At 42.9% G+C, this 285899-nt stretch overlaps 9 protein-coding genes, 2 long non-coding RNA genes and 1 other non-coding gene across 17 annotated transcripts; 6 read left to right on the top strand and 6 right to left on the bottom strand.

Moving 5' to 3' along the window:
- Nucleotides 1-80675: 80675 nt before the first annotated feature.
- SOD2 (superoxide dismutase 2) lies at nt 80676-88936 on the bottom strand. Its single transcript, XM_064708124.1, has 5 exons — nt 88781-88936; nt 87434-87636; nt 83304-83420; nt 82518-82697; nt 80676-81199 (listed from the first exon to the last, which is right to left on the bottom strand). The coding sequence occupies exons 1-5, from the start codon at nt 88807-88809 to the stop codon at nt 81054-81056; spliced, it is 675 nt and encodes a 224-aa protein (XP_064564194.1). The 5' UTR covers nt 88810-88936; the 3' UTR covers nt 80676-81053.
- Nucleotides 88937-91892: 2956 nt separating this feature from the next.
- On the bottom strand, nt 91893-115487 carry WTAP (WT1 associated protein). Of its 2 annotated transcripts, XM_064708123.1 has the most exons (8): nt 115251-115487; nt 111158-111195; nt 111019-111074; nt 108197-108255; nt 106485-106612; nt 99798-99976; nt 94933-95087; nt 91893-93116 (listed from the first exon to the last, which is right to left on the bottom strand). In XM_064708123.1, exons 2-8 carry the CDS (start codon nt 111185-111187, stop codon nt 92533-92535), a joined length of 1191 nt encoding a protein of 396 aa, XP_064564193.1. In that variant the 5' UTR covers nt 111188-111195; nt 115251-115487; the 3' UTR covers nt 91893-92532. The 2 variants fall into 2 exon arrangements, 1 of the variants encoding a protein (XP_064564193.1); XR_010439551.1 differs by lacking the exon at nt 91893-93116 and having other exon boundaries at nt 94951-95087; nt 99244-99976.
- Nucleotides 115488-122590: 7103 nt separating this feature from the next.
- On the top strand, nt 122591-131429 carry ACAT2 (acetyl-CoA acetyltransferase 2). The gene is made up of 9 exons (XM_064708122.1): nt 122591-122758; nt 122846-122980; nt 124103-124284; nt 125423-125540; nt 126305-126448; nt 127488-127610; nt 128296-128450; nt 130496-130606; nt 131168-131429. The coding sequence occupies exons 1-9, from the start codon at nt 122710-122712 to the stop codon at nt 131333-131335; spliced, it is 1185 nt and encodes a 394-aa protein (XP_064564192.1). The 5' UTR covers nt 122591-122709; the 3' UTR covers nt 131336-131429.
- Nucleotides 131430-131603: 174 nt separating this feature from the next.
- On the bottom strand, nt 131604-139972 carry TCP1 (t-complex 1). The gene is made up of 12 exons (XM_064708121.1): nt 139776-139972; nt 138169-138254; nt 137348-137476; nt 136918-137015; nt 136658-136768; nt 135794-135975; nt 135089-135215; nt 134581-134756; nt 133755-133878; nt 132639-132831; nt 132160-132323; nt 131604-131908 (listed from the first exon to the last, which is right to left on the bottom strand). The coding sequence occupies exons 1-12, from the start codon at nt 139846-139848 to the stop codon at nt 131692-131694; spliced, it is 1680 nt and encodes a 559-aa protein (XP_064564191.1). The 5' UTR covers nt 139849-139972; the 3' UTR covers nt 131604-131691.
- LOC135446398 (small nucleolar RNA SNORA29) lies at nt 138814-138949 on the bottom strand. The gene has a single exon (XR_010439794.1). It is a non-coding gene; the product is annotated as a small nucleolar RNA SNORA29 (small nucleolar RNA).
- Nucleotides 139973-141263: 1291 nt separating the features above from the next.
- On the top strand, nt 141264-144267 carry MRPL18 (mitochondrial ribosomal protein L18). The gene is made up of 4 exons (XM_064708120.1): nt 141264-141432; nt 141890-142070; nt 143572-143806; nt 144065-144267. The coding sequence occupies exons 1-4, from the start codon at nt 141381-141383 to the stop codon at nt 144134-144136; spliced, it is 540 nt and encodes a 179-aa protein (XP_064564190.1). The 5' UTR covers nt 141264-141380; the 3' UTR covers nt 144137-144267.
- A 963-nt stretch (nt 144268-145230) lies between these two features.
- On the top strand, nt 145231-156696 carry PNLDC1 (PARN like ribonuclease domain containing exonuclease 1). Of its 4 annotated transcripts, none has more exons than XM_064708116.1 (19): nt 145231-145400; nt 145859-145916; nt 146033-146106; nt 147046-147079; nt 147204-147327; nt 147928-148016; nt 148279-148385; nt 149744-149823; nt 150823-150960; nt 151554-151623; nt 151875-151960; nt 152182-152237; nt 153280-153347; nt 154155-154208; nt 154424-154466; nt 155000-155099; nt 155554-155729; nt 155892-155990; nt 156514-156696. In XM_064708116.1, exons 1-19 carry the CDS (start codon nt 145253-145255, stop codon nt 156578-156580), a joined length of 1671 nt encoding a protein of 556 aa, XP_064564186.1. In that variant the 5' UTR covers nt 145231-145252; the 3' UTR covers nt 156581-156696. The 4 variants fall into 4 exon arrangements, 3 of the variants coding, with proteins under 3 accessions (XP_064564186.1, XP_064564187.1, XP_064564189.1); XM_064708117.1 differs by having other exon boundaries at nt 153283-153347; nt 156514-156686; XR_010439550.1 differs by lacking the exon at nt 156514-156696 and having other exon boundaries at nt 155000-155082.
- A 7783-nt stretch (nt 156697-164479) lies between these two features.
- LOC135444865 (uncharacterized) lies at nt 164480-170148 on the bottom strand. Its single transcript, XR_010439327.1, has 3 exons — nt 170077-170148; nt 168026-168108; nt 164480-164865 (listed from the first exon to the last, which is right to left on the bottom strand). It is a non-coding gene; the product is annotated as an uncharacterized LOC135444865 (long non-coding RNA).
- A 7026-nt stretch (nt 170149-177174) lies between these two features.
- MAS1 (MAS1 proto-oncogene, G protein-coupled receptor) lies at nt 177175-180065 on the top strand. Its single transcript, XM_064706933.1, has 2 exons — nt 177175-177304; nt 179045-180065. Exon 2 carries the CDS (start codon nt 179082-179084, stop codon nt 180063-180065), a length of 984 nt encoding a protein of 327 aa, XP_064563003.1. The 5' UTR covers nt 177175-177304; nt 179045-179081.
- Nucleotides 180066-192122: 12057 nt separating this feature from the next.
- On the top strand, nt 192123-248412 carry IGF2R (insulin like growth factor 2 receptor). Its single transcript, XM_064708115.1, has 48 exons — nt 192123-192275; nt 200516-200649; nt 205955-206079; nt 207689-207787; nt 208168-208297; nt 209283-209403; nt 210502-210619; nt 212147-212309; nt 212461-212641; nt 213368-213471; nt 213849-214013; nt 214690-214830; nt 215191-215343; nt 216252-216383; nt 216778-216925; nt 218299-218476; nt 219033-219148; nt 219536-219698; nt 221197-221376; nt 222399-222500; nt 223356-223457; nt 224123-224297; nt 225626-225793; nt 226356-226499; nt 227781-227959; nt 228332-228419; nt 229815-230021; nt 230386-230516; nt 231198-231295; nt 232129-232265; nt 232869-233059; nt 233628-233754; nt 234129-234251; nt 235236-235498; nt 237092-237304; nt 238247-238396; nt 239028-239189; nt 239675-239876; nt 240264-240410; nt 240543-240777; nt 241750-241886; nt 242405-242519; nt 243377-243523; nt 243988-244172; nt 244547-244733; nt 245482-245631; nt 246235-246304; nt 246723-248412. Exons 1-48 carry the CDS (start codon nt 192172-192174, stop codon nt 247122-247124), a joined length of 7392 nt encoding a protein of 2463 aa, XP_064564185.1. The 5' UTR covers nt 192123-192171; the 3' UTR covers nt 247125-248412.
- A 2436-nt stretch (nt 248413-250848) lies between these two features.
- Nucleotides 250849-261193, top strand: LOC135445533 (solute carrier family 22 member 2-like). The gene is made up of 11 exons (XM_064708114.1): nt 250849-251324; nt 253442-253545; nt 254504-254658; nt 256726-256894; nt 257877-257991; nt 258096-258202; nt 258319-258533; nt 258791-258899; nt 259297-259409; nt 260468-260567; nt 261047-261193. The coding sequence occupies exons 1-11, from the start codon at nt 250914-250916 to the stop codon at nt 261108-261110; spliced, it is 1662 nt and encodes a 553-aa protein (XP_064564184.1). The 5' UTR covers nt 250849-250913; the 3' UTR covers nt 261111-261193.
- Nucleotides 261194-261632: 439 nt separating this feature from the next.
- Nucleotides 261633-268202, bottom strand: LOC135445534 (uncharacterized). 2 transcript variants are annotated; one of them, XR_010439549.1, is made up of 4 exons: nt 267935-268202; nt 267552-267653; nt 262559-264803; nt 261633-262459 (listed from the first exon to the last, which is right to left on the bottom strand). It is a non-coding gene; the product is annotated as an uncharacterized LOC135445534 (long non-coding RNA). The 2 variants fall into 2 exon arrangements; XR_010439548.1 differs by having other exon boundaries at nt 261633-264803.
- Nucleotides 268203-285899: the final 17697 nt, after the last annotated feature.

The raw sequence follows: 285899 nt of genomic DNA, 5'->3' as shown, positions 1-285899 counted from the left end.
TGCAAAAAGATTCAAGCAGGTAAATTAGGGAAACCCTTGGCATCAACAAATGGAATTAACAAAATCATTGTGGTGACATGTGGTCTAAGGTGGTTGGTTTGGCTATGCAGTGCTCTGCTATAAAAGGCTAACAGCAAAAATAATGCTTTAGATTTCAAATCTTCCACAGGCCTCCTGGCTTTCTGTCAGGCATTCTGTCAGCAGCTCCCAAAAAAGTTATGTTGTTTTTAGAATAAATAAATTGTTTTCTCATGGATAATGGCAGAGAGGTGGGTTAAAAACTAGGTAAGATAGATATAAAGTTCAGTGCTTTTTTTCAGTCAAGTAGGATTCGGGAACTGTGTATATTGTTAAAAACTAAAAAAGAAGGTTTTAAAAAATCCCAGCCAGTGCCTTTATTCCTTATGGCCTGGCTGTTTTGAGCTTCATGTCCCTACACTGCAGTCCCTAAGGAAAAAGGCAGATGTAAGTGCCCAGCAAGTGCAAAAGCACCCATCTCAAAATGTCCCTTTCTGAGACTTGTTCCCTCCTGACACACTGTGTTTCCCTGGTGTGCTGCACATTAGGAGAAAACAGAGGCAGGAACAAGCAGCAATAAAACATTTTCCCGTTAACAAGGGATTACATCTCTGGCAGCATACAGCAAAAATAAAGAATATTTGAACAAGCTGGTGAGCATGCTGGAGAAACAATGCTTTTTAATGAGGCAGGATGCTGAGCCATGCTCCCATTTTGCTGGCCTCTTGTCCATCACAGGAGCACTTTCCATCCCTGCAGCAGCCCTTACAAGACTGATACACCTGGAAAAGTGAGCATCCACCATTTGGTTTACAGCAGAGTAGTGGGAAGAGTGAATGTCATCAAATTCAAGGTTTGACCCACCAAGTCCTATCAGGTGACCAGTGCCACTGGATACATCGTCCAGGAGCTGCAAAGAGATCACTGGGCATCCCACATTTTTGTCTTGCCAGTCCAGAATAACAGCAAAGAACAGCAGGAACTAAACTATCTGTTACACGCCTTGCAACTAAAATGCTTTCATGGCACCATATATGTGGTCATAAGAACAATCATCTGGATGCCTACACATTTCCCAAACCTCTACATAAATTCCAAAATGCTGTATAAACATACTTTGTACAGCACTCGTGGGTGACAGGAAAATTCTTCTCATAACAACTGGCCTGTGGTTTCCTGAGTAGCAAATGTATGCCAGAGGGAGGCAGAGGAAAAAGATGTGCTAGAAAAGCCTAAGTGCAAACTGAGAGGAGAATCAGGAAGAAATAAAAGAGACTAAATTAGCCACTTCAGTCGCTCCCCTGACAGGACTACGATTGCAACAGAAGTGAAATTTAACCTGAGAAATAGCACTGACAGACAGTGTTTAGCAAGTGCAGGGATTTATTTGACAGCTGCAGAATGGTTCCTTGAACAGCTAATCATGACTACATTTCTGTAACCCAGGCCTTGATCCCCAGCTTTGCTCCTGCTCACACCCATCCCAACACTGAACTTTCACTTTGAACTATAAGTTGGGGTGAAATGCCAACTTACAATTGTGATTGCCAACTTACAATTACAATTGTTGTGCTGGATTTAGTCCAAGACCTCCAAGAACACCAGTGCCAAAAGGGCTGTACCCTCAGCAATCTGCTAAACAAGGTCTGGCTTGGTTTTTCTGAAGCAAAAGAGGTTTCTTTTTTGGTTGTTTTAATTTCTTTTTTTATAATAAGATAATGGCTTCAGTAAGAATACCAGAGCAAACTTTCTTGTAAAACTTACCCCCTAAAAATCTAAAACTCTCTTTGCTTTAACTGACTAAGCAAAGCTGTTTCCAGATCTTTTGAATAACTTGGTTTTTTATTTTTTTCCAAAATAAGTGAGTGTTTTCATCCTCCTAAAGATGTAGTTTTCTATATAGTGGGGACAATGTTCCCAGTTCTGCAAGCGCTTGTTATCTGGTGCTTTACTATCAAGTTCAGTCCCAGAAAAGTCCACAAAACTGTTCATAATCTTAAAAATTTACAGCACTCACTACTTTTCTGGGAAGTTCCTGAACATGTCTGTATGGGTCACAACTGGTCTAAGGTCTAATGGTCCTTCTAAACACAGAGGTGGGATTGGTTTTCAAATCTGGCATCATTGTTCAATGAACAATAGAAATTTCCTGTGTCAGAAGTGCTCCAATGCCAATTTTTGGTTGTTGTCGTTGTTTTCTTGGTCAGCAAAACAGAAGAATTAGCAGTACACTGTATTCATGGAGCTTCTCATGCCACTGGATTAGGAACACACTTTCCTGAAACCTCATATTCTGCACAGTCCTGTCTTCCCTGCTGTAGTTATTCACCTTACTACTTGCGCACACTCAGAAAAAATGTGTGTGCCCTAAGGTGGGCAAAACCACAGCACCCAGCTCCCAGGGATCCCAGGGAATCACTGTGAACAACAGGATGAATACCAGTGCTCTCTTCCCTGCATCTCCTGGAGCTGCATTTGTGCTCACCAGTTCTGTTCCTGCCTAGCCTGCTGCCTCCAGGACAGGGTGGCCACTTTACATGTGTATGACCCAGGAGTAGACAGGCACCCTTGACCCAAACCAAAGCTGCACCCATGAGGGGCTGCTTGTTCTGTGGGCTCAGCCCTTCCCTCCCTTGCAGTGCCCAGCTCCATGGCCTCATCCCCAGCACACTGTGGGGCTGGGGCAGCCCCACTCCCCCAAAGCATGGAAGGATTGAGCTCCAGGATCTGAAGCCCTGTGCAGACCCCCTGCTTCACGGGGAGCTGGGCACGTGTGCTTGGCATGGTGCACTGCCACCTGCCTCTGCACTGCCCCAGGACTGATCCATGACATCCTTTCTGCTGTGCTCCCAGAGGAGCCTGGTGTCACCTCCAAGAGGATGGGGACAGGGAATGTAAGTCACCTCCCAAGCATCATGGTACACTTTCTTTCATGGGCTGCAATTTAAAAAACCTGCAGGGCAGAAGAGCTTGCACTATATGAAACACAAATAGCTAAGAGACTTAACAGTTTTCAACTTTACAGTTTTCAACTTAAATTTTTATGGTTGCGGTCTCTTCTTCTAAGTTGTGAATACACAACTTTGACACTTGGATCACTATGAAGGTAAAAACTTTACAAACAGGTGACAACAACCACAACAAAGGGCGGGGGGAGATGGCTAAGGATTTAGTAAAATTAAGACACAGTTCTGGCTTATTTTTCATACTGAGTCCAGTTACTAGTTGTTTCACATGCCTGAAAATTTGGAAGCAATTTATTACAGAGATCAGCTTTTGAACAATGTACTTGTTTTTAATAACAACTCTAGTGTCAAGCTGCAGGTGATTACTCCAGCTTTGGCTCAAATTCACATCCTGGATTTGGATAATGTCTAGGAGTCGTGCCGCAATTTTGTAAAATTTACACAGATGCTAGAAATGCAAAACCTCTAGCTTCATCCCTTTCTGTCCCAGGGAGTGGCCAATGATTAACAGGGGAGTAATCCACCATCTTGTCTGCTCAGGAAAACCAGGTGTGTTGGGATAGGAACCATCAGATCTCACTGTCCTGCTTTCAGAGGTGTTTTCTCAGCCACAGCAAAAATGCTCGTGTGTTGCCCTGAAGGCTGAGCTGCCCCACTGCCATCCCCCCACTGGAGGGATGGACATTCCCCTGATGGAACCTGTTTGTCCAGCACAGAAGGGTTGGGAAGGCCAGCTAGACACTGGCCACAGAGGTCAGGCAAGGACAAGGCAATGGAATGGGAGGTGCACAAAAAAGAAGAAAAGCCATTATCTCCATTCTAAAGCTGGTGAGCAAGAAAGCTCCCTCACTGCCCTTGCTCCTGCTGCCTACATGGAGAAAGAGGAATGAGGCTTGTGGATACTTATGGTAGTGATGATCCTCAGACAGGATAATGAGACTGTAACAGTAATGATTTGGCTTCACTGCAAGATCTTTGGAATAGGAACCTTGAATAGTGTTGATGTCAAGCCAAACATTGCTGTTAGCAGAAGTGAAGCTTGCTGGGGTTTAACCTTCATCATCTTGTCCCATTTGAGGGTAAAGTCCCATGTAACCATAGCAAATGCAGCAGAAGCTTTCAGCTGCCACTCAAGCAAGGCTGAATTCCTCAGAGATGAAACCCTGATGGGCTGCAGCATGCTTTTCTAGTCTGTGATGGGACCAGAAACCAGTCTTAGGACATGGAAGGAGGTAAAGAGAGGAAGGGATGTTGCCCATACAGAAAACTAAGGGGGCATGTCTTTCCACTGCCTGGCCCCTCATCACACATCAGAGTTTAAAGAGGTACCACTGGATCAGGATGGAATGACTTGATGCCTTTTGGGCACTGTTGAGAAAGATGAAACTGGAGAAACACAGTTGGAAAGTGGTTTGCAGAAAATCAGTGTGGTTGTTTCTACTCCCTTCTGTCTCTTCACCCAAATTTCTGTGGGTAGGACCAAGAATTTGAAGATTTCTGTTCTGTTCTTACCCATGTTCTAGAGTCTTCTCTGCAGCCTTTCTTGGAGAAGGAAAGTTCACAAGTGTAAAGGAAACAATCACACAGACAGGACATCTGATATCTGGTCTTGGGATGAAAAAAATGAATTATTCTCCTTCTTGCATAATTTCTGGTTTATGTTCCAGGCAGGTATTTGGTGACAACACAGTTTTAGTGAGTTATTCCATTTTGTGAAACAGAAGAAGAGCAAAGATGCCCTACTCACTTACTTAAAGCACATGATGTGCAGCAGTGAGCATTGGAAACAGGGACATTTGTTACTCTAAAAGGTCATACTTCAAAATCAAATCACAGGTTGTATTCTGTGCCTAATGTGAATGACAGCAAAAAGATTAATTGCCTTTATTTATACTACAAATCAGCTCCACTGAAACCACCTCATGTTCATTGTTTTAAAGCATTGTTTTAAAGACTGTGAGAGGAACATAAAACTGACATCCAAACCATCTGCTCATCGGCATTTCATCTCTTTTGCTCTAATCTCCTCACACACAGGAAAATTATCCAGCTGTCTCTCTAAATACATGGACATATGGGATCTTAAACATGCAAGGATTTGTGATATCCTTTCTGCTGCCAAAAAAAATTCCTGTGCACATTACCTGGTTAAACCTTATCCTTCTCTGCAACAGAGAAACTACCTGAGCTGAGAGACTGAGATCATGGGACTTATACTAATAAATGCTGATCCAACTTCATGTAAAGAATTTGATTTCCACACGTAAAAGTGTAATAAAGCATTTTTAGGTGACACTAAGATACTGGTCTTTCAGCCAAAGTTAACAGAAACAAAGACAGCAGAAATAAAAACTTCTACTGAAAAAAAAGGTTAAAATATAATATAACATAGATATGACTGCTACATCACCAGTAAAATGCAGCCAAACCTGTCTATGGTTTGTCCAGGATCCTGTCCTGCCTACTTTAAAACAGCAGAAGACTTGAGTAGGAGTGATTTGTTAAGTTCTGAAATTAATTATAATGCAAAAGCCTTTCCAATAGTACCAAGTAAGCCATGATCAGAACCTGATCTCCGCAGCTATTGCTAGAGCAAAGGGAGAATGTTCTTTGCCTTTCAGAGGCTCATCTAACATCCCCAGTGGTAGCAAAGGGTTAAACAACAGACACTCATGCTTCCAGTCTTGAAGCCAAAAGTTACTTCACATTCTCAGGAGTAAACTATTTGCCAGATGCACATGAGAGTAGATCCATGTGTAAAAACACAGCACAGAAACATTCCTAATTAATGAAGGGTTGCACAGTCAAAGCACCCACACTGCCCAAGGTTCCTGCAGGACCTACCAAATACCCAGCTCACCCGGCCCAGGCAGTAAGCCATTTATACCACCTGCAGGCAGTAGAAATGCAAATTTCTCAATGACAGAGGTCCTTGCTCTTTGGGCAAGGCTTTTGGTTTCTGAGAGAACCAACGCCATGGAGTGGGGCGAGGAAGGCTGTGCCCCAGTTCACATCCATGGCACAGTCCTACCACAGGGCCAGGCACAGGGAAGAACCATGCTGGACCCATGGGACAGGGAATGGAGGTGCAGAAGCAAGTCCTTAGCTCAGCTCAGAGGTGGGGAGGGCTGAGCTGCAGCTGGGCACTGCCCTGGGCACCTTCCTGGCATCTCTGTGTTCTGCTCCACTGCTGCCCATGAGCCTTCCCAGAGGATAACTGGTGTCCCCTTGTCCCCTCAGGCCTCACCACTCCACTTTGGGTGACACAGGGGACTGTCAGTGAATGTATCCAGAGGAAGGGGAGGTTGGTCTGTGTATGTGGAAGCTGTGATGGAGCAATGTCAGTCTCCCAGGTGAGGGAGAAACCTACCTGATACATTTCCAACCCTGGCACTTGTGCCCCAGGGCACCATTGAGTTGTTGGCCAGGTGCCTTTCTCCTCCATCCATGCCCCCCTTACCTGCCCACAGGACACCTGTGGCTTTGACAAGGGAACAATGAGAATGTCTCCTGTGTTCTCCTTTCCCCTTAGGCTTCATTTCTATTTGAATTTTTCTGCCTTTGATTTCCAGTCTTCGGTTCTTGTTATTCAACAGGATTAAATTACTCTTCACAGCCTAGGATTTTCTCCCCGAGGAGGAATTCACAGGCTATAAGCAAGCTGTTTTCAAATTGTTTTCCTTGTTGTTAAGTTGTGATAAATTTATTGAGCCTGAAGACACTCACTGTAAGGGATTTGCTTCTCTACTCAACTGTCTTGTGTGTGCCTTTCCTCCAGGTATCTCAGAACCTCTGAAAAAAACTTGTGCCATCTTCCAGAAAGAGTCTGTCTGTCTAGTGTCCTGAGACAAACTCATCCTCTCATCAGTTGTCATCCAAACATGTTTGAGCAAATGAATGGCACAGACAAAACATTTGATTTCTCTTTACAGCCCTGATTGATTTAATGCCATCCACAGAGGCCCTAAATGATCTCTGGTCAGGTATAAAAGAAGGAGATATAGTTTAGATTAGTAGTAATCTGTTTTGTCATAGTGGAAACTCTTCACAGTCTGCTGGGGCAGCTGGTACTCTCTAGTCCTGCAGTCCTCCTTCAGAAGTTGCATTTCCAGGCCCCTGCTTTGCCTCAGCTAAGTCAGTCCTGAGTTACCCCTTCAACAGACTTGATCTCCTTTCAGTCGCACCAAAATCTGATGCTCATCACGCCATCACAAGTGCATGTGGAATCTGGGCAGGGGGAAATCCACTCCAGGCATGAGTTCAGCAGCAATACCCTGGTTGCCACACTTTTTGCTCTGTGCCATTTCTTTCAGTGAGCTCTTGAGCTAAATCCTGACCTGAAGTGCAAGGATGCTAATTTTCCATGCTGGGTATTCCCTGAATGTCATCATAAAATGACATTTGCAGGATCACAGTTGTGCTTCACCAGCATCATTACTGCATTATTTGCAATAATCCCAGGCTGACACAATGCCAGGGCCGGGAAGGCCCCTCTGGAGATCCCTCAGACTTTGCTGCTGTCTGGGCTTGTTCCCCAGGGCAGGACTTTACATTTCCCTTTGATGAGCTAATGAGGGACCTCTCAGCCCATTCCCCAGCCTATGGATATCGCCCTGGTTGTCAGCACAGCCCTCTGGTAACAAACACCAACACACTGAAGTACCTGGCTTTAGTGATCCCTGCAAATTAACTGATCCTAACACTGGGCAAGGCAACTGCTATCATGGGAACAAAGCAACACCCATTCCCAACATCTCTTAAGTCTGGGCTTCCTAATGTCCTTTAGCTCCCTCTTAGCCCGTACAATACACTATACACCAATTTTATTCTTGCATCCTTTTCCCACTACATGTGTCTGGTAGACAGGCTCAGTGGAGCGACCTGGAGAAAAAAAACTGATAACAGAAAATGAAGCACAAACCAGCACTATGGAACTCTAATGCAGTTTTGGGGAAGGATTTTGGGAGAGGCAGGAAAGGAGACTGAGATATGTGGATGCTCTGTAGTGGTGGATGGGTGTGACTCAGTAAATGCCAAGTGGCGGCAGAGCTGTGTGTACCTGACCATGCCCCAACAGCCTGCTGCTGAAAAGATTAAAACGCCGTGCAAGTGTTTATGGCGAGGCCAGTCCTGCTGAATACAGGCAAGTCTAATGGCACCAGGCAAGTCCAAACATGACTTCTCAGACTCAGTGTTCAAAATCAATCTTTTGGGACCAGCTGGCTCCTCACACATCTTCATTACTCTTGGAGTGCGTGACTTTTTCTTGTTTCTTTTAAAATAAAGCCAGCCAGACAGTTCCCAGGGGTGCAGGGCAGGAGTCAAAATGCTGAGCAAATGTAAATGCCTGCCAAGGTGTGCGCTTATCTGGCAGGACCCTGGTCCAGGATTCTCTTCTCCTGCTTCAACAGAGCTCATTTCCATCGAACATTTATGATTATGCAGTTATGCCGACTTGCACATGCTACAATGGCACCCCAAAGCTGCAGCAGACTTGTGACTTCCCTGGGAGAAGATCTTGATCCAGAAAATTTAAATAAACAGAGGTCCATGTTGGCCTCTTCAGTGACAAAATTCCCCAGCAGATTCAGCATACAACAGCATGAAGCATTGCTCAGTGTACTCTGAGCTCATGTCATTGGTAGCCAACTCCATGATTTATTAATATAATAGCATGAAATCAATGGAATAATGGGAAACCCTTTCGTTTTTGACAGTACAAACCCCAGCTGATTTCATTGTGTGCTGGCAAACAGAACTATTAGCTATTAAAGCAAAACAAACCCAAACAAAACAGAAAATTGCTACAGAATAGAAAAGTAGTTTTCTAATAATCTGTCCTAACATTCAGGATGGATGAAATTCAAGGTTTAAAAATCCTCCTTTTACTTGAAGTTTCTGATGCCTTCCTCTCTCTTTTCACACACACACAAGTACTCATATATCATGTTTCAGCTCATGGCCCTGCTATTCCAAAGAGTGAACACGATAAAGAAAATTTCTAAATATAAATAAAAAACCTATCAGAGATGTTTGATGCCCTTTCTCTTAGGTGAGACAAGGTGGTGATCATATATGTAAATTTCTTTGCTTCACCTAAAAGACTTTCTTTCTCACCAAAGTGTTTAGAGGAGGAGTTTTGGTGGTCGTGGTAGGAACATTACTGTAAAAAAAAACTTCAGTTCTTGAAAAACCATCCTGAATACTTTATTTTCTGAAACAGAAACAGCAAATCATGTGAGGAGTTGCCTGTGGGAGCCAAGAGACTCTGGGTATCAAGTGCAGAGCAGGCCCTTCTGAAGAGGAGGAATAAATATATAACTTGAAGGAAAGATGGTGCTCCCTTCATTCCCTGCTAGCTGCAATGAGGCAGAATGCCCCTTCAGCATTTCTCTGCTGGGGATGACACCACATGCAGCACTGCTCTCCAAACCCAGGATGACATGGGCTTCCCAAGGCTCTTCTGTGGGAAATGGCAAAGAAAATAGCAAAGCTCTTTTTTAATCAATCATGGGGGGAAAAGACAGAAAAATCAGAGCACTTGTCAGCCTTCTTCTGCTTGCAGATCCTTCAAGAACTTTAAAAGGAGATCTCCTAGCACTGCCAAGGAAACTGTCCAAGAAGAAATGTGGGCTGCTTTTAAAGCCTTCACACAACTTATGTCAGCCACCTTTGCATCATGGTAGAGGACCCAAGCCTTTCAACTTGGTTATTTATCCCAGATTTCTTCATCCCTTATGATTTCAACTTTCAAAGTCATCCCTGAGTCCAGTTTACATCAGCACAGGCCTGCTTTGAGCTAAACCATCCCCAAGAATCCAGGCAAAAGCAAGTACTATCTGCAAATCAGATCAGGTTAACTGGATTTGTGGCACCTGTTCTCCCACAGCTGCCTCAACAAGGATGTTTGATCTCAGGAGGGAACCCAGTGCAATGAGGACTTGGGTCAAAGGGAAGGACAATGCATCTGTTGCAGAAGTGTAATTTGGTAATAACTTTATTTTACCTGCAAGTGTGGGCATCCTCTCTGAAGGAGCACGGACAGGTTCTCTTCTGCAATGACAGAAATCATCCTGTGCCGGCTGAAATGTGAGAGTTGATGCTCAGGAGACAGCCAGAGTTACCTGACAGAGTGCCTGGCAGTGCTTAGGGCAGGGCAGTGGGAGACCAGGACTTGCTGCTCTAGGGATGCACGTGGAAGCTGCACAGTGCACCTTGCATGTGGGATGGCTCAAGAGCATCTGGTTAGGATCAGAGTCCAAGCTGGCTTGCCCCAGTGGCTGTTTGAAGTAAATAAGTGCTGTATATCCCCTCACAGTGATTGCCTCACAAGCTGTTGTTGAGAGGGAAATGTAAGCATGTTGTGTAGGGTTTTAGTTTTCTGGGGGTTAGCTGAGTGCTCTGGCACCAGCGGCCCAAAATACATTTGGTATGCGTGCCTGACTTACAGCGTGGCTGTTCCAGGGCTGTGTGTGCTGCTAAATAACTTTCCCATTGTTTCACTGGTTATATTGCTCTCAGTATTTGGCTTGGCATTTGTTTTATGTCCCAGTCCCTTTAAAGCCTGTCTGATGGAAAATGCACAACCCTTTCCTGAATCAAATTTAAAAGTGCTTTTTTTGTCCATACTTCTGTGAATCTCCCTCTTCTCTGGCAATTCTACATGTCCTGTCTCACCTATACAAAAATACTTACTCTTATGACTTCAGAAAGAAAAGTTTATGAAAGGACCGTGAAATGTTATCATTTTATTTATAGAAAATTATATATAAAATACAATTTTATTTACACACATCCTGTCCACAGGATCATGTTAAGCACAGGAAAATGCTGCCTGAACAATACATACAAGGGTGAGCCTGGGGGAAGCATCTGTAGGCAGCTGAGAGGATGGACCAAGTTTCCTTGGAGCCTTATAAGCTGCAAGGTTGAGATCCAGATGTGTTTGGTTTGCTGACTTTCTCCACTCCTGAAGAGGTTGCTGTTCAACATCTCCAGATGCCAGGCCTTTCTTAGGGACAGAGAGCTCCATCTGGGAGACTGTTGCTGTGCTCATCCCTGTTGGAATTGAAAGAATCTGCTCATGAGAGACTGAGAGCTGCTGACTGGTTGCTGAAAAATCTCCAGGTACCTTCAAACTCTCAGTAGACCTCGGAGTGGGCAACAACTTTAAAAAAAATCTCATGCTGTGATTCTGCACCCTTTGCAAGGTGTCCTTGACCCTGTCTGGAACCAGAATGACACAATCTGACATAAACCCAAGCGTCTGATTCAAATAGAGCACACAAAGTGAAACACTTTCTGTCCATTATTCTCACAGCTATTCCCTGAAGGATTAGGTAGCAACAGCCTGACTTTCCTAAAGGATGCAGAAAGAAGGCAGTGCCCACAGTTTCTGGTGTTGCACTGGGTGCAGCATGCCCACTCTGATGCTTCTACACAGCTCTCTTTCCCCAAGATAAATTTTAGCCAGTCCATACAATGCAGCACTCACACAGTGTGACAGTATGACATTCAGCCCTGTCCAACATGTCACTGCTGTGCCTGGCACTGGCCAGATGCCCAGGGCTGATGGAGACCTCACCATGGAGTCTGTCAGCCAAGTGTGAGCACTCCCTGCAGACTTGGCAAGGAAGGGACTTGTGGAGGAACTTGTTTTGGCATGGTTGGCACTTTGTTGGAAAGAAGACTTCCCATAATTACAAGACTTCACTGACACAGGCCTGTGTGTGGTGTATGTGAAAGGAAGGGGCAAAGAGAGGAGGGGATGGGAGCACAAAAGCTGCAGTCCCTGAGGCTCAGCTGGAGCACTGCTAGTCAGCAAACCATGGGTTAGAAATATCCGTGGTGAAGAGTTTGGATTGCCCTCCAGTGGCCAAATGGGATTTCAGATCCATGCACAGGTCAAAGGTAATGTTAAGAGAAAAGAAATTTGGAGAAAGAAAAATCAGCCTACTGAATATTTGGTGGTGGTTGTGTTACCATCATGGCAGCACATGTATCGCAGATACTTCACATTTTTCTTCTTCCTTTTGAATATCAGCTTCCACACCCTGCTTTCCTGTGGGCACACAGGCCTTCAGAGCTGTCCCCAGCTGAGCACACAGCTGCAGAAACCTGCACTGGTGTGACAGCCATGCACGCGAGGCCGTGGTCAGCAGTGGGTGCTGCATCCAGAGAGACACAATAAATACAGTTACATACAGCAGGGAAAACAGTCCCCTTGGAAGCCCAAGGCAGCGTGCCAGTAACAGCATTCATACAGAAAGCAGTGGAAAATGTATCAGAGTGGAACCTGGCATCAAGGGCCCTTGGGCTTGTTGCATCTCTTGACCTTTCTGACTCTGCTGAGAAGAAACGTGGGTGCTTGTGGGATCTCAGCACCTCAGGACTGAGGTGCCGAGTCACCGAGACCACCCTTGGGGGGCTCGGGAGTCCTGGAATGTTGCCAGAAGTGTCTGGTGGCTGGACTTTGATCCTACACAGGAGACGACACTTGTATGAGGATAGGAGGATTTCACCGGGGTGAATGGTGAAGGGATTAGTTAATTAGAGGGTGAGACACAGGGTTTAGGATTTCTGTACAGGGGGGTTTAGAGAAGTAAGATGGAGGAATTGGGGCGTGTCCTGTCCTTCTTCTTCTTCTTCTCCTCCATCTTCTGTGGTGATGGTGGCACTTTGGGATTGGTCATTACTAAAAGTGCACCGGGCAATAAGGGTAAAAGGTATTGGGGAAAAATGATAAATATTGTACACGTAACTTTGGGTATAAAGATAGGTGACTGCCCGGAGGGCAAGACAGTGTGCTCATGGCTGGCTGCTGAGCAGACCTCTGTCGGGCCGAAAGAAAATCTTTTAGATAAACAATTAATAAACATAGAGACCGAAAGAAGAACTGAAGCCTCTTCTTGTCCTTTGATATGCGGGCTGCCCCAAGGCCACCTCGGGCCTTTCCAGGCCCTCCAAACAGCCGAAAACCGGACAACTGGCGTCCCTGGGTGGGCTCAAACCCCCACAAAACCTTTGGGGGGGGGGGAGCAGCCTCAAAGCCCTGAAGAGCAGAAGAGCGAAGGGAGCAGCTCCGATCTTAGACGAGGTCCCAGGAGAGCACTGATAACTCCTGAGGACAGAAGCCTGAAAAGAGAAAAAAAAAAAAAAAAAAAGAGAAGAAGAGAAAGAAAAACGGCCAGGAAAGTCTGCAAAAAACAGCAGTCACTGAGAATTCCATCTCTCAGCTTCTGCTGAAGACAATTCGTAGCAGGACAGCCCGGACCGGAACCAGACCCTCCAAACAGCCGAAAACCGGACGGGTGCTAGCACAGTGATCCTGTTCTGATCATGTACCACCATTCACATTGCCCTCCTCTCTAAAAGTAAACACAAAGCCCCTGAAGGTCACCTGCACTGGGTATGAAAGAAAGACAAGACAAGTTTGGTGTGCTCTGGGTTTGTTTGTCTGCTTGTTTTGTTTTGTTTTTTTTGGGGTTTCTGTTTGTTTGGGGGTGGGTTTTTATTTGTTTGGACAACACTTGTTCCACATCCATTTTGGCTAAAGACTAAGCTTTTAACTTTTGGCTACACATCTCTGACCCCTGAGCATTTTTCTTCCTCTTGAATGGTGTTTCTGAAAGGTATTCCAACACCAAGACCTTGTCAGGAAGAGTGCAGGATGGGGTGAGGAGACCATGTGAAAGGGAATCGCTCCAGATGCATCCTGGACTTGTTAAACTTCTTGGCAAAATCTTCCCAGGAACTGCCTCCTCTCTTGCTGCGCTGCTGCAGGTCTGATTCAGCTGAGTGATAATGAGCAAGGCACAAAACTCTGTCAGCTTTTGAGACTTGAGTGACAGCCAGGCTGTCTTCTCCTCAGAGGGCAGAATAAACTGTTTGATACTTGGCCAGCCTGTGAGTCTTCCCAAATGAAGCCTTTGATATCTGGGAGCTGACTGTAGTCCAAGGCCCTGGTTCAGCAAAGGTTTAAGCCCCACAGAGACCATGAATCACAGGAATAGAGGGATGGAAGGGATCTCAAGAGAAGACCTTCCCCACCCTTGACACGGAGGCAACCTAACAATATCTTGGCCTCTCCTGGCAGATGTAAGCCTGATCTGTCTTTAGGAGTCTCTAATCACTACAGCAACAAGTCTTTCTAGGTATTCTCTCCCATTCCTGGATTTTTCTGACAGTAGGTGGTGTTCCCTAACTAGGCCTAAACTAAATCACATTTACCATAAATAAACCAGTTCTTCCCACATCCTTATGAGCACCATAGTCTTGCAAAACAATGTTTAAAGTACTGGAAGTACTTTAAAGTAAATTAAAGTACTTTCATTGTGTCCCATCTCAGGATGCTTTATTCCTAGATTTAAAAAAAAGAAAGAAAAAAAGAAGAGAAGAAAACAAAACAAAACCAAACACATCTTGAACCTTTCCTCATAGGTCATGTTTTCAAAAACTTATCATCATCCACGTTGGTCTCCTCTGGCTCTTCTCTTTGTGTCATCAAAGGCACAGCCCCAAAGCACACACACTGCTCCAGTAAAGCATCCTGAGCCCATACTGAGCAAAGCTGAAAAATTACCTCCTGAGGATTACACAACACATCTACTATTAAAGACCAGCACAGGACTGGTTGTGGCCTTTTTCCACTTTCCTTACAACCTCCTATTGTTAGGCTAATCATTAATGAATTTTCAGTCCTTAGAGACACACCATGAACTTCAGCTACTGTCCTGTAATGCTGTTTAAATGTGTTGATAAATTAAGACCTAAACTGGAAGTAGATCCATGCAAATAAATGGCATAGTAAAAGTAGCAGGAAGGACTGTGAGGACCAAGTCACAGACTGAATATTGGTGTGCTTAGATTTCAGAGCCTGTTATGCCTATTATGTCCTGACTTTACCTTCAGTAGAAATCCCTACATATGTGTATTGGTAGTTTTATTTATTAGCAGCTCCCTCACCTCAACTTGTGAGCATCTGTAAGAGCAGGATCCTCAATCCTGACCTCATTTAGCCCAGGCAGGGTTTAGAACATGTATTTGCGGATCACTGAGGATGTGGATGTCCAGATAGTCACAGTAACCTAAGAAAATAAGCACTAGCTTTGAAAATATAGTCCTCAGGTTTGACTCGCAATGGTTGCATGTTGTAGTCATAACTAGTGCAGTAGTTATTCATTATACAGGAAGTGGAGATGCTGTGAGTAGGTTTTATGAAGTAATATTTGGCTGTCTCATAGTTTAATAAATACTGTTCTGTAACTGTTCCATCTCAGTCAGTGTGCTTCAAAACAAGATTTCTATAAATCTTTATAATGCAGGGAGTGCACCCAAAAATATTTGGGTCAGATTTTTTCCCACATAAAATATGTTTTATTTGCTGCCCATCAAAAACACCCACAAGAGATACAGAACTATGCAAGCCATACAGGAGGAAAAAAATTCCTTTGTCTTTGTTATTATATTCATATCACTAGTCCCCAAAGAGCAAAACTAAAGCATAGACCTATGCTAGGAAAGTCCAGAAAGATAAGAGAAATCAATGCATCAAGATTTCAGCTAGACCAAGAAAGGAGAAGGTTTGTAAATCTGGCCAAGAGGAGGTCATTGGTGACCCTGAATATCTAGACATATGACTCATATAGAAAAGAATACTCAAACTATCAAAAGATTAACCATCTGCTTCTCTTCAGTCTCCCTTCCCTGCAAAAAAGAATAAAAAATTAAAACTTCCAGTGATTTTTCCTCCTTTTGCATTTAATTATTTTTTAAATTTACATTGTAGTAAAGCACCAGACTTGGACTGGCAGGAATGGCAGTCTCTAGCTCATAGTAGCAGACAGCAAGCAAGAGGTGTCCTTGGACACTGCAAGAGGGATATGGGACTCACTCTGCTGCCTCCCCACTTCAGCAAGTGCTGGTGCCTCTGAAATTTCATAAATCCAGCACCAGGGGAGAACAGGAGCACAGCAGATCTCAAGCAGAGGAGGTACCATAGAAAAAAATCATGAAAAGGTTTGAGATTATGCTATTTTTAAACCCTTCCCTTCAAAAGCCCCAAGAAAGATGATATTTGGGCTCCTCACAGAAAGTGTGTAGATGGCTCAGAGGCATCAAGCCACACTGCATTTGGCAGATGCAGAGGATCAGGATACTGGAAGAGGCTCTCCAGTTTAACAGCATTACTCAAATATCTCTGTGGACTCAGACAGATTGCAGGATTCAACTGCACTGAACACTGCACTGCATCCTCTGTATGGCTAATTGGCAGCACTGCCTGGGAGCCAAGAATTATCAAATACAGTTCATGTTTTGGCTGAGAGTCTCACCTCTTCTTCCAGCCTTTCTCTGCTGTGAAGCTGTACAGAATTCCCCACAGCTGTGCCACAGATTTACCACATCTCCTCTACCTCCTGCCACTGGACAGTTTGCCACACATCACCAGTCCCACTTCTTTTGTCCAGGGAGTGTTGTTATATCAGATGAGCCTGTGCTCACTGAGATGAGCTGTGAATAAAATTAGGCAGCTGGTCTGAATCCCCAGGTAGTGGAAACTGGGAGATAAGCTTAGCCCCTGCACACCAGCAGTGAAAAACAGAAAGGGATTTCTTTTTTTATCAAATTTTTGGTTTGGCTTCTTAGCAGAGTTCTTTCTTTGCTCACATTTGACCCTGAGAAGCACCTCACCAAACTCAAATAATGAGATTCCCTCTGGAGATCAAAGGCTGGTGTTCTTGTTTCCCTACAGAGCATGGATTTGATCTGAAAGTTCATGGGTTCACTAAACAAACACCTCACATCCGTTATGGGGAGGATTTGTTTCTTTTAGCTGGGATAACCTTCCTCACCCGGCTCTTGAAGGCTGCAAAATTCAGCACCATAAATCATGGAGGAGCCACAAATATTTGGGAGTTTCTCTGAATTAAGCTGTGGTGGAATGGATTAGCACTAGTGACATGGTACCTCTCCTCCTTCCCCCATTTGCTACCAATCAAAAAAACTTTTTTTTAAAAATACAAAGAAGGTCATCGTATTATGGTACCGTCCAACAGATTTACCTGTTACTGTAGACTGAAATTTGCAGCTTCCTACCGACACCACTGATTTCTTTGGGAGGCAGTACTGAAAGGTGTCTTGAAAATAGACCAATAGACTAATCTGAACATGGCACACTGTTAAGAGAAAAAGCTGTCACAGTGGTCACCGCAAGTGTTTCTGATGGAAAAAGAGTAGATGTAGTAGCTCTGGCAAGTAAGACAAATCAGATGTAAGTCTGATTTAAGAGACAACAAAGTCAGAACCTTTCAGAACTCTGTCACTCTTTGGATAAAGTCCTCACACTGCTCCACACACAGCAGGGAAGCTGCTGCTGTGCACTGCCATTTACTGTGCCTGTCTCAGTCACTTACTGAGTACAGCTGCCTTTCCTCTAGACACAGAAAACTTTGACCTCATCAATCTAAAGACCACATCATGATGTTTCAACATGATGTTCATCTTGGATATAATGTGCTACCTCATTTATTGTTTTGATTTAAAGGCATCTAATTTCCTTGGAGCTGGTTAAAAAGGAATGAAGCATCAATGTTTTCCTTTCCTTTCCTTTCCTTTCCTTTCCTTTCCTTTCCTTTCCTTTCCTTTCCTTTCCTTTCCTTTCCTTTCCTTTCCTTTCCTTTCCTTTCCTTTCCTTTCCTTTCCTTTCCTTTCCTTTCCTTTCCTTTCCTTTCCTTTCCTTTCCTTTCCTTTCCTTTCCTTTCCTTTCCTATCAATTCTTACAAGTCACACCCATAGTGATACCAAGCAATCTGCCAATACCACCACAGGACAGTGATCCTGTATGCAATACACAATGTATGCTATAATGAAATTTGTTGCTGTTAAAATTCCATGGAATCTGGGATAATAAAATTAATCTGCAAATGATTAATGCTACCTCTTGCAATTCAGTTTTCTTGTACTTTGCAACATCTGTTCCCACAGTTCCCCACTTCTATCCCACCTCCCTGTCCCCATGGTAGGACAGTGCTCAGTGTGGGGCCGTCCAGCAGTGCTGCTGCACATGCTGCACACAAGGAAAGGGAACAGGATTTTACTAGATTAAGGAGCAGAAATCTAGGATTTTTAGGAAGAAGTCTCTCTGCCCCCAGCATCCTCCACAAGCTGTTCACATCCATCACAAGGTATGAACTGACAATCAGAGGTCAGTGGAGAGGCACTGACTTACCTCATTTCTATCAATCTCTTGGGGGCCATCAATCCCTTATCCAAAATACTGAAGAGTTTTAACGTACCTGGTAATATTTTAATACCTTCATGAAGCATATGTATTGTGAAGGACTCGAGCCACATCCACAAGAAGAAGATGTGAACACCAGGAGTCTGGGGATGGTTAAAACCACTTTGTTCTCCTGACCATGTGTGGTCCCAGGTGACTTTCCTCTGGCAGCTGCTTTCCTTGCAAGAGGGTAACACAAACCCCTCCTACCTGCAAAGAGGTCCAGCAGTGGGATTCCTCTGAGCTGCTTTCAACTTCCATCCAGGGAAGATGAAGATCAGGCACCACTAATAACAGATTAATTGGACTCAAGTGGCACTTCATTATGCTAAGTAGTTTTTAAAAGGGTGTAATGTTATGATTGGCTGGGTCAGCCACTGAATTTTGAGTAGGTTTTGGGAACATTTGAGCAAAGTTTTGGGGTCATTTACAAACTTAACCTAGTCAGTCCAGCAGGAGGGACTCTACTCTGAATAACCCAGCTATTTCACATGACTTATAAAGGGCATATTCATCTGAGTGCATATTTGAAAGTTTATTAACATTTCTGCATTCTCCTCAGATTTTTACCTCCTCCTTGCAATTAAATTGATGATCAATGGAGACAAAGAGTACTTTAATTTATGGGCCCACTACAAACAGTAAGGCAAAGATTTCCAAAACAAAAATGTCTAGCCTGACCCATTTACCTTTCAGATCACTGTTTTCAAACTGCATTTTCCCAGTACATTTTATTGCAACTGAAAGATGCCAAAACAACTGTTTTCTTTTACATATAACTATTCCTTTCCAATGCTTTTTTTATGATGATCACACAAAAATAATTTGCACAATGTCCATATACATCAGGAAACACTGGTTTTAACTGCAGGTGATGAAAAAATAAATGCTTTACTTCCACACTCTCAGACAGTCCAGTCCAGCTACCATCTCTGCATAGCTGGTCTGACTCTGATTGCTTTCATTTCTACTCAATAGCCCCCACGGATTAATCAGGAAGGTGGCTTCTTTCTGCCCTTCTTGTGAAGAGAGAGTTTGCAGTGTGAAATCTTCAGTGCAGTTAGTGCCAAGTCTCATCAGACTGCCTCATGTATCAGGCACTTCACTCCTTTGATTCTTCAGGGGGCTGAATCCAGTCTCACCATTCTTCAAAAGCCTCCCAAGTTCTCTCTGGAACTCAACCCTTAACTGAAAAGTACAATCCCTGCTCCCAGAAACAGACCAGAAAAGATAGGATGACAAGGTTAGAAGTATAACTCCACTAAAACACAGGTTAAAATGATGTTTGAAGCTTTTCCTTTCTTTTAAAATCTCAATATAGAAGAAAACAGTATAATGGCATCTTGTGTGTCTGGCTAATGCTGTGCACAGCCCGGTTTATGTTCCTCTTCAAAGCATGGATCATGTAAGAGGTATCTTTACACTGAAGCATTCACCTCCATTATTAGTTTGCTTTTACAAGGTTGGAAATTAATTTTGGCACTGATGTTGCTCTGTTATCAATGTTACAGCTTACAGACATACAGATAAATTGTAAGAAAACTTAGTGACCAAAAAAAAAAAACCCTGAAAAACAGTCCCCCTAACCAGAAAAGTAAATACTAAGTCTGATAGCTCAGAAAACCTCTCTTAATCCAATAAAGTAAGTTGCTTTATGTTGGTACTTCAGACATTTAGATACATGCCCCTCAAGGCAGATTCTGTATTCTGAATCAAGCAGCTCTGTGATGGGCCAGGAAAGTGGCACTGCAAAGGTAAACCCAAATAAGTGTTTGAAATGGCAAGCAAGCTTATGGTATGATGCAGAAGAGGGGGAAAGTGATCTGTGGAAGGCTTAGAGATATGTAAAAAGGAGAGGGCTAAGAAGGTAACTGAAAATTGGGAGAAGGTGCGTCAGGAATTTGCCTGAATAACATGATATCTTTTTTTTTATAATATGGATGCCTTTCAGATGGGGAAATACAAGTCAGCCAAACCTCTCTTGACATCAATACATCTCAGTATCACAAAGAAATTATTAACTAAAACTGCAAAAATGGGAATCAGCACCAAAATTGATTAGGAGATGAGGACGTTCCTGAGGAGATGACAAAGGGTTCTCCCACAAAGAAATATAACAAACTCAAAACATTTTTCAGGAGTGAGGTTAAGCATCATTCAGTATGATCACTGGCAGAGAAAATGGGAACATCCAGTAGTATTTATTGATAAAACAGGTGGCATAATCAGCATAGAAGACTCATGACCCATAAGGCCAGGCTAATAAATCCAAACAAAATTGAATAATTTACAAAATCCAAGCTCATGATACAGGGACAAGTTACCCAAGTGTTTGTAGTCATTAAGCGTCCTGGCAGCTGAAAATTAGCATGGAAGGAGAGCTGTGCATACAGGTTGTGTCAGAGCTCTGACCTGGCTCTTGTCACTCAGCTTCTGAAGCCAAACTAGGCAGAAGATGGGAAAAGACAGGTGCATACAGAAATTTCCAAAAAAGGCAGATAAAGAGTAGTGCCCACTGGACATGGACAGCCCTGGGGAGACCTCACAGGCCTGCTGGGCACGGCTTCCTCGGCTATTTCTGCATTGAAGAAACAGAGGCAGCGAACATGAAGCGGATGCTGACCGTGGGCTTGCTGGGGAGGCTGTGTTAACACACCAGATGGGACAAGTCAAAGGAAAGCCAGGGCTGAGAACAGACATGACTAACCTTTGTAAATGCAGCAGTAGATTAAAAAGCAGAGAGGGGAAAAAAGCAGCTTGAGCCAAGTACAAAGTTCAAATGAGTACAAAGCAGCCATAACTATCCTTTACTCTGGAGATCACGAGCACGTTCCTCCCAGCTATGGTAGCCCTGTGCTGAAGCAACCTCCCAAATGTGCAGCAAGGACACAAAGTCTCCCTGATTCCTGGATGGAACTGGCTAAGGGCTTGGACACAGTTACATAATGGTTGTAGCTGAGACAACCAACCCTCATGACCCAAGAAATTTTTTCCAGGCCCATTTGTTCCATTTCAGCTGCAGAGGAAGTGCCAAGGAGTCAGTAAAAGTCAGAAAAATATGGATAACACGTGCTTAGAGATGGGCATGTGGAAGAAGGACAGACCACTGAAATACATGGAGAAAGCCCTAGTGGATGGCAGTCCCCTATAAACAATAATATTTGCTTGTGAGAGTCTATACACATATAACTACAGCCATAATTAAACACTACACTCTTTATCCATTGATTTTATGATTCCTACTAACTAAAATATCTAGTAAAACAATTAAAAACACTGCTTCCTTGCTTTGCTAATGACATGGGAACAGAAGTGACTCTACCTGTGCCAGTTTGCATGACAGCAAGTGTGCACCCTCGCTGTGCAGTGCAGAACCTGCAGGACAGCACCAGCCCCTGGCCTCCTTTCCCTCCCACAGGCTGCAAGGATCATTCAACAGAGTCACTGCAGCTCATAACTCCACAAAAATGAGACGGAACATTATGTTGAATTACAAATGGTCCCTAAGCACCTTGTGTAAAGGAGTAGAGAGCGAATAAAAATTGACACCAAAGTAAAAATAGTCCAGAGAAAGTGCAAAAGGAGCAGCACTGAATTTATTAAACTCAAACCTTTTTGTTTTTCCATTTAGAAAATTTTTTTAAATATCCAGGAAAATCCAGTGGGCCAGATTGCTTTTGTTCCACTTGGGTAAGAATCTTCCTGAAAACGCTATGAAACAGCACAGAGTGCAGCTTTGCCTTTGCAGGAAAAAGTCATCACTGCTTGATAAAGAAATCACCAAATTATCTGTGTCCAGGGCTTCACTGTTTTGCTTATAGCCTGTTTTGTCAAGGAGGAAGGAGAGGAGCAGAGCAATCTGCCAGGTTGGAAAGGGGATGGAAATTAGTGTGTGCAAATCTACAGTGTGCTGAAAGTACTTAATGAACTTAAATAAAAGGTTAGCTGCCAAGGACTATGATTTTTTTCCATTTTTCATATGGCTGTTTCTTTGCAAGAACTGAACACTGAGTTGTTTGCAAAAAAAGGACTGATTTCTACTGAGAGAAAGAGGCTGGGGATTTTTCTCTTTTTAATTGACCTCATTAAGTACTTCTCAAAGAGGTAACCAGAGAAACAGAAAAACACACGCTTTCCAGCTCATGTTTACAATGTTTTCTTTCTGAAACTCATGCACTGCTGTAAGACTGTGTAATACAGTAGTGCCTGGGGACAGAATGGAAGTGAGTGTTGGTGTGTACCTTGATCCCTGGAGGAAAATATCCCCTTCAATATTTTTCACATTTACTCAGAAATACCTAAACCCACTGCACTCCTTTCGTGCCAAGAAGGGAGCCAAGAAATCAAGGATATTTTTTTCTTCTCTCCAAATAGCATATTTCCCCACTCAAAAGAAAAAAATATCCCATCAGTCTGACAGACTTCCAGGAAACAGGGAGATTATTTTTTAGTTGCTAGGGTCCAAGCTCTGTTTCTTTAGGCACTGACAAGAAAGGGGCTCTTCTACATCCCTGTTTACAAAGCTAATGAATATAGGAGAATGCTTAGCAACCTTTTGTCAAGTGGCATGAGGTTCCCCTTCCTAAAAACAGATTCATCAAGATGTGGTGCAATCATTTAGCCCTGTTTCAGTGTGTGTTAATAGGGGAAATTATTACTTTACTTCAGGTTATACAGACATGGTTTTTCCATGTTCTCTAAAGGCTTCAGGTTTTTTAAAGTACATTTTTTGTGACATTATTCACCTATTTCCCCCTTTCTTCTCAAAAAGTCTTTTATCTGTTATTTCCTCATTAAAAAAAGAGTTTATTATTCTAAGAATATACTAAAATATGCTATAATCTCCCCATTCTGTTTCACCAACAAGGAGCTCTTAGAGAATGGAAAAAGCTGTTTGGCTTCAGGAAAAGGAGACAGATCAAATACAAGAAAGAGATTATACAGACAGATTTTTAAGGTGCTTTATAAAAGTGAACCCAAATGCCAGAACTGCCATCTCTAAACCTCCCTTCCTGCAGGGACGAGCAAGCAGCCACTGCTTTCTCTAAGGGTGTAACACCTCAAAAGGGTGTCACCCTTTTTCACATTTACTCAGAAATACCTAAACCCCAAAAGGGGGTCATGTTGCGGTGTGTTGCAATGTCCTGTTTTAAACTTCCGGGTCCCTTCCCAGGTGTGCCTATACCTCTCTCCCTTCCCCCTCGCCCCCTTGCTGAGTGAGTCCTGTCAATCAGGCTTAACTTCCAGCAAGGCGTCGTGTGGTTGGTCAATTTCAAAGGATGCTTCTCGGGCCTGGGGGACATTGGATAGATGTCCCTAGTCCCTTGAGACCCTGCCCCTTTCACCTGGTTGGTAGCTCACCTGTCCCCTCCCCTTCCCCTGTCCCCGAGCTTAAAAGGTTAATCAAACCATGCGGCCGGGATTCTGTTGGAGCAGTTGCCCCGGTTCAGACCTCTGTAACCATGGAATAAACATCTGGACATTCAACCCTCCAGCGGAATCCTCTCCTTTCTCTCTTCACCATCGCCAGAAGCTCTCTCTCCTGAGGTAAACGGAGTTCCTGACAAGCCTGGACTTGTTCAGTGCTCTGCTGCAATCTCCAGCAGCCAAGGTATCTCTGGGGTGAATTACACCACAGTGCTGCCTTTGGCCCAGCAGCGAGGGTCAGAACTGGCCCAGGCACCATCTAACTGGTAATATTGGGATTCCTATTCCAATAGGGTCACCCCTTTGTAACCCAGCAAGGGTTGTTCATATGCAAAGAGCAGGGTCCTGGCACCCAAACACGATAACCAGTTTGCACAATATCACACCTGCTCAATATGAATCCAGATCCATCTGGGCATGAGCCAAAAGCAGAGACACAAAGCTCGGTGGCCTCCCACACCTGACTGCAGTCAGGAACAGTGAGGGCAGGGCTGGATTTGGGACCTGCCACGGTGACTTTGGTCTTGCACGTAGTTGATGGGCAAAGAGGGGATCAACTGGTTTTGACTTCTGCCCATGGGCAAACCAGCTCCCCCCAACACATCTCAGCTTGCTTGTTTTACATCTGCCCATAGTGAAGCAACAGCTCTCTTTCTATTGAAGTTTTAATTTAAAAGTGTTTCAAGCTGCTCAGGGAGGCACCTGGCTTCCCAGATAAATTACTGAAATACTTTCTTCACACTAACTTTTCCTTTCCCCCTGAAGCCAGCAGGTGACATCTGGAAAACATACAAACCAAAGAGAAAATTGTCATTTTGAAGGCATTAGTAACTCCACTCCATGTGTGTGGGCGCTGCAGCCGTGCTGACCCCCCCTACCATGGGGCCAGGAAGCTCTGCAGAAGTGAGGCCAGCATCCTGGCCATGCATCACTTCCCCAGCACAGACACCTCAGTGTGCCTTGTGTCAGAGGGAGCAGGAGTGTCTTGAGCCAGAAGTGAGAGAGCAGCCTGGGGAGTGTAGCTAAAACAATGCCGTTTAAGGTGCTGGGTGGTATGACTCAGTTCCAGGAGGGGATGTTTGTGGTGTGGAGGGAAGTCAGTGTGTTGCTTGCAGGATTCTACTCTCAATATTCTACTCTCAATATGTTGGCACACAGTTCTGCTGAGAGCTGGAAACAGCCACACCTCATAGTCAGCCACAATAGAGCCTTCTCCAGCTCATGAGGTGTGGTATTTTTGGGGTCCCCCATTGTGGGGAGGAAATGATGAATTTGACTTTGTGTTCTTAAAAGATTAATGCATTATTTGATGCTATATTAATAATATATTATATCATATCATATCATATTATACTGAAGAATAGAGAAAGGATACTTACAGAAGGCTTAACAAGACAATAATGAGAAACTTGGGACTCTTGCCAGAGTCTCGACACAGCTGAACCGTGATTGGTCATTAAGTAAAAACAATTCCCATGAAACCAATGAAATAACGACCTGTTGGATAAACAATCTCCAAACCACATTCCAAAGCAGCCAAACACAGGAGAAGCAAATGAGATAATTATTGTTTTTCTTTTTCTCTGAGGCTTCTCAGCTTCCCAGGAGAAGAATCCTGGGCAAAGAGGATTTTTCAGAAAATATGATGGTGACAGTGAGGAACGTGGGTATCAGTGGCAGGAGGAGCACACAGCACAGTCCTTGTCACTGACCCCAGTGCTGCTGTTGGCTCAGGACCCTGCAGTGGGCCTGACATGCAGATCTGGATTCTCAAATGCACAGGAGCAACAGGAGAGGATAGAAAGACAAGAAAGAGTGAGACAAATGAGTAGGCAGAGGATAGACAAGCTCTTCTTTCCAGGTCAGTGTGTCACACGTTCACACAAATTGTGCATCATGACTGCATTTTGCCAGGTGTACCTGCAGTCTCACCAGTAAGGGGCCTTCTTTTTCTCTACCAACTCTGCACATTGTTAAATCACCTTTACTCCTTTCTTGTCTTTTATCTTCATGAGTCCACTGGCCTGGGACTGACCAGAAGATTCCTCACTGCTCGATCACCAGTAACTTCCACAGCCTCGGGCTGATTATTGCCTTCTTGTGAGCCTGTGAAATGAGGGAACACCTTTGTGCTTCAAATACATAGTGACAGGTTTTAAAAAAGTAAAATTAAAAAAGATAGTACTTAGGGTGCGCGGCAATGAGTGCCATACACACACTGGACATCTTTTATGTAGAGACAAGAGATGCTGCAGGGCTGTAGATTTGTTTTACAACGTGAAACAAATTTGGTGCATGTGACAGAGAGGCACTGAATTTGCCCTCTCTGGTGGCACTTAGTGCAGCCTGGTAGGCTTAGCCTGCCTGTGCTGGCTGGCTTGAGTGGCCGTGAGGCCCAGAGAAGGTAGTGCCTTTCTGCACAGACAGTTCCTGATCTCCTAGGGCTCATAAATAAGGAAAAACACAGCATAAGCAGCTTCCTCTGGGCCCCACATTCCCTATAGCGTGCTGTGCAGGTGAAGTGTTATACACCCACACTGTGGGTGTTTAACAGAAACAGCAGGCTCACACAAGAGCTCTGTGAACTTGCCTGGGTGTGCACAGTGGGAAAGAGCCAGGTGGGGAATTCACCTGTTTCATAGGCCAGTCCAAGAAATTAGCTCCTAGGGCAATGAGTGCAAGGCCACAAGCAGACTGGGATGCCAGATTTTGCCAAGTTTTGGCCCCTCTGGGGATGGGGTTTGGCCTGGGCACAATGCTGTGCTTGCATGGCTGTCCATGACCAGAGCCAGCGCTTGTCCTCTCAGCTGAGAGCAGGAGCCACAGATCTGGGAGCATCCAGCTGCCCCCCACTGCAGGAACATGTCCCTGGCCTGCCAGGCTTTAGAAATGTGTTTGATAAAAGTGCCAGACTCCAACACTGAAACAAGAGCAGGGGTGAGATGGGACCTGCTCGAGCCACATTACTCTCATCATCTTTGGCAGATACTGAAGTACAAAAATCCCTGTACTATGCCTAGGAACTAATTATAAAAAATGTAGTCTTACTGCAAATGCACTAAAAACATAACATAAAAGGAAAAATTATTTAAACTTTGCAGAGACTTGTTGGCTTTGACTTGTCTGAGCGACAAATAAAAGTGAGGGTTAGGAACATCTAATGCTTTTTTACTATGGACTTTAAAGCATGTTAAAGTAACATCCACAGCCAGATATTTCAAAACAATGCATAACATTCTGTAGTAAAAAGTTACAGCAATATTTAAATCACATTTTCTTTCAATGCTGCTGGTCTTGTAGTTGAGCTCAAAGACAAATTAATGACAACAAATGATTTAATGAGCCACATTATGTTGCGTAATGACACATAGGAGGACTGGTACTGGTAGTTCAGAGGCCATTACAACCATATGGAGTGATTAGATGGTACTCCTGTGTCCCACTCAGTCCTTCATGCCCAAACACAGAGCTTCCCTTTGGACAGAGCTGTGGCAGAGAGAGTTGGTGTGGCCAGCAGGAGGCACAGGTGGCTCTGTGGTGCTCAGAGATGAAGAACGGCTGCCATTTGGGAGAAAAGCCAATCTTTGCCATGTGTATGGAGACTTTTCTCCCAAAAGACATGGCATGATCAAAAATAAAAAATCTAAACTCAAAAAAAAAGCACAGCAATCTTAGTCCCTTCAGCAGGCAGGGGGGAACTGATGAAGGAGATGTGGGTGAGAGCTCTGACTTGTGGGAAGGAAAAGAGGGGCTTGAAGGTTGTGGGGAAGCTCTGCAGTGGGGAATTCTTCACTCGGGGTCACCAAATGTGGTGGTGTTCGAGGACGAGGGAAGAGATGAGAATCTTGACTCCATGTTTCAGAAGGCTGATTTATTATTTTATGACATATATTATATGAAAAGAAAATTATTTATTAAAACTATACTAAAATAATAGAAGAAAAGGATTTCATTAGAAGGCTAGCAAGGAATAGAAAAGGAATGATAATAAAATCTTGTGACTGACCAGAGAGTCTGAGCCAGCTAACTGTGATTGGCCATTAATTAAAAACAACCACTTGAGACCAATCAAAGCTGCCCCTGTTGCATTCCACAGCAGCAGATAATTATTGTTTACATTTTGTTCCTGAGGCCCCAGCTTCTCAGGAGAAAAGATCCTGGCAAAAGGATTTTTTATAAAATATGTCTGCAACCCTGCAAGAGTGGGGACACTGGGCCAGAGGCAGAAGCAGGAGATAAGGGCAGGTACATGAGAGTCCCAAGAAGCAGGAGGTAAACAGCAGGGGACTATTTTTCTTTGAACCATCATATCTTGAGGGTTCTCTGTAGCTTGTATTCTCCTCCAAGCTTTCGAGGAGAAAGCTTTAAGTAGTACAGAAGACAGATCAGTAAAAATCCAGCCAGCCCACACGAGAGACCTCTGAGGTAGACCAAAGACCTCTGAGGAAAGTAACCTCCTGGAGCTGTTGGCAAACAATACCATGTATACAATATAAACACTCTTTCCTGCATTCTGGGAAATTTTCAGAAGATAAATATGCGAAACATGATCAGTGCTTTCCTCTGCTGATAATTCAGCAGCAACAAAAAATGGCATGTTGATTAATTGGACTCGTTTGGTTTGCTTTATGTGTGGTCTTCCAGATTGCCAGGCACACAGATGCTGAAGCAAAATCAAAAATCAAACTCAGTCAAAATCAAACAAAGTATTTTACCCTGTGATATACAAGGGAGGTCACAGATTCAAACCCCAGGCTTCCCTTCAGCCTGTGGTTCCCAAAACTCTGGGGGATTATCTAACCTGCAGTCACATCTCCTGTGGCAAGGTTTAGTTCAGGACACAGGAAACATGAAAGATCACAACAAGGTCCTGTGAATTCTCATCATTTCTAGACCCATCTAGACATCTTTTCTTCAGATTTCCCCTAAGCCTGACCCAGTTCTGAAGACTAGCACCACAGTGCAGAATTCACCATGGAAGACACAGCATCTGCTGTCTCTGAACATCTCCTTGGGAAAAGGGAAGTTTTGCTAGAAGCTAAAGCCTGCCCACTTTTATACAGCAGCATCTCTGAGTACATTGCATCCCGTCCCCTGTCACCAAGCTGCTGGCCAGGAATGAGATATGTTATCTCTCTTTGGCTCTAACACACCTCTATAACAATTCCAAAGAATGTGTCTGGTCACTCTGCTTAGCAGAGGAAAATCATCCCTACCAACAGTGAAGCTGTCCAAAAAAAATTAATTTCCTGAGCTGGTGCATCTCACCCAATTAATCTCGCAGCAGCCTACCAAAGTCAGGCAGCATTTTCTCTTTGGTTTTTTTCATCCAGTACTACAAATGTCAGAGAAAATTTGCTTACTCGGATGTCATAACAACTTCTCAGGAAACCAGACTATAGGAGATTCAGAAAACTGAATTGAAAGTGTATTTCTGAGCTGCCACATAGCCTGTGTCTTCCTTCTGTACCATAAAGGGATAGCATAAAGTCATGCAAAGTAGTTTTACTTACTTGGGCAGGCTAAGTTTAAAACCATGGTTTCTAAATGTTTCCTAAAGAGCCAAGCTGTCCAATGCTCTTCCTACATTTTCCTGGATGACATATGAGGCCAAGGATTTCTAGTTATCCAAAAAGCCAGAAATGGTGCTCAGAGTTTCTCCAAATTAAACTCTTACTGCAATATTTTAAGACATCTATGCAGCTTCTGACCAACCAAACTCCCTTACCCTGGAGGGCAGGCTATGGCATGGCAGGAGGACAAACCAGTGCTTTCTGTTTGCTGTCTGTGAACTCAGCCAAAAAGACTGAAGCATTACACATGCTATGGCATGTCCACAAAAACTTGTCGTGCCAACAAGAGCTAACAGCCTGGAAGGCCACTATACATTGTAAAAATCACAGAGCAGTTGCTGTGACATTCTATGAGCTTATATTCCCAGAAGCAAGTAAATTAAACGGGGAATGCCTTCACTTTTCACACAGCCCCCTGTAAGCCTTGAGTTATTGCTGAGTAAGCCAGTAGTTGTGCTGCACACACACCCCACGTTTCCCTGACAGCCTCTACTGTAAAACCCTTGTGCAGTTTAATCAAAATTTTGCCAGTCTTTAAATACTTTGAGCAACACTTTCCTGCTGTGAAGATGGTTGATCTCATCTGCACTGTAGGCCCCTAACAAGGTGCCTAAACCTAACAAGGTTCACCTGTGCAATGGATGGAAGCAGGGCTGTGTGAGAGGCTGAGAGGCCCCACTCAGGGGCAGCTGCAATGAGCACCTGGTCTGTCCTCCCTGGGTGTCTCTGCTCCAAGGCAGGTGAGAAGGTGAGCTCCTCCTGTCCCTGCAGCTGTGGTTTCTGGGTGCTGATGGCTGCTCCAGACCACAGCAGAAGGAGGTAGTTTTAGAGGTCTCCCAGGATGGAGAGGGAATAGCATGCAAAGATTTGCAACAAACTCCATGGTTCTAAGGCAAAAGTTGGGAAAGCATAATTGAAACAGATCTGAGGAATAACTGGGAGTGTGGGACTGACTACCTGAATCAGGAGGCAGATCTGGGAGACAGGAGGAAGAAGGGAAGAAGGGGGAGAGGTGTATACTGTCAGTGCAGCTGTGAGGCATGTTTAGGGTCAGGTGAGAGCATGTAACCTGATAGGCAGAAAAAGAAATTTAGGCTGGGAGGTGGGATGAGGGGAGACTGAGATGTGGAAGAGAGAGAAGGTCTGGAGCTAGCAGCAAAGCAGGAGAAAGGTAGAAGCTCAGACTAAAGAGAAGCAGGAGGCTGGAGCCAGTGACAAGATCCTAAGAGAGAGATGATGCTACCAAAACCTCAAGGCTCGCTGGCACAGGAAGCCTTAAACCTGGGTTTTCCTAAGTACCAAATGCTTGGCTTGCAGTCTGCGCTGTGTTGTTTTAGAGTAGACTCCACATTTAATGACTGCGCAAGGGCTGCCATCCGTGTCTGGGCGCTCTGACTTTTGAGGTGGACAAACCACCATGCTGGGACACCATCTCAGCCAAGCACCTTTGGCAGGTACATCCAGTCAGGAATGGAGCCCTAAGGACAGGAGCAAACCCTCCTCAGCCCACGCAGACACCTGTGTGTGTCCTGTGATGCTGAAGAGCTGCCCCCCAGGAGGGCATCCCGACAGTGACCACCCCTCCAGAGCTCAGCAACAGCAGGGCTGCCAGGTTCTGCTGCTCCTTCTGCACCTGCAGACAGAGATGGCCCAAGGACTGCAGGGCCAAATTGGGTGTAGGTGTCCAGAGCCTGGCAGAGGGGACAGAGCACACAGGCAGCAAGGCTGAGCTGGCAGCAAGTTGCTTTCTTTCTTTGAGCCTGCAGATCCATTATGAGGTATCTGAGTATCAGATACCTCATAATGGATCTGCAGGCTCAAAGGAGTCTTTCCCCACCACTAGGAGAATCCCCCAGAATGTGCTGCTTCTCATTCTAGTAACAAAGACCAAGCTTTTTGCCTGGTGACCAGCTGGCCTCTCTGCCAGTGCCTGCTGAGGAGTGATTTCAGCTTTCTGTGGCTCTCTGCACAGTGGCATGTACACTGTCTGCAGCCTGGCATCTGCTTGCAAAGCCACCAGCCCAATTGCTATGAGCCATGATCCCCTGAGGCAGGTATGGGATACCCTTTGTCTCCATGGATTTTTTCTTTTTTGGGGCTGAAAGACCACACTTAGAGTAGTCTCATGTCTCCCTCAGCCACTGGAAGGACTACATCCAGCTGTGTACCATCCTTAAAACAGGTCCTGCACATCTCATGGTGGCACCTGAGGGCCCCTGTGGGGCAAGGAGTGCACACAAATGAGCCAGCATGGATGGCATGCAGATGAGGAACCCAAATGAGCAGGCAGTGGCACCAAGGCGATCATTCAATCCATGTGACCACAGCCTCCCAGGGACTCCAAGCTGACTCTTTCTTCCTGCTAACAGCTGCATTCAGATCAGGCAGGTGCCAGAAGCCATCTCCCTTGACTGAGGTGGAAGAAAGGATGGATCTCTCTGCAGCTTGCTGCTGCCCACAACTGAACAAGGAGCTCTTCATGGGGCCTGCTTATCAGTGCACCAGGTAGGAGATTCTTGTGAGGATCAGCATTGCAGTGTCCCCGTTGAGAATTTTTTGCAGGTTGAGGAGTTTCTGCGAGACAATGGCCACATTCAGGCGATGCACAATCCTGCTTGCTTTTAATAATGACAATGGACATGTTCACAAATAATGGATAATGGACATATTCAGAAACAGGGTCGGTATATCCTTGAGAAAGATACAAGAAGAAGAGTCATCAAGACTCAGCAAGTTCGTCAGCAAGTTTGAGAAAGTGAGAAAAAAGAGAAAGCAATGGGTGGGCCAGATGACTACAGCAAGATGCGTGAGAAATGAGATGATCCAATCAACATTCTATTTTAGACGCATAAACAGCTAGGATTATGTATTAGCTAGAGATGCGTGGACAGTAGAAACTTATTATAAATACAGCCCTTTGGGGATAATAAATTTGGCTTCATTTGATCATATTGATTATGGCATTATGTCCCTGATCGTCTGCACCCTGCATGTCCCCTCCTCAGAGCCCAGAAGGTAGCCCCAGCTGGGAAAGGCCAAGGCCAAGTATCCAACTTTTCCTACTGCTTACACTAGCCCAGTTTGGCAGCATGTGGTAAGCATTTACCCCCCTTTTAACCAGCCAGAGACCGTGCTAGCAGAAAGCAAGCGTGGAGCAGACCCCAAGCACACCTCCCCCCAGTCTCACCCGCTGCTGCTGCTGCTGCTTTAGCAGTGTCCAACAGGTTTTTCCAGAAGAGCAGTGACTGTGCAGGAGGCAGGGACGTCTCCCTGCCCATTGTGTGCCAGGCCAGCTGCTCTCCGTGGGACAGAGCCAGCACAGGGATGTGGCTCAGGCAGGAGTCACCCGTCAGGACACAGCTGGTGGCACTCAGGGGTGCTGAGTGCTGGGCACAGAGTCTCCCTTGGGCTGGGAAAGGCATGAGCTGGGCCTCTGTGATGGGCTGTGTGCTTCAGAGCCAAAACTCACGGGGTTTGAGGCCAAACAGATGGACTTCACTGGGAGAAGGGGGAGGCCACCTGAGGAAGGGTAACTCAAGCCAACACCAAACATGTGTAGAGCTCCTTAGCAACAAGAGATTAGCCTGAGCATGCCATTGCATTGCAGACCTCTGGATATGCACATGCTCTCCCTAAATCACACATGCTAAAACCCTCTCTGTACTTCAGCATCCTCAGTGGCCTCCCTCCAGCAGCCTCCCTGTGCTGCTCCATCCTGCTCAATGGAGCCCGTGAGCCAAGTCCCAGTGCTTCTTGTCCCTTTCCCACACCAAATGGTGTAATATCAAGCACCAAAGGTACCTCAGTCTGCCTATTCTTTTCATCCAGGGATATCACAGGCTCTTTCATATCTTAGTTCTATGAGAGGAAGAAGAAAGCACAAGGGTTTCTAAATGGGTACCATTACCACCAGCAACACACAAATCATGTCACAGTGCTGATGGCTTGTGGACATTCAAAACTGCTGCTGCTGGTGTTGCTAATTCAGAACAGCCTTACACTGGCAGGTGATTCCATCAATGCTGCCCTTTACCTGAGCCCCAGCACTACCTCTCTGAGTTCCTTGGAATGCAGTCCTTTACCTGACTGCACACAAGCTGTCCCACGCTCCAGCATGGGAGTGCATGGTCCCCACTGCCTGCTCTGATTGAGAGGCCCATGGCAGAGACACAAGGAGGAGCAAGCCAGGGAGCCTTCTCCTGGAAAGCATAACTGGGAGCACAGCCATGCTCAGTATTTGCCTTTTTCCCATATATAAAATCCTCCCCAAGATGGGAGTGACATGTGCAGCAGAGAACTCTGCCTTCCTCTCAAATGCTTCTCCTTGGCTTGTTGCCTTTCATAGCAAAGCTGTAACTCCTCCAGTGATTTCCTCTCATCACGCATGCAGAGCTTGCTGCTACCTTCCCCAGCTGTGCCAGTGCCCATGGCAGTGTAATCCTTTCCCATGTGTGCAGGGGTACATAAACAGAGCAGGGCTAGTGAAAAACCCCCTCTCCCTCCCTGTCTGGATCATGTGTTCAAATCCAAAACAGTTTGGAGGCATCGCTGCTCCATCTTCTGGGTCCTGTCATTAGCAGCATGTGCTCTTACCAGGACATAACCCAGATGGTCTCTCTTCTGTGAGCTGCTCCCTGCTGTCATAATGTGATTGATGAGCAGAAAGAGCCAGACAGAAGAAAGACAATGGGGAGCAAAGAAATGGCAGAGAAGGCCATGAATGAGAGCAGTGGGGAAAATCCCTTATAATAGTGAAAAGCAGGCAGAAAATGAAAAAGAAGGAAGTCAGACAATGACCAAGTAGAGAGAAGAAGGAAAGAAAAACTAAAGAGAAAAAAGAGTTTAAAGCAGCAGGAAACAGAGGAAGTAAAAAAGGGAAATAGTAGCTGAGGCTGTCCCCAATCTTGAAGACAAACAATCTGAGAGAAAGCCTTTGGCTGGTACAGGTAAATAGCTCAGTCAGGAGGAGCACTTGCTGCCCTTTCTGAGGGGCTGGGGCAGTCATTTGTCACAGGCAGGATCAAAGGCATGCCAAGAGACTTTGAGGGAGTTACTGCAATAGGATCAGAGGCAAAATCTGTCCTGCAAGCTGGAAAGGGTCATTAAATCAGTTATCAGAGAGCTGATCTGTTGCAAGCTCATGCTCGGTTTGTTTGGCAGCAGTGTGTTTCTGTGCCCATGTCCTGCTCACTGCACTCACTGGGGAGCACAGAGAGTTCACACACAGCAAACCAGCAGGAAAACTTTCTACTCCTGAGAGAGTGGAGCCAACCTCTGCTGCATGCACAGATCTGTGCTCTTCCAGTGTAGTTATCCAACTAGTTTTAAAGCTGGTCTCTCACAAAATAAAAGTCTGTTTGAGCTCTGCTTAATATATTTCTGTCGTTGCTGAGATGAAAACCTTATGATGAAAGCCCACATTTTACCAATTTAAGGAATACAAAAAGAAAGAACTGCTGATACATTAAATGTCAAATCAGAGGAAATGAGTAAAACCCCCTTTATTCTCTTTATAACCTTCTGAGGATACACATGCTACCAACCCAATTCTGACTTCATTACCTCCATGCACACATGGAAGGAGGCTGCAGGCATGAATATAGGGGCAGAAGTTGTACAAGGAGGCTGAGGGAGTTCACAGCACTGCTGCTTTTATCCCTGTGAGGACAATTACCCTGCTGAAGCACACGGTTGCTGGCACACACTAGGCTTGCTAGGTCAGAAAATGCTGGAGCCCTTCCATGGACTCTTTGCTTTTGAATCTCAGCTCTCTGTGTTCAGAGTAACTAATTACGCTGGTTTTTGGAAGGAGACTTTACTAATCTGCAAGACCTAGAGTAAGTTTTTCCAAAAAATCCCAAGGAATTTAAAAGCACTTCTTCTTGCCTTCTAGCAGAGTGTAGATGTCTGCACTGCTCTAAAGCACCACCACAAATCAGAAAATGCTCACCAAACTGTGTTTGTACATCCTTGGTAAACAGCCAGCAAAAAACCAGGAGAGGAGACATGAAGTGTGATCCTGGCCTCTGTGTCAGTGCAGTTGCAGAACTAGGGACAGCAACCAGCTTCTCACTGCCTCCAGCCACTGCCAACCATCCAGTTGCTACATTCAGCAAAAATAAAAACAAATTTTCCAAACACGATTTATGTTTTGGCCTGACATGAGCATTGGAAACACTCCTGTTGCAGACTTTGTAGCCATGAAACATTTCTTTACTAAAAAGCTTCCTCAGTCATAGGAAAAATTTCTTCACTGGAAGAGTTGTCAAGCACTGGAATAGGCAGCCCAGGGAGGTGGTGGATCCTGGAAGTGTTCAAAACTCATGTAGATGTGGTGCTTAGGACTATGGTTTTGGGACAGACCTGTCAGTGTCAGGTTAATGGTTGGACTTGATGATCCTAGAGGTCTTTTCCAACATTATTGATTCTGTAATATTAATTAAAAATATTCATCTTCAAATCACAGCAGATTGGAAAAGTTAACAGCTGCTGTGAACTGATACCTCTGTGCAGGAATCAGCATTGGCTTCCTCAGAAATGGCTTTCAGGGAACAATGGGAATTTACACCACATGGACCTCTGCTTCTGAGTGCCCACTCTTCACATGTCAAACCACAAAAAACACCTTTAGCATTAAAGGCTGAGCTGAAACTACAAAGTCAGATTCTTCATTAATGAAAAGATAAATTATCAAGAGATTAATACAGTTACAATAGAAACACTATTTCTGATCCATTAAGGCATTTTTGAGGTCTTGGTTTAAAGCACTACTTGAATCTGTCCCAGAAACAAAACAACAGGGAAGCAGCAATAACATGCAAATTAGACTTGACTAAATGAAGGCTTTTGGTAAGTAGAGCAAATAGTTCAATATTTTTAAACTGTTAGTAAGGATTGGGACTCATTTTTTCTTAGAGCAGTGTTGGCACAAATGCATTTATAGGCATAAAATGGAGGAGGGAAAATTTTTAATTGCATCTGATACAAAAACATCCTTCTACACCCACAAATATACAGGTAAAGAAAAAGTGTTGTGTCAAGAAAAAAAAACATATACGGTTATATTGTTGGTTTATTTTGTATGTTTCTTAGATCTGCAAGTCTTTTAAATCCTTTTACAGTCTTTCAAAAAATCACCTTGCACAGAGGGGAGTAATTTTTGTTAGATAATGGGGTGGTTTGTTGCATTGTGGTTGATGGGTGAAGGTGTAGAGGGGTGATGCCATCAGGCAGTACTTCTCCAGGGCTCCCCAGTCAAGGTTATAAAGAGCTCCCAATAATTCTTCATTGGCATTGGAGAAAGAAGAGCCATGATCCTCCTGACCCTTAAAGCAGAGTGTTTCTCATCTCTGCTGTTTCTCCTGTTGCTGCCTTGTCAATGCAGGCTGCAAGGCTGTGAGAGGGACCAGCAGTTCAGAAACTTTTCTCCACCATGACACTTGAGCCCAGCCCTTCTTGCTCAGATCCACAGTGCGTGTGATGCCTTAAAGCTGGGTGTGGAGCTGCTACACTTGAACATCTCTGCTCTTCCTCGTGCAAAGTCTCTTTCCCTCCCGACACCACACACCATCCTGGAGCCAGTATCCCATTCTGAGGTGGTGGCCACTGGGATTCAGCTTTGCAGTCACTCCTATTTGCTATGCTCTCAGTAACAAGTGAGGGGACTGACCCTGCAGCCACGCAGACCCTCTTGCCCATGTCATTACCAGATCCAGGCTGTGGCTTGGTGAATTAACTGTGGTTGTGCCTTGGCTCAGTGCAGGTCCATCTGTTGGAGCAGCAGTCTCTGGGAGGAGGGGGGCTGCTTCTCTCCTTTCTGGATTTCTTCCTCTGGCTATGCCTTGCAGGATGTCTCTTCTTCAGGTGTCTCTCTATATGTTTGAAGCAACTTCATGCCTCAAACTGTGATGGTGCTCCTTCGGGTTTACCCCTCATGGTAGCAGGTTTGTTTTGGACATAGTTGGCCAAAGTTTTAGCAATGTGTTAATAGGAATGTGAAGCTGACATTTTCTAGAAACAAACTCAGGAACCACCTCATCTATTTTCAGTGTCTAAACTGAAAAAGAATGTAATATGTAAACATACACGGTATCAACTGCCACAGGCTATTTCAAATATTTTTATCTTTAAATTTTAATATTAAAAGTTCTTGGTCATAACATCACAGAAAATGTTTATTATCTTTAAAACAATAGCATTTTCTGCATTCTTAGGAGATGATTTTTGTGACAACCGGCACTCAAGCCTTGAGATATTCAATCCAGCTTGTTATAAATGCATACTCACATAGTTCTTAATAATGAAGCTAATCAGCAAGTTATTCTTTCTCCAAAGGATTAACTTTTTCCTTTGTCACATCTGACTTTTAAAAACATCAGTCTCAGCACTGGGTCGACTGCATTAACAGAAAAAATGAAATCACTTCATGACAAATACACAGTGTACTGTTATATGCTATTATTTCAAAGTCTAACTGCAAAATTCAGCTTTTACAAGCAGGACACTAGCCAAACTGCTTAGTTACCAAATGTGTTTGCATTTGTGTTTACAAACTGAACACATCCCTCCCTTCTTTTAATTAAAAAAAAAAAAATTGTTGTAGTTTATTAAGCTAACCCTGCGCTTGCTCGCCAAAAGTTGAACAGGAATGTCCCCTCCAGTCAATCACCACAATTAGCAGTTCTCCCCTTCATCCCTCTGCCACACCCTGTGTCAGTGGAGACATCTCCACCCCACTCAGAAACCAGCCATCTCCTCCTGACAAACACATGATGTATGCTAGAGAAATCAGCTGGGCTTTGGCAACTGCATTTTTCTGGGCACTAGAAAAGCTCCCATGCTTTTGGTGTAAAGGAGGATTGATAATTCTTCCTTATCTGGCAGGATTATTGTGAAATTACTCTGTTTATGTTTGTAAGGAAGTCCGATTTTCTGTGCAGTCTGGAGGAGGAGGGACTGACCAAAACCAGGGATGTAGCTCTGCAGGGGATGCTGGGATCTGCCTGGGAAGAGGGATGGGTTGGTCCAGCAGAAAGAACATACCAATGGGATTCAAAGCTTCAGGAGAAAGTCAACAGTCATCCCCGTGCCCTCAGCCAACAAACAAACAAACCAAAACCAAACCAAACCACAAAACAAACAAAAAACCACGACCAAAAAAAAACCCCAAATCCCCAAACCCCCACAACTTGTTCATCATGTTGCTACAGGAAACACCAACCAGGAGTGACAGACTGACTGATTGGACTGGCCAGCACTGTAAGATCACATTTTCCGAGGATGTTGTGCTGGAAAACAGAAGTGCACACCGAGGGCAGTCAGCTGGGATTGTCTGTACTGACATAGCGCCTTTGGAGAGAAACCACAAGTGTCACATGGCCCTGGGACATCTTTGGCACGTGACAAACATAAATGGGCAGCAAAAGGGCTCTTTCTGCTCCTTCCCTTCAGAGAGGCCTTTCCAGGCTTCTCTGTCCCTGAAGGAGAAACAATGCAATATAGCTTTGCTGGAAAGCATGTAAACAGATGCAATATCAAATACTCATTTAGCCAAGCACTGAATTTTCCCTGGCACACATTACTACACAGTTGCAAAATTTCTTATGAGTCTGTAGGGGAGATTCCTATCCTGCATGATCAGAGACAAAATTCCCACCCAGTTCAGCAGGGCTGGAGTTTTACCCAGTCTCTCATTCCTCCCTCCCTTATTCTGTCTGGAGCAGGAAGATTGCACTAATCTTTCATATCTTGGGCTGATTTCTACATACACTCAGTTACACCATATGAGTACTCATACACTCAGCTCTGCACCATCCTTCAGGTGCAGCTCCCCACCTTTGTGCCCTTACAAAGAGCAGCAGCCAGAGCTGAAGGAACCTCCTATTGCTTTCAATAAAAACACTCCTGTGGCCTTCGGATTTTTCAGTTTTGTTACTCCAAGTGAGTCACTTTAATTTGGTATTACTTGACCTGTATTTCAAAGTACTTTGTCCCCTTTGGGATCTGAAGTAAATGAAAAGTTAGAAGTAAATGATAAGCTAGAGGACTTAGAAAAAGTGCTTGCACTGTCTGAGCAAATATGCAGAAATCAAGTTCATTGCAGAGTTCTTGCCTCACAGAAATCCCCTTGATGTGCAATAGATAACAAGGTTGCCTGCCAGACATTTATTCTTTTTCCTCCTCACTATGCACAGAAAAAATCAGGGGCTAAACTGCAGTTATAAGGATCAAAGTGACAGCTAAAGCTACTGTGGCCAAAAACTGGCAAGAGTCCCCATGATTCCCCATATCAGGGCAGTCTGGTGGAATTCCTGTGGCACCAGATCCCTCCTCTGCTGCCCAGCACAGGGAGATGAATGAGCTAGAGAAGAGCCCTGTTGGGTGCAGATCCTACAGTGGGGAGTCCATGGGACTGCTGGATCTCACCCCACTGCTGGGGTGCCAGGAAGGAGCACCCCATTCCCACAGGTGCTGGCCTGGGTGCCACTAAGGCTGGCCAACAGGGAAAACCAGCAGTGTAGCTGCTGCAGCATCCCAGAGGGAAGGAGGAGTTCCCCCTCCATCCCTGTGTGTGCCCTGTGCTCACAGCCAGGCACTCAGCCCCTTCTGAGTCAGCAGCAAAGCCATCTGCTGCTGGGGGTCTGATCCAGGTGTCCCCACCACTGCTGCACAGCATGTTCCCAGTGGAGCCCATGATCCCCCTGCCTGTGGGAGCCATCACCCTGCACCCCTGCTCAGAACACACCTGGATCCCACCTGGATCCAGGCCAATCTCCTCGGGATGCCAAGGCCACCAGCTCTGATTCCACCTCAGAGATGTGCCTGAGAAGGCCCTGCTCTGGCCACCACACCGGCCACCAAAGGTGCTCACCAGACTTGACAAGGGCATGAGATCCAGAATGAATACATTTTTAGTATGTTTTCCTTAGGAGGAGAAAAAATACCACACTAAGAGAGAATTTGTGTGAAAATTGAACAGACACGTGCAATACCTTGCAAAGGAGGCCTGACTTTAGGATTAGATCATTTTAATAAGCCACGATAATAGTGTCTGCCAAAATACTTGCCGTGTTAAGTGTCTCTCTATCAAAGGACTGAGCAGTGAAACCTGTGTGCTGTATGGCAACCCTAATTACCTTCCAGAAAATCACATTTACCTCCATAATTTACTTATAAATGGTCATCTGACCAGTTCAATTAAACTGCACTTAACTGATGTCTATTGCATTTGCATGTCAGTGTTACTCTAAGACACCAGCCAAAACTGGTGTGAAGAACAGTGAAAGCCTCAAACCACAAAATAGGGCGAAGATTTGCTTTGAATTAAGTAAAATGAAAAGTATTCTAGACATAGGTTTGTAAGTTTTTTGACACAGGTACAAAATCTACTCTCAGACTGTTTTAAATTAAAAAAAATTATACAGACGGACTGCATATCTAACAGAATAAAATGCTAGCACAAAAATTAGTATTACCATTAAAAGAAAGGGTAAGCACAAGCAAGCACAGTCTGTAGGGCATGGGAAAGATGAATTAGTCAGTAGAGATGCTTATGGTTAAAAGTTCCCAAGTATAGAAATTAAAAAGGCAAGTAGTTGTAAAGAAATTGAATTTTTTTTTTTCTACAATGTATAGAAGGTAGAAGGACTGAAAAGTGTGGCTGATGTGCAAAATGGAGAAGGTTGAAATGAGGGGTAATCTAGACATGTGCTACAATCTGAGTTTTTAAAGAAGATGCTGATCTCAAACATGGGAATAAAGATGTAAGAAGTTGACAGCAGTTGGAGAGAGCAGGTTCCCAAAACTAGGATGTAATTAAATTTGAAAGAAGATAATGCATGGAATGTCAATGGCACATAGTTTCCTTCCCCTGTAACCCTGGAGAGCCTACAACTGGAAAAGGGGGAAGCCATAGTAACTAAGAGCACTATGACAAGCAGAAAAGGCAATGAAACCTAAAGTGTATTTATTTAGTAGGGCTAACATTTTGGGGTACAGCACAACTGCTTTCTGGAAGAAGAACATTCAAAAGACCTGTTCTTTTTGAGCTCAAGTAAAACATTTCCCACTGCATTTCCTGTGGGGATAGCTGCAAGTGACAGCAGACTAAAAGCAGAGAACAGACTGTGTTGGAAAGAAGCTCATCCAGTGGAGAGTACTGGATCCCATAACAACACTTTCAGAAATGACCTGAATGACCTCTTACAGTTTTTCATGTGTTAATGAAATTTTTGCTAATGCAACATAGAAAGGGACTGCCAAGAGACAAGGGCTGCAATGTCATTTGGGAAAAAAGTGGATGACCTTGAAGTCTGGAACAGTAGAAATTAAATTAAAAGTACAAAGTCATATACTTAATGTCTAGTAGGAAGGATCTCTGCTATATCCCAGGAGTTTGTTTGTGTGAGATGATGGAGGAGACAGACTGAAGTGCATTATTTAGGGTGATGTCAAGCCAAAAATGTGGTGCATCCATAAGAACAGCAGATGTGATCACAAGATGAAACAGATATTTCGAGTACAAGGACTCATGAATCAGTGGGATTACACAAAGTTCTTGTGACACCTAATTTGTACTGCTGTGCACAGTTTTTTTGTAAGGAGTAAATTAAATTGGAGTAGTGCTAAGCAAGGTTACTGGGGGGAACAAGTGACCAGAGAAGTTATTATACACAAGAAGAACAGAAAAATAAGGCTGAAAGTGTGCAATTGCTCTCTAAAGCTGTATCAGTTAAAACACATCTGGGATGGAATATACATTTTTTTAAAAGAAAGGTAAACTGCACAAAACCCCAAATCAATAAAAATGGTCCTTAAGTGTCAGGATTTCCTGCAGACAGCTCTGAAAAAGGGTTTGGGACAGGTATGTAGGGTTAAAGCAAAGCCTGATGAACTGATTCTACTTATTGCTTTCAGAAGGAGAGGAGAGGAGAGGAGAGGAGAGGAGAGGAGAGGAGAGGAGAGGAGAGGAGAGGAGAGGAGAGGAGAGGAGAGGAGAGGAGAGGAGAGGAGAGGAGAGGAGAGGAGAGGAGAGGAGAGGAGAGGAGAGGAGAGGAGAGGAGAGGAGAGGAGAGGAGAGGAGAGGAGAGGAGAGAGAGGAGAGGAGAGGAGAGGAGAGGAGAGGAGAGGAGAGGAGAGGAGAGGAGAGGGAGTTTAAGATGCAGTAGGAAAAAAGCTACCTCTGAAGTGCAGCTCTTACTTCACTGTAGAGGTCACTGGGTTCCAACCCCACCCAAGGCAGCTGTGCTCAAGCTTTTCAAACCAAGCCCAAAGCTTGTGACTGTTTTTGGCTAAAGGAGAGAACAGAAGACTGCTTGAAAGGAATTCTTGGAAGGAACAGGGAGGGTGGAAGAAGAAAGCTGCACATGATGTGCTGGTCAGGGAGGATGTGAAGGGGCATCCACCAGAGGTGGAATAATGGAGGTCCAGCAATGGCTGGAAATACCTGAAAATCAAATGGATAAATCAAGGGTAGCCAATATGCAGCAAATGGGCATGCAACAAGTGTGCCTGACACAAATAGCACAGGCAGCTCTGAATACCTCTTCAAAGGCTTTTTTTTTAAATTGAAATTAAATTTAGGACTCATCTGGGATTTATTTCAATGTTATTTTATTTCGTAAGGAAATGCTCTACATTTCATCTAATAATTTGCAAATGAAGGGAAAAGGTAGGATGTGTTTAGGAATCCCCAATACACGTTTTACAAACAATCCTGCAACTCACCTCTGTCATTCCTGTGCTCCGGGTGAGTCACCAGCAGACATAAAAGACAAGGAAGGAAGCACTGGGGTTAATGAAAAACAGCCTGCTTGCAAACTTAATTCTTATGTTAACAATCAAAGAAAACAGAAGATACAGTATTCCTTCCAAAGCAAAAACACTCCATTTGTTCAGAGCGGGCCAAAACCAAAACAGGAATAATCTATTCTCCACAGTGGTGGAGAAGAAGAAAAATATAGAATTAATACATTATGCATAAGAAGTCCTGAAGTTCCTGTAGCACTGTCGGTGGTAGCAGGAGTTGGTATATGTGGATAAGGAAAGACACTCCCAGCCATGGTTAGTCTTTGAGTGGTTATCCATGTGCACAAGCCATGGTCACTGGGTGGCCTTGCAGATGTTCTCACCATCCAGCAGTGATGGTGAGTGGATGTTCATTGGATACTGCTGTCAGCATCCCCATTCGAGCTGCTCTTTTAATTTATTAGTGTCCTTCATTCCAGAGATGTGTTTTTTCTAGTTTGCCCACATTTTCTCACCCAGGAATGGTGGGCATACTGGGAAACACAGAAACTGGGAAAAGGAGACCCTGCAGAGGAAAAGGCAATGAAGCCTGACCACCCAACAAGAGCTACTGCATCCCGTGGCCCTTATTCTCATTACTGTATGTAAATCAGTACTTGTATCCTCTCCTGTGTACTTCTCCTCAGAAGCCTTATTTAGTCAGAGGATCCCAGATAATTTCAGCAGCACAAAGAATTGCCCTTTCCAAACAGACCTGCCCTGGGAATGTATGCCAGTGTAAGGATGTCAGGCGCTGTTGATGCAAGTACAACACCACCAGTTGTTGGGACAGCTGGGCTGGGCTGCCCTGGTGGCATTCTGCTGGCAGGGTCAGCACTGCCTGCCTAAAACTACTGCTGCATGGTGTGCTCCCTCCTCAGAATTCCCAAAAGTGGCTGGGCTGGCAGTTTTTCTGTGCAGAAACCTGAGCTTAACATCTCATCCTATTACATTCCCTACATGAGTCAGAACAGGATTTCATGCAACAGGAATAGGTCCAATACCCTGGGGCATCTCTTTCAAAATAAATCTACAGATCCTGCCTGTAAACAATATCTTGTGTGTCTATAGCAGGAAAAAGAACGCAATCAATCAATCAATCAATGTACCTATCTCAATCAGCATCTCCCATCCTTTATCAGCTGCTCAAATGATCAAATATTCACCTGCAGTCAGGTCATTAAAGGACAGTCTCTACTTCAAGCCTACACTGGACTCACACCTCTGGATCTACCACCACTGTTGTGCTTCTATCACATCTGGCCATGTGTAAGTCTTTATTACACACATTCAGTCAGAAATTGCTGCTGCTAACTAGAAAGGAGGCTCCTGCAGATGAAAGACAGGAATTCAGCTGCCAAAGGAAGCATGCCTAGAGAAATTTCCCCAGAAAGTCTATTTCTTAGCCCACATCATATTATCTAAAAACTTGAAATTTATATAATTTTCTGAAATGGATAAAAAGTCCTTTCCTAAATGACAAATTACTTCAGGGCCAAGCAGAGAGTTAAATTTCTGTGGTGCAAGTTACTTCTCCTTCAAAAGTCCTGAACCATAAGGCTTTGCACCTAGTATCTATTTCACTTACTGGCCTGCTCAAAGGTCTTTATTGTCTGTTAGAAAGACCTTCAGCTTGTTGAAATTATACTGCCAGTAAATTCCTTGTGCCTTCCCTCAGCATTCAGTCAAATAAGCAAATAATGTGTGAGTAAAAACCTTTTCCTTCTTAACAAGAAATCTTATAAACAATAGAAAAACAAATTACATCTATACAAGTACCAGAGAAATAAAGCTAAATCTTAAAAAAATGTACTTCTGTAGGAAATATAATGAGCTGTTTACCCTGAAAAACAATTGAGAGCATTGACTCATGTTTCACTAGGCTAACAGTATGGAAACAAGTTGCAGCATTGGAAACTGCAATGTGCATCAGGCTTGTTTAAGCACAACCCACCCCAGAGATGAACACAGAAATCCAGGCAGTGAGCATCTCTGCCCATTCTGCTCTGTGTCTATCCATAGCACAGAGAACAGTGTGAACAAAGCTCTTCTCTCCTGTGAACAAAGCTCTTATGTGAGAGGAAACCACTAAGCCTTTAGACAATGATTAGGTCTCTTTTCTTCCACATGTAACTATGACCAAGCACCCACACCATGCTGGGTGGTGCTATTTGGACCACTCTTCAAGTCCAATCTTTAAGTCCCTTTTCTGAGGGAATATGAGGCTTGGAAACAATATGAGCAAATCTGCCTCTACAGGGGTGTCTGCAACACTGGTGGGATAAAAAATGTTTTTCCTGATCTTCCTCTCTCACACCTCTTGCACTCCAATATGCCCAGGCATCCTGGGATGAAGAAGAAGTGGTTCCAGCCGCTGCTGTGGGAATGGGAGCAAGGCCACCCCTGCAGAGGAGGTCTGTGCAGGCGGCACCATCACAGTGGCAGGGAGGGGGACCAGGAGAGGACACATTTATGATAACTGGGGTTCACCAAATAATTTCCATAATATGAGACACCTCTAGAAGAAACACCTGAGCGGGTGTTATGAGACATGGTACAGTTCACATGGTACTTGACATCCCTCCATTAAGAACCCAGCAGCTCTGTGATGCTGACAGAGAAGTGCTGACCTACATCTCTGAAGCAGCTCCAATTCAGAGTGATCAAAAACACTGACAGACACTGACACTGCGTGTCCTTTTTCAGGACAGCGCTGATATTTTTGATATGTCACACTGATACATCAATATCTGACTGGAGATTTCTCCTCTAGTCCTATTGATACTATAAATGTTCTGCAAGAGGACAAAGTTCATCACTTTTGCCTCAAAAACGTAAAAGCAGACATAAACACATAGCAGAGAAGGGATCCACCCTGAAGTCTGTTTCCTTTATAAGTGCTAAAAATATTTGAGTAGGTCTTGATGCAGTCCTACAGAGTTAAGCCATTATATGCTATTGACTTTGATGTAATACATTTACTATTATCTACTGACATGTTTTATGATAGTTTCATACCATGATTGACATAAACCACCACAAAACCTCATATCTGAACTCAGATCAAAAGAGATTATGCACTAGCTCAGACAGATGCTTTTTTATTCATTTCTCTCAGAAATGCCTGGAATTTCTATGGCAAGCCTTCTTGGGACTTTCTGCAGATAGCTGGTCATGCACTGAGCAGTCTGCAGATTTACAAAGGTTGCTGCAGAACTTATAAGAGTTGGAAGGAAACTCATTTTCCATAGCTCAGGCCACATTTTTCTCTTGGAGAGCTCTGCATTCCATGGGTTTCACTGTCTGAGTTTAATATATATGACATTCAAGTTTCTAAATGTGTTCTCTGTGAGATTCTTTTTTTATTTTTTTTTTTTGCTACCACAAATACTTTAAAGCAGGCATCACGATAGGAAAAACACTGGAAGAGAAGTGTCAGATGATGGAAGGGTGAAGTAACAGTATCATCATTTCCCAAAGGCTGATGCACTCAGAGAAGTCTGCACAACATGGCCATTCATTTAGAAAGGAGAGTTAATAGGAAATAACTGGCAATTTTTTTTTTTTTCTGGAGCTGAAAGTCCCAACCCCTGGCAACCACCAGCTACCCCTGGTTTCAAGGCTCTTCAAGGTGTGGCACTCCTTCTGACACAAGAAACACCTTCTCTGTCAGCAGAGCAGACATGGAATTTCTGAGCATATCAACAGCCTTTACATTTTCTGACAATACCAACAGTCCCAGGAGGAGTTTCCTGTGAGCACCAGCAGCAAGTGCCCTATTTCATAAGCCTGGAACACAGTTATTTAGATCAAAATTGGATCTTGTCACACATTCCCCCCTCCATACCAGTAGAGCTGGGACTGAGCTCTGGGGCTCTGCAGTGACTTGCTTGACTTGTGCTCCACAATCTCCATGGTTGCTTGTAAAAACCTATTGCTACCTGATTATCAGTGGTTACTGCACGTGTTGTGAGATCTGGCAGCAAGAATTTGCTAAAGTGCAAGACAGAGTCTTGTTTCCTGTGCAGTGCATGCCACTAAGTTGATGCCACCCTTGGGGACAGGGGCCTTGCTATGGCAGTTCTGTGTGCAAACCTTTGTAGCCTTGCTGTGCCTCTGCACTGCCTTGCTATGAGATCCAGGAGAGCAGAAGAGCCTTTCTTCTCCCTCCTCCTCCTCCTCCTTCACACCTTGGTCCCCTTGGCCCCTCAGCCAGTTGAAGGCAAACTCAGAATCCTAGGGAGGTCCCAGTGCTACTGATAGTTCTCACAAGCACCCTGAAGTCCCTGGCCATGTCAGCAAAGCTGGAAGGCCAAGCCCAGCTGTGGGAAGGGTGACTAGAACTGGGCAAGGACTCAGTGACAGCCATCTCAGCAAACACTCAAAGCCTGACGACCTTCCCAAACAGCTTCCAGATGGAGGGGTGGCCATTCCAGGCTGTCCTGTGCCCAGCCCTGCCAGCATGGAGGGGAAAGCTGTGAGCTGGGGGAATGAGGTGTCCCAGGGCTTGGATTTGGTTGTGATCCATCCCCCCCTTGGATGCAGGCAAGGGCACTGAAATTAGCAGAAGAGCAGCTCTGCCTAAAACACATTTCTTTACAGACAGCAGTAACATGGAGAGCAGTCCAGAAACATGATGTCATCCTTTTTATCATCCATAGATCTCCTGCTTTCTGTACTCCTAGCCAACTCTGCGACGTGGATCAAAGATTTCTAGAGAACGAATAGGAGCCCACTTGTTATTTCTCATGAAATACCCTGTTGATCTGCTACAAAGGGATATCAAACACTGTTTATCCAAATCTATAAATCCTGTAAAACTTAACATAGGCATTAGGATATAGCTTCAGTGCGACTCCATTATATATGCTGCAAGAGAAATAATGTTACCCTGAAGAGATGGAACTTGCAAGTTTTGAGAAACCAGTCCCATAGAATATCCCCTTTGCTTCATATAAATACCCTCAATAAAGTCTTGAGCCTTTAGCTCTGCTGAAACCATCAGACAGATAAGTGTTCCTTTTATCCAGATAAACATCATGGGGGAGGAGGTGTCACCCTGAATTTTAGGACTTTAGGACTGGTTTCATGTAAGTGATGCACTGTAGAGCAGACTGAAATATTATTAAGACAAAGACATGTCCCCCATAAGTATCTTTTTATATATGTTTTATCTAAGATACCGCTGTGAGTAGCAAAGTATTTAAATCTCATAGGATTATGAGTAGCATTATAGTATTTAAATAGTATAGTATTATAGTATTTAAATCTCATAGCAAAAATCCATATTTGGCCAAGGTCAAAGAGCAGTTGACCACTACATGAAAAATGAACACTCAAGAACCTGTTCACCTCTGTTGCAATATATTGCCTCAGTTTGATTGGCAAGTCAAAAGAAACCTTTAACTTGCAATGTGAGTGCAAAAATGTTGATGAGCTGAGAAGCCTCAAACACTCCAAAGCAAATGTGACAAGCCCTGTCAGCAGTCCTAGCATAATGCATGTTTGCCTCATGCAAAAGCGACTGTCCTAGGAAGAGGAAGATGCTTGTCTGAGGCGGAGCCTGAACTTAAAATCTCCAGCAATCCCTAAATTATCTTTGTATAGAAAAACAACTGTGGTGATCCAATGTCAGTGCCCTGATCCCACCTCTCTCCCTGTGGTACCTTGTATTTGTGACTTTTGCACATTTACAAAGAGTTTGCTAAAAGCAGTTTGCAGGGCAGTTGTAGCTGTGGGTGTCATGTGAGGTTGATGCCTGTCAAGTGTGGGGCAGGAGGAACAAATGTTTTGCTGCCCTTTCCAGACTGCAGCCTGATTCTTCTGCTCTTGTGGACTGGGCTCACCCCACCACATTTACACCTGCACTCACCAAATAAAGAATAAATTCAGGTTTATCGTTATTCTTCACAATGTGTGTGAACTCAGTCACACAGAAAGGTGCTGAAGGACCTGAGCCTCAAGGTGCTCTTGTATGTATCAGAAATCCTTGAAGAACTGCTCATACTTATAAAGCTAATATCCTTAAGGGACTGCCAAAGTTATGGTTACCAACGACATAAATGGCAGATGCATGAGAGAAATGTGACTTTGCAGCAGGATTGGCTGCCAGAGCTAACTCCTGCAAGCGTTTTCTGACTCACTGGGTAACCTCACCCTTGCCTGTCACTGTTATCAGGCACAGCACATAAACAGCTTTCCATCCTGCAAAATCAGCAGAGTGATAGGAGCACAGATGAGACAAACATAGGAAAGAACAGGTGTGTTGTTTGGCTCTTGCTGAGTTACACATCCATCCTCAGCTGGACTGCCAAATACAAAACCATGCTTGCCTTTGAGCCAGGAGATCTGTATCTTGGTAAGGACTGACATCAGTATGTGAGGGGTATTAATAAAATCACATCCCTTTCCTCAGTTCAGCTTAGTGGTCTTCCCTTCATTCAGGGACAGATATCTTTGATTCTTGTCATATTTAAAATCAGGAGGAAAATCTATAGTGTTTATCCAGTCTTTGTGGGAAAGGCATTTAGGTATTTTTTCCTGAAGACCTGTGCAGAACATTTTTCAATACAACAAAGGCAAAGATCATCCTCCAGTTCCCCACGTGATCTCACAGCAGTTCTGCCTATTGAACATTTAAACCAGGCTTTTCTTTGAAAAACAACATATCATGGACAACTCAGTCCTTAACAGGATGTATGCATCAATCTTTCTTTTCCTGCAGAAGGGATGTTCACATAACAACGTGTTGTTATGTGAAAAGGACAATTTCATCTCCCTGCTGCAGGGAAAACACCTAAGACTCAACCTGAGCATTTTGTGACCCACCAGCATCCCATGCCTGATGTATCCTGCCAGCACACAGTCCTTACCAACAGCTGTGAAGTCATTTTAGAGGGAGGTTGCTTTGTGGAGGTAGAGCTGCAACAGTGTGCCAGCATGGACAGTCAGTGAATCTGGTCAGAGCTCAGCGAGCACGACACAAAGGTGCTGTCTTGTGGGGTGTGGAGTGGGAGATGCCTGTCCTTGTGTCCTGCAGCCCTTAGCAGGTTATGCTGGATTAAATGCAGCACTGATGTAAGAGAAGGGCACAAGCATGTGTTGGGTGCAGGTGCTGACACTGCAGTTTGGTTAAAGCAACTCTCCCCTACACCTCAGCCCTTATCTCACCTGGCATCAGTGGCTGTCCAGAGCCATGTCCTCAGTAAGCAAAGGGTACCTAAAATCTGCATCACAGAAGCTGTAACTATTTAGGCTGTTAATTGCTGGTTTTTCTTAAACAGTGTGTCTGGCTATTCTCACAGCTTGTGAGGCTGGAGCTCTTCTATTTTTTACTTAGGCTGTTTACAGGAACATCAAACATACTTTTTGAGAAGTATAGATTATTCATATTTATTTATATAGAGGAAGTGCCTAGAAATTCTAGGCATGGACCAATGCACAGCCTGGTATGGTTTTATTCAAACATAGAACAAAAGGATTCTGCACCCTACTTCAAGTCCAAGACCAAAACAAAAGACAAAAACAGAGCAGGCACACATGCACCATAAGGAAGCAACATCTGTGTATGACAAATGTTTACTGTACAGCTTTGATTGATTAAATGTTTACTGCTGACTTTGATTGATTAAAGATTGTGAATGTAATTTTGAATGAAACATCAGAATTAAACATAAGAATGGTTGTGCTGGGTCAATATAGGCTGCTGAGTTCCCTCCTGACCATTGTGCATGATCTCCTTGTTTCTCCAGCTCCAGGGCTGATACCTTTACTGGACTTCTCTGTGCCAATGGCTGTTCATGCAAGAATGACAGCACGTTCCCAACCATCTTCCTTGCCTAGAACTCCACATTCAGAAGAAGTGCATTGTGACTCAATCCCAGAGGGAGTTCAGATCCACACACAACTACACAACTCCCAACTTGGGAATTTCCTCTGACCTGAGTGACTTCAACAAAGCCCAGGTTTGACCAGTGTACTTTATATAAGCTGGACATCATAGTCAAGTGATGATGGTGATTTAAAACACTCTCAGAGGAATGCAAAGCTGTTACTGATTTATATAGCTGCTCTGAAGAAAAATCCCTCCTCTCTTCCTTCCTTCCTTCCTTCCTTCCTTCCTTCCTTCCTTCCTTCCTTCCTTCCTTCCTTCCTTCCTTCCTTCCTTCCTTCCTTCCTTCCTTCCTTCCTTCCTTCCTTCCTTCCTTCCTTCCTTCCTTCCTTCCTTCCCTTTGCTCAGTGAAACACCTTCCCCCCATCTTTTGGCTCATTCACTTTAAGGAGAATATTCAAACATAGTAGAAAAAATACAATTTCTGTAACAGTGCTTCACTTCCAGAAAGATACTGATGAAAACAAGATGCAGGTGCACATTTCTGCCTGTGCCTACACATCAGCTGCTCTTTCAAAGATGAATCCAACTGTTGTTCTTAATTTTCCATTACTACTTCTTGCCCTCCCAATGGGTTTCAAAAGTTAATAGAGCTTCTTCAAAATGATGATAGTGTTCCCTTTTCTTAAATAACAGGAAAATCTGATACTCATAGTAATGATTTATTTGAAAAATCTTTCCACTCACCTACAGTTATGAGTAATGCTTAAACACACTGTAAGATCATCAGTCTGAGACATCTGAGCAAAAAAATCTTCTTTCTCTGATATTCTGCAATGCAACTGAGGCTCATGGGATTTAATAAAGACATTTATACAAAGAGAGCAGTGTTAAAAGAGAGTGTAAGAGCACTTTACAGGTGCAAAATGTCTGTCACCTGGTCACCCTCTCAGCAGATGCAGGTGGGTGGCTCCAGGGATGGAAATGCTTGTGAATATGGCACTCTCACCTCCTGAGAGATGGAAAAAAGTAGAGGTCCATTGCCTTCCTCTCAGGCATCTTGCTTGTAGTTGTTCACTTCCTTTCTTTTCCTGCAAGCTATTGAAATAACACATTTAACCTGGAGTCAGAAGGGGTATTTCCTGCCGAACTGTGTAGACTTAGTTTGATTCTGCTTCACTGGGTGAGAAACCAGACTTCCTTTTTTACACTACTTCAATCCAAAGCCAGATAATTTTTTCCTTTCATCTGGCTTGACACAGCTTCACGAAGAACAAAAGGCACAGCCATGCCCCACACCACCAACAGTTCAAGTGCAATTGGAGAGAGGCAGGAGATGAGCACAACCCTCTTGATTCCTCCTATCTTTGAAGAAGTCAGAAGAGTGGACAAAGTCTGTCCCTGGTCCCCAAATTTATGGCAAGGGCTGCAGTTCCAAATGCTGCTTGCCTTGGGCTTGTCTGGTCCTTTATTCCATGAAGAACCTTTGTGGGTGTCTGACATCTCATGGGCACCTGGGATGAGACAGTGACTTGAAAGACCATCTCTTTTCAGATATGCCAGAGACCAAAACAAAACTGGCATACTGACTGAAATAAAGAGGATCTTGGTAGTAGTTACTGAGTTTCTTACATCTCAGTAGCTGCCTTCCACCTTGGCATTTAACCCCATCCCCAGGTGTTTCTCCCTTACAAGTGAAACACATCCATCTCAAGCAACAAGGATGTTTCTCTGGTGCATTGATGAGGAAGATACATCTCACACAAACACACAGCAGCCTTACTTGGTGTTCAGCAGGTGTTTGTGTCCCAATCCACTCAGGAGCTCCAGCCACCCCAGTCTGCAAGCAGAGCAGCCTCCACAACGAGCAGGAGGAACCACAGTGGCAGCATCCTCCTGCCAAGCCTGTTCTGCGTACCAATTAGCTTGTGGGTGCCTCTGCCCTGGCACAGGTACCCTGCTGTGGGCAGAAAGCAGAGTAACTTCCCCCCAGTGCTTCCTCAGCAGCTTCCTCTCTTGTGCTGCACATCTGGAAGCATCACTACAGCCAGCAGTGCAGTCTCCTCCAGGCTGCTCAGGAGCAACACAGCCAGGTAGCCTTTGCTGAAGTGCAGGCACCTCATACAATTTATATGGCAGTAGCCAGTCTGTAGAGGAAATCTCCCCAAAATGCCTGTCTCAGGGTCTGAGTGCTTGGAATTTTGGTAGAGGGTGTGTAATTGATACTGCAGAGGAACAGTCAGTGAATTGAATGCTTATGGCTAGAAGGGCAAATGGTTTGGCTGAGGCAATCCCCAGTAACTATAGAGATCACTGTAATTGGGAGGTTAATGTTGTCCCAGGAGCCTGGAAAAGGAGCTGTCTTCCTGCAGGGGTCAGCAAGGAATTTCCCTCACCATTCCTCACCATGCAGCATTGCTTTGTCCAGAGGATGTCCTGACAGACATCCCAGCCTCCAGCCTGGGAATCTGGTGGCTAGCAGGGCAGCACAGCAAATGACCAGTGCTGAGCTCCGGCCCTCAAGGGGAACACCACAAACTTGAGACCACCATGGAAACGAGCCCTGGAAAACCTTTGTCTTACAGCAGGAACCACAGCCATTCCATTAGAGAGCATCCTCTGTTCCAGCAGTGACCACTCCAGCATCCTGCTCTGCCTGCCCACGTGGATCAGCATTGCTTGGCTTGTGGCACATCAGTGCTCCAGTCCTCTTTGCAAAGTCACTCTGGTTTACCCAAAAAGCAGTTCCAAACTATTGAAGATGGAGGGAGAAGACCCAACTTCCTTGTTCAGCATCGACTCCGTTTATTCACTCAATCAGTCACTTTTTATAACCGTGTTCATTAAGTTCATGCATATTGCAAACCCGAGCTCACAATAGGTCAGAGATAACACACCAGCCCCTCCTTATGTTTCCAATACCAAGATTTGGGTTCTGAAAATTATTTTTGCTTTCCCAAAACAGCCAAAGATAGAATATCTACTTGTTATGAGAAAGCTGCCTGAGAACTCTGGTATGCAAGGTTCTCAAGGTTCTCAAGGTCATGTTTGTTTTCATGTTTGTCACTTCTACTTGTAATTAAAAACAACCTGAGAACTCCTACTGTTTACAGAAACAGGCTGTGAGAACCTGTCCCCCACAGCTGCCTTCCAAGCCATTTCTGAAAAAATCTCCAACACCAAACATCTCCTCTCCTTCTCTGCCCCTGGCCCTGCAGCAATGCAGCATTTGGGGAAAGTGCAGCTGAGACAGGAGATGTTTGTCCTACAGCTGCAGGGGTAAGTGACAGGCTCAGGCAACAAAGCCAGACCTGAAGACAAAGGTCTTGTTCAAGGCTCTCCAGCTTGCCAAGACCTGGTTTTGGGGCGGGACATGACAATGAGGAGGATGGCATGAATTATCTTCAGGACTTCCTAGTCAGGTATGGAGCTGTAAGCATGGGCAGATACTCTTGATTATACAGAATCATGTATGTATATATAAGTACATGTACCTAACTATATCCACGTGTGTACAGGAGAGATCTCTGTACATGGCAAACCCATCAGTGAGCAGTCCTACTGCTAGAGCACTCTAAGACCTTGGCTCAGATCACATTATCTATAAAGAAGTAGAACATTATTTTTCCAACCTGTAGGCTGAGGTGACAGGCTGGGCAAGCTGGGTTTTTCTCCTTCAGCTGAGGAATACTGAAATACTCAGAGGTCCCAGGTGAAGGGTAAATGTGCCAATTCCATTAACTTCCTTAATCATTGTCACAGCATCACCATGAAAACACATTTGTCCAGAGGTGATTTTTTTCCCTAATGGAACAAACAGAAGTATCTGTAAGAAGTATTGTGCCCCTTCCTCCTCCCACAGAAAGCCACAAGAGAGATCAGCAGGGACAGGAATCTAATGAATCCAAAAGAACCCAGTAACAAAAGCAAAGGCCTCTCTGCAGTGGCTTGGACCCAGCCAAAACCTTCCAGCTGTTCAGTTTACCTTCAGCAAGCACAAACCTGGCAGGTAAAAACGGAGAAACACCTTGGGAGTTGTTGCTTTGAGTTCAGGTCTTCCCCTCCTCATGCCCCCCATTCCTTGGGAGCACACCAACAGAGCTTTTGCTTTTTCCTGCAAGCCACCATCAGGCTACATGGAGAGGCGATGACTGCCAGCTCTCTGAATTAAAACAACATGCAGAGGCTTTCAACCATGCTCATAAATGCCCTGTTTTCAGTGCAATTACTTCAATTCTCTTTATTAAATTCTCTGTCCACTGCAGCTAATCAAACAGGATAATGTTTTGTCTGCGAGTCAGGGAAGAGTTTGGTTTTGGTAACAATGAAAGATGACAAACCCATATTTTCCCTTTGGTAATTCAAGATGACACAGAACACCAGTGAAATATTTTGACTGCTTGAGAGTTACAGCCCATATCTTCAACTGGGACTCTTAAAAAAAGATGGGGACAAAATTCCCCTCAGAAGACATCATCAGTGGAATTGATGATCAGTCCCACACCATGGGATGGCTACAGTATAATTCTCTGAACAGAAAAGGAAAACAAAGGAAGCTGAAGTTGCTGAGAACCAATCGACACACTGTGAGATTTTACCAGAAAAGACCTGAGGGATAGATGCAGGTGGATGTAGAGAACCTGCTTCAGGAGTAGCAGATGTACCACAAAGGTGCATGTTAAATGAAAATAAATTGCAAGGTGGTGGAAAAGGCAACACACACTGTCTCCAAGGGGAGGCAGGTGGAAAAGGCTAATAACAGGATTTCAAAGTATCCATATCAGGATTTCATTATTTTAATGTTTCTGAATTCCTATTTTGGCCACTGAGCATAGTTGTAAAATACCAGTCAGCAGATGCTCTAAGTCAAAAAATACATCTCATTCCAACACTTTGGCAGCAAGTTACAAACAAGTTTGTTGTGTCAATGACATACATTCATGTTCAAATGTTTTATTGCATCCAAAGTTCACTTTTCCCCCTCAAACAGGGATTAGAGTGTGAGCACTTTTAAACCTCTAGAATAAAACCTTTTCCTAAAAACACATTCCTAAGCCTGTTGCCCGACTGAACTTTCAGCTAAGCTTAAGCCAACCCAATAAAAGAAGTTATTGGCCAGTGACTAATGATTAATAGTATGCTGTTGATAGGAAATGTTTCAGGAGAAGGAGATCCCATTGATGATCTTGCAAAAAGAAAGCCCAAGAAGTCCAGTTGCTGAAGCACTCACACCCCCACACCACTGTGTCTCCAGAGAGGATATCTCCTCTGCAGAAGTGCCACATTTTCAGCACTAGAGCAAAGAAACTTCTTAGGTTTTTCTAAGTCTCTAATGTTTTGCAGCAACAGGAATAATTGCTCTTGGCAAGCATTCTCTCCAAAATGTGCAGATAGTTCCTATACAGTAAAAATGAAAGATAAAATTGCACTGTGCAAGAGGAAAACTTATAAACCAGACCTTCCTGAGAGGAGCCAAGCTAAACGTGTCTCGCAGTCTTCAGGAACCTGCTCTGCTTCAGCTCCTGTTGCCCAAACCACAGGGCAGTGCTGGGCTTGGCAAAACCCTGAATGCTTATGCTGTTTTCCTGGGAATCCTGAGTCTGCACTCCCTCCAGGTGCACTTGGAAGCCAGCACCATCATCTTTTCTGTGACAGGGCCAGGGACTGCCCCATCACACAGCTTTGCTTGTAGAGCAGCACTTCTGTATATCTCCAGACTCATAATCTCTGTTTGTTTCTAAAATCTCTCATGTCCTTTCTCTGAAAAAATTTTTCCCTTCCCTATCATCCTTAGGGGTCTTCAGGAAAAAAAAAAATACATCTTCAAGCTTGTCCTCCTTCCTACTTCTCCAGTGAGTCTACACCTTCTCTCTTTCTTTTTCTCACAGGCATCCTGCCCACTGTGCCTATGACTGGATGAGCTCAAACACCATCCAGGTCTTAGCTGCTCCATCAAAAAACTTCATTATGCATGATCCTTCTGGCTGCTAGCAAGCTCATGTCATCCTGTTCTTTTTACCTGGTGGCACATGTCAAATCTGCCAAGGTGCATCTGCTTTCACGAACCAGCTGAAACTGCAAGTTTTTCTTCATTTTCTCATGCAGCCAGAACCAATTTCTCTCACAACAAGGCTTAAATTTATCCTAAGTATTCAAAGCAGAGCTTTTTAAAGAGTTTAACATAACACAGTGACAAGTGTGAGGTCACATCAAAAGAAGTGTGACCAGCAGGGTGAGGCAGAGGATCCTCCACCTGTGCTCTGCTCTGGTGAGACCCCACCTGCAGTGCTCTGGGGTCCCACCAGGGGAAGGAGATGGATCTAAAGGAATGAGATAGAAATGATTAGAGGGCTGGACCTCCTCTCCTTTGTAGACAGGCTGACAGATTTGGGATTGTTCATTCTGGAGAAGGGAAGGCTCTAGGGTGACACTTGAGCAGCCTTCCCATACCTGAAGGGGCCTACAGGAGAGTTGGAGAGGGACTTTACAAGGGTATGTAGTGACAGGACAAGGGGAAATGGCTTTAAACTGAAAACAGGCAGGTTTACATCAGATATAGGCAAGAAATTCTTTCCTGGGAGGCTGCTGAGGCACTGAATTAGGTTGCCCAGTGGAGTTGCAGATGCCCTATTCCTTAAAGTCTTGGGGAGGGCAGGCTGGGACTTTGAACAACCTGGACTTATGGAAGGGGCCCTGCCCATGGCAGGGGGATTGGAACTAGATGATCCTTAAGGTTCCTTCCAATCCAAACCATTCCATGATTCTATGAAGTGCCATGGCCAGATGTTTCCACCGTTGTAAGGAGGATTGCTGTTGCACAGCTGCAGCTCCATTGAGGCCTGTCCCACCTGCTGCTGCACTTGGTGTCAGCAGCCATTGCTGAGTTAATCTGAACCATCTGGCTCTACCATCCTCTAACAGCCACACATTTTCTGCATATTTTCCTGTCATTGCAGTGCTGTGTTCCAGGGTCTTTGAGAAAACATCTGCCCAGAGGCTCCCCCTGTTAGAATATCTTTAAAATATGTCACCATCTGCTCACTCTTAAAATCTCTTCCTTTACCCCACCACAAGTACCTGGCCCCTCAGTGACCTACCATTTATATCAAGGTGCTTGAGCAGGAACATTTATTTCTTTGCAGTGCTCTGTCATGCTTTGATCCACTGGTTTGTTCAGTGTATAGCAGAGAAAGGCCTCTGCTTTAGCAAATGCCTCTTCTCTTGGCTGTTGTAGGCTCCTCTGTTCTTGGCACGGGTGCAATGTCAGAAGGAAGATCTCCACCCCATCTGCCCCTGAAGCAGTCCAACCCCAGGCAGAAATTCCTTTGGTTCTTGCATTGTAACAAACTATTTTTTCCAGTGCCCCAAAACCCATCTGCAGCACACACCAGCCATGACCACTCTGGAATCTTCACTGCTTGCTCCTCCCCTTGTCACCCTGTTTCTCCTCTGCCATGTACGTGCCACCATCTTTTGCTGCACCCTCTAACAGCCCACCATGTGCTGTCTCCATTCACTTTACCTATTTTCAGGCTCATTTTTCTCAAGCAGTAAAAGCCAAAATGCACTGCATGTCATGTCCTTTGGACATCACAGAGTGGCTGATTCTTTACATACCCCTGTTGAATGAACAGAATAGTTCTTCAGTTCCCTATTCTGAAGAGAAAAAAATTATGAGAATTGATCGTGAGGGCCCAAAAGCTGTTTTCACATGCCCAATAGGCATGGTTCCCCATGTAACTGTTATTTTACAGCTAGTTCCTGATAAGAACACTTAATATCTGCTTTAAGATGAAAAAATTATGCCCAGGTCTTCTCCACAGCCCAGCTTTTAGCTGGAATTTTCTCATGTTTCACAAAGAAAGCCACCAGAATGTTCACAACTGCTAGGCAAACTGTTAGTGTTTTAGCTCCAGACTATCAATATAAAGAAATACAACCTCTTTTTCCAAAGATTTGAGAGGCATGAAAATCTGTCTTGCTAATTTGTCTTGAAACAGAGAACAAGGAGTAAACCTCCCCTTGCATCTGTCAAAACACATACTTTAAGAAGTGCTAAATGATTTGGTTTGCACGCAAATACAGAAAGATTAGAAAAACAGACTTTGATTTCCTCAAGTGAGTTTATATACTGAAGGCAATTGACTTAGCTAACTTGAAAATGTGAAGTATGGAAAGGATAAAACAGATCTGTAAGAAGATGTCCTGGGTAAAAAACAGGGAGGAAGAAGAGCTCAAAGGGAAGGATGTCACTGGCACCAGCAAAAGGGTGACAAACTGGACTTGATACCATTAGCTTGCCAACTGGGAGAAATCCCTGGGCTGGAGTTCTGTGAGGCTGAAGGATACGCCCAGGCCCTGCTGGGACAAGCAGCTGGCATGCAGAGCAGAGTCCCCTTGGCTCCCCAGAGGGGTCTGCTCTGGCAGCTGTGGCTCCACAGCCCCTCTAGCAGCCCTCAGCACAGCCTGCAGCTAATGTGTGGCAGGTGTTGTCCTTCTGCATCTGAGAGCTGAGCCTTAGCCCAGCAACGCAGCTGGTCCTGGTTAACCAAAGCACTGCAGAATTCTAGAGATAAATTCTAGCACCTTAGAGACCTCGAGGATGTCACTGATGTCACTGGACATTATTTTTGTTTGTTTGAATGCAGCATGCTACAGCATTATCTGTGTTACTGCGAGGATCTGAAACTGGAATCTTTGAGATGAAAAGAAGAAATGGGTTGATTCTTCCTTTCCTTTTTTTCTTTTTCTCCATTTGCTTTTAATTTATTAAAATACTTGTGAATTTTCCTGGAGATTCACCAGGAATAATTCCTGAGGGACTAATACTCATCATTTTTCTGGATTCAATTAAATCTAACATCCACTGCCCTCATCACTAACATATGTTCAACAGAGCTAAATATTTCATCTTATTGTAAATTGCATATAATTTGGCTTCTTTGTTTTTCTTTTGTGGGCACAGATAGCTGTTTTCTGCTCTGAATTTGTCATCAATAAACGAGAACTCATCCAGTGAGAGCAGCTAACTGCTTGTGTAAAGTAATCTATCAGAAGAGGTTCCCAAAGAATGTTTGTAATGGACATTACAGAGAGTTACAACCATTTCTAAAATGGGGGAAATGCTGCAGTTCCTGCCACTGTTCATTGCACAACTTGGCTTCTAAAAACACTGGCAAACAGAAATATGACACTGCCAACTTTTGCAATTGCATCTAAGTTCTTAATACTGAACATTTTTTATTAAGTCCACACTCCTGAAAGCGTATGGATTAGATAAAAATCTAAACTTTAATTTGTTATAAAAGCACTGTCTTTCTAAACCACATGTTTAGAAAATCTTGGTAAAATATGGGTGTCATCGTATCTGGGTATACTGATGATACTTCACAGAAGCAGGTCACCTACTCCACTCTACAGTCCATGAAAGAGGCTGGTACCTTCACAGATTATCCGGCTGGTACCTCCACAGATTATCCTGCCCTCTCTACTCACTGAGAGCTCAAAGTGAACCTGAGCTCAAGGAGGTGGACAGAACTCCTCCCTTGTGTTCACATGTCCTGCATTGAGCCCCCTCAGCCACTTGATTCAGCCCCCAACAACTTGATTTCTACGGAAATCCAGCAGTGGAAACAAGAAACAAGTCCATGTGGCTGTGTGGCCCCACCATCACCAGCATTCCCTCTCCAAACTGTGGTCTTGTCTGAACCCTCAAATGCTGGGTGTTGCCTGAGCCACAAAAACCATCAGCTGCCCTGGCAGAAAGCTGTAAGGAAATAGAGGTGGTGGAGCTGTGAGCCAAACCAGTCCCATGGGTGCCAAATCATATAGAAGAAGATGAGATGCACAGATTGTGACATGAGAGATTTTTCTTAACATCAGGAAAAATCTTTTCCTCAGGAGGCACTGCAGTGCTGGAGCAAATCCCAGGTACAGGGTGTGCTTCCCTTCCCTGGGGGTTTCCCAAATCCAGTCTGGTGTCAGTACAGACTAGGGCTGAACTAGGTGTTCTTCAGAGTTTATCTCCTGCCTGGGTCAGGAGATTTCATGATATTCTCATCCTGAGAGAAGTGGATTTCCCGTGAGTGATTGTGCTCAGGTGCTGCTGGGAGTCAGCGAAGAGCCCATTTTGAAAGGCATGAATTGTGCTCCATGTGCTGGAGCATGCTCCCTTTTCATTTTTAATGCTCATCTTTTGTCTTCACTTTCTTAAAGCAGCTGTGAAATAGGTTATAATGTTTTAAGAGCTCCCTTCAAAGAATGGTTGTGGCTCCTCTCCTCTCCTCTCCTCTCCTCTCCTCTCCTCCTCCTCCTCCTTCCTCTCCTCCTCTTCCCTCTCCTCTCTCCTTCCTCTCCTCTCCTCTCCTCTCCTCTCCTTCCTCTCCTCTCCTCTCCTCTCCTCTCCTCTCCTCTCCTCTCCTCTCCTCTCCTCTCCTCTCCTCTCCTCTCCTCTCCTCTCCTCTCCTCTCCTCTCCTCTCCTCTCCCAAATGTTTTATAGCTCCAGAAGACTTGACAGTTAGAGATGTTTGATGATGACTGGAAATATTGTGTTAACATAGGGAAATGCAAGTTCTGTGAAAGACAAGTATTGTGTGCTATGCAAATTTAATAAAAGACTATTTGAAAGACAGTTTATACTAGGTAAAAGTGATTTTGAAAGAAGTGATGGTCAAGAAAACCTAGTACTCGCTCTCACTTTCTAAGGAAGATTCAAAATTTAAAAAACCCAGCAGACAAGTGGAAAAGAAGATGTTTTTCTATATAAGATATAGCTAGACATGGAACCTCCTTAAGCATGCTACTGAAAGAGCAGGAAATTCCATGGGAGGAAAAACAGAGTAATTTCATAGTTTGAAGCTCAAAAGCTTATCAACATGAGGAATGCCAAAAATCCCTGTATTCTACAAAAATTCACTGCATTCTGCTTCATCAAAACCCTAGATGCTCAAAATACTGCATTTAAAGAAAACATAAGGAGCAAGAAAAATGTCATAACAGTGCAGGTATCAGGCATGTCTGGACACCAGAACTGGAAAGCAAACTGAGCTCTTTGGGGGCTGGACAATCAGCTGCACAGGTTTTGGGGTGCAGCACCTGAAACACCATAAAAGATCTGCTACAGAAGGCATGCAAGGCTAGGAATAAGAAGAAGATTTTTTTTTTCCACGTAAAAAAATTGGTACAAAAAAAGCAAACACAACCCTACCCCAGTGGAGCAACAGCCTATCATTGTGCAGTCTTACCTCTCAATTTGGCATCTCCACAGCAGCATTACCTCATCTTGGCTGTTTGGGTTGTGGAAGAGCAGAGGCAAAAACATGCTCCTGAGGTCACATGCACACTGAGAAGTTGCATTACAGAGTACCTGCGTTGCAGCCAGCAATAAACAATCTCTGTCCATGTAAGTTTGCTTTCAAGTCTCCATGTGTCCAGCACATGGGGAATGCCCTGGGGAATCAACACACTTACAGGCAGAATGAGCAGGAACACACACAAGGGAGAGGTGTCAAGAGCAGTGAAAAATTCACCCTTAATCATCTGTGTGCTTTTCACAGGCTTGCAACAGAGTTTGTAAATGCAGCGCTCCAACAGCCCAGCTGCAGCAGGGTCTTGGTGGGACGCCACCCTCTGAAGGATAACTGGTGCCCAGGTAGATGGCTGGGCAGGAAATTAGTTTAGCCTTCCATTCCTGAAGCCACAGGGTTCACATTTGCTCAGGGAAAATTGCTGAGGGGATCCAAAAGCCCTTCAGTGGTTGTCATGGTCAGCCAGGATTGAGACTAGGAAATGGGAATGCTACTCATCTTTAACCACAAAAGAGAGAGCTGCTGCAGCTTTGGGGGCCACTCTGCCCTGCTCAGAGGGATGGGCAGAGGCACCCTCAGGATACCCACTTGGACTTTCAGAGCAAGGAGGAGGCCAAGCCACTCCTGGACAATGAGCAAAGTGAAGGGTAGCTTTGAAGGGTAGATTTGTAATGTTTTTTACATTACTTTGCTGGCTGGACAGCAGCATGGAGCATCTGTTTCCAGCTACAGAACTGCTCATGGAAAATACTCTGGTGATGGCAAAGGCTCCCTTCTCCCTCCCCAAAGTCTCCCCCCGAAGTGCACAGGGCTGGATTGCAGGCCTCACTGCTCAGGGCATTTTGCCTGTAATCACTGGCAATAGATTTAGACATGTAGTCCAATTATGTCCCAAAATTTGTGATTATAACAGAATGATTTATGCTGCAAATGAGAGAGCTAATGGGTCACAAGACTTGTCTTCCTGTGTTTCTATTTGTTTCCCCAATGTTTGGGTTTTTGTCTTTTTCACTTTTGGAAAGTTGGGGTTTGGGTTTTGTTGCTGGTTTGGGTTTTTTCCTGCCAGAGGAGCTGCCTCATGACTTGACTGTACCAGGCAAGAGGGAGGAGGCATGCCAGCGGGAAGCAGTGACTCGACATGTCTTGTACGGTTAATTGGTTTTAATTTATGAGCTGTAGGCAGATGGTGGCTGCAGCACATTAAAGATTCTTTAGGAAATAACACATAGATTTTTCCCTCCGGTGCCTGAAATTTTGCATCCTGAATAAAAAGTTTGAGGCTGCACAGCCCAGCATCAGCACTGTGGTAGCACCTGTGTACAGCTGATGAGCCTTAGCCTACATTGTTTTCCAGGGCTTTTGTTGCACTAAGGCAGCTAAAGAAAAGCACAAGAGCTCCAACAAAATCAGAAAAGCTGATGACAACAGATGCTTGCTCCCTCTCACCCTGTGCAACACTGTCTCCATATCTATTTATCTTCCCTGAACTGGTGAGAAACCTCAAAGGAAAAAGAACAAAGTAGAAGCAAACAGAATCTTGGAAGAGAAGAAGAGCTGATGCTATGATTAAAGGATGCCAGATGGGAAAATCACTGCACAGAAATGTAGTGTGGATCACTACAGCAGGAAATATGGCTCTGCTGGTATACCTGGACCATGGAAGGCAGACCTAGCTGCAGACACCGTGTGTCAGAAGCTTGGCATATACTATTACTGTTACTAAATATTTCATCACAGGTCACTTGGAACCTCTGGTTATAGAAAATGTTTGCAAGAAGAATGAGCAGCTGTCTGGATCTCACTGCTGACAACTGTAGAAAGGCAGATAAAACCTTTAATTCTGCCATGACATGAGGACTCCACCATCAATATCTTTCCACCCCAAACAAACTTGGCACGGGATGCTCCAGGTATGAAAGTCTTCTTGGATTCAAGTGACAACTTTACACATTGATGAGACAGAAATACATCAAGAGCTATTACATACTCACTTCTAGCTTATACACCAATTTCTGGAGGAAAGGAAAGCATCCCTGTGCATTTGCCCCAGTCTTATACCATTCCCTGGCTTTGAGCGTGAGTAGTGCCAGGGCTCATCTTGCTGGGCTGGGTGAACCTCTGTTCTGACCACTTGGTTGGTCTTATGTTCCTATGAGATGCATTTTATGACAAATCTGGTAAATTATTGGTAGATCATTTCCACACTTTGTCTAAGATCTTCCTTCCGTGAAAGAGCACATCAGATGTTACCTACACAGTAGTTTTCATCAGTGCGGTAGCTATTAAGTGTTTTAATGAGTCTGGTTGAGCCAACGAAAGCTTATACACAGGCACAAAGTGCTGTAATACTCTATTTGAACTTTGAATTTTTTATTTTCATCAAATGAAAAGAAATCAGAATAAACCACTCTTTTCCGCCAGTAGCCTGCACCTATGCTGTCCTATATAGCCACACCAGTTAAACTATGCAATGTTAATTGATCCCCGATATTTTTCATGGAGAACAGACCTTTCTTGCAGTTCCTTGGGCATGCTTTGTTCAGCACCATGAAACCACAGCTGCAGCTGTGGACAGAAATTTTTGAGAGAATATATAGAGGTGATACAATGTTAGGGTCTAGCACTTCACTCTGCATGCACAGGGTTCCACAAACCCCTCTCTGGTTGCTGGGGGGTGAAACACTGCAGCATCGACACTCTGCACTCATGCCTCAGGTTTGAGGAGCTGGAGAGACATCCTTTCCCTGGAAAGGCTGCTTGGAATAACAGAATGCCTTAGAGGCATCAGTCCCCATATGGGATGAGCACTTTGTTCCACCGCAGTAAGGAGATCAAAACTAACTTGGATTTTGGACTGATTTAGAATACAAGTATAAATAGGAATTATACCCAACACATACTTCACTCCTTGCAGTGACAGAATGTGCTTAAAATTGTTCTTTCCATTTGTCTGTCCCTGCTTCCAGTAAAATGATTCAACCTTGCACACCATTCAGAGCTTGAACCTTGTAAGGGTTATTTAACACACACATGTCTGCAGAGATGAGAAACTCTTCTAGCCATAAGGCTGTACTTGATGTGTGAAACAAAATCATATGGAAAATATATTGCAAAGAACCATATTGGGAATCTTAAAGCTTAAAAAATACAGTATTTAAAGCAGCTGACTTCTAATGAAGGCCAGTACAGAAGAAGTTGGTAAAGACTCGTATCCCGACCAAATCTCCAAACAGAAGACAACTCCCTTCATAATCACAGTTTGATGTTAACCAGCCTCCTCACACTACAAGCAATATATACCCTGAGGTCAAAGCAACCAGCTTTACCAGGTCAACACATTCAAGCTGCCCTTGTGCTGAAGAAAAGAAAGCATTGAAAGCCTCCTGGGCTCACCACAAAGAGCAGGACTGTGCCAATCCACACCATCAAGAGCGAGAGCAGAGTTTTTGCTGGCACCACTCTGTGTAACTCCCTGCTCAGTGCCTGCTGCTCCAGAGCACGGCACAGCCTCTGTGGGCAGGCTGCTGGTGCTGAGGGATGGTGCTTCTTGCACAGATCCATCCCTGCCCTGGGCACTGATCCATCCTGGCCTTGGGCACCTGCAGGTGCGACAGCTGCCGTGGCCGGCCCCAGGCCGCAGCTCTGGAGCAGTGGGCGCAGAAGGCCGTGGGGGCTGAGCCCTATCCCTGCCCTGGACACAAGGAGAGAGGAGCAGAGCTCCCCCAGAGCCTGGGAGTCCCTTTCCCACAGCCTGGGTTTCCGGGAGCACTGCGGTCCCCATCCAGTGGCTCCTGCCAGCACTGCTGTTTTCTCTCTGGGCTCCTCTTGGCTTCATCCTGTGCAGCTGTGCTCTCCACATCAGAAGGGACTTTTCATAGAAAAGTGAAATTAGCAAAAATAAAGATAGTTGAATGCATTTTGTCTCACCAGAAAGACTGCTTGTGGTTAGCAAATAGACATGAAATGTTATAACATAATTTCTAACAGTACCCTATAGAGATGACTTGTCTGTTAAAATGAAATAAAACTGGCAGGAAACCACCATATTGACTTAATAAAGCATAACATTAACTGACACCAAAAAGCAACTTAGTTAAGAAGTAGAAAACTTTACAACCTCAGTTATTTCAAAAATACAGAGGTAGCCCAGCAATTAAATTGAAAGTGATCATTAGGGTAATTTGCACTATTTTGTTCACTGTGATTAAACATGATGCCATGAATGCATTGGGTTGGAATTTCTTTGACTCCGTTATTCTCCTGATTAGTCCTAATCAAAAACATATTAAAATACTAACTGCCAGTTGAAAACCATACACTGTTTGGCAATATTCACTTAGAGATATTTCTAGCTGAAGCAATTAAGGCATCAGAGTTTATAGAGCACACATCTTCCCAGCCCACAATGGTACATACATTCTTGACATATTCTGTGGCTCAGGCTGGATAACTAGAGGAACTGCCTGGGTCTAAGTGAGGCCTAGGTATTGTTAATCCCTTCTGTATTTTAAATGGGATTTTACAAGAACATCTATGCCCAAAAAAAGAAGAAAAACATAGTAAGATGGTAGAAGGTAGTTTCTAGTTCATACTTATGTTTATGTACTGTGTTCACGCTGGTCCTGACTGAGCTCCTTGTGCCATGGGGCCCAGAAGAGCCTCACAGTCTCCACTGTTCTGCCTGTCATCAGTAGCTTTGTGGAAAATCACAGGATGCTCAAATGGCTGGTGAGGTGGGATCAGTGTGCAATCACAGAGGGGTCAACATCACTTGTTCATGCTGTGAGCAGGCCCCTGTGACAGTGCAGCTGTTACTATTTTAATTGCAGTACCACAGCCCCAATTCCTGATTGTTTGTGTAGGGAATCTAGGGTACCAGATCATCTCCTGATGGCTGCCAGCAAAGGGCTGCTATAACTTCACCTTGAGGTGGTGCATGACGTGATCTCAAAGCATACCATGAGGGCCTATTCCATAACTGGATGACACTATTCCTCTCTATTCTCCCCGCTGTCTGAGGTATCTCCTTTTTATCACAGCTTCTCTAACAGCACAGTTGGTCATTTGCTCAATTCTAGATGTACAGCTTCCCTAAGAGAATCAGCAATTACCCCTTTTTTTGCTTAAGACAAGCACAACCCATGTTGGGGTATCAGGGCTGCTTCCAGCTGCCTCTTTTCCAGGCTGGTGCAATACTTCAAACACCCCTGGTGTGCAGCAAGAAATACAGCTGCTGTAAACATTTTCCCAGTACTTAGCCACAGAAAGAGAGAAAAGTGGGAGTTTTTTGATAGTTTAGAGTGTCTAGAACCATGGATTATAGCAAGTACCTAAGTCTTCTAAGTGGTAAAATATAAGGAAATTAATTAGGAGAACAAAGTAATTATATGGAGTAAATATATAAGAGTAATTGATTCAGCCTTTCTCCTTAAACTCTAGAGTTGTGGTGCCATTTGTCTAAAGACAGAAATCTTCAAATGCCAACACACAAAGTTTTAATATGCTTTTTCCCTCAGGCTAAACTAAAGAAAAATTGGCTGCACTTTCCTGGCATTAACAGGTCACATTTATCATGCTGCCACTTATGTTCAAGAACCAGCAATTTAACTGTTCCTAACTGGCTTGGTTCAGCCCTCCTGAAACTGGAGATGGGCTGAGGTTTTTAAGCAATCTTATCTGCTGGAAGTGACTAATATTAGAATAACACAGGACTACAGTCTTGGCATTCAGGAAAGCTGGTGAGATCCTATCCCCAAATTCTCCTTAAATGCTGCTGCTAAGTTCAGTACTGTTTGTGTTATTACTATGAGTTTTATATATAGATCCCAGATAAGTTACCCACAAAGGAAAAGATAATTGACAAATTCTCCACTAGTCTTCTGAGTTGTTTTTTCCCCTCCTGGGATCAAAATTTCTTTAGAAAAAGGATGATTATTCTCTCCCCGCAGCTATAAATTCCTCAGCCAGCTCCTCTGTTACCATGCAGTCTGCTGGGCATATTCCAGAATTATTTCTGAAGTTTTCTCAAACTTCCATATAAGTCAAAAAATTCCATAGTCCCGCTCCATGCCAGCATGACAGTCGACCCTTACTGCTTGGTATAAATTCTTGAGACACTCAGTTCTGCTGATGAGGAGCAGCCAGTTAAATTAAGGACACAAAATCCATACAGTGCTTTGGGAAAGTGCTGCCACAATAATCACATCCATCTCTGCAGAAGCTGCAGTTCTGTGTTGCAAACCAACCTGCCCTGGAAACCATGGGGTCACAAAGCACCCAGCCATCACCACATAGGCGAACACTGATCACTGCCAAAGGAAGAGGTGTTGGGGGGCAGTTATAAAAAAAAAGTGGGGAAAAACTCCAATATCTATGCAAAAATACATGAATGGTACAAAGCAAAATAATGCTCCTCCATTGGAGGCAAATAAATCACTCCCAGGCTACAAGTCAAGCATGACTTGAAGCACTTCATGAAAATAGATGCAGCATTCCCAGCATGGTGGTGTGCACAGTGAGGGCTTCCTAGCAGAGTCTGGTGTCGCAGGCATGGTGTGGCTCCCACACCTACCCCCGGCTGGATGTGCAAGGCCAGCGTCTGCTCATGGCCTGTGCATCCCTTTTGCCTGCTAAAAGAGCAAGTCAGCCAACAACAACAGTGTCTGTCTTGTTGCCATCTCAGTAGACACTCTAATACAGCTAATAGGAAAAAGAAACCTCACCAGAGAAGGGAAAGGTCAGCAGGCTAATAAAATAAATGCAGCTATTGTGCGATCCCTTGGCAATTAATGAGGGAGTGTAATTTTCTCTTTTTTTCTTCTTCAGCAGCATGAGAATCTTCTAATTAATCCAAAATGAAATTTCAGCTTTCATGCAAAGTTTATTACAGACAGTCACACCATTGCAGAAGTAGGAATACTAGAGATTGTTAGATTCCCCCCTCATTTCATCTCTCTAGATTTTTCTGAGTTTTTCTTCCAGTCAGCTCTGTCTATCAAAGAGAAGCAGTGTCATACATGTTGGTCAAAGAGGTAATTTTACCCCAAGAGTCCTGTGCTGTTCTTGAAAGGCACAGCTGGCCAGCTGCTGCCCTTTTAATAGCACTGCCCATCTAGGTAAACCATGCTTGGTTGCTCTTTAATCTAGTGAGTGTTCCTCTGTTTATAATCAAATACCTGCTGAAGTGTTTGGCTGTTCTAGGGCTTTGAGTCAACAAAACACAGTTTGATAAATGGTTTTCTTCCAAGCACACTCCTCTCCAGCACTCTGCTGACACCACAGCGTTGCTGGATTCAGGGACTGCCATTCCTGAGTGTGTCTGTCCCTCTCCACTGTGTATGAGAAGAGCAAGGCAGGTGTTGTAATGGATGTGAACTCAGGCTGTGGTATTAAAAATAGCACAGCACAAGCTCAGGGAGCAAGTAGCCTGAAAGGCTGCAAAATAAGCTGCATGGCCTCACTTAAGGAGGTTTGTTCCCAGGAACCACAAAAGGAGGCCACCTGCTGTAATGGCACTCTCAGATCTGCAGAAGGATGCACTCAGGCCAGCCCTCCTCCCTCCTACAGAGCCGCCAGCTGAACCAGCAGCATCTGCAACTTCCCTAATGCCCAAAGACATGGCCTAGTTTAAAAACCTATCAAACACAGGAGAAGGCTACATCCTGGCTTCTTGTATGGCAGGCTGATGCAAGAAAACACCCAGACCCCATGTCCTGGGGTGGAAGGAGGGCAGTGTTTTGGTATGTTACAATTCCCTTCCCAGCATACTAGAGGAGAAATTCTGGAAATAGAGAGGAAAACCCATCTGATATAGCTTTTTCCTAGGTAATGTTTGTTACTTTAAAGGGTCCACTTTGTGGCTTTTCAGAGCCTGAGATTCTCCACAGAGTAAATGGGATGCTATGATAAATTAACAGAATATTAAGCATCACTCAGAGGTGCTTTTACCCTCTGCACACAGCTCTGGTGAAGGCAGGGGAAGGAGAGATATAAGTACCAGGCTGACAACCATTCATTCAAAGGGATGCTGAAAATAAAGCAGGTTCAGAGATCTGCTACAAGGCAAATCGCATTTTTGGTTGGAGACTGTGTTCATACAATTGGTGACAGAGCAGGAAGGAGAACTCAGTTAAACAAAGCAAAGCACAGGAACACAAAACTGGTTTGTGAACATCTTAAGTTTTTAGTCCACATAAAAACCTATTGCTCACCATGTATATCCTCTTGGCAACCCAGGTCTCCTGCCTATATTAGTAGTAAAGCTCCTTAGTTCTCCCTGAAAACTTCCTATCCAAACTCTTTCTTCTGTGGAAAAAATAAATTATAATACTTCAGTGTGATTGAGAGGGAGATTAGTTATTGTTGCTTCTAAAACAAGATATCTTAATTTCTTTTTGAGGGTCTTTTGTATCACACAGAATTGGTTGGCCTTGGAAAACCTGGTTATTCCATGCACTTCAGTGCAGAGGCTCAGACTAGCCACAGACATCCTTCTCTACTGGGTTATACCCAATAGAAAGAGGAAGGCAAGGATTTGATCAAAGTTTTCAGCTTCTGTAAGGAGAGAGAGCTCAACTTCTCATCAAGGAGAAAGAAAGAGTAAACAAATTATGCAGGAAACTAGAAAGAGAAGAAAAAGATTAAATTTACAGGCTTTAATACACAGAGAGACACTGTAATCATCCATTTTGCATAAATTCCTGCATATAAGACAGGCCACAACATAATTGATTACTTCCAAATAAATAGGTGGTTAGTTCCTCTACAGCTGTAATTACAGGTGTTTTCTGGAAAAAACCCTTACTTTTATGCTACTATAGCAGTATTTTACCAGTACCACCCATTCACATTTTGGGAATATATTCCTATATCCTGTTCCAGATATGAACTTGTGCAAAAATGCCTCAGATATGGTTAATATATTCACTAGGGAATCTCAGAAGAATACGAGACTTCCCAAACCTTTTTGTTAGAGAACATATATTGCTATTCAAACTACATCTAAGTCAGCATCCCTCTGAGGAAGAGCTGTCTCAGATTCTCCTGGCAGCTCTCATTATCACAGCAGTATTTATGGCTGTGCCTCAGGGGAGCAAGCAGACAGCTTCACCCATCCCACACACAGCCAGCAGTTCCTGGACCCTGCTTACACAGAGGGTTCTTTTAATACTAATTTTATCTCAGGCCAAGGGTTCAGGCAATGACCTTCTAGACACCACCACAGCCCCAGCAATAATTGCTTGGACTGTTATACACATTAAATATCACAGCCTTAATCTGCCAAGTGGAACTGAAAGAAGAGTGAGAAGCCACGAGGTCATAGCTGTTCTAATCCAGCCTTAGCAATCAGACATTCACAGACCATTGTCATGCTGCTGGGGCTCCTAAGGACTCTAGCAGTTCCCAACAAAAAAATACAAAACACTTCTCAAGACACTCAAGCCCTCTCCAAATACATACAAATCTGATGTGTTTTCAGAAAGCAGCAACAATTTTTTCTGGTCTCCGCTGCTTATGTTCCTTCTGAAATGTATTGATGTCCTATGTCTTAAGGAAATTGTAATTGAAGTTTCCTGTAGGACTTGTTAAGAATTAAAGTTTTACGTGCTGAGGATGCAGGACAGGACCAGCAGGCACCCTTAAGGACCTCAAGGACTTCAGCAGCTCTAGAGATGTGTTGAGACTTGCCTGATAGAGAGGTCTCTGAAATGCAGCAGGCTTTTTATTCCATTACACTCTTAGCTGTGAACACCACATGTGAACAATTTCGCATAAATCAGAGACAAATAGATTTGTTCAGGATTTAGACCTCTACATACTGACATATGAGAGAGCACAAGAAGCAGATGGGGTTACCATTGTCTGTTCTCTCTTGCCACACGGCAAAGAGTGACATAAAATGGATTATTTTGTTTCTATGGAAATAAATACCATCTCCTGCTGGAAGTGCTCCTCTCTGCCTGTGTAAATTGTCGCTGAACATGCAGCTGGTCTGATGGATTCATCCAGCTGCCTGCTCTGCTTGAGTCATGGGGATCTGGGCTGTGCAACTGCTGTCACTCAGGAAAGGTTGATGTTGGAAGCTGGAATGTCGACACATTAATAATACCCACAAGCAGCTACAGGCTTTTCTGGGAGCTTTCCCTTTGGTGGTAAGGAGCAGCTCCTTCTGAAGAGAGCAGAGGGTCCTTACATACATTAATGCTGCCTATTTTCATGTTACTTCAATTTGAGAGTGAAAATAATGTGGCAGTAGGATATAGTCTGGTCTAAGTGGGGCCTCTCTGTTATTTGACATATTTTTCTTAAAGATTACCACTAACAAGGCTGGGGCATGCTTGATAATCCTTGACTGCAACCTGAGAATTTGACAGATGATGGCAATGGAGGTAGTGGGTTGTTTTGAGTGGATGGTGGTAATACTACTGACTTCTATGGGCAGCTTTAAATCTCCACCAAAAATATCCTCCAACAGACAACCAACATACTGGCTTCCTACAAGTACCTTTTCTGTTTTGTTTTCCAGTTATATTCTTTTTCTGATTCCTTCATTAGGGCTTTTTTTATCAGAAAAGTTTTACAAATTTTTCACCTTTGTCAAGAACTTTGCAAATTAGTATGAAAGACAAAAACAGAGCCTTTTTCCTCTCCTTGTCTCTTCCACTGCATTTATTTTTCTGGTCAAGGTGAAGGATAAAACCTGATTGTTCCTCCAACAGAAGGTGAGGTTATGTGGCTTCAAAAAAGAAAAGTATTATTGCAGTTTTCAGGCTATTATATTTTTTCCCTTAAAAAAAATCCGAACTAGTGGGACTTTCCAACAATTTTCTCCCTTTGATCTGCAGTCTGGCAGGTAGTTCTTTCTTCTTTTTCACTTATTTTCATGTTACTAGTTCCTACTTTGTGCTAAATTCAGTTTTGCACTATATTTAATTTTGCTTTTATTAATAACCCAAATGTCACTGCCAGCTGCCACCAAGACAGTCATTCTGACTTGAAATGAACAAATTCATTGTGAATTCCTTTAGAAAAGAAACATTCCACAGCCTGAATATCTGTGGAAGACGGAGTCTAAATTTGATCGTGACAAAAATCAGAAAATCAAAGTTATTGTTTAGCTGCTGTTACATGTTCTCTGACTCAGACAACAAATTTATTTCATTCCTCTTCCCCTTTCAAGCCAATAGAAAATAGTTTCATGCAACTGAAAAATGCTTTGGGCAAGACTGGGAGAAGCAAATAACTTATTTACTGAATATGGGGTGTTGACTGATTCAGAATGTCTCGCCAATTCATCCAAATTCACCAAATGCTTGGAGCTGGAAAGAGGATGTGGGGCTCAGTTAGTGGAACGAGATCATGCTGAGGGCAGATGGTTCCTCTTGAGCAGTCAGGATTCTGGCCACAGTATTTTTTTGACATCCAGATTCTCCTTGTTAGGGGAGTATCTTGGGCACTGGTCTGGAGGGGGTCACCTTTGCCTGACCACCTCAGCTAGCCAGCAGTTCAGTCATTTTAGCTGCAGGAACTCAAAACACACCACCTCTGAAATGCTCCTGCCATGGCAGACAGGGCACACCAGTGGGAGATACATGTTCAGGCCCAAGTCAGCAGAGGAAGAGTTCCGTGCTGCTGTCCTGAATTTTGGAGTGTCCAGAGTGCCTACCCAGACAGCAGAGGCTCTAGCATCCACGTCCTCCTTCTTTGCATGAACTGCACTCTCATCCCACCCTTTTCATTCATCCACAAATAAATCAAAGAGGCAATACACAAGGTCTAATTTCCTTGCACGTGTGTGTGTGGTGTGTAAGGAAAGCAAAGCACATTTTTCCTCCTGAATTTCAGTTCAGAGGCTAACTGGAAGCATTCACTTTTATTGCATTCACAGTGCAGGACTGACATTTTGCCTCTACAATGTATCTGGGTAACTGCAAGCACAGTGCCAGCCCAGGCAAGAGCTTTTAAGGCCAAGGCTTTAGTGATGAAGCACCTAGTAGAACCATACTTGCAAATACCGCCACTTGCATTACCCTGGAAACACGTCCACTTAAACAAAGTCTAATGGTGGACACCTTCTGTCCTTCCAGCACACTGTCAGATCACACTCTGCCACGAGGGGCGAGTTCCTCTGCAGCACTCAGTCGTAGCGGGGAATCAAAGCATGGAAACCACATGAGCAGAGATTACACAGCCTCTCAAGTCTGGCAGCCAGATGTTGGCTAGCAAGAGTGAGTGCAACCAGATGGTTTTTCTGCCATTTTTTTCTCCAGACGTGCAGAAGAGGTTAACAGAATGACACATAGGGATAAGTTTGTTATCCTATTTGTATATTTAGACACACAGACATATTAGCCCCCTTAAAACTGTAATCCCTAAGGATAACAGGCAGGACTAGGATTTTCAGATGTCAGGTCCAGCTCAGATTCTGCAAGAAGCTTCAAGTGAGTAACAGCCAGACTAGGACTTCTCCATATTGCTCTTCTGATGTCAGGATCAGCCTAAGGGTGCAATCCACAGAATCCCTTTGCAACCACTAAAAAACATGCTCCTGGATGCAGTACCTGGGGACAACTCATCAGCTGGACATGGGCAGCTTTGCTTCTGTTCTACCCGTGCAAAACTGCCTTACAGTGAGGTAACTGCTTGGGATTTGGAATGAAAAAATACAGCAGGAAGATCACTGCATTGTTGTGACATAGTGGCTGCTGATGCAAAATGCTCAGCCAGAGGAAAGAAGGCTTTGATGGGATTGTCCTACATCCCAACACGATCTAGCTGTTGGATACTTCTCTGAGGCAACAGAAACATGCTACTTTCTAATGACATCAGAGCCTAGTGGAGAGAAATTTGGGCAGGTCAGCTCAGAATCAGTAGATGCAGATGTTAATTTCAAGCATCAGCTTCCAGGCTGAACCCTCATCACTAGCCCACACCTCTATCCATTTCACAGTGTCTATGCCGGACAGCCACATCTGGAACAAAAACATTTTGTTCCACTCTATATCCTGTGCTTTTCCCTGTACAAGATATGGGTTTGCCACTCACATACTCCAGGTGCACTGCACAGTCTTACACCAGCTGGAGAGAATGCATTTGGGACAGCAGGGAATATCAGTAGATGGACAGCAAGCAACACTTAACTGCTATGACTTACATTCTAATGAAACAAAATCCAGGGACAACTTTAATTCCCAGCTAGATAACACAGAAAGCAGCAATTCTGGCCCTGAGTTGCTTTTAACTGACCTGAATCTCATGAAGGCAAGTGAAAACTCCCATTGGAGCACTTGACCCTCAGACAAGCTAATTCCAGTTGATTATTCCCATTTTTTTAGTTATGCAAAGAAGCACCAAGTCCTACATGTGAGCTTTTATTAATCATATCCCTTAATTCCCAAAAAGCCCAGGTGAGAGCTTTAGTTTTGTGTCTCCTATTCTTTCATAAGAAAAATCAATAATCAGAAACTAATGAATACATTTCCTTGAAAATACCAGTAGAACCTATTGCAATTAAACCCAGGAAGAGGTGGGGGAGCCCAGATGGAAGAAGAAGTTAGAGTCCTTCTGACACAAGTTTCTCTCAGTGACTTGTGAAGCAAACTCAAATGCTGAAGGGACCCAAGAGCCAAGGTCTTCTCCTGGCAAGCTGGCCAGGTTTGTGTCCATCTTTTTCAGGAGGAAGAAATCAAAGACAGCTTGACGATGCTTCCTTTGAAAGACTGCATTTCCTCTCCTCCCTACAGCCTCAACACATTTCTGCTAGAGGGATAAGAGTGGCTGGAAATATCCCAGTGAAGCATTTAGCCAGAAGACAGACACATAGAGAGACAGAGAGATTTCTCAAACAATACCTTTATGAGGCTAAAATGTTTTGTTTGAAACAGCTCTATGCAAATGACCTTTGGAGAAGCCTGAGGCTTGACGCCCATAACAGCTGCCCTGACAGACAAGACACCAGACTTCCCTGACAGCTGTAGGGCCTGGGGAGCTTCTGGATTCCTGGAAACACTGACAAGTTGTCAATTCTATCCAGTTTTTACCACAGCCAATTTTTGAAATTCCTGAAAACTGGGAGCCCTTGCTTTTAGCTACTTTAGGTCTGAATTTCTAGAGGCAAAACAAGGGTTGCAACATCACCATTTCCTGTTGAGTTCAAATATTGAAACAGTACAAGTTAGTCCTTCTCAGAATTGTGAGATTATCTTCAAATCATGACACTTAAATGAACAGATGTTCTCTTGCCTTCTGATTTGCAGACATCTAATGTGTCAGTGATAATTTGTAGTAACTGCATAAAAACTTTAAACTTTCTCTTACAAAAGCAAAGCAAAACTGAAATTCCTGTGCAGTAATCTTCTGAGTGTTGCAAAGGTTATGGATAAAAGTAGCTGCATCACCATGCTACTTGCTTCTAGATCTGACCTTTTAGAGCTACAGTCCCAGTGCCAGTAGCATAAAGAACAAGCCCTTAAGATGCAGCACTGTGGAGCAGCTGATGAGAAGGAACACAGCTGCAAGGAACACAACTGCAGAGCACACTCCAAAGGAAGTGGAGCTCAACAAGGGACCTCAGGAGAGGTAGGGAGAAGCTAGGGAATTACAGACTTGGTTCCTCCTCAGAAAAAAGGTGATGAAAAAAAGAAAGGACTAAGGAATTGTAGTATAACTGTAGACAGACCTGGACTTTTCAGTTTTTACCTTTCCAACTGAGACAAAACTCCCTCACAGGAAGTCAAATTCTCCAACCTGTCTGCAAATACCATATGCAATAACCAGCAACTTTTGTATGTTTCTGCACAGTTCCACAGAAATTAATAGTTTCAGAAAACTGTTATTTCCTCTTCAAATTTCTATGCCCATAACTATAGGGACTGCCAGTCACTTCACACAGCCCTAATGTGAAGACTTCCCAAGTACTGTGCTATAGGGAGTTCTCTGAGCTCCAGGGATTTCCCATCAATCCAGACACGCTTTAGAACACTGCTGTAGGACACATGACAAAGCTACTTCTGTGGTGCCACAAGGCTGTGTGGGTCCACCTCCAGCTCTGGCAGGTCCAGGCAGCAAGTTTATTTCTGGGCTAATTTGTTCAATTTGTACAAGTTGGTCTATCAATCTTCTTAGGTGAGAAGATCCAGTGAAAAGCTGCTGCAGCAACAGCATTATAAAGGAGCACAGTTGTAACTACAAAGCTCCATCCTCAGGTTGTGTGCTCCTTGCAGACTTGGCTTAATTACAGCAACGTGACAGGCTTCATCCCCTGCAGTTAAATCTGTGGTCTCTGGACTTGAAAGACCATTCAGGATGTCATGTACCACAAACACACTTAGATGCATCTTCATTTTAATTAAGAGTACCTCCCTCTAGCCTCTGCCTGCCTGGCTCTAGTTACAGTAAATTCTGTATTTGACTGTATGTATTACCACAAACTGCCTTCTGCACAGCAGCAGTCTCCTCCCCCTGAAGAGGGTCATCTCGATTATTCAGAAAGTGGAAAACCAAACAGATCCCCTCCTGAACAGTCAGAACACCCAGCCAGGTTCCTAATCTGATTCTTGGAAATTCAATTCAGAAGCCCAAGTCAGCAGAGTAAGACAGACAGACACTCCCACCTAGTGGGGAAGGCACAGCTCTGGGTCTCTGGGATTGGAGTTGCTTCAGCTCTGCAGGTTCACACGCTCCTCCCACAGGAACCTTTGCTTTTTGAATCAACAACAGTAACAGCTATGACGAAACCTGAGAGAATTACTTTTAATTATTAAGCAGAAGAAAAGCAGATTAAGCCTACCAAGTTACCAATGCTTTTATCTCTTCAGTATTAGACATGACTGCAAACACAACTCTTTCATTTTATAGTAGTGTAATAATTAACTTCTGCAAGGTCAATGCAACAGGTATGTAAAATATTAGCTGAATGGCACAGTGGCATTTTAAACCAACTTTACTACCTAGAGAGAACTAAATTCTTGAATGCAAAATACAGACAAGTCTTCAGTATATAAAGAGCCTTTGATATCTAGGAGAGCATACCAGCTCACAAGCTGTGTCACTGTTAGTATTTTCTGGTTTAGGGGTTTACTACTTTGGGGGGATTTTTAATACATGATGTAGATAAAGGTAAAATAAAAAAATTGTAAGGTGGCAATTAGAAGCTAGAGGGGAAAAGCCTCTTTGATATATTTCCATTTCTGTATGCTCAGTAGACACCCACAGACCTGTGCTGTTTTCCAGGAGGATGAAGGTGCCATCCTGAGGGCTCACTGGGACTGGCCATGGCATTACCCCATGGCATGCCACAAAGGGTGGCAGAAAGGCTGTTTGAAATTCACTTTGGCTGGCCTGAATTACTTTCATCTGTTCTGGTACAGAATCAGATGCACACACTTTGTGATTCATATTGGCCTTCAAATGCCTTTTTATAGTCAGCAAAAGTCACAAACATGTACTTGCATTTCCCAGCTGGGTATTGACCTTTTGGACCCAGCTGCATGTTCCTGAAAAACATTCAGCCACCAAAATCTGCAATGTGCAAACCAAAGTCTCTGTGTGCACCTGCAAGTATTTATTATGAGTTCACCCTGATGCACACTGTTCTTTCAGCCCATGACACACTATAATTTCCCAGGTTTTGGGTCAGGTACTGCACTTTTGCCCTCTTGAAAATTATTCCAAGTTTTTATTTTAACATACTGTGGCCTACACACAAATTAACTGTGTCTACAAACACAGCAGCGACCTGCCTAAGCTCTGGGGTCCGTCAGGATGCAATTTTGCACCAAACTCTTCTGTTTCGTCCAGGTCAAAGACTAATCCAGCACTGAAATTTGCAAACTCATTGCTCCTTTCATGTACATCAAGTCTGCAAATAATTCCATGCTCATTGATGATACTGTGCACAGTTCAGGTTGGAGATGACTTAACACACAGAGCTATTTTTACCACTGGGGTTGGGAAGGTCTAGATAGAACAAACTGGTAATTTCATGTTTGACTAATGGGTCTCAGACTTGTCCACACAAGGCATTTGAGATCAGCTGTGAGGCTTTCCCTTCCTGTATCTCAGTTCATGTAGGGAGAGACAGACCTGCCTGCCTCCACAGCAACCACAGTAACACTAAGTGCTAGTTCTCAGCAGCAATTCTGAGCTTACTGCCTGACACAGATTAGTAAGAGGTTTATGCACTTTCACTGCCCAGTCAACAGCTTTGCTAGCACACTTGCTGAATTACAGGCCCATACTCCACCTCATAGTGCTGCAAGAACCACTTTTTCCAGATTTCACAGCAGTATGGAATTAAGACAGTTTAAGCAAGTTGTTACTTCAAATGAACCACATAAGAAATCTCTGTCCTTTCTGGTGGACCACTTGTCCACCAAAACACACATTAAATGCTTTCCACTGCTTCACTGTCCCTACTATTTGCCTTCAACAGTTACGAAGTTCCCATCTTCCTATTCCACAGACATTGCTTCTGTATAGAGCTGAGGACTGGGCACATTCAGACCTAGACAGGACACAAGGTAGCAGGACCGACTCACCAGCTGACTGGAAGCAGGAGATGAGTGGAGCTTCTTCTTAACCTGGTGCACAGCAGAAACTGAGCCTTACAGCATGTGCTGGGTCTCACACTACTGCCTTTAGAGGTGCAGCAAATGTTGGCTGTGCTTGAGGAGCACTCAGTGGTTTGAAGCCTCACCACCAGGAGCTAACTCAAGCTTCCTCCCTAGCTTAAGCACTCCTTTCCAGAGCACCGGTCTACAGGCACATTTACCTCCTGTTCCTTTGGAGTGTGCAGAACCAGGATGTGTGGCACACACGTTACAGCACTCGCCACCAAAGCCCTGCCTCAGCATTCACTCACGCTGAGGAGCATCCCACCACTTTGTTTTTCATCTCTGCTATGTGGTACTTCACTGTATGTAGTAAGGAACAGAAAAATCTCCAGTTCCCTTCACTTTCAAGTAGACACCATGGTAAGCACAACATACCAACTATTTCAAGACCACAGGCATGCTCTGTTACAACAAAAAGGTTACTTCATGCCTGCCTTCAAGCATAAAGTTTAATTTGATACTACTGCTTCAGCAACACGGCTGTGCAGAGACAATCTGTACTTGATATATGCATGCCATCAGCCCCTTTAGCTACAGGATGGTCTGAGACATACCTGAACAGTTAGTATGAAATGAGTGCCACATGCTGTCATTCAGGCCCTATGCCTGAGCCAGTACTGTAATCTCTGCCCAAGGTAATGCTTCCAGGGCTCGTGCATCAGTGTGACATAAAGACCTCACATAAGAAATGCAGGAAGGAGTAGGGATGACTGAAGACAGTCAAATCAGGCAGGCACAGCAACACCTATCTCCATTTATCTTTTCAACCTTTATAGAAAGCTCTGCAGCCTGTAATACAACAAATTACAAAAGGCATTTTTCTCTTCCAACTGTTTTAAAATCAAGTAACTAGACCAGATATTACTAAAAATGAGTCTCTTGTAGACAGTTATAGAAGATTCTTCTTTTGAGTTTTATTTGTTTATAGTAACAGTAGCACATATTTCCACTTAGGTATTTCAGTGCAACAAGGAAATCCATTAGGCTTCAGCAAGGTGACCTATGTTTCTATATGCAATGGAACAGATTAAAGTGCCTCCCTTTGTTGCACAACAGTTTAAAGCTTCAGAACTCTAAGTAAATACCTTTCACAGAATTAAACAAGCAGACACTTTGCTTGATTATGAAATGCTTTTGTTGGATGAGTGAAGTGCTTTCTGCAGTAGAACAATTCATTTGTAAGCCACAGGCACTACTACAAGAGTGGTATCAGAGTAGAACTGGTGACATTTTAGTAGTCTGTGCAAGAATTCCACTCTACTTTTTGCAAGTTGCATATCTTGAAGATACATTCTCCCAGTTGATCACATTCCAGATGGCTTTCAAATAATCAGGTCGAACATTTTTATATTGAAGATAATAAGCATGTTCCCATACGTCAATGCCTAGCAAAGGAATGAGACCTGTGAAAAGAAGAGGGTAAATATATGAAAACACACTTTACATGTAAAGTTTTATATTGCATCTTCAAGTTGTACCCAGTTTCTGAGTCTTAAGCTGCAGGAAGACAAAGAGCTCTGCAGAACACTGGTCTTTATTGCAGTATTTTACAAAACTGTGCTCACACACACACACTGCATAAACTCAAAGAGCTGATTTGGGTAAACACACATGTAAATATTTTGGAACTGCCTTGAAGACATAACTGAAACCAGATGAAGTAATTTTTGAAAGGGTTCTATCTTTTGCACACTTATGCAAGCACTTTCATAAAAAATTAGGTTATGAACGTTTCTTGTGATGCCAGCTTGCTTCCAATACTTTAATGACAGGCTATTTGTTAAGTGCCTAATTACCTCCTTGCTTTTGTACTAAAATACCCTTGTCACTGAATTTTTTATGGTAAATTTTCACAGGAGGGAGGGTGAAATTCGCCCCCATTATAATCTATGTCCCTATACTAAATCTATAATTTCTTTTCACCCTACTGATAGGCAATACACAGACTGCTGGCAATAGATGAAATTCCTTGCTGTTCTCTATGAATTCTGCAGAAGTTATCTGCAAAATTATTTGGACAAACTGTCACTGCAAGCAGATTCTCACTGATCATGACCTGTTCCCTCTGTGAAGGGTGTCCAGCCTGCCATTACCACTTCCATGTCTCTCCAAGGAAGTAAGAACATACTGGAAAGAGATCATTGCCAGTCCTATGCTGCTTTTCCAGCTGTAACACTTAACCACATCACAGACTAATTTGGTTGACACTCATTACTCTTATAACTATAAAGGAAGCAAATTATAAGGCTCCATTTGAAACCCAGTCTAGATGGAACAAGAGTTATGATGTTCATCTTCCCCCTCTCCTGTTGTCGGGCCCCCACTGACAGTGCTGTGAATAGCTCCTCTGTCAGAGAAAAAAAAAACTGAAGGCAAAAAGCTTAATGTTGCTTGGTACGTGCAAGTTACTCCAGTTACTCAAAAATCCAAGGAAGCTGAAAGTAAAATATTCACCAAGTAAAAACACTTTCACAACATGGCCCATCTGTTTTTCCTTGGACTAGAAGGACACTTAATCATTCTGCTGTTCAAAGTTTTTAAGTTCTGCTTTACAAATGCTTGCTCTAAAAAATGAGTTTTCACTTCTGCTAGAAGAGACATTTGGTTTTTCACATCTATTTATCAGCAATTTCTTCTCAACATTTTCCCAAATCACTTTTCAGATGTCATACACTTGCCTACCAAATCTACAGAAGCAGAGGGGAAGGAAAGAAACCTGACCTGTTGTGCCTTGCAAAGGGTCTTGATTTGCACAAGCTGCTATCTGTAGGCGCCCCTGCTCCTTGTTGTAGCCAAGCCACCCCCAGCCTGATCCTTGGACACCAACTGATACAGCTGTCAGCTTCTCCTTGAAGTTTGCAAAAGAACCAAAGTCACGCTTGATGGCTTCCATCAATTCTCCTTTAACAGAAAAAAAGCACAGAAAGATCACAAGCATATCAACCTCAATCCAAACCTCCCAGGTTTATCACAGTAGCTTTTGTGAGATCTGTACTAAAGGGCCTTTATCTTTAATTGCAGGTCACTTTAGGGAATCAGTACTCTATCCTCCCCAGGGGGATTCCTTCCATTAGGCTTTAACTGCTGAACTATCCCTACCCAAACTGGAGAATAACTCCAGCCACTAGGCTGGGTGGGCCTGCAGCACATTTCTTTCCTTTCTATGAATTGAGTACATAGAGCAATTTAATTAGCATGGCTTACTACAACTATTTTCTCTTATGAAGGTGGAAAGGGTATATGCAGCAGAGACCAGGTATTTTGCAGTGTATTCATAATCAGCTCTAGAAATTAAAAAAGACTTTGAACATTACTCGGTTTTTTTATATTTTTGGCTTACATCCAAAACCTCCCTCGAATACCTCAGAATTTTGGTAATTGTCACACAGAAAGGTGAATTAACTCTGAAAAATAAAGATCCTTTAGACTCCTTCAAAGAGACCAAAGATCATCAGTTCCACCTGTTAATTAAAACTGATGCAATAAACCACTATAACATGCACTAACCTTTAGGTTCTCCTCCTCCATTAGGAGAAAGGTTTGTCCAGAAGATGCTGTGATTGATGTGACCCCCACCATTGAACTTCAGGGCAGGCTGAAGTGACACCTGAGTTGTAACATCACCTAAGGATACAGAAAATAAAAATATATAAATAAAAACAGTTTTATCACCACAACAGGCAGTTAAGTTTCTACTAGGCCTCACTGATAGCCACAATCTTTCTACAAGCATGTAACTTATCAATGGAAAACATGAAGTTTGTACTGTTATGCATATTTTAGACAGTCACAGACAAACTCTGTAGGAGACTTATTATCTTTGACCTTTTTTATGCTGTAATAAGTGATCTGCAATATTGCAACTATCAGGCAGCCCACACTACACACCTAAGACTTACTGCCACTCTACAGCAGAATAAAGCAACGAGCACAGCCAAAACTCTTTGAGGACCCAGCACTTGTAAATTCGTCAGTATCATCACTACAATGCAAAAATATTACTCACCCATTAGCTCACTGATTTGCAAACTAAGCATTTTTAAACTTCTTAAAACAATTTACAGGGCAAACAGCCTGTGCTTGAGAAAAGTCAGTAAGTACAGTGAGCACATACACAAAATGTTCTTCTCCTTCCTATCTTTTGTTTCATTTGGAGGGAGGTACTCACAGAAAAGTGATCGAAATAATTTTGCTACACATGACAGAATCCTGCATCTGAAACCACGATCAAACAACTCTGTACTTCCAGAGAAGATTTCCTGAAGAAATCAATGGTGCCTTGTGTCTCTGAACAGTCTTGTACCACTTCAATACAAGTCTTTTCATTACTATTTTGGCTTTAAAAAACACTGAAGCATTTCAAAGGTTCTAAAGCTTTTTCCACCACTCCAATGCATTCTTTAGTTAGGAATCAGTAGGGGACCTGTTTTCTCCACTCTCAGGACTGAGTTGTAGAAATTTTCTGAGTCACCTCAACAACACAGACATGAAGACAATCCTCAAAGAAGTAGTGCACCTCAAAGCAATCTGTTACCAAGGTGGTGCCTCAGGTTTTAACTTTTGTATTTTTGAGATCTTGTGCTGCTTTAGTGTGTGGGTCTGGGCTTCACATTAGGGGACAGTAAGCTCTCTTCACAGAGTAGGTAGACAAAGCAATTCCTTCTCTAGCTGGGACACAACTGATCCAGATCTGAGGCCCAAAAACATAAACAATGGTGGACCAAAGAGAGAAAACCAAGCAGGATGGGAATTCATGGGCTAATGCTGTAATTGGACAATCAACTCCAATGTGCTACTGGACCAAAACTTATAGAAGTGTGACACCCTGTGACTGGTTGTCCATTTTTTGGTGACCATTTTGGGGTCTCTCCAGCAGGGTTGTAGCCCTGGCTGGGCTCCTGTGCTGCTCAAGGTGGATCTGTTGAGGCTTTCTAACAAATTCCTACTTTATTGTTTAGCTCTGTCTAGTTTCTGTTCTAGGACAGCCTTCACAAGGCATCAAAGGTTTTAATTCAGGGCTTCACGTTCTCAGCATTTCCTCACAACTTCAGAGAGGGGTGCAGCACTGAAACAAAGCAGCCAATGCTTTGTTTGTAAAACCATTATTTGCTGGATTTGGGTATCGGGTTAAGGATAAGAAGTCTCTCATGGCCATTCAGATGGCATGTTAGGGACATTTTCCCTGAATTTCTCATGCCTTAATGACACTTTCAAGTTCATCCAGGGCATACAACATATAGCAAGCCAGAAATCAAAAAGTAACTTAGAAAGCCTTTAATGCATCCATAACTCCTTATTCCATCATTCCTTAGAAGAACCCAAGTTCTCCTCAGGACCCCTAGAAACCAGAGACAGCATTTCACCATTGTCCTTAAACAGCATTTGTGCTGCTGAACTTTGCACTGAGGAAAAAAAAAAACCAACTGAAAAGGGGTAACTTGCCCTTAAGTTACAGCAGAAGTATACTGGAATTTATTTGTACAGAATCCATGGACAATTCAGTAAACCAAGACAAGAAGCCCAAAGGTGCTAAAGTGAGTAGGCAGCTCAGGTTCTCAGCTTAAGTAATTTGTTTCCTTGCCACAGTCCATCACAGGTTGCATGGTGGCCAAAGAAGAGCAGGGAAAACTATGGTAGGAACAAGTTTTCAATGAAAATGAGATTCAAGTTAATATCCTTCAATTAGCAAATCTGACACATTTTGATGGGCCAGTAGTCAGGACCAGTTTATGTTGAAACCATGTTCTGCGCTGTCACAGAAATGTAAATTCATTTTCAAATGAACTGACAATGTCAGCCAACAGGATGGCTTTGAGTTTTCTATGCAAATATAGATAAATGAAAACATGTTAAAGATAATCTGAAGAAAATAATTTGCTTTCTATTGCTGAACAAGAGACATTGACAAGGTTCTGCTGTCCAGAAAATTTATTAGATAGTGATCAGATGTGCTATGTAACCCAACACTGATACACAGCCCAGCAAGATCTTTGGTAGTGCTCAGTTTTAGTATGAAAAAATAACAATATTGACAAAATGAGGTGGCAGTTCAGACTTTGCCCTGGTCTTAGAATTTCTTCTAATGAGGGTCAAAATACTGCACATGGTATACTGAGATACCAATCAGGAAAAAACAAACTAACAAACCACCCAATCACCAATATCCCAAGTAATTATTTGTCTGCTTTGGTGTGCATGACCACAACCAGTAAGTCACCCATTTGGAAAATAATCTCTGCAGAATCCTTAAGGAAAAATTAATCTCTAAGTAATAAACACTTCAACACAAGTGATGAGATGCTATCAAAAGCTGTAATTCCTAAAAAATAACTCAAAGGATCCACAACACTGCAGATGCATCTGATAACCAGAAATTCTGCCTCCACTAGTGGCTGAAGCTTTTGTAATTTAACAGCATCAGTAACAGCAGCAGCACACACAGTGTCTTCTGACACTTCAGGTTCCCTCCCCAGTGGTGTTTGCACTAATTACATCTCCAGAATCCACCTTTCCTGGATCTGCTACTGGCAGGGCAAGGGCAGCAGTCAGCCTTGATAACCTGCTTCTTAAAAGAATCTCATTAGTTCATTAACTCAGACTGCACAAGTTATTTTTAGGCTCACTTAGGTACTTGAAAAGCCCTATTTTCTATTCAAATACACTGGCAATTAACTATCAAGGGACACATGGTTCAGGTTTACTCAGATATGAGCAATTCTAACTTTCACCCAAGTCCACACATTAAATTCCACTGTGAAGCCACCTGGCAAGCAGACAGAAGTGAGTCTGTATGATAATCATTTCTCTGAGATAAACTGATACCTTTTAAGATGATCATCACAACAGAAAAAAAAAAACCAGAAAATATTCCACCTTCTTAAAAAGACATACATGTTATTTCACACACTTTTATCAGTCCAACTGAAAGACTCAAAGTTTGGAAAAAACACATCTCATGTTTCAGCATAGCTCTGCTACACCTGCAAAGTTTTTGCAAAAAGCAGTGTATCTCAAATTCTGGGATCGTAACAAAAAATTCCATGATGGTTTCCTGCATATTTTCCTGTCTCACATGGGCTTGTCACCTACACAACCCTTTAATATGACCCAGTGATATAACTGACACCCAAATTCAGGTCTCTGCACTGTGTGTTGTATACATTAACAACATGTCTGTCTTACCTCAATTGCAGGCAACTGAGATTATTTACAAAGACTGAGCAGAGCATCTGATGTGAAAACTATCAAGGCACGCATTTTTCACTTTATCTAACTTTTTCACTTTATCTACCTTTTTATTGCATAGTACTTGTTCAGCAAAATGACTGCAATTTCCTACTGACTCAGTCTTTGCTCAGGTTAAGTTACTAATGGAGTATGGACTAAACCCACAACAATCAACAAATCTTCTAGTTTTACAGCACTACAGAGAACAGAATTCATGCTTTTTACTTACATTCGATTTCCAATTATCAGCACCATCGAAGCTACAATAAAAGATTTTCCCCTTACCATACTGCAATGACATAATCCAAAGCTTTTCAAAGAATGTATCTTGCTTCTTTTTTTATTTTGTTCTTCTGTATCATCCGCGCCAATTAGCTTCCACCTCACCTGTTGACTGTGGAGATACAAACCTTTGGCCACTGCCTCTTTGTACTTCTCCTCGACCACGTTCAGGTTGTTCACGTAGGTGGCATGATGCTTGCTGTGGTGCAGCTGCATGATCTCTGCATTAATATGAGGTTCCAGAGCAGCATAGTCATATGGCAAGTCAGGAAGAGTGTGCTTTTGCCTAGAAACCAAGCACCCCAGGGGTGCTACCAACTTGGCACTGCTTCTAGAAAAGAGAAAAAAAAAAAACAGAAAGAAGCAGTTTTATTCAGTAAAACTTGGGGTTCACCAGTGAAATAGACTGCATACACTGCTGTTCTGATCAGCTGCTTTAAATACCTGGGATAATATCTCAGCCAAGGAAATAATATTTCCACTTCTCAAGAGTTTAAAGCAGGCATACTTTGCAGCTTAACTGCAAAGATGAATTCACACCAAGGTCACATATCCAGGGCTTTGCACTGTGAGGCTGCTGCTTCTCAATCCGAGCCTCCAGGCCCTGCAGAGACTCATGTATCCTCCCAAGCATGCACGTGAGGGAAAAGCAGGGACAGCAGTGAAAAGCCAGTAGTAACCTGATGACATTCAAAGCTTCACCTAATCTTTATTCCTTAAAAATAGAAGCAAAGATGTCACCTAAGCGTCCTTCCCTCGCTATCCACAAGGTCTGTGCACTGGGAAGTGCTAAAAAACCTGCACGGGTTTCCGGGAATGCTGAATTTCTCCAGCATTTACACAGACACGCGTTTCCCTGTCCCCACAGGGCGTACCGGGAAGCCACAGGGGCGTCACAGCCGCGATGCCCGGCACAGACACCGCGCAGGTTGTGTTACCCTTCCCCATTTCAACACCTCGCACTTGTCATGCGACACAAGGGCCAGGACGAGAGGAGACTCGCCGGGCCGGCAGGACGGTCAGCTCTGAGGGCTGATGCCGCCGCACCGCTAGTGACCTTGACATAGGCCAGGGACACACCGCGAGCGAAGCCCTCGGGACCCTGAAGAGCAGCCGAGAGCGGCGACCCCGGCCAGCAGAAACAAGAGTGTCTGCCAGCACCGTGTCAGGCCGCCAGAGCTCCTCGGAGGGCGGCGGGGGCAGAACCTGAGAGCGCTCAAGGACACCGGCAGCAGCCCCCGCCCGGGCCGGCGCCGACCCGGCGGGGCAGCCGGCGGTAGCGCGACCTCCCTGCGCGCGAAATGGCGGGGGGCAGACACCGAGGGGCGACAACACGACCCTCCCGCCGCCTCCTCCCCCGCTCCCGCCGTCCCGTCCCCGGCTCGGCTGCAGAGGGCAAGGACGGTGCGGCCGCCGCCTCCCGGCGCGGGGCTCTGCCCGGCCCCGCGCTTTCCCCGGCGCGGCGCGGCTCTCACCTGCTCGCGGCGGCGAAACGGCACAACATGGCGGCGTCTGCGGCCGGGCGCGACTGTCAGGGCGCAGCCGCGGCCCGCCCCAGCCGCGGGGGCTGAGCTGGGCCGCGCCGCAGGTGACACACCCCGCGGCCACCCCCGGCCTTCCAAGGCGGGCGAATTCCGGGCAAATACCATTGCTTAGCGATAGGAGTAGCTTGTCCTTATGAACATAGCCGCTCTAGAATCGTTATCGTAAAACTCAGGCCCGCTGTAGTTCCAGGCGAGGCGAGGCTGCCTTAGCCCCTAGGAAACAGATAAAATGCCGCCGGTGCCCCGGCAAGATTCAGCAGCACGGCAGAGTCCGGCTTTGAAACCCTGCCGCGCAATGACATGGTTCTGGCAGCACAGTGATGGCACCGGTAGCACTAACGCTACCGTTTCAGCTCTTTTGTCTACGACTCGCTTTTGTTGGTTCATTTCTGCTCTTTTACCCATTTTGCGGGTATCTTGTTTTCCCCAACACGTGCTTTCCTGCAATTCAGCGGCCTCTGGTGCTCATGAAAATCCTTTACCCAGTTTAATGCAAATGAGTCCAAAGACCCATTACAAACTGGCTCTCCAGCGAGGTCAGGGAGGAGAAACTCATTCCTCAGAGCTAGGAGGCACTCTGCAGGCAAGACAAACATTAGGTAAAATTTTAATTCCACACAATTTATCTCTGCTACCACAAAACCTTTATCATCATATTTTGTCATTCTAAATAAATACACATAGCCTTAAGATCGTCTAGCACACACATTTACCAGACTGTAAAAATTCAAATTACAAAAATTCAGTGGGGGCTAACCCTAAACAATTTTGTTGAGAATAAATAACCTCATCTTGCCAGTTGTGAAGAAATCTACCTGGAAAGACCCATAAAGGGAATCCCAGCCCCTGGAAGACACAGTGCTTCCGCCCCTCACTTCTCGAGGCATCCCAGAAAAGGACAGTAATTGAGTTCCTCTGATGAAGAGGAACCAGCGGTGCTCTTGTGGGAATGTGAGCAGTGAAAATAGCTGCTTTAGCAGCAGCTAAGATAGAGGGCAAATTGTCCAAAATCAGTGAGTTGTTTCTTCATCCCCGACTACTGAAAATACATTCAGCGAGATATATATCTAATTTTAAAGAGGAATATATTGTATTTATTGGATCAATGTCATTTTTTGTTAAAATGAACCAACTACATTCAGGATTATTAAGTGTCATAATACAGGCACCAACAGCCAGGCAAAACCATGAATATTACAGGCTTTTAGTAATTAGCATTTGCATATGCAGTATTACACTGCAGTTCACTAATGTTTGTAGCAAATGTTCCATGAAAGCAAGTCAATTATGTAATCATATTTCTAATTTTATTATTAACTGGCACAGTTGCTGGGTTGCTTTCATTTTGGAAGGAAAAAAAAAAAAAAAATCACACAAAGCACCCCAGCCTGCTAATTTAGGAGACACCTTCTAAGCACAGGTGTCAGCTTAGGGGAATGGCTTTACACCAATTTTTTTCCTAAAAAGTTAAGTTGAAGGCTGATGGTATAATTTGTATTTCTGATTATTCTTTTACTATTTAAAAACTTGAGAAAAACCTCACATAAAGATAATTTTGAAGTAATGAATGTCCTGTAATACCGGACTAAGTAAAAAGTAATCACCACCTAAGTGCTCTACCATTTTTTTAATGACCACAGATTTCCTCAGTAGGCCTTTTACCATCTGATAACATAAAGCCTGATTATTATATTGTGTTATCAGCATCTGAAGCTTCTTAAAAAATATTGTATTTTACCATGTACAGGATCCAGAATGTACAATATATACATAAGCAAGCAATATGTTATGATCAAATAACATTCATTATCAGGGACTTCTGTGATCTAAAAATTCCTTTGAGTGCCAGATGCCAGTACCATTTTTGTATAGGTACTTGTCACTTCCCTTTCATGCATTCAACCATTCAACTGCTATTTTTCAAGCAAAAAGGCCTGAAGCAACATTCAAAAAGCAACAAGGAATCCCCAATGGAATTTGTGTGGAATACTTCCAGTGACCACTACCAAGTGGTTTGAGAACACTGATATGAATGAACCCTATGAAATTAAAGCAGAAGTGGTGCTAGCTATGGACTAGCATGATTTTAATAGACAAGCATAGCTAGTAGCATTTTAATTACATCCATTTGCCTTGGACAATATTACTGCAGATACTAATTTGTGCCACTTAAAAATGCTACCACAGAACCCCTTCAAAAGAATTTACTGTAACTGTAAATTTAAACCAAGGCAAGTGTGCTCTAGAACTTTAGAGAGACTCCTTTCAAACAAGTTTCCACAGTGAATTGCACAGCAGTTAAACTACTTATTTTAATAGCTACATATGCATTAATTTTATTAGTCACCTGGTAATTACAAGACTCACAGGTAGAAAAATGTTGAAACTGGAAACTCTTTAGCCCACCCTAAAATACACTACTAAGTACTTTTGTCTTACCTTGAACAGCGCTCTTTCATCTTCTTGCTCATGTGCTACCAACACTAAACTAGTAGATCAAAAATAAACACCAGAAACCCAGGTTCTGAAAGTCACAGCTCATTGCTACTGAGCAATAAGAGTATATTTAATTAAAGGGAATTCTTTCATTCTCTGCACCTGTTAAGAAATCAGTTTCCTCAGGCAGGCATTGAAAAATGAAGTCAACCAGTTCAAAAGGCTGAATTGCTAATTCCTTATGTTTTTTAGTTTAATTTGTGCATTTACCTGTTACATACTTCAAGCTTTTGAGTCTGGCTTGTTTTTTGGGTTTTTCTTTACTCGTTAATAAAACCAGGTTCAAACTCTAAAACTTACTTTATTAATTTCTCCTTCCCACCTCCCCCCATCCCCACCCTTTTTCTGCCAGTCAGGACAAAACCATTGGAACAAGCACTATCAGGCTGTCTTGAAATTAGTACTAGCACACACCTACACCTTCATGTACTGGGCATACGCTGTACCAGAGAGGATTGACACAGATACAAATTCAACTCAAAAGCAAGGACTATCAATACACCACATACAAATAAACCACATAAGCCAATGCAGAACAATGAGGAAATGACATTATTAAAAGTTTTTATTTAGGTTTGGTCAGTACAGGTAAGATAATATTGGAGTCACAGAGCAATATGCATCAACAGGATACAACAGTTCTTAAAAACTGAGTAACTATGCACACAATTCATAAACATTCGGTCACCTAAGGAGAAAATGCACAGATGTATGGTGGGAAAAACTGTAATTAACACTGAAACTACTACAGGACTCCTTCAGTAAGTCCATCTTTTTAGTGATAAAACTACTGTACTGGGCAAACTTGGCAGTCAAACCCACAGCTATTATGACAAATCTTGAAGGTGGTGTTAAGTATAACAGTATGAGTAAGAATGCCCTTACACAGCACAGGTTCTAGATATACACAGATTTGTACAGACATCATTTATGTTATACTTTATGGAAATAATTTCCATTTCAACTTCACATTAACTCATATAAAAATAACTTGAGCTACACAAACATCCTTTTAGCAACATTCAACGTAATTAACTGTTAAAATTTCCAAAGTGGCAGAGGTATTGAAGCAAAAAGAAACCCACAAAAAGGCAAAATTGTGACAAGTATGCACTAATTTAAACGGCTTCTGGACAGTATCCTCTCCCAATTTCAATGACACTGTATAAAAATTTTGCAGAAAAATGTTACAAAACTGAACCCTGCACATTTACACTGGAGTCCAAACCATTCTGGACATGACGAGAACCCACAGTTCTGTTACCTTTCATGCTCACCGTTTTCTCCTCTTGAGGATCATGATTGGAGTCTGTGTCATTTGAGTGGTGAGTGAGAGAGTTTTCACTGCCAGTGGGAGAGTCTACACTTTCATACCCAGTACTGAGCTGGTTTATGTAGCTACCACTTCCTCTACCAGTTCTATCTTCAGAGTGGTTGGATAGCTTATTACCATTCCCTGGAGAAGCCGGGAAGTCATCTTCCGTGCCGCTACCCTCCCTATAAAATGCAGGCCCAGACGTCCGCTGGTGGGAGGAGCTGCCATTGCTTGGTCCGTTTGCCAGGCGGCTGCAGTCCTTGCCCGCCGCCTCTCCCTGCTCCGCGGGCTCGGAGGATGGAGTCCTGCTGGTACCTGGGTTGGGGGCCTGCGCCTGCTGCTGCTGGTACTGTGCCAACTGCTGCCGCGTCTCCTTCAACTGCTGCTGAAGAACTAGAATGGTACTCTGCATACCTTCTACCTCCTCATCAAGCTGGATGATGAAGTCATTCAATTCTAAGTAAAGAAAACACATTGGTTGCAAACACTTAATAGCCCATATATAGTTTAAATCTCAGACAAGAAATTAAAATCCCGTAACTCAACGTTTTATGCTGAAATTTTTCAATGAACTATTGTCTCAGCCATCAGGTATGCACTGGCTTTGATACTCTGCCTCTGAAGGAGAAAATGTGGTATCTACCTATTTTCTAAACTGCTATTGAAAATATATGAGAAAAATTTAACTTCTGAGCAAGAAAGGAAGATATTCGGGAAAAAGCTCAATTGCAGTAATTAATATTGTGCAAGTAGATCCTACTGTGTCTACTTTTACTCAAGTATAAATCCCTGGCAGAAATACTGTAAAAGTGACCATGAACCATATCCATACATAGCAAATCTGAGTTACTGCAAAACCCTATTCAATAGCCAAAAGTAGTAGTTTTTCATCCTATTTCAAGGAAGTTTCAATTCTTACTGTGTTTAATCCTTGAAATTGTTCAAGAGAGAATGCAAAAATACCTTCTTACCAACAGAGGGTTAACTAATTTCATAGCATTTTAATATTTATATATCACAAAAAGGTTTTTACAATTAGTATTGCATTCTGGAACAAAACAAATTTGACCACAAAACAGTATAAGAAACACTGATTCAGTCTTCAGTTCAACTGCACCATCAGTAGGCCAGAGAAAAAAAAATGCAAACTGCTTAATATTGTAAATTTTTTTTAAATGTTCTTGCTGCTACAGAAAACAATCATTAGGAGAACTCTTATTGCAGAAGTAACATCATCTTCATTCATATATGGGGAAGAAGCAACTCAATGCTGGAAATTACTACATTCAAAAGCAGCAGTCTTTGAAGAACATCTACACTTGCTTCAATTATGTACTTGGTAAATTTTGTTGAAGTGCATTATCAAAACAGTAGTTACTATTCCCACAAAATGACACTATACAATCATTTCCTTAAGAGTTCTAGTTGTTTTATACTGCTGCTTTCTCAAAGAGATGAAAATATGATTGGGGAATATGATCTACTCCTAAAAATGCATCTCAGATGGGATGCCATACCAAGTTTCTGGTATCTTACAATCTTCAGATGCAAAACAAACAAAAAGATATTCAGATCTATGTGATGTCTATATAGGTTATAACCCCAGGACTACCCATATAGGTTATATTCAGAACACCTAATCTAACATTCTATGAAGAGCCACTGACACTACAAAGAATTTGAGACTGAAGAAAGACTTTCAAACCTGCATTTTCCCCTCCATTTAAATTGTGCAAGAGGTCAGAGTTTTTAGATCATTTCAATTTAAGCTTATGGTGTTGCAAAATTTCAATTATAAACACAATGAGACATTTTCATTCACCTGAGTTACCAAAAGGATAAAAATCAGTTTTTCATATTCTTAAGCATTGTTGAAAAGGTGAATTTTTAAAAAAATTCCAAATGAGTCAGAGTTAACAAGAAGCTTTCTGCTCTCAGTGCATGCCTAGGCTATATGTTATAAACAGCTCTCATCTTGCCAATTCACCAGTAATGTGTGCAGTCTAAACATTCCCTATTAAATAGCAAGGCTTACAGTATAAAAATCTCTATTGCAAGCACTGCATTACTGGAGCTGTGAATCCCATGAGTTCCCCCAAATTTAACGATTTTATTTAACTAAGACTACCAATTAATACTTACTATTACATATTTTACTCAATATTGCCCTTTCATTCTGGCAAAGGTGATTTTGTATTATCTATATCATCACAGAATTAAACTTGCAGAAGTGCAAGGCAACTTTTCTATTTTTTGTTAAAAAATCCCTTACCATCCTGACTGCTTTTAAGTTCCTCACTATATTTCTTCTGTAAAGCCAATTCTGCCTCAAGCTGTGCAATACGTCCTTGGGACAGCTGCCTTCCAAGCTCTTGATTCTCCTGGATAAGCATTCGACACTTCGCCATTAACTTTTTCCCTGTTTGGCTGCAAAGGAAAGAGCCATCTATCACAAAATGAATATAAAACCTTCAGTTATCTTCCTCAATCACTAATAAAGACAAAAAGGAGATGCGATTTCTGCATGTCACAATCCAAGGAACATTATGCCTCAACATAATTGTCATAGCAGAAAGTCTCCCTATAGTTACCACGTGCTGTTCCAACGCCAGGTGATCTTCTGTCGCTGTCCCACAAAGTGGAAGGCAAGTTTTATTACTGAAAATATGAATAAGCATATTGCACTTTTTTAATACCAACATCTGGATTATCAGTATGCACAATCTTGCATGTGCCAATTCTTAATGTAGTTAAATACTTGATTAAAGATGTGTTTTTCAATTCAAAAAAATCAAGGACTGCATACAAACAAGCAAATTATAAGCAAAATCACTGCCCATTTGTTGTAGTAATGAAATTTAATAACTGAATTTGGGTGAAGAGAAGTTGCTTGGGGGAAATAATCAATCTCATGTTCATTTTTCATACTGACAACCATTTTTCTTTAATAGGTTTAAGCATTCATTTAAATGCTGTCCAGGTACTCTTGTTTAAAAAATGAGATGTCCATTTTGCAACTCAACTTATGTGTTTGACAGTCACATGCAGAGTCTGCTTCATGATTTCTATGGTCATAAGTACATCTTGTATGGTGAAGAAGAATGAAAATGTAGCTGGACATTGTAAGGACATCAAGGAAGGGGTATATTACCTATCTATCTACTTTCTTTAAATTGACAGATTTCAGAACGTAAGTAATGATCATTAGGACACAGTTTCTGAAAGAAACGTGAAACAGGTAGAAACTGACAAGATTTTCTTTTCTAAATGGGTAACGTTACACATCTTTAATCTTCATGATAAAAATCTCATTGTAAAGCATTATAGGAAGTAGTATGCAAATTAATATATAGGCAATACAGCTGACTCCATGAAAGAAAGAAATTAAAGTCCTTTGGGACTCTCAGTCTGCCAAGTCAGGATAGCATCCCCAAACAATTCTCCTTTTAATAGGCTCAGCACCATAATGAAGCTGTCTTCTTTTCTACAGAGGTGTAAGCTCTGGCAAAACCCCAAACTTGAACAGTTTTATTGTGAATTCAATAGCAAGACTTGTATTACTCTTTGAGACCAAGAAGGTCATTTAATTTTTTGTAGGCTTTTAAACAAGTGACAAATACTGAAAAAACCTGAGGATTAAAAAAGTAGAGCAAATTTCTGCTACAATCACAGCCACAATTCTCTCCTGCAACCAAAGTACAATAATTTAAAACAGCAATTCCTTATCAGCTACCTTCTGAGCACTCAAGCCTTAAACAACTTTTAATTTCTCTGCCAACTCTGCCCCATTTAACATTTTTCAACTGACTTTCCCAAATCTTTCAGATGGGCTGCTCCAGAAGGAATCTGGCTGTGTAAAGTCCTGGAGGCCTGAAAATCTGCTAAAGGCAGCAGCCTGTTTTCTTTCTTGATGTGATGTCCAATGCCAGGTCCTTGAAGTTTAAATTGTGCCGACCTAATACAGTCCAAGTCGCACATTTAAGATGCAAGTTTCCTTAGAGATGTTCATTCTGTGCAAAGCAGGACCACTTTGGAGATAACCAATGTGACAGATCCCAAAAGTTATTAGGCAGACATGATTTTTAGCCATTTGCAAATTCCTGTTAATGTATTCACCATCACTACAAATAGAAAAAGTTTACAATGCTTATGTCATTGAATGCTTTTCTCTTCACAAACCAACATCAACGGCAGAATCAGCAAGTACCAGTTACCTTGGAATTGGGACAATTTTAGAATCCCATTAATATCTTCAGGTTAACTCCTGCCAGAATGTTAAATATTTATTACCTGTATAGAAATTTGCATAGTTACCTATAATGCTATTTCTTCTCATCAAAATTTTTCCAGATGTTCTGAGCTAGTAGAGAATAACCCTTGCAATTTACAAAAAAGACAGTGCATTCAAGAAAATTAAATACAGTAACCATTAAAATAATTCATCTGAACTGTAAAACTAAGTTCAGCATTGTTTTCACAAATCCTCTTGAACACACATGCAACAAAACCTGCAAGAATATAAATGGTTAAATTTCAGAAGACTAAAGTTTGTTGTACTACACTTATTGCAAAATGGCATTTCAACTAATTTTTATTCCAAGCTTATACTCTGCTTAATGATGGTTAAAATGGCTTAGCATAGCCATTCCTTTGATTACATGTCTTTTATTTCCCCCTCCAGACATCAGCAATGTTAATGCTGCACAGCTTTACCTACATTAAGGTCCAGAGCTAGCTCTGCCTAGGGCTGCAGTTAATGTGTTAACCACCTGGAGAACACCAGTTTAAGATCTGAATAGGGCCACTGCTTCTTTCAAAAACTAGGCCAGATGCCATGAAATGAGTAGTTGTGTACAAGGATGGACAATTAAAACAACTGGGGGAGGAGGCCCAAGATGCAAAGAGAATTAAAAAAACCCTACAAATATTTTACATGAGCCAATTTCTTCACCTTTCAAGAAATAAAACCAGTAAAATCTTAACCCAGTTAACAAAGCCTCAATTATTTACCAGGAAATAACTAACTTTCTATATTCCTGCCACTGCATGTATGAATTATGCACATTCACACCACTGACTTAAAATTATATTATGCAAATTAGGGGATGTTGCAGCTAAAGAAATAGCATTTTCTTTTGACACTTGGGTTTGAAAGGCAAGTTACTTGTCTCTCCTCAGTGGTACTCACGCATTCAGAGCCTGAAGACTTTAGAAAACAACCAACCGGTACCTACATGTATTAAATAAATTTCTGAATTCCAAGTTAGAAACAAACAATCTGCATGGCATGCCTCTTTCAACACACTGCAGTGAGCTTTACAAATGTCTTGGTAACACATTAACATTTTATTAATGTAAGTCTTACCTCTGTTTTGATGCTAGATCAATAAAATTATGCATAGATACTGCTATAGCAAAATCATTCCAGATATACCACTTTTTAAAAGGTAAAGTTTTTCTGTGGATTTTTCTTTTGGTGTTAAGGCATTACTCATGCAAAAAAAAAAAACCTGCATAAGTATACTAGTCTTTTATCCCATATTAATCATCTGAAGCACAAACAGTTTAAGATACTTCCAAGTCAAAATTATGTAATGGAATCTTAATAAAAGTCAGCAAAACTGTTAGAATACATCACCTTCTGTGACAGCTGAATGGCTCTTTAATTTAAAAACTAATTTTTAAACTGAGTCATAAAACACTGCCCAACTGTTTTGAAAAATCAACACCTCAGATTACTAAACAGAACTCTCTTTGCTATGGGAAGAAACAAACACAAATGCTACACCAGATCTACATTTTGCTTTACAGACCTTAGACATGCACTCCCAACTGTCCCAGATTGCTACTCTTACAAGTAACTCGGGAGGACAGAACAGAGGCATCAGTAGAGTAGCAAAAACTCCTTCACTGAATCCACCAAAGAAAATGCATGCATTTAAGGTTTTTTGGTTTGTTAAAATACTGACTTTGTTTTCAGCGAACGAGACAATGCAGAAATAACGACCTGTTCAATTCTCGTTCATCCCAGGAGTTTCACGATACAACAGTAAAACCAGAAGAGTTCCTTGAACTATGTATTACAACTATTTCAAGGCACATTTTATAGAGAAGCACAATACAAAAAACCCCAGGTGTACAACGGAATAAAAGCACCCCACCAACACTGAAGACAGTTGCCATCATGTGCCTTCTGTATTAAGCATTTGAGATCAGTTCTTAGAATGAAGATCAAAAAAGTCTCATTTCTGCATGAAAACATGCAGTGAAATTCTTATCACAACCAGTTTTTCTTATACATGCTAGTTGTGATCAAATATATATTGCTTCAAACAATTTTAAACCTACATTTAGATGGAACGTACAGTTTTGTACAGTCCTAATTTTGAGGCGTCCACAGTATTACCAACCATCCAGAAAACAGTTCATTATTTAGCAACAGTGACTTAAGGCTGCATCAAGTGCTAGAGTGCCCAAAGGCTAAACAGTCAAATGTGTACACTACCACTGTAGTGATATCAAATAGCACTCTTGTGGCTATTCAAAACTGGTTAGCAAATAAACTCTTTAATGCAAAATTCACCTCATCGAGTTTTGACCCAGCAGTTCAGTGAACAAGCAGGAAGTCCACAGTCTTATTGGCAAAACTGACTTACAGTGTCTCTAAGTCACTAGGCTCAAGGTTATGAGCGAAGCATATTCCACTTCTACATTTTTTGGGAATTTTACATGTTCAATTCATGATTTATAATCTCTACGTTCTCTCTCCTCCAAACTGTCTGTAGACACAGTGTGCCACAGACTTAAGACTTCTGTTTCTCCCTCTATTTTCTTCAAATAGAACAATTTTGCAAATGTCTACATGTTCTAGAAAACATTTTTTCGAAGATGGCCATTTCTTCAGAATAGTCCGACGTTGTCAGGCCTCTGAAGCAAAGGGGAGAAAAAAGCTGAAACACAAGGTTCATCTGGTAAGTTTTACATTAATCATTACAAGCTGGACAGTATAAGAATGTGGCTTTTGCCTCAAAACGTCTGAGTCTTGGTGTGGAAACGAGTACTTGGCTGTCCCACCATAGCATTCTCGTAGTGGGACTGTCAGGGAAGTCTTGACTGGGGAGTATTTGTTTTGTTTACCTATCAGGCGTAAATTTCCAGGCACTCAGTTCATTTTGGGCTTGTTCCAGTTTGTCTTTAGTCTGTTCCAGTTCACCTTTCATTTTTAGGAAAAACAAGTTGATGGCTGGGTCTACCATTGTTGATCGCAGTTGGGCAACACTAGGCTGCTGGACTTGCTTGAGGTACTGAATCTGATTCTGCATAAAATAAGAAAAAAAGTCTGTTATTCATACAATATTAAATAAAAATCATGAGTCCTTTCAATACCAATAGTTACCCCAAAGTTAACATGAAGGCAGCTTGCCCTCTCTCACACTGTAACCCAAAAAACACAGGGTAACAACCACTTGTGCACACCTTGCACCCTTGTCCATGTGCCTGCTCACCCAAGGCCCCATCATCCTAAGCACCTGCCATGCTTTACCTGTCATGGCAGACTCCCCTCCAGGTCCCAAGATTATTTTCTACATGTCAATTTACATTTGTCAGAGCAATATCCGGAACATTAGAATGCTCTCTTTCTTTTCTATCTCCCTGCACTCCTTCTGGGGAACAAAGAGCATATGGAAAGAATTACCTGCTTAAAACAGATAGTCAATTCCCACTTACTTGCAGTGGAAGTTATTAAGGAACATTACAGCAGAAATTGACAAGAAATATTTACAAGCAAATAAAAAAGCTTTTTAGAACCTAAGGGTTTTTGCAACTGGAGTAGTCACTTATGATGCAAGATTGAGTTTCTCTAAAACAAAAATTTAGAAATACTAACAGCAATTAAAACAGATTTTGGTTGGATTTTATTCTCTTTGCAAAAAACTAAGCCAAAGGAGTTGCAATTTTATATGTTTGAAACACTAGCAATAGTCAAAATTTCAGAAGTAGTAACTGAGAGGTTTCCTTTTAAATGTAGTATTTATTGTTCAAAACAAATGTAAATAAATAGAATTAACTTTAAAAGTTTCTTCAATTTTAATCCCATCACAACAGACATATCTAAAATTGTATGAAATGTACACATTTGGAACCCTGCTAATCACCAATACTGCGTAAGCCTGCACAGAATGTGTTGATTCCTAAATTCAATTTATGGTGCCCCCTGTATCACACACATTTCCTTATCAGCAAGAGGTGAACAGAACCACACGCTGTTAAAAGACATTCATTGAAAGTCAGATAGTTTGCTTCCCATGCAGGCAGTCCTGCAGACTTGAGAGCAAGAGAGTTGAACTGACAAACCCTAAAGGGGAAGAGTCTCCCTGCACTGTCTCCTTTCCTTGGGACACAGCACAGCCAGCAGCACTGACAGCTCACCCATGTTCCTGAGCTGCTCTCATGGGGTCTTTACACAGCAGTGGTGAAGAGGAAGTACACAAGTCCTACATACATTCCATGTGCAGTAGGAACCTCAGTCACTTCTAAATTGAGTGTAACATGTTTTAATTTATGTATTGTCAAGTAGTAAAATTTCCTGGATTTTATTTCAAGTGGTTTCAAAGGTGGAATAACACAAGTATTTCCTTGGACACATTAATTTGTTATTATGAAAATAAAAATACTTAGCTACTTAAAATTGAAATCATCATACTTTAAATTTTAAATAGACAAAGTTCTATATATGCAGAAAAAATATAAAGGGAATAAAGCACTGCATATAAATATTTCAAGGAAATAAAGAATCCACATACAATGTGGGTAATGCACCTAGAAACAGGAAAATCCAGATTAAGGTTATGCTAACATTTCTTGGATGGCATTTTACCTCTCGGGCCTTTGCCTTACTGAATGCAAATATACTGCTCACTGAATAAAGGTAAATCTTATTCATTGTTATTGATTTATATTTCCTGTCCACTCAATTATTTGATTGTTCTGCTACTGAAGTATTTCAACAACCTGTCAATTCTTTGTGATGGCTAGAGCTAGTAGACAGTAAAATGGACAAATTCACTGGCAAAATATTTCAGATATATAATCATGATACAGCAACATTGTTCCAAATCCATTTTTAAAGAGACATCTCTACCTGGGGGGGAGAAAGGCCATTTCCTGGTCTTACCAAGGCCCAGAATCCTCCCTCTTACACCATAAATCTAAAAACTGTAACAGATTGCCAGGATCACTAGCACACAGAATTGGTGCTGCTGCTCCTCAGTCACACCAGAAATGCACTCAAACCCTCCAGAGGACCCAGCCAATGCTGTGCAATGCCAGTTATTTAACAATCTCATTGGGGTCTCTCCAGCTCACACTCCTGAGCCCAGCAGATGTCACCTGCACAGGACTTCAGTTCAACCATCATTTCTAAAGCAGTCACGTAGAAAAAAACTTACTTAAGCTTAACAATCCTTGCTCATTCCCTCCCCAAACCTCACAGACCATTCTTTCCCTCCACTTTTTCCAACTTAAATTTTCTCAATTCCTCCACAAGTGTTTTCTCCAGTTGTTAACTCCAGAGTTCTCATCTGTCAGGCTCTTCATCCATGAAGACCTAACAACCTCCTCCTCCCAAGTATGACCTGCTCCCAAAGCAAGCCCAAATGTCTCCTCTTTTCTGCCAATTGCCTAATTACGTTTACCTTCCTGCTTAGCCAGTCCAAACCTCACATTCTTGCTCCCTCTAATCACTTTCTGGTGCGAGTCACCTCCCACTGATATTGCAGGTGGCAAGGGTTAGGGAGCAGGAGAGTTTGCCTACAGTCAGGACCAACCTCAAGCTATAGCTGTACATACAGGAATAGTCATGTTCAATGCCAGACCCCAGGGAATGCCCACTTTAACACCTGAAATGCCTACAGACTCTTCATGTTCCCAAACATGAAAGCACACACCAGCTGGTATTTTTCAAAAGCCTATCAGATGGACAAGTAGAGGTAATTTTCACAAAGAGAATAAAAATCTTGCTTTACATTAAGCATTACAGCTTTCTCTCTGTTCCAGCCCAAGGCAGGAGAGCACTGAAAGCAGTCTATTTAGAGGGCTGTGTGAGGTTTTGTTCATGTGGATTTGTATTATTTTGTTAAAGACAGACAGTAACATTTTCAATCCCTCTAGTTCTCACATTCTTGGAAACAGTTGCATGCTTTCAGCTGAAATCATCCAAAGATAGCTACAAAAAACAGACACTCTAAACATGACAAATTTACAAAACAGATCACAGGTGCCTGAGAGAAAGCATAAGCAACCAAAGTCAGATCAACTGTATATCCTTCTTACAAGGAAGGAATAAAGCACACAACTAAGAAGAGAAAGAAGAGCTGTAACAAACCACAGGAGTGATGACTACCTAGTGCTACAGTCCAATTGCACCCACACAGAGTTCCACTCGTTGTTATCTGTTCCATGAAAAGTATATTTGAGCAGCAAGTATTTCCAAATGTCTACCCACTGACTCTCAGTGACTGTGCAGCAGCCTGGAAAGAGGTTAAGGCCTTTCCCTGAAGTGGCATTAACCTGACCACCACTTGTGCCAGAAATAAAGCTTTATGTAGAAACCATAGCCAATACCGCTCCCTAAGAGCAGCAACCTCTTCTAGAGGGCTGTTCCTGCTGGGGGAAGGTAGCTCGACGCTGCTGCTGGCAACAGGGCACACAGGATGTCAAACATCTGTACTTCAAAGTAGCCCTTAGGGACTCTAAAACCACAGAGTAACTTTGCAGCACCTGCCACAGACTTTTACTGAGCTGCTGGCTCTGAAGAAATCCATATATTCTCCTGCCAGACTCAGCACAGAGCATCAGAGAGAATGGAGCTATGCACCTCCCTCCCATTTTCTTTCTTCAAAAACAGCACTGACACAGAATAAGGGCAATGATTCTGCTACTGCTACTCTGACATGCACACCTACACTTTAAGATGACAACTGGCGACTTTCGTAAGCTGAAAACACACTAAAAAACTACTACTTTTAAAAAGGGTGAAAATTAAAACACCAAAATAGGGCTCATCACACTCTGTTTTAAAACAGAGCTGGTGTACTTCAGTAAGCAAGGTGTTCTACACAAGTGATCAGAAAACTCAGTCTTTGCCAACTACCAGCAGTTGAACATGGTATGGTATTAAGTTTTTAACCATTAAAATTTGAATGCAGTAAGTCTGTAAAAATAAAATGTCCCAAAAACACATCTGCAGATTTTCAAGAAACTAGACACCATAAAAGCTCAGTCTTTCTAATTATAATGTGACAGGAAACACTGAAGGCTTACATATAAATGTTAGTGGTATATTTTACCACTAACATTAAATGTTAATATAAATGTTAATGGTGTATTTTTAGATTATAAAAGAATTGTTAACTATAATAAATATATGGAACATTTATTTTATGGATTAAAATCGGGCATGTGAAGTAACATCACATGATTAATAGCTTATTAAATGATTTAGCAACCTGTAGCTTCACTTTCCATCTTATCCAACATGACATTTTTCTACTGTTACTGTAGTGGAAAAAATACTCTCTAGTAATACGAAGGAAAGCAGTCCTTCAGACCTTCCTGAAACTATGTGCATTTTTAAACTTCAAAATACCTAAACGTGACCATGTCTCCATTATACACCTCCAGGGTACCCATTTTACACCTCTTCTTCAAGGATGCATCTTCCCACCACCATGTGCTGTGGAGATTACATCCTCAGTGTCATTCTTGAGTCAAGAGCAGGAGAAATATAAACCACCCAAGTGTGTGGGCATGTGTCTGTTTTTTGTTTTCTTTTTGGTAGGTTGTTACACATCCTTTTTTTTTTTATTTTTTGAAAATAAAAGCTCTTCAGAAGTTCTTCTAAACAGATGTTCTGGAAAGATTATGCAGCTATAAACATCTAACAAAGTGCAGCCAAAACCCCTATAGTCTTCATGATATTCAAATCATTCATGACAGTCAAATTCAAAGCATTAAATACTTGAAGTTTATAACTTCAAGGAAGGAACAAAGGCAAATACAGCGCACACAAATTTGGTTTTGGTGAAAAACTTGTATTTCTTTTAATTTATTTTTAGTATTTACTGTTTTAGCTATATGCTAAGAAGTTCAAAAGAAAAAAATCCCTATTATTACTGCTGCTCCACATAGCAGAATTTATCAGTACAACCTCCCAAGTGAAGCATGACCAATACAGCAGCCCTACAACTGGGGAAGCGTTGCAGTCCAGTACCAGAAGAGATCTTCACTGGCACCTGGGCTGCATTAGCAGAGTGCTGCCAACAGGCTGAGGGGACTGATCCTTCCTCTCACTTGACACTGGTGAGAGATCTGGGGTACTGGGTGCAGATCTGGACACCCCAGTACAAGGGAGACACAGCCATACCAGGGTGAGGCCAATGAAGGGCTGTGAGGCTGATAAAGGCGTTGGAGCATGTGACACACAAGCAGAGGCTGAGAGCGTTAGGGCTGCTCAGTCTGGAGATGCTCCCAATGTGCATCAATACCTGATGGGGAGTAAAGAAAGCAAAGCCAACAGTGCCCACTGAAAGCACAGAAGGTGATGGGCACAAGCTGAAACATGTGAAGTTCCACTTAAACATAAGAACACACATTCTGCTGCGTCAGTGGTTCAACACTGGCACAGGTCAAAGACTTCTGCATTTCTCTCCATTTCACGAGATGCTTAAAATAGTGTGCAGTCCTGAGTAACCTGGCCTGACTGACCTGCTGTGAACAGGCAGGCTGGACTAGAAACTGCCAGTCTCTTCCAACCTCAATGATTCTGGGCTTCATTTTTTGCCACTGCAAAGTAAGCTTAATCCCCTTTATTTTTTTCTTGTTTATCACACTGTGAACTAAAGTGATCTTATGGTCTTAACAACAGTGAAAATACTGTGTACAGAGTTCAGTCACACTACTATACCTGACTGCTCTGAAAAACTTCAGGCAAAAAAGAAAGGAAAACTTAAAAAGCAAAGGAAAACTACAACACTAGTTATTAGTTTTGCACAGAGCTTGTACTTTTCATAAGAGAAGCTTAAAGAGTATAATACTAAAACTAGCAATAAGCTTTTTACATTCCTCTCAGAAGCTGCCAGATTCAAGCAGAATGAAAATTATGTTTAGAAAGTAATCCAATATGAGATAGTTTCCAAGAAACCAAAACTAAACACAGATGTAAAAGACACAGAAAATGGCCAGAAATGAAGGAGCAAGAAACAAAAATCAACAAAATACATTCAGAACTGTAGAAATTAAGCAGATCTGCCATATTGCAAAAGAACTTTAAACAAGTCAGTAGCAACTTCATCTATCCGGCCAAGAAGACAGAGGCTTACAAATAGCCTTACACTGTTAGCCAAAGGCAATGTGTCAGCCTCAAACCTCCTAAATGAAACCAAACAAACACAATCATATCCTTATGTTTTCATTTGTTCCTGACTCTAATGATACTCAGAAGTAAGATTTTTGTAGATAGGCTCTGCAGATAAATGCTAGAAGAGAGTAAGCATGGCACATGCAAGAATTAGCTTGGTTTGAAGCAAACCAAGCTTCAATCACAACTGCTGCTGAAAATCAATAGCAATAACTAGTATTAAAAAAAACCCCAAACTTTTAAGAAGTGATCTTTACTCATTCAATTAAACTACCCTGCTGTGCCTTTAAACACAGAAAATGTGATGGTGTAGATACACAAAAAACATTGCCCAGCTCGTAGGTACTGGCTCAACAGCTGATGTTGCTACAACAGTTTGAACACATTTATCCTTTCGGAATACTTACAGTACACTCTTGCATCTCCTGTTCCTTAGTTGCCAGCCTCATCACCAGAATATTTTCTCTTCGGGCAGACTCTTGCTGTTGCTGTTTCAACTTCTCTTCAGATTCTCTCAGCCCCGTCACATCATTAGCTAACACAAGCAACAACAGAGAAAGCGTTTTATAGTACCCTCTCATAGGAAGTGTTAAAAAGGCAGCTAAAAGAATCTAAAAACCAATTTCATAAACAGTTACACTTTTTGCAGGCATGTTTATAACTAGCATAAACAAAAAACAAAATGTCATTAAGCATTGGAAAAGCTTAACAACAGCTGGCTTTAAAGCCATATTCCTGGTCCTCCTTTAAGACTTACTAAAACTTTCAAGATGTTTCCATGTCTGTATAGGAAATCACTTTGTGCTGCAAAAATCAATCTGCAGTCTGTAAAACACTGCTGTTTATGGGCAATCCTCAAACTGGCCTCAATACTCCAGGAGCAAACAGTAAGACATTCAAGAATATTCTGTTCCAACTAGAATACTGATCCACGGACATTTATGAAAAATTATATATGAAATACAAGAGAATGCAGCACATTTCCAAACTGCTCAAACAAAAACAGGCAGGCAGCTCAATACCAACTGTGTACATTCACTCTACTACTTGCCATATGTAACACCATTAAAAACTTGAAAAATTTAAATTTTCATTTTTTCCTAATTTCTGGAGAATAATCAGCTGTAAATATAACCTGAGCATCCAACTGCCTCAGGACAATGATTTCTAAATAAAACCTTGCAGATAGTACAGGCCATAGTGGTCAGTGTTAATGAATTGTTTTAAAATCAAGAAACCAGGAATGTTGAAACAACTTATTTATCTATGTTTAGACAGTTTGAGATGTGAATGGAATCACCTGTTTCCATGTGCTCTATTTTATTCTCTACAAAATATTATGAAACAGCAGTAGAAGAAGGAGGTAACAACAGCAAAATAGAGAACATCCATTTGGACTGACAAAAAAATGCCCTTCAAACTCAGTGGTACTATAGCTCTAAGTATTTAGACTGAAAAGGTGAGTGGAAAACACAAAAGACACCATCCCTAACTGGCAATACAACTTTTAAAAGCGACTTAGGATTGGGTGTTCAGTCACTCCCAGAATGTTCAGTCACTCCCACTCCAATTCATATTGTATCACTTCAGAGTAGGATGCTTTCCCCACATTATCTTCCAAAAGACCAAGTTTTAACGACCATGTAAGAATGACAATCAAATTTGCCTAATCAGATCAAACAATCCTTGGGGACTCATTTTAGACATTTACCCCTAAACACTGTTTCTCCTCCCAGCCTTATAATCCTGTAAGACTACTAAAGGCACAGACATTGCTGGAGTATTTCAGTAGACAGCGTTTCTTTTTCTAATGGTAAAGTTCTGAAAGTACACCTATTTATGGGGTTATGCTTTAAAGCTTCCCCCTGACCAGCAGTCTGTGTCCTATAGATGCAAAATAAAGACTTTTTACATGGTGGCAGAAATTTGCAACTGGAAAAGAAGTTGGTAAGAAAGCTGGGAGAAGCTGAAAACTTGCAGTAGAAAAACAAGGGCTGTTTTCCTAACAACTAACTGACATAACAGATTAGTATATCTTACTTCTAGCACTTCTAGAAAACACACATATTACTTTACACATTCTGATAACGTGAACCATTTTGAAACCCAGCTAACTTACAATTAAGGTCTGTGTACTTGCCCTCCAGAGCTTGCACATATGCTTCGTATTGTTTCCACCTGTCACAGATATAAAAAGAAAAAACATTTCTGAAGCTCTGTTTATTAAATCAAGGCATGTCATTCCTAAGCTTTCAGAGCACACACTGATACCATAATCAGAAAATGTAAAGAAGGAATTACACAATTGCACAAAAGACAATTCCAGTTTTAAAAAAGGAGCTTTTGATTGTGGAAATAGTTAAATTGCTTTGCATCTCAGAGGAACAAAATGGTAGTTGTGTATTACAACACAAAACATCTTAAAAATCAGTATTTTAGACAAACATTAGGATCAAACTACTTATTTCTGTTATCTTTGTAAAGTACCCTATATGCATTTTATTCTCATAGCAGAGCAATTCAAACAAAATTCTGTAACAAAGTGCAATACAAATACAACATTAAGTATGTTACCAAGTGAACAGGACAAGCAGAAGTGTATCATAACACTAGAAATGGCAGTCTAGGCTAAGCAGCTGTATCTCAGCTCATTCAAGTTAAGACCACTCTCTGATTACATCCACCATCCATAAGCCAAACAGCTTAACAACTCTCTGAAAACACGTTATTTAGGAAATTCATCCGCAGTCAAACAACATCACCTAAAAAAAGCACTGCATTTTATACAAACCATCAAATCAGTAGCAAATAAAGTCTGCTGTGAAGTTTAGCATGAAATGCTTTATGAAAAAGTTCACAGAACAGCATTTTTGGGATTTTGAAGTAGTACTCTGCACCTAACTACGTGTGTTCCTCATGATGGTACAACCACACATTATAAAGAAAATTGATCTGATAGCTTACCACGATATAGGAGGTGTCTGCTCCCTCCTCACCATTACCTTCCCACCCTAACATGTATTTTATGCCAGACTCACCACAACTGCTCCATTTTAACTCTCTAACCTACACCACTACTTGAATTGAAACTATAAAATCTACCTACACTACTTGAATTGAAACTATAAAATCTACCTATAGGTAATTTGGACCATTTAGTGAATTCCAACAGTACACTGAAGGGTCTAAAAAAGCATCAGAGAATCAGAGATCTGTAACAGCAAGCAAGACCACATCACTGGGAAAAGGAAATGAAATCACAAGATCTCTTCCTTCAAGCAACAACAAAATTTTACATCTCTTCAGCTGAGTATGGCAACAGCATGAACAAACTCTCAAAGCTCTGTAAAAGAGAGCAGTAGTATTCATACTTAACCCTTAAACTGATCTCTCTGATCTAAGGAGTTTCACCATTTGACCATTAAAAATTCTATGTTAATTCAGGAGATTTCAATCTCCCAGAAGTAAAACTGAAATGGCCTACTAAACAACAAGTCTAAAAAGAAAAAACCTAATTTTACATTAAAAAACTGACATGAGTATATTGAACAGTTATACTCCTTAAATCCATTAAGTGCCCTTTTTGAGAGCATATTAGTTTTTCTACACACTAAGAAAATTATTCAATAGCAACATAGCTGTCATTAGCAAATTCCCTTCTGCCTCTTCATCAACACAGGTGAGCTGCTAACATACTTTACCTCCTTGCAGGCATTCCATCACATTGTCTCCTGCATATGTGCTGGAAACTCATCTCCCCTATGTAGTGACTAATGATTGCAAGTTACAGACAGCCTTGATAACCTTTTCTTGTTTTCACACTAGTAGTCAGAAAGCAAGTGGCGCAGAATCTATGCTTTGGTACTTTCACATTAATTTTATCGCAGCAAGTAAAGAGCACAGCTTTGGAGACTTTGGAGTTTTCTATAAAAAGGATCACAGGGCCAAAACCATTTAGGAAAGAAGCATTTTTTCTTACTGTTTCAATACATTTTTCTTTACAACCCAAAAGACTGGATACTCAGAAGCAGACAGAAACTAGTTTTAAACATCTGGAGCCAAACTGTTTACTCCCTGGAAAAAAACTATCCCCCCAAAAGGAGCAGGCAGAACAGTTTACCCAGAAGAGAGGGTAGCTGATCACCATGTACACCAAGTGTTGCATATGTAAGCCCTTGTTTCCACACAGTTTAGTCTTTGTTCTATAAAACAGCAAAATTTACCTTGAGACCCTAATAACACTAATAACTCCGTGTACAAGAAGCCAAGAACTAATGTTTACCACTATTCCAGCAGATAAACAGATGCCCCACAGAAGGCTGGTTTGGATAGCTCCTGGCTTACAAATCAGGAAATTCAGGCATACACAGACAAGTGGCCTGGGGTAGTTTCTTTAAACAGATGGTATGTGCAACAGAATTCCCCATAATTGTTCCTGTCGTGACACTTAAGCTTTCTAAAAAGTTAAAAAGACAGACAGGTTCTTTCTTATCAAAGTTCTAGGCAATGAAAACTTCATTTTAACATTTTTCTGTTAATATCTGAACATGCTGAGAAGACAAGTGCAAGGGCAGAGAAAGCATAAAAAAGTACTGGAGAAGTAAAGAGTTGACATTTTTCTGGTGTTTAAAATAGCTTGCTACCTGTCAAGGAAGGCAAGCAATCATATCTTCTATTGTTGTGAGTGAAGAAAAAAAAAAAACTTGTGCTCATGTTCTACAAAATACTATTAAGGATTTTGCCTCTTGGGAAGAAGTGTTCCCTTCCAAACTACAAATATTTGAGGCCAGAGGAGAACTTTACAGAAGAGATACATTATGAAACAAATAGAACTGTTTTTCAGAACAAGGATGCTGAAAGACAACGAAAGAGTAAATTCACACATCTTCCACAGAAAGTACACAAAAATGTTGATATGAGAAAAAAGACTTTTTACATTACCTTAGGATAAGCTCATCTCTAGGTAAAACCTTAAAATCTGCTTCACTAAGGCGAACCTATGAAGCAAAAAGAAAAGCACAACTTATCAAGCTGTCCTGATTACCTGGAAGGGTGAAGTCACAAGTAATTTTACACATACCTTCTTTGGGAGAGGTTCTTCATTCGTCATTGTGAACTCTGAAGGGAGAGGAAAAAAAGGAGTTTTATTTAGTGCAAACAGAGCACTGAACAAGTCAAACTTATAGCCTTAATTGTTTTAGTTTGCAATATTACACCACTGAAATGTTGGTTCTGCACAAGGCACCACGAGAGTACAAAATAACACTATGACATATTTGCTCCTGTAATCCAGATACAGTCAGCTGCATTTTTTCTAAAAGTTACCTCAAACTTTCTACTTCTATCTAAAAAGCCAATAAGTAATCAATCCTTCCTATTTAACTAATCAAAACCATCCAACTTGGTATCAAACTGACATTTAGTATGCATCTACATCTACATAACATTGTATTTTACAAGATAAAGGATAATCAGGGTCTGAGGAAAGCAATTTATACTGCTGCTCCTCCTCTTTGGAATAAAAGAGAATAATTTGTGAACATTACAGCATGTTCTTACAAGTACTTATTCTCTTAAGATTCAAACAAACGGGAAGTACGGTTATTTTAAAACCCGTGCGAATATTCTCAAGAAAAGTAGGATGCAAACTAGCTTAGATAGGCCATCAAACTGAATTCCTCTGGTGCACACAGAGCACAAGGGGGCTGCATTTTGCTAGGTTAATATTCACACTGCTCTGAGTTACAGGACATGCTTCCTTATCTCGAAAGAGTAATACACAGTATTTTCTACAGCTATGATTATGTAAGAAATACTGAGTTCCTAAATCTTACAGGCATTCAAGTAACAGTAAATGCAGGGTTTGCTGGTGGCATCCATCTTTGCAATATGCTTCCCAGTGGAAAAGTTGCATAGAATACTAAGAGTTGACAAGCTTGTAAAGCTGCTACTGCACATGTACCAGGGAAAGGATGTGTCAACTCCTGAGCTGTGAACACTGAGCTTTAAAGAAACAATGCTCTTAAGGAGTACATATTCTATTTTCTCAATGATTTTTATGGATTATCTTAGTATTTTCACAATGACACTCAATGAACCAATCTAACTTTTCCAAACCCTAAAACTGTTGGTCAGTAAGACAAGCAAACACATTCCAGTGAAGCAGAGTTTTCAACCCGCACTAAGTGAGACCGCTGACAGCTACACAGCACCCTACAAAACAAGGGCCTGGTTAACAACAAACAAAACAACCAACACTCACTCTCCCTTCCTAGAATAAATACTGACATTAGAACCCACAGAAAGAAAACATTCAGTAGAAGCATCTCACTAATGAATGGCAGCTTCCTGTTGCTAGGCTTAGTAACACACTATGTGCTTCCCTAAACTAAGAAGTGCCCTTCACTCCCACCCCCTGCCCTCCTGCTAACAAGAAGTTACTCAAGTATTTTGCTTCAACTTCTGCATGCAGCTCCTTATTTGAAACTGTTTTACCAAAAACATACCTCAAATAGAAAATACAAGCATAAGAGGGTGCTGATACAAATCGCCAGTGCCCAATTCAATCATTCAGAGTAACTTGGGATTACAGAGGGAATGCTTGTGACCCCTGCATTTAAGCCGCCTACCTTCCCCCTCACTGTAATTTTCCCAAAGATTTTAGAGCTTTTAACTCCTTTGGAGTTTGGAAGTAGTCTTGAAGATCTTAACTATTGTTAAGTTCCTGACAGGGAGAAACATGCTTTTCAGATGTCTCACACAACTACACCTAACACTGACTAAATGGTGCACACGTCATGTGTGTGTTCCGTAAAAAAGTACAGAAGCACACAAGTACCAAAAAAGGTGAACTTCCCCCAAAGATCTGGCTTGTAATCCCTGCTGCAGCATATGGCAATTATAAACATACAATTGCTATCACAATCAAGAGTACAAGAAATCAAAGGTTGATGCTCCAATGCAATGGTAGTCAAACCCTGCATCTCCAGACCTCACACAGAATTCCAGCACCAGACCAGGCTACTCTAACTCTACCCCCAGCACATCACTGTTTACAAAACCACCTCTTGCTTTCAGATAAGAGCACGAAAGACTGAAGTTATGGGCCACTGCATTACAGAAGTTACTCCTTACTGCCACCTATTATTACTTGCTATGATAAAAAACACACTAGCTAAAAATATTCCATAGGTTATTCTGGAAAAGTTAAGTTGATAATATCTACAGATAAACACTTAGAGCTCTTTCCACACATATAAATTTCACCTTGCTACTGCCCTGCAACAGCTTTTTGGGGACCTGCAGTAACTCAGCAGAAGCTTGAGCATTTATTGCTGCTGAATACTGTTGTCGTTGAGCTCCGTGTTTCTCAGAAACAGCAGCAGCGCCAGGCCGGCTACAGCCACAGTCACGGTGACTTTGCTCAGTTTTCTGTCAACAAACAGGTGAATCTGGATGCTACAGACACAACTGCCACTGAAATGTTCATTATTTTAATATATTTTAACATAACACAGTAACTTCTCAAGCACTGCGCATCAAGAGATGATGCTTCGCACTCGGCTTGCCTCTAGAAGAAATCATCCCTCTCCTACCCATATCAGAAATATCTTGCAAAAACACGATGAAGAGTCACTTTCTACAATAAAGAGTCAATGTAAACAACATACCTACATAACTGACTGGAATTAACACAATTGTATTTGTGATTTATATTATGAACAGCTTAACTGTACTATCCTAACTAAGCACTTGCATGATTTTGCAGAAACAGCGGCTGCCACACACCACTCCTGCATATCTGCTCCTGGCAACAAGCAACACAGAACCAAACTCCATACTTAGAATAACAGGCAGTTAAAGAATTTTCAGAAAAACTCAATGTTTTAGGCTTCTATGGCAGTTTCAATTAGAAAAAATGTGAAACAAGGAAAGTACGTTTTAATTTTAATAACTCTGATAGAAGCCCGCACAGCTTTTCCTACAACGTTTATAAAACACAGGATTTAAAAACTTTTTTGAAAACCTCAATGAACAAAAAGTAATTGAATCAGGTACGAGGCTTTACTCGTTATACACAAACTGAGAGTTATTTTAATGATACCAAGAAAGAGTTCCATGGGAAAAACACCAGTACGGGCTCCCAGCTCCCAGAGCACGTACGTGCGTACATATATACAAACACATAATTTACAGAATCACAGAATCGTTAGGGCTGGAAGGCCCTGTCCCTAACAAGGCAGGGTCACCTAGAGCAGATGACACAGAAACGTGTCCAGGTGGTTCCGGATGTCTCCACAGAGGGAGATTCCGTGACCTGCCTGGGCAGCTGTCCCGAATGAGTGTGCTTCAGATTGCTCAAAAATTTCTCAGCTCACACTGCAGCCTGGAAGGGAGTTAAGGGGGAATGCACCACCACGGCAGCCTGTTCTGCCGCCCTCAATGCAAAGAAGTTCTTCCTCATAATGAGGTGAAACTTCCCGTGTTTTAGTTTATGGCCACTGACCCTCGTCCTGCCGCTGCCACTGAAAAGAGTCTGGCACCCTTCACTTTAAGACAGCACTCGCCTTTAGGGTATTTGTATGTATTGATGAGAGCCCCTTTTAGTCTTCTCTTCCATAGAGTGAACAGGCACAGCTCACACAGCCTCTCCTCGCAACAGACACATTCCAGACCCCAAATCCTATCTGCAGCCCTCCCCTGGACCCCCTCCAGTATCTCCTTGTCTCCCTCATACTAAGGAGCCTTCTGACGTTTAGAAAGAAAGGCTTCACAGTAGCCCCGTAACTGCTCAGCCCTCACACTCGCCTCAGCAACAACCGCGGGAGTGCCACCCCCCCCTCCGAGGGCCGCAGCCGCAGGTGTTTGACAGACCCAGCTGCCGCGGCCGCCCCCCGGCCCAGGCAGTGCCCGCCCCGCCGCCCTCGCTCCTCTCCCGCAGGGAAGCACCAAACGCGGCTCCCGGGGGCGCGGCGGCAGCCCAAGGCCGGGGGAGGAGGATCCCGGCCGCGCTGCCAGGCCAGGCTCCGGGGCCTCGTACAAAATGGCTCTAAGTGCTTCCGCTCTTCCCCCCCGCGCCCGAATTGAGGGATGGAGGCGCCGCAGGGGTCGGGCACCCCGGGCTGCCCGGTCCGTCCGTCCCGCTGGGGCGGAGCGCTCGCACGGTCACTCACCTCCCGCCTGCGGCGCGGAGGCCCCGCGCCCCTCGCACGCCGCTTGCCTGGGCCGCGCTCCGCCTCACATCGAGCAGGGGCGAAACGCCGCCACCTCCACGCCTGTCGCCACCAGCTACGCGGGCGCCTCCGCCTCCGCAGCCAGGACGGCCGCGCCTCCCCCCGCCCGAGCTCCCCCGCACGCCGCTCCCGCCCGCTCTTTATTTGCGGGTTCTCTGCGCTACAAAATGGCGCCCAGGGAGGAAATGAGCGCCCGCCCCGCCCCGCGACCGGCGGCTGCGCGCGCACCCGGCGTGGGGGGCGGCGGCGGCGGCTCCGCAGCGGTGCAGGGCCGCGGCCCGGGTACCTCGGCCTGCCTGCGGGGCCGCCGCTGCGGGGGATCGCCGCTCGCCCCGCCGGGAAGAAGCGGCTCCCGCGGGTTATTAGAGCGCGATTTAAACCCTGTCAGCCGAACGGGCCGCGCAGCGCTCGTGCCCGTGGGGTGCGGCGCGGCCTCCTGCCGGCGGGGGGCGCCGCTGTCCGGCGGGACGGGGCGAGCGGCGCCCGTCTCCCGCCAAAGCGGCTGAGGGGAGCGGGAGCCGGCGCCTCCTGGGGGAGCGCTGGGCGCCTTCCCGGGAGGCTGCCGGAGAAGATGGGAGCTCTGGGAACGAAAACTACGCGCAGCAGTAAATAAAGCGCAAATGGGTGCCGGGCTGCTCGGCGTGGCTGGCGGGGCTGCCTGCCCGCCGGCAGTGCGAGTCAGTGTCCTCGCCACTGATGAAAGATACAGGGCTTAAATTCCAGCTGCTTCCAAAAAGTGAAACATCAGTTCCCGCGTTGGGGAATAAAACCGATAAAGTGAAGTTTGCCCTTCGTTGAGGTCTAGCAGTGAGCTGGTGCTTTAAAATAAACTTTATCCTTCTTACTGTCCGTGATTTCGCAGGCTGTGCTGTTGGGTAAATTCTTCTGCCTTTTGTCGGCAAAGTCGAACAGCTGCTGCAGGCTAAATTAGTCTGTCACCTGGGTTGCACAGATGAAACTGATTGTCACTCACTATGTCAGTGCTGAAGGTGCTCCAGAAATCTCTCCTGACTCTTCATGCTAGCAGAAACAATATAATCACTGCAGAATAGAACCCAATGCACGTGGTCCCACATCCACATGTATGTGTATATATGAATACACAGAATTTTCAGTGAGAACTTAAAACGTTTAAAAACCGCACTGCAAATGATTTGATGTGGGTAGGGTGGTAAGGTGACCACAAGGAGAAAGGACCTGAATAGATGTCTTTGAAATCTTACCTCATTTAAAAGTGAAAAAAGATGCACTTTGATTACTGTATGGTTACCTGCTCCTGCTGTTCTTGCAGATATTTGTTTTTAGCATTCAAGATACCAATTAACAGATGAAGCTATCCCAGGATATGGCAGCATGAGAGATGAACATTAGAGTAGGCCTTAACAAAAACAATGTAGCAAATTGACTTGATTTCCTTGAGCAAATGTAACCATTACAATACTAAAAATGCATATAAACCAAGCAGGAAAAGAAATTGAAACTTTTTCCACATAAAATAGGTGCAGACGTAGGCTCAGGGTTTCTTTTATTCTGTGTATAACATACCTAACGTATTCTGTGTATCAGTGGTGATTTAAACTCAAGATCTCCCACTACTGTGTCTAGAGTTTGGCTACTTTTTGTTATGTTCAGAAACCAAAACTCCTTTGTGTCTTCTCAGTAGTACAGATAAAGGGTCGAGCTCAGATACCCTCTAAGGTGTGGGATGGTAAACCTTCCACAATTGTTTGTGTTCATGAGCATGTAGAAAGTATTCCTGTGTTTTTTCCCCTTGTCAGCACCTAGTTATTTTAAATTTATCTTTACAAGTGTAGATTACATTTGTGGGAAATGTGCTAGCTAAACAAGAGGCAGGCAGCCAGGGTCATGTAGAGATAAGTGGAATCAGCCTCCAGAGCTTAATATTCTGGGCTGCTTTCCTTCTGTACTTTCAAGTTGGTAAGTGTATTATCAAGCTACACCTACAATTTTTGTTTAGGGAAATAAGGGCAACAATTTGGTAACCTGTCCTCTGATGCTTTTGGGAAGAGGACATTTAACTGAAATACTCTTTTGTTCTGTTTGCACATCTCTTACACAGGGGGAACTTACCTGGGACTTTTTAGTGCTGCTGGAACAAACGTGTCAACACCTGCCTTGGGTTGTGTTTACAGTGTGGTAACTGGAGTAAATTAGCTTTTCAGGTAATAGGTGCTGTCATAACCCCCAGCAGCAGCATTGGTATTTTTATGAGAGGGCATGTCCTGATCTGTCCAAGCATCAACACAAAAGCCAAATTCATATATTGATTCACCTGTAATGATAAAATGGAATAGGAAGCAGATTATGAGTGAGTGGGCAGCAGAGCTCACTGGGTTTTAGGTTCCTTGAATGATGGTGTGTTACTCAATTAACTCAATTATCCATTAACTGGATGGCTCCTCCTTGGTTTTACTGGCTCAGTTCTGGGTTTTTGTTCCACCCCTTGGTTTCACACGGAAGCCATGTGGACCAACACAATACTACAATGTTTCCCAGCTCTGAGGGATGCTATTTGTCCCCGGGGAAGGCAGGCTCTGAGGGAAAACACTTCCTAGTGTAAAACACTCATAAAAAAAAATTAGTCTACAGGTCAGGGAAGTGAGGAATTAGGGGGAAAATGACATAAAGCCTTTTTCAAAAGTTAAAAAAAAAACTTGGGAGTACTGTACATACTCTTGGCGTTTTAAAGGACCTTGAAATATCAGGAACAGAAGAAAGGCCAGCGGGCTGTAGCAAAGGCTGCCCTTGACTTGCAAGGACAGGAGATGGAGCAAGGCAAACCCCTGGTACCTCTGCAGCAGAGGATGAGCTCTCAGGAGCACTCTCAGGAAAAGGCTGCTGCAGCCTACAGGTGTGGGAGAAACATAAAATCTGTGGATTGCACTGAGAGGAAAGGGATACAGAGAGTTCTTCAGGTAACTACTAGGTAAAGATCTAGGCTGCAGAAACCCCAAATTTGACATCAGAGAACTCTCTCTTTTAGAGAAGTTTCCTGAATGCGAGGCTGCAGGCTTAATGCTGTCTTTATATCCCCTGCTAAACTTGCTTTTATGGGTCTTAGTGGAACTATCACCTATTTTGCTTACATCTTTATAGCAAGAAGTAAATAAACTTCTTCAGAAAGCTCTTGCAATAATTACTTTTTATTTAACAGCAATTTATATATATATATAGAGAGAGAGAGAGAGAGAGAGTGAGTGAACTCCAGAGCCTCTCCTGAAGATATCCCCTGACTGATAATCCATCCAGATACAATTACAATCAAATTATGACTCAAGTTTAATTAATTTTTTGAGATGCTTGATGAATACTGCCAGCTTGCATTTGGAGTACAGGTGTGCATATAGTTGCTAAGGATATAAGCCCAGGTGTTTACTATACTTTTTTTTTTTAAACCATAGAAAGGCCAAGATAGTTTTAGTAGTGCAAATGTTTTCCTGACTGAGGGGAAGACTACATTTTTTAATTAAACACCAATTAGATTACGAACATTCCCTTACAAAAATGGATTCAAGGAAAACACAGATTGGTCTTAACACAGCCAAGGACATTTCGTTCCCTTGATTTCCAAGGACCCTGTCAGTCAGGTGGGAGATTGAGAAATTTTAGAAAATGTAGCTCTTTACTTCACTGGGAAAACCGTGTATCTGTCTGTTTTTAAAACAGGCCTTCTGTGCTGAACCTACTCATAAACAACTGAATGTCAGTCCACTTCTAAGAAGACCTGGAAAAAGAATGAATTGTCTTTATATCAGTGAAGAAAGGTCTTAAAGTACTAAAGGCATCCAGGAAGCCCGAGTTCCTATAGCAGATATTAGTACCAATATTTGTGTATGAGACTTTATAGACTAGAGAATTTGCTGTTACAGGAAAGTTGTGAAATCTATTTTAAAAAATAGAATTATCTCATATTGAGATTTATTAAAGTAATTGGATTTTGTTTGGGTTTTTTTCCCTTTAAGAGGTGCAGTTTAGTTTTTATTAAAATCACATTCCCAACAAACCTGTTTTTGTGAATATTCATTGAACAAGTGTCAGATTTAAGGAAAAAATGCAAGGGCTTCGCATTTTGGTAACAATACTGATCTTTTAAAAGGTCAGATTTAGAAAAAAGTCATTTATCAGGGGAGTAAATCAGTGAACATTGAAATCTTCTAACTTTTTGTCTATTTCTAATAAAACGGAGACACCACTAGCAAATGAAAATGCAAAAATCTTTGCACCTTGAGTATTTAACCAAAGGCACTTGTCCATTTGATTGTGTTCATAGCAAAGTAGTAAATAAACTTTGTGCAACTGATACAGGTAAGATTTCTGTTCTGAATTGATTACTTCATTTCCCAGAGTTTAGATTTCTGAGAAATGACAAAATGTACCAGCATAGGGCAGTAGTTTATTATTGAGTATTATGCTGCTCATTAACTACATTGAATTTAAAAGCACAGCTGCCTACTCCCATTCAGAAGTGTTTTTTCTGCATTTAAATAACTTAACTTTGATCTGTACCATGCATGTTTCATAATTATTTGCCTTTGTGTGATTGCTACATTATTTCACTATGTTACATGCCCCTTTTGTCCATTTGGATATCAACCTTGGACACCACCCAAGCAGAGTTAAATAGAATACTGCAAACCTGACAGACATACCAGGATAAAATTCATCTCTGTTGTTTTGGGGTGCTCCAGTCTCACAGCCTGGTTTGTCATTAATGCTGAGCTGCAAAACTCTTCTGCTGTTTGGGGCTGAGAGCAAAGGTGCAGCAGGTCAGCTCGCTGGGGTGTGCTGGCCTCAAGGCCCTAAGGCTGCTTCATATTTGAACTTTTTCTGTCTGCTAGTGAACTGTGGAGAGGGAAGGGGCTGAAGCCTCACTTTATGTTCCATTCAATATTTGTAAAGTTTTAAATTCAACAGAATTTAACAGGGTTACTTCATGTGTAGTGTCAGTTGTGGACTGTGAACACCTGCTGACATTTAATCTGAGCTCATCTCACATTATTGACTTTGTATTTCCCTCAATGGCCTTAAGTTGTAATCAGTCAAACGTTGCATTAAGAATGACATTTTGGTATATGGTACAGTTGATAAACGACGTTACTTGGTGCTGCCCTCATATGTCTCTGTTACTCACTCTCTACTGAATTTTGAAAATGTGCAGGGACTACATTCAGTCATGCAGGGTTGCTCAGGAACTGTACAATATTTTTCTAAAACAATCACTGTATTTCTTAACATCCTAGATTCCTGACTTTTGCTTTTATGTTAGTTCTACTACTTGCTTAGTGATAGCCTTTTGAAAAGACACAATCATGTTTTTCCCCTCCAGATTTAATCTTACATTTGTGTCAGTGTTATCAACTGCTCTGAATGCACAGCATCATCAAAGAACAGCAATGCTGCATGCGTGTTGCCACTTATTGCATCCTTAAATGCACCTTAGGAGTCTGGTACATGTCTGCCTCAGCACTAGCTGCCTGCAGGATTTTCCAGCAATTTCCTTTCCTGAAGACACCTGAGGGGGATTCATCTCTTGCTGAAAGCTGGAAACCCAAAAGTAACTGAAGAACACAGGGTTTTCTGCTTTGGCCTTATCCTTCACAAAGACCAAATTACCTAAAAGAAGGAATGCATTTGGAGTGTTGGAGTCCTGCAGCACGATTTAGCAGAGTTATTGGTGAAATCTAGGCCAATCTTGCTTTCCATAGCTGAAGTAGGATTTTTTCCCTGTCTCGTAATGCTATAGTTTTTTACATTTTAGAGCAAGAATAGAGGCTGACAGGAGTCAGAAGACTCCAACTCAGGGATTGTAGTGCTCCTGTTCCTAGTTGTGCCCTCACAGAAGGTTCAGATGCATTTTGTGGATGCAGATTTAATACTGCCAAGTTCAGATTAGCCAACATGCAGGATGTGAGCACAGGTGTACTGGTGCATTCACTGCATATATAACCACATTTATGTTTGTCAGTGTTTGTCATCACATGCTGTGTGCTTTTTTAGGACTTAATTTGTACTTCTGTTCTCTCTGCGAAAATCTACAGAATTTTACTACCTGGATAGAGAAAAAAAAGTCTCCCGAATTCGTAGCTAAGGTAGAAGCAACAGCACATTTTTTAACCATCTTCTTGGCCTTCAGATGCAAATTCAATGCAGTGCTTTGGCAAGCATGTCTCTTATGCTGCATACCCATGAATGAGGATGGAAGGAGTAAGGACTGAAGTTCAAGGCTGTGCAATAGACCAGTTATTTCAGCGCGTGTAAATTTTTTTTAACTGTTGTTAGTTGTTACTGTTGTTAGTTGTAACTGTTGTTACTTTGACTTACTTTCTTGCTTCCTCCCTTTATTCTATCCCTTCTTCCTCCAGATATCGTAAATATTATTGCTTCCCACCTACATTCCCCGCAGAGAAACATTCCTGCCTGCCCGTCCGGCTGTGGGTTGCGGCCACTGCTGCGGCCGCCTCCTCTCCTTCCAGCTCCTGCGTCGTTTCAGACTAATTCGCCTTTCCCCTTGCAGCATCGCTTCCCACGGAACGGCCTGGGAACAGCCCCCTGCTTGCCTCTTTCGTCAGGTCAGGCAGGAACAGCTTCTGGGCCAGCAGCGGAGCAATATAAATATAAATATAGATATAAATATATGTCAGGCTTCTGCTGAAATTAGGAAAAATATTAAAATAGTTAACATATTTAAAATATTTTAATATTAAAATGTTAAATTATAAAATTAAATATTAAAATAGTAAATATATTTAAAGGGTGTTGGCAATCTCTGCACATCAGTTGCTGAACAGATCAAACCAGCGATCGGCAGTTTTGTATAGTTTTACTCAGATTATTATTCTTTTCTCCCTGATCACGCAGATCCCAAGAAATGCCGTCATGAAATAAACAAACTGTCCTTAAAGCCAGACTATGACAAGGTAGCACTTGACCCGCACGCTTTATTTTGTAAATAAATAATCCAGCGGGAGCTGGCAGCCGGCGCTGCGCAGGCACCGGGTGTGCGAGCGGGGGGCTCGGGGAAGTGCCGGAGCCCGACAGCCCCGGTGCACCGGGCAGAGCCGCTCCTCTGTCCCGGGAAGGGAGGGGAAGGGGAAGGAAGGGAAGGGGCTGGCAAGGAATCGGCCGAGGCCGCCCCATCGATCGCCCCAGGGGCGGCCCGACCACGCCACCGCCCGCCCGGCCCCCGCGCTGCGCTCCGGTGTCCGGCGGCGAATCCCGTGCCCGGGCTCCGTGCTGCCGCCCCGCCCGGCGGCGGCGAGGGGCGGGACCGCCGCCGACTCCGCTTTCGCTCCGGCCCGGCCGCCGCTCCGCTCGGCCTGTCGCCGCTCCGTTCCGCTCCGCGCCCACCGCTACTGCCGCTGCTGCCGCCGCCGCCGCCATGAGCGCGGACCCCGTCGTGTTCGTGTCGGCCGCCAGGACCGCCGTGGGTGAGAGGCGGCGGCGGGCGGCGGAGGGTCGCGGCGGGGCCGGGCGGGTGTCCCGGGGCTGAGCTCTCCCCTTGTGTCCCCATCCAGGCTCCTTCAACGGCGGGCTCTCGTCGCTGCCCGCGCACGAGCTGGGCGCCGCCGTCATCCGGGAGGTGCTGCGCCGCGCCGGGCTGGCCCCCGAGGAGGTGTCCGAGGTGATCCTGGGGCAGGTCCTCACCGCAGGTACGGCCCGGCGGCGGGACAGCGTCCCTTCGGGATGGGAACGGCTCCGGTCTCACCTTCCAGGGCCGTATGCCTTGCCATTGAGAGCACGGTTCCTTTACAAAGGACTTGGCTGCTTCTCCATGCACTCTGGGTGATCGAAAGGATGGGGTTTTGGATAGGAGATGTTGTGGGGGATGGTTCGGGTTTTTTTAAGTCTCTGAAGTAGCCAACAGTGTATGTGTGAATATCAGTTTATTTTCTTTGTTACAGCATCCTTCTCACCTTGATCATCTCAGCTGCTAAATTTAACATCCTAAGTAATCATAGCTGAGATTTTAAGAGCTAGGCCTGCATTTGTGTTTATCTGCAGGACTGTCTTGCATGATCTTGTGATGCAACTTGTTTGGAGACAAATATTTTGATTTAATGAAAATGTAACTGGCAGGGAATTGTTTGTTTTGAACTTGCTCCCACTTTTTCCAGGGTAATGTTTAATCAGTAGAATCATAGGCAGCTTTGTATTTTAAATGTGGAGGAAGGAAATATATTTTTTTGTCTCAGATGATTCAGATTCCTCTGTATTTTCAGTTTGCTGAATGATGTGCTCTCCTTGTCCTTTTCTTTGTGTACAAAGAGCTTTGGCCCGAGGAGATGGAGATCAAGACTCTTTTCTTTGAATATAGTGCTCCTATTATCTCCATCAAGATCACAACAAAGACTGGAAGCTTTCAGGTCCATCTGTGCATAGTTATGCTTTTGGTTTCCACATGAACTTTCAGGAAAAGTTAACTGCTGGTGATGTACAGAAGATGTCAAAAAGAAACTCTTCAGAAAGTAGCAATTTAAATGATTTCTCATCCTACACATACAACAGGCTAGGGCTAATCTGAAGTAGTGTTTCCTCTGACCTGGCATCAAAAGCAGAGCTATAGATATAGAACTATCAGTAGCAGGTATTTATTGATCAATATAAATGAGAGAGGTTATCTGTTTATGGATTACTGCTGGGCACTTCTCTGCCCACCAGCTAAAAGTAGGAGTGAGCTTTAAATTTCTGTGGAATCGAGGTATTGTGACCAGTGACAAGGTGGATTTGTGTTTTTAAGAGCAACCGAAAGCACAATGCTCCTGTTCCCACAGGTGCTGGCCAGAACCCCGTGCGGCAGGCCAGTGTGGCTGCGGGAATCCCGTACTCCGTGCCCGCCTGGAGCTGCCAGATGATCTGTGGGTCGGGCCTGAAGGCTGTGTGTCTGGCTGCTCAGTCCATACTGATGGGGGACTCCAGCATCGTGGTGGCAGGGGGCATGGAGAGCATGAGCAAGGTAAAGCAGAGGGTTAGACTGGCACTGCGCTGACGTGCTGGGAGCAGAGAGCCCCGTGGTGAGACCCTGGGTCTCCAGGCTGGCACCTGGAGCCAGATCGGAAGGGTCCTGTGCTTGTGAATGAACTTACATGTGCAACAGTAGCACACTTCTTTTAAAAAAAGACTTCATACTGTAGCTACTGAAAAAGTGCGCTACAAACACACACTGCATTTAAAATTCCATTTTTATTTCCAATCTACCCCTGTTGTGGTGAATGATTTTTGTTGTCATCTTGCTGCAGGGGTTCCATACTGTTATCTCCTTATCACAAAAGTTCCATACCTTCTTGGTATTTCTTGTGGGCAACTCCTCAGAGCACTGACTCTTTCTTCTTCCCAAAATAGCCAACTAACTACAGTTCCCCTCTCAACCAGCCACCCCACTCTTTTATAGCACTCTTCTTCTCTTTGGTTACAGCTGTGGCCTGTTAAAGTCAGGCCTGTTCCTAATCTTTGCTAATTGGCCCAGCTGCAGCTCCTTAGGGGTATGATTACTCTCTACACTATCTTTATTTCCTTATATTCTATCCCTCTATAGATTTTCCTGTGACATATCACAATAAGCAGGATTTTTGTATTGCTAGAAGCCCAGAGAAGGAATAACGGAAAATGTTATTGCTTGCCAAGAAATAAGAGCTTGGAAAGAAAGCAAAGCAGTTTTATTTCAAGGTGTTCATCCCAAGGCTGTATTCAGGAATGGGTCTTAGCTGGTGATCTGATTCCCAAGAAATGGATGGCCTCTTCTGCCAGGGCTCACTGTGCTGAAAGTGATGTTAACATTCCCTGGCAGCAGAGTGCAATTGGGAACTACCTGGAGCAGGCTAGTAGGATGGGAGAGCTACAGCCATGTGGCCCCAGGAATGACAGATTTGGTCTGTGGAGAGGCAACAGCACTTGGAGTGTGGTGGTCTGCTGCCAGGGGAATGCACAGGCCAAATGGCATGGCAGCTGGCAGCCTCTGGAGAGACAGGGAGAGTGGGCAGCTGGAGAGACTGCCAGGGTTTGGGATGGGCTCCTCCAGCCAGCAGGCAGGGGTGTGTCTGAATTGTGTACTGGAGATGTAAACATGTCACTCCTTTCAAAATATGCTTTTGCAGGCTCCTCATGTCATTCACATGCGAGCTGGGGTCAGAATGGGAGAGGCTTCCTTGCAGGACACCATCATCTTTGATGGTCTTACAGATGCTTTTTACCAGTATCATATGGGCATAACAGGTAAGTGATGACAGTCCATAAAATGAAATAGTCAACTGGAAGAATTCACTGATGAAATTTCAGAAACCTGAAGTTACAAATAACATGTTTCAAGCTGTTCTTATGTTGTAGTCATGAAAAAGAAAGAAATACATAATATTGAAAGACGTTGAAGGCATTTTCCATTTTGTTTGTAAAGCTGCTGCTTTGGGGTTTTCTTCTGTCTGAGCTAATCTCACTGCATCTTTTCTACATCTGAGAAATTTAATTTCAGAAAAAATACAAATAAAATAATCCCTGTATGTGACTGGAGCATTCAGCAGCACAGGTTTACAGTGGGGGACAGTTATGTAAAGTGCCCTGTGGATATGCATGGTTCTGCAGCTTCAGGTTATTGCACCCTGGCTGGGATGGTCAGCCAACTGCATTTCCAGACCCTGCTTGTGAAACAGAGTGACTGCAAAAGTGTTCCCTTTCCTGAGGTGGCTGTAGAGAGATCTGAGCATAGTACTTCAGAGAAGCAATAAACTACAAAAGCTTGTTTGCTTTTGTATTTAATTTGATAATATCATCTGGGAGGTGATTCCACACAGAACTTTTTACCCTCAAGTGAAAATACAGTAGAAAGTCATGAATAAACAAAATGAGAAAATTGGAATGAAAAGGGTTCAACAAACTCAGGTGCTTGCTACAGCAAACATTAATGACTACCTTTGTGCTTACAATTTTGCAACTTAAAATTTTGGCATTTCCTGATGGCAGTTTGCATTTTGTTCCTGTTTCAGCTGAAAATGTGGCCAAGAAGTGGCAAGTCAGCAGAGGGGAGCAAGACCAACTTGCTGTACAGTCACAAAACAGGGCAGAGGCAGCACAGAAAGCTGGCTATTTTACAAAAGAAATTGTTCCTGTTCTTGTACCTTCTAAAAAAGGTAGGTGTGAATGGATAATGAGAGCTGATTTTAAGGAAAAGATCTGTTTTCTGCTATGGCTCCTGTAATCAGTGGATGCTTTCCCACTTACACAGCCTTTTTGTACGCATGTGGCCCATTGCTCTCTTTTTCAGCTTTCAGTGGTTATATTTTAAATAAGAGAGACGCAATGCAAATGTGGAATATCTCAGTGTAGCTTTCTGCAAATAGTAATAGTGTGTTTATTGGAGATAGAATAACAACCTAGACAAAGCACTGACTTAACATAGTCTTAGATATGGTACCAAAATCAGTGGTTTTCATTTTCTTAAGACTCCTGCTGCACCAAACTTAAAACAGTCATATTGCTCTGGCAAACCTTACCCACCTAGTAAAATACAGAGTGACAGTAATTAGGGTTACTAGTTAATTATGTAGTCAGGTTACACATAATGGGTATGCTTCTCTTTAGGTTTGTGAGGGATATAAACAGACCTGTCACAATGCTTGAGCCAAGGTCTGTTTCTTGAACAGGGGAATTCCCCAGTTCCTTGTGAGGTAGATGCAAAAACTGAATTTTTCAAAAAAATCAAGAATCAGTTCTTCAACAATTCCATTGAACAGAAAAAGTCCTGGCTTTAGGCTGGCTACAAACTATTTCACGATACCAGTTTAGATGATAATATTCAATCACATTTGACTATTCTTTGTACCAAGATTACCAGAAGTATCATTTGAAATACAGCCTTCTGCTGAGAGAGAAGGTATTGGGTTAGAAACAGCAAGAACAATACTGACTTTTGCATAACTAGACAGCTTTTTAGCTGCTAGTGTTTGTCTTAGGAAACCTGAGCTGTCTGCCCTGCTAGAAGGAGCTGGAGGGTTACAGCTGCTTGTTAAACTGCCCTGAGTTGGCAGTTGTCTCCAGTGTAAGAATGCCTTGTTGGTTGAAAGGAATATGGTGTATATTCTCACTCAGCATGTTGTTTTTGCTGTCTTTCTGTTTGAGATGTGTTTGTGTGATTAGACACTCTTGTGAGCATAATGCTCTGTTTTGCAGGTCCTATAGAAGTTAAAATAGATGAACACCCTCGACATGGGAGCAGCCTGGAAACAATGTCAAAGTTAAAGCCCTGTTTCCTGACAGATGGGACTGGGACAGTAACAGCAGCTAATGCTTCAGGTTGGTCCATCTGGCTTAAATGACATGGAGAAGAGCTGCAGCTGTTTGTGGCTGAAGGCAGGGTCTCTGTGAGGGGTGTGGCTGCTGTGTGTTCCCTGCTTTGCAGGAAATGGCAATGTGCCAACATGGGTAGAACCCCATTTTAGATGTGGTGGGGGATTTCTTTAGAGAGTTGTCTTTTGTTTCCTTGTTTTCTACGAAACAATACAAGAGTTTGGACAGTAACAGCAATATTTGATAGGCTGGAAGGAACATTTCCTTTTAGAACTGTCCAGGGGTTTCTGACACTGCAGGTTTAGACAGTGGAAAACTTAATGATTAATGTTTGAAAATGTTACTGCTCTGGGACTGCCACAAGCAGCTTTTAAACATCTTCCTGTGTCTTTAGGCTCCTTCCAAAGCCTGCCTAACAAGTCTGATGTACTTAATTTTCAGATTTTACTTTGATTCTTCCACCTGCTGCTTTCCAAATAGAATCAAAAATGTGTCACATTTACAGCAATATAGTTTCAAGTGTTTGTGGCAGAGAACAGAGTTAGCTGGTATGAGCAGTACCGACCTAAACCAGTAAATTATTTGTGATTTTTGTTTTGTCTAGATTGTGATTTTATGCCAGCAGGAGAAAGTGGTACAGTAAAAGCCATAAAGTCCAACAAATAGATACAAGTTGTTTGTTATTCCACAGGTTTAAATGATGGAGCTGCAGCTGTTCTTCTAATGAAGAAATCAGAAGCTGCCAGGAGAGGTCTTATGCCTTTGGCTCGGATTGTATCTTGGGCTCAGACAGGTATAGATCCATCTATTATGGGAGTAGGGCCCATTTCAGCAATAAGGAAAGCTGTAAGTAATCACTTATCTATGTTATCCATAATGCTAAAACTCTTGGTTTTAATTGCTTTTTGCTTTCTGGCCATGTTTTGGTTTTACCCTGTTCTAAAGAAAATTTAGTAGGAAAAAAGTAAACTATGTGAAAAACAGACTCAAAATAGTGTAGTATATAAGATTAGGAATCCTAGTGCTACTAGGCTGCTTGTTGAAAAAAGAAAACCCAAATGCATATGTGTATAAATGGACTTCATTTATACAGTCAGGTTTGTGGAAAGGTACCTAGATAACCGAGGAGGCTAAAGATCAAATGTCAGGAATGCTGTAACTAACCTAATTCAGTGATATGGTTCTGATGCTGTGTCTGGCCAGGTTAATTTTCAGATCATTGCCTGAATTTGCAAGAGTACAACACTGAGGGAAGGGCCACTGAGTGCCATCTGCATTAGCAAATGGGACAGTGCCCTTTGGGTTTCAGTATGGCCTGCAAAAAGCTTGGAGCTTACAAATTGGATTCCTTTCAGGTGTAACTAAACAGGAAGGTTCATTCCAAAACCACGTCTAACGTGCTCAGAGCATTACTGAGCCACTGATGTGCTCAGTGCTCAGTCCACAGGACAAGGTTCTCAGTGCCTGAGGGAGCAGCCCTGCTGGTACCACACTGCTTGCTAATGCATCCATAACCCATAGCAGCCTCAGCTGATTATTTGTTAAAGCTTAGCTATGAAAGTGAGCATGGAAAGAGCTAAGAACAGATTTGCTTCAATGTTCCTTATTTTTTTAATACTTTGTAAAGGTCTTATTTTGTTCACCTCTGTAATGTCCTGGTGATGTGGAGGTCTGACCTGAACTCACCCAAGCTCTGTGGCTTTTGACAAGAAAATCAGAACTATTATGCTAAAGCTTTTTCTTACCAGATCCCAAAGCATTCTTTCAAATGAAGGATGCAGTAGCTGCATATACAACACAGTTTTAGTATAAACTGTGGGACAGACAAGCTGTACCTCTAACTGTATACATACTATGAGAAAGGGCACACTGCTTCATAGAGCATGGTCCTAATAACACCAAGATTGTTGCTTCAATCCCTTCATGGGCCATTTATTTAAGAGTTGGACTTGATGATCCTCATGGGTCCCTTCCAACACAGAATATCCTGTGATTCTTTGTGTGTTACCAAATGTTCAGACCCCCCATGTATTGTTTATCGCTTCAGAATTTTAGAGTAGCACTTTATAGTAAGAGAATGACTATGTTATACATTAAGTGTTACAATAACACTTGTGTATCTTAAGCTTTTCCCAGAAGAATGGGATACTCCATACTGTCTATTTTATCTATAGAAAAAGGCTCTCCTCCTTGACTATAGTCTCAGAGGTGCACCAGTCTGGCCAGCCTAGGTTGTGAAACATCAATAGTCATGATTCTGCTGATAAAGTATTGCTGTTAGAAACAAAGCGAGTGGAAGTAAAAATGTACACATGTTGAACATGCCTACACCTGTACCAGAGTAGGCAATTGCATCACAAGTTTCTCAAATGAAAACATGAGCCAAACCATCTTCAAAAATAGTCACCTGTGAAAAGTTTAAAGTGCCAGCTTTCAATGTAAAGGCAGGAGAGACTGGACAAATCAAATGTGGCACTGATCATTAATGGTTGACACCGCACTATGTCCTGTTTATTAAAAAGTCTCCCTAATGGAATCAGACTATGTCCTAAAAAGTTGCTTTTGATCTGTTAAAGCCTGCGTCTGAATGCAGTGTTTGCTGTAGTAAGGGCACCAGGTACAGTTTGATTCTCACAATTGCACCACCATTGCTACTATGTATAAAATCAGTCAAGATTTTTATGAGCAGCCACCATTATTGTACTGACTTGTACTGACTTGTCTGACACTGCAGTCTTCAAGAATTCTGTCATCAACACTGGCTATAAAAAATTGTTTTCCTTCAACTTTACAAAGCTTCAAACCACACAATTTACATCTTATGAAAAGCTTCCTCTGGTGCTGAGGAAGAGCTAAAAGATAATAAGGTCTTATTTGCACTGTTTTCTCAGGTTGACAAAGCTGGCTGGACTCTGGAACAAGTTGACCTGTTTGAAATTAATGAAGCCTTTGCATCACTATCTATTGCAATTTCAAAAGAACTGAAAGTAAACCCAGAAAAGGTAATGATTTGTAGGCTGGCATTAGCTTACCTCCTGTAATTCTAACTTGTCCCATTGGACAAGTTTGTCCATGTGGATTGTAAAGATGAGCACAGCTCTCTTGCAATCCCTTTGGTGTAAGCAAATGGGGTGGGAGCCCCAGCAGGCATTTCCTCACACTGCTCAGTCCGCTGGCTTTGCTAGCAGTGTCCCAGCTGAACAACTTCCAGGGTTGTTGCACTGGATTTTTATGCAAATCTAGGCAACTGCTCAAACATACTTAATTCAGAATTTGAAATTGCCGCCTCAAATATTATTTCAGTGATGGCAAAAAGCACGGGCATTATTCTCCCCTCCCTAAATTCACCTCTTATCTTCAGAGTGAAGACTGCACCCTTGCAGAAGAAATACTGATTATTACCAGCTGTTGCACTCATATGCACTTTCTTGCATGAAGTGAGGTTTGGAGTTTCAAGCTCACAAATAATTAAGGGCAAGATCCCAGTGAAGTAATATATGCTGAAAATCAGCAAAGCCAGTTAAATGTTCTTGACTGTCTATGTTGGCTTTTTTTCCTTTTAGATCAATATACAAGGTGGAGCTATTGCTCTTGGCCACCCTCTGGGTGCCTCTGGTTGTCGCATCCTTGTAACTCTCCTCTACGCACTGGAACGAACTGGTGGAAAACGTGGTGTTGCTGCTCTCTGCATAGGAGGAGGAATGGGAATAGCCATGTGTGTTGAGAGATAAATGTGAGGGAATGAATGAACAGCTAGTGTGAACTAGCTTTGAAGCATTTTACTAATAAACTTCTAATAACATTATAACAGCTCACATTTTGTTTGTTTTGCCTAAATGTAAGTAAGCTTACACCACTACTTTTTGACACTCAAGCACTGATTTGACAAAGAGGTCAGTGGTTACTGCAGGCACACTAGTTGTTAACACACTCAAGAGCCTAAATTCTCACTGCAAGGACCAAGCTTGCTTTCAAAAATTAAGTTTGTTCACAAGAAAATAGCAGCAACATTCAACCACTTGTTTTATTAACATTTTAGTTATAAGAGTGGGAAGTATAAGTGAAACAAACATAAATAAAGCCTAAGTTATTCTTCAAGTGCTCCAGACTGAACTGCATCCTCATAGCACCCTCCTTTCTCTTCTTTAGTTTCAGGGTGCAGTTTAATAAGATCATCAATTCGAAGAATAGTAATTGCAGCTTCTGTTGCAAACTTGAGGCTCTTAGTTTTGACCATGGTTGGTTCAAAGACACCAGCTTGCTTATTATCACGAGGTTTTCCATTGATCAAGTCAAGACCAATCCTGAAAAGAAGGAATGCTGTCAGATGGAGGGAGAAACAGCAGAAATACATCTGGGAGTATGCTAGGTAGCTACTGCTTCATTACAGCAATACATACACACAACTGAAGGGCAGGGGAAAAGGAGTTCACTGATAACATACGTTTATTTTTTTACTGTGCAAATCATGGTTCAGTAAACTGGGAGAACAATTTTCCATATAGGTCACCAATCCACATCACTTTTACCAGCCCTCTACCAGACAGATACTTGCCATTTCAGATTTTTGCGATCTGGGTTAACTTGAGCCTCATTGTGGAATGCTCTCAACTTTGCAACAAGATCTGTGGCATCCTGAGCAGCATTTACTGCCAATGTATTTGGAATTACTAAGAGGGATCTTGCAAATTCTGCTATTGCAAGTTGTTCACGTGATCCCTAGAAAGAGGAAAATAGTTTTTAAACCGATACTACATCAAGAGAGGAAAAAATAGAGCCAGAATCAAGAACAGCACTAATAGGCAGGGGTTTTCACATGCAAAACCTGTGTTTGGGTCAAAACACCCATGGAATCTAATTATGAGAGAAAGAATTAACTAATATCCTCCATTTAAAGAACCATCTTAGATTCTGTAAGATGATTATGTTCTCATGAACCACAGAAATTACTTCTAGTAGATGAAAATAAACGCCTGGAGATTCATGGTGCAAGTCTAACACATACACACCTCTGCTGCTTTGTGCAAGACTTACCATGCTGGTTGCATAATTTTCAAGATATATTGAGAGTGCTGCCTCTACAGCACCACCACCTGGGACAACAGACTTGGATTCCAAAACCCTTTTGACAACACAGAGAGCATCATGTATAGATCGCTCCATTTCATCACACATGAAGTCATTGGCTCCTCTCAAGATAATTGATGCTGAAGTACGAGCCTTTGTACTAAGAAGAAAAGGAACCAGAAGTCAGCTGTGTTGGATGGAACCTAGATTAAAATTCTTCTTGGTAAATTTTTTCTTCTAAAGCCAAGTTCAGTTGAGCATCATTATTTCAACATTTAAAATAAAATCTTAACATTGTTATGTCCCTTGCAGGATACACACATTGTAACTTAGTCACCATTTTAATGTCTAACATGCATGGATCTAGTTTGAATTTTAATCTTTTAAATAAAGACTCAAAGTGACATGACAAGATGTTTCCCCATCAAAGAGGGGAAAGCATACTTAGATAGTAAGAAAGATCCCTTTTGGACAGCCCTCAAGTAAATTAATGACTGCCAATGTTACAGAAAAGGCTGTCACATGTAGCTGACACACAAGTGCCATGGGGAGAGTGTCATTCATGCTCAAATGACACCACAGGAACATGAACACCCAGAAGGGATACTGAAGCAGCAGGAAAGTTATTATCCAAAGTATGTTCTTGTTAAATGAATTGATATTTAAGTCTTCAGGTACCAGACAGCAGTGACAGTCGCACAAGTGAACACTGTCTTTGACAACAAATGGAAAGATTTAGCTTACACCTCCTTATTCAAATGAAATTACTCAGATGGTACCTATTTCCCTTTACCATCTCTAAAGGGAAGCCAGTTTATTTGTTTATTAACAAAAATTTAAGTAAAAACTGCCTAGCAATCTGATTGTCTCATATACTATAGTTCACAAAACTTATCCAGGCCAGCAAAAGATATTAAATACTGATACTTTCACCTCTAATTTGCACTGGATTTTTGTATAACTATTTTCCTATGTGTATAACTACTCCAACCACTCAGACAGCATGAAGTAAATAAATGCAATTTTATCTCAAACTTAGTAGACAATATATACAAAATGGAGTATTTTTAAAAGGATCCTTACTTCTTGATTAAAATCAGCTCATCATCACAGATTCTCTCTTGAATCACTTCCTCAGCCTGTCCCAGCATTAATGCCTCAAAACTCTCCTCACCTTCAAGGTTTGCAAGGGTTGAACATATGGTTGCTTTAACAAACAAACAAAAAAGTGAAGTTAACATTCAATTCCTGCACATCACCCTTTGCCCACTTCCCAGAATAAGTGTACAGAAAGAAAAGCAGAAATAAAAGCTGAATAGATTTTTTTTAAACAACATTTCTAGTTCTCAGGCAGCAATTCAGTATTTCTAACTGATAAACTGCTCCTTTTGTTTAACTTTTACAGCACTTCTTTTTTCACAGCCAGTAAAAGTTCCCATGCTTTACCACAATGAAACAGTTTTCTTCCAAATTTAAGAACTGACAGATAAAAATATGTACAGGACCAGATTTTTTTTAAAGTATGATTTAGTGATTTAGGAGTTCTTTATTTGTCTTTAACTATCTAAACAATGTACTTAACTGTCTAAACAGAGGCTTGTGAATGCAAGCATAATAAAGACTTCTAAATAAACACAGATTATGGCTCCTATTTCCACAAAAGGCCAGTCTTCACAGTGCCAGGCAGCTTCTTCTCCTCCCACAGTAACAATCAAGTTTTACAATACTACTACTTTGACAAAGGTCACTTAAAAGCAACAGTAAAGCTAAAAAGAAGTGGCTCAGCTTTACTCATCCTGACCTTGAAGGTTAAGAAGTTGTATTTTAAAAATGAGTTAAGAAATACCTTAACAACAGCTAGTACTTAAAAGAATAAATTTATAAACCAGTTATTCTTACACAGACATACCTCCTGATGCCTTAGCAATCCGCTTAAGGTCCTTTTTTACGACTCTTCGTACTGCCATAGCTCCAGCATCAACAAAGTATTTCAGACACATATCATCAATACCTCCAGTGGTGAGAATCACATTTGCACCAGTGGCCAGAATCTTCTGGATTCTTTCTTTGGTAATATCTGACTCTCTGCAAAGATTAATGCCAAAGTTATAAAAAGGTAGTAAAAAATATAACATCACATCTTGTCAGCCAACTTCCTGAAACCTTAATGCAGAGCTCTGCAAGAATGGACCACTGCACAAACATACTTGCATTTCTTGAAAACTGACTTAATACTAGTTCTGCCTCCAGAAGTGAAGGCTTTTTACATTACTATTTGGTATTGGTGGGAAATGTTAGCATTCAAAACATTTTTTACCTCTTGCACTCAGCCAAAATAAGACTGAGCCACCTCAACTGAAGAGACCAAATAAAGCCTATGAAACCCCACTGCCTCAGTTATTCAAGCTTCCACACACCTCTGCCTTATCTGGTCCAGCTTCTCAGGGTCTGAGATAACAACCTGAACACCAAGCTTCATTTTTGCTTTCTGCAGGCTGAAGTCAAGGCATGCAATCTTTGCATTAACTATTCTCTTGGTCATACCTGATGAGGAAAAACAAGCAAGAATTTTGTCAAATTCATTTAACAGAACATCAAGTCAGCATCAGAGATTAAAATTAGCATTATTTTCACATTTCAGATTCCTACTGTTTGCTTCTCCACCTTCAGTTCTGCCCTACTGCAGAAAAATGCCAATTGACACTTTCCTGTGTTACCTTTTTACACACCCTGTCTCCAAAATGTGCATGACCATGACAATCTGACCTATTGGTCTCACATCCTCTAAGTCACCTAATCACAGCACAGCTCTGCTAAATGAACAGTTCCCCACAAACCTGGCAGTGGCGCCCCACAACGGAAGCGTTGAAGTTCCACTAGACCACAACGCTACCTTGCTGACACTGATCCAGGCAAACTACACCAACACTTGTGGATCACTGCTAGCTGGCAGGCTCTAGTCTAAGAAACACTGGTGAAATGCAGTATTTTGTACTCCTGTTTAATTGTTCTGGAACTGAAAACCCACATGATTTGCAATGAGCACAGCCAGTAAGGAGAGCGATGCAGAAAGATGGAGAGGACTGAGGTGAGATGGAGGATTTCTGGAGCCCCGTCCTTACCCTGAGAGCCCACGACGCAGTTGAGCGCGTAGCCATTGACGAGAATGCTCTCCTTCTGGCTGCGGCCGTGGGCCTTCAGAACATTGACCGAGTTGATGGGGTACCGAGCCTGACCCTTCTGGTCTGTGTATTTAACTGCCAGGGCAGCATCCACCACCATGTTAGCAAAGAAATCGCCATCACTGACAGGCTGTTAAGGTTAGAACTGAAGCAGGAAATTTGTATTATGCTTAAGGGGGGGAAAAAAAACCCAAAACAAACCATGAACAAAAATGACTGACAGTGCCAAAACTAAGTTACCAGAAAAGAGCTTCAGAAAGGCATGTAAGTGCTAGCTCTCCTTACCACTGTCTTAAAAGAAAGAGTCATTCTAAAAGCTGAAACACTGGTTGGAAATTATGACAGACTAGTATGAAACCTGAATTTTACGTACCTTTTGTTGCTAAAGAAAAATGCGTATCCTATGGTCAGTCTGCACAAAAGCTAAAAATTCAGGTTTTTCTGTGCCCATGGAGTAAAATTCAACTTTCTTTCCTCTGATTCACTCCCAGGTACCTCTGTAACACATTCTTCTATTCACACAACTCTGTATCTAGTCTCCCTAACAAGCAAAGCAATTGCTAGGAAACAATACCATTTAAAAGCTATCATGATGTGCCAACCCAAATTGAAATAAATTGGGAAGAGTTTGAACATGCTTTCCTATGCCAGGTCACAATACCTGTAAAATGCCTGTTATAAACACAACAGCTTCAATACTGTGTCATGTTCATAAAAACTGCTGCCAAGGATACTCTAGCCCAGCTACTGAAGCTCCCTAATCAACCACTCCCACTTCACTCACTTGATCAATTTAAAGGATACACTCCTATGATTTTCGAGGACATTGATGTTTTAGCAGCATTAATTAGGCATTCCCTGCCCAACTCATCTGTGTTAATAACAAGATTTTCATTGATGTAGCGAACAGCTTCCCTGTAAAATAAAGACAAATACACTAGTAAAGAACCACCCCCATAAAAACCCAAAACCCCTGCAACAAACCACCATATCCCACTTGGCACCAACAAGTCTGTATTAATGCAGTCACAAAATGCTGAAATTCAACTGTATCAGATTCTTACTTGCAGGCAAGTCTGTATCCACCGATAATGGAGGTAGGATGAATTTTCTGTTTCACCAGCTCATCTGCATTTTTGAGAAGTTCTGCAGCAATGATTACCTGTTTGAAATACAAACACTAAATATGTGCATTCCACATAAGCCAAGTAACTACCTTGTGCAACACAGAACTAAATCCAGTTTCTGATGTGAGGTGAGAGCTACCTAATTCCAACCCCCACCAGGGTAGCTAAAGTCTCAAGCAAGTTTTCAACACTCAGTATCCTTGTTCATATTTCAGTTCTTTCAGCTGTTAAAAACTCAAAACCTAAATTCAGCCTCTATAACCAACCTCCAATATAGGAAAAATCAATAATGAAACAGAAGGGAAGCAAATTCCCTTCTGAAGCACCACTTTGCATATGGAAACTAGCATCTAAACTTGCTACCTACCACTGAGGTGGTCCCATCACCAACTTCTTTGTCCTGCAGGTCTGCCAGCTCACAAAGGACTTTTGCAGCAGGATGTTCAACTTCCAGTAGCTTCAGAATGGTCGCACCATCATTAGTAATGGTCACGTCCTAATTTTCAGAAATCAAATGTGCATATGAGGCATATTTCTATAACACTTTCACTGTTGCATTTCATAATGCTCATACAGAAAGAAATTAATTATTCTTTGCAATTTTGTAAATAACAAAACTTTCTTGCTTCTTTTGAACATGGAGTCCCATTCTACCAGCAGAAATGTTACCAGTGCAGAATCTGCCTTTTCTTTTTATCAGAAAAGCCTTATTGTACACAAACTCATCAAACATTTTGCAAATACTGGGCAAGTAGTCATACAATGACTTCCCTCCAAAACAGTATTTTATTACATCGGCCTGGAAAATGACAAACTTTCCTCAACTGCTTCAAATATCTTAAAATATAAAATACTGCTTAAAAGTTTGTTATGAATTACTTGAACTATGTCAGCACCTGTTAAACCTGACTTAAATGGTGAAACTCTCTTCTTGCAGTCTGATCCACATTTTAAGTGGTTACACAGACTTATCTACAGAAATTAAATATCTGTAACACACACATTACCACCACAATAGATGAAAACTTACATGATGTAACACACAATAGCCAATTTTATCACAGTTCTCCTACCCCTCTCAGGATAAAACAGGCACACGCACATTAGGCACATAAAGCACACTAAGTGGGAGCACTTTTACACAGGAATACAAGCCCTCCTGACACTTGTTAAAGTAACATTACTTACCCCAATATCATCCACCAACATCTTATCCAGACCAACTGGACCAAGAGAACTCTTCACAATATTGGCAATAGCAGATGCAGCAGTAACTGAATACAAGAAAGAAGTAAAGAAAATAAAGTTTTATCTTCCCAGCTTTAGGATGATTCTCAAGTTTGGAAGGAACAGTGCCAAAAACCAAGAGATCACGAATTTGACAACAAGTGATCTAATCTAGCATTACATTTCAGCCTATCTAACCTGAGGCTTTATGTTACTTTGCTAGGCTTGCTGCTACTAAAAAAAATACAATCTGCACCAAAACTCACTCTTCCCTTCTGGCTGGTTTAGCTAAGCTGACTGACCAGAAAAAGAATGGTTTCTCTGCTGTCTCGGTAAGATGGAGGACAGGACTGAGGTCAGAGGAGCAGTGGCGTTAGATCAGGAGGGGCTGGCTGCAGGAAGCTGTGCCACACGACTTCACTCTCACTTAGTCCTCAGCTCTGGGCAGAGAACAACTGCATCACCACACATCAATCAGTAAACATCCTCTGGTCCTTATCAGGCCTGTGACTGAAACAAAACATTTACTTCTGCAACTAAGTCACCGAAAAGTGACTTTTCAGTCACTACTAAAACAACACAAAGCCTCTAAAACACTGACTCGTTCAAAGGTTGTTCTGCCATCTTCATATAGGAAAAAGATACAATCAACCTTTTCCTTCAGACCATGGCAAGTTTTTCTCTATCCCACAAGCATAGCCACTTAATCTGGAAATTGAAAAAGTGGTAGTTAAATGGGAACAGTTATAACTCAAGAGACCTTAAAACAACACAACAATTTATTTTGCTTAGGAGGATTAATGTCAGCTTTCTGGAAGAAATAACGTTTTACCAAACGTGCCATTGCTACGTGGAATCTCACTCGTGAATTAAAGCAAGGCTCAGTAGTTGCCTAAAATACTATCAGAGCTACAGGAAAGGACCTAAGTTCGATCGGGAAGCAAGTTTTGGCTTCTTCCTTTGTCTTTTGTCTACTGAGAATCTGAGATCGGTTTGCAGCCTTCTTCCAGCACTTGGGGTTCAATGCTGAGCAATGGATAACGCGTTTGAGAAGTGCAGTCACAGACACGCATTCCGAGGGTGGTCCCCACTTTCCGAAGCAGGTTATTTATTCCTTGTGCTGGGCGGCGGGGACCCTCCCCAGCTGCCCCTTCTCCTGCAGAATTCCCCGCAGGCCTTGCAGGCTCCGGCCCTCCGCGGCCGGGACGGGGCAGAGCGGCCTCCGTGCAGCAGCAGCAGCCGCCCTGGCCCGGCGTTCGCTGCTTCCAAGGGACGAAGGGAGGGAGAGAGGGGGACGCGGGGCCGCCACCCAGATCCCTGGAAGTGGCGCGGGATGGCGTGCGCTCCTCTGCCGCCTGCCTCCCTCCCTCCATCCTCCCTCTGCTCCCTCCCTGCAGGCAGCAGCGGCCCAGGACGGCAGCAATGTCTCGAGAGGAGCGGCAGTTCCCGGGCAGAGCGGGGCGGGCGAGCACATGGCAAGGGTGACCATGGCCGCGCCATGTTCGCTCCTTGCTGCCCCTCCCTTCCCCCCCCGGTCCCCCGGCGCTCGCCGGGCGCGCCGCCGTTACCGTTTTGCGTGCGGACCGTGTCGCCGCTGGTCCGCTCGCCGAACACGGCCAGGGGCCCCTCCATCGCGGACATCTTGCCGCCCGGGCGCGGCGCCACACGCACGGGGAAGAGACGGGAGGGTGCGGAGAGGCGGGAATGGCCGGGGCGGCGCGAGGCACGCTGGGAACGCGCCCCGCTGCGCGCGGGGGCGGTGGGGCGGGGCACGCCCCGCGGAGGGCGGGGCCGCAGCCCGAGCCTGCCCAATCCCGGGGCGCGGCGCCGCCCGGCCTCGAGCCGCGATTGGTGGGCGCCGCTGAACAAAGAAGCCGCGAGACGGGGCGGGGCCGGGGCGCTTCCACGAGCTTCTAGAATGTGTCGCGGGCCGGGGCGCGCAGGCGCGGGGAGTGCCGCCGGTGGCGGGGTAAGGAAGGGATGCGGTAATGGCGTTTGCTGCCCTGCGCTGGGACAGAGCCAGCTTCCCAAAGTGGGGACCTTGGCATGAGGGAAAAACTGCCCTTCTCCAACATGTTGCCCATTGGGCGGGAAGGCTGCAAATTCTGAGACCAATCTCGGATTCTGAGATGGCAAAAGATGAAGAAACTGAAGACCTGCTTCTTGGAGAAACTGAGATTGAAGCTGATACTTTAAGCAGAACACTTTTAATGAAAATTACCCTAAGACATGATTGCGATTGCACTTGATAATGGCACCATTGTATGGTTTGAAGGTCTCTGAGCTGTAATTGTTGCCGTTATCCTACCACTTTTCAATGGCCAGGTTAAGTGGCGATGCTTCTAGGACAGGGGGAAAACCTGCTACAGTCTGAGGGAAAATCTCAGGGAGTAGTGGGGAGATGGGGAACCTGCAAGGCTCAGGATGAGCATTCATAAGGCATGATGTGAACAGGCTTCTTGTATTTTGACAAGCAAGTACCTTGTGTGGCCAGCAGCGACCTCCACTGCCAGAGTTATACCTGGCTCCTATGGCAGTGTCCAGAGTTCCCCTGCCAGGTGGTGCCAGGGGAATCCCCAGGCCTTCATCCTCCTTTCAATACAATTTGCTCTTAGATGGCTCATTAAAAGCATTTTCAGGACTACAGCAGTTAAATACAGCTCCAAAGTAAGGTTCCTGCGCGGTCAGGAGGATGCTTGGGGAAGGCAGAGAAGCTCTGCTGTACCTGTGTGCCGCAGGAGCAGTTGCAAAGAAGCCCAAAACAGGATAATGGCAGTTCCTGACTGTTGCTCTTTCCTTTCTGCGCCTTGCTCCCTCTTCCCTACACCCGTTCCCGGAAAAGCCGACCCAGAGGCATTCCCTAAAGCTCTTTTTTCCGCGGAGAAAGGTTAAAAGATGATCCCCCGAGTCGGTGCAGTGTTTTTTGGTCTGTTTTGTGAGACGCGAGTAGCACACGGGCGCCCCTCCCCTGGGCGCTGGGGCGGCTCAGCCGGCGGGGCGGCCCCGGCCCCGCGCTCGGCGCTTCCGCCTGACCCTGGGCCGGCGGCGGAGGGCGGAATTCCCGCGGCCGCTTCCGCGGGAAGCGCCGCCCCTCGCGCATGGCGGCGCCCGAGTGTCCCTGAGCGGAGGCGCGGGAGTGCCACCGCCCGGGGCTGTGGCGGCTCCGGCTCGCCATGGCGCTGAGCAGCCGCCTGCTGCAGGCTGCCGGCGGGCTCCGTGCAGCGGGTAAGCCCAGGGCTCGCCGTGCCGGCCTTTCCGGGCTGCGGCTCCGCAGCCTCCGTGCTCCCGGGGCCATCCGGCGGCCGGGTGTCTTGGCGGGGCTCCTGCGCAAAGGGTGAAGGGTTTATACCTTGTTCTTTGGTAACGCTGCCTCTGGTTTCTTGTGTACTTCGCTTTCAGCGTTTTGTAAAGCTTTGGACCTAGGGATTTCCTAGTCACGCGTGAGTTTGTATTTTATATACGAGTTTAGACACGGCATTAGTATACTTGGAGTTCATCTCATAAATTGGGGAAACAGGTTGAGGTCTTGTCATTCAATTTTAACTGCTTAAAAAATAAAAGCAAGATTATTCTACCCTGCTGACTTCTGTAAGCTATGTCATTCTGTACTGTATCCATTCTGTGGTCTGCACTGCATGTTTTTTTAATCTTTGGTGGTTTTGTATCTGCTCTCCCCCCCAAGGTTTTCGTTTTGCATCAACTACAGCCAGTCTCAAAACTGAGACTGAAGTGGACACAAGTGAAAATGAGATTGTTGCTCCAAACTTCACCAACAGAAATCCTCGGAACTTGGAGCAGATGGCCCTGGCTAGGAAGGAGCGGGGCTGGAAGACCACATGGCCAAAGCGTGAGTTCTGGCACAGGTGAGTCAGTTAAGTTAAGCCAGAAATTAAGACTCTGAAAGAAAAAAAACCCTCAAAAACAACAAAACAAACCCCAGAAACCTACATACAAAATATGTATTTTGGGTTGCTGAATCAGTTAGCACATTAGTGTTAATCAGCAGGCCTCCTCTATGTTCAGAGAAGAGAGGACTAGTGGCACGTGAAAGCATATGTAGTCAAGATTTTTCCATCTATTGTTAAAGCAATAGTAATGTTGCTTAAGCAACAGCTTTTATACTGCATTCTCTCACTGCTATGCTTACCATGCTTCATAGTTTTATTTGTGGCACCACAATAGTCTGTTTAGGGTTGTTTTAAATTTGTAGGTTTTGTTTTGTTTTAATTTAGTTGTCCTCTGGAAAATAAGTTCATTTTAAGCTGGCATTTCAAAGTCTTTATTTTGTCCTTGTGGGGAGAACTCTATCCATTTGTTCATACCAGGAAAGCCGATACTATCTCAGTGCAATAAGAAATAGTTGCTCCTAATAAATATTCTGCTGTTCTGTGTGGATGCTTATGGGGTACTTTCTGAGCACTTGCAGATCTCAGCAAGTTGCTGTGTCAGATCTCAACACCTGCTGTGTTAGCTCAAGCTTTTAAGGGACTGAATAGTGACTCCAAAGTTCCATTTCTGTTGGAGTGGTTCCCCTCATATATATCTGTTCCATGCTGTACATGTGTACAGTGCTTGGTTTGGAGTGGGTGCTGCTCTGAGGCAACGTAGGACTGTGCCCTGAGTAACTGATGAGAAGTTGCTCTTGGAATTTCACTCTTCTGAGCTACCAATAGGAGTTGTATGAGTCAACACATGCAGGCTGCTGGAATGACCACAAAACTATGGCTGAAATGCAAACAGTACACTTAATTTCATTACCTTGCTAACTGAAGGAGCCCAAAGCAACATCCAGGTAGAGACACAGGCAGGAATGCAGGCACTGTTAGGCCTAGTCTGTGCAGATGCTGAGCCTGCTGTTGGCACCCATTTATTAGGGGCATTTAGGTTTGCCATCATGCTATGGTCACTCCTGTGCTTTTTATGATCTCTGAGCTTTGACGGTCTGTCTGTCAAAAGAGGGAGCTCAAGCATGTCCATGAGAGAGCCTCCAAGGCTCTTCGAACACCTCTGTTACCTCCACACAGAGATTCTACTTCTCAAAACAGTCAGAGGATAAACAGCAGTAGGCATAATATGTGGGGTTTCCCACAATGTTATTCTCCAGGACTTGGCATTCCCAGCTGCAAGGTCACTTGAGAGAATCCTCCTTGATATTCTTCCGCTTTTAACCCTTTCCTCCCAACATGAGGAGTGAATTGGAGGAATAAAATGAGTTCTATTTTGTGTCTTACTAGGCAAAACTTGTAATATAATGTAATATATTAATCCACTCAGTTTTATTTCATAAAGAGAGTAATTTAAGCATTTGACCCTGTTCTCTGGAAAAGACATTATAATCCCCTTTTACTTCTTTCCTGCCCTCAGATTACGGCTAGAGCGGACGCAGCATTACGTAGAAGCCTTTGTCGAGCGCTCCAACGGGGATGTTGTGGTATCTGCCTCTACCCGAGAGTGGGCCATAAAGAGACACTTGTACAGTCCCAAGGGAGTAGCTGCATGCAGAAACCTTGGCCGTGTCATAGCACAGCGCTGTTTGGAAGCAGGAATCAACTTTGTGAACTTTAAAGCCATTATCCCCTGGGAACACCGCTGTGACTCGGCAAGTACCCATCTACTTATTCTTTTGGCCCTTCTTTCCTTTTTAGGCATTCATTTTACTTCCCTTCACCTTCAATTTTCTTATGTAGCTTGACAGTCCTTCCTTGCAACACTGAGAAGGGCTTTGACAAGCTGCAGTTCCTGATATTATGCTTCCATGAGGCTGTTAACCTCTGCCCCTCCTTATAACATGTTCCCACTGATATTTAAGTCCCGCTGGCTTTCTTTTGTATTTATTTGTGTCTATCTTTTAAACAAGATCCAGGAATTTGAGAAAGCTGTGAAGGAGGGTGGTGTTGTTCTGCATGAACCAAGAAGAATCTACCGGTAAAATAGAGATTGTTGGGAAGACTTTCCGAGGAACAAGGATCACTTCTTTGGGTTTCTGTACTGGCAAAGGGAAGGTCCAGAGCTGGAAAACGTTGGAATGTGTCATCTTATAATAAAATATTTTCAAATGGATAGGAGTGTGTCATATTCTTTATTCTAGAATGATCAACACCTTTAATGCTAGAATAAACTTACCATAGTTCAGCTTGACAAAATTTATTAATAATTCAATGTTTTGAAAATATATTTTTATTTTTAATATTTGATTTTGTTTGTTCCAGCCTGAACTCTGGAAATGCTTTGATATTTGATCCCTGTACACTGCCAATCTAACCTAGCAAAGTGTAGACATTACATTAATGTTTAGAACTGTGATAAAGTGATAAAGATGCGCAAAGCCTTAATGAAAATATTAAACTCCCCCAACTCATCTTTGCGCCTTTCTTGCAATCCTGAGGTTCTAACTGCTTAACCACATGGATAGGTCTAGAAGGCAAGCTGCAGAAATTCATGCTATAGGGAATAAGAAGCGCCTTTCTCCCCTTGTGTGACTGTCTGCTGCTTGGCACAGGCTGGTGCTGTCAGCATCTCTGCCTGATGGCTCGGCAGAGCTCCCAGCTACGAGCAGGCTGTGAAATCCCCACAGAAAATGTGTTGGAACCCTCTGACAGGCAAGTTCAGGGCGGCCAGCCTGGTCAGTGCCGCTGCTGTGCCCGTGTCCCGGCGCTGTGCCTGCTGCCTCGTGTGTGCGCGCTCTGGGGCAGGAGAAGGGAATGCCGAGGGTCTGTGCCGGCATTCAGCAACGTGCGGGGTGAGCCCGGCCCGCTTCTGGCATCTTTATTAAATCCTCAGACATAATGAAAAAAACCCACTGTTTTACTAGATTTTTACCGAGCTGTCGATTCATAATAATAACAACTCTCAGATAGTGACGGCCCCTGCGCGATCTGTATTTCCAGCAGGCGCGCAGTGGGAGCTGCCCCTGCGCTCCCTGTGAGCGGGGGCTGTGCCGGGCGCCTTCGCAGCCTCCACAATTTCCAGCCTAAACCTCCCAGTCCTTCGTTCCCAGCGCTTGGGTCACGCTGGAGGATCCTGCCTTTCCCATCCCTTGGCGCGGATGGGGCCCGCCCCGCGGGGCAGCGACGGGCACGCAGGCGCGCCGGCCGGGCCGGGCTGCGGGAGGGAGGCGATGGAGGTGGGCGCCGAGGGCTTTGCCCAGCACCTGCCGCGCCTCCGGCGCCGCATCCTCCGCGCCGCATTCATGGGTGAGCGTCGGGGGCGTCTCGTCTGGCCCCAGTGCTGCCCTCGGCCCCCCAGGGCCCTTGCCCGACGTGGGGGCCCGGGCACTGAGGGGTATGGCAGCCGATAATGGCGCTGCTGCCCAGAACAGCGAGCGCTGAGGCGCGGGGATTCAAACGGGGAAAGGGAGCCCCAGCCGCGGTGCTGGCCTCGGTTCGGCCGGCTGGGGGCCGGTTGGGGTTCGGGCTGGGGGCACGGACACAGCACAGGGTGACCAGGCCCCTCCTGAGGGGCGTGCGGGAGGTGTCCCTGCCTCATCCTGCCCCAGGAATGAGGCAGCTGGAGGTGTGAGCCCCACAGCTTTTTCTCTTGAGCCTGCTTCCCGTGATTTGACAAAGGTTACGGTGAAGAGAAGTGTGTGAGAGACCCCCGTCCTGGTGGTGTGTCGAATTCAGATTTTCTTGTGTTCTTTCCACTTGAACAGCCCTTGATGTGGAGTTTACTGGTTTGCATTCAACTTCCGTACAAAACAACGAACCCAGGTAAAGCTCTTGGACTTGAAATGTGAGGGAGACTTGTTGCTCTAGCCCTGTGAGAACAACCTGTGCATAGCAACCCTTCTTGTGTGCCCCCTCCCCAATACTGGTTTTGTTCCCAGCCTGTTTGACTCCCCTGCGGAGCGGTACGGGAAGGCCAGGCACAGTGTTCAGCGCTTCACTCTGGTTCAGCTCGGTAAGTGCGGCTCTGACACGGAAAGTGATCTCCCGGCGTCGTGCAGGTAACTGGCCTTTTGCTATCAGGTGCATTCTGCAGATGCCTCTGCCCTTAATTCACTCATTCCAGAGACCTTTGCTTGTTGGGTTACCCTCACCCCACCCCTGCCCCGATGTTTAACACTATCAGCTTTTTAATAAATAAAGTCAGGTGGGCTGTATTGTTTTTACAGGTCTAAAGTTGACCATATTTAAAGGTCACAGTTAAAAATACAAGGCTTTTGAATCAGAGGATGCAAGCAAGAAGCGTATGACGGCAGCTCCTGTTCAAAGCTGTCATTTGATACAGTGCATTATGAGTAAGGGGACTATGAGGAAAATGAAGGCTGCTATTTCTGTTATTCCCAAAATAACAAATCAGCATGAGAAAGGGCCTGTGGAGGAGAGCTGTTGGCAGTTAAGAACCAGTAAGGAGTCATGAAGCAAGCTTGAAAACAGTTTGAAATATTGTTGAAAGTCTTGGAGTATGTAAGATCTTCGTGTGCCTTTTAGGGACTAATAGAAGAAAAAAGAACCTGAGAAGTAACACCCATGTTTCAGTCCTCTGTGGTGCCCAGGTTGTTCCAAACACTATTGTAGTGTAGTTGGTCCCACAGACTCATCTGTGTATGCACAGTCAGAGACTCATCACCATCTCACCTCTTGCCATTGCTCAGTCTCTTTGTTGTTTAATTCAGATTGGTCTCATTTTCCCACATAGCAGTGAAAGCTTGTCCTGTTCAGCTCTCAGGAATCCAGGGAGTGGCCTGGCAGTTGCTGCTAGGATTGGCACAGTGACATTCCTGAATGGAAAGCATGGATTTCTTGAGGGGTTCCCCACATTCCTCATCTCATTTGCAGGCTGTCAGTAGACATCCAGCTAAACGCTGCCATTTCAACAGAAGTTTCTTTCTTGCAGGGCTGGCAATATTCTCAAAAGAAAATTCAAACAAGTAAGTAAAAAAGCAGTTTTCTGTTACAATAAGGGTAGTGCAGATAAAATTTTACACATAATTCCCTTTGGGCGGAGTTAGTTCTTGTAATTATCTTCTAGAGATATTTTTCTTTTCATTTTAGGTATGTGGTGCATTCATACAACTTTTTTCTCTTTCCCTCAACACTGGGAATAAAGGATGTGGAATTCACCCTCTCTGCATCTAGTATTCAATTCCTGTCTCATTATGGCTTTGACTACAACAAGGTATGTAATCTCTGCCAGAAATGCAGAACAGAGGAAATCTGTGCAACTGCAGAAGAAATCAGATTAGTATCCCTAAATGTTAAGGTTTCTGGGGTAAATAGCATCTTCCTAAAGTATGAATGCATCATGCACTTAGTTATCAACAGGGGTAGTGAGTGCTGTTTTTTCTGAGCTAATGTAAAGGCAATAACCACATCCTTGGCAGTGTCAGACAGATTCTCCTGCCACAAAAAACCCCCAAAACCTTATCTTGGTGAGCTAAGGATTTGCTAAACAAACCCTGGTGGGTGTCTTTACTATCCATGAAGGTGCAGAAGTATCAATTTACAGCATATTATATATTGCCACAATTTCCATCAAATTCAGACTCTGTCATCCCATAAGAGTACTGTTTTGCAGTTCTGGGCAGGAACCATCTTATTAAAGGAAAAGTAAAAGAAGAGCAAAAAAACTGATTACGGTTGACAAATATCCTTTTCTTTCCTCCATACCTGTTGGATTGGCTACAGTTTGTTTGTCCTGACTAATCTGCTAATTCTCTAATGTGCTGTGAGAAAATCCAGGGGATTGTAACCAAGCTGGCATTTTCTCTCCCCTCAGTTCCTCAAAGATGGAATCCCGTACATGAATGAGGTACAGGAGAAGATCCTTAGGCAGCACCTCTTAGCAGGTACCTGGAAAGTCTGCAGGTGAGCACTTCTTCTCAGTACTGTGCCCATGGCTCAGCTTCACTCAGATCACATTTTGTAGGAATACTGAAACCTGTGGGGCTGAACAGCTCGCTGCCAGCTGTTCCAGCGTGCCATGGTGTCTGAAGGAAGACTGAGATCACAGGATATTATTGGAGAATTGGATGCGTGTTGGGAAATGAAGCTTTTGCATTCCTGCAGCAAGGCACAAGGCTTCACCTGTAACGAGCTTTTCTCACACTGCCTCTTTGCCCTCATTTAGCACCAATAATGCAGACAGGGATGTCCTGAAGAAAGCTATTGCTGAAGTGACCACTTGGATAGGTGCAGCAAAGGAAGAGGATACTATGGTTCTGCAGGATCTGAGTGGTATGAAACAGTGCCTCTCTTAGGTGCCTGTGGGCTCTGAGTGGCTTCATCATTTCTTGTGAACCTCTGGGGCTATAGCTGTCCTTTCTTCTGTTAAATTGCTCTATTGAGAGGGAAAACACCAGTGCCCATCCTGCCTTTACAACTCTTTACCACAGTTTATGCTTCGCCTCCTGTCAGGAATTCATCTCTGGGCTCTTTTGCTCTGCTCTGTTGGGGTAGTGGGTCTTTCTGAAGCAGAAGTGGATGTCTGGATGCTTGGAGCATGCTTTGTTGTAATTAACTTCCATTTTGTGCTTTTTCTGAGCAGCAGCTGGAGAATTAGTAGTCAGTCTGAATCAGGATAACGTTTTACATGCTTTAAATCCTGGGTGATTTGGTTTTTTGTTTATTTTCCTCCCCTCCTTTCAGAGTTGAGTCCCTCTCGTTGGAGCAACAGGGAGCCCCATAGAGACACATATATGCCAGTGGGAATAAACAGGTCACTTAGGTTGTGGGAGCACTATAGCAGAGCTGAGGAACTTCTGTGCTGACTTGAAGAACAGGGAAAATTTGCAGGGATTAATTTGTAGCTTTACTCACAGAACCCAAAACTTCATCTTCTAGGTCAGAGAATATAATATAGAAAAGGTTAGGAAGAACAGAGTATTCAAGGCTTTGTCTGTTGAGTTTTTTTGCAGAGTATGCAATAGGAGGGGTGGAGACTGTGCTGTGCTTTTTATCTGCTTTGTCAGCTAGATATAATACTGATATTTTAATATCAGTACTGGCACTGGTGAGCACCTGTGATAAGAAAGACATTTGTTTAAGTAAGCAAGAAGACTGATTCTGGTGTCTCTTTTAGTGCTGTTGAGAAGAGGACTGGGTTAGTTCCTTGTCAGCTGTGGGGGAAAATACATTGCTACCCTTTGTGTGCTTGGCTTCTGGGCCTGTTGCTCTGAAACTGAAACTGTACCAAACCAGAGAGTGTCTTTTTCAGAGTAGTAGCCTCCCTCCCTCTTCAGTTAGTCTTTTCCTTTCCTCTGTGTCCTTACAAAAGCTCATTTGCATGAAATTTTCACTGTGGTTTTTGGTTTTTTTTTGTGTTTTTTTTTTTTTTTTTAATTTCTGTGGGTTTGTGGTTGTTGTTGGGTTTTTTGTTTGTTTGTTTGTTTTTGTGTGTGTCTATGTTTTTTGTTTGTTTTGTTTTCTTTCAGTCATTGTGTGTGGTAATGTACCAGGATCATATGTTGAGGAATATTTTCTATATGTTGTGGGAGAGACATGTCAGTCCGTCTGTCTAGAGGAATGGTGTGTTTTCCCTAATGGGCTTGTCTGCACCTCTGAAGCTTGTCCTGACTTTTTTTTGTGTGTCATAGGCTATCACATGATTGAAGTTCAGCTGGTTCTGAGGCAGGCTCTTGAAAATGTTTGGACAGAGCCTCTTGGAGACAAGAAGGTGAGATGGAAATGTGGACCTTTTGCAAAGAGGATTTCTCTCTGGGCAGATAGGACTGATATTCTTGCAGGGACTCTGAAATGTTGCTTGTACTTTTAATGATAGGGCCAAGGAGCAGAAGAAGGCAATGAGAAAGGAAATGTCAATTGTGGGATTTTAAAAAAAGGGATACAGAAAACTGAGCAGCTCTGGTTTTTGTTTGTCCCATAACCCCAAAATCCTTTTAAATGGAAGTACTTGTCTTTGGAGCAATTCTGGAAGCACCCTCTCTGTGTCTTCAGACTTAATAAAGTCCCTCCTTTAGTACTTCCACAAGAATATACAGTTTTAGCATTTTCTGTGGTTTTCCTTTGCTGACTCCTGCCATGAAGTTGCTTTGAAAACTTTTACTCTGTGATTTGCTGTTTTGCTATTTGCTACTGGTATTTTACATTCAGTACAATATTTTCTGTAGTAAAAGTATGGTTGTAGACTTCTCAAACTATGGGTTATGGGTATGATATCAGTCAGTTGCTTAGAATTAGCTTACAGAAATCTTTTTTTTGCATTAGTCCTGCTTTGGTTTGATGACCAATGCCTCCAGAATGTCAGATTTACCCAGCCTTCTTATCTGAAGAATTGCTTTTGGCAACTCTGCTTGTATGATTGCTGTTTGTTTCTGGGATTTTGGTACCATGAACTTACCATATCAACTTATATATGAACTTACCATCAAGTTAAATTGAATTAGGTTAATTTGTGCTCAGAAAAGCCCTTTGGTAGGAATTGTCCTCTTGAGTAGAGAAGCACAATTAAGACTCACTTTGAGCAGGCCTGTTTAGTTACTGGAGCAGTGATCTCCATATGGAAGTGAGACAGTCCCAAGGTCCCAGGGGATGCAGTTTTTCAATCCTTCAGTGCCTTGAAGCTGAACTTGACCTCAGCATTACTGACCCCCAGTAAGCAATGTACATACAACTAACATAGGAGGCTGAGATACTCAGTGACTGTTCTTTTCAGGTAATGGTGAAAAAGGTGAGTCCAGAGCATCGTCAGCTTCTGGAGAACTCTTCATACGACCGCTGTCAGAAAAAGCTCATTCTCCTGTCTGCCCGGGGCTTCACCAACCTCTTCCAAATACTTGTTAAAGTCAAGAAGGTAAAATGTCTTAGCCCTGCTCTCATTTTTCATCTCTTTTTAATTTTGCTGTGTTAAATGCAATATTAAAAACCCTAGTGTTACAGTTTGAGTCACCATCAAAGAAACATGAGCAGATTATTGCCTTTTGGGCAAGCTGTGCTTTTCAGCATGCGTCAGAGGAGTTTATTGGACCTTGTGGACCATTGGTCTGACTTTGTGTGGAAATTCTTGTGTTCTGTATGCAGCTTATCAGATGGATTTCAGCTTTAGAGGACTATGGGTGATATGCAGCAAAGACCATCCCTGCCCTTGCAAGTGAGCATATAAACCTGATGGCTGGAACCTTGTTCAGCTGAAGCCTGAATCCACTTAGCTCCACTGAAAATAGAATGCTGCTGAGACAATAGCTTCTCAGAGGGTCCACAAGTCTGATTTCTTGAAGGCACTAGTTCTCCAGTGAGCCTTGCTGCCTGAATGACTCCTGTGTGAGTGTGTGTGGATGTTGTGCGCTGGAGGAAAGGATTACAGCTGTTGAGTGTGCCTGTGTTTACCTCTGAGCTCTCTTCAGAAATGTGCTCCAATGGGCTGTTATGTTTATATTCCTCCCGTAGCCCCTGGTGGGACACAACATGCTTATGGACCTGATGCACCTCCACGACAAGTTCTACAGGCCCCTCCCAGGTACTGCTGTGCGTAGCTGCTGTCCCGGGCTGCTGCCTGTGCACTGGGGGTGGAACAGGGGTGCAGTGGCAGTCTGCCACCACAGACACCTGCAGGGCTTAGCCAGCAGCAGGGCTGGCTGCCTCTTCTGAGTTCTAAATGCTGGACAGAGCATCATTGCCTGCTGTCACTTCTCTTTCCTATTACTTTGTGGTTGCATGGGATTTTCCTCAGTTTCCTGATGCCTTTCTCCACATGTGCTTTGCTTTCAGAAAGCTATGAGGAGTTTAAAAGGAATATTCACAACCTCTTTCCTGTCATCATAGACACCAAGACTGTAACAAAATCTATGCAGAAGGTGAGATACACAGATTTTTTTGTTTGACGTTTTAACTTGTGTTTCACTCAAGAGAGAGGATGTTTTTCCTCAGTGCCCTGTGATAACAGAACTGCAAAGTTATCAGTGTTGCCTTGGGAAGTTCTAATTTTAGATCTTATTTAACAAACTGGCAATGTAAGTAATTGAACTCACCATAAGGTCTGTTGTGGTTGGTTTCCTAATACATTCCTCTTTTATAGAAATGTCTGTTTCCTCGAGTATCTAGTCTTGTGGAGGCATATGCAGTTTTGTGCAGGTAAGTGGTGGCCAATAGAGCTCTCAGCAATCCCTGTGTCTTCTTTGGAAAGATATTTCACAGTCAGCCACTTCCCATGTTCATACTTTCCCTCCTCTCAAATGCTTTTCAGTTGGATCCTTGTCTTTCTAAATTTAGGAGCAAAGGATTTGCACATCTTTCTTATAAAGAATTTGTGTAGTAAATTATTTGTTCCGAGTCACTTCTCTCATTGAATTGCCATTATTTCATTGGTCACAAGTTTGGTTTGCATGCAACCGTACACTCAGCTTGAGAATTATGTTGCTTATGCCATGTTCTGAAATGAGTAAGATGCAGTTCTTGGTGAAAATACATCCTAATTTCAAATGCCTGTCCTAAGAGAGGGCTGCACTGAGCCCAAAGCAGCAACTAAAGACTACGTTCAAATGGAGCACATGAGTAGATGTTATACCTCATGAGCATAGTCATGATGTGGTAGGAGACTTGACACTTCTTTTGTGAATTAATTTTTTTGCATGTCAATTTTGCTAAGGAAAGGAAAATTTTGCCTGTTTCCCATTACCTCCTAGTCCCAAGAAGGAGATGCAAAATTATTTTTTTTTTAAAAACAGTACTGGGATTCTGAGAGTTTGTTTATTAGCAATTTCAGACTGTGTATTCTGCTTGATTGTTCTTTGTTTTATTTCTGTCATTCCAGGGGTATCTGTTTAATCTCCAGGGTTCCCTGTTCAAATAGAACCATCTAGTAAACCTCTTTCCCTGCAGTTTTAACTCTGCTCACTTTTTTTTTTTTTTTGTATGCAATTAGAACAAATTGCTGCTTACAAGTTTTGAGTGAGGGAAGAGACTAAGAAAGGATTTAGGAGTTAGTTTTCAGGAAGAAAACTGGTAGATACTACTCCAGTAAGTAGTTTGGCCTTTTCCTGGAGGCCTACCAAAGTTCACTTTAAAGTCTCCAGTAGCTTTTTTCTGAAATGAAGCTACAGGTCACTAGAGAACAGTAACTTTTCTCTAACACACTGAGAAAAGACAAAAATATCACACATCCACTTGTCTTCAGCAGCAACCTGAATCCCAAAGGTCCACCGTGCCCTGTTATAGCTCTTGCAAGTGGCTGCTCAAGATACGGTATGTTCTTAAGCAAATCTTCAGAGTCACATAGACCAAAAGAGCTTTGTTGCACTCTCTGGGTGACCACATACAAAGGATGAAGGAATGCCAGTGGGTCTGCTGAATTTGCCCAGAGCTGCTGATACAGATTTTTGTCCAGACCCTGAGCCTGGACTCCCAAGTTCTGGATGTCCCTGGGGAACATTTTCCCCAGGGAAATGCAGGGCAGGTTTGCCTCATGCTGCTGATACTGACAGCATTCACACTGTGTTGGGCTGAGCTGAACCTGACTTGGACTGTGAAGTCAGGAGCCCTTGGGAGGGGCAAGGGGAGGTGGGGAGCAGCTGTCTTAGAAGGGAAGGTAGAAGGAGCTGATGGCAAAGTAGCAGGAGCTCAGTGGCTGCTCCAGGATCATGGGGTGATACTGGCTGTGAGGCAGATGTTTCCTGGCTTCTCCTGGCAGCACCGTGTCCTGCAGCACAGGGCATCCTGTGTTTGAAATGGTTCCCATACCACCAATAACACAGACAACACAGTTTGGTTTAGACTTTCATAAAAGTTAAGTTTTTTCAATATGCATCTTGCTAAGGTTTTCAGGTATTCATGTAACTGCTGCTTCTTTTTTGGTGTTTTAAAATGCATGCTAGAAGCACAGCCTTTTTACTGAGTGTCAAGTTTTCAGGGTGAGGAAGGAAACAGAGTTGAGGGGAGGGGGAAAAGAACCATTAGAATAGTGGATCTCATGAATTAGGATTTTGCAGTGTAGTAGTTTTCACAGCATGCTAGATGTGTTTACTTCTTCCTGATTTTGTTGGACACTTACAGCCGAGAAGAAATTTCCTCATGAGGCAGGCTATGATGCATTTCTCTGTGGTTCAGGTAAAATGCTTCTTAAAAACTCCTTCAGAGTTTGTGTTGGGATTTGGCAATCTTTTCCTTCTCTCTAGATCTATTTGATGCTAAGAAATATTTGTTTATATACTGTCTGTTGCTCTTAGTAACTTAGCTGCACTTCAATGCATTTTTGCTTTCTATGTATTTAGCTGTGTTTCTCTAGCTTTCTTCTAATGCCACCTCATTATTCCTTTCTCTAGTTCTTCTGATGTCAGCTCATTTGCTACTGTGCAGATCCACAGAGTGAGTAATGTTTAAGTGTTGACTGAAAATTGCATTACAAGGGATGTTTTTCCTATGGAAAACAGTCTTCTCTTTGCTGACTTTTTGTTTCTCAGACTGGTCTTCTTTTGGACAAAAGAAAGTGTTATTGCAAATGTCATGTCCTAATTTGATTTTTATTTTATAAATCTGAAAGTAGTATTTATGTCAAAGTTTTATGTCAAAGCTGACATTTTAAAAATGAAATCAGGGGCCATGTGATGGCTCAGAGGTTGGGAAATGACATTGTGACTTCTTTATTCTTGAACAAGCTCTCTCAAGTTCAGTTCACTTGGGTAAGGGTCAAATAATTTTCCATTAGTTTCCATTTTTGAAATCTGTGTGAATCAGTGCCTTCAGTTAAGTTCCCTTCCCTTTTCTTGCAGCTTTTTGACTTCTGTAGGAAGATACTAAGATCTGAAATATCTATTCTGTCACTAGTTGAAGAGCTTGAGCTGTGTAGCAGTGCAGTACTGGAGAAACAGGACTTTGTTCTCTTTTGTTTTCTGATGCAGTGGTGCGGCGGAGGCTGAGCCTTCTTTCTCGCAGTACCTCGCTGTGTTGGCCGAGCACGTGAACAAAGTGAATTTCATCCGAGGTGGTGTTTCAAGCATTGTGCGTATGAATTGCAGGTCTGTGACCTGTGTCTGGGGTGCAGAGGTCAGCAGCCTGCCTGATAGCTTCCTTAGAGGAGAGCAATCCACTGGTGCTGGGGCCCACCTTGGCAGAAATTGTCATCATACCAGTGATGCAGTGGACCTTTTGAAATGGCCAATGAGTTGAATTTCTGCTTTGCACTGTGTATTTATGCTGTTATTCTGTAAGATGGCATTAGCCAGTTTACATTACTGTTTCTCAGGTAGTTTCTCCATGGTAGTCGTGACAATTTGCTTTTATGACAATACTTAGATGAATCTCGGGGCAAAACAGAATTAATTTTACACAAACAGCAATATTATACAACCTGTCATTTATTTGTCATGTTCTGCATATTTTATTATTATATTAATAATGTCTCTATAGTAGTATTTCTAAATTCAGACATGTCTCAATACTGTACATTTTCCAGAATTTTTCTGGGGAAGATTCTCCTTGCCGCCATCCCCCTGCCTTGGTTGTTCATGTCCGAGGCTGGCCAGGGCTGACCGAGGGACAGATTTACCAAGAGTTTAAGGCTCGTTGTTGCTTTGATGTCAGACGGCTTTCAAAGAACCAGTTCATTCTGCTCTCAAATAAATACAAGCAGTAAGTGATCAGAAAGTCTTAGCTTTGAGTCCTCTCTCCCTCTCCAGGCCTTTGTCCCACCCTCTCTCTGCTGTGACAGCTCTTGGATGGAAATCGCTGCCCTGAGCTGTGGGGTGCTGCAGGCAGCCTGCGGGCTGGGCTCAAGGCGTGCTTTCATTGCAGGGTCAGGCACGTCCTGCGGGATTACAGGCACCACCCTCACCTGCAGGTCTCCGTCTATCGCCACTGGAGGCACTCGCCGAGCGTGAACTGCCTGCTGCAGTGAGTTGCGGGCGGGGGAAGCATTCCCTTCAGGTCGGAGCCCTGGCACAGCAGCAGCCGGCCTGGTGTTTGCAGTGTCCTCCTGCCAGCCCTCGGAGGAGCAGGTGCTTCGTGGCTGTGCCTGAGCTTTCAGCGCTGGGCTGCTGGACTTCAATCTCGCTCTTGGTTAACCCAGGAATGTTTCCCTGAGGATAGCGCAAAACTATGGATGTGCTGTCACAGCAGGGAGGTTGTAATCTTAATGAGCTGCAGCACGACCTCTAGTAAGCTTGGTGAGAGGGAGGCAGAATCTCAGGTGTGGGATGGATGTGGGATTTTTTCTACAGTTGAATTGAAAGCTTGGCAGTGGGAGAGAATTCCAGATTCAAAGTGCACCCCTCTTGTGAGATGGTGACAGTGATGCTCATGAAGGGTGAATTTTTGCCTTGACATGGTTTGAAAAAGAATCTAAGCTCTTAATAAACAAAAATTAAAGCTGTACGTATAAGTAGCCTAACATCATTTTATTATTCTTGTCTCTTAGAATCTCTGGTATTGTGGCACTGTGGTCTCTTTTGGCCTTTATGCTTGGAGGAACTCGCAGCTGTTGACTCTGAAGGACTACTGTAGAAATGAGATGTGAGGAACACTGATCTTATTTCTTATGTTTATGCATTTTGTTTTGTTTCATTCAATAAAATGAGAAAAAAAAAAGAAAAAAACCCCAAAAATTAATACTGTTTGAATTGTTTTCTTGGAAATCTGTTTTTTAAAGGGGGTGTGTTGCTTTGCAATTTGTGGTATTTTGTAATCTGCTCAAAGAATCATCTCCTCCTGAAGGGGAGATGATTGTTTCAGTGCCTAATTTTCTTTGGTCCTGTGTAGGTTCTTCACAGCTATTCATACCCTCAGTTTGTTCCCAGTGCCGGTGCTTGCTGCATAAAACACGTTTCTGATAAAGTTCAGGAAGTTCTGAAATGAAAGATGCTATTTTAGCTTCAGTTGTAAAGCAGGGGAAATGTCACTGTTTACCAAATGAAAATGGGCAGAGTTGATGGAGAAACCACTCTTGGGGCTCATGACAGGTTCTGGGGAATAGTAAATAATTTGCAGTGCTGTCAGTGCAGTATCATGCACTCGTATTTTCAGTGGCAGTGTTGTTGAGGTTTGACACAGATAAGTGGAATTTATCAGGTTCCAATTTGTGGAGTACACAGAGGTCAGGTGAGTCAGCACACATTTCTGTTTGCTTCTAGTGCTCAGCATGTGAGCAGTCCTTTGTCCAAAGCAGCATGAGACATGCTTTGTGGATCAGTTTCTCTTGATAGAGCTGGAGTATTTGTCAATCCAGGGAATTTGGTCTTCAGAGATTTTTTTTTTTAATTAATCTCCTTTTCTTAAAAAGAACCTGTTGATCCAGGGTTTCCATATAATGATTCTTAGCTGTCATTAGTCAGACTTAATTGGATGGGGCCCATGCTCACCTAATAGGCAGAATGTGCCTGTAATTGCCTGTAACGTGGGAGCTGCTGCAGGGGACCTGAGGGCAGCAGCACAGCCCTGCTGTGTGCCTGAGGATCACGTGCTCTCTGCTGCTCTTGAGAGGGCTGCATATCTTCACCTGTGGTTCTTCAGTTCTGCACAGCTGTGGTTTACAGCTCTTGTTTCACAAACAAGACAAGGAACAGACTTCTTGATGACCTTTTTTATGACCCTTTAGTGATGGGGTTCTCTGTCACAGTGTTCCTTCAAGTACCAGTGTGTCTCCGTGCTTATTCTGTAATGTTAGTTTGTCTTCTAGCATCATTAGACACCCCCCTTGTGTCAAGGAGAGCACAGGCTCCTTGTGTTGTGTAGGTTTAGGAAGATTTCCATTGGGTGTTTTATATATAAGTAGCATGCGTTTTCACATAAAAACACTCGTCTTGGGAAACATAATACCCTTATTCTCCGAGGTCTGGATTCAGCTAGCTGTTTAAATGTGGGGACACAATGCCTCACTTGCATCTAATCTTTACAGTCTGGGCATCATGAAGAAACAGGATGCTGTTACCTGTGAGAAGCCCAGGAGTTTCTAAGAGAGCATGCACTTTGAAGGAACAAAGAAATTGTTCTGTCTTTAAATTCTGTTCCTCCCATTTTCTTCTCAGAGTGGCATACAGACACATAATGACTCAGTTCCCCGCAGTGCTGTTCTCTCTCTTGGCTCACCTCTAGAGAAGCACACTTCCCTGTGGACAAAAGTAGAGATCCTCTCACCCTTTTTGGAGAAATAGCCCATGGGTCTGACCATGTGTTTTCCATTTCCAAGAGACAGACACACCTCATGTAGCAACGTGGTGTAGTGAATCAAGAGACTTGATTTTCCTGCTTTAGAGCTGGGAGAAATGACAGTTACTGTAGAATTACTAGATATTCCTAGTATAAATCAGTTACGTTTACATGCAGAGTAAAAACATGAAGAGATCAGAGTGAGTTAAGGGTGTTCTGATCTTCCAAGGGAAGACTTCACAGAAACAAGTTGCCTTCTCTAATAATCAAGGGTCCCTTGCTGCTTAGAGCCTGTTGAAGGGCTCATTGTGATGTACTGGTGTCCACTTCCAATGAGGTGTGTTAGCTGGGGGCTAGTCAAATCAGAACAGAGCAGCATTTGGTCCTGGGAACAGAGCAGCAAGTTTTTCTGAGCTCATGTTGATCAAGAGAAAAGCTTCCTGAATATGTCAGTCTGGCCATTCCAACCTCAGCCCTTGCTTTTGCTCCAGACTAGAGAATTCTTACTAATTGAACTTGGAAGTATCCAAAGTTTTTCAGGTTATACCTGTTCTTGCCTGTCTCCTGCAAGAAGGAGATAATTTAGACAGTAGGAGATAATTTAGATTCTTGTGAGGCCAATTCATGGTGGTGCAACCTGACTTGTGACTCTGGCCCTGAAGAGATGCATGTGAGAGCTTCTGAGTTGTTCTGAGGACTGGCAGTTCAGACAATCAAACCTGTCTCCCTTAGACAGTGGTAAAACCACAGCAGAGTCCCTAGCAGCCCACCTGCCTCTTAGCTCTGTGAGAAAATTGTACTTCAGCTGCAAGGCTTGAAAGATTAATTCCAACCTTCAATGAAAATAATGTTACAATTCAAGTTGTGAAGGTGTATGCTAATAATACAGCCCTGCAAATGGAATACTGCAGATCAGAATATATTTATTTACAAGAACAATTTGATTTCTGATACATTGACTTTTTTTGATGTGTTCAAGTTTAAATATGTGAGTTTTAATATAACATCTCCACTCCAATGAGAAGGCATGGAAAAGGCAGAACTATCTCTAAATATTCTTTTGTTCTTGCTGCAGCTCATGGCTTCAGTGGTAATAGGCCAGATTCCCATTGGCACTGGAGGAGAGGAGAGCAGGATTTACCTCTCTGAAAATATACTTTTTCCATATAGAAGAAAACTTTTTATAGTTCTGTGGTTTTAAATAGTGTGAACCAGCAGTTCTTCATAGTTTGTTTTCATTCAAAAGACATCATAGCAGAAAACCTTGGAACAGTGAGGTTGCAGATGTCTTGCTGGATGAATGGAGTGCAACAGCCTGATGCCAAGTGTGAGCAGTGCTCAGCCCCTTGCTGGGAGGTTCCCTCACAAGCCAGAACAGCTTTGGCTGTGCTGCAGCACCACAGCTGGGTCAGAACTTTGTGTGCTGATGAAGAGACTCACAGAGTTTCCATATGCCTTAGACATGGGAAAACCCTGCTGTGCAACTGCTCTGTTAACACATTTTTGTGGTGTTCTTTTATATGCAGCAGCAATAAAACTTTTATTTTCTGGTTTTTAATCTCTCTTTTTCCCATGGCTTTCCCCAACAGCCCCTCTCCACGGGTTGCTGTAGTTATGGGAGTGCCTTTGGGCTTCCCTTCTGGGAAGGATCTTGGCACAGTCCCATCTCTGAGGGGTACCTGGGCTGGGGTTGCTCCCTTTTAAGCACAGACACAGTATGCAGATATGTTCCCACCTGGCATTCAGACCCCTGCCCTGCACCTTGGGCAGGGGAATGAGACTCTCATCCTCAGAGAAAGTGGATTCAAATCCCATCAGCATCCTAACAAGCAGGTGAGTAGTTGAATCCTCTTGAATTTTATTCCCAGCCAAATGAGAATATAAACAGACGTTTCACCAAAGGTAAGAGGGAGATGGGACTCCTGTACCACTTCCTCCCCATGCAGGACAGCTAAAGATCCCTTCCAGACACAGGAGAGATTGGCACTCATTCTCCTGTTTCTGGAGATCGCTGTGTTAATCCATTGACCTTCCATGGTCAAGCTTTAAAAGAAGATGGCAGCAGCAAGTGTGTTGGCAAAGAACCTCATTAAAATATCTGTGGGATGGAAATCTGTGAAAGTTAATAGTCACTGTGCAGGGGAAACACATGGTGCCCTGGCAGAAACACATCCAGTTAAAAAGGAAAATAAAAAAGAGTGCTATTTAAAACTTAAAGACAGCTTATTAAACAAAAGGTGCACACAAATTAAGGAAATCCTAAAGTACTTCTAAGTTTGGACCTGGTCCACCCATGAACACTCCTGGAGTTTACCTGGGTTTATAAGCAGTGGAAGAGTAATCTGCAATCCTCATTTTGAATCTTGAAGTAATACAAACTATTTTACTGGCCCCATAAAACTTGGCACTAGTGTTTGGACAGATCTGTAACATGTTCTGACCTTGCTTGAAAAGGTGCTGCTAGAAATTCCTGCTTTGCCTCCTGCTTTTGGTTAACAGAGGTACAGCTGTCTTAATTTCTCACCACTTAACAAGATGCTTGCTTACAAGTGCAGCCAGCCTAACCAAAACAGGCAGTCATTCACTGACTCTGGAACTCATCTGTCCTGTGCGTGAAACATGCATAACTGACTCTGCCATTCCTACACAAGTGTGAGGATTTGCAAACCCACAGGCTCCCACAGCTGCCTGCAGTGCTCAAAGTTTGCCCCCTCCCCTGGGATGCAGGACAGAAGCAGCTTGATGCAATTGTTCCACAGGGCCACTGGGTCATGGGAAGCAGAGCCACAGGAGACGTGCTGGGCTCCTGGGCCTCCCTTGGGGTCCCACAGCCTCCAGAAGCTGGGCAGTCTCCAGGGCATGGACTGCCTCTGGCTACCCACTGAGGGGTGTCTGGGGGCCCTGCAGCCAGGGGCACCCCTGTGAGGGGATGCTCTTGCTCCATGGCTTGCATTGGTAAATGTCCTAAATGTACCATAACACAAGAGTACTGCACGCTGATGGGGGAACAGAACTGCAATCAGAGCTCTTCCCAGTTCCACAGGCACCTTTCTCCATCCTCAGACTCCCAAGTGGTTGCACAGTCTGGCTGGCACCTCTGATTCTACATCTGCTCCCTGATGAACTTTCCCTTCTTTACTTGCACGCTTCCAGAGGTGTCACTGCTGAAGGAGGAGGAACAAATAGTGCCTGTCAGTGGCTGCTGGCTCACGGTGGGCTCAAATGGAGCAGGAGGCAGGGCTGTGGCTTCACAAAGCACCGCCCCATGCCCTTGCTGTGGGCAGTTCCCGAGGAAGATGTGCTTGCCTATCTCGTATTTCTATGCGTATTTGAGCTAGAGCAGTGGCCATGAACTCCTGGCGCACACGCCAGGATCGGCAGCCTCATTGCTGCTGGGGCAGGAGGACCCTGACCCTGGGACAGGCTCAGCTGCTCAGAGCATGGTACTGATAACACAGAGCCTGTGGGTTCAGTCCCTGTGTGGGATATTTACTTGAGAGTGGAACTCTATGATCCTTGTGGGTTCTTTCCAACTCAGGATATTCTGTGAATCTGTGAACCCTGGTCCCCACCTTCTTGCAGTTTTTGGCCCCCACCACATCCCTGTAACAGCAAGCACAGGAGAGAGATGGGCTTTGCTCCTCAGCAAGGAAGAAAGACTGGGAGAAAAAGCTGGATTTGCAGAGAACGGGCAGGAATAGGTGACTGGGAGCTGGAGGTGATGTGAAAGGCTTTGCTAATGATGATCTGCAGGGAGAAAATAGTCAGGGAGAAAACAGGGAGAAAAGATCTCCAGTCTTTAGACAGGAGATTTTGGCACTTCAGCTGCACATAAGTTTCTCCTTGCTGAAGGTTTTTGCACATTCACCCTCTAATCTGCCACATTCACCACAAATCCCACCAGAGATGGGCAGAAGGCTGGATGTGTGGACCTGCCAACCTACAGGAAGGGTCAGTGTTTCTTTCCTGCTACTTTCCTCCTGCAACTCTGAAATTTGGAAATGAATGCAGTTTCCTCTGTAAGTATGGATTTCCCCTGACACCAACAATTTTCCCAGTGTAGGGATAGTGCTGGCTCTGTGTCTCATTGTCAGGCAGGTGTCCCAGGAAGCTGAATACATCCGAGGTTGCCCTACTCTGCCCCCAGCCTGTCACAGGTGCAGGAACCAGGCTGGGCTGGCGCCAGTGCCCTCTGTGCCGGAGCTGGCTTCTCTGCCCCTTTTAGTCTGCTCAGCTGGCTTGTGCAGCTGGGGCAGAGACTGGGAGGAAATTTCCCTTGGATCACTCTGGCAAGGACCTTGTGTGATTTTAATATTCTAGCCAGGGGCAGGGTGCCTACCTGGTAGGGAGGATTACGCATTCCTTCCTTCACTCCTTATTCCTGCAATGCCCAAGCATCAGCTTCCTGTTCTGTACCCACCTGCGCTTCATTTTTTTGAGATGTGAAATGCTATATCTTATTTAAATTTAAAAGATTTAGTGGGTTTGGGTGGTTTTCCAAGAAATCCCAAATTCATTGACAAATGGGGTTTTCACCACAAAAATTGGACTATTTTTGAAAACAAAAAAAAGGTGAAGTTTACTTTTTTCCCCCCTCAAAAACTTATTTCCCATACCAATGGCATAATGCTTGGTTTTGTCACACTGCAAATCTGACACCACCACCTGCCCCTGGTATCACCTCCCTCTCAAATCCACTTGTGCTGAAGACTGTGACTCTTCTTGGATAATACCATGTAGCAATTTGCTGTCTTTGTTGTCTTCAAAAATCTGAAAAACTCATCCATGTGCAGAGTGCATCCCTTCAAGAGGGTGAAACTAAACCTCTGGGTTTCCAACCCATCCTGGCTCTGTTTCTGTTCTCACCTTGCTCCCATGTCCCATGCATTAAGGCTTTCTGCAGGGCTCTCTGAATGGTTTCTCCAATTCTCATCTTCTTTCATGCCCTGACAGAGAAGGAGGCCGGGGGTTTTGCACTGCTAGTGATGCTGAATGAAGCAGAAATGCACAGGAGCCTGAGCGGCAGCAATGCAGGAAGCCTCTGTTTCACAGGGGTTGTGAGTCTGACAGCACAGCAAAGATGAGGAATGTCATGGCACTGGCCACTGTGGTGAGGTCAAGCTTCATTTTGGGGCCACTTTTAGACAGTGATGAACAAGATCAAACTGGAGAGAACTATGAGTGAGTTAAAAATTAGGTAATTACTGAAAATACTGATTGCATTGTTGCTCCCAGAGCCCTTAGCAAACAGTTTGAGAGACCTTAATTTCTTGAAATCCTCCATCCCACTGAAACCAAACTAATATAAGATGCTTCTCCTCTTTTGAGGTATTTGATAAAGACCCAGGAAATATAACCATGTTGGCAAATACCCAAATTACAATGTGCTTCATCAGCTACTAGGTACCTAAAGTGGAAACCAATCTAATAAAATCATAACTACCATCAAAGAAAAAAATCAGCATCTGGATAAGGTCTTGTTTATGTAACTGAGCAGTTTGTGATTTTTTAGAGAATACAAAGTCATTGATCAGTGATCTGTGTCTCTCTGTGTTAAAATGGTAATTACTGTCCTGTGTTAATAGAGATATGTAAAAGAATGTAAAGATAACTCACAGTATCCATTCAATCTTTTGCCTTTTGCTATCTAGCAAAAGTAGTAGTTTACTCATATTTCCATAGACTTGGAAAAGCACAAAGTACCAAGCATTTTTTACCCCATTTATGGTAATACCAGCTGAAAATGGTCAAAGTTTGGTGGGAATAGGTCCTACATCTTCCACAAGTCATGAACTTTGCTGTAATTTGCTTCCAAGGACCCAACTGGGGGCGCAGCACTAATCTCTCCAGCTCCGGTGGGATGATTTCAGTTGATTCTCTATATCCATCAAAGGGGAGAGCTTGGATGTGCCCTGGTCTTGTGCTCCCTGAGGCTGTGTCTCAAGGCAAGGGGACTTGGCCTCAATGCCTCTGTTGTGAGGAAGGGCTGAGCACTCAGCTTTGTCACTGTGACCTTGCCATGTGTGTGTCCTGGGTTATCTCCTGTCAACAAAGGTGAGCACCTTATCAGTCTGCTTTCAGAGACCTAGCAGTGAATGCTCAAGGGCATTTTTAGAGAATCTAAGTAAGACTAAAACCCTACCATTGCTCTATAAAAAAATTAAGTTTGGGACAAAATCTTGATTTTGGTGCATTTGATTGCTGAGTTTTGAATAAAATGGCAGAAGCTCTTTAGGCCATTAAAATACTTATTTGCATACTCTATTTATTAAAAAAGACACAGAAAAAAATTGACTACTAGGTGGCATTGATTTAAAACAATGAGTCAACCAGTATTATAATTCAAATTATTTGTCTTCTCTCATAAGCAAAGTGGCTCAGAGGCGTTTGCTAAGACTCCTGCGTTATGCTCATGGTGCCCACACCTCCCATCCCCATGTCCTCCTTGCTGGGGCTGAACGTGAGCCTTGTGGCAGCCTCATGTGGTTTTTGTTTCCTGTGAAGGAGGAACTGTGGGCACTGTGGGGTGCATTCTTGCTGTTACAGTTGTTTGAGGCTGCTCTGGTCTCCAGGGACTCACAGGAGACAGCCACCTTCTTTCTCACACAACTCCTGCTTGTCAGACCTGAAAAGTGAAGCAAATGGGATGCTGAAGGCTCCACTGGTTGTACAGGAATGGAAAGTCACAGACATACTCATGAACTAGATTAAAGCCAAATAAGCAGGTTTATTAGTACCACTCCTGCACAAAAAGTGCTTGAATCCAGAATCCCCAAGGGCAGAAGAATACGCTGGCTTTTTTTTTTTTTTGCACTACACTGAAGTAAGATCATTAATGTGCTCAAGAAGGAATGCAGGACTAGAAGGGAGCTCTTTGCAAAGCTCAATTTCTTGTTATTGCAATTTAAAAAACCCCCCAAAAATCCCATCTTTAGGCTGACCATATTCTTTCCTGAAAGTATTCGGGATTTTGGATTTTCTGCCTCTTCTTATTCCAGGCTTACTGCAGAAGCCATAGTCCTCTGGCACCAGATCAGTTTCCAGCCCAGTTTCACTGTCATGCTAGAGGTGATACACTCTTGTCAGCCAGGCCACGTCACTCTGACACTTCTAGATAACGTCCAACAGAAGTAATCATATCATTTCCTAACTGGAGGAAAAGACTGTGCTTCACAGGCAGTTTACCTCAGTTTTTCAGAACAAAAAGTGTAAGTCAACATTCAAACAAGTGTCAGGCTGGGTCCTGCTCTCAGTTAAGCCAAAGGATGAGCTTTGCTGCAGGTTTCAGTGGGAGCTGCTGTGGTAATCCAAATGTTTAAGATATGTGTTAGACATAATTATTTTTGTCTCAAAAAGCACCAGCATGCTGCTTTTTGCAGATAATGGTACTTGTGTATGTGAAGAATTGCAGACATTCATGGCAGCTTCCATGCTCATGGTGAGGGACCCCCAGCTAGTCCAGCTCCTGACTCCTTTACCAAGTGTGTTAGTGGTGTTCCAAGTCTGTAGATGAGCCATGGGGGAGGAAAGTAAAGGATAAAGCTGAGGCAGGTCACCACATGCCCTTGGACAAGCTCTGGGGCTGATGGTGTAACTGGAGGGACAGCATATTGCCTCCCAAAAGGTAGCATTTCTTCAGTGCTCAGTGTATCTAAAGGGTTAAGGTGACAGAGGTGGTTTTCTTTTCTGCCTAAATTAGGAAAGAGAAGAAATTTCTGAGATTCCACATTTTGAGCATATGTCTGTGTCCTGGAAGACCTCTAGCAAATAAAGACTTTACATAAACAATTGGACAAAAATAAATTTTCTCCCTGATGTAGAAGGAGCACATGGTAAGAGAGGGTGAAGGCAGCCCTCTGGAGCCAGTGGGTGAGTTTGAAATGAGCATGTAGACTGAGAAGAACTTTAATTGCTGGTGGTGTGACAGGAGATGGGTCTGAAGCAGGTTATGATCAGAGTAGTGAGTAGAAATGCAGAGAGGATGTGGCAGGGAAATGCTGAAAATGCCTGCACTCTCCACACTCTCCATATTGGTTTTACTCATGCTTTGATGGCTCTGTCTTCACTGAAGGAACTAAGTCCCGTGCCTCTTTACCTCAGAGTTTTTTAAGTTTGGATCATTCTTCTTTCCATTTTCCCAGTCTCTCAAGTCTTGTCTGGTACTTCAGGCTTTCAAAAGAAGAAAGTGAATGCCTCAAGGGAGAGCTGCAGAAATGATGAAAGGACAGAGCAGGAAAAAAAAAAAAGCCATAAAGAAGGAAGAGAGAAATAGAAACACCCAAAGCTGTGGACACAGGAGTAATATGGTGGACAAAGGAGGCAGAAGAGTAATTTCAGTACTGCTTATTTTGCTCATTCTGCTTAGTCCAATTCAACACAGGGCTGAAAGTTTGCAGCCAGTGGAATGGCAGAAATACTATTTTAAGGTCTGTTTGTTTTCAAATCAGCTGTTGAGTAGTCAATTCAGCACCCCAGGCCTTTGCCCAGCCCCAGGAGAACATCTCTGGCTTCTACAGCCATCAGATTGTGCAGCTATCCAAGAGCAGAAAAGATCAGGGCAGACACCCAAAAAAAGAATTGCTTCCCCTCCTTTCCCCAGAAGTGTTTCCAAATCTTCATCTGAGCTTGGCTTTGATATACAAGAAAGAAATGACCCAGAAGAGAGGGGCCAAGTGTGCCTATTCCAGAGAATTCTGACTCTTAGGCAATACTTTCTATGGAAAGAAAGGCTTTGAAGTGCACAAACATGTAATTTGCCTCGTGGTGCTACAACAGCCATGTCTGAGAGCGATACCAGGGGGTGATGTGCCTGTGGTATGATGGTGTATTTGAGATGTGTGAGGAACAAGAGAGAATATGAGTATTGCCAGTCACTGACCATGCCAGTCACTGCAGTGGGGAAGTGCTCTTGGCTGTGAATTGGGGCAGAGACTGCATCTCCTCTTGCATTAACCTAAAGCCTGTTCTTGGAAGCCAGAAGGGATAATTAGGCTTAATCAATCACATGTTTCCCACCAGGGAAGTCTGTTTCACCACTGACACAAGGAGATGAATGCTTGAAAAGCCTGGCCTTGTTTTGCCTGGCACAATGTTCCTTCAGGAATCACACACCTACAGTTTAATGATCATCCCAAGAAGGATTTACATTTGCAATTATGGAACAGGCAGCACCACCCCTCAGCTGTTTCTTCCCAGCTGACGAAAATGTGAAGACTGAAGAATTTAAGCCTTGTTTGAATAAAGTACCTGAACAGAAGCTAGAATTTAGGTGGCATTTAAGACATGTTCTCATTCCATCCTGACTTGAGCTTGCCCTTCAGAAGAGTTTGTGTTTTATATACCATACAAAGCTTTTGTATTCAGAGCCTGCACCCTGATCCCATCCAGAGGTGCAGATAGCCACTTGCTTAAGTAGCTGAGAGGATGCAAGAAGCCCTTGTAAAACTAGTTAGCTGGGATCAGGCAGCACCTGGGGCTCATTCCCTGGTTTTGGGCTCACACATGCTGTAGTGTAGTTTAGCTCTGCCAAAACAGAACTAGTAGATGCCCACTGAGACTATCACAGGTGATAGCAACAAAAACCACCCCATGTTTACAGATTCTGGCCAGCATCTATTAATATTGCCTCCTCTGTCCCAGCAGGGTCAAACCAACAGCCATGGCGCAGGACACACGGACTCCAGTGACTCATGTGCCATGTGAGGGGTGAGCCCCACTGCCATGCCATCCTGATGGTGCTGCAGGAGGCTCTGCTTCAGGACTCTGTCACTGGAGCTACCTCCCACCTCTGGATGCTGGCACTCCATCTCTGTGCAGTGTCAAAAGACAGCTCTGATTCTGGTCTTCAGCCATCACAATGTCTCCAAAACTTTCCAGAAAAAAAAAATAAATACAGATTATCAGGTTATTTTACAAATCTCTTAATCTACTTTTTTCCTCTGATTCATATGGCTTATATACAATCAACTGTATTCTAGTCTCTTGCTGATTCTTCCCTCCCTCATCTCTGTCCCTCAAAAAAATACCCCAATGCCAGAAACCAAGCCTTTCTTCACCTGGGAGAGTACTAAGTTTAATTTTGGCAAGATATAAATATCATGCATATTATGTGCTACACAGTCACCTGGGTGATTGCTACACTTGGCCTGCTGAGGAGGAGCTCTGTGCCTGACACCTCTCATCTCCTTCCATCGACCCCTAGTTGGAAGCGGACTAGGAAATAGCTTTGCTAAGAATATGTCTCAGATTAGAGTCTGATCTCTCTGTACCACAGCAGAACAATCCACATAACACAGTTGCAGAAAACTTATTAAGCGTATTTAAGCGCGCCCTGAGTCATGCTTGTAAACTCTGCTTGTCCACCTCCCTGAAAACATGGATTTGTCAGTGGGAGTGTGGGTGCACGTAAACCACAACAAGGCATTAAGAGATTAAGCCAGGATCAGAGAGAGAGAGAAAATAAAAGATACTGAGAAAGAGAAACAGGATAGATGATACAGAGCCACCAGCCTTCAGTCTTTTTTGTGTAGGTGCCTTGCGAGCAGTGAAAGTGCAGTCAGAGTGCTTTGTTGCCAGGGCTACGTCCCGTGGGACTGTGTTGGCCTGGGGGTATAGGTGATATTTTCACCCCCAATGAAGGGGAGGAATGATGAGGACGACTCCCCCTTATCAGAAGGCTAATTAATTACTATATTATTCTATACTATATTACGTTACATCCAAACTGACTCTGCCAAGCACTGAGCTGCACTCCACTGCCCAGCATCTCGTGACAGTCAGCCAACAGTCCCGACACACACACGGATTCAATCGGCCAGTGAACCAAAACACTCACACCAGAATCCAATTACCAATTCCCTTCAGGTAAACAGTCTTCCATGATGCACTCCACTTGTGAGCAAACACAGGAGCAGTAAATGAGATAAGAATTGTTTTTTCGTTCTCTGAGGTTCAGAGAACGTGAAACCCAGACACATTCTTGGGAAGAATTGTGCCTTGCTTTTCTCTGGGAAGAGAAATGTAGTGACACGGGGGCTGGTGGTAACCTGAGCATTTCTACACTGCACAGCTCTATCAGGCCCACCCCATCCCACTGTGGGTGCACCAGCAGACACAGCTGCCCCCCAGGACATGCCCTGGAGCCCCACCTGCACCTGCCTGCACTGTGATCAGCAACACTTACTGCATGGCTAAGAGCCACACCAGATGCTGGTGTGCTGCTCATAGGGCAGGGAAAATCATGGGTGCTTGCCATTAAAAGGTAAAGTATGACCAGGAATAAAAAAATGCAGTCCCGGGAAATGTATTCAGCAGTAAATAGAAGCAGCAGTAGTCCCTGGAACATCTAAATTCAAGGAAAATATTTTCTATTAAATAAAGAAAATAGAAACTTCAGTTGACTCAATATTTTAGTTGTTGAAGTCTATTAAGGAAAGAGAAAACAGTGGTGTCTTTAATCCCTCCAGCTCAGAGGAAGAAGGAAATTTATGTTTTAATCCAAGAGGAAGAAGTGGAATGCCTAAAACCACAGAATTTCAGGTTCTTTATCTCCAGCTGCAATTCAGTTGGTTGTTGTCCACAGCACAGCTTATGTAGTGTTATCTCAACTCTGCAGGGCAAATACTTTGTTACCAAATCAAACTATGAGTAAAAGAGTACAAGTCAATGCTGTTTCTGAAAGCAAACTGATGACCCAGCCAATATAGGTGCTTATGCTATAACTTTGGCAAGATGTACTACTACATCACTGTAGGAGACAGAAATCCTGAACTCAAAGTCCTCAAGAACAGCTTTTTTTCACATGCAGTGTTGGCATTTTACTGCAAAAGTTCCATACCTTCTCAGTGATGTCTCACATGCAGCACCTCACAGCACAGCCAACAAACACCAACTCTCTCCTCACCCAGCTAACCCACCCTTTTTTAGCACTCTGCTTCTTATTGGACCCAGCTGTGGCCTGTCAAGGGCAGGCCTGTTCCTAACCTTTGGTGATTGGTACAGCTGCAACTCCATAGGGGTGAGATTGCCTTCTGCACTTATTCTCTTATATTCTATCCCTCCACAGTGCAGGGCCTGAATTATGATGTGGTTTAATGACATGGATTTCTATGTGATGACTACCATAGCTTAGCATCTAGTCCCATTTCTGTCAAAGGTATAAAGGTGAAAGTTGAAAAAGGTGAAAATATGTAAAGAAAAAGCCAAGATCCCTTGTTTTTCCTGTAAGAGGCTCAAACTAATTTCTTATTGTTCTTGTGAGGTTGAAGCAGTGGGTAAATTCCTTGTATTTTTAGTATTTCTATTACTGTGTTAGATAAGTGTCTCACAGATTTGAAGCTGGACTCCCAGTGCTCCCATGCTACTCCCATTTTGCAGAGGAGGAATTTTGATGATGTTGAGGCAGTCTGAAACAGAGTAATCCCAGGCCTCATGATTTCTACCCTCAGAGTCATTGTCCTGTACTCTTGCTACACCTTAACAATTTCATTTTTTAGAAAATATAATGGCCTTTTTTGTATTTTAGGACTCTAGACCCACCCCATGTATATATGTACACTTGATAGAAGAGACAGTTCAGTGTTTTCATTCAGTGACCTTCTGACTTCATGCAGTAAACCCACTGCATGAGCTTGTTTTGCACTTGTGTTCAAGATACATCACCTTGAAAAATAAAAATTATCTCAGAGTCTATGTTTTGTCTTTGGAAAGAGACGGGTATCAGAGGCAATTTAGACATAATAGAAGAACTTTACTCAAAGGAAAATGTTTAGCTTCTTCATTTTAGAGTCTTCATTTAAAAATTCAGCATTTGGGAAAAATCCTAAAGCAGGAGGAAATATTTTCCTTCTGCAATGATATTTTGATGCACTGTGCTCTGATTCTTCTCTATTAGTCATGCTCCCAGCTGGAGACCAAGAGAAAAGAGAATTGTAATACAAAGTCATATTCCATGGTGCACTGTGGGAGGTTCTGTTCAAAAAGGAGAAATGAGACATGAGAAAACTGGGCTACAGTTTCCCTGCAAAACCACAATGTGATATACACACCCCAATCACAACACTGAAATTTTGATTTTTAAAATAATGAATTAATTCATGGACCTTTAGACCACTTTTACAGTTCTGGTGGAAATTCCTTCTTTAAGCCCCACCAACACATAGTAATACACACCTCATTCAGGCATGTCATTATAAAGCTCTTGTTGTTTGCTGCTTATTATCTAACTACAGTCATACACAGTAGTTCCATTTCAGCATGTCATTAGATGACTTGCAAAGATGTTGCCCTAAGGAGTCACAGACCTAACCTGGCTGATTCCAAAGAGTGTCCAGAAAGGGCTGTTAAAAATTCCTGTGTCATCTACATAATTTTTTTTAAACTCCTGGTGCCTCCATGCACCAGTTATCATCCTTTTAAACAATTTTCCAGTACAAGGAATCTTCAGCAGTATAGCAATTTCTCTTGTGCAGAGAACAGGGAGACAGGTGAGCCATCAGACTTCAGGTGAAAAATCCTGAGTGTTCAGTGAACTGACCACAAGAGACACAGGTTTCACAGTACCATGCATCAAGCATCTTACTTAACCACCTACTCCTGCAGTACAGAGAGCAAATAAAGAATAATGACTAATTTATGGAAGGCTGGAAATGCATGTGAACGATAAATATGTGATGCAGATTGAAAGACAAGAGATAGATTAGTACATTCAAGATTAAAGATTATTACAGGGTGATCTTTCTTACAAGGGTGGGCACTTGACATACACAACTCAGTCTGACAAGCAACACTTTTTCAAGAAGAATTTGGATATATGTTGCTGGGAACATCCAGAAACAACATGTGCTGAAAGAGAGAGCACCATGGTATCAGACCCTTCTTTCATTAACTTGATCAATAATACAAAATGTCTTACTCTATGTGCACTACTGGCTAATCAGCATTCAGAGCTTTCCTTCCAGCATTTTATCATGGGAAGCTCTGACTCATCTCTATCATGCCTCAGTCACATTTTCTAACTGCAACTTCTTCTTTGCACAACTGAATCTACAGTGTTTCAAACCGCCTATACTAATCATACACGCCAGGTTATTGCTGCCATTCTTACCCAATTGTCTCCCCAGTGGTTTCCTGCATTGTTTTGCATATGCAAAATGAAAATGTAGAGAGAAAACACTGTTTCCTGTATTGTCTTGCACTGCACAGCAGTGGTGGCCCTCATGCTTGGTTGCTGTTGGGCTGCCAGCAGACAGGTGCAGGGTATCTTCTCTTTTGATGCGTGATGCCCCTGGGTTTGGTGCAAGAATTTGTGCCATCAGTGACCAGAACAAGAGGGAAATAAGTCTGAGAATGATTTTAGCAGGGATAGATTTCCACTGGGGTCAGACTGCACTGTCTTCAAGGTAAGAACAGCCACCTGCTATTCATGTTACAGTTGAAGGCAGGTCTGCAGACAGCTGGGGAGCCTCTGGAACCCAAGGATACAGGGGATAAAGATGGGCATTAGGAAACAATTATTTTGTATTATATTATTATTATAGTATTATTGTTATATTATTTTGCATATACAATTATTTTGTATTCATTTCCCCCAGCTCACAGCAACACCAAGAGCTCCTCAATTGTTATGATATTCTCTCTGATTTGGGAAACTCCCTGCAATTTACTCTGGCTGCTTTCTCACCAGCTGTGACACAGAGGTATGAGCTCAGATCCAGAGCACCATGTGTGCTGCCACCCAGGTGGGTAAACCCAGACATCTGCTATTGTGTGAATAGGTCTGTACAGCTTCCATAGCCAAAGTGGCCAATTTCCCCTCTGGCTGTGGGGAGAGGAGCCAGCTGTGTTCCCCCAAAACTCAGCAGCCACGTTGGTGAGCAGCGCACGCCCTGCCCCGAGGCTGCTAAGCTGGAGCTCTGCTCTGGCTCCTGCTGGCATCGCCCCTGAGTGCTGAGCCCTGGCTTGCCACCCAGAGCTGTGCAGGTCAGAAAAATGAAGGTGTGGCTCAAGTCAGGAGCAGGAACACCTCCAAATCCTCCCTTGCTCATGAGACAGTCAGTCCATAAAGTTAACACATAAACAAGTCCTCTAACCTTCCACCAGCCTGGGCAACACCACCAGAGTAATGGCCCAGACACCCCACTTTGGTTCCAGAGATCTGCTCACCAGCTTGGGGCTTGCCTGTCCCTACCTCTTTTCTGCTATTAATTACCCTTTTCTCATCAGCATTTTCAGAGCAGAACCTAAAATTCATGAATCATTCAAAATTATCTCTGACAAAGAATAGACAAGTTATCTGAAAACAGCCTCGCCAAACTATTTTAGGAGCCTATATGGTCCCAACACCAACTATAAACTGCTCCATCTCTCACTATATGCTTTATTCTTTCTTCAGATAAGGTTCTTCCCTGTTTCCCACAGTAGACTTGGCTTTCAGACCCAAAATCCACTTTCATAAACATAAGGTGGTGGGTCTTAACCACCCACAAAATAATACGATTAATTCACCTCAACCAACTTTAGCTGTCAAAATTTCTCAGTAGGATTACAGGATTAATTAAGGAACCCTTGATTCAGAGCCTGCTATTCCATACTGTTCTCATGAAAACACAATCCTGTTATTGCCACTAATAAGATTTTACAATTGGCCTTACAGCAACTGAGAAGCCACCAAGAAGTCTTCTGCCTCACACCAATTCCAGACTTCATCATCTTTGTCTTATGTTTTCTTGTATTTTAACTCCTACCATAACCTTACTTTTAGCTGTTAACAGATGACCTGTGTTGGCTTCAAAGCTTGCTGGTGACATATATTTCCACCTTGTTTTGCAGAAAGCAGCACTAAAGCCAGCTTTCATGCCTGTTGCCTATAAAACACAATCCATCAGTTACCCCCCTTTAGAGAACTGGTATATGCTAGGATCATGGCTGGTAGGAGTGGGATAAAGATGTCCAGCAAGTTCTGTGGTGAATTTTTGGTTAACCTTAATTCTTAAGTTTACCCCACACCTAACTCCTACTTTAATGACACTCTCACATCACCTACTGAGGAGTATCCATAAGTCATCATGGCTCTTCCAGTGTCTGTGAGACTTAAGGGGTCTTAAAATCTTAGGATCCATGCATTTTGTAGTCACAGAATGGTTTGTGTTGGAAGGGACCTTAAAGATCATCCAGTTCTCATCTCCTTGCCATGGGGAGGGACACCTTCCAGTAGATCAGATTGCTCAGAGCCCCATAACCTAGTCTGGAACACTTCCAGGCTTGGGCATCCACAGCTTCTCTGGGAAAGTCATTCCAGTGCCTCACCACCCTCGCAGTAAAGAATGTTTTCCTAATATCTGATCTAAAACCACTCTCTTTCAGTTCAAAGCCATTTCCTTTTGTCCTGTCACTACATGCCCTTGTAAGAAGTCCCTCTCCATCTTGTTCTCAGTGTGTCCCATATCCTCTGTTTGCACTCTAAAGCCCCCTGTTGAGTTTTTGGCCCTCTTACAACCCCTGTTTCTCAGTGTGCCCTTCAGCTCTCCGTTAATGGTTTGCACCCAGACCTTCAGTCCACACTCTGAAACACAAGCCCAACTCCTACCCTTTGTTAGAGCTGAATAATTAAGGAATGATATCCAGCTGGAAAGTGGTAATGACTGAATGACCATCAGGAAAAACTGCACTTCCTGAAAGTGCTACAGAGCTCATCCCTGAGGGGTTTTGGTTATGGCTCATGTAAGTATAAAGTGGGAGATCTGACCCCTGGGTACACAGAGGCTTTTTTATACACTGGCACCTGTACCAACCACATAAACCCCTCTAATCTGGTTTATAAATCTTAGGTTGTTGGGTTGTGTTCAATGAACAAGTTGGAAGTTCTGTACAGGTTCTGTACAGTTCCTTCTGTTTCCAGGAACTGGGGAGGGGAGAATATGAAATTATTCAAAGACTCTAAGAAAAATGATACAAGGCATCACTACTAGCTTCCTACATACAGGATACTTGCAAGTGTAATCCATTCAGTTTACATCCACTGCTCTGTACCACCAAATTAGTGTCAGAGAGAAAGATTTTAGGATAAATTATCATTCATGTGACATCTTGCTGTATATTCAGTTTAGACCAAAATTACAAGAGTTTCCATATTGCCCATCATGTCTTTACTGTCAGTACTAATTTCTGGTCCCAAGATCAGTTCAAGTTCCTCATTGTGCTATTGTAGGCCCCTTGTTCATATCTGAATACTTAAACTTATTCAGAAATAGCTGCTCCAACTTTTGGCAGCTTCTGATATAGAGATTGCTATTCAACCTTCCTCTTACTCCCAAAATCACCGAGGATAAGGAGTGTTTGACCCATTCCCTCAAGACCAGGTTTCACGCTGGTGCCCTGGCCATGTGGATGGTGACTGAGGGTGCTACAGGGATCAGTCATGCAGGAGGGGTCGTGTGCCTGAGGAGATCTCACACTCCAACTGCCTCTGGGAGACTGGGATGCCAGGGCATTTCTAACTTTGGACTGCAGTGGGCTGCAAACACAAGCACCTGGTCAATCTTGACATGTTAACATATTCCTGTAATGACTCTCTCATTATTTGTATGCATATTTCCTTTTTGGGGAAAGGCGCAGTTTTTTTCCTTTTTTCGGACGTAGCTTGAAAATTTTGGTCCCATAGGTGTGGAATGTAAGGTAGGTTACAACTTAAGCCAACAAAAAACAGTTAGAAGTTGTTTTATTTCACTCTGTTCCCTTCCTAACTTTATTCTGACCCTCCCTTTGGGGTCATTTATTTCTCACATTAGTTAGTTGCTCTTCCCATTTGGGGATTTGGTAGTTTTAGTGAAACATTTAAAGGAGAAGACCAAGCAAACTCTCTCCTTATTTGGCTAAGAATGTTTGTTCTGCTAATATCTGAATGTAAAAACAACCTAATACTTGGGACAAAAGCAGGGGGTATCCTCAGGAGACTTTTCAAGCTCCTAGTTTTGTTTGAACTTTTCAGGGGAGACTGTTTAAATCTCATGAAAAGATTTTTGTGTTTGGTTGGTTTTTTAATTTTTTTTAAAGAATAATCTCAAGATATAGATTTTACCTACAGGAATGGATGTATGAGACTAACACAATGATGGACTATTTACTTTGCTCTGTGACCTTTTTCCTTCCCTTTCCCTTTCCCTTTCCCTTTCCTTTCCTTTCCCTTTCCCTTTCCCTTTCCCTTTCCCTTTCCTTTCCTTTCCTTTCCTTTCCTTTCCTTTCCTTTCCTTTCCTTTCCTTTCCTTTCCTTTCCTTTCCTTTCCTTTCCTTTCCTTTCCTTTCCTTTCCTTTCCTTTCCTTTCCTTTCCTTTCCTTTCCTTTCCTTTCCTTTCCTTTCCTTTCCTTTTTTCCTTTCCTTTCCTTTTCCTTTTTTTTCCTTTCCTTTCCTTTCCTTTCCTTTCCTTTCCTTTCCTTTCCTTTCCTTTCCTTTCCTTTCCTTTCCTTTCCTTTCCTTTCCTTTCCTTTCCTTTCCTTTCCCCCTCTCACTTTCTTGTTTTCTCATATCAAAAAATATGAAACAAATTTGCAAATTGACTTTTTCTTTAGATGGCATGTGGTGGCACAGTTCTAAATTGAGATTTTTTTTCTTTGGATCTTAACATCCCCAAATAGATTTTCTACTCCCTTAATGTTTGTTTGTTTAAACTAGGTCTCTTGGTATTGTAGCAGCTCAGGACAACTTTCCATATACTGCCCTTCAGTTCCCACAATAGTTAAATCCCAAGCTTTCAGCTAGATGTGTTGCCAGCTACTGAGTGATGCCATTTGAAGCTCAGCCTCAGATGATGAGCCTGGGACCTTTTATTTGGCATGCTCCAGACTTTTGGAGCAATGGGAGGACTGCACACTTCTTTTTGAGTCATGGTCAGAGTCACTGTTTGCTCCCCCTCTTACCAAAGGCAAATGGTTGGAGAAGGTGAACTTCAGCTTCTTCAAGGAAGTTCTTCAACAGCCTCAGGGAAATCTGGACAAACCATGGATGTATCTGGAAGAAGAGGATTCTTTCCATCCTCATCTCTGAATGCTGTCATGTGGGAATGACCTTAGTAAGTCAAGAACTTTTTCCTCTTTGTTTTACTCTCCCGAGAGAAAACTCCTTTCCTACAGTGATCTGTACAAATCCAGAACTTGCTTGAATATTTTCATACTGTATTGCTTTTTCATACTTGAGGCTTTTAATTCTCTTTTTCCTTTCCTATTTGTTTTAACTCTTGAAGTAGATTATCCTCTCCTTTTTTTTACTGATAACCTTTACTGGACTTCCAGCAGCACACTGCTTGAGCACCTTTCCTCTGCAGTTTTTGCAGGGCACTGCTTTTGGGAGGCTTGCCACTCATTCTGGTCACTGCATTTACTTGTTGCATTCACTCTCCCCTACCACATCTCCTGCTATGTTGTTTGTTGTCTTCAACTGTCTCAGGTGGTAGCATGGTCAGCATACAGGTGGGATCATCATTAATGTTTTTGCACAGGCTTAAATGCCAGCAAGGCCTGAGGCTTCCCAGGTTCTTTACAGAATGCTCATTCTTAGACTGTGATATCCTTGTCTTAAGGAGATGTTTTAAAATCAGGAAACGCAAGGGTCATGAGAGTAAAACTATAACTGTGGTGAATGACTCTCTTTAAATAATCATTGCTCCAGTAAAACTTCTTTACCTTGCATTTGATGTTCTTAACTATTTGACAGTATGGGTAAATTCTTATTGTGGCACGTTAATGAACAAGGTAACTTATCTGGATGAATCAAGTCAGCTAGGCAAGCTTTATTGTCAACAGTTAGTCCCTGTTAACATCAATAAATCCAAAAGTGTCCTGAATGCGACTGTATCATCACAGGGCAGCTAGGAAGTTAATAGGGAGTGGGGTATGAAATATTTGTATGAAAATCAGCAGAAGCCAATAGTACCAACTCTCTGTTATAAGATAAAAGGAGAAGTTACCCCATAACTCAGCAAAACAACAGTTAAAACCATTATAACAATGGCAGGGAACCTGAACAGATTGTGATGATGATGATGATGATGATGATGATGATGAACACGATGTGATGAACAACATCTCCTTGTGATGGGTTAGATGGATAATGTTTGCAAGATACATGCAGTCATGTTAATTGTTCAGAGTGTGTAAACATGTTTAAATTTTGTTATGCTGTGATAAATGGCACTTAAAGCAGGTAAGAAATTGCTCTCTCAAAACAGTGCCATTTTGCCTTCCCTCCACCTCTGTACTTGGAGGAAATACAATGCTGAATAACTACAAATTATTTTTACTTAATTAAATCCCTTTCTGGAAACCTGATGTTGGTATCAATGTTTTTTTTTTTTTTAAACCAAAAACCTATGAGCCAAGTTCACTTGAAATGCATAAGTTTAACTTAAACTTCAATAGGAGCTGAAGAGACCTTTCCAGGAACAATCCAGGGCTCTAACAAGAGCTACCGATGCCATTTGTCACGAATATAATGAAACTGTGCAATGTGATGGGGACATTGCTTGTCCAAGAGCTCTTTAAGAGACTCTCTTTAGCTGTGGTTTAGCACTCACAGGCTGACCCCCTTGGTGAAGGCAGCTTGGGATTTCTGCTGGCATGATGGGCTTAGTGACTTTTAACATTGCCAAGAGCAGTTCTAATTGGGTTTTAGCTAGCATCAGTATATCAAAGCTGGTGTGCCTTTTTCAAAGGCCTTCATGTATGACCAGAAGTTGAGGGTCCACAAAACAGAAGGAAAAGGGGGAGGGGAGGAGCACACAATGCTCACAGTATATTTTTATACATATTTACAGAAGGAAGAGCTGTGCTATCCAAACTTGAGCTTTCCCCATGGATGAGTTAACGTTTCATCCCAGCGAAGGCACAGAGAACATCTCAATGCACAGAAACATTTCTACACAGGAAAGGGTCTGGGAGATATTGACCCCACTTTGGGTAATTATGATCATCTCCTTCCTGGGTTTTTGTGAAAATGGAATTGTCCTCTGGTGCCTCTGCTTCCAGATCAAAAGAAACCCATTCACTGCGTACATCACACACTTGTCCATTGCTGATATCTCCTTACTGCTTTGTACGTTTATTCTGTCAATTGAGTACATTGCTGGTTTTGGATTCGCATACGGTTTTTACTATTATGTAACCACCACACTATCTATTGTCTTCCTTCTTGGCTATAATACTGGTCTCTATCTCCTGACAGCCATCAGTATTGAGAGGTGTCTGTCTATTGTTTACCCCATCTGGTACCGATGCCACCGGTCACAGCACCAATCGGCAATCGTGTGCGCCATTCTGTGGACTCTGTCTTTTTTCATGACAGTGGCCGAATATTTAACATGCAAAGATGATTCAACCAAGGAACAATTTGATGACGGCAACCATTGCCAAGCACTGCTCATCTTCACATGGATCCTGACTTTCATGATCTTCATTCCTCTAATGATTCTATCCAGCCTGATCTTGGTTATCAGGATTCGCCGTAACTCCCTGAGACCTCATTCGTCAAAGCTCTACATCATCATTGTGGCCACAGTCATTGTCTTCCTCATCTTTGCCATGCCTATGAGGCTGCTGTATCTTCTGAATTACCACCACTGGTCATCTTTGCTCAGCCAGCAGAACCATGTCACCATTGTTCTGTCCACCGTTAACAGTAGCATCAACCCCCTGGTTTACTTCTTTGTAGGAAGCAGCAAGAAGAAGAGGTTCAAGGAGAGCCTCAAAGTGGTTCTTAGCAGAGCTCTCACTGATGGCTTGCGGCCAAGAAGCCAGGAAGTGGGCATGAGTTTGGATATAGCCGAAACAATTTTCTAAAGCTTAGGGGGAAAACTGTAGGGGCAAATAATTGGATGTGGAACGTTTCATAAGCCTCTGCAAAATGAAAAGCATTTTTCATAGAATGCAAAAAGCAAAGGTGAAATGGTGTTGTTATCTTTGGTGGTTGAGCAGTGGAAAAACAGGGACTAGAATAAAGATAACTTTTATTTGGTTTTTTTTTTTTAATTTGTATTTTCTTAATTATTCAAATACATGCTACATCCTGATGTGACTATACCAATCAAAGATACCACAGTGAAAAATGGATAGGCCAATAGAGAATATTAAAAAAGGACACAGAAATATGTTATAAATAGTGTGACATTTATAAAATCACTGAGCACCCATAAATGCTATTGAAGTCATCAGGGCCTGTGTGTGTTCACATTTTTAAAAGTCAAACCCACTAAACACAGGATTCACGTTACATACTGGGATTTAATTTCAACTGTTTCCAGCTCGTTTAAGTGCGCAAAAGAGCTGCTCCCTGGGGGAAACAGAGGAAGAAATCCACGTATGACAGCAAGTCCCCATACATAGCAATGCACATACAGTGCAACTTTGATCTAGCAAGACATTTAAGTATATGTTAAAAGGCCTATTTAATCTGTTGTTAAACTTCAGAATTTGTTTTCAAAGTATATGTTGCATAATTTCCACTGACACCAAGATGTCTCTGGGTCCTTGGATAATTTGGTACTTGACACATAGGAGTATCTGGCAACACAGGGATGTTGCCAACTCACAGAGGGCTTTTGCCCTAATTATGAAGGGTGGGGCGGGCTTATCCCCAAAAATGTCAGCATTCCTGTAGGTTTAGATATTCAAGGAGTCTATGAGAAAGTCAGTCCCAACATTTGCTGTCCCAGGCACATACTTAGTATTTATCTCTTTGGAGAATATTTGTCCCCTGTGTGGCGTCCCTGTTTTATAACAACCAGTTTTGAAAAAACAGAAAAAAGAAAGGTGCCTTACACAATGAATGACTGGAGCTGCACACCAGCCACACTTTTCCAGCTGCCTGCCTCCTTCTGTTGTATGCCAGGGTACTGGGGCTGCTATTTTGTGGAGTTTAATTCCCAGGGTCACTTGCCCAACTATAGCCAAGCTGCAGAGTGCAGAAGGTAGTAGGAAAGATATGATGGGGCCAGATGAGCTTTATCACACAGAAAATGGCAGATTTTGTCAGTCAGAGCACAGTGGCACATTTAAAGAGACACACATTTCTTCTGGCCCCCATGGAGCCAGTTTACAAATTCAGCAGGAACTGAGATCTCCCCCCACAAGCAAAAGCAGCATCTTCAGCTTCCCGCCAAGTTTCCATTGGCACACTTAATAGCTAACAGGGGAAAGAAAAATACAACCCACCCCTCCTTTGTTGAAAGACTGCCAGTCCTGGAATAAGGAAGATTGTAGGTTTAGACAGAGGATTGGGTGGGAATTCATGTAGAAAGGAGATCTCAGAAGGATAAATGTCCTTTCTAGATGTGCCCTTTCCTCCTTACATTAAAGCATTGCAATGTGTCATTGTAGAAGGCTTGGGAGAAGAAAGAGGTTACTTCTACATCTTCTTGAGTCCCTCACTCCATCAAAACCTTTACCTATGACAGCCCCTCCCCCTGTCCCAGTTTTTGTCTTTGAAACTCCAGTCCCAGGCTTGTTACCTCTACTGGTTCCAGCAGTAGATGAGTGGAGTCTGCTTCTCTCTTAGGACAGAGATCTACTGTGCTGTTGGAATGACCCCTCAGCTGAGCTGCACCCCATTGCTCATGGGGAGTGCAGGAGAAGGCAAGGAGGTCTCTGGACACCTTACGAGGGAGGGCCGGGGGAAAAGTGGGTTCCATGTCCACATACATGTGTCATGTGTGTGCAGGCTGCTGCTGAGGGCTGGGGGACTGCAGGAAATTTGTCAACACTGATGAATGTCATAAACTTAAATACTAGGATAGATCTAGCCCCCACCAGAAAAACCCCAGACTTTCCTTCAAAGTTGTTCCCTACCCTAACCTCAAAACCTTTTACAATAATCACACAGAGAACCAGAGACAGGGGCAGCATTGTAGGAAGCATCTTCAACACATGCTTCTGCTGTAACAACACATGCAACCCAGTTCTCTCAGAGTGATTCAGGTGAGGTAAGGCACATGATTTCCAGTGCTTAAACATATCCAGATTATTACAACAGCCTTGGGTTAAGGATCACCATGCATGCAGCCAGGGCAGTGGATCTGAAGAGGCAATAATGTGCAGCAGGGCAGTGGGGATGCTTGTGAGTTGAATAGTGCTCTAGCCTTTAGCTTATTACCCCTTTTCACCTGGCCATGCCTCCAAATGTTTCAGATTTTGGACAATGGTCCAGAGATCAGTTCACAAAGCAACAAATATTAACACTCAGCATGAGATGCACATGCAGAGGGACAAATAAGAATGAACATCTAACAGTTGAAAAATTACTAATATTTCCCAGTGGATAGATAAAAATAACTTAGGGATGTTCTTTCTTCTTTATCATAGCACCTGGTGACTGTTCTCTGTGCAGACAGGCTGCAGTACAAGGGGAACTAATAAGCACATGATTCCATGATTAAAAAAAACCAAAACCCAAGACATGGAAAATGTGACAATTTGTTGCACAACAAGGATGTGATTCCCCACCAGCTTGCATCTTTAAAAATTTGCAACTGTGGGAGAGATTGAAATACCACTGTGCAAATCAGATGGTTTTAGCACTCTTTAGTGGTGCAGAACAGGAAAGGTTGTCTTGAGGGTCAAGTACTATTGATGGAGCTTGGAGATGTGGGCTCTATTTTAATGCAGTATTGGCATCTAATTTTTCTGTGCCACTCTTTCCTACCTATAAAATGAGAGTTGTATTATTTTGCCTCCAGTGTTGTGCTTTCATTTGCACTACAGGCACTTTAGAACAGCAACTATCTCTTGGTTATCTCTTGTAATGTCTGGGATAATAAGGATGTAATTTTGCTGTGCTGCCAAGACAAGGAATTATTCAGGAAAGTAATGTCTAGTATACAGCTTGCTTTGTTAAAATGCTCTTTACCAGGCTTCTGATCAAATTGATACTAATGAATGTTGTGGGCTGTAAAAGTGTGACCAGAAATACAAGGAGAAAAGTCACTTCCCTAGACACAGAAGAGTTTTTGTTCTTGTAGCTACTCCCTGGGTACAGAGGATGATATGGGGCAGGCTGCTGTTTCAGGCCCAAAATGATGTGATGAGTTTATGCAGCAGCTTTCCTCTATAATGCACAGACTTTGTGAGTTAAGGACTTTGTGAACAGTCCTTGTGACTACAAGGGCAGAGAGGTGAGGAACATGATATTGCCCAGTTTACTTCTAACAGGAGCACACCCTGGGAAATCCTCTAAGGGAAGCTGAAATGTTTCCCAGTTGTACTGGTTGCTGCAAACAACAAACCTCCCTTTCTCAGCATGAGAACAATCCACAAGTCCACAGCATTCCCTGGTAAAATGCCTCAGGTCACTTTGTGGAGTGAGGGTAAGAGGGAGGGTTCCTTTGCAGGGTCCTCCAAAAACCCTAGCTAGATTGTCTGGCTCCCCTCAGAGAGATTCTTCCTTCTCAAGTCCTCGTGCTGTGCCAGCCTCAGGGAGAGCACGACGCACACACTGGGTTTTATGAGCAGATGTTGCAGTGATGGTAGTGGCCAGGAGAAGACACTCTCAGAAGGTACCAGGTCAAGGCAAAGCAGAAAGTCAGTGTGAGCTTGTGTGTAGCTCACACCATACAATGCTGCCTTGCCATTTGTGTGCCTGCTGCTTCTCTTCCCAACTCCATGCAGAAATAATTCATTAAAATCCACTACACAGGGTTTCTAGCTACTCATCCAAATGGAAAGCAAGTTTGCCTTCTATTTGGTTGCCCAGGCACTTGTGCGATGTCCACATGGAATTATTTTATTTTCCAGTCGATTCACGCAAGCCTAAAAGATGAAGCATTAGGATCCACATTCAAACAAAAGTATTACAGGTGCAAAACTTAGAATTCAGATTAGAGGTACTGGGATAGCCTGCATGATTCTAACACTTCTTCCTTGCATATAACATTCCATTTTTAATTATATTATTGCAACCTATTTTTTCTCCAAACTGGACTCTTGCCTCATTAAATACACAAGACTAGACCTGCCGCTGGCTTAGTTAAGTATTTCTAGAGTTGCTTCAGAGATATGAAGGGTAGGAAAGGGGAGGCAGTGGCTGTGGCTGTATCCATCAGGCCCCAAGTCCTGTCTCCAGCAGTGTCCACAAGCAGATGCCTACAGAGGAGAAAGAACAGAGCAAACCCATATCATTCTTCATTCTCATCCTCTCCAAGCCTTCAGCAGTTAACAGCTCAGAAACACTTTGCTCTAGAAATCTTTACACTTAGTACCTTTCAATGGATTTCTCTTCAACAAAAACATCTGACCTCCATGGAAGCCATATGAGTTTTTTATGTCTTCAACACTTTCACAGAAGTATTTCATGTTTATTCTGAAGGATTGTCTTCAGGAATTGGAGAATGAAATTCTTACTTGGATTCCATCATTCTAACACCACTAAGCAAGATGCAATACAAAGCAACTAATTTTTTTCTCTTAGAGCACACATTTTTTTTCCCTCTGGACACAAAGCATCTCTAGAATTGGAGTAACTTTTAATTATTTATTTCTCCTGTTAAGAATTTGCTTTATAAAATATATGGCTCTAGAAAAGTGGACATTATAGCGAATAGATAACAATTATAATGATAAAAGTTAACAGCGCTTTGAGGTAAACAATAAATTGAAATATTAATAGAATCAGTATTTTTAGGTATAGTGTTCAAAGAGATGTAAATTTTAACAGCTACGTGCAGGAGATGGAGTGAACACCTTGGTATCACTGCTCTGTCTTAGAACAAAGCTCCATTTGCTTAATGTATTAGAGGAGGGTGCTTTATGTTTCATGTTGTCTTTGGTCTGTCTGGATTTATTTTTGAACTCAAAGAGTGATATATGTGTTTCAGATATAACTTTTTATATTATTTATAGGAAAAAAGTTCTCTTTGTTACAAGTCAAGCATTTCAGATGACCATATATGCTAAGCTCAATGACTATACTCAATTATATAGTACAGCAAAATGTAATTATTTTGTGAAAATAAATATATACAATCAGTAATTTGTGTTTTGGCTAATTTTTTTTTTCCTTTCCCTGGGCATAGCCTGGAATGGACCTGTCCTTAGCCAGGGGACAGGCTGAGCCTGTCAGACCAGTGTCTGAACCGTAAACAACATCTCTATTGCTAACCTCAGCCTGGCTGAGGTCCTCTGTAAATATAGCTCTGCTCAATAACTATATTCTTTATATTGTCACCTCTCTTTTGGTTCGTTTATCTGCCAGCACATATAGCATTTCAGTACAACACTGGCCTCTGTTTCTTAGCACCATTCAATGTGGAGAAACTTTTCTCTGTACTCTTGTGTCTGGATTTGATGTCACCTCCCAAAGCACCGTTCAGCCACTGCATGTGCCATCCTGTGGGTTCTCCCTTCTTTAATCCCTGTGGCAGGAGACTTCAAGCCTACAACAGCACAGCTATTTTAACTCCTTGGGCAGACACAGTGAGAGACATGCCCTGCATCTCTCAGCTATCTATTCACCCTGAGTTTCCTACTGTGCACTCCACTCATACCTCCCTCCAGTTTCATTATTCACATCAGGCTTGTAAAATCCTGCAGAGATTTCATGCCTCCTCTCCTGTCTACTCAGAGCCAGTGCAGCTATCACATTCTTCTCTTGGCCATGCTCATGACATCATGTCCCTGCTGTAGCTCTGGGATAACAAAACACTGCCCAAGGGACTCAACAAGCTTTCAGCATCACTGTCCATCATCAAACAGTTTCAGTCTCCTCATTATTGCTTTGTGTGGAGCAGCAAGAGAGAAAAGACACAGAAAATCCCCCCAACTAGTTTTATTGAAGGCTTCAAAGACAAATTACTGCTAGCTCATGAGAAAGCTCCAACACCTGTTTCAGAGAGCAGACTCTGAGGCTCGAGCACACATTAGAACATTGAGAAGGTAAAAGTTAAGACAAATAGTATACAGAGAAAACGATTTTCTCTCTTGTGTGGGACAAACCTTCTATCCTATTTTGGATGAGAACACACATGGCATTTCCTAATATTACTTTATTTCAGCTGCTGAGGCAATAACTGTCTGACAATATCAGTATTTATTACTAGCAATTTGTCCACTACAGTATTTATTCACTTCAGTAAGGGTGAACCAAAAGATTTTCTTCCCCACTGCAACATTTATCATATCTTTAAATGTCATGTCAGTACATGAAAATATGCCAGAAAACTCTTCAAGACAGTTGTCATTCCATGTCTATCTATGCATATTTCTTAGCACATTCACTATCATATTTGTACACTTTCTGTTCATTTTACTCTGGCTCTGACTGAAAAAGGCAAGGACAATCTGGATTACTGCAGGGATTCAGATGGCAATATTACAGATCCAAAACTGTGCAGTGTGGAGATCTCCTTCTTCTCTTGTGGTCCACACGTGCAACCGGGTTTTATGTTCTAATGTGAATCTCTAATTGAACCATTTATTCAGTACTGTGATGGCTTACCTGGGCCTTCATGTGTACACTGATACTTATTTTTCTCTACCCTATCTCCTTTAGCAACTTGTGAATATAAAACATCTAGGGCAATGTGGTATCTATTATTAAAAAAACTTAGATTGCTACTTTTCTTCTAAGTAAGTTAATACGTACACTTCTTTCTTCTACTTCAGATATCTTAAAATGTTTTACAGACAAATGTAATGGAAATAAAATGAATGCATAGATGGAGTTTAATACTGGCCTAGACCTATTTATGAATGTGGCTATAAAAACAAATATATATGCATGGACAGAATATATAAATGTATTATCAGAATCTATCAATAAATTCTAGCAAGGCAGGGTGATAGAAAAATCACCTGAATAAAGTATACCACATATTTTAGTCCTTCACAAATATCATATTATGCAAGAAATTTATTGCTCAGTTCTGTACCCCTGAGAGGACTAGGAAAAAAGAAAATGTAGGTTCAGCCTTGATGCTTTAAATGAAACAAATTTTTAAATTTCTCTGCTGTGTATGAAGTTTGTTATTTTTAAATGTGATGCTGAAAATAGCATTTTGATTTCAGTGCCCTTCAGCTACATGGGAAAGAAGAATTTGTTTTTTCTTTGAAATTTCCCATTACAAAGAACCAGGAAAAATACAGCAAACCAGAAATTTATCAGCTACCTTGTAACAATCAAGAAGGTAGAGATGACAACATATTTTCTTACATAATACTACTGAATTAGGTGAAATAAGTACTGAACTAGAAAAAGAAATGTTGCCTATTGTCTTACAATAAAAATAAAATATGATGAAGCAGTAAGACTTCCAGATGATTCATTTTTTTCACTTCAGCTCTGCACAAGACATCTGCAGGTTTCTGCCATTGTAAAAATGTGGTCTTTACACATCTTGTACCAGCTTGCACTTCTTCCAGACAGGGATCCACAGCTGTTTCCAGCTTCAGGCATTGCTCTAGGTTAGTGCTGTGGTTTAGAGCCAGCTGGCAACCAAGCCCCATGAGCCACTGGCTCTCCCTTTCAGGAGAGAACCGGAAGGGTAAAAGTGAGAAAATGTGCAGACTGAGATGAAGACAATTTAATAGGGAAAGCATAAGGCACGCCACAAGCAAAGTGAACAAGGCATTCACTCACTGCTCGCACAGGCAGGCAGGTGTTCAGCCATCCCCAGGAAAGCTGCGTTTCAGCACGAGCAACAGTGACTAGGGAAGACAAACACTGTCACCCCAAACATCCCCCCTTCCTCCTTCCATGATACTGTGTGGTGTGGGACATCCCTGTGGTCACTTGGGCTTGGCTGTCCCAGCTGTCCCCTCCCAACACCCTGTGCACCCCCAGCCCTCCCGGTGGTGGTGGGGGGGTGAGAGGCAGAAGAGACCTTGATGCTGTGTGAGCCCTGCTCAGCAATAACCAAAACACCTCTGTATTATCAACACTAAACTCCTAAGCCACAGCACAAAACACGGCCCTTTCCAGTGCAAACACTGAGTACAGCATGTAAGGACTTTCCCAACAAGACAAAGATTTCACGTAAAGTCAAAGTGTTCAGACAAAGCTGATGTTCTTTTACAGTAGCATTGAACAGTACCATCTAGATTAGGAAATGTCATTCATTATCTCCCTAAATACTTTGGGAAGCCTAAACCTAAGTCTGCAAAACAAGGTCATCTGGCACTAGTATTTTTTTGTTATAAAGCAGGATAACTCATCAGAACAAATCAGAAGGTAGCTCTTATCAAGAGCTTGCCTTTAAAAATGCTAAGGAGAGTAGACATAGAACAGAAAGAAGTAGGAAGCATTAGAAACAAGCAGCAAAAAGAATACGGAGCATTTAGAAGTAATGGCAATGGGAGTAATGTTAGAAGACTGAAGTATAGACTAGCAAGCAAGAGAAGAGGAAAGAAAAGGAAACTACCCAGTGAGTGGCACATCTGTGCTTTCTGAAAAACTGCACAGCTCCATGGAAGAGGCTTATGAAGTTTCCATGAAGTATAAAAGTAATTACTTCAACATAATGTAGCTTACAGACAGATAGAAAGAAACTGTCCAGACCTCACAGGGTAAGGAATTTTCCGCAATCAAATGTAAAAACAACTCTGGATGCTGAAATTGATTTTGTTCCTATTACTGAAAAAAATTAGAGATCAGATGTGAGTGTTAAAGGGGACTGAGACAGTAGCAGTAAAAGTGAGCTGCCTCTCAGCCTGCCTGACCTGCACAGCTGGTGGTGGCCACATGAAGCAAGACTGTGGGTCGGAAGAACAAAAAATGATGCGACACTTGACGCCTGGCAAGATGAAAAGAAGAATCCTGGAGGACCTGTGTATCCATCACTTATTCATGACACTGTACCTACTGAAAAGCCAACATGGAAATTGCAGCATGACTTTCAGGTGCATTGGGATTTACTCCACATAACTAGCAGCCATCGTGCTGAACTTCTCCCGAGGGAAAGGAAAAGGTAAGATTAACACAATTACATAATTTCAGAATATTTTAACACTCTGTCATTTTACATGGTTAGCTGAGATGCCAGTGTGATTAAGCATGGGAGGTAAATATTTACTTTATTATTTATAAATCATACTCAGAATGGCATCTTCCTATAGGCTATTTGCAAAATACAGTTTAGGATACAAAAATGGCTGATACATAGGTCCTGACAATTTCTATTGCATGTAGCTAGCTTGAAGCATGGCAGAAAATCCGTGAATCTTGAGACAACTACTGCGTCCACCAGATTATAAAGGCTAAGAAAATTATGTAGTAAATTGAAACAGTCACATGATTAGAACTTGCAAACTTTTATTTCATTTTATTTTAAAGGTATTTGCACTTACAATGTGTATTTCAGTATTTCTGCAGCACCCTTGCTGTGTTGCAACACTGGTTCACCATTAGGTTGATGCTTATGTATTAGCACAGCAGATGAAAGAAGAATTTCTGGTTTGTTCCTTTTTCCTTTCTGACTGGGAATTTTCCCCCAGGTATTTAAATTTCTTTTCTTCTTGCTAGATAGCTGTTCACATACTTTCCTCTGTATGCAAAGAAACTGCTCTGAAGTCCTGAGCAAATACAGAGCATTCATAGCAGTACAAAGAGTGAAGAATGCCATTCTAAACTTCTTCATTCTTTAGTCAGTAAACAACTTTGAGTTAGCTCTTACCAGATAACTGAAATTAACCGCACTGCCAGGCCCTGACACTGCAATATTTATACCTATTCTTAATGTTACAAGGGGAGATGTCACATTGTCTTCAGTGGTACTCAGGTACTTAAATCTACACAAAGAAAATTTCAGGCATAAGGCCCTATCTGCAGAAACCTGGGCAGCCAATAAGATCAGCAGCTACAGAATGTCTGCCTGCTCTGCTGTTTGCAGTGAACATCCTGGCTGATATATTTTTAATTCAAATTGGTAAGCAGACACAGGATTTCCACCAAGTCTTTTCTATTTGCACTGCTTTGTGTAGAGTGAGTGATGCCAGTCCTGCCAGCAGAGCAGCAAAGTTTAAGAAACACAACCACAGAAATTAACAGACTTGGTATTCTTTTTCTCAACTGCTTCTGTCTTTTTGAGCCTTTGAGTTGGTGTCATCAAGCTTCTCTTTAAACTATACAGGCTGGAGTCTTAAAAGCAGACAACGGGGATTCTTGGGCAATCAGATTTGGAACTTTCGGGAACCCACTGAAGGCTAAAATAAAAGACAAAGAATTGACAATAATCCATTATATTGCAGTAGAAAACTGTAGAGGACAGTAGCATTTACTCAGTCCCTTTTAATAGTTCTTTTTCTGCAGTTCCTCTGCCCCTTCTGGAGCTGCTGCTGGTGTTAGTGCAGATATGCAGTGAGCCTAGCAAGTCAGGCGACAGGTTCAGCTGCAAACCTGCACAAAACAATCAGAACAGTGTGCCAGCTTTCAGCCAGGGCAGCACCTTCAGGCAGCTGCCTGCCCTGCTGCAGGGCTAATGCTGCCCGAGAGCTGGGCTGCACCTGAGAGAAAAGAGAGGAAAGAGAGATCACAGCAGCCTGGAACCACACTGAACTGCCTGAGAGGCAGATCTTCAGTGCTGCCTCATTCTCATGGATGCTAGGGAATGGAGCAAGAAAAACTATTTCAGTTTTAGGCCTTCTTCAGGTGTTTTTTTTTTTTTGTGCAAATGGCTTTTGGAAAGTATTCGTAATTAGAGAACATGATTTCTTCACACAAGACAGCTGTCTGTTTAATGAATGTGACTTTTAGGTTTTTTTCTCTCTCCCACCCTTATGCCTCTTACATCTCTCAAAGGTGCTTTTCTTCTTAACTTCACTTTCATAAAAATTTACTAATTAATTCCCTTTTTTGAATCTTTATGTTTCAGTAAAAATTTGCTAAATCCTGGAGATAACAATGCAAGCTCCAGGCTGGATCACTTTTCTCTGTAGGCCAGGAGGCAGTGGAGGTAGGACAGTGTGTGTTCCCCTTCCTGCTGCCAAGGCTGCGGCTGCCTTGTGCAAGCCTCCCCTCCTGCCCTCTGCTGAAATGGGGCAATTTCCACACCACGCCAGCCTCCCTGCTGCAGCAGTAATTCTTGCAGCCAGACAACTAACCACTGTCATTGCCTCCTCAGCCTTCATCCCTGATGGGTTTTGTCTCCTGATCTCTCACAAGATTTCACTGTACATTTTGAATAACTTATTTAAAACCTCACTTAATGTTTCCCAAACAGCATTTCTTTGACTCAAGCACCAAGCCACAGAATCACAGAGTGGTTCAGGTCAGAAGGGACCACAGTGGGTCATCTGGTCCAACCTCCCTGCTCAAGCAGGGTGGCCCCAGAGCACAAGGCACAGGATTGGGTCCAGGTGATTCCAGTGAGGGAATCTCCAGTGAGGGAGACTCCATACTCTCTCTGGGCAACCTGCTGCAGTGCGTGGCTACTCGCACAGTAAAGAAGTTTTTCCTCGTGTTCAGCGGGATCTTCCGGTGCATCAGTTTCAGCCTCTTGTCCTACTGCTGGGCACCACAAGGAGAGCTTGGAACACCCTCTCGGCACTGCCCCTTAACACACTTACAGACACTGACGAGATCCCTTCTCCAGGCCCAGCTCCCCCAGCCTGCCCTTGTTAAGAACTGCTCCGGTCCCTCCATCTTTGTCGCCCTCAGCGGGACTCGCTCCGGGACACTGCCACCCGCTGGCGGCGCGCCCCACCGGCCGGGCCCCTGCGCTGCTCAGCCGGTCGGGCAGCAGCGCCGGGGACACGGGTGCCGGTGTGGCATTGTGCCGGTGTGGCGATGTCCTGGTGTGATGTCGCCATGTCCCGGTGCCACCACAGGGCCCGGGGGGAGGGGGCGCGCCTCACGTGAGCGCCGTGCCCGCGCACGGCGGCGGTCACATGGCCGGGGCGGGGGCGCGCGGCGGTCACATGACGCGGCGGCGGCGGCGGCGCCTGACGTCCCGGGGCAGCCCGGCCCATGGCGCCCATGGCCTCGCTGCTGTTCGGCGCCCTCCTGGCGCTGCTCCCGCCCGCCGCCGCGGCCGCCGCCGCGCTCCCCGACTCCTACCAGGACCTGTGCAGGTGGGCGGCCGCCGGGACGCGATGGGTCGGCTGGGGAAGGGCTGTACCGGGGAGCGGTGTATCTTGGTGCCCGTGCCGCTTCTGCCCTCCGCGGAGCGCAGCACCGGGACTCGGCAGCGCGGGCACGGTCCCCGGGCTATTGCTCGCCCGTCCCGGGAAGGGTCAGGCCGGGGTCTCCGGGGGAAGCGCGGCCGTGTCCCCGGGCGTGAGGCCGAGGCTGCTCCGTGGCGGAGGCGCGGCAGGGCTGGGAGCCTGAGGGGCCGCTGCCTCGGGACCTCTCTGCTCTGCAGATACAGGAAACCTGCGGGCGAGAGGATGGGTAGGCTTGCGCTGTGCAAGGCGCCTGTGGTCGGTCTAGTCTGAAAAACAAAGTGTTGTTGGTTTGGAAGGGATGTCACTTGCGAGTTGGCTTCTTGCTGAGAGTGTCACCATGAGCCATTCGGGTACTTACGGGTGAGTTAAGAAAGCTTTGGGGAACTTAGCATGTGGAAATGGCACCATTATTGGTGTCTTGACATTTTTCTGCTCCAGTTTCAGCCGTGAGTTTAATATAGCACCAATATCTTGCCAGTCTTCGTTTCTTAATTATTTAGCCAGAATAGACAGGGTACATAGAAGAACACATTATTTCAATCAGTGTCACTGTGAACACATTATTTCCATAGTGTCACAACAGTGTGGAGGCACCAGTGTGGCAGGGTGAGTGTAGCACTAAGGGCAGAGCTTGGATCGCTGGAGGGAATGGGCTCTCCAGCTGGCAGAATCTGGGATATGATATAATAAACAACATTATATTGTTAAATGATGAAAAAAGGGGGTTGGCTTGCAAGAATAACCCCTGACGGTGGCAAAAATTGGTTTTGTGGTTTTGTCAGATGACCCCCCTAATTGCAGAATCGAGGCACTATTGTGTAGCTTTTGGAGGGAATTTAGCTGCTCTGATGAGTGATTTTTGTTGTTGTTGGGGTTTTTTTTCCTTTTTTTCTTGGCTTTGTTGTGTTTCTATGACTAGAGGAATATTTGAGAGTCCTGTGGAGAGACATGCAGTCTCATTTTGGATGCAAATTACTTCAGCTGGTTTCATTTTGTTACTGGCAAGTGGAAATAATTTGCACGTAGATAGCATAATCAGCAGGTTTCCTTTTAAGATGGACTGCTTCAAAAACATGTATTTGCTGTTGTGCCATGGTGGGGAAAAAACTGCTTTGGAGGCTTTATGTCCAGTAATCCATAATGGGTAAAAGAAAAAATAAGAACTTGTGCTCTGGTAGGTGGGAAGTCCCCATGCAGTTCAGTGGTGAAGTTTCTTCATGGGTACAGTTGCCAGAAAACTTTACCAAGTGAGGAATGATGCAGGCAATGCAAACGCACTGCTGGTGGATTTCCCAGCCAGAAGTTACTATGTCGGTATGCAGGACAAGTCCCTGACCAACCTATTTTTGTACTGGCTTAAAGCAAGGTTTTTATTTGTTTTACAGCTGTTAAGAAAACAGCGTCCTGGGGTTTGTGTGCTGTAATAGGGCTGCTGAAACTGCAGCAGCCGCTGTGTCTGGTGTGTGAGTGTCAGAAGGTGGGCAAAGAAGGAAATTGCTGGGGGTTAGAAGGGGCACTGGCTCTCCTTTAAGTAAGAGTAGGAAAGCTGTTTTGCAGGGAGGAGGAAAGGTGTCAAAACTGTTTTGCGCAAGAACTGCGGCATGAGGCCGCTTAAACTTGAGTTGGAGCTTTTCATTGTTTGCTCTGTGCAGCCTTACTGCTGCTATGCTTGGATGGTCTCGGGAAAGAAGAAAAGCTTTCATTCCCTGGAACTTTGTCTAATGGCATGGCTTCAGTCACTGATTTTGTTGTGCTTTCTCCTTTGTTCTTGTGCGCTCCGACAGCTGACTGTGGCTGTCATGTGACTTGCAGTTGGAATTCTTTTTTTATCTTCCGTGTAGAGGTTTCTCTAGGATTGCTGCAGTATGAGTACCTGTGAAGGAGTACAGGGAACTGGTTCGATATAGGAAGTTACTGGCTAGCTTGGTCTCTCACAGTTTTTCTTCTTCCCCTTATATTTTTCATGTTACAATGCAGGAAAAATTCTGGAGGTAATTTTGTGACATATTATTTAAGTCCATCTACTTCAAAAGAAAGCTTGACAGTTTGGGTTCACCTTCTGCATAACACTGCAAAAGTTGCTGTCTAATTTTCCTTTCTTTCTAAAAAAAATGCAGAATATATTTTGGGTGGTAGGGCAGCAAATACAAACTGCCTCCTCTATGAGCTGTTTTGCCTGAAAACCTATACTGGCTGAGAACTGATTTAATGACTGGTGATGTTTTTGCTCCCTTGCAAGGATAGGCGCTGGTGCATAACTTCAGTGATTTTTTGACTTGTGATGTAAGGGAATCTCGGACTGCTGTACAACACAGGATTGCTGTTACACAGACTCCAGATTTTGGAGTTGTAAGTCAATTCCATTTTATGTTAAATGTGTAGTTTTTGATAACACAACTCCTACAGCTGACTGTACCTACACTTCTGCTTATTCAAAACGTTGTCTTTTCAGCCTTTGTTGTGAAACCACAACTGCTCTCATCTGTGCTGCTTGAAAGCCCAGGCTTGGCCTCGGTGAAGAAGCATGTGCTGAGTACAGAGAGGTGACCTTTGGGTGCACTCATTCAGCTCTATTAAGTGCTTTGACATATTGAAGTGGGAGATGTCATAAATAAGATATCACTGGACTTATATACTGATGTGAATGGGTGTGTCGTGTGCCTGGGAAGCTGCCACTGTAGTGTCTGAGTATGATTTCTCAGCACATGAGCCTCCTCCTATAGCTCTTGCTTACCTAGACTTCAGGTTGCTACCCCTTTTCTTAAGCATTCTGTGAAATGGTGTAGTAGATGTGGTTTAGAGTGCAGCATGAAAGCCCAAATGTCTTCTGGATGCAAAAAGCAGTAGAGCTTGTAGTGTAACTGAGGCTCTCATGCATGATGCACACAAGAAAACTTGCCTGAAGATACACTGTGTTCGTGGCAGTTGGAAAAAAGGACGGGTGAGCTAGAGCAGAATTATGCATGGGTAGGGATGCATTAAAAAGCTCTTGAGGCATAGTGATGGCTGTACTTTGTGCTGTTCAAGCTCTCATTTTCTGTAAGGAGAGCTTGCTTTGACATAGAGATTTCTTTACTGTACACATTCGTGTGAAAAGGGTGGTCACATCTAATAGTGATTTCTGTGGCAAGTGAGCTGCAAGCTTCAAATTTACAGTGGCCATTCTGGAAATTGTTCCTGATCTTGTCTGCCCGAGATTGTGCTGGTTGAAACTGCTGGTGAGGAGCTTTGGGCACTCGTTTAATCCCTGCAGTGTTCTGGTAGCTGAGAAGCATCTGGGCACAAAATCGTGCGGCTGCATAATCACATGTGGATGTGCTTTCCAGCTCTGTGGCTGTGGGTTGCCTTGTCTCTCTGCCAGGTCGTCTGTACAGCACCCCCTCAGCAAAATGAGCTATTTCAGTGCATTCCCCTGAGAGGGAACATGTGATTCTCTGTGCCTGTGCTTTACAGCCCTATGGAGCAGGGTGCGCTGTTCCTCCAGCAGTCGTCCCTTGGGTGACGCTTGGAGAGCCAAAAAGCTTGAACTGTTGTTGGGGATTGGTGGCAGTGGTCTCTCTGGAGCTCTGCTGATTTGAAGTGGTTCCCTAGCACTCAGGCCTCAAAGTGGCTCTGGCATTGGGATTGTGAAAAATGTGTATTTTGTGATTGGCTTTTCACAAATTTTAAAATTAGTATTATATGTGTTATGTTAGAAAGTTATTCTGTATTAATTTTCTTAAGTTGTGTGTTAAATATAGTTTTAGGTTATAACATAAGGTTAAAATAGAAATGATGCTATGTAAGATGCTTTTTGTAAAGAAAGGACTTGCACCGAAATAGCAGCCACAGGACACCTAAGTCTTTCAGAAAAAAATAATTTATTGCTCTCTTATCAAAAGAAACAAAATTCTCCCTGCCTTGCTCAGGCCTGAAGATGCCTTTAGGACAAAGAGGAAGAAGTTGATGATGACCAGACAGAATCCTGTGTTTGAATGGAATTTATGCATCATGTATGAGATGTATGAATATGCAACAAGCTATTGTTTTTAAGGGTTAATCCTTTGTTAGCAGGTGTCCTTTTTCAGGCTTATTTTGCCCAGAAAAAGGTACCCAGATGTCCGTAACTCTTTGTTTCTATTGTCTCGTATTTTCCTAATCCTAATTGTCCAAATTATTATTACTGTAATTATATTGCTATTTTTATAAGCATTTTATTACTATTAAACCTTTGAAATTTTAAAAACAAGCGATTGGCGTTTTTCACCAGGATGCCCTGGCTGTGACAGGAGTTAGCCTTTCGCACCTTGCTTTACTTCAGTGCCTCAGCTTCTCATCACAAAGTAACCTAGGCTTGCTTTTCCCTTTCTCATGTTATTTTTTCATATTGCTTCTTTGATTTGTTTAAAAAAACCAGAGCTCTCATTTGATGTTGCAGCTTGCCAAAAAGTAGATTAATTTTCTTTTTCAAATGATTGCTTCACTGTCTCAAGAACAGTGGTAGGTAGCTGAAAAGGCTGACCTGCAGGCAGGGTTATTCCCAATAACTCGTTTGGATCTTGCTTGCACAGCTGCTTTTGACAGTGGTCTGAGCTGGCCCTGCCTCCTCCTGTGCCTCCTGCTGCTGGTGCATGGCCAGAAACCCCCGTGAGCCAGACAGGGAACTGGCCAGGCTCAGTGCCCCTCCACGCACATTCTCGTGCACCTGTTGTTTTCCTGAGTTAATTTGGAGAGAGGACAGTCCCTGGGCCCAGCTTGTGTCAGGTGCTTGGGCCCCCAGCGCTGGCAGGAGACAGGAGAGCCTGCCCTGGGGGGATTGGCGTGGGTGTGTGTTTCATCCCTTAACTCTGGGATAGCTCGCAGTTGGGCTTATCAGAAAACAAGCGTCATGTTGTGGTTTCAGCAAAAATAACTGTTTGACAGTTTTATTTAGGGCAGACAGCATGTTTGAGCTCTGACCTTGAACTGCTCCAGAAATGGCTGTTTGAATGGTTTAATCTGTGAGATGGCATCTGCACTGAGCCCCGTGGGTCAGAGAATGCATCGTGTCCCACCCCACCCCAGCATTGTGGCTGTTGCTTTTTAAAGGTGCTGATATAACAGCTCCCTAAACTAGCTCAACTGCATTGAAGCAGGGTAGCTTAAGCCCTTCAAACAAGATATCACCTCTTTGCCAGGGCCAGAAGAAGTTTACATCAGGCATCACCACTGGTGGAGGTGGGTGCCGAGCAGGCTGGAGGAAGCCAGTCCGTGTGACTCACATGGTCAGGATGGGCAGTGTGGTTGCCAACAGATTGTTCCCATTATGGATTGCAGTACAGAGGTCAGCTTGTATCTTACTGGAAAGTAGAGCACGTGCAGCTTGAAACTATTCCCAGGTACTGATTTAATGCCTGGAGTTTTACTTGTGTGAGAAATAATTCTTGCTTTTACTGTGAAAGTACTTTGCATCACTGTGGGAACAGCTGCTTAGGCTACATCTGGGCTGCTGTTAATCACAATGAATAAATCCCACCTTGCTCCTCCTACACATTAGAAAAAATAGAAGTCTCTGTAACATCTGTGAAAATAATACTACTCTGAAACTGCACTAGATGCTCACTTCTCTGTGCCCCTGAAGTTGTGGTTTGGAACATGATTGAACATTGGATTTGATACTTCTTTTGTACAGACTGTTTTGAAGGATTCCTCAACCTTCCCTGTCCAGAGGCCTGTTACAGGGCAGAGGGAAGCTCTGGCTTCAGTGGCTGCTTTGCTTCTGTTCTGTAAGCTGCACATCTTGTTTCTGTTTTGCTTCTGGCCTGTGGGTGAACTGACTTGAAGATGCTTATTTCCTCTATTTCATAACATGGAACTGGAAAACAAAACCTTAATCTCAGAGTGATAATTCTTTTGTGTGAAGGACTTAAATTCTTGTTCCATTCACAAATAGTTATTAGCTTGCAAGGTCTCTATAAAAAGCAACAATACACTGAAGAACACCCCAGCTTGATCAAAAACATTGTGCCTTAGTATTATATGTTACCTTTTTGTCATCTTCAAAACCAGTAAAAAAAAAAATAGAGTACTGAAGCCCTTCAGAAATTTTCAGTTCTCGATTTGAGAAATGCTAACTTTCTGGAACTTCATTGTGAAGAAATTTGATTTGGATTGAAATGCATTTTCTCCTGGATGTAAATGCATCTTTGGTTTTCATCTCTTACTGTTTTCAGAGCTCTTGGAGATAGGTTCTTCTAACTTCTTTTTTTTCGAGAAGCTTTATTCCATTGCTGAACTTTGGTTATTCTGTACTGTGGCTAAATTCTCATCATCCTCCTGCAGCAATATCGTCTTTATCCGCTTCAGAAATGCAACAGACTAGCTGAGAGAGCTAGTCAGTACGATTATAAAAGGTCAGGTCTGCCTGCTTATGAGGAAAGAATAATGGCAAGTACTTGTCTACGATTGAGACACAGTCCTTGAATACATACTTCTATTGATGCTTTGGGTATGACTCAATACCTGGCAAGTTATTTTTGACCCTTATATTAGAATATGAAGCCTCAAATATAATATTATGCTAATGTATAAAGATTTTCTTTGTTTTTTTGAGTTCACAGAGAGTGCTCTTGTATTTGCCCCTCACTTGTTCCAGCCATCAGCAGTCTGAATTGAATATGACTGCTGTAGTACAGGGAATCCAAGAGCCCCAGAGTCAGTAATTAAAATGGAAAAGTATGTGATATCTTACTGCTGGCTCTTTGATTAGATATTGGATGCACTGGGTTTGAGAGGAATTCTCAGAGGATTTAAAATTTAAAATAAAGTCACTGAACTGCTGTTGCCCTTTCTCATCCAAGGACTGAAGTTCAGAACTGAACAGGAATGGTTTCTCCTCCTGGGAGGATCTGGAGTATGATAATGCTGAGTGGTGCAACACATATGCCCTAGAGATTAGGGCAAACAAACCTGATGGGTGAAGCTTCTTATCAACTGAGATTTGAACATTAAGACAAATGCTTCTGTGGGTCAGATAGGTGCACTAAATTTTGTGTGAGTTTTAAATAACAGGAATGCCTTATAAGTCCCTGTAGGGTCCTCAGTTTTCTGATGTGTTGATCAATGTGTATTAATCCTGCTGAAGTTTCCACTTGGAATAGAAAGGCAGCTGGGAATCTGTTATGTTGCAAAAATCAAGTGTCCAGAAGATGCAGGCTGCTGCCAGTGCCAGAATAGGGATAGCTGAGCTGAGGTGACAGCAAACATTTATTGAGTTGTGCTTTTTTAACAGAGCTTGGCCAGAGCACCCTGATAGTAAGCCAGGCTGTCTAAAGAGCTCCTGGCTCTAGACTGGATGACCTGGGCCTGCCTCAAAACTGAGCTGTGCTGTGTCATGCAACTGACCACATTGCACTGCAGTCATACTGCCTGCTGTGAGGGGAAGGGATCCTTGCTCTGCCTCTGAACTGTGCTGCATTTGATTTCTTTTCTGCTGTTATTCGGATTTATTCCTGGTTATATTTAACCTGAGCTTCGTGTTCCTTTTCCAGTTTTTAGACAGCTGGCTTTCTGGTAGGCCTGCAGCTAGGTAGTGTGATCTTTCACTGGGTGTCTTGAGGATAGCCCTGCTTGGTTTCCAACTTTGGACATATATGTAATGCCAAAAGGTGCAGCTAGGCCCTAATAAGCACTGTTAGCATCTTTTGGTCAGAACACTGAAAGACTCAACCCCAATTTTGACCCTGAAGCTCAGAGACTCTACTGCTCTATTCCACTTAGACTTAGCACTTCTGCCACTGTTGTTGGGCAGAACACTAAGGTGCAGTAGTGTCCAGCCTGACAAAGTCATGTGAGAAATGTATTGGGCTGTCAAGGATAACATATCACAGGTGGTGATCCTTAGTCAGGGTGGCCTTCACAGAGATTTGGTGGGGAAGAATGGATAATTGGGTGTTCAAGACAGGGAAAAATGGACTTGATGTTACATTCCACAAGTGGTTAAATCTGTTCTGCTCTTTGTCCCAACAAAATAGCAATTATTTCTGGCATTTACAAATATAGAACATAAATAGGAATTTAAGTTAGTGGTGCTCTTAGCCTTTAACTTGGTTATTTCAGGGACTGGTATCTAGATGGGATGCAATTCAGACCATTTGATTACCAACTGACGGGCATTTTTGTCTTTTCAGTTACACTTGGGAAGCAATTGATGCAGACAAAGAGGTGCTTTATAAAATAAATTTCTGTTCTGGTGTTGAAGAGTGTGGAAGGACAAGTGCAGTCTGTGCATATTACACGAAGACGAATACCCATCTGTCTGTAGGTAAGTATCTAAGTGTCTTGTGGGTAGTTCAGAGCCCTGTTAATGGATGCTCTTATAACTGTTGCAAAGTTTGATGTATTAGCAAAGATTTCCCTCCACTCCCCCCTGCCCTTGGAACTGTGTAAAACTTTGATTTTTTGCAGATTTACTAGGGAGATTCAGTAAAACATGATCTGATTGTAGATAATGACTTTATGGGACAGTGAAATGTATCTTATGCTTTCGTTAACTGTAATCTAGTGTGAAAGTATGCAAGGCTATCTCTGGTACAACAAGTGCATCTCCCTGTGGCAGGGTATGGGCTGTGCACAACTTTGTAAATACTGAACACAGGACAGAGGTTGAGTTACAGCTCTAAAGTATACTCAGCCCAGCCTGATGGAGTGTCAGGTCTTTGTTCAGAGGCAGGTTACTCTTTGAAATGCAATGTTGGGAGTATTGCTGAGTGTCTGGGGTGTCATCTTCAAGTTGTTCCACACGGAAAGGAAGCTAATTACATGCAGTTCTCTGGTTGTGGTTACACTTGTGAAATCTGGTGTCAGCTTCAGTAGTTCACAGATGTCCTTGGTATTCTGAGGAGAGGCGGACTTGTGCATGCTGATCTAAATATGAAACTGACGTATTCCTCTACATGTACGCGTGATTTCATCAGTCAGAAGCACCTTGTGCTCTGAACAGTATTTTTTCACGAGTTCATGTGATTTATTTTCATGCATGTTTGTCGCTTTCAAGGTTGCCCTTGTGTTTTGGCTAATGAGACAATAATATATAGTACTGTTCAGGAGGCTTTCTCATAGTTGACTGTAAGTTCTAATAGAATAAAGCAATAGCATTCTGAAGAGCAATATCTCTTCAGACTGCTTCATAGTATCTGCAGATCTGAAGTCTGGTTCAACATGCTTGCCAGTCTTGCCAGCCATTGGCAGACAGCTTTCAAAAGAAGCTATGATTCTTTGTTGAATTGCTTGAACTGCCAGAATGTGGTGAGGAGGAAAGTTTCTCATCTGTATGCCAATGCACAGCAGCTAGTCAGCTGCCATTCTCCCCACAGCTCTCTACTAACAGTAGAGATACTTTGGTTTTAGTCTATGGTCGATGAGTGCTTTTCAAACAAACTCTGTTAATGCTGGCACCCAGGCTTTCAGAATCACTGAGTGCATGAATAAAGGTATATTCAGGCTGCAGAGTTCTCTGGTATGACTGGTGAGATTGCATTTGTATTCAAACTGCAACTGCATGTAGTGCAGCATCTTCTTTGAGTAGTATGGCATGTTGGAGCGCTTGATGCTGTTATTCTTGTACATTTTAGGAATGAAACACATTTTTATTTTCTGCTCATGGGGGTCTCAGCTCATATGTTGTTGAGGCTTCAGTTGCCTGTGGATTCGAAAAGAAAGCAGCATCTGAGCATTTGTTTTAACATGCTGCTTTGGGTGAGACTTGAATGCGGCAGGTGGAGTGAGATTGAGGAAGTCTGTTTTCCACAGGGAGGTGTGAGAGCTAGAGGCTTGTGTAGGTTTTGTTCCACACCTCTTGTGGAGAGAGGAAGGGTGAACAGAGCTGGGTGGTGACTGAGCAGTATCAAATATTCCTCTGTGTGCAAACCTTGAGCTCCTGAGTGCCTCTGTGCCTCTGAGTGGAAGAGGATTTAGCAATAGATATACTGTGGTCTTGCCAAGGCAATTTGAAATGACTTTCAAAGGTTAAGCCATGAATCTTGTTCAAGTGGGATATGTTTTTAACTACTCTGCAATAAAGTGCAAAAACAAGGTGAGCAGTTAACATTGTCATTGAATTTTGGTTTTTTAATTGGTCAAATTGTCCAAGTTTTGTTCTTGCTCATGCCTCTAAATGCCTTTAAATGCCTTGAAGCTTCATCACCATCATACTGAGTTTAGATCATGCTAATGGGTCATCAAACTTTTTTGTTAAAAAATAAAAATCACTCCTAGTGAGAAAAGAGGAATCTCTCTTATCCAGATCTAGGCAGGTGTAGACTCCTGGTTACCTAAACCAGCTAAACCACATACTTGTCTTCAAGTAATCCAGATGACATGAGGTTACCGGTATGCCAAAGCTGTGTGCTGGTGAAGGACATTTATTTTGGGGAAGAAGGGCAGTTTGTTAACTGATAAATTTGATAAATTTTAAGTAAGCTTTCTTCAAATATGGGCTGAATCAGTTCTCTTCTTCATTTTTCCAGAAAAAAAAAAAAAACCCACAATGCAAACAATTTTTTTTTTTATATTAGCTGTGCAAAGGATGACAGCTGTAGGACTGCTTGTTGCTCCCAGCTCTGAGGGGTGTTTAGGCCATATGCTCTGTGGCAATAATCAGCCTGTGTCCCAGGCAAGCCTTGTGGCTAATCTTAAGTGTGTATCAGTGACATACCAGGGTTTGCATGGAGACCCCACAGGCCTCTCCTCTGCACTTTTATTGATTAATCCTAGAAGTTTTCAAGGGTAGGCAAATGTTTAGTTCATGAACATCAGTGAGGATGGAAATGACATGGTAGTTATTTAACTTTTCAGCTTACCATGATGCCTAGTGGCTCATGTGCCATGTACTTGGACTGCTCCTAGAAAATGGAGCTATTACTTTAAATGTCTCTTAACCTGATGGTGGAAGGTGCACTTTGTCCAGCTGCTGTAGGATGAGTGGACATGAAATGATAGCTGCCGCCTAAATCCCTTTTTCTCCTGGACAACTGATTAGGTACTTTCCATGAGTGCCTTTATCCTAGCTAAACAAATGGAGTCAATGATCAGAAGATGTTGTGGCCAGTGCCTTTGGTACTGATTTAGCACACCTGTGTAACATGAAGTATTTGGTGCTTATTTCTGTGAACAATACTAGCTGATTTGTAATGTGTTGTTTCATGGAAGCAACATATCTCTGAAGGCATGAAGAAACATGAGTGATGATTGCAGAGGGAGCTTGATGCTACAGTAAAAGTGGTTGCAGCTGTGGCAGGAAGCTGATCATGTGAGGGGCTGATGTTCCTTGCCCTGTGAGCAAGAGTGTGATGAGGCATGTGCCACTGAAGAGACTTGCTAAGACTTTTAGCAAGTTCTCAAACTAATTTTAAGCATGTAAGGGAGAAGAGAGCATACGTGTTGGCCTGTAGTAAACAAGATTTACTGGCTAAACTGGTTTTTTCTTGAATATTACTTTAACTGAGAAAATTGGAATCAGCTCAGAAGTGCCTTTGACGCTCTGTACTGTGTTTTTAGCACAGAAAGAAGCTAGTGCATACAGAGCACAAAGTCCTCAGATGGTGCTGCCATAAGTTCCCTGCTAAATGGGAGCTTGTAGCTGTATACATTTATAACTGGAGGGGTTTTAAGTCATGTGCGTATTGTTACTATATACATCTCTTGCCTAGAAAGTTGTGTTGGCTTCCTTCTGCTAATCTGTGGAAGAAAAGAGGACACCTTGACAGTATCTTCTAAGCAGTCATGTGATAAGTAACACTCTTGCTCTCAAAGCAGTATGTTGCTCTTAGATTTAAGACAGCTGCATGGCACGTTGGCTAGCATCAGTGCTGGAAGCTGTAGAACCTGAAGATGGCCTTTTGATAATACAGGAAATAAAAAAGGCACAAACCACATGCACAGTTTTTTGGCTTCTGCTCCCCTTCTGTTCTCTAGGCTGTATTATGTGGGTGTGATGTAGTTTTCCTTGCCTTAAGTAACAGGCTCAGCAAAGTTCTTACAAGTGTATATTTTAAAATGAAATAACATTTAGCCTAAGTGCAAAGCTGCTATCTGCAATGATTACAGATTTGACTTGCTTTCTCCCTAGTGTAGGCATAAACTAAAATGGAAAGGGGGAAGCTGATCCATGCTCACACTTTATAGCATTTACTGTAGTTCAAACCAAACTCATCGTAGAATTAAAATCTACTTCCTTAAAAAAAAAAACAAACAGGGTGGAGTTAGCATGTAAGGTCTAAAAGCAGTTAGTGTTTAATATTAACCAAAATGGGCTTGAGCAGGAACATTTCAGTGGCCTTAGCTGGTGCTCAGTGTGACTTGAAATGTGCTCCACCTTTCCCCTTCATGTCAAGTGCTGGTGAGGAGAGCAGCATGCCGTGACAAAGCACTGCCCCTACTCATCACGCAGCATGTGAGCTGTGCTAAAGGGGATGGGGGATTTGCACTGAGGCAGTGGATCTGCGCTGGGTTTGTCTGCAGAGAGTGCCAGTGCACCAGTGTGTTCTTCATTAAGTAGATTAAAGATTAAGTAGAGCCAGCAATGTGCACCTGCAGCCCAGAAAGCTAACTGTATCCAAAGCAATGTGGTCAGCAGGTCGAGGGAGGTGATTCTGCCCCTCCTTTCTCTCTGGTGAGACTGCACCTCAGCTGCTGCATCCAGTTTTGGGGTCCTCAGCACAGGAAGGGCATGCCCCTGTTGGAGCGGGTCTGGCAAGGGTCACAAAAATGCTCACAGGGCTGGAGCGCCTCTCCTGTGAAGACAGAATGAGAGGGTTGAGGTTGGTTAGTCTGGGGAAGAGAAGGCTCCGGGGAAACCTTATTGCAGCATTCCAGTGCTTATAGGAGGCTCATAAGGAAAAATGAGGACTTAGCAGGGCCTGTAGTTAGAGGAAATTAAATTATTACCTCTTGTAACAAAATTATTACAAGAGGTAATAATTTTAAACCAAAGGAGGGTAGATCCAGACTAGATACAAGGAATAAATTTCTTAGTGATGATGGTGGTGAGGCAGTGGAACAAGTTATCTGGAGAGGTTGCAGATGCCTCATCCTGAAAATGCTCAAGGTCAGGCTGAACAGGGCTCTGAGCAACTGATAGAGTTGAAGGTGTCCCTGCTTGTTGCAGAGGGCTCCCTTCTAAACAAAAATGATTCTATGATAGACTCTCTTTAATCTTGTGCTGATGCTATTAATATAAATGGTATAAAGGCTGAGAAACTGATAAATAGAAACTCGTAGGAGGAAGGAGTGAATTGTGATTGAAACTAGTTGGTAACAGCTTTCCTTGTTCCTAAGGAGGTGGCTGGATTGTAGTAGCACCTGCTGTTGTACTTTTATTTTAGAAAGTGTTTGCTGAAAACCTTTAAGAAAGTACAAGTGTGATGGGAGAGTCAAATACTATCTTAACTTGGATCTGATCTTCTGAATCAGAAAATCCACAAAGATCTTTAGTTGTAGTGTCTTCAAGTGGACTGGTATCTCCTGTGCTGCTCAGTGGTTGAAACTACATCCTGTCTGTTGAGCTTCTATGAAGGTGTTGAATTATAACACTCTTTTCTTCCCCCCACCTTCTCATTTTTAAACCCTAGGTGAATTAGCCTTGCAAAAAGTTTCTGCAAGTCTTCTGGAGCTCAACACTACACGTAACTGCTTGCAGCAAGGCAGCGAACACCAAATTCAAAGCAATATTAACTTCCTGTGTGGGAAAACATTGGTAAGTCTAAATCATGTGCTGTGTTCTTCAATGGAAATGACAAGTAGTTCTGACTTGCTTTTTAAAGAGACTTGCTGTGCTTTTGGATGTACTGATTACTGAGCTTCACAGTTTAAAGAAGAGCCAATTATGTTTTACTGTTAAGTTAAAAGTCATACTTTATTGTGGCTTTCAAAATTCAGTCCTGGTAGAATATTGTTGCAGGTCTACAGCTTAGTTTTGGTTCTGGGTTCTTCTTTGTCTTCAGTGCTTTTACATGGTTGGCACTGTAGTGTTTTATTAGCTTAATATGGAGGAATGAGTCAACAGTGTGCAGGGTACCATAACAGTGTGATCTGTTGTTTAATTGTTGGCTGTGCCTTAGCTGTGAATCTGGCAGGACTGTTTAAATGGCTGACCTCTGTTGTGGGGCAGCATAGTTGACAGCAGTAAGCCTTAGGCTTGGTCTGCACATTGTTCAACTAATAGTGCTTATACAGCCAGCTGGGCTTCTGAGGAAATAGCTTTTTTGTGAGAATGTGTTTGAGGTGTGATTGGAGATCCCTGAAGAGTTTCTAGGGGCCTGTGTACATGCAGTTCCCTTCACAATGCTTTTGGAGTTACCCCCTCCACACACTTAACAGACAGGAGAGCTCCCGATGGGCAGTGATCAGCTCCCATATTTGTGTTTCCGGGAGAGGTATTTATTGGTGCTGCTCTTGGCACTGACAGTGCTATTGCACACCCCCTCTTGGAAATCCAGCCAATTCAAACAAAGTGCCAGTGCAGTAGAGACTTAAAAGCTTCTTGTTCTGTTTCAGCAGATGACTCTTTAAACTAAATTAAAAATTATTGCTCAACTTCAGCTGTAACACCAGATCATACTGATCTTCAGGCTTCTTTGGGTTAGCTCAGTTCTAATACCTGTTTGTCTCGTGACATAGTAAAAGGATTTTGTAATGCTGTCTGGAGCAACTTGTTTCGTCCCATTTTATGGCAGGGTTAAATGAGAGAGGTAATCAGTTTGTGTGCTAAACTGCTTCTAGCTGAGGGGATGGAGAGCCAAGTGAAAAATTGTTGTGTTTTCACTGTTGACATTCAGTTGAACATGTAGAACGTCCATCTTGAAATATATACAAATGTGTATAACATGAGCCTATAAAAATAGGCAGCTCAGGTCAGGGATATTATTTCTGTGTAGCAGAAGAGGCTGCTAATCAGTTGTTTCTGTAGGATAAAAGGGAACTGATAAACCATGCATTGCCTCACAGTTAACCTATTTGTATGCATTTCTATTGGTGTCTTCCTTCCTTTCTAGTAAGCAGATAGGACTGGTGCTTCTGTCAGCTGACATAGTGAGCCCTTCTAAAAGATGGAATACAGTTACTGCATATTAGGACTGGATATGTTGAGTATTGGTGCAGACTATGGATTTGGCATCCTGCATCTTCCTGAGTGGCCCAACAAAGCTGTTACATAACAATCTTGCTGTTAACAAGTACAATTAAGAAACTGTATGCCCTTGTTCTTTGATGTGCTGTATTCTGTTTTTCTTAACTTCTTAATGTCTACAGATGTAAAATAAAACCAGTCTGTTTTTCAAAGCATTATTTTTTCTTACTTAAAATAGGGTACCCCTGAATTTGTAACAGCAACAGAGTGTGTGCACTATTTTGAATGGAGGACCTTTGTGGCTTGCAAGAAAGACTTGTTTAAACCTGTGAAAGAGGTAATCTATGTACTACTCATGCAGAAGTTACTCTTCACATATGTGACAATTTTATTCTAATTACCTGCCCCCACCCCAGATTAATTCAAACAACCTCCATAAACCTATGTTTTTCACAGGTATGTAAAGCATAAATGTTGGAAGATGGTGGAGTTGACAGTTTGGGTGGTTGTTTATAGTAAAGCCCTTTTAGAAGCTGGAGCAAATTAGTCTAACTTTGGATGCCTCATTTTAATCAGCATGTCTAGCTTTGAGCTTCCAAAAGTAAAAAACTTTTCCAAATATTTTCCAAATACTAACTGGGCTTCATATATTCCTGTTCATAACTTCCCTCTACTTGTGTGGCATGATTCGTATGTATTTTTTTGTTGTTGTTCTAGGTCCCTTGCTATGTGTTTGATGAAGATAACAAGAAACATGACTTGAGTCCTCTCATCCAAGTTTCAGGACACTACTTGGTGGATGATTCTGATGATGATTCCTTATTCATAAATGTCTGCAGGGATATAGGTTTGAATGGTTGTTTATGTCACCTGTCAGTCTGTAAATTTCTTGTAACGTGGTTCTTTGCGATTGTCTCCATTAAAGTTGTCCTATGTTCAGAGTTCAGTATTTCAAGACTTAGATAATTATTTTGAGCTCCCTACTCTCCAAGTATTGAGGTGTTCAGAGATAGGCCCCCCCTTCTGGATGTGCAAGTACTGTTAATACACATTTTCTAAGTGGGAAAGGGCAGCTTGTCTTGTATCTACTGCCAAATAGGACCAGTGTTGTTCACAGGGCTTCATATGCCCCAAGTTTATTCCTTTGGACTCGAGGTTGTTGCCCAGTTCCTGATGAATATCCTGAGGTGCATCTAAACTCTGTTTTGGTGCTTGCCTAAGTACTGGTGCATAGCTAGCCCTTCCCTCTCAGTTGAGAGCTATATGTATAAGGAATTAAACCAGAAAAAACATATTTGAAACTTGCTGAAAAGGTTAGTTTAGCTGTATACTCTCACGGCGATTTTTACTTAGTAGTTAAATATGTGGTTTGTGCCCCTATTAAGGGTTTAATGCGTCTAGTTGTTGTGAGAGGTCTATTCTTTTAAACATCTCACTAGTATGAAACTTTTTGCTCACAGCTTTGAATTGGATGGTTAATAAGAGACAAAGAAGAGGAAGAGTAAGGAGGGGTAACCCCTGACTTGGTTGTGGGGAAAAAAAGAAGTACTTGGCACACTTTTGGAAGTTTTCAAAGCCCTGTGTATCCAGCAGCTGTAGTAGCAGATAGCTGCAGCTGTTTTGTCAGGAAGGATGAATTTGCTGTTCCCAACCAGGGCAGCATGAATTACCACAAGCACTGCAGGTTTTGTCTTATCAGTTTTACAGTCTAATGTAGCCTGTTTTTTAGAACTATTTTTAGAAGAACCCACAGATGAAATGGCAAGATACTTCAGGTAAAGCAGGGCTTAGAAACTGAGTCCTATAACTTCTTTTCTGTGTGCTATAACCAGGAGGTTCAAGTGGAGAGACCAGAAAGTGCCCTGCTGGCAGTGCTGCTTGCTTGTTCCATGATGGTCTGGCATATGATGTTGGCCGTCCAAAGGAGCAGCTGAAGCTTCAAGACAAAGACAGGTATGCAATTTTTGTGGTAATACTTCTGTGGGCACTTCAGTCATCTGACCTGGAAACAATGCTCTTGGGAACAGATGAGTCTCCTAAAACGTAACATTAATACCTCTTCAGTGTTGAAGCATTAGCAGAAAACTGGTCAGAAATACTGTCAGAGCAGTCTGTCCTGTGGAACTGCCATAACAGATCAAATTTTCTCCTTTCTTGTGAGAGAATCGTTTTTACAGAATTGCAGAACTCATAGAAGCAAGAGGCGATTAGTGCTCTTGGCCCACAGGCAGCAGGGTAAGTGGTCCTGTCTGTCTGAGGGCCCACAGGCTAAATGCATTTGGCTTACTCTACTACCCAGGAGTACTTGAAAAATTGGGAATAGGAGCAGGTGATGCCTTTATGTGGTGTGGCTAATCTGAAGCCAGAATGTCACTGCTCTGGGAGCTGTTGTCTTCAGCCTGTTAAACTGCACAGAATAATAATGCATAGCTGGGAAGTTGTGGTGGTCATCCTGTTCTCTCATCCAGGTCATCTTGCTATTTGTCTCCCTGTCAGTTACCATGGTTTATTCTCCTTCTCCTGCTTCACCTGATCTGACCCACTTGCCTTGCTCCTGTCAATTTGCTGATGAGTTCATTTTGCTGTTAATTCTGGGGGCAGAATGGAAAGAGTTTATATGTAGAGAGGTGATAAAGTACCATAATGTGACAAAACTTGAGTGGATACTGCTTTCAAAAGTTGCAAGAACATTTGCCACATCTACTCTCCAGCGGTAGTTTTGAGAGCAAAACTGCAATAAACCTGAGTTCCTGTGATTATCAACTAAATTCTTGCTACAGTATGAATCACAAGGCATTCAGCATAGTCTTAAGTAGGGTACCAGAAGATACTGTATTAATTAATTTTGCTGGGACTATTTTAATTTTTATTTTTAAATAACTCTTAAGATTAAAGGAATGAGGATCTCCCTAAAAGTTGCTTTTGGGAGCAGGGCTGCATTGGTATATTCTGTTGGAGTGTCTAGCAAAGACTGAGCATTTCAAGAATATCCTTCTTCTGTAGAGTGTGGTGTCTTAACTGTCTTTTTGGTTTGTTGTTTTCTGTTTCTAGGCTTGTATTGAGTTATGAGAGGCTATACAAGCATGATGAAGAAAGGCCAGGTTTCTGCCTAGGCCACAATCCAGCAGTGACAATCACTTTTGTTTGCCCATCAAAGAGGGGAGAAGAGGTAACTTCAATGTTTCAGTTTGTGTTAACTCGTTGGTATTTAACTTTTGTGTTTTATTATTTATTTTTATTCAGACCTGAAGAGAGCATTAGTATTCTTGGCTTGTAGCTTGTGAAGAGTGTGAGATTCCAGATGTACTCTTAAAGTCTTCTAGAACTTAAGAAATGAGAACCTGAACAGAATTTCCCCAGGAGTCTGTTGTCTCTTTTATAGGTGAATTTGGTTGTCGCTTTACAGGGAGCAACAAGGATTCAAGGCCTATCTTCTAAGCATAGGAGGACTTAGTGTAGAGTTAATCCTGGGCACATTGGCACAGAGCTTTGCTTGCTAATGAGCCCTCTTCCTCCTCAGTCAGGCTGGGCAGGCTTATAGCTGTTGCCTGGTACTTGGTTTCTTTATTAATCTGCTCTTCCTCAGGTAAAAAAAGTAGCTAGTAAGAGTCATTTCGTGGCAAGGGTCTGTCACTTACTAAGCAGGCTCATGAATTCTTGTTAGGTAAAAACTGTAGTGTTCAGCAACAACTCAGTTTATATAGGACACTGTTTTAGCCTAACTTGAATGCAATGTGACAATAACTTCAAAATAATGCTGGGTAATTTCAGCAACCTACACGCCTTGAACTGGGCAATTGCTAATGCTCTGCCACTTCATATAGTGATGTTTTTTGTTGCAGATTAGTGAAGAGGGAGCTCTTGTCTGGCTAATTTTTGGTTTAATGTCTAGTCCCTCATAGGACCTAGATAGGAACCACACTTCACTCTTGTTGCTGCAGAAATAAACTCAGCTCTTTTGTACTGTCACTTCGTACTACCTTGCTATAGCTGTACACTCTTGTAGGATGAGTAGTATTACTGATGATACTTGTGCCTGTAACTTACCTCATACCTGTGTACCTGCCAGTTGTTCCAGTGGATGGCAGAAATACAGATTTATGAAACAATTTGCATTTCTAGTGTTTCACTTTAAAGTGGGGAAAACCAAGACTATTGCTTCTCCTGGATGTGCAAAAATATATCACGACAGAAAACTCAGCTGACAGAATTGTTGGCTAAAGAGTTCTCAAATATCTCTGTGTCCAAATTTTGATTTGGACTGAGGGAATCAAAGCTGCTAAAACACCAGTGTCTAAAAGTCTGCTTTGCCTTCAGAGAGCATTTGATCTCTATTTCCTGCACTGAGGACTTCTCTGAGGCAAAGACAATCCAAGCTTAGGGCATTTGGGCTCACATCTTTGCATTTTCCAGCACATTAAGTGCTTTTAGAAGTACTATTACTTTTGCTATCGTTCTCCTAATGTCTGATGCTTTACTTCTGCTTAGACTTGTAATAGTTTGCTACATCATTTAAAAGACCTGTTTTATTTCTTCTCAACACCTATTTCTGAGGCCAGAAGCGATGTTTGCACATCTTTAGTATTAGAGGTGAAGTAGTTGTTACTGATCTTAGAGGAATGTGATATTGTTGCTTTAAAGATGATATTTCAAGTAAGTCTACTTATAATTTAATTTCTGTTCACTTCTGTTTTAGAGTTCAGGTCCCAAACTTACAGCAAAAACAAACTGCCGGTATGAAATTGAGTGGGTTACTGAGTATGCCTGTCACAGGGATTACCTGGAGAGTAAGAACTGTCGTCTGACTAATGAGCAACATGATATCTCTATTGATTTAAGTCCACTTAATCAATTTTCAGGTAAGCTCAGTACTTTTCTTTTGTTTTTGTGGTTTTTACTAGCCAGTTTTGCATTTCCTTATTTAGGGACAGAAAAAAATGTCCTGTGTTGATATTTGGAGTTTCATGTCTGTCCTGATGTATGTTAAAACATTTTTTTTTATTCATTCAGAATATGTCACACCATATGCAGCCAAAGATGACAAAGAGGAGTATTACTATTACTTGAATGTGTGTGGGAAAACCACAGCAGGTAACTGCAAGGATGATACAGGATACATTTCATCTTGCCAAGTAAAAGTTTCAAGTAACCAGCAAAAAGTGGCAGGAAGATTTGCGAACCAAACCCTAAGGTGTGTAAATGCTCTTCAGCCCTGCTGAGTGGTCTGATTGGTCCGTTTCCTGCTTTGATGCTTACTTGCTTGTCACATAATCAACAATTGATACAAAATGCAACACTTATTTTGTCAGAAAAACTGTAACAGTTAAGCGGGATAGCATTAGCAAGCAAAGGAGCTGGTGGGGTTGGCAGAGGCCGTTGGCTAGACAGGAAGACTTCCACTGACTTTGTTGTCTCAATTGCAGATTGTGGTGCACTGCCTGTTGTCCTCCTTTTTACATGTTTTACTTGTAAAGCAGTATCAGAAGAAGCTGGTTCCCAAGTGGCATGTAGGGATAATAGTTTGCATGAGATTGTAGAGCAGAGATTAATTCATGTGGATATGATCTTCCATTTTGTCTGTGACAGGTTTGTTGCAGTGATTTTCCAGGAAGTAGGACTTCCTTCTCTTGCAGAAACAGCCACACTATAAACTAGTGGGAATAAATATCCCACCATACCTAGGGGAGCTTTAGAGCATTCTTTAATTTCTATAGAAATTAATGAAAAGTGATCAGAAAAATCAGTGGATAAAAGCCTTTGTTGCTGTAGAAATGTCATTATTAATGTTGAACTAGCATTTGTTTTCCCTTGGAGTGAAACCATTATTAATTGAACAAGAATGTGACTTCTGTTATGTGACGAACACTGTGTGATGGTCTGACCCTATATTTCTATCTAAAACTGACTTCTTCCTCAGATACTCGGATGGGGATCTCACGTTAATTTATCCGAATGGGGATGCATGTAGTTCTGGCTTTCAGAGAATGACTGTCATAAACTTTGAGTGCAGTGAAACAGCAGGTGAGTTTAACAAGCTCTGACAGCTCTGTTCAGGGTTTGACTCCCATGCTTGCTAGTAGACCTTATGCTCAAATGAATACTTGCTTTGAGCCACAGCTAACACAAGAAATTGTTACATCAAGCAGTAATTTTGATGGCCGGCAGGATGTGCTGTGTCGTAGCACTCCTAGTCTAAATTTACACTGATGATTGAGAAGATGGAAGTATAAAAGAGCTTTTTTTCTTAGCCAGTGGTAAAAAAAAAACAGAAACACAAGTCCTCTGCAGCAAAAGGACTTTTTGTTTTCCTTGCTCATTGCTAGTCCTCAAGTCTTCCTGCTTTTTTCCCCTTCCCCCTCTAGAAATCTCATATGTGTTCATCTGTTTCCCATGTTAAGGTAATAATGGTAGAGGAACTCCAGTATTCACCGGTGAAGTTGACTGCACCTATTTTTTCACTTGGGATACAAAATACGCATGTGTTAAAGAGGAAAAAGATCTCCTTTGCAGAGTTACTGACAAGAGAAAACACTATGACTTGTCACCTCTCATCCGCAGTTCAGGTATGGCAATAGAAACTAGCTTTCAGTTACTTCTGCAGTCCTGAGCTTACATGCCATCTCCAGTGCAATTCTCTAGCTGAGTATTAGTCAGCTTTTGTTGTTCTTAGTGAATTTCTGGGGTGCTCACGTTTGCTTCCCTCATTCCAAACAGACTGAGCGCCTTAGTCGCCATGTCCATGACTGCTTTGGTTGCTACCACCATAAGTGGTTTTCAGTCACGGAATCACAGTTTGGGTTGGAAGGGGCCATTAAAGATAATTTAGCCTGACTCCTCTGTCATGGGCAGGTACACCTTCCCCTAGACCAGTTTGGTCAAAGCCCCATCCAGCCTGGCCTTGAACACTTCCAGGGAAGGGGCATCCACCAGCTCTCTGGGCAGCCTGAGCCAGTCACGATCCACCATAGCTCAGCAGCTTCCATCCAGTGGCTTGTGCAAAGGAGACACATCCAAAAACGGCAAGATTTGGCATCTGTGGCTTCAGGGGATGGATGTAGGTGGTAATCTCAGCTGGTGGGGGAATGGAGCTGAAATCAGGGCTTCTGTGTGCTGGAGGATGCTCTGAAGGAGAGATCATAACGCAAACACGGGCTACCCTATAATAAAAGGCATTTTGGCATGGAGATGCTGCAACAGTTTAGCCAGATGACTTGTTCTTAACGACCCTCTATGTTTCAGAGTCAGCCCAGAACTGGGAAGCTGTGGACAGTAGCTTTTCAGAGGTAGGAAGAAAACATTACTACATCAATGTCTGCCATAAGGTGTTGAAGAGCGGAGGAGCTTCCAGCTGTTCAGATGGTGCTGCTATTTGCTCTGTAGGTGAGTTGGGTTTTTGTTGGTGGTGTTTTTGAAGTTTTTTTGGTTCACTGTTTCTTTTAAGCCTCTGAAGGCTTGGCACCTTCCTGTGCAAATGGGGTTGGTTGTCCTGAGTGTCTTCATTTATTCGAGGGTACAGAAGTTAGGAGTCTGTTTCTTTTGTGATCTCAGAAACGCTTGAAGAAAGAATGCACACCTTTTTCTAACTAAAGAACCACAGGCTTAGCAGCATGGTTTGACAAGGTAAAATCGAACTCCTAATGATACTTTCTTACTAACTAGACAAGTGGAAAGTCTTAGTATCTAACAGAAGCTTCACTTCTTTTCAGAGGAACAAAAGTTCTGTATTTACTGTTTTTACAGATAAGCAAAACAACAGCAAGAATCTTGGAACATTTGTATCTTCTCCAAAAAAGGTTGGAGAAAATATTCAACTTATCTATTCAAATGGAGACAGCTGTCCTTCTAAAGAAAAAGAAAAAATCCAAACGGTCATCACTCTAATATGCAGACCAGGTGAGAACATCCACATCCTGTTCATTGATCCAGTTAAAAACTGTAGGTCATCTAATAAGCCCAGACATGAGTGCAAAATATTAGCATGTGCTAAATATTAGCATGTTTTCTATCTCTTTCTATGCACAAGCTTGAAGTATCAGGGTTTGTTTACTAGGATGATGGCAATATAATTGCAGGTATTTAGTTATTTACCTTTTATGCAAGTACTCTTTAAAAACTCTTGAAATAAGATTCTTCCAAACATGATTAAAGTATGCTTAAGTGTTGAAGACTCTGCAGATACCTGGAAGCGATACAAATATCTGGAAGCACTTTCTTTCTCTAGTTATCTTGATGGGAAGGAGTGGTTCTGAACTGAGATCAAATGCTTTAGCCTTCTTTTCCAATAAGTATGGTTTGTATCTAAACTGCTGGCAGTTCATGAAAGGAAGTTAATATTGTCATGTTGATTATAATAGCCTGCTAGTTAACTATCTCCCAGGAAAATAGAAAACCTGCGTTCCTCTACCTCAACCTGAGGAACTTGGAACTTCCAAATGTGCTGGCTTTTAGGATCAGATTATGCACTATTTGCTAATACAGTTATTGCTTTGTAGTAAAACCAGTTTTGTATATCAAAATACCAGTTTTGTATTTTGTATATCAAAATACCAGTTTTGTATATCAAACTGGACTTTTTTTCAAATACTGTGATGGTTCTCAGGAGTAGATGGAGCCCTGTGCCTTTACTTCTGGGGTAAACTTTTATTTTTTGGGAGGACGATGCAAAGTCTGTGAAAATAATTTTTGGTTCCATTTTCAAAGAACAGGTACTTTTACAGTTAACTTGGCTTTTGAGGAGAAATTAGTTTCTTAGGTGGCAGCCTGGCTGTCTGTATGTGTAACACGTTGCTCTGTGATACCAGGTGATCTAGAAAGTGCTCCAATCTTGATGGCAGAGCTTGAGTGTTCATACGCGTTTGAGTGGTATACTGCTGCTGCGTGTGTCCTGTCTAAAACTGAAGGAGATGACTGTCAGGTGTCTGATCCTCAGGCAGGTATGTATTTCTGTTCAGCAAATCAAAAGGTCATTAGGGATAAAACTTATGCCACAACAAATAAGCCCATATGATACCCGGGAGCAAAGTGACTTCAGTCTAATACTAAGTACCCACAGTTTTAAGTACATGCATATGGAAGATCAGAACAGCATGAGCTTAATACTCTCCTAGTGAATGTAGGAAAATAGATGTAATGTGTATTTTACTGAAGTAGATCTCTCTGTATAAGAAACCATGCTTTTACTTTGTCCACTTTGTTTCTGGAACAGTAATTGCATGGAAGGAACCTTATTCAGGGGGAGGTGAGCTAGCCATGTGATTGAGTGAATCAAAACCTGTGAGAGACATTAGGACAAAATTGAACTGATACAGTTTATTCCTTCCTGATTAGGTTTCTCTTTTGATTTATCACCTCTGGCTAAGGCAACAAGTTTCTATACAGTTACTACTCAGGAGTACTTGTTTTACATAAGCGTCTGTGGCAGCCTGCCTGAAGCCCAGTGTCACACAAAATCGGCAGCTTGCCAAGTAGCGCGGAGGTGAGTAACTCATTCTCTTGGCTGTAAGGGAAGATGTCTTGTTGGCATGGTGTGTTGTTGGTGTGCAACAATGAACAATTTGCATGTAAAGTAATTACTGGGCTACCTGTAATAGATTCAGGTAATTAGCATATAATTTGCAGTAATTACACTGCCATCTGTTTCAAGCCAAATGCACATATATGTAACCTTGCTTACAGCTTACTTGTGAGATGGAATGTGCCCTTTGTTCTCCCTTTTGTTATCCATAGGGACTGTAAATTCTAGATTAACTGCTGCAGCTGTAGTAAGGCAACCTATAATCCAGAGATTGAGGGTCAGCTCTGTTCCAAGAGCTGGCCTAAAGAACGTGAGCTTGCTGCACTTGGGATGAGCAGGGGCTGCCTTAGGTAGTAGTGAAGCCCGGATCTTGAATGTTGTTTCATATGACCTCAGGTTGTGCCAGTGGATATTTCGATTAAATAGTAGGAAAAATTTCTTCATGGAAAGGGTTGTCAAGCATTGAAGCAGGCTGCCCAAGGAAGTGGTGGAACTGCCATCCCTGGAAGTGTTCAAAATATATATGGATATTGACTTGAGGACATGGTTCAGTGGAAAGATTTGGTGGTGGTACTAAGTTGATGGTTGGACTTGATCTGGGAGGTTTTTTCCAACCTTAACAATTTTATAATCTCCCTTACTAAATGGGCTGTTCCATGTACGTTCCTAGTGTGTACTGCTACTCTGACAGCATCACTGCTTTTGCCTCCTATAAACTATGTCTGAGGTAGCATCAGAAATAGCTGTGTATTTCAGGTTCCAGGTCAGCCTGCTGCCAGAGATGGGGTACTTGGCCCTGAGTTACTCTCCAGGCAAGGACAGTTTTCTGCAGACCCTAGAAATGTTCTTCAGAGGAAGATGATCAAGCTAGGTCTGATAGAGTCAATGTTAAGTCAGTGACAAAACACTTCTGAACCAAAGCTGATACCTAGCAGAGAGCTGTTGTGCAGTGCTAGGTCTTCATTGCCCATATGTAATTGGATGAGGCCAGTTTGACCCCAAGATGAGGGTGTCTGCAGTTTGACTTCCACTTTGGAAAATGAGAACTTGATGGTATTGTCACCCTTTTAGAGATAGGAGTATTCAAGTTTTCTAAATATCTTAGCAATATGTAACTTCCTTTCCTTGTCAAAGGAGGACATCTGTTCATGTTTTAAGTTTCCTTTTGGCAGCATTCTTTTTATCCCAGCTCACTGAGGTCTAATCAACCCTATTTAGTTATTATGACTTATTATGGTGTCTTGTGTAAACTTACGTGGTTTCTATTTGTAAGACTTCTCTTCGAGACAATTTTGCGTTCTGTTCACTCTCTAAACTCACTTTTTATTTTCTAGTAACGAGCAGTCTTGGAGTCTTGGACTGCCCAGTTCCAAACTTTCCTATTATGATGGCCTGATTCAGTTGACCTACAAAAATGGTGCAGCATACAACAATGAGAATAAAACACAGCGCTCTACCCTTATAACTTTCCTGTGTGACCATGATGCTCGAATAGGTCAGCCTGAGTATCAGGTAAGAAGTTCTATATGAAGAAAGGAAGGATCTCCATCCTGAAATACTGACAATAGCTACTAGGTCCATACAAGCAGGGTGTTACGTGTGGAAATACCCAGTATCTGTAAAGCAGACTAAAATAAATAGTTATTTCTCTTGGTATATTTGACTCTTGTTGCAGCCATAAAGCTTTCCTTGACCAGTGAACAGTAAGCTGTTTACCTGGATCCAGATTGTTACCTCACTCTCTTCTAGTGGGCCATGTAATTAGTGCTTTTGGTTGTCTCGTATTTCTAGCTGGAAAAAACCCAAACTGGCTGAGAAGGAACAGATGATATGACTGTGTACCCAGCAGACAGTGGTTAAACAGAACCAGAGCAGTTTTTTTTGCAAGAGCATTTTTGGTGACAGGGAATGGCACGATCTGTAACAGGACAGACCCACACAAATCAGTCTGACAAGATTATATCCCAAAACCAAGGGGAGATACCGAGCTTGATGTATAAAGCAGTAGCTGTGAGTCACAAAGTTGTCAATGTGAAAAGCCTCTCTTACCTATTCTGCTCATTTGTAGAAAGAAGATAACTATACCTACAACTTCAGGTGGTACACTGAATATGCTTGTCCAGAAATCCCACTAGAATGTGTTGTGACAGATCCCAACACCATGGACCAATATGACTTGTCAAGGTAGGAAAGTGACACGTGCACTGTAACTTAGCTATTCTAGTTTGGTTCTGGCTGAAGTTGGTTTCCTGTGTAGACAGCTCCAGAAGCTTCACCTCTTGTGAGAGTCTTGACTGCAAGTATGGTGAAATCCCTCTAGTATGTTGGCTTGCCTCCTAGGAGGTAAACTGACTTTTTGGGATGGTTTTGCTTATAAAAACATACTACCTTGTATGTGTATGTACTGTGCTCTGTGTCCCAGGACTATTATTTCTAATTGTAGCACTTAAAAATGAGGGGGAGAAGTTAGTTGGGAATGCCTTAGGGTTGCTCTGTTTCTTGAGACTGAGAAAGCTGGAGAGTCTATGAAGCATGGGTGTCCTTACAGCAGAACTTTCTCTTTCTGCTCAGATTAGCAAAATCTGAGAAGAGAGGTGAAAACTGGTATGCCATGGATAATTCGAGAGCAAGTGAGCGCAAGAAGTACTACATAAATGTCTGTCGGCCCCTGATTGCTGTCCCAGGATGTGACCGGCGAGCCTCTGTCTGTCAGATGGAATATAAGCCAGTTTCTGTGAGTACCTTTCCAGCCCAGCTCAGAGCTGGTTTGCCACATGAGTGAGACTGAAAGAGACACGAGTGAGATTCAAACAGCCATGTGAATTCTGACTCCTTGTGCAAAGGGATATTCTGTGTACCATAATAGTTGCATAACCATAGCAAAATGGTAGAGCTCCTGTCCACCGCTTCAAAGAATAAAGCTTTAATTTTTACAAGTGTACCAATGTCATGTTTGACACTGATGATTTTTTGCCCTGTGTTTAAGAGGCAGACAAGCTGCATCTCTTTTGTATGAATTGCTGGAGTCTCAGAGACTGCTAGGAATACGCATTTCTTTAGGAACAGGCTGGCCTCCTGGATATTTTGTCTTGCTTCTGGCTTGTTTTAGATTGAACTGTGGAAAAAATTTGCTTAAAGATTCTTTGTTGCATCCCTGCACTCCCTGAGCTTGCTTTGGATCTGAAGAGTAGATTAGGTAGATGTTGCAAAGCAAATAAAAGAAGAAACAATGCTGGTGGATGTTATGGACCTGTACTTCTGTATTGCCCTGAAGTATAACAATTTATCATGGAAGTGATAGCAGCTGACAGGCTGAATCGACCTGTTGCCCTGACTGACTTTATTGCTGCTCAGAGCTGTAGGGAAAGCTGAGCTAGAGGCTCACCCAGCTGTCCTAGTTCCTTCTATCAAACACCTTCCCCTCTTACTGTTAAAGGGAATGTGTTAGTGACTGAAGCCAGTCATTGCCAACACAGCACTTGAGAGATAATTATTGCTCATTCTCTGTGGTTGCAATGGGCCTTGTTGTGCAAGGCTGCTTCCTTGACATGTAGAGACACTTCAGGGCTTTATTACTTCACTGCTTGAGATAGTGAGTAAAAGGTGAGTGCATTGGGTCAATCTAAAGAGTTGTTAAAAAAAAAAATGACGGGCAGCAGTCTGTGTACAGCTGTTTTGGAGGCATATTTTTCAGTTTGTTCCTGCTAGTGACTTTAAGTAGTTTCTTAAAACTAGGAAACACCAGTTATGTTGCAGTGACAATGACTTTAGACTTTGGTAGTAGCACCTACTGTCTTTCTAGTGCTCAGTTTCTGTCAGTGATTTTTATCCTTAGCTAAGCATGACAGATCCCTAAAGTCAATACTGAGAACACCTGGAGGCTTCCACATATTGTTTCAAAGAGCGCTACAATAAATTCTACCTATTGCAGAAGACACAGGCCTCCCTGAATTGCTAAGCTCTATGGCCCAGGAGATGCAGATGGGTGTTCTAAGGTACTACAAACACCTTTTTGTACTAAAAATAAAAACAACAAAAATGGAACTGTACCTTGTTGTGGAGGTTGTCTGTTAAATATGTGAAACTTGAATATAGAATGGGAGAGAAATGTTGAGAGCTTTGTTGTCTTCAAAGCTATTGACCTGTGTATACAAGAGTACTGTAGTAGGTATCTTCTTTTTGGTTGTATCTATTTTATTAAAAGTTGTTGACATGCTTTTCTTTATTTCTAGGGTTCTTATTCTGAAGTCACCTCTATTAGTAATCTTGGTGTTGCCAGCAAAGAACTAGTAATTGAAAGACCTGGACATGTTTCTCTAACCTATGCAAATGGCTCTGTGTGCATCAATGCTGATGGAAAGACAACTACTTACACCACTACCATCCACTTTGTCTGTTCCAGGGGCACTCTTGTAAGGACAAATGATCTTCCAGTTGTTATTTCATCATAGTAGGTTTCTCATCCTATAACATGAAGCCACATGAAGATGAGTAGTGTATAGCAGATTTGTGGCAAGGGAGACTGCTTGAGGGTTTGAAATTGAGATGTAAAACCAAAACTGATTTACATGCTAGAGGAGCATGTGTCCGAGTATTTTGTCATAAACAAGAACTAGATACAAACTAACAGCCTTAATGAACAGTAGTATTTCAGACTAGTCTAATTACCATGAAAAATACATGAGTACTTAAAACAGCATTGTGGACGCTCTTAAGCGGAAAAATATTGTAAGGCGCATCCTCAGGCTTAGGTTCTGCATTCTCCATAGATTGTTGATTCTAGAATTCTTAAATCTGTAGAGCTTTTTGGGCTACAACTCCACATAGTGAAGATTAGATTGAGGGGATTATTAGACTTAAGCTTGTGTAGACTTGTTTTTCCTGGCTTTTTGAATCTGCAGGTCTTGCTCTCACCTTACCCACATGATCTGTACCCCAAGAGGTGTGGTGAAAAATCTGTGACATGGAGCAGTTATGAACTGCTTTGCTTTTTTCTAAAACACTGACATGAAGTGTACATAATTAATATTCCTGTTACCTTGTTACCTCACCTAACAGATTTGTTGCTTTACTTTTGCCTTTTTTTTTTTTTTAAATATGGACTATGTATTATACACCAAAACTCCTCAAAGCTTAGACTGAGACAAGATCTAGTTATATGTGTCTAGATTAAATATTGACTTTAATCTGAGTATTTGGATGTCAGATTCAGTTCTTGGCTAATGCTTGGTCACATAGTAAATGTTTAACTAAAATAAGTTTTCAGTGATGACCTTCAAAATAAATTGGGGAGAGGGAAGTGGGGTGGAAATTGTGTGCCTTTGTAGTGAAGTGTTTTAGAAGAATATGACAGTTTCTCTAAGGGGGAATCTCAAACATGACGAAGTGTTAGCTATTACACTTACTCTGGTCTTGTTCTGCAATCTGTTTCCAGAGTAGCAGCCCACGGTTTATAGCTATTCTGGATTGTGTGGCCACTTTCTTATGGGAAACTGAGGCTGCTTGCCCAATAAAGGAAGCAAAAGATGATTCCCAGGTGAGAAAGGAGAATATAAATTGTATTTATAGTCTCAATGTACAATGTTTATTTATAGCACTCTTGGTTTCTCTGTTTAAACGGCTCTTGAAGAAAACTACCTAAAGTGAAGTCTTAAGTTGGTTATGATGTAGTCTTGTGATATCTTATCATGTTGTATTTTTGAAGTGTTTCTGAAATGCCTAACTTCTGACAAAAATACTCAGGTGCTTTCTTGTGAGAAAAGTTTACTTCCTCTTGAATGCTTCATTTAATGTTTCATTCCCTTGTTATGTTGCTAGTAAAACTGAGTTTATATGTATGGATATGTAATATCCTTGTTTTCTGCCGATCATCAGATGAGGCTTTTCTTTTTTCACACTAAGCCATGAGGTTAGCTCGGTTGCTAAGAGCGTGATGCTAATAGCACCAAGGCTGAGGGTTTGATTCCTGTTTGATCCCCATATGAGCCATACATTAAACAGTTGGACTCAGTGATCCTTGTGGGTCCCTTCCAATGCAAAATATTCTGTGAAATCTACTCAATTGCTTCTGCTTTACAGGTCTCACCATAAACACATTAGTGTGAAAACAGCCCTCAGTTAAAATTTCCATGCTCTTAGCTAATATGATAGATGCCATCTCTTAAATTCCGCTTTCGTATGTTGGTGTGACTGATGTCAGTGGACAAAAAGAATTGAACAAATATACAAACTAATTGAATGAAGCTACTGCCAGAGTAGCTTATATATGTTCTATATGCAAGGTAGGAATATGTCTAAACCACTGCTTTGGTTCTTGAAACGAGTTAGCGGTAAAATCTAAACAGAAGAAATGCAGAAGGAGAAAATAATTTTGTTGTAATTTTTTTCCCAGTCGTGCTCTGTGCGAGATCCAAACACTGGTTTTGTGTTCAACCTGCAGCCATTGGCTTCTGAGCAAGGGTACACAGTTACTGGCAATGGGAAAACATTCTCGGTAAGGATTTCGACTGCATTCTCTGTTGTTTGAGTGCTGTTGTTGCATTTTTTTGTCTTGCATAGTGATCTAGGGGAGCTTTCACTCAGTCTTCTTAGGGAGTATGAGTTGGCAGGAAAGCTTTGTGGTAGAGGGAGGGAATGAAAGATTACTTCATTTGTCTAATCTTGAAAGCATTAAACTTCTGGTTCTTGGAGAACATGAGGTAGCCACACTTTTGAGGCTCCTTTTTGAGGTGATTTTCCCCTCCTGGACTCTGTTGTGTACTGCCAATTTATCAGCGAATTCTGAAGAAATTGATAGGGAAAGCCTAGAAAAGGATTTAGTCTGTCCATATCAGTGTTTTTAATGTAATCTGCATGTGTCAGTAATCCTAGGCTGTCATAGATAATACCATAGTGATATCTTTAGGCCAAGAATAAACATGCTGAACCACATCCTTTACTCCTAGTGGGGAGAATTTATGGACCCCATAATCCAAAGATTGAGGATACTCTTACTGTATTATAGTTGAATTATAGTCTGCAATTTCTGCACTGCAAGACAACTGTGTTGTTTCAAATAGTTCTCTACAAGTGTTTTACTGATGTAGAAATGGCCATGTGGACCTTGTTTTTCTGATGCAGTTAATACCATGTACATCTACATGTTTTCAAAATTTCTAGCTAAACATCTGTGGACACTTGCCATATTGTGGTGAAATCAATGGCAAAACAGCTGCTGGGTGTGAAAGAGAAAATCTGACACCTCTGAGGCCACTGGAATTGGACAAAACCCTTTATCTATCCAGTGAAGGGTTTCTAACTCTTACCTACAGAGGCCGTCTTCATGTGGAATCAGGTGAGTTCAGGAAATACACAGGATATTGTAAAAACAGTGTGAGTGGTCTTCATTCCTTCTTTTGTTCATGTGCTGAAGTATATTTGGCTTGGTATTAATTTCTTAAACAAGCTTGCTCCTATGGAAATTTTAGGAAGAGATGAAGTTACACAGCATGGTAATGGCTCAGTAATACATGTGCATTTCAAAACTCTAGGAAAGTGACTCAATACACTATAGAGTTTTCTCCTTAGCAGATGAAAAATACTGGTCCTTGCATGGAGAAATGGATAGTCAAATTGGGAAAACAAAATGAACTCAGGTTCTTTTTCTAAGTGAAGTAATAGCTTTTAGCTTCAGTTTCATGGATAATTCTCTCTAAAGGTGTTTCATATCTGAAAGGTCAGTTTTCAGTAAGCTTGTACTCTCCTTTGAGAGTACAATTCTCCATTTTGAATTAGTGCTCTAATACTTCATGTGTACCTGCTTCATGAATTTTATATTTTGCAGGTAAAATGAATTAAAAATGTATATCTGTTTTTTGATAGTAGATGCTCTTCAATTATACTAAAACTGAACTTTGTAGAAAGGAATATGACATCTTAACAACAAAAGACCTTGGGAAAACTGGGTTTTGGATTCAGGAACCTCAAATGCTTCAGCATGCTTACTTGCTGGGGTGCTATCTCTTGTTTTCTCAGCTGTGACATTTTTGTACATAATATGTAACAGTGATTAAGCTCTTATGTATTTTATTTTGAGAGGTTCTACAATTTTTATAACACTACTAAGCATTTTGCTGACAAATACTACTCCCTGACATAATTCTGTCATTTCTTGAGGACTAAACAGAACTTAACATAAAGTGCTTTGGTAGGATCAGTATTACTTGTTCTGCAGTCATTACACTGAACTTCTTACAAACAAACAGAACCCCCAAACCAAAACTTTTTGTGATGTAATTTAAAAGCTGCTTGTTACCACTGGTGGTGTTTTAAAAGGTTTCTGTTTCTTCATATATGTCAAACAACGTAGGAAGCAGAGGTCAATGAAGGTAATCGTGTTGTTGAAATGTGTCAAGGAGACACATTTCAACAAGATGATTACATTGTCAAGGCATGTTTTGGCCTCTTGTTTGTAGAGGCAATGGTGGCTGCTAGGCAATTTTTCATGGCTCTCTGAAGAAGGCTTGCATATTTACAGCTGAAACCCCATAATCAGCAAGGTGGTGTTATCCTTGAAGCAGTTATTAATAAGAAACTCTTAGAAAATTTTGAAGTCGAGTATTAACTTGAACTTAAATTCAAATGTTCCAAACAACCATCAGTAGATAAATGTTTGTTTTATAGGAACATCAGACATGTTCAGAGTGACTTTCATTTGTAATGATTCATATCCTGGAGAGCTTAAGTTTGTGCGTGAGGAGATAAACAGTGTGCTGGACGTCCATGATACTTTTTTTGAGTTTCACACAGCTCTGGCTTGTGCTCCTGCTCCTGTAGATTGTCAGGTTACAGGTGAGTACCTGGAATTTAGGTGGGCTTTTTCCCATGTTGGAAGGATTAACTGGGCAGCAAACTTCTGCTCAGTGGAGGGCTTTAAGATTTTACCTATTGAGAAGACATTTGTAAGACTTAAAATCTTTGTAGAAGTTGTAGGGTGGGAGAAGAGGGAAGTTGTTTGAAGCAGGCTTTACTTAAAAAACAGGGAAAAAAGCTAATTTAAAACATTGTGGTATACACAAGAAAGTTGATAATTACTTTGAAAACATGTAATCATTACTGTGACTGATGCTGCTTCAGCCCTACTCTAAAGAAAATGAGTTAATTTAGTATTGACATCTGTAAAAATGCACCTGTGATTTGTGGAGAAGTTACATTTGGGAAGTAACTGGCAAGGAAACTGTGTTCTACATTTGGCATGGTGATGTTTGTGTGGCAACAGTACATTCTCTTAATAAATATCTAATGTGATTCTGAAAGTTATTTTGAGTTGTGTATTTGTCAGTGAAACAGGTATCATTTCAAATCCAATTCTGCTGCAATATTAAGTTCTCTCAGCTTACTGCATTTCTTCTAGATGCTGCTGGCAATGAGTATGACTTAAGTGACTTGAGCAAAGATGGCGAGCCGTGGGTTGCTATAGACACTTCAAAGGAGGCGAAAAAGCGAACGTTTTTCTTGAATGTCTGCAAGCCCCTGCCCTATGTGACTGGATGTCCTGGTAAGCCAAGTAGCAAACACTTCTTAACTTTTGTCTTCTGATGCAAGACCTTATGGTCAGAGTGATGTCCCTGGCTGTTTTAGTAAGATTTATTGACTCCTGTCTAATCACAGAAATAGCATAGATCTGGATGATGTATGTCACCCATGTGTCTGGGTGACATATGCAAGAGTATTAATAAACAGACTTCTGCAAGCTGAGAGCAGTCTTAATGCTCATCAGGACTCTTGCATTGAGATGTATATTAATGCGTTTGGGAAAATTGCATTGAGGGCAGTATTGCCAGGATCTGTGAGCTTATTATTATTTTTTAAAGAAGATAGGATATAAAGTGTCATAGTTTAACCCCAGCCAGCAGTCAACCCCATTCAGCTGCTTGCTCACTTCCCCACCAGCAGGATCAGGGTGAAAATCAGAAGGGTGAAGGTGAGAAATTGTGGTTTCTGGTAAAGACATTTTAATGGGCAAAGCATAAGCTGAGCATACAAGCAAAGCAAAACAAGAAATTAACTCCCTTCTTCCCATGGGGAGGCAGGTGTTCAGCTATCTCCAGGAGGGCAGGGCTACATCACATGTAACAGTGACTTGGGAATACAAACATCATAATTCCAAATGTCCCTCCTTCCTCCTCCTTCCCCCACTTAATATGAGCATGATGTCATATAGTTTGGAATATCCCTTTGATCAGTTTGGGTCACCTGCCCCTGCTGTGTCTCCTCCCAGCCTCCTGTGCCCCCCAGCTTCCCTTGCCATCTTATAGTAGGAAAAGCAGAAAAGGCCTTGGCTCTATGTAAGCCCTGCTCAGCAATAACAAAAAATCTCTATATTATCAACCCTGTGTTCAGCACAAATCCAAAACACAGCCCCATATTCACCATTGTGAAGAAAATGAAGCTGAAACTAGTAGAGGAAGTCAAATGTTGTTGAAACCTCCTAACTGAATGAAGCCAAAATGAGAAACTTAACCCCTGTCTTACTCCATTTCTCCCCATTTTAATGTATTTAACGGTACTGTAGTCTTTTACAAGTCTGTGGAATCAGATAAATTAGTGCAGTTTGAAAGATTTGAGTATGCAGGAGTATCTTGGTACATTCCTCAAAGGCTTTAGGTACACTGTGTTTCTAACTGTGTTGATGAATATGTGTGTGCTGTGTTCTGCTTCAGGAGTTTGAGACAGTTTACTTCAAAGCTCTCTTAAAGCTACCCTGTTATATTATTTTACAATCAATTTAGCACTCGTTGTTAAAGCTTTGAACTAAACACCAGTTCTTGTCTTGTAGGTGGTGCCATAGGATCTTGTGTGAAATACACTGATAAAAGCAAGAATTTGGGAGTCATTCAGATAAACCCCCAGGCTGCTACTGATGGGTCATTGAGCATTATCTACTTGAATGGTGACACGTGCAAAGATAATCAGCGTTACTCCACACGTATCATCTTCCAGTGTGACCAAACAACGGTAATTTTCTCTTCTACTTGCTACTAATGAGGATTTTAGTGCTTTTACCAAAATAAACCATGTTTATTCCTCTTAACATGGAGAGACTGATTCTAAAAAGTAAAATCTTACATATTGGGCTTTTCCTTGGCTCTTCTTGAAAAAGCTGTCTGTTTTGCTGAACCTATAGAACACAATTGTGAACTATTGTGGAATCCTTTTTCCTCCTGTGAGCCACCAAAAGCAGCTCTTTGCTGAACATCAATACTGCAGTTTGATAGTGAAGACTTTAAACTGTGAAACTGCAGTAAAAAAAAAAAAGCCATGTGCGTATGTTTTGAGACTTGCAGTGTAATTGTTAGTAAGCCTCCTTCATATGGCTCTTTTCTGTAGGGATCACCAGTGTTGGAGCAAGAGAATGACTGTGAGTTTGTCTTTGTTTGGAGGACTTTGGCGGCATGTCCTGTTCACAAAGCAGAAGGTAAGTAGTTATTTGAGATTTAAAGTATCAGTCGAACTGCACAAGTAATAAATACTTGAATGAAACTATGTTGGGTTCTTGCCCTGTGAATCTTTGTGTAAAAAGCGTTGGCTTGTGGAGGAATGTCTATTCTGAGCTTTAAGCTAACTACAAATCCTGTCTAATGTCAAAAGTACAAGTTAGGATGAGAGGCAAATGTACTTGCCTATCTAGAGAAAGAAGATGTAATACAGTACTTTATCAAAACAGCATTATTACTCTCTTGTTAAATCACAGACAGACTTGCTAGTAAATAATAAAACCTCAGTTTTCATGAGAACAGAGTTAATTTTGTGCCTGGCAAGTCATTCCCTGTTCCTCACCAAAGACTGGAAGCAAGATTAAACTTGACCCTTGTTAGACAATGGGTGAGAGGCCAGTGGGGGAGTCTCAGTTTGTATTTGACTCCAGGATGTGCAACAAGAAATCGCAAGTTCTGGTTCTGGTACTTGATTGTCTCTTAGATGGAATGTATAGACGTCTTCTCTGCCTTTGCAGGCTTTGTTTTGCCGCTTGTAGATAATTCCTTATTCTTGGACTTCCTGTAAGGGTCCTGTCACAACAGTCCTAGCCTTTATTGAAACTGCTGATGAACTGACATGGCATGAGGAATGTTCACAAACTGCTGCTCTGTAGCACATAATTACTGTGCAGGGCACTGGTGACTGAATTGTGGTTCTGAAGAAGGAAAGCTGATGTCTTTAGCTGGGTACCAACATGTATGATTGAGAAGAGCATAATGTTTATGTGATGCAATCTGATGATTTTTTTAAAAGCTTCAGAATATTGAGCAAAGGGTCACTTTAAAAACTGAGGACTTGAGCAACAGCAAAGTCGCTGACATGTAGCAGCTAATGACACTCAGGAAACTAGAATTTTCCTAAACCTTCTTTTATATGCATCTTTGTAGATTTGTAAGCTGGAATAAATATTTCCTATGACCAATTATTTTCTCAACTCATCAAACTTCAGAGCTGTTAAAAGAAGATACAAGACTGACATCTAGGACACCTCTTGCTTTGATCTTGTGACCTTGCTGTTCTTTCCAGATGATTAAGCAAGTTCTGGACTTAGTGTCTCTGATTTTGTACTTAACCTTCAGCACAGCTGAAAGAAGAACTTGAGACCACTCTGAGGCAGTTTTTGAACTACAATGTGGCTTTTGCATCTTGCTTTAGTGGCAGTTGTAAAAGAAATGTGCTGTTTATACTAAGATGGTTCTTCAGTGTCACTGCCTTAAAGTAGCTACTCATTTTTGTGGCCTTATTTGTCCAGTAAGCCTTAATTGTCCCCAGTGTATTTGGGAAGGCTAATAGATCTTAAGTTGTAATTTAAATTGCTAACTTCTCTTTAAAGGAAAAGATTGCCAAGTGAAAGATCCAAGGTACGGTCACGTTTTTGACCTGAAGCCACTTTCCAATAAGGACATCAAAGTGAGTACAGATGAGTATGACTACTACTTCAGAGTTTGTGGAGAAATAACAGAGCCTTGCTCTGCAGAGCATCACGGTGTTGCATCCTGTCAAGTAAAGAAGATGGACCCTAACTTCAAAAAAGTAGCAGGTACAGCACTTACTTAAATGAACCTAGGGAATGGGAAAATTAACCAGGGTGTAATAGAAGAAGGGTTCTTGCTAATCTAGTACATCTAATGAGATAAAACACCTCACTGCTTTGGCTCAATGTGCAGATAGAATGGCATACGTGTAGTTACCTTGACACTCAGTTATGAATGAGTTCAGCTTTACTGTGCTGTAGTACTAGTCCCACAATAACTGGATTGCAAGTTTTAGAGGAAGGCTGAGGTCTGTCTATCTATTCTTTAATTGTGCATTTTATTGCTGTTTATGTGACCCTGTTGTCAGAGACATTACTGCAGTTGTGTGTTTACTGTAGCTGTTGACTTTTCTCAACTCTTTGCTTCTAGGCTTGCGTACAGACAAACTGACTTTCAAAAATGGTCTAATAATGCTTAATTACACCAGTGGAGAAAAATGTCATAAAATATATGAACGATCAACTGCTATATTATTCTATTGTGACAAGACTACATCTGAGGTTTGTTTCAAAACATGCTACCTGTACATACTGTCTTCCAGAGTTTCTCTCCTTTTTAAAGTGTGGAAGGTTAGGGTGAATAACATGAATGTGCCTAATCATTTACAGAATAGACAAGTGATTCAAAGGTACTGTGAGGGGACAAAAAGATGAAGAATGTTTTGAATCTCCTGTTTATGGATGGTACCTTTATCATTGCCTAGGAAGATCAGTGCATATTGTTCCTTTAAGGGATGTCTGTCATTACTAGAGCTCTTGGAGAAGTTGGGAAGGGATGTTCTTCCATAAATAACAGTTGTTTTTTTTTGTAAGAAATAAAAGGTAGAAGGTTGAATGTGCAGGAAAGCAGGTATTATGTGGCCAGACTGGTTAAAAATAAGTTGGTTACATGCTTTTGGTATCTGATTTGTGCTTCCCTTGCTGTTGTAAAACAATTCTGTCTAGAATTACTCTTGCTCTTCTTATTTCTTGGGGGGAGGCAGCAATTCCTAATGGCTGCCCTTTTATCAGAAGTGTGCATGTGGATAAACTCAGGTTTGGGAGAAGCCATGCTTAGCTGGTCAGAGGCATAGTGTGGCTCTAAGATAATATGCGTGTTCTTGCTGAAGCATGACTGAGGCATTTCATTGTTTCATGTGTCTAAATGAGAAAGCAAATTAATTTTGTATTGTGTTCTTTCAGCCTATATTTTTGAAGGAAACTCCAGACTGCACCTACATGTTTGAATGGCATACTCAGCATGCTTGCCCACCTGTTAAATCTACTGAGTGCTCCTACAAGTAAGTTGTTTCCACAAAATTAAAACGGAGCTGTATGTTGAGAGAGACAAATACAGCCTTCTTGCAATGCAGTGCAACACTGTCCCTTTATGCCCCTTTAGCTATTGGGTTTTGACCAGCAAATGTAGCATTCAATGCCAGTGCATAATATTTTAAATAACTTTTGCAATTTGTTCTTCTGAAAACTAATTTCATTGGGAAAAAACCAACTTTGAGATTCTTCTGTGGAATAATAAAAGGGAACTGTTTGGTATGTATTTATTGATGGTTGAATCTGAGTATGTTAGGTGGTTGCAAGTGTCAAGTTGTTATTTAACAGTAGCTAATTTAAATAAGACTACAACTGCCTGTTTGGAACTTCCACCAAACAGTGCTTCAGGAAAAATGTAATTTATTTCTGTCACAGCCAAGTATTAGCTCATTAGGGTTGGATGTGGGGTCAGATGTGGCTAATATTTGGACATCTGGCCTCTTTATAGGTCTCTACCCGAAGGTAAACCAGTGGATTTTAAGTGTGTGTTAAATACATATACACTGTAACTGTGTGCATGCTTGCCATGCACTGAAAGCCAACATGCTTGAATTAAAAGCTGGAATTACTCTTGCATTAGCTGAGAGCTGTGTGCATGTGGACAGTTTCTGTGGGAGTAGCTGGTGCAGTGATGTTATCCCTCTACTGAATTTGAAGTTTCTGGGGGGCACTGCGTCTGATGCAGACTTCTTTTCCAGTGAACAGTCTGCTTAGAGTTATCAGGTTGAAATTGCTGTAGTAACTTAAGAATTGCAACTTTAAAGTGCTTAATTATTTTACATGCCTTTAATCCTTTGTACAGGGATGCTGAAGGAAATTTCTATGACTTTTCGTCCCTGACACGACACAGGGAGAACTGGGAGGCCATTGCTGTATCTGCTACTACCCAGAAATACTACATTAATGTCTGCAGGCCCTTGGTACCATACAGTGCTACACGTAAGTGCAAAATACAGAGATATTCTTCCTGTAGCTGGGGAAGGCAAGTGGCAGGACAGTACTGCTAGTGGCTGTTCTCAGCAAAATAAATCTAAAAGCAAAGCTTGTGGAGACAGTATGTGGTGTGGTTTTAGCACCAGAGGGAAAGGTAGATTGTGAGCCTGATTTCCATCTGCTTAGTGGGTGAGATTCACTAGCAGCTCTTCTCTTGATAGCTTTGGTACTCTAGCTCTTCAGTCCTTATCCAAAGTTTGCTATAGCTCTTAAAAATTAAAATAATCATTTCAGAATTTCCATATGGCATCTTCTGACTGACTCTACATTTCGTGCAGTGCAAGGCCAGACCGTAGCCTTCCACTCTGTAGTAGTCTACTTCCCCTGTGGTAGCTGCTACTACTTTTTGCATGATTTTAAGTGAAGTGAGACAATTGCTGCTAGTTGCAATTTTTGGGGAAAATGCACCCCAATGAGTATGGCTGGGACAATGCCTTGGAGACAGATCAGCCATGATATACCTGAAAGTAGAGTAGTGGACTTTTATTCCAGGCAAGTACACCTTACTAACATTTGAAGTAATAATGCAATTTTTGTTTATATGTATAGGTTCCTGCCCTTCTGATGCTGCTGCCTCCCTCATTGAGGGTACAAAATGTACCAGTCTTGGGGAAGTGGCTGATGGTCCTCGTTGGGAAAATGTCACTTTTATCCTGAAATATGTTAATGGAGATCTGTGTCCAGATCAAATGCGGAGCAAAACAACAATATTGCGACTCAAGTGTGATGAAAACAGAATTGTAAGTGGGTTCCTTTGGTTCCTTCTGCTGGGATTTTAGGTGTTCATGCAAGCAGAAGGACTTCTAGTACTTGGATTTTAGATGCTGAGCGATTGAGAGATCATGTTGTATACTCTGTTAGCACAAATTTTATCATCTGTAATAGCTTCAGATCATCTGCTTACATCTTGAAGATGAATGTAGTGCAGGTTGGGAAGTGCTTCAAGTAGTAAATAATGCTGTTGACTGTGTAACTCTTAACTCTTGTGCATCTCTATGCCTTACCATTAAGTAGTCTTCTATTTGGTGAGGTTTGAATTGCCTTTTGGATTTTCTATTGCCCTAGGCTACCTTTAGCTCTCCTCTCATTAATTTTATTTCTCCTGATAATGATTCTGTACTATTGTGTATTTGACATAATCACAGTTAAATACTCTGTTCTTGGATTAATTCACTGGACTATGATGATCTGTCAGGTTTTAGGACTGGTCTTTGAACTGAGCTCAGCTACAGGCTGCAGGGATAAACCCATTGGCATGAATCTTACACTATCACTTTATAGTTGCTTTCTCCACTGTTTTGTGTTTAGGAATCAAAGCCAGAACTTATAACTGCCATTGAAGATTGTGAATATACCTTCTTATGGTTCACCGCTGCTGCATGTCCTCTTAAAAGCAGTGTGCAAAATGACTGTCGGGTAACCAATCCTGCCACAGGTAAGGGGGAGGCCTCAGGATTTTCTATGTGGAAGAGGCTGCTGGAAGCAGCACTGCTGTATTTGTGTTCTTTAGGGACTTCTGTTAGTAAAGAGCAGTATGACACATCCTCTGGATAGTGATCAACAAGCTTACTGATGGTAGAAATCTCTTGTACTGCAATGTCACTTGGAACATAAATAGCTGATAGTTGAAGCACTAGTTTTTCCTCTATTAGTGTGAATAAGTAATTGTTTGCCTTTCTAAGCTAGCAGACAAGTAGGGTCTGGTTAGTTAACCTTCTGACTTTAAGTTACTGAAAGCTTATAATACAAAGAAATATCTTGATTTTTAATCTGAATAAGAGATTAAATTGTTCCCTGATCTCCCTATAGGCCACCTCTTTGATCTGACACCTTTAAAGCGAGAGTCTGGCTATACCATCAGTGATTCCCACAACAGAATAATTGAGTTGAATGTTTGTGCTGAAGTTAAAAGTTCATGTGCTAATGGAGCTGGTAAGCAACTTATCCTCTCTGGTACTGTAATCATTGACTATAGGGTAACAAAGAAATGCTTATGCTCAAGTTTACTGCAAAATGTGATTTTACTGCAAATGCAGAAGGAGTGAAGGGAGCAGCTTGTGGCTGTACTGACCAGGAACATAAAACTGTTTTAGGAAATGAGGCCATATATTTTTACCCAACACCATTCACATGGGCTCACTTCAAGTCCCAGTCCCTTTATTTCCTAATGAATGGACATGAAGGCAGGAATATAGTTGCTTGTACTGCATGTCTTTAATGCTGTGAAAATGGAAACATTACAATCTTCTAGCTAAAGTGAACTTTATAGTGATGCATTGCTGTAATATGTCCACACTGGGCTTTGTGTCTGTACTTCAAAACTTTGCCCATCCTCTTTCTAGCTTTGTTTTGTTCTTGTTGCTTCTGAAACATCAGTGGAAGTTAAATTTCTGCTTAATTAACTAGTTTTATAGCTGCTTAATTGCAGGTTGAATTACTAGCTCTTCTGTCAAATTGAATAAGAAAAAATACTTAAGCATCTTAAATGCTAAAATAGGAGTATTGCTTGTTGAGAAAATTATTTTTGTGAAGTTAAAAGAAAATATTGGATTGATTTGGTTTTTAAAAGGCATCTTAATAAAATTATATATATCTGTCTGACATTTTGAATTAATTGCTTGGTTTTCGGAGATGTGATAACCAAACACTGCTCTATAGCTGCTTAAGCATGTATAGATGCAATACATTCAGCTGGTTGATGAATAAAGGAAATATTTGGTCTTTGTATCAGTGCAGTTCAGCTCAGTTTAATTGCAGCTGGATTCTGGATTCTGTGGCAAAGCCATTCTTTATTAGAAAAATTAAAGTGATGATACAGTCTTAATGTTCCTTCTGTTTATGTTGTGTGGTGCAATTTTTGAAGGCAGTTGCATCAGGCTTGATCTGTTTTCTTAATTTTTCTTTTTTCCATTTTAGCCGTCTGCATCACAAGTGGCCAAAAACCAGTTAATGCTGGAAAACAGAGTAAAACTTTAAGTTATGAAGATCAGGTGTTAAAGCTTGTCTATGAAGATGGAGATCCTTGCCCTGCAGACCCTGCACTGAAGCATAAAAGCTATTTTAGCTTTGTATGCAAGTCTGATGCTGGAGATGAGAGCCGGCCTGTTTTTGTGTCCTTTGATGAGCAGACATGCACTAGTTACTTCTCTTGGCATACTTCCTTGGCTTGTGAAGAAGAGGTGAGAATCACTTTTGCAGAAAATGCTCATGGGACTTAAAATTTCTGAGGGGGGTTAGATATAATAGCAGTATATTTTAAATTCCTTGAGGGAAAGATTTCTTCCTGTAGTACAGAACCCAAGTTCATGTAGGAGTTCTTGAATGCTTTCCTTACTAACATTTAAACAGGGGTGAGCAATACTTGAAAAACTCCTTCTGAGTGTGTTGAGCCAAGTTAAAACTTCTAACACTTGAGAATAACCCCTTTGTGGAACCTCCTTAGCTGCTTTTCTGCACAGTTCAAATCAAAGCCATAGGGTGTCGTGTTGGGAAGCAGTGGGGAAGATCCTCCAGTGCAGCAGGCCAGCAGAGCTGAGGTTGACTGGAGGAAGGATAACATCTCTGTGCATGGGGATGGTCTTTGTTTCTGGGCAGGTGACTAGAGGCCAGGCAAGTGCATGATCAGTTTGCTTGGTGCAAAACCCAATAAACCTTGACAGAGTGAATTTAGAGTTGGCTTCTGATGTCCAGCACGTGCTGTAACAGCATAATCTGGTCGGTTTAGTTGAACTGGTGTTCCAGACAATGCTTTGAGGTCATCTTTAGTTAATTTTAGCTATTTAAAAATGACCAGTAGAGGGTGGGTGCGTGGAGTAAAGGCATCCCTAGGAATAGAAGGCCAAACAAACTATTGGAGGAGTTTAGATCTTTTCTTAATACCTGATATTTTCTTTTGCGAATCTGCCTAATAATTCTTTTTGCTGCTTTGATTACCTCTAGTGTGACCATCATTCTCTGCAACAAGTTGTTTTTCCTCCCTGTCACTGTTTCTACAATACTACAATAGCTCTCACTTCCATTTAGAAAAAAGATATTCCAATTTTTCTTTCACCAACAGGAACTGTCACATTCTCTCCTTCAGCTACACACAGTTCTGGTTTCCCTTCAGTAGTACGTACCATGCTGCAATACAAATCAAAAATACCCAACCCCAATGTTTTCTAGCCTGTTAATTCCATTTGGTGATCTGTAGTGACATTCCGATCCCTTTTTTCACAGTGACCCAAGCTATTTCAGTGTGATGATATCTAGGTAGTGACTATGATTATTTGTCCTGAAATTTAATGGTAATTGTATTAGTTGCTTCTTTTCCAGCATCTAAAGAAGAATAGATTTCTCAAATTCCTCATAGACTCTCAGTAGGTTTATGCATGTTAAGACTCAAGCCATCAACTTGCAATACACTGACTTTACATTGTTATAATGTTATAACCAGGCTTGTTTGTTGGAGGTGGTGTGGATGAGGAGAGGAAGGCATGGGGCCTGATGTGGTGAAGTCGTAGTGACTATGGATGCTGGTGTATGTGCGCCAGAGCTTTGTTTTGGTGTTGTTCTGATAGGGACTTCATTCCATAAGGATGTTTAAATGATCAAGGTTTTTCATATGGTGCTTAGTATCGATAGATGAGCAAAAATTATAATGAATGCTTCTTTACTTACGTTTGAAACTTTTAAACGTAGCCATGCTTCTGGCCCCAAGAAGGATAAGATGTTTTTCAATTAATCACAGCAAGTAATAAAAGAATAAGATAAATAAATGTATTTTCTTGTAGGTGAAGTGCTCAGTGATGAATGGCAGTTCCATTATTGACCTGTCTCCTCTGATCCATCGCACTGGCTATTATGAGGCATTTGTGGATGAAGATCTTACAGATGTTTCTCCAGACTTCTACATCAACATTTGTGAGCCTCTCAATCCTATCAAAGATGTCAATTGCCCACCTGGATCAGCTGTTTGCATGGTTCTTGTTAATGCATCACCAATAGTAAGTACTATGCCAAGAATCACTGAAACGTGCATTTCCTTAATAGTTTAATATAGCATCCCTGCCTAGAGACCTGATTTGAACCAGAGGCTTGACAGTGGATTAAAGAAATGGAATGCAGAATCAAAACCTCCTCTGCAAAGTTCCCTTTTATTGCTTTTCCCTGTGAAGAAGTATTTTCCTATACTGAACCCCAGTGGTCTTTTTTGGATGTCAGAAGATTAAATACAGGGATAAATCTAAAAATTGCTACAGAGATTTTTTTTTTTTCGTGTAGTGGAAAAGAATTTATGTACCCAAGTGCTGTGTGCCAAATGTGGACACTGGGAAGCACAATGTCTTAGCCATCCTGTGGCTCAATTGATCTTGTGATAGCCTGTTGCAATTGGAAGCAGTCTAGATGCTAGTGTGCTTCAAAATGCATTTAGATCTTTCATGTAAGAACTTGACAGCTACATAAGTAGCAAGCCTGTTACAGAGGATTGACTAACTTGTCTGTATCATTACCTTGAGAGATCTAGGTTTTTTTTCTTTTGAGGACTTGTTTGCAAGCTCTTGAAGATAGATGCAAAAAAAGCTGTGATTGTTTTTGACAAATTTCCATAGTCATGTAGGGACCTTATGACATTGTTAATGCTATTTTTAAGTGATGTGGTGGTAATTTGGCACATTGATGTAAAGAAGAATCTACCTCTAAGAGGCGGAAACTTCTTGGCTTTTGTCTAGCTCAGTGACAAAAGTTTTGAGTTGCTCAACTTATGTTTTGTTAGGGTTGAAATGTCATGGCTGTTCTTTGAGTATAGATTGCAAGTTTTTGCAAGTGTAGTAGTTGTGCTCCTGTGTAAACCAAATAGATGAATCTGAATGGATCTGAATCTCTGGGCTGATCTGGAATCTGGATGTGTCCTGTAATTCTATTAATACATATTTTTACTTGTGTAGGATATTGGTCGTGTTACTGAACCTCCCCAGTTCAATAAGGCAGCAAATGAAGTTTACATCACTTACAACAGCACTACTCCTTGTCATATAAACAATGGATTGAACTATACTTCTATTATTGTATTTCACTGTGGCCAAGGAACTGGTCTGGTAAGACATCTATCCAACTTAGGTTGATATTGGAATGTAATGAAAAGTGGGTAGTAACCAGTGTTAGCTTTGTTTAAAACTAAGTCAAGGGTTTGTTTCTCTAATGTATGGATGGACTCACATCAAGAAGTATAATATTTATTTTCTTGACTGGCTAAAATTTTATTGAGGGCATGAACTTTAAGCTTGAGAGTAACAGATAGTGATGATTTCAAGCATTAGATTGCACAGAAGTAATGTAATGATAACTTATAGCTGGCACTAAACTTAATGCTGTATTGCACCTCATTTAGATCCTAAAGTTTGTACTTGTACCTCAAGCTAACACAAGAATCAGTGTAACCTTACAGGTATTACTCTGAAGTATTCCCCCTATGCTGTAACATTTTCTATAATCACACACAACTTTAAAAATTTGCAATTAGTTACTTGTGTTTTTACTTTGTGTCAACACCTGGACACTAAATTGAGCTTGCATGGTGATGTGAATCTAACGCTTCTTGAATTTTTTTAATGCTTCAACAAACTGTAAAGAGGCACTGGGATTAACTACTGGGGAATTGGGAAAGTGCAAAGACAACAGCAAACTCTCCAAAAATTAAATGTGTCTTCCTGTGTTCTTTGGTAACAGGGTAAGCCAAAGATGATAAGGAAAGTTGACTGCACATTTGTGTTTGAGTGGGAAACTCCACTTGTGTGTCCTGATAAAGTGAAAACTTTGGGCTGCTCTGTGATTGATGAACAGCTACACTATACATTTAACCTGACCAGCCTTTCTGGAAGATCATTTGAGGTAATGCCTTCTTGTGGTGTGACATTTATTTATTTTTCTTATTTATAATAACCTATTGCTATCAACATTTTAAAACTGCAGGAAGGATTTCTTTTAAGCATTCTGTGTGAGAAAAAGCTGAAATGTGCTGTGGTCAGTATTGATACCTGTTTGGCTTCTGACAGAGGGAATAATGTTAGAGAGTATAACATTTTAATGTTTTTGAGAGTGAAGTTAATGGACACAGTGATGGGTAAAGGAATGAGAAATCTTCACCTTTGACAGAATCTTGAATGAGAAAGCAGGTCTGGTGAACATATTTTATCTGTGATCCTTTGTGCTTTATCTGCAGCTTTGTCATATTAAGGAAGGCCAGACTTGAAAAATTAGTTCTCTCTTCTTTCTGCAGTATGCAAATGCTGCCTGAGGCTTGGTTTTATAAAGCACTTGTGATTTTCTAAGTACTGATTCTAGACTTGCTGTGATGCTTCTGATTGTCTACACAGGTATTTTCTGGCTCCAACAATTACCACATTGGTGTGTGCAGCGTGGGCTTGCCCCAGGGAAAATGCAGAGATGGGGCAGTGTGTCTGACATCTAAAAATGGTGTGTCATCCTTTGGAAACATAAAGGAAATGAGAATGGACTATAGCCACCAGGATGAGACAGTCATCTTGCAGTACACAGGAGGTGATCGGTGCCCTCCAGGTGAGATCCAAGCAGGCCCATTCTTTATGTTGAAAATATTTTTCCCTTAAAACAGGAGGTTTTGTTGTGACAGGAGGAAGCAACCTAGATTTTACATACAGCAATAGAAACATGCCGTTTTGCTAAATCACAAGCATCATATTAATCTGCAACATCAACGTGTATCTCCCTGGAAGAGACTGTGCAACTTTTCTGTAGGGATGATTGTTGCTAGTTGTATGCTACGTCTGGTTTTCTAATCGGGTTTAAATTCAGTGTTTCAGTATTTCTGTTGTCTGCCACTGACCTTTCTTTAGCATTGAAGTACAGGCTTTGAATAAGGTTCTGAATACAGATATGCCTGTATTCTACTGAGTGTAGTTATGAGATTATACCTTTCCTTCTCAGTGACTGACAAGGGAGAGCTCTGTGTGTTCCCCTTCAAGTACAAAGGGAAGACCTATGAGGAATGTATTACAGAAGGGAGGAATAAGCCATGGTGTGCTACAACTGAAAACTACCAGGGAGATGAAAAGTGGGGATTCTGTAGTAGCAGTAAGTACTTTCTATACTTTATGTACAAGGATGTTAGCTAACACAGAGATTTATCTGCACTAAAATCCATATATGCCTGCAAGCCTCCTGTAAAATACACTTTTTCTTTTTTTCCAACCATTCTGCTTATAGCAACTGCAAAAAGGGAATCTACCATTATCTTTACATGTGATGAAAATGCTGGTGTTGGGAGCCCATACCTTCTCAGTGAGACTCTTGGTTGTGCTGTGACATTTGAATGGAAGACTCAAGCTGTTTGTCCTCCCAAGAAAATGGAGTGCAAGTTTGTCCAAAAACACAGAACATATGACTTGAGAATGCTCTCTTCCCTGACAGGATCATGGATCTTTTTCCACAATGGGAACTCGTGAGTATTGAGCAACTCACAGGGAGCAGCTTGCTTATCAGTAAAGTTGCAATGTGGCATAGAATTTCTATTTAGTTCCTGCTCAGTGTCTTAAAACAGTCAGTACTTAACACTTCATATAAATGAAAAAAACTGAGAAAGAAGCCCATTTTATCTGAAGGGACTGAGTAATCACATTCTTCATTCTCACCCTTTTCCTCTATTGGTAACCCTTTTTAAAGAATGAATACATCTAAACTAAAAGCTATTAAAAAACTTTATATTTAAACTGCTATCTTTAAAATGTAATTTTGTTGCTGAAATGCTATTTTTTTGATTCTTAAACTTGTTGAAGAAAAATCTTAATTACTTAGTTGCTTTCTTTTGACTCAAATGTTCAACTTATTTTGTGATGTTTTACTGGGACTTTTCACCCATATTCCTCAATGTATTAGCATAGTGGAAAATATGGATGTGAGGAAGTCATCAATCTCTCCAGCCTCCCTCCTCCAGCTAGGAAATAGAAACGAACTGGCAAGGATGACAGCATCTAATTCGAAGCTTATGATAAACTGTGAGGTAGCAAAATGCTTCATTCACCACCTTGCCAGCAGTTCTCTGCTCTAACATATCTGAGCTGGTATAACTCTGAGGAGATGCTGATTTTAGGGTAGTACTATAACTTTTATAAATGAAAAAACTTCAGGATATTTCTTGACTCTCTTCCAATTTCTAGTCTGGACCTAGGTCAAAATTTACCAGATTAGTCACTGTTAATGAGCAGTTTTATTTTTTGCACAGTCTTTTACTTGAAAATGATAGTTAGAAGTAATCTGCCAAACCTTAATACATGTTTTAGTCTGTCAGCTAATTTGGGATTTAGTTTGTTGCAACCTGTCTAGCTTCCCACAAAGATTCTAAAGTTTGTGTATCACTTCTTCAGTTTAGCCTAAAAGAATTTTAAAGAAGTTTTGTCTTCCGTGTTCTGTATAGGTACTATGTGAACCTCTGTCAGAGGGTACATGAGGGACCCACGGGATGTACTGAAAGAGCCAGTATTTGCAGGAAAAGCTACAATGGAGATGTCCAAGTTCTTGGACTTGTTCATACACAGAAGCTGAATGTGACAGGTAGGGTTACTTTTTCTTCCTGTGGAGAGCTAGAGGTTAAAGGTTTAAATCTTACAGCCTGGCTGCAGTAGTTTTTAAATTATGGTGAAGCTTTTATTTTGAAATATTTTATCAGTGAATCTTCTGTTTAAAAATGGAAACCAAATGTGATGTTTAAGGCATGAGAAAACATTGAAGTAATTTAACAGTGTTGTCATTAATGCTTTAAGAAATGAGTTATCTATCTGAATATCAAGAAACCCTCTTATTACAGTGAGGTTACCCAAGCACTGACACAGGCTGTCTAAGGAGGTTGGGGAGTTTGCTACCTTGGAGATAATCAAAGGCTGTCTGGACATAGTCCTGGACAGCTGGCCCCAGGTCTCCCCACTTGAGCAGGGGGTTTGGACCAGATGACCTCCAGGGATCCCTTCCACCCTCAGCGAATCTGTGATTCTGTAGTTGTGAGAGGGCAGAGGAGCAAAGGAAATTTCTGACTGCTGCTTACAAAAACTTTTTGTCACCTTTTTTTCTTCTAGGTGATACAGTGTATATTAGTTATTCCAGTGGGCAAGAATGTAGGAAAAATAAGAAAGTAACAACAATTATAGAACTGAAATGTGCAAAAACAGTTGGCATGCCCATGCTGCAGAGGTGAGTAATAAATTTACGTACCTTCATGGCTGATTTGTACCTCTCTAGTAAACCCTTAAATCTCAAGACAGGAACTTTCTGCTCTGTTGGACAGTCTCAAAAATAATCTATGGTCTTTACTTGCAAGGCATAGGGTCTTCTGGAGTTTGTGCAATTGTTCCTTTTCATAAACATAATATTTTTTATTTATCCTAAAATTTCTGGGAAAAAATTTAAGCATTCTGCTTCTGAATTAGATCTGACAATGGCTCGGATGCTGTTGTTTTCAGTGTCAGTAGCCAGTGTCATTGTACAACCACTCTAACCTCTGTCCAAAATTTATTTATTATAGAACATTTTCTGTAGGTAAGTGATTGAGCTAATAGATAGATTATTTTTGCCTCAATACAGTGTATTTAACCAGAAGCTCTCTCAAATAATGTATATATGCATGATCACAAATACTAAGAAAACTTGAGGACTTTTGCTTCGTGGCCAGAACCAGGGCATTAGCTTTACCTGTTGTCCTGCTTAAATAAAAGCCAGGTTTAATGTGCTGCAGAAAAGCAGCCTGATGTGTTTGCTAGCTGAAATATATCAATAAAACCCTTTGATACACTGTGGGAATTCTGGAATTTTCAGTAGGAAGTTCAGGTGCAGCCAAGTCTTCTAAAATCATGAAACTGCAGAAAAATCCAAGGTAATTCTTCAGGTAGTTTTTTTTTGAGTGCTGCTTGAATATTGTAGCTTACTCTAGGTGTGATACTTAGGCAGGACGTTGTCACATGTGGGTTTGCAGTTGTCTTTTCCTTTTCTCAAGGTGCTAAAAAGGTTGTTACTCTTTCCTGGAATCATCAGCTTTATCTTTTATTTGATAGGTTTGATGAAGAAAACTGTGCTTACTACATCACGTGGGACACACGTGCAGCTTGTGCTGTGAAGCAGCAGGAGGTAGAGGTGGTGAATGGAACAGTCATTAATCCTGCAACTGGGAAAAACTTTTCATTAGGAGATGTTTATTCCAAGTGAGTAAAAAAACCCCAAACAAGCCCCAAAACAGCAGAATGGTAGAACTAGTTACCTTTCTGGAGAAGATTGCTAAACTGTGCCATTTATCATAGCTGCAGAGCACACCAGGTGGTTCTCACAGTTCTGGAGTCAGTAGGGTGTATGAGCCACTGAATCACACTTTTGTCTTCATACTGTCTTAAACCTTTGAAGGTATTTACATGTTCACTCACACATTGAGGGCAGTATAGCTGGAAAAATCTGCTTTCTGTGCTTGCAAAGGATTATCTTTATGCTAAATATAATCCTTATTTCTACTTCAAGGAGTAATCTACAGTCCTGCATCTTTTCTGGTTGCTCAATCACACTCAGCATGCCCTGGAATCAACCAGTGATAGCATCTACCACTACTGCCAGTCTTGGGAATAACCCCAACCTGTGAATTTAGACTTAAGAATAGATTTTTCCTCTTTTTCCTCAGGCTGTACACAGCTTCTGGTGATGTACGGACAAATGGTGATAAATATGTGTATCAAATTCAACTTTCTGGTATAACAAACTCAAGTTCCCCAGAATGCTTTGGAGCCAACATCTGCCAGGTGAAAACCAATGAGCGGCGCGTTCGGAGAGTTGGTTCTGCCAGAAATGCCAAGTACTACGTTGATGGTAAGTATGTGTTCACCAGAGAGAATTGCTTGATACTCTGTGAATTGCTTCAGCAGAAAATGGTTCTTGGTTGACAACATCTATGCTAATCCATTTCTGTAAAGCTATTCAAAGTCTGTCTAGCATAATTTAGATTTCTTCTTTTTTTTCTTTTTTTTTTTTTGCTGTGTAAGCTCAGTTGCAAATATGGCTTTAATAGGGGTTAGGGCTTGTCACTTGAAGACAGAAAGAATTGAAGTTGGAAGACTTTGATCTCCTGTTTTCATCTGTGCTCATACTGCAATGATTTCCTTTAGCTAGCTACTTTTTTTTCCAGGGTCTAGTGTTTACAGACTGTTCTCAAGGATGTAAACTATTTTTTCTTCTCATTGTAGATGATGATTTGGATGTCATATTTTCATCTGACTCCAGATGTGGTAAAGATAAAACAAAGTTTGTGTCTTCAACCATTTTCTTCCACTGCAATCCAGAAGCGAAGGAAGGCATCCCTGAATTCCTTCATGAGACAGCAGATTGCCAGTATTTATTTACCTGGTACACATCTGCTGTGTGTCCATTAATGTGAGTAGATAACTGTTTCCTGAAAGCAGCACTTCTCAGCAAAAGGCTCTTTTGTATTTATTTGTCACAGTTATTGGGAAAAGGGGAAAAGCTAAAAAAGAAGTAGGCTTATAGATAAATTGATGATCATGGATGCAGCGTTTGGCACGTGACTACTGAATTAAAGCTTGCCAAACTGATCTGGACTTACAGCTGGAGGGGCACAGTGTAATGTAATTGTTTTCCCTAAGTAAAGTAAGTAGCTGACAGAACGTGCTATTTCATGTTACTGAGAGGAGCAAACAGTTTGTGGGTGAGATGTTTGGTCCCCCTTGCCTTCCTCTCTGGAAAACTTCAAAGCTGTGACAAAGACTTCCCTTCCCCTCTATCTGCCCACTTCTTTAACCTGCAATGGAAAATCATTACAGGTCTTCAAGGAGCAATGAAGCATTTCTGCAATTAAATATGATCAGCCAATCTACTGATTAGTGAGGGGACAGTGTTAAAAGGGGAGTGTCTGTGTCTAGGTGCTTGCAATGTTCTTGACAGTTAGGCAGCCTCACTGTGAAAAATGGAGTGACTACTTCTGGAAGTGTTTCCTTTCTGGCTGCTAGCTTGAAAACACAGGCAAACCCCCCTAAATTCAGTTTGTGCAGTTGTTAGATGGGAATGACAGGATGGCGTGGCATGTCTTCTTTTAATCTGCTGTTTCTAATCCAGTTTAAAAAAAATTATCAATAGACCTTATCTTTTCAATTTACATTGCTAGATCAACCAATGATCCAGGAAACAATCAGCAGCAGTTTGCACATAAAGGTCTTTCAAGGAGAAGCCAGGCTGTTGGTGCCGTGCTTAGTGTCCTCCTGGTTGTTCTCACTGCGTGTCTCATAATCTTGCTGTTCTACAAAAAAGAGAGGAGGTAAGAAATTATTAAGAGGCTTTAGAAGTTTCTTTGTCAGGACTCTGTTTTCTGCCAGAAATGAAAAGAAAATGGTAAACTTTTAGAGATGTGAGTTCTGTTTTTCAGTTGGCAGGATCAGCTGTCAAACTGCTTGTTCCTTCAAATTCTCCATTACTGTCTGAAGGCCCATGTAAAGAGGGCTGGGGTGTAAAACTGAGTTGGTCTTTTGTGGGCAGCTGCTAATTAAGGAGCATAAAACACTATGACAATATTGTTAGTATTTGATATCCCTCCACTTTCATGTGGTGAGACTAGATCCATACAACAGTGTCAGGGAAAAAGTGCAAGTCCTGCTGTTCCTCTGCTTTCCAGATGACTTTTGGGGTTTTTCCCTTAGATGTGGAGGCCAGAGGGGTTTCAGTACAGTCAGACTGAAGCTGTAGCAAGGGGGAAGATGTACATTATCCCAGACTGGATTTTGATATAGTGGTTCAGGGTCAGTGTGATAGTTTGTAGCTCATTTGCTGACATGCTTTATGTTGATGGTAAAATTCCAGAAGAAAAGTGAGGGCTAATAAGTGGATATAGTGTTCCTAATGTAGTATTCTTTCCTTTGTTTAGGGAAATTGTAATAAACAAGATAACAAACTGCTGCAGAAGATCATCTGGTGTTTCTTACAAATACACAAAGGTAATACAGTGACAAAATCAAATTTGTTTCTTGTCAAGTTTTTATAATATGAAGCTTTGTTAATAAATAAATAATCCCCTCAATTCCTAACTCCTTTAGTGCATGGAAACCATATGGTGTGGCATCAGGAAAGCCACATAGCTGATGTGTATATATATATTTATTTTGTGAAATGGGAAAGGAAACTGGAGTTGAGGAAATGAAGAGCAGTCCATAAATCACCAAGTAACATGTCAATGTACAAGAAGAGAACCAAGTCTGTTTCAGCACAGTGAAAAGTGATGCTCTTGCAGTGTTTGCTCTCTCACAGCTGCCTTAAACCAAGGCCCTGCATGCTGCAGGGTCTGATGACTGGGGAGATCAGTATCTGTGTCGGTCTGGAGTGGCAGATGCATTCTCCTCTTTTCTTTTCTTGCAGATAAGCAGTGAAGAAGAAGCTAATGAGAATGAGACAGAGTGGCTTATGGAGGAAGTTGCAGCACCAAATCCAAGAACAGCCAAAGGAGGACAGGAGAATGGTCACATTGCTACCAAGTCTGTTACATCTGAAGCCCTTACCTCTCTCCATGTGGATGACCTGGACAGTGAGGATGAAGTGTTAACCATTCCAGATGTAAAGATTCAAACAGGAAGAGGACTAGACAAGAGCAAGCACCCACAAAAGAAGCCACATAATTTTGGCAGTGATAACAAATCTTATTTACTGAACGGAGGAAAGGAAACAAAAGCAATAGCAAAGCCAGGCCAGCGTCAGGCACAGAACTCTACAAATACAGCATCGTTTCATGATGATAGTGATGAGGACTTGTTGAATATTTAATAACCCTTCTTGTGCCTAATCAAATATATATAGAGAGATTATATATAACAGGACAACATTTCCAACCAAATACGAGGACTTAAGCCTGAAAGATTTTTCTGAATTTTGCCTTTAACAAGAAACCATTGAAAAGGGAAGAAGAGAAAGATTTCTTGATTGTTTACAATGATCTGTTCAGTAATGACTGGATTTCTGACATCCAGTTGGCTGAGTTAGTTGACTCTCTCTAGCCAGGACACTTTTTTTTTTTTTTTAAGTCTCAGCATAGATGTTAAATGCTTACTTAAAAAAGAGAAACCTTTGAAAGGAAAAGATTAAGGCTTAATGAAGCCCCTGGCTTCTGAGACTCAAGTTATCCGACTACTATCGTTTTAACTCCTTGTATTTATTGATCCTCACTACTCAGGTTTGCTTAATAGTAACTTGTTCTTCCTGCCGGCAGGGTATTCTTCTATGGGCTCACCCATTGTGAGACAAGGAAAAGTATAACTTTTGTGTGTTGGGATGATTTGATGTAAATTTTGGAACTGGTCTAATTTATCCTGTAAATTTGAATATCCATTCTAATTTAAACAGATCATTGGTTCAGAGGTGTGGACTAAAAGGTACAATTCTGTATAGCTTTAGCCTGAAATGGTTACTGTTCTTTGCATGGTATTTTATTTTTTTTTTGGTACTGGTTATATGACTGACTTCATCAGTATTTGCCTAAGCAGCTGATAAGCACCCAAAGATTTTTTTTTTCCTTGATTATGGCTGGACTAGGCCAACTGCACAGAGAGCCAGACTCTTCAAGAACGTAGAGGCAGAGTTCCTATAATACAGTCTGCACTACCCAGTTTGTCATCATAAAGAAAAACCCAAGGACTAGAGGAGCCCTAGTCTGCATAATGCCTCTCTCTGGTATTAATTTCAAGAAAATAAATCTGGGCCAATATTTTCTGATAACCTAATTTGTAGTCTGTATGCTATGATCCTGGCCATGGTCATTAATTTGAAATGTTGCTGGTAATAAATGCAAGTCAGTTTTTCTCTAGCAGTTCTGCTCCTCTCCAGGTGTTTCCTAAATGAAATTATGGACAATGTTAGGGTTTCAAAGCATTATACAAGAACATGCATTGGTCAGAATTTTTTGAAACTTTTTGTTGTTCCTTTTGGCTGGCTTATTCAGTTTCAACAATGGTTTCTTTTTATAAAAACTCCATTTTGAATCAAAATAGTGTAATATAAAATATGCAGCAATTTCAATAAAAGATATGAAGTGGGTATTCCAAATCCCACATCTCAAGTCTGGAGTCTTTCTTGCACTATTCTGTATGCTGCTCACCAGCCTGGTGAGGCCCTTTCCTGCTGTGATGGCTAATACCTCAATCATGTCACTCAAAATGAGAACCAGCGTTTGATGACAAGGATCAGAATATATAGACAGGCCCTGGTGGGTGTGTTCTTTCTTTAATCAGGCTTGGGTGTTCCTCTTGTATTGCTACAAGTGTAGCTGTGAGTCAGTTTGGCTTAAGCATCTTCTCAAATTTAAGCCAGAATTTTCATATTTTTAATTAGGAGAGCTTGGTGAAGTGAGAGGCTTGATGATGTATTTTTAATTCCATCTGTTATCATTACAACAGTTCTCTTAATGCATGTCAGAGGGTGCTGCTTCCCTTGCCTAGGTCATCAAAGCTGGCATTTGGGAGTTTGATCCGTGAACCAACTGCATGAAATGATTTCTCCTGCGTAAAATCACGCGGTCTCTTTGTTTGGGCTGTGCCTAGCAAGGCTTAGGTAGTACAGAGCTGTTCTGTCTAGGAGTGCTTATCTGAGCAAAAACAATGTTATAATTTGTATCTGATAGTGAGTGACTTCAGTGCCTGGTCTTGGAATTATTGCCCACTTTTTACCCAGGCATTTGTAGGTAGCCTGGCTGAGTCTTGCCTCATAGAGAGCTGGATGCATTACCAGCTTCACCAGACAATTTTTCCCAGAGTACTCTACTTAACTATGTGGAGAGAAGGGTTATGAGAATAGCAGGGCCCAGATGAGTCTGTACAAATGGCCGGGCCAGGAGCAGAAGCTTTGCTAGTCAGCAGCATGACTCCTTGGGAAACGTCCCAAAGAAACCCCCTGCCTGGCAGAGTCCACACAGCCCCCTCTGGGCTGGCTCCAGGGAGAATGGTGGGAAATGGGGAAAACTGGCCCAGTGTGGATCAAACGTCTGTAGTTCAAGGGAAACTTTTCCATGCCATTACTGACTGTTTAAATAAAACTGTTGGAAAAGAAGTGATGTGAGGGTGTTTGGGGTGTGTTTTTAAGATGTAGCCTAATGCCTTAGCTTCATCCACATCCCAGGCAGGCTTTGACTTCAGTTCCCTTGGCTCCAGCTGAGTGCACACTTCCCCCTGCTGAGGAAGGTTGCAGAGGCTGGCTCAGAGCGTGGTGATTGCTCTGCATGTTTGTGTCCCTGTTCCCCTCCCCAGTTCCACATGGAGCTCCTGCAGCCAGGGAGGCAAAGGTCTGGAGTGGGGTGGTGCTGTGCTTGGCTGATGGTGACACAGCTCAGGAGTTCTTGTTAACTTGGTGTAGATGTTCCTGACAGAGAACAGGATGAAGCAGGAGAGGAGAAAGCACATCTGTGTCATGTAGGGAATGATTTTGATGTGTTGGTTTGCAAAGCAGCTTTCACAACTGCTCAGGTCAGTCTTGGTCTGTAGTTGATGAGCAGTGAGATGAAGTTCTGTGTCAATGCCTGGGCCAGAATGGCCTTCTAACCTGGCTTATTTTTTTCAGAGTGTATTGTGTCTTTAATTTTTTTTCTTTCTTGCCTAAGCTATTCCAATTGCTTTCCAGACAATTTTTCACTTTTTAAAACGTCTTTTAAATGTTACCTCCACTTAGTCTTTTCTTTCTGATGGAATGCTGCTGTTGTCAGCAAAAGATATGGGAGTAGCTGGTGTCTATCCATAGGCAGGACAATGTACCACTGGAGCCTAATACAACTGCATTTATTTGAGGTGCATGCAATGAAGCCCACCTGAAGTCCTATAGGTCTTCTGTGATAAAGAAAAAAAAATAGCTGTTTTGGCCATAGACACTGTATAGTATGGCTTTCCACAGCTGTTCCCAGTGCATAATTCTGTATTGAAAGCTTTTTCTCTTTTGGATCACTGCAAAAACACGGTCAGGTGAAAGTGTGTTCCCTGATGGGGAGAGGTTTTCCTTGGGAATGGAAGAGGGTGAGGGGTGAGACTCATGTGACAGAGGAGTTTTCAGGAAAGCTGTTCCTTTACTGCTCTATGGCTCAATGTGTAGACATTCCTTTTTCGGAGTGTACCCGCCTATTTTTACAGATCCTGGTTATGAAGCGTTGCTCATGTGGTGCCCAGCTGTTCTGCACTAAACCCACGTGTTGCTTGTATGTTGGTAGAATTTTCCACCTATGTTTGCTGTTTAAAAATGCTTATTGTTTGATGAACTGACTTGGCTAAGTAAAAATATAACCCCAAAACCCCCCAAAAAACCTGAAGGGCTGTGACCCATAGGGGCTGTTCCAGAGAACAGGAATGCATAAGTGCTCTGATTAGGGGTTAAAGGGAAATTCGCCTTGGGTGAATTAAGGTCTGATTTCAAATGAAACCTAAAAAATAGAGCTTGCAACATGTAGTTTAATAATTTATAGAGTTAGTCTTGACTTTTGGTCAAATATCTTTGTAACTTAGGTGGCTTTGTTGCCAACTAAATATATCAGGGCTGCAGAGAGGACCTAGTTGAGGTTTTTGAGGTGGTCTGGGTGCCAAAATGCCAACCCTAGATGACATTTTAGAGCATGTTGGCGAATTTGACAGGTTCCAGAAGCAAACCTTTTTTGTCCTGTGTTTGTTATCTGCCTCCTTCACCCCAGTGTACGTGGGGGTCGTCTTCTTTGGGTTCACCCCCGAGCACCGCTGCTCCAGCCCCGGGGTGGCTGAGCTGAGCCAGCGCTGTGGCTGGAGCCTGGAGGAGCAGCTCAATCACACAGTTCCCGAGTGGGATGGCCACGGGGCCAGCTTCAGCAGCCGCTGCAGGAGGTACGAGGTGGACTGGAACACAACAGGCATCAGCTGCACCGACCCCCTCGGCAGCCTGGGGGGCACTGGGGACCCCGTCCCGCTCGGGCCCTGCCGGGATGGCTGGGTCTACGACTCCCCAGGGAGCTCTATCGTGACAGAGGTAAAAACAACCCCCTTTGTCCTATCCCCTCTGTTAAAGACCAGGTGAGGGTTGGGGGAGAGGGTTGGTGGAGCCTTGGCTCTGTTAAAATATGCCCTGCTTACCTGGAGGAGGGATTGGCTCTTACTGTGAACTTGCGCTTGGGGGTTTACAAGTCATCGTCCCTCTGTCCTTGCTGTGAAATGCTGCCTTGGCTGCTCAGGAGGCTTATATCTCCACCTGGGGAGCAGAGTATATTTCAGCAAATAAATCCCCAGGTAGATAAAGTCCAGTTCTGAATGAAATTGCTGTCACATGAGAGGTCCAACTGGTGAAGGTGTGTAAACAGTGCAGCTAGCAGTGCTGCAAACAAAACTGGCCAATGCAATGATTTCTTCCCCCCACCCCCTTCCTTTTCTTTCTTTATTTTTAATGAATAATGTCTTTTAAAATTGGTTTTAAATAAAAATGAATTGCAGTCAGTGTGAGGAAAGGTATTGCTTCCCACAGTTAAACAGCTTAAGTCAGGAATAAACTGTAGAAACTGTGTTCTCAGAAGGAGCGTGAATAAACTGAAAGTAGTACTTAAGCTACTTGCTGTACTTTAGCAGTTCAGATGCTTTAATAATAAACCAGTAACTGGGATGACAAGCTTGATCTCATCATAGAAAGCTCCACCAAATGTTTAGGGGCGGGCAGGATTCTTTCCCCCGTATGTCTTAACAGGAGCAGTTAAAATCTGTGCCACAACAACTTCAGAATTCATAGTTTTGTAAGAGATTGGTCCTGGAATAAGGGGCTGCACTCTTAAGTGTACTTCTTTCAGCAAGTAATGGGCTGTGAGATATGAAAGGGAGGAAGGGAGGCACCTCAAATGCAGGCTGAGCCAGGCCTTCTCTGCAGCAGCAGCTCAGCAGCACATCTCACAGGAAAATGCTCCAGCGGATCCTGGGGTCTCATGGCCCCACCATCATCTCCTGAGGTTGTGGGAAGCTGAGCACTTGCAGTCGGTGTGGGCTTATGCAGTCATGCTCTCACATCAGCTGTCTCCCCTCTCCTGCTGAAGGGGTGCAAGGCCAGGCCCACGGGCTGCTTCCTTCATGGGGTAACCAGATGTGTCACATAACTCTGCATTTTGTCAATGAGGTCCTTGTTGTCACTGTTTCTGTGAAACTTGTCAGGCTCTGATATGTTGTCCCCTGCTCTGACAACTAAGAAAAGGAAAGGATAGTGCAGTGTAAATTGTGTTATTTCAAAGCAAAAGTTTCCACATGGAAGAAGGTCCTCATGGGAAGTCCCATAAGAGCATCAGAAGAAATATTTGGTTTTGTATTAATTATGGATACATAGATTCAATTAAACCCAGCTACCAGGAGGAAGGGAAGGGATTCTCAGTTATATTAGGAGAAGTCTTTGCAATAACTTTTTCTCTAGTAGCTTTTTTAAGGTAGGACAAGACTAGATGGCAAATATATGCAGGTATCCATGTGCTAAAAAGCTTGGCCCTGGATAAAAAAATGTCTGCTCTCCAGACACATTCAACAATGTAGTTGAGCTAAAGACCAGAGCAGAGAGAAAATGCTGTGGCCTCAGGGCAGATGCAGGTACTTCCACCCTCCTTCAGAAGGCCAGTGCTCCCTGGCACCTGGGACAAGGCAGGCTCCTGAAGGCATCTAAGATGCTTCTAGTAAAGGCATCGCACTTAGTGGGCAGTACCCTTCCATACCAGGGTATGAAGCAACAAGAACTGCTTAGAAATGCTCACCATCAACCACAAAAAAAACCTGTTTGAAAAACTCAGGGTGATTGTCAGATCCATGCTGATTTGATCAATGAGGGCCAACACAGGTTCGGGTGCCAGTTTTGACAGAAAATAATTCACTTATGCTCTTTCCAGAAAAGAGAGATGAGACATGAATGGGACATGCCAGTAAACTGCTCAAGGGCTTTTTCCAGTTTTTAATGTCGGACAATTAGTTAAGTTAGTAGGATTTCTGTGTGCTGGCAAAACAGGCATTGACCCAGAAACATGACCCATTTAAACAAGTTTAAATCTTTAACTGAAGTGAAGGAGAGTTTTGGATGTGAGTCAGCTCCTCATTTCACTCTTTTGTCTCTGACTGTGGTTGCTCCTTTAGTTTGACCTGGTGTGTGAGGACTCCTGGAAGTTGGATCTCTTTCAGTCTGCTGTGAATGCTGGGTTTTTTATTGGCTCCTTAAACATTGGCTACATTGCAGACAGGTATGTGTCGGCTGACAGCAAAACCCTCTGACCTCCCTTGTCAATGTTCAGCAGCCAAACCTAGATAAAGGTTGTGCAAGTGATATCATCTCTGCCCTTCTGAAAATAAGGTCATCCCCCTGGACCTTCAGTGGCAGCACAAGCCACAGCACAACCCTGCCTTTCAGGTTGTGTCAGGTGGTTAGCACAGATGTGCTCAGAGAGCCCTGCAGAACCCATTCTATTTTAGAATTGTACACCCCAAACTTCCTACTGTGCTGTATCAGAGCCCTCAGATGTTAACCAAAGCCAGGAAATGCATGGTTTGGATCTCCCACTTAACCTGTCACACTCTGTGTGGCTGCAGCTTGGAGAAGCTTAGAAAGAGTTGTCACACATTGCCAGATGTGTGCAGCAGCAGCCACTGTGAAAAAAGCAGATAGTCCCTCTAGCTCCCTGTTCAGAGAGTCAGACTCCCTGGCTCAGGCACCTGGGGTTAAAGAGAAACAAATGTCAGTACTCGAGGGCCTGTTTTCCCCCTTGCTCCCCTAGGACTGTTAGCACAGCAGGCTCTGAGCTGCTCCAGCTGAGAAATGCAGCCCACTCACAAGTAGATCCACACATTACTGCTCTTTTAAAGGTAAAGGTTGTGGTGAATAAATCCCTTATAAATCTGGTGCATGTGGAACTATCAGAATCATAACATTGACCCTTACTTATTTTTCAGTCCCAATGTAATAATAACCATGGGATTATTCATTTTTCCTGAAAGTTTTTGTGGAATTACTGAGCAACCGGCGAAGTAGCTTTTCATGGCATAGAAAAGCAGATAAGTGACTAATGGGCAAAAAAAAAAAACCATCTCTATATTGCATGGCAAAATTGGATTTTTTCCCCCTGAAGATACACAAAGCTCTTACTAGTTTAAAATGCTTCCATGACTAGTGGTTTGCTTCATGCCTAACGTTTTCCAACCCAGGTTTGGCCGTAAATTTTGCCTTTTAACAACAATTGTTGCCAATGTTGTGTGTGGACTCCTCCTGGTCTTCGTGCCCAGCTACCTGTGGATAGTCATCATCCGGTTCTTGCAAGGGCTGGTCAGCAAGGGCTGCTGGACTGCAGGCTACATCCTGGGTGAGTGCAGGACCTGCTCCCAGGAGCCAGACTAGCTGCAGATGATGAAGGAACAAAACTCAACTCCAAAAAACTTGAAAAAGAAGCCATTTTAAAAATGCCCCCCATGGTATTTTATTAAGGCGTTTTCTTCCTCTTTGACTCCCCAGGATGTTTTCAAGCACTGTCATTAGGGAGAACCAACAGTAGCATTCAAACTCAAGCAAGTGGTGGTGTATTAGGGCTCTTACCCCAGATAGGCTTTCCCCTGTGGTGCAGCTCACCTTTGCAGATCTGTCTGGGCCCCATGGCTCCTGCTCCTTCCATCAGGCTCTGGATAGGGAAGGTGACCAGGCAGGCACAGCCCCTCTGCCCTGGGTGCAAACAGGATGGGGACACAGGAGACCATTAAAGAAGCAGGCAGAGGGTGTGGAAAACTTCAGACATTTTTATGACACAAAGAGGGAAACAGGGAACATAGAAATAACTGAAGAACAGCACGTACTTGCTGATAAGAAGACGAGGTATTTGTGTACCTGTCTGTATGCCCTGGGCTGAGTCGAGGCCAAGCCATGGAGGAGCCAGCCCATGTGGATGCCTCTCTCTCCAGCGTCCTGCACCAGCTGTGTCTGCTGGTGAGGCACAGCTGGGCAGCCAGGCTGGGTCTGGGACCACCTCAGGATCTCCTTCTGCTTCAGGGTAGAGCTGCCTGGGACTTCTCTGGGATTTTTCAGGAGTGGAGTTCAGTCTCTTGTCCTGAGACTGCAAACAATCACTGAAGCAGCAGATTAACTGCTGCTGTTTTAAAAGCTGACCAACAGAACATTAGCTGGGTTAGGGTGACAGATGGCTCTACAAAATACCTCTAAGAGATACGCCGTTCATTGTGATACTGGTAAAAATGTAAAGGTCAGTGCCCTAAACTTCCATGAAATCTTTCAGTGTGGGAATTTTGCTAATTCAGTTATCCAGATGTCTGATATAAAAAGCACCTATCCCACCATCTAGACTGTCTTTCTGCTAAGACATGATTATTCCTTCCTGTGCATTTCTGGATGCTTGCTTGGCCTCTTAAATCTTTTCCTGGCACAAATAAAATATCCATCCTCTCTTCTGGGGAACTTTAAGCTGTTTTAGAGTGTGAAGTCCTTTTCAGGACAATTATTTGCCTCATTCTGATATTTTCTTTCTGTTACACCTTGTTACTCCTGGAATCTCTAGAAACTGTCTTATGGAAAAGATCCTGAACCAGGCCCAAAGCTCCCTAAAATTTATATCTTCTCCCTGAGGGTGGCCAATACTGAAAGTCCAAGGAAGGATACAAGGACAGAATAACTTTGTTATTCTGCTTGCGTACCCTTCAGCGGCTTCTGGCTCAGTGCTGCTGAGCCTGAGGAGATGTCTTTGTGCATCTTCAGCTGAGCAGCATTAGCTAATCTGTGGCTCCAAAACTCAGCAGCTCATTTGGCTGCTAATTAGTTCCTTACTGTTCTTTTTCTAATGAGTTTGCTTTCTTGAAGTTGCACAGCTGGATGCAAAATGTTGACTGGGCTTGTGCCCGCCTGCTGGAATAGTTACTTTTAACTCTGTATCAACAAGACACAGAGACCCACAGATGTGTGGCTCTGTGCAGATGAACAGTGATCCCACCCTGGCCTGGGAGCTCAGAGCCATCCTGTGATACAGGCCTTCCTTATTACTTGGAGTGAGAAGCAGGCTGAAAGCCTGTTCTTTGGGAACAAAATATTCAGCTTTGTTGTTGGGTTGGAGACATTACGTATGTTGGCATTGGATTTCACAACAAAACCCATCTGTGCACTGTGACAAGTGCCTGATTTACTGCAGCAGAGGACACTGCTGGAGGCTTTAGGCCAGTGCTCGGCCAGCAGCAGTATTCTCCTCTCTGCTGGAGTCTGGGTGCCAGAAAAGTGCAGCAGGAGGTTTTGTTGGAAGGCATTATGCCGGGAAGCCCACGATTATCAGGGTTTCTCCAAGGAGTTATCACAGCACTGGGCCTGCGGCGTGCCCCGGGTGGTTCCTGCCGTGTGGGGCAGCGTGGCGCTGACGCGTGGCTGTGCCTGCCCGCAGTGACGGAGGTGGTGGGCCCGCAGTACCGCAGGACCGTGGGGATCCTCTACCAGGCCGCCTTCTCCGTCGGGCTCCTGCTCTTCGATGGCATCGCCTACGCCCTCCCGCACTGGCGGTGGCTGCAGCTCACCGTCACCCTGCCCACCTGCTTCCTCCTGCTCTACTACTGGTGAGTGCCCTTCGAGATGCCTATGCCCAGCTCCCAAAATCCCGGCTCCTTCTGCTTCCCTGCTTCTCCTGCTGATGCTGGTGCTGAGGGAGACTGGGCGCTCCTTGCTGCCGCACACACCCCTTGGTGCAAGGAGGAGGCTCCCACCAAAAGGGAGAGGGAAACAGGAGTCTCAGCAACAGAGATCTTGTTGAATCCTAGCCTGTGCACCTCACTGGACCTTGTGTTTAAGAAAGACCACTGGGGGAAAGTTGGACTAGTATAATTTACTACTTTCTTTAAGCAATTCATAAATGAAAACAGTTGCCTTGGCATAACTTAGTTGGTCTGAAAACATGGCTATTCACAGATTGTCTAACATAACTGTACCAGGCTGTTAGCATGTTCCTTCAAGGCAGAGAAGGTGCAGTTTTTGTGGTCCAACTGACAAAAAACAAACACTTGGGTCCTCCTTAATTTTCATTTCTCTCCTCTCTTTTTAATCAATATGTTTCGCATTGAGTGCTATGGATTTGAGAAATTGTCTGGGTGGGTCAGAAAATTAGGAAGAGTAGAAAGAAATTTGTCGCCTTCCTTCTACCATATTTTGTAATTGGTAAACCAGTTCTAACTTAATTAGTAGTTCTTAATCTGTATTGACAGAAGTGAAAAATGGCTCCCTAAGAGGAGCTGGTTTGTGGTGAATGGGCTGGATAAGGTGACAGCACTGCTCTCACTCAAAGCTCCTCCCTGATTTATCTTTAGCAATCTCCTCCTTGACTAAAGCCACTACCTCAACTGTTCCTCTTCCAATCTCAGCCATGGGATGTACTACTTTTCCTGACTGGGGTAGTGGGAAGTAGTACACAAAACCCACCCAACCAAAAAAAAAAAATAAAAAAAAAATTCATTGGCTTCTGTTTAATCCCTCCAAAGTCTCCACTCATGGGAGAATAGGTAGGTTTTATGTTTTGTTGTATAATGGCATCCACTCGCATTGTAGGTGCCTCCCAGAGTCTCCCAGGTGGCTGATATCTCAAGGAAAAAATGACAAAGCTATGAAAATTGTCAGAAATATGGCTAAAACAAATCAGAAAAAGATGCCTTCCCATTTTAAGGTGAGCTCAGGGTTTGCTTGTATGAGCAAGTAAGCATCATGACAGTACCTTGCATCAGTTCCTCCCAGAGAAATTTAACGTGCTATGTACTGGCTCTTCCATAGGATATTAAATTTGAAGAGGATGATTGTGGAAAGCAGAATCCCTCACTGATGGACCTTTTCAGGACACCACAGATAAGAAAGAACACGCTCATTTTGATGTACAACTGGTAAGAATATAGCACAAGACAGCTAGTTTTGGAGCTCTGGATTTGGCCACTCCATCAGGACAGGGATGTCTGCTCTCTTGCTATCTAACAAATTCAGGATGCTCTTCTCTGCCCAGGTTCACGAGCTCCATCCTCTACCAGGGGCTCATCATGCACATGGGAATGGCTGCTGAGAACATGTACCTGGATTTCCTCTACTCTGCTCTTGTTGAGTTTCCAGCTGCCTTCATCATCATCGTCACAATTGACCGTGTCGGGCGGCGCTACCCCTGGGCCGTGTCCAACCTGGTGGCTGGGGCCGCCTGCCTTGCCACAGCTCTCATCCCAGAGGGTGAGTCACCTGAATGGAACCCCATGGGGCTCTCCACCCTGTCCTCTGGCACCTCCATGCTGCTTTGGGAGGGTCCCTTTGCCACTGCTCATGAGTCCTCACTGTTCTCGTTCCCTCATTCACACGGGTGAAACAAAAAAAATAAACATCCCTTAAAAACATCAACTGGCATGGATCAGAGGTCCCACAGAATAACACTGTTGTGTCAATTGACACCTGGGATGCTTTTAAATGTGTTGAATGTATTTTCTCTGCAGACCTACATTGGTTAAAAGTGATTACTGCTTGCATTGGGAGAATGGGAATTACAATGGCTTTTGAAATGGTTTGCTTTGTAAACACAGAACTGTATCCAACTTACATCAGGTAGGTGCATCCTCTCCCCAGTTGGTGTTTGGTCTGGAAACAAATAGTTGAGGCTGATGTGTTATGCTAAATTAAGTTATTAATGTGTTATGCTTAATTAAGTTATCCTCTAATGTGTCAGAACTACATAGGTACTATTGAACATAAAGTAGGGGAAGCACAATTAAAATGCTTAAAAAGATAGCTTAATAAAGAAAATAAATGTTCTTTTAGACAAGGGGAAACTCACATGACTGAAATAAAGGGAAAATTTGAGAGAACCAGGGTGGGTTCTGGTGAGGGCTCTGAAGTTCCACACAGTGCCTGGATCTGTCCTGTGTGAGGGTGGGAGTTGTGATCCACCCCTTTCCAACTGCAGTACTCTGACACTAACATAATCCCTCTGCTGCCAAACCAGGAACCTCGGGGTGATGGTTTGCTCCTCTCTGTGTGATATTGGTGGAGTCATCGTGCCATTCATTGTCTACAGACTGGTGGAGATCTGGCACGACCTGCCACTGGTTGTCTTCAGTAAGTGCCACCTTCCCTCCTTGCCGGCCCCTTCCAGGGTGCAGGGGGGGACCCAAGTTCCAAAGGGAGGGAAAAGCCACCAACACAGCTGCTTTAAGTTCAGCAGAAGCCCCCTGCTCTCTTCAAGACCTTAGCCTTCAGTTTATGACAAGCCGGAACTTGTTTATGCATCATGCCTCCCTTGCCCCGGTGATTTCTCCTTGCATTTTAAAGGAAGTTTGAGTCAAATATGTGTTTGACAGATGGCAAAGAACTCAAAAATTTTTGATGAGCTTAATATTTGATGGATTTAAAGCTGATTTACTGCTCTACTGTGAGTTATACTGTCTTTGTCCAGCAGTCAAACCCTAGAACTTAATGTAATTCCCTATTTAATGGAGTACAAGTACGGCTGTTATGCTTCAGCTTTTCTGACACTTTGTTAACTGGCTCTTCTCCAGCTACTCGGAAAGTGGCTGGTAAATAAATGCAAGGTAAGTTTTACAGACTAGTGACCTGAACTCTCAGGTTAGGGCCTGCAACACTTTTATGAATCTTTAGGTCAGCACATTATTTATAGAAAAATACCTTGAATGGCAATATGCAGATTTTGACAGACAGGACATTTAGAAGGGCACTTAATAGATTTAAAACACATTCCAAACATGTACAAACTGGATAAAAGAAATTATCAGAGGAGAATTTGGTTGTGTTGCTTAGAAGAGAATGCATCGTGTGTACATTTTCTAATCTTATATGAATGGCATAAAGATGGAATGTGTTTTCTGTCATGCTCTAGCAAAAAAAAAAAAAAAGTTATTTCCTCTACAAAGGAAGGATCTGTCCAGTTTGAGGTGTCCTAGTTCGTGCACAACTCACAAGAGGACTTGGCTTGGTGCTGTCTCCACAGGGCAGCCACATCCTCCATTTTTGCACCAGCATGACAGTTTTGCACATGAGACTTGAGGTGCACACCTTGTATACAGGACAAAATAAAATGCCAGTGACAAATCCATTCAGTCTGGCAGTAGCAAGTGGCTGATAAATGCTTGCAAGCTCTTTGTGCCTCTGTTTTGAAGCTGTGCTTGGTTTGATTGCGGGTGGATTGGTGCTGCTTCTGCCTGAAACTAAAGGAAGAGTTTTGCCTGAGACTGTGGAGGATGTTGAAAACTTTCACAGGTGAGTCATGATGATGAACTTGTAGCAGTTTTCACTTGAAACTGGGCAAAATCCCTGTCTGGAGGGAATCCCAGGGGTTACTTGGCTACTTGTTTGTTTCCAATAAGTTGTTGGGTAACTCTCACTGGGCAGATTCCAGACTCCTTTTACCCTATGTAAAATCTTGAGAACAAGTAGTCTAGGCCTTTACTGTCCTGTAAATAGCTGCACTAGTCTCTCAAAAGTGTGGCAACACCATTATAAATGGTATTTGTGTTTAAAAAAATGCCTTAACAATTGAAGAGGAAAAGGGCAGTCTTGGCAGCAGCTTCACATGTGGTGTGTGAAGCACCAGTATCTGCTGAGGAGCCAGAGCAAACCCAAGGGAATATATATGGTGATTTTATTGGGGCCAAGGCAGAGCAAGTGAAGAACTTGAAGTTAGATTCTCCCTGAACAAATTCATTCCTGGTTGATGTTCATGTCTTTGTCTCTTGCAGGCAAAGTGCTCCAACGGCCAAAAAAATCTATCTCCAAGTCCTAGGATCAGAAGTAGCACGTTGAAGAAGGTGTAACTCTTTCTGAGTAGTTTGCTTTAAGGCAGTAGCACAGAAATGCCAGCTAGAATAAACACCCTCTGAAAAGTCTTGCCTCTCTTATTTCAATTTCTATGCATATCCTTTATTTACAGTGTTTAGGATTTTCTGATGGGATCGTCCCAATTGCTGCAGAGCTGCTTCCCCCTCTCTGCACTAAGAGAAATGTATTTTAAGTCTGGGAAATTTTTGTACCAGCTGTGTGGACTTCAATATGGACTTCAAGAGGTCTTGAGTATGGTAGGATCAATACCAACAAAACTTTGTAAGTCTCCATGAAGTCTGACTTCGTTGGTTTCTCTTAAGAAGAGGCAGCATAATTTATCTCCATTGTAGAATTTATCTCCATTGTAGAATCAAGGTAACTACAAACCTGGTTCAGTTGTGTGACAACTTGCACAGTTTTTAAAAAGATTGATTTTATTTTCTCCTATTTTACTGGCTACTCACAAGGATGTATACTGACAAGGATGGGCATGTGGCAACTCCAAAACATGCATAGCAGAAACACTCTTAATCCTTTAAAAGGTAATAGCATTATACATGTGCCCTGCAGGGGCATTCCTTTGGAGTGAGCTGGGATCAGGCTTGGGAATGTGCAGGACCCTGACCAAGGGTCCTGTGCATCAAGGAGAATCACGAACAGCACTGGGTCTTCCAGGAAATGTCCAGCACCTTCAGAATTGTCCTAGTCCATCCTGTTGAGCGATTGTAACAGACCTGTGGTTGCAGGGCAAAATAGGGACAATGGTCCTGTGGCTCTCCTTCCCTGTTTGTATTGCTGGTCCCTATCTGCTGGAAAAACCACTGGTTTTCCATAAGGATACTGTGAGCAGGGTATGAGATACCTCTGCCCATTGATAATCAGCTGCAGGGAGAGAACTCCCAGTTGAGCAAGACACTGCTGGACTCTAGCAGGCAGGGTGAAATTCCCCCAGGATTGCATCCCAGTGACCTTGCACCTGCTTTCAGCTGACCTGGACCTCAGTTAATATTCAGTGCTGCTGTGAGGGCCTCCAGGGCAGGGAAGTGTGCTGTCCAGAGAGGCAGGGCCATGGCAAGGTTGCCCTGAGAAGAGCAGGGACAGATCAGGAACGACATGACTTTGGCCCGGGCAGTTGCAAAACTACTATTTGCTTCAGGATCAGAGGGGAATGAGCTTGTCCTGAGAGGGCAAGAGGAACAGTGGGGGTGTAATTATGTGTCTGGTAGAGCTGATATCCTGCTGTGGTTGCAGACATGTCTCTTCCCTGGACTAAAAGAAATCCATCAGAACTTCTGACTTACAATTCTTTGATATAAAACCTGTTGAAAACTCTGCAGGTAGAAAATGGGGGTGGTAGCAACAAGTCAAGCAAAGCAAAGACTGAGATGAATAAATAAATAATTACAAAAGCTGAGTTCCAAGACTCTTACCTATTACACTGGTGTTTATTCCCACAAGCACTGCTACTGCCACAGCAGGAGCTACAGAGATTCTGGCACGCCTTTGCTTTACTGTCATCTGCACGGGATAGTGGCATCTGCTTCTGCTGGCAGCTTAATAAACACAAGGGCAAATTCCTTAATTCACTTCTTTGCTAGTGACCTTTGCCCATTGATTCCTGGAGCTGGGAAGTCAGAGGGATGTAAAAGCTGGTCCAGGTGCACATGGCTGCTCTAAAACGGGGAGCAGCAGCACTGTGTCCTGGGGGTGGCAGGAGTGTGTCACCCCAGGCTGTGGGGGGGAGCTCACATCCTGCCTCAGGCAACACAGTTTGACAGCTCCCCTTCCCCTAAAGAGCAGCTGGAGCCTGTCTGCTCCTGGGGCTGCTGGAGCACAGCCAGTGCCAGTGGAGCTTGGGAAGGAGCCCTTCAGGACCAGGCACCACCTGACTCTGGCAAGGAGCCTGGGAGCAAGTAAACAGGGCCAGATTAATTAAAGTGGGACTGACCCCTAAAGAAGACCCTGCTCCTCACCTAATTACTTAAACCTGGACTTTATAGCAGCTGAGCCTGAAGAGAACTTAAAGCTTCATGTTTTGGGATACCCACCAGGCTTCACCAAATGGGTTTTGGCCAACCAGCTTTACTTTCACAAATTTTCTGGTGTTCTCCATGGCATCATCTGATGGGCAGATGATCTTGTGGCTGAGGGCTTCACCTTTCTAAGCACTGTTTTTGTTCTCTGCTGCTGCTGTCAGCACCTAAATCCAAAATGCCAACATGCAAGCATGGCTCTTGTTTGGGCACTTCGGTGTTCCTATCCCATCCCTAGTCTGCACCACTGCGTTGTCCTACATCCTTAATATTTTAAAATATTGAGAAATTGGGCCTTCTTCCACAATTAGCACTGGTCAGGAGGCAAACACAAATCCAGAGAATAAATATAAGTTGATGAATATGATCTGAATCACAGCTGCCCAAGACCTGTGGAGAGGACTCTTCAACCTTCAAAGGCACTACAGCAGTGATTTTCCACCAAGGTATGGAGAGAAAACTACTTTTAAAGCCACATCCTTTACTCCTTCTTTGGCTTATCTTTCCCCCTGTACTTATTTTTTATAATAAGTAGTTATAATCAGTACTTATTTCTGACAGATGTTTGGGAGTTTGGCCATGTAAATAATCAAGCTCAGGGCATTAGGAAAACATTCATGCATAAACACAAACTTTAATGTGCTTTAATATGCAGAGCAGAGTGTCCTGTTATTGTTTGTGCTGGTCCCAGGGGGTGTCTGTGATTGGGCTTTCTGCTCCTTCCCCATCCCTGATCCTGAATTTTATGTGGTTGTACGCAGCCCAACACGTCCTGAGGATTCACTGCCTCCAACTCCTCATTGTCTTTTTTTTTCATTTTCCAGCTTCCCTAATATCTAGTCAAATTCTGGAATGCCAAATCTTAAAAGCCAGCCTGGGCTTAGAGGTGCTTGTTTTTTATACTTATTTCTCTGAAAGAAGAGGAGCAAAAGTAGGAGGGAAAAGGGGCTTTTGGATACCTCGGGCTCCCACAGTGGGCTCCACAGGGGCAGTGCTCACTGCTGAGTGGCAGGAGCTGAATTATAGACCAACAGCACCAAGATTTTGAGGGAGGCAGAGGGAATTGTGACAGCAAATCAGATACTGCTTCTGTGCTACTTTTGTGCAGAGTCAGGTGTAGCTTGGAGGAAGTGAGTTGGGCTCATGACTGCACTCCTGCTCGCTGCAGAAATGACCTGTGAGTGAGTAGCCCAAAGAGACTTTTAGTTTTATAAGAAGCAAAAGAAAGTGTTCCTTCATGAATTTTCCACTTTAAACCACATGAGCTGCTGCTGTCAGATGCTCTGGAACACCAGAAACATGAAAGTGTTCAGGAGGCAAATAGAAAAATTTTGCAGGATGGTCCATGAAGAAGCAAAGCAAAAATGCTTCTGGCTCAGGAAGTCTGCTCTTGTTACAGACAGTGCTTTGAAAATTAGATGGTGTCAGTGGGGGTCAGGCTTGCTGCTAATCAGGGGTCCCTTCCAAGAAGGTGCAATTGCAAACTGGGTACCTGAGGACAGAGCCTGTGCGCCAGCTTCCCTCGCTGACCAGTGCCTGGATAAGGCCAAACATCACCATTCAGGTGCAGCTCAGTGCAAAGGCCATCAGAACCCCTGAAACCATTGATGCAGTGACCAGAAGGCAGAGTGTGTGCCCAGATCTGTGAGGGGGAAAAAAAGAGAAGAAAGAAGCTCAGGTCCTGGAAGAGTAGGGGGCAAACCAAAGGGTTTGAAGAGGCTGATTTTGATTAGGAGAGCTGGAGAACTGATTTTGAATAGGAATCTATATCTGCTCTTCATTTGCAGCATTAACCACCTCTGTGGAATTTCAGGGAACTCCCCTGCCTTGCATTTTCAGGTCATTGCTCACTTTTTGTTCAGACTTGGCCAATGAATTCAAGATTACTTTGATATGGCTTCCCAAGCTATCTTTCAAAGTTGCCATAGCTTTTTAATAGGGATTTATTTGCTACCTGTGATCTTTTCATATTTTCTTATCAACCCTGGCTGACTATTGAGGTCTTCTTGAGTAGTGTTTTTAACATGGCTGTCATTTGTCATTCCCTTTTTCACTGTGTCTCACTGGTAGTCAGAAATAGAGGGTTTCCAAAACAAATAAGATGACTGGAACACTGGACAGACATTTGATTTCTAGCTGACAGAGATACACATTCAGTTAGAAGTATGAATTATAAAAGCCATTAAATCAGTCAGCATCCACTAACAAAAATAGCATGATAATAAGTACCAGCCAAAATAAGTGTCTATTTTTTTCACAGTAACATCAGCAGATCCTATCACTCAAACTTCATTCTCTCATGAGTCTGACATACAGACATTTTTGACTTGCCTTAAAGTTTAGCCCATGAGAGTCTCATCAGACCACATTTGAGACTTCTGGTTTTGTTTTTACCCTGAGAACAACACATCCTGGTTATGGTATTTCGTGTTGCTCTTGGGTGCTCTCAGTGCAGGAGCAGCAGTGAGCTGGGACAGGGTGGTGTGAGCAGGGTGCAGACCCCTTCTGAACACTCTGACATGTATTGTTCTATCTTAGGAGGAATTATATCCTACTCCCTCATGTCTTTCCATGCTCCTGCTTCACAAAAAGCCTTTGCAAAAAGATCCTGCAGTATTTTGACAGAGAGAGACAGAAGAGTATTTTGGCTATAAATGGCTAAGAATTTGGAAGCTCTGGTTTCTATTGGCTCTCCCCATCATATGGCGGCAAGAAATGCCTTGGCTAGGGAACATGATTGCTTGGAAAGGTGATCTGAAGAGTGGTGCTTCTGACAGCCATGGAATTTGCTCTCTGCTGTTTCATGTCCTGTTATGCCTGGATGTGGGTGCATCACCACCCAAGCCTCAGTTCTGGAAAAAAAGATGGAATGCTTCAAGTTTACTAGGAGATTAGTCAGAAAACAAGAACTTGGATTTAAGAGAATGAGAGGATGAGGGCGGCAACAAATGTTTCTGATTAAAACAAAACAAAAAAAAGGCCTTCCAAAATGCATGTGCAGAAAAGCAGTTGTTGTCATAAATCTGTCCACTTTTGTCCTTGAAGTGGGACAGAGGACTCCATCCCAGGATGGAAGACTGGATGTAGGATTTTTGTGGTACTGCTGTAGCCTTTTGATAGTTTTCACCTGAGAATTTCTTCTGCCAAAGTTGTAGCCACACACAAGATGTGGCCACAAAGAGTTACATCAATAAATCACTATCTACTGATGAAAAATCCATTTAAGCAGGAAGCTTCTAAAAAAGCCTGTCTGGTTCATTGGCAGTATGGAAAAGATTTAATGAGGATGAGAAGGCAATCTGTCCAATCTGTGCATAGATGAGCTCCTTCACAAGCAGATTCATCTGCACAGCCTAACTGATGGTGTGTTTGCCTGCACTGAAACCAGGGAGCAGGGACCAACGAGACAAACACAGTCCCATCCTCATTTTGTGACACTGCTGAAGTACTACAGGGCATGGCTATGCCCCTTCCCATAGACCTTTCTCCTTGGAGGAGTGGGACAGTGAAAATAAGGGAGCAATAGCAATATCTGTTCAACAGAGACAATATTGGGGCAGTCTTGGCAGGAAAAGGTTATAGAGAATACAAAGTAAAAAAAAAAAAAAAATTCAAGACAGACTGCATCTCCAGAAGGATTGTTCACTCCCTGTTACCTCCATTTCTTCAAATTCCAGTCTCCTCATCCCTTGTTATTTTACTGAAAAATTTGCTATATATGCAGAGGCCGATAAGCTACAAAGCACTGAATTTGTTCAGAGTCTAACCTAAGAAACCAATTCACTGGGCAAATATATAGCACAATGATAATTGTGATGGAAAAGAGGAAATGAAGGACAATAATGTCTAGAACTGGTATATACAGATTCCGCTGAAAAAAAAGTAGGATCAAATAAAATTTAGGAAGGAACCACTGCTTCTATTTCTGTAGAAAAATGAAGAATATTTCTGCTTCTGTTTTCTGAGAAAAACTCTCCTAGTTTGAAACTGATTTATGGCCATCTGGATACTGTTAAAATTAATGTGAAACAAATTTATTGCAAAGACGAGCAAATAGTTCTTGGTGCAAGAACTATTTCATCTTGGACTCTGAGTTTGTGCTGCAGTTTGCACCTATGAGAGAAAACAAAGTCTTTCCACTTGTGAGAATTCCTCAGGGTTGTAAAAGTGGAGTGATACCTTGGCATTTTTGTGGATTTTTTGGGTCACAACAGCATTGAAAGTAGGACCTTAGAAACCACCACCCATCTCCCTTTTAAGTGACACACAGACCTTTTCAACCAGGTTTTGGTTGCATTTATTTTCTTTCTGGGTTGTGAATGTTGTTCAACAACATCAGAAAGCAACCAGAAGAAAGAGTTCATCCTATCCCTGTCTACACACCACCCACCTGTCTGCCATGTAGCCAATGGTCATGGAGCCAATAAAATCCCAGCATCACACATCACTGGAAGAGGTCCAGCTTCCAGGAGTCCTGACACACCAGGTTAAACTGCAAGGGCAAACATAGTTAGAAGCTCAGGGGCATTCCCCCAAACCACGGCTGTTTGAGAAGGAAGGAAACCAATGGCATCAACTAGAAAACAGAGGGAAAGAACCCCTCTATCTTCTTAAGATAACGTGCATTACATCTTGTTTGGACTTTCCCCAACCTTGTGAAAGTTACACCCCAGAAAATGATTGCATAATGACACATAAGGAGACTGAAAAAGGGAGGAAAACTCTGAAAGAACAAACAAAAAACTCAGAAAAATCTCATCCTCTTGTCATCACCTATCTGCTTGAAATTTGGAGGACACTTGGAGCATCATCTCCTTCCCAGATGCCAAGACCTGTCTCAAACCATGTGCAAAAGCTTGCTGCAAAAGCAGCGCCAGTGAGAGAGATGGAGGTGCTGCTTTGATGGAGCCAGGAGCTGGGGTGTCCCTCACCTCAGCAGCACTGGCAAAAGGCCCAGGATTTGGCCAGCTTTCCTCTGAAGGGAAGGAGTACTTGTGAATTTGCTTTTGATTTACAAGTAACAGGTTGTCAGGGCACACCCAGCAAAGGGAGGAGGGCAAATTGGTAGTAACTTCTCCACAGCTGAAGTATTCACTCAAGTGTAATTAGCCTTCAGCCCAGAAAGAAGCATGAATGTATTTGGCTGTTTATTTAATTTTTGTCTAACTCAGATAAGTTTGCTGGGGCCATACCAAACAGCTCAACTCGGTTTCCCTGGTGTGGAGGACAGCTGGGATGCTGTCCTCTGCCCCAGCCCATCTGCCCCAAGGGAAAATGAGACGGACTTGCTTTGTAACAGTGATGATAGTGAAGCAAGGAAATGTGAATGCCCCACCCAGGGAAGCTGGGAGGTTTTTAAGGTCGAGCTACACAAACATCTGCTAGGCACAGTTTAGGTATAGCTAATACAGATTTAGCAGTGGAGGGGAAGTAGAAAAGATCTGTTTGGAGATCATTCCTATACTCCAATACTTCAGGTCTCTACATGGTTTTAAGACTATTAGTACTGCTTTGCGCTGATTTTCATGTTCTAGATTATCTGGTTTAGATACTGTAAATTGAGATAAAGGAGCACTGCTGTTGCTAAAGCATTACGTGAGAAATGTAGCCCTATCCTCTGCTTCTTGCTCATTATGGATGAGTGTCTGGATTATCATCCAAAAGTGCAATTCTTCGGTTTAGGCTATAGGGTGCTACTCTCAGTTTGGTGATGGAAATAATAATTATAAGAGTAGACATTTATGACAAGACTGCAGTATTATGTGCCAGGAAAAGCTATAATTTCCCCTTGTTTATGTAGATGGATCTTTGCCCTAAGTGCCTAGCAGGTTCTGACATTGTTTATTAGCAGTCAAACTCAGACTGTACACCAAAAGCAAACTTTATTAGTTCAGCATGTTCTATCTTTAAGCTGTGCAGACAGGAGTGATTTTTCTGGACAAGCTATGCCTCACCTCTATCACAACAGCTCCCTGGAGAGTCACAGACCCAGCCATCCCAACAGGGACCGAGGGGGATGGTGTGACATTCACATTCTCTGAGAAACCCCTTTGCCCAGGATTTTTCTCCTGGGAAGCTGAGAAGCCTCAGAGAAAAAGGAAAATGATTATTCTCTCATTTGCTTCTCCTGTGTTTTGCTCGTCTGAAATGTGTTTGGAGATTGTTTACCTACAGGTGATTGTTTCATTGGATTCTGGTGTGAGCTGTTTTGGCTCAATGGCTAATCAGTGCTAAGCTGTGTTGGGACTCTGGAGAGAGTCACAAGTTTTCACTATTAGCTTTTCAGCCTTTTGTAGGTATCCTTTCTGTATTCTTTAGTATAGTTTAGAATAGGATTCTATAATATAATGTAATGTAATGTAATATAATATAATAATAAATTAGCATTCTGAGAACATGGAGTCAGATTCATCATTCCTCCCTGCCATGGGATCCCTGCAAACACAGCAGGACGGGGTCCCCAGTGCCCCCCAGGCTGCTGAGGGGGTCGGTGCAGCTGATGCCTGTTGTGTTCCAGTCCACCTCATACCTCCTGCAGCGGCTGCTGAAGCTGGCTCCGTGGCCATCCCACTTGGGAACTGTGTGATTGAGCTGCTCCTCCAGGCTCCAGCCACAGCGCTGGCTCAGCTCAGCCACCCCGGGGCTGGAGATACTCAGGGGTCAATCCCAGGAAAAATATCTCCACATAAATGGGAGCAAAGGAAACAGAAAGCAGGCATAAGATAAAGAAGGCTTTCTTCTGAAAGAAGTCAAATTCTCTGACGTGCTCCAAAATGTTATCCAAGGCTGGCATCTTTGTGTGTCACAAAGCATGGAAGTATCCAACTCAGTCGCTTTCCAGGGCTTTGGCTTTCACTGCATGCCTAAATAAGAGCTGAGGTGTTTGATTTAAACTCATATAATCAGTTAAGTTTGTCAACTGTCAAGTCACACATTGCAACTTTTGTTTCTTAAATGCTGTTTCTAAACACACTTTGGCTTTTCTTTTTGTCTTCTCTTGTTAATATTTTTTATATAGGACATACTTGAAATGCAAGATCTGTAGCCTTAGCTTATGGCCATTTCAGTCTGTTACTGACAATCTGCCCATGCACAGTATGGGGCAGGTGGTAATTACTCTGTCCAGTATTTTCAGAGGCCATAAACACTATTAAAGAAAGCACCTCTGAGCAGGCTGCTGTCCCTGGGTTGATTTTCCCCTGAGGAGCACTCAGTGCCCTCTCTGAGGTTTTGAAGCACAAAACTAAATAATGAGGAAAACAGAGGTGATAAGTAATACAATATTTAAAAGAGCTATTACAAACAAGCACTCTTGAATTACAATGACCAGCATTCCTAGGAAATGTCATAAATCACAAACAGGACTACTCCTTTTCAATAAACATCTTTTGCAGATGTTTATTGCAAAGGAGCAGTCCTGTTTGTGATTTGTGACATTTTGGTCTAAGAAAAGACCAGCCCTTTGACTGTGTACAACTGAAGAATTAACCTAACTCTGTTCAGTTTGGTTTCATTAGGAGCAGAGAAGGGACTATTCCCCCTGTTAAGGCTCAAGGAGCTCACTGCACCAGCAGCCTTTAAACCTTGCACCCTCGTGCACACACTGCTCAGCAGGGCACATATTTGATGCAGTAGTTAACAGCTAAAGCCTGTCCCAGCCAAAACTGAACTAAGTGCAACAGGAAGTGCATAAACTTTCTTCTGGAAAACCTTCACTGTCACTTGAGTATTCTCTTTTGTTGCCAAGAAGCAAAGTGTTGTCCTACAAGTGGGAGTGACCAGGAGTAGCTTTACATATTGTAGGATGTCCAGAGGTTTTGGCTACTGTCACCCAAGCTGCCCTTGAACAATCCTGGCCAGATTCTCTCCTGTGTGTGGTCTCACCAGTCTTGAGGGAAATGAGTGCTCCATCCCACCAACATAAAGGCAGGCGACTCTTGTCACCTGGATATCCCTGAGCATGATGTTTTTTGCGATGTTTTTAGGGCATTTTTTTCCACTTTGCTGGGGCCAGAGCAGGCAGGGAGCATGCATGCAGTTCTGCTGGTGGATCTGAGTGCATGAGAATGGAAGCAGCATGAGAGCCGGCCAGCCTGACATCTGTACTGAAAAACTGAACATGACTGTGCATGGGCTTGAGCACTGTCTCTTAGGCACTGTGCTTCATCTTTACCACCCTCCCCTGATTTTTTTTTGCCTGATTCCTGTTAGCACCTCACAACACCCAGGCAGGTGTGGGGAGGGGATGTCAGGCAGGCTGCTTCTGGCAGTCAGGAGGGAAAAGATCACCCTGACTGGGGATGGTGTGTACAGAGGTGAGCCAGTGCCTCCAGCTTTCCCATTTATTAGCACAGATGCAGCACAGCACCCACCCCATACAGCAGGTAATTCAGCCAGATGAGAAAAGGGAAGAAAGCCAGAGCAGCTCTGTTAGCAGAGGGCATCCATGTCCCTGATAGAAGACCTATGACACTCTGCAGTGGCAGGTCCATGAAACACTGTCAAGTGTGTCAGGTTTGCTGGGTATAATCAGTAACCCCTTCAGTCTGCAGTAGTGAAGCATTACCATGACTGCCTTAAAACAAGTCAGCCTTCAAAAGCTGGGGTGAACGTTCCTGTACTCTGACCTCCTGAGCTTTAGATGTAGGCTCAGAGGACTGGTGAAACGTGAGCAAAGCCAAACCTACCACACTCCTGTAAAAAAAGAAATTACAGATGAAAGGCATACTGGTAATGATTGTATAAATAGCTGTTGGCTGCCAAACAATAGCCCCAATTCAAAGATCCGAAAGCATCCTCTCATGAAATCACTCGTGAATGCTGAGAAACTGAGGCAGAGAGATCTAGCAGGTTAGCTTTTCAGAGAAACTGCTTTTCAGGTCTCTGAGAATTTAGGTTAAAACATTTGCTAGAGGTGACTTAGACAGACTTTCCCACCAGGAGCATGCTGACATGTCCTACAAACCTTCTTGCATGAGTAAACACTTCTGAATTGATTTCCTTCTAGTGAGTCATTCTTAGTGATGATTTTGGTTCAATACTTCCCTGTGTATTTGGAACTTATAATAGCTCTGTTTCCTGTGAATATACCAAGAACACAGACTTTTAACGGGGAGCTCTGAGCATGCTGTCTGTCAGAATCATATGCTACTCTGTACCTGAGCAGGACACGCTTGATTGACACGAATGTGATGGAGAATCACTGGAAACATCCCTGGAAGCACCAAATAATGCACCCACTGAGATGCACTGCCTGTGCATTGGGGTGCAGCTACTTCAGCCAGGCAGAGCCAGTTTGATTTCTTGGTGCACAGCCCCATCCCCTTTTCCACAGCCTGTTGTGGCATTTGTTAATCCTGTAGGCCACAGATTGGCTCAACTTGCTATGAAGACAGAGGCCAATCCTTCTGCAGTAGTAGGTTGTAGGGCTCAGTGAAGGGATGAGGAAAATTCAGCACAAAGGAAGGCACAGGATCACATGGCATTCAATCTGCTGGGAGAAGGAAGCTGGAAAGAAGAGAGAAGAAGCAGGATGTCCCTGTGGTGATGGAAAAACCATCTGCCTTGTAGTTTTTGGTAGGTTTTCACCGGGGCTAATGTCAGCCATGTAAAAGCTGAACATGCAGCATCTAGTTACCTCTGGATATACATCCACACGTGAAGCAGCAGCCTGATGCGGTGCTTAATGGTAGATCTGAACACCCAGAGGTGCTAATAGCAGCTGGAGTCATGGGATCTCAGCTCTTCAGGTCAGCACTGAGAGCTGGATATCCAAGAACTGACTGTAGAGGGAGCCTATGCACCTTGGTTTTAGGCTGCTCAAGTTATTTCAAATGGCTCACGTTTGCACTTGGTATTTATTTGCACCGTGAGAACTTATTTTCTAACTGAGAGAAACAAAGTGTACTTTATGGCTGGCTCATATACTACTAACACATTTTTCTCAGATGATAATCACACTGTATTTGGCAAACCCCTCTAGTTTAAGATTATTTGTATCTAGAGCCAAAAGTCACAGCTTGAGCTCATTTCTTCCTTGCACGTTAATTACCACTTGGTATTGTGCAACCCAGGAATATCTCCCTTGGTGACAAAGACAGCTCAGTGCTCAGTCCTTACTCCTCAGCTTTTGCCGTGGCACGGAGCACGAGGTGTTCATGGAGTTTGTCCTCTGAAGGTTTCATTTCTGCAGCCATGAGGTGGCATGGCTTTCGCCAAACCAGGAGCATGCTGAGCTGCTGCACCACTGGCATTTGGCCTCTTGGGCTGCTGGAGTGCTGTGTGAGCACTCTTTGGCTAGGATGAGGATGCTTGGGCAGCCCAGGGAGAGGGAATTGGGCCTGGGACAGCTTGGCTTGTTGTGAACCTGTGCCATGGTCCCTAGGGTGCTGTTGCTTTGTTCTGACTTCCCAAGGAGAAGGCAAGGTCACCCCGCAGTGCTTGGGGTTTGTAGAACTGCTCTTATCAAAGGGCACTGATAACAGGTTACCAAAGCAAGCAGAGGAGTCCAGGCAGCCCTGTAACTCATGGCACAGAGCCTGGAGGGTGTACTAGGCACTTCACGAAAAACACACAGGTTTTAGGTTTCTTTTAAACGCTGATCAGAGACTTTTCCTGAGCCCACACACCCATCCACTTCACAAAACTCTTCCAAGAACTGTCTGGAAGGGGTAACTACATCTATCAGCAGAGTCAAGGATGGAGCTGGGGGACCAGCCTTCCCAGCTCTGGGATGTCACAGCACAGGGACAGCACACACCATCATCCATGGTTATCCCTGTGACTCTACCCAGCCTGACACCACAGCCACCCAGACAGGAAGCCCTTGGCTCCCAGGGCTTCAGCTCCCTGTAGAGCAGCCCAGTGTGACTGCAAAGAACAAGGGCTTGCAGCCTAAGCCTTAGCTCTGTTATTTCTTTTGCTCAGTTGAACTGCTGATACCTGCTGTAAAGGCAGCAGGACCTGCCTGAGACAAGCAGTGCAAACAGTAGGGGTGTTACAAGGCCAGATCCTGCTCAGAGCACTTGATAAACAGCCTGGCTGGGATCAGCTGGGGACTGAGGCTGCACCATAAATGCATTTCTACTGCTGGTGGGGAAGGCAGGTTTGCTGTCATGACACACTGGGTAGCTGCACCCAAAGGTACCTGTCAGGGGCTGAGGTGGAGCCTATTTCACTGCTCTCTGCCTGGGCATGGTCACTCCTGAGCTGGCTTAAGCACATTGCCTCCTTCTGTCCCATGTGTAGAAGCTTCTTTTGGACCACCAGCTCTGCAGGAATGGGAGCTGCTTCATGCCCAGATAAGAAGGAAGGGGCAAGTAGGTGTCATGTGAAGCAAAGCTTGAAGAAAGCTTGCAAATTCAAAAGGGAAGAAAGAAAAAAACCCCGAAAATAGGAGAAAGCAAACCAGCAAGTAGCAAGCGGGTTTGCAGTTTGGAATTGGCCCTGTTCCAAGACTTTAAAATGTAGTTAATTACAAGCTTTTAATTTTGCAGTAAGGTCTTGGGATCGTGATTGCTTAATGGGTTCCTAAATTACACATATCAATCATGTGCTTACTGCTGTGCTCAGACAGGGCATCGCAGCTGCACAGCTCAGGGTGAGGCACGGGGCCATCCCTGGCTCCTCCCAGGCTCAGAGCAGGACCTAAAGCGGTGGCAGGGGTTGAGGCTGTCGTGCAGGGATCAGAGCAGGCGTGTCCTGTTCCCATCCCTGCAGGTCTCTGCTCCCGGTGCTGCTGCTCTGGGCAGCCTAGGAGGGAAGGTGACAAGGAGCAGCACATCCTGTAACTGCTTCCATCATCAGGGGGCTCCACATCCCTGCTTTCTGGAGCTCTGTCCTGGCCCACGCCTTTCTCCACCTCCTCAGTGGGAATGGCAGCCTTGCAGAGGTGGGAGAGGGACACAGGGGTGCTTCTCTGAGGGGTGGGTGGCTGTCTGAACAAGATGGTCACCCTCTGTCTCATCAGACAAGACTGCTCTGGAGCAAAGTGTCCTGGCCATGGGAAGATGGACAGGAACAGGGGGCATGAGGAGAGTCTGCTCTTGTCCTTTGAGACCAATTGCTCCCAGTCAAAGTTCCCTAACTCACCTCTCTGCCCTGCCTCAATCTGTGACAGTCCCCTTTGACTCCTCCTGCCATCCCTGTTCTTGGCCCAACCCCTTCAGCAATCCTGTTTGATCACTGAGGCAGCAAAATGCCATCAACCAGAGGACTGGGCTGTCTAAACCCAGTCCTAGTAGAATAAAAGATGGTATAACATTATGATAATTGATTTTTCCAAATTTCTGACAGCCTTGCTCCTTGCATATTACCATGCAGCTGTTAGGATCACTGGTTTGACCATATCACCACTGATGTGGTCTAACGAGAGGCTGGCAATTACAGGATTCCCCCAACTACCCCATGCCAGAAGACTTCAACTTCAGAGTAATTATGAACAATATTCTGGGATCTTCCATATGGTCCTCAGCTAAATCATCCTTCTAGCACTTTTCTGAAATGAGTGAACACACCTATATCTCTTGACATCATAAATTACTCTTTAAATTACAGAAAGTCAACACAAAACACTTATTTAAAAGAACAAAGCTGTTAATACTGACCTAAGAAAATTGTAATTGGGAATCAATCCTAATTAAGCAACAGATTCAAGGAAAGACTTCTTGATTCTAGGTTTGAATATTTTTTTTCTGAATGCAAAAGGAGTTCAGATATATTTCGCAAGCTTGAATCTTTGGGGAGTTAAGTATCTTAAGCACACAGCTGGGATGCACTCTGTCAGTGTTTGTTTACACAATTGTTATTAGAGTGGACATTTATGTTTCTAAAAGAGCTTTCTGCTCAGCAGGAAATGAAGCTATTTCTTCTGCTCAAATTGCTTTAAAAAACAGTCCTTTTGTAGCTGAGAAACAGCACATTGGTCTGTGAGATTTTGTGTTCAAGCCTGATGCCTGACATTCAAGGTGCTTGGAAGTGATGTGCAGCCCCAGTAGGGGAGGAGGTATCCAACACCACTTGTCATGTCAGGTGCTCCAAAGTCTTCCTTTCAGGACAGGCTAAGAGTTCTTGCTCCCAACTTTTATTTCCATTTTTTAGCCTGTGTTGTAAATGTATGGGTTTTGATATATTGTAATTTGGTTTTGTGAATATTTGGGCATCTGTCCACACATCTGAGAGATAATGGAATATACTGATGACACAAAGCCACTTGCAGCTACAAGTGGGATAATACAAACACAATAAACAGAGTTTCTCAGGGTGTTCAAGGGTAAAGAAAACCACCAAGGAGCAATGGCAAGAGAGTGCCATAGTTTAATCCAAATGGAACATAGAGACCCAACATTCATTCACAGACAGTCAACCTTTGGTAGGGAATTCAGACTGAACTCTGCCAATCCATCATGAATGCAGACAGCTCTGGACTAAATTTCAGTGTGACTGGCTAGAAGTACACTGAAAGAGGCTGCTCAGGGAAGTGGGGGAGTCAAGCATAAGGACATTAGCTAGCAGGCAAGTTTGAAGCCAAACACATACCACATGAAATAAGAAACAGAGAGCAATGTTTTCTGCTTGAGTCTTCCCATGCTAATTGCCTGTCTGTGCTGCCCAGTGGGCTTTGGTGCTCCCTCCCTGCTGCAATAAATGCCTTCATAGTGGTCTCCAGGGTAAGAGATGAGGCAGTGGGTGGACCTTAGTGGCAGAAACTAGACAGTGATAGTCACCAGCAGATATCCTGTTTGGAGCAGTGCTAATTTGCCCACGTGCTTCAGTGAGATGTGACCCTTGAGCACTGTAGGGTTGGTCTGCTCCTCAACAAGCATCTTTTGAAGTGAAATATCCATGGGAAAACTGAGCCACTTTACAGCTAAGGGAGTGGGTGGAATGAGATCATTGAACTTGGCACTTTGTACAGATGAAGTATAAAGCCAGCACAGGGACACTGCTGAGCCGGAGCAGGTCCACTTGTGACTCAGGAAGAATTGGTGAAGTGAAGCAGGGGAGCTCCCTGTGGAAGAGCCATTCTCAGTGTCCTGAAACTAAGGCATGAATTCAAGCAAGTTAAGTGACTGTAGCTCAGCCTGTTAATCAGATCCTGGTAAAAACAAGGACCAAGTGTAGGCAGCCTTCACAGAAGGAGCCACAGTGGGACAGCAGCATGTCCCTGTGTGTGTGTACATGGGGACAGTGTGTGTGCAGGGGGTCCTGCACTCCCCAGCAGGGGACAGCCAAACAGACTCCCCGTGACCTGCCTGGCCAGCCATGCCCACAGCACTGGTCCCACTCTGCCTTGCCAAGGCTGAGGCTGCAGAGGAGGGAGCACAGGCAGTTTTACAATGCACAGGGAGTTTTACAATGTTCTCCAGGGAGGTACTTTGGAATGAGTGACCTTGTAAAATGCATGTCCTGACTCTCCTATGGGGCAAGCTGCCCATTTGGTACAAGAGATTATTGATAACTTCTGAATCACTGGGCTGCTCCCGTAAGTACAAGAGTAAGCGGACTGTGATTGTACCAAGAAATTGTGAGCCTAAATTGCCATTCAATTTTCTCTCTGAGTCCCTGAGGTTGAAAGTGGGTGGGCAGGGTGGTTAGTCATACCTGTGGAGACCACCCAGGTGAATGTCTATTCTTAGACACACATGCAACAAAGTACATAAAATACAATGTGTGTAATACACGCACATAACACACAATGTATGTAGTACTGTTGGGCCAGGTCATAGCTGTATCACAGAAATGTTAATATTTAACTGCATCCGCCCCTTGGTATCTTAGAGCAGAAGATACTGTGATCTCAGCTTTCCCTCCTAATTTCAGGGTGTGTTTCCTCTGTGACCTGCAGCAGAATTGTCCCATACCAGTGACACCAGGGCTGGTTCCCAGTTCAGACAGCCTTTGAAACTGGCCTGGAGCCTACCTCATGTTTCTGTCAAATGAGTGCACATGACACAGGATCTGTGCCAGCTCTGCCTTCACATCAGTTTTAAGGCCAGTCCCAGCATGGCAGGTCATACCCAACCTGCAGACAGAGAAGGATCTCAGCCGGCACAGACACTGTTAGGTCTCTTCAATACTTTCTGGCTAAACCAAAATCAGCTTAGCATGTTTATGCACCATTTTTACCCAGCACTAGAAGCCTTACAGCCATGCTGACCAAAGTCTCTCTGTCTGATGTTGCTGCTGGTGGTGCATGGACACTCTGTGCATCAGGCACTTCTGGCGTGTGGGAGAGGTGTGACTTCACTCCTTGTTTGCTTGAATGCCACAGGCCAATAAAGAGAAATACAGTAATCAAGGACCATACCCAGCAGGAGTTTCAGTGAGTTTGGGGCAGAAGAGCTCAGCAGAGCTCCTTTCCCAAGGTGGATGTGCTTTGTGGTGGTTCACACACAGGGGCTCTGCTGGGCTGGTCCAACAGAGCACAGAGCCATGCCCAGCGCAAAATAAATCTGACAGCTACTGAGCAGGGAGAAATACTTTGCAGACCCCCAAACCCTAACCTTGTCACAAACATCCTATAAAACTTGTGTGTGCTCTGAGATAATTAAAGTGGTTAAGAGGAAATCTTTTGAGTAAGTCATATGATATAGCATGTAACAACTTTGTTTAAACTTCTGTTTGCACTGCGATTTTCTTGGAGTTCCCAGAAACAGGGAAATCTATGAAAAAATAATCTTAAGAAATAGCCCCTAGATCTGTTAAATGAAACTGTTGCATAGCAAGTCAGAAGCCAAAACATGTCTGAAAATTTTCAGATGTACCAAAGTAATGAGCCAAGTTTTTCTAAGCAGGCACCAGGAGTGAGCAGAGACAGAGGCTGAATGGGAGGGTGCAGGAATGCCATGTCTCTGTAGATGATATATGGAGGTGGTGGCAGTGTTAATTCTGCTCTAACAGTCAAGCGTGCTGAGTTTCAATATTATTTATCTGTACTTGAAAGTGACAGCCACTGGATGAGCAATCGTGCTTCCCCTCACTTCTGTGACCTCCTTAGTCCCTCCTGCGATTTGGCAGTCCTGTACTTGTTTTTGCACACAAAGAATATTTTCTGACAAAAGCATAAGAAAGCAGAGGTGAAGTCAGAGAAGCCCAACTTGCTTTTCCAGTGCCATGGCTTAGCACAGATAACACAGGCTGCAGTTGCTTGGAGCTTTGCAAGGAAAAGGAAACAGAATCATCGCAGATGGGTTGAGATTGAAAGGCACTTGTGAAGATCACCTGCTCCAGCCCCCCAGCTCAAGCAGGGCCACCTAGAATCTGGATCACTCCTTTTGAGTATCTCCAAGGATGGAGACTCCACAACCTCTCTGGGCTGCTTGTTCCAGCACTCAGTCACCCTCATGCTAAAAAGATATATCCCGGTGTTCAAAGGGAACAGTTCAGCCTGTTCCTATTGCCTCTTAAAACATACTTCTTGAGAATGTGCTTTAATCCTCTCCTGGCAAAAATTCTGCAGTCTCTGTACACAGAAGTCTGGACACAGCCTGAGTCAATGAATCTCCAAAAGATCTTGGCACAGTATAAATTATCAGGGATCACAGCTGGGACTGTGGTTGCAAGGCCTCCTTATGTTGGTGTCAGGGCTAGTGTTTCCTCCTGGATTGTTGGCTGTATGGAACAGGAGAGCAATGGGAAGAGGGAGTTCTCATATTGTACACAGAGGTTTTCAAGTTTCTGGTTTTGTCCAAGAGCAAACAGGATTTTCCTGAAAGGTTCATTCTCAGAGGAGGGAAAATTGAAGTGCAGCAGAATAATACAAGAACAAAACATTATGTGATGGAAAAATCAGGAGAGAAGCTTCCTCGGATATAGAAAAGTCAGTAAATGACTGGCTGGGAACACCTCAGACTTCCAGAAGATAAAGAAGGATCTTCCTTGTTGAAAGCTCACAAAGTGCTTGGCAGTGCCACCTGAGCTGTTACCAGGAATAATGTGAATGAGGCATTCCTGGTATTTTAGTATATAAAATTACCATTTTAATCATGCTGCTGAAAGGAAGGAAGGAAGAAGAATTATTTTGAAGCAGAAGGAGGTTGGTGAAGTTGCCTTTAAACCTCCCCCATGCTGGGAGAGTGAGAGCCAGGGCCTGCCAAGCATGAGGTGTGTGACAGCCTTCCTCAGCTGCACACACTGCTCCAACAGGGGAACCACCTTGCACCCCTGCTCTGCCACCCTGTGCTGGGTGGTCAGTGAGTCTGGGACAGGCTCTGCTCCTTCTCACCCCATGGGAAGGGGGTGGTGTCTGCAGTCCTGCTGCAGATGAGGAGAGCATGAGGTCCCTGCTGGTGCCTGCTGACTATGCAGGAACGCAAACATTTCCTTGGCCCTGCTGGCCCAGGATCAGTTTGCTGCTGTAACAGGACTGGAGTGGGACAGTAATTTGAGGGGTCAGGAGGGTGCCAGCTGCTGTACTGACGCATATATGGAAATTATATGGTAACGTTGCTCTTTTCATTTATTAAACAAACCCAAAGCAATCCTTTTTGCTTGTCTTCAGTTACCATTTTTGCTAAAAATACCATATGAACTAATCCTCTAAATAATATTTTCATAAAGTTCATCTCTGAATCAGTCTCCTAAATCTAAGTTTCAAGGAGCTGGCAGTTAGTCAGAACTTCTTGTTTACTGAAATTGGTCTGTTCCCCATCTCCTCATCTCTGTGCAGAGGAGCAGATGTGTGGGACTGGAAACCCTTGCTACCCTGAAGGATGAAGGGTGGGCCTGCATCCAGGAGTGCTATCCACCCTGGCAGCAAATGGCACTATCCCAGATGTGCCAACAAGGCCTCCCAGTTTCCCCTTTCCAGCATGGCCAGCAAGGAGCTGGGGGAGCAGCTGTGCCGTCCCTTTTCTGCGGTTGATAATGTCCCTCCATCATGCAGCAGCCTCGGCTCTTGGCCACTGCCTGTCTGCCAGGGCTGAGCCAGGGCTGCACTCCTCCTGCTGACACCAGTGGGAGCAGCCCTGCAGCAGGAAGAGCAGTCTTTGCAGATGCATTCCAGCTCCTGGGCTTTCTGCCTGCTGTGTCGTGGTGACGCTCCCAGGGACCAACTCTCCAAGATTCCTGGTCCCTGCACACCCCTCACTCAGGCTCCTCTGTCAAGGCCTGGGTTTGGTGACTGCCCAGAAATACAGAATTCATCTCAGGGGCTTCCTTTGCCAGCTCCATTATTTTACCAGGGCCAGCTCCCTATGGCACAGGTGTTACACTTTCCATTCAGTCGCTGCATGGGAAAATGGATACAAGTACTGCATCTTTTTCAGGTACACTCAGCTTGAATGGCCTTTGTCTCAGTTCATCTCTTTACTCAGGATTTGGGGTTCTTAGACCAATGTAAACAATTTCTTCATTTTTGAATTTGTTGAATCATTCTTTCTTTGCATCTCCACATCAGATATTTACATCTTTATGGTTTTTTTCTTAAATACACTCAGATACACTCAGGAGCATTTGCTAGGGGAAGGGAAATAAAATAAATCCTGTGTAATAAATACACTGACATTTAAAATCAAATAAACGTTAAAACAACTGAGTAACTGAAGTACCCTGTGGTAGGGCCACATACCCAAAAATGTCCATTTTAAGTAGTGTGCTAAGAGCTGGATCATGAACAGAGAGCAGGTTCATCCAGCCAAGCGGCCTGATGAGAGTAGTCTTGTCCCTCTTCCTATTAATAAAGCATTCTAATAAAGCATTAACAAATTCTAATAAAGCATTAATAAAGCATTCTAATAAAGCAGGAGGTGAGAACCCAGCTATGAAGAATTCCTCTGGGTAGATATTGTGCAGTCAGGACAGGGGACACGATGTTATAGCAGAGATAAACTACAAAACCAGAGTGAACTATAAATAGATTGTAACTGCTAAGGGTTTCCAAAAGCAATGACAGGGAGAATAGAGAAAGGCACTGAGAAATTATCAGTTCCCATCCATCCTCCCAGGATGACTTGAACTTTCCCTGGTCCATTTGGAGTGTGCTGGATCTCTGTTGCTGCTCTGAACTCACCTTCATCCGGCAGCTTTTTTTAGTTTCTGCAGAGCTGTTTCTCAGTTCTTTTTCACTGGTGTTAAAAATAATTTGCTATTGTCTTGGAAAGACAGAAACCAGAAATCTGTTGAGATTAGATAATTTTTCACATAAATATAAAATGTATATTTATTCTCTTATGTGGACTTCGATCAACTAAGTCTTAAGGTTCATGGGGTATTTTGAACCTGAATACTTTCGTACATCAGATCATACTGCTTCTACCCAAATCTGCCCATAAGATGGGCACTAGTGGTCTGGGGGAATTTCTCTGTTACTTTCTTCTCATGTGTATAAATGCTGGCATTTTTGTTACACTGGCCACCTTAGTGGTCTTTTACATTCCTGAGAGTTCCCAGCCAAAAAAAATGCAATAGAAAGGCTAAAAAGAAAGAGGCTTGCTGGAAATACTGAATGTAAAAGTAAAACTGAGAAACAGTATGAAAGTAAATAATTGAGTCCAATGTTAACAACCGTGCAAGGGGTTTCATGAGTTGGGTTTTTGTTTTCTCCTTTTTAAAAAAAATGGAATTCCCTTTTCATAAATAGTTAGGGAAGTAGATAGGTAGAGGGGGGACCCTCAGAGCTCTCCATTGCACCGACACAATCACTGATAAGATTTAAAAGTTTCATCTTTATTCTCACAAAATGGATTGATACACTTTAAAGTGCTTTTATTAGTATTTAGAAATGTTGGCTTCCGAGCTTCCTGGAAACTGAGTCATAGGGGTGGGATGTGCAACAATGAGGAAATCACAAACAGAACCGACATGATTTTTTCTGACTTTCAAGCAATACTTGAGGCATGTGCAGCTGAGAGAGAGGAAGCAACCTTGTGATTTACACCTGTCTGATAACGTGAGAGGGAACATTTTCATTTTATTATACCTTTACACCCACCTCTGGAAATACACCTTGTTTGCTCCATTGTTTAAAATATCCTCTGGTGAACTTGGCTTGTCTTATCTTATGGTTGAAATGCTTGCTTACTCTGAGTCTTTAGCAAGGAGCCTGATAAACGTGCTGTGGAATTATGGCTTATTTGTCTGAACAGGAAGGTAGAGCCTGGTGTAACCTCCTCACTGACCTCCTGGGTAACTGAAAAGAAAAATGATGAGGGAAGCCACATATAGACTGTGAAAATGGGTATGTAGGAATCCTTTTTTCTCTGGCTGCCTTTCCTTCAGCTGGCCTTGAGGAAACTAGTGAGCCCTTTCAGTTCCTGATCCAGTCTCAGATCCCGAGCTGAAATCCTGGCAAACACAGGAATCCTGTTCCCACCCCTGTGTGCAGAGACACATCTCTGCTGCTTTCCCTCAGTACGCTGAGAGTCAGGCTATCATCTGCAAGCACACAAATGTGTGGTACCTGATATTCTCCAACAGGCAAAGATGAGTGGTGTGCAGCCACCCTGGGGGTGAAACAGCACTGGGTTTGGGTAACAAGGCACAATGGGATGCAGCAGGATCCCGCTGGCCTTGAGCAGAGACTGCTGCATGCCAGGAAAGAGCCTGTGCAAGGAAAGGTGTCAGGGAGGGACACCTGGTGGCTGCAGAGAGGACGAGCCTGGGGGAGCCCCAGGGGCTGTTGGCTCTTAAACCCCAAGTGACCCCCACCCTCTGCACCTTGGTAGTGGGAGGAGAAGCTGAGGGGGTGAGAATGAGCACACACTGCAGATTTAGGATGGCTTCCTCAAAATGACAGATATAGGCTGTCCTCAGAATGGTCATGTCTGATTTTTCCTATCCGATGAGGAGAGAACAGGAACCTCTTTGCTACTCTTTTGCTTTTCTTTTCACTCTCCATGTTTTTCCACCCTCATTTTGATTTTCCCTTCTTTCCACATGTCTCTATTTTCTTCTGCTGTTTCAGCTGCTGTTTTAGCAATGAGTACAGATTCCTCTGGTTGCTGTATTCTACAGTTTCAAGTACTACATTTATTTATATTTGTTCCTGGGAATCAAGACAGTAAAAATAGCTTACAGTCCATGGAAATACTGAGGGAAGGGAGTATAATGTATTGTGCATTGCTTTAATGAATTGCCAAAAGGTGGAAACCCTGTTGATTGGAATTGACTTTTCCCATGTCTCAAATTCAGCCTACAGCTCACTAAGTGATCTGGAGGTCTGGGAAAAGACATATTTCATGGTGTACATTTGCCACCTTTTAGAAAGAAAAAGAGGAAATCTGGGAGAGGAAGAGGGAGATAAAAGAAGAAGATGAAAGGGGGTGTGGGAGGAAGAAGAAAGATAATAAAGTGAAGGAAAAAAAAATCCAACAGCAACAAAAGCCAACTGTCAGAGAAAAAGCTACAAGTATTTTAGTGTCCTGACCTGGAATGTAACTGTGCCATGTGTGGGAGAGGGGAGCCTCACCCTAACTGCCCCAGAAAGTGGTCTCACTCTGATCTGAAAAATCCACTATTTATTTAATCTTCAAAACTGAGCTCTCCAAAACTGACCTCTCCAAAACTGAGCCTTTCTAATTCTTGCCATCTTCTGCTGTGAACCAAGCCCTGCCATTAACATCTGTGCAGTGCAATTTGAGCTGCCACTGCCTGGTTCCCTGTTGCAGCCTCTGCTGCGGGGTCCCAGTAAGCAGAGGCTCAACAGTCCCCAAATGCAGGGCTGTGGAGATCCCCAGCCCTTCTCCTGGCATGGAGAGCGGAAGACAAGGCTGGTGTAGGCAGTCCCCTGGCCCTAGTGTGAAGCTGACTGCTTTGCACCCTTCCTGCTTGGGGCTATCTAGTCGTAGCAGTTTTGTCTGGGGGACAAACATTTGGTACAATGTGATGCTGCATCAAGTGAGATAACAAGCAGGGTGGATGATTGCTGCCCAAGCTTGTTCACAGGCACTCTTTTATTCAGCAAGAGGCATGTGTCTGTATGGATCTTAAACCTAGGTTGTGGTATTCTGCAAACTTTATCATGGAACTGCATAACTTTATCAGTGCTGTTAGGTAGGATGGTGTCCTCAAGTGCCTGCAAGCTGGGTGATGTCACTGCCCTGCTGCTGACAGTGCTCCAAGAAGGACTTTGAGGTTCATAAGTGATTATCTGATGCAGTGGCAGAGGTTATCCAGATTGTTGTAGTAAAGTTTTAACTGTCCAGGACTCAGTCAGAGTAGGTATTCAGCAAGATGTCTCACGCTGTCATGCAGGCATGGATGAATGGTAGTCTAGTGCCACATGTGTACAGGGAGTGCATGTGCCTTCCTCTCTAGATTACATGGTTTTCATTCCATGTCCAAAATAGCTGTGACATTTAGGCTGCTAAACAGAGCTCCAAATGAAGATGCCTGTGATTGTAATTTAGTTGTACTTCTATATCTCTATTTTCTCTGCTCCCCTTTCATCACTACTTCTGCACCTTCTCTTTCCCTGGCTTGCTCCCTTTACACTCTTCCCCCTCCTTCTTTCTGTTCTCTGAATCTATTTTTTACTGCTTCTGCTCTTCTCATCAGCCAACATCTTCCTTGGCTTTTCCCAGTAACAAAGAGCATAATTTTTTACTGTATGCATAGGACAGAATGTTTAAAAGGATGACCTAGAGATCTGTTCTCAAAAATTTAAAGGCATTCTTTCATGAGGTTACAGTTAGAGGCTTTATGTACAAACCCATCATCTTCCTGTCCCTAGATGTGCCCCGCTCTCACAGTACATGAGGCCGAAGATCCAGGAAAAGAATGCAGAAGGCAGGAATGGCTT

Source organism: Zonotrichia leucophrys, chromosome 3 (genome assembly GCF_028769735.1).
Source record: "Zonotrichia leucophrys gambelii isolate GWCS_2022_RI chromosome 3, RI_Zleu_2.0, whole genome shotgun sequence".
NCBI classification, from domain to species: domain Eukaryota; kingdom Metazoa; phylum Chordata; class Aves; order Passeriformes; family Passerellidae; genus Zonotrichia; species Zonotrichia leucophrys.
This window is presented reverse-complemented; position numbering and strand designations above follow the sequence as displayed.

Bases quoted from the DNA above. Each gene is read 5' to 3' on its own strand.
- ACAT2 (XM_064708122.1), top strand. From the start codon at position 122,710: ATGAGCGCGGACCCCGTCGTGTTCGTGTCGGCCGCCAGGACCGCCGTG. The intron at 124,285-125,422 runs GTAAAGCAGAGG...ATGCTTTTGCAG, and splicing joins GCATGGAGAGCATGAGCAAG to GCTCCTCATGTCATTCACAT. The intron at 127,611-128,295 runs GTTGGTCCATCT...GTTATTCCACAG, and splicing joins AACAGCAGCTAATGCTTCAG to GTTTAAATGATGGAGCTGCA.
- SOD2 (XM_064708124.1), bottom strand. From the start codon at position 88,809: ATGTTGTGCCGTTTCGCCGCCGCGAGCAG. The intron at 83,421-87,433 runs GTTTGTATCTCC...CTGTATCCTTAG, and splicing joins CAAAGAGGCAGTGGCCAAAG to GTGATGTTACAACTCAGGTG. The intron at 81,200-82,517 runs GTCAGGTTTCTT...TTCTTTTCACAG, and splicing joins CCCTTTGCAAGGCACAACAG to GTCTCATTCCTTTGCTAGGC.
- LOC135445533 (XM_064708114.1), top strand. From the start codon at position 250,914: ATGCCAACCCTAGATGACATTTTAGAGCATGTTGGCGAATTTGACAGG. The intron at 251,325-253,441 runs GTAAAAACAACC...TTGCTCCTTTAG, and splicing joins GGAGCTCTATCGTGACAGAG to TTTGACCTGGTGTGTGAGGA. The intron at 257,992-258,095 runs GTGAGCTCAGGG...GCTCTTCCATAG, and splicing joins AGATGCCTTCCCATTTTAAG to GATATTAAATTTGAAGAGGA.
- MRPL18 (XM_064708120.1), top strand. From the start codon at position 141,381: ATGGCGCTGAGCAGCCGCCTGCTGCAGGCTGCCGGCGGGCTCCGTGCA. The intron at 141,433-141,889 runs GTAAGCCCAGGG...CTCCCCCCCAAG, and splicing joins CGGCGGGCTCCGTGCAGCGG to GTTTTCGTTTTGCATCAACT. The intron at 143,807-144,064 runs GCAAGTACCCAT...CTTTTAAACAAG, and splicing joins GGGAACACCGCTGTGACTCG to ATCCAGGAATTTGAGAAAGC.
- MAS1 (XM_064706933.1), top strand. From the start codon at position 179,082: ATGGATGAGTTAACGTTTCATCCCAGCGAAGGCACAGAGAACATCTCA.
- PNLDC1 (XM_064708116.1), top strand. From the start codon at position 145,253: ATGGGGCCCGCCCCGCGGGGCAGCGACGGGCACGCAGGCGCGCCGGCC. The intron at 145,917-146,032 runs GTAAAGCTCTTG...TTTTGTTCCCAG, and splicing joins GTACAAAACAACGAACCCAG to CCTGTTTGACTCCCCTGCGG. The intron at 154,209-154,423 runs GTAAAATGCTTC...TCCTTTCTCTAG, and splicing joins TGCATTTCTCTGTGGTTCAG to TTCTTCTGATGTCAGCTCAT.
- TCP1 (XM_064708121.1), bottom strand. From the start codon at position 139,848: ATGTCCGCGATGGAGGGGCCCCTGGCCGTGTTCGGCGAGCGGACCAGC. The intron at 132,832-133,754 runs GTAAGGATCCTT...TTTTCTTCTTAG, and splicing joins GAGCTGATTTTAATCAAGAA to TACAAAGGCTCGTACTTCAG. The intron at 131,909-132,159 runs GCAAGTATCTGT...CCTTCTTTTCAG, and splicing joins GATCGCAAAAATCTGAAATG to GATTGGTCTTGACTTGATCA.
- IGF2R (XM_064708115.1), top strand. From the start codon at position 192,172: ATGGCGCCCATGGCCTCGCTGCTGTTCGGCGCCCTCCTGGCGCTGCTC. The intron at 192,276-200,515 runs GTGGGCGGCCGC...TTGTCTTTTCAG, and splicing joins TCCTACCAGGACCTGTGCAG to TTACACTTGGGAAGCAATTG. The intron at 207,788-208,167 runs GTAATCTATGTA...TTGTTGTTCTAG, and splicing joins TGTTTAAACCTGTGAAAGAG to GTCCCTTGCTATGTGTTTGA.
- WTAP (XM_064708123.1), bottom strand. From the start codon at position 111,187: ATGACGAATGAAGAACCTCTCCCAAAGAAG. The intron at 111,075-111,157 runs GTATGTGTAAAA...TTTGCTTCATAG, and splicing joins AAGAACCTCTCCCAAAGAAG to GTTCGCCTTAGTGAAGCAGA. The intron at 106,613-108,196 runs GTAAGTTAGCTG...TGCTTGTGTTAG, and splicing joins CAAGTACACAGACCTTAATT to CTAATGATGTGACGGGGCTG.